This window comes from Onychostoma macrolepis, chromosome 20 (genome assembly GCF_012432095.1).
Source record: "Onychostoma macrolepis isolate SWU-2019 chromosome 20, ASM1243209v1, whole genome shotgun sequence".
Lineage (NCBI taxonomy): Eukaryota > Metazoa > Chordata > Actinopteri > Cypriniformes > Cyprinidae > Onychostoma > Onychostoma macrolepis.
In genome coordinates this window covers 17,506,991-17,722,848 of record NC_081174.1, presented here as the reverse complement: position 1 = coordinate 17,722,848, position 215,858 = coordinate 17,506,991, and the positions used below count along the sequence as shown (strand labels likewise).

The 215,858-nt window shown below is 37.3% G+C and overlaps 5 protein-coding genes across 8 annotated transcripts; 2 read left to right on the top strand and 3 right to left on the bottom strand.

Moving 5' to 3' along the window:
- Positions 1 to 60,126: 60,126 nt before the first annotated feature.
- Positions 60,127 to 151,860, bottom strand: kif26aa (kinesin family member 26Aa). 4 transcript variants are annotated; one of them, XM_058756779.1, is made up of 15 exons: positions 151,738 to 151,860; positions 149,795 to 150,046; positions 120,663 to 121,142; positions 110,547 to 110,710; positions 83,701 to 83,890; positions 78,500 to 78,691; positions 75,738 to 75,831; positions 74,698 to 74,960; positions 73,638 to 73,821; positions 72,402 to 72,561; positions 71,662 to 71,824; positions 67,798 to 70,831; positions 66,976 to 67,166; positions 64,120 to 64,270; positions 60,127 to 61,966 (listed from the first exon to the last, which is right to left on the bottom strand). In XM_058756779.1, the coding sequence occupies exons 3-15, from the start codon at positions 120,981 to 120,983 to the stop codon at positions 61,785 to 61,787; spliced, it is 5,289 nt and encodes a 1,762-aa protein (XP_058612762.1). In that variant the 5' UTR covers positions 120,984 to 121,142; positions 149,795 to 150,046; positions 151,738 to 151,860; the 3' UTR covers positions 60,127 to 61,784. The 4 variants fall into 4 exon arrangements, with proteins under 4 accessions (XP_058612762.1, XP_058612760.1, XP_058612761.1 ...); XM_058756777.1 differs by lacking the exon at positions 151,738 to 151,860 and adding an exon at positions 150,446 to 150,656; XM_058756778.1 differs by lacking the exons at positions 120,663 to 121,142; positions 151,738 to 151,860 and adding an exon at positions 150,446 to 150,656.
- Positions 151,861 to 162,121: 10,261 nt separating this feature from the next.
- Positions 162,122 to 170,653, bottom strand: tmem179aa (transmembrane protein 179a, genome duplicate A). Its single transcript, XM_058755778.1, has 5 exons — positions 170,622 to 170,653; positions 165,174 to 166,033; positions 164,931 to 165,068; positions 164,052 to 164,130; positions 162,122 to 163,930 (listed from the first exon to the last, which is right to left on the bottom strand). Exons 2-5 carry the CDS (start codon positions 165,473 to 165,475, stop codon positions 163,757 to 163,759), a joined length of 693 nt encoding a protein of 230 aa, XP_058611761.1. The 5' UTR covers positions 165,476 to 166,033; positions 170,622 to 170,653; the 3' UTR covers positions 162,122 to 163,756.
- On the top strand, positions 165,997 to 170,107 carry prph2lb (peripherin 2-like b). Its single transcript, XM_058755776.1, has 4 exons — positions 165,997 to 166,123; positions 166,640 to 167,447; positions 167,945 to 168,191; positions 168,466 to 170,107. The coding sequence occupies exons 2-4, from the start codon at positions 166,870 to 166,872 to the stop codon at positions 168,718 to 168,720; spliced, it is 1,080 nt and encodes a 359-aa protein (XP_058611759.1). The 5' UTR covers positions 165,997 to 166,123; positions 166,640 to 166,869; the 3' UTR covers positions 168,721 to 170,107.
- Positions 170,654 to 170,655: 2 nt separating the features above from the next.
- On the top strand, positions 170,656 to 176,981 carry serpina10a (serpin peptidase inhibitor, clade A (alpha-1 antiproteinase, antitrypsin), member 10a). The gene is made up of 5 exons (XM_058755775.1): positions 170,656 to 170,812; positions 173,807 to 174,377; positions 174,757 to 175,030; positions 175,242 to 175,389; positions 176,394 to 176,981. Exons 2-5 carry the CDS (start codon positions 173,813 to 173,815, stop codon positions 176,580 to 176,582), a joined length of 1,176 nt encoding a protein of 391 aa, XP_058611758.1. The 5' UTR covers positions 170,656 to 170,812; positions 173,807 to 173,812; the 3' UTR covers positions 176,583 to 176,981.
- On the bottom strand, positions 176,972 to 202,961 carry ppp4r4 (protein phosphatase 4, regulatory subunit 4). Its single transcript, XM_058755774.1, has 25 exons — positions 200,343 to 202,961; positions 199,257 to 199,330; positions 190,886 to 190,988; positions 190,625 to 190,772; positions 189,889 to 189,962; positions 189,664 to 189,770; positions 189,368 to 189,475; positions 188,829 to 188,950; positions 186,137 to 186,259; positions 185,873 to 186,036; positions 182,465 to 182,584; positions 182,262 to 182,339; positions 181,253 to 181,336; positions 180,284 to 180,466; positions 180,091 to 180,196; positions 179,862 to 180,009; positions 179,610 to 179,751; positions 179,318 to 179,356; positions 179,110 to 179,181; positions 178,870 to 178,933; positions 178,667 to 178,744; positions 178,097 to 178,187; positions 177,882 to 177,943; positions 177,635 to 177,791; positions 176,972 to 177,481 (listed from the first exon to the last, which is right to left on the bottom strand). Exons 1-25 carry the CDS (start codon positions 200,445 to 200,447, stop codon positions 177,436 to 177,438), a joined length of 2,598 nt encoding a protein of 865 aa, XP_058611757.1. The 5' UTR covers positions 200,448 to 202,961; the 3' UTR covers positions 176,972 to 177,435.
- Positions 202,962 to 215,858: the final 12,897 nt, after the last annotated feature.

The window sequence follows — 215,858 nt, the reverse complement described above, 5'->3', positions numbered from 1 at the left end:
TAATACATAGAAATGAGTTTTATGACAACACTGTTATGTACAGATACTTTTCTATTTGAAACACATTCATTCATATGTAACAACCAACTGTCCAGTCAGAAAAAAATATTGATTTAGAATAAATGGATGGACTGTGTTTTTATACTCTTTAAAATAAATTTAAAAATGCATACATGCATAAAAAGCAAAAAGCTTTTATTCAGCAAGGGTGCAAGAAATAGATCAAAAGTGACAATAAAGACATTAAGAAAGTTACAAAATATTTCTATATCAAATAAAAGCTCTTCTTTTGAACTATTCATTCTATTCATCAAAGAATCCTGGAAAAAATGTTTCAGTTCCCACAAAAAATATTAAGCATCACAATTGTATTTGTCATTGATGATAATAATAAGAAAAGATTCTTGAGCAGCAAATCAGCATATTAAAATGGATTCTGAAGCATCCCATGACACTGAAAACTGGAGTAATGACTGCTGAAAATTTTAGAAACATATGCAATAGAAAACAGTCATTTGACATTGTAATGTCATACTGTGTTTTAAGAGTTTGAAAATAAATATACCCTCATTAAAGCATAAATAAATAAATAAATACCATGCAAATCGATTGCAAGGAGCAAACGTAATAATAATAAAAAAATTTAATGTCTCCCAGCAGTTTAAAGCTAAGATTTCTATGACCACTAGGAGGCAATATCGTGTTAGGTTTCAATGTAAGTGTCAGCTTTTCTGCTCCAGATCATTTAGTGGCTTATTAAATATGAGCCGAGCCCAAAGAACACGTTAAAAAAAAATTAAATAAAGAAAATAAAAATAAAATAGTAAAAAAAAAAAAAAATATATATATATATATATATATATATATATATATATATATATATACATACACACACACACACACAGTGCTGCTGGAAAATTTGTGAACCCTTTAGAATTTTCTATATTTCTGCAAAATATATGTCCCGAAACATAATCATATTTTCGAAGTCCTGAAAGTAGACAAAGAGAACCCAATCAAACAAATGAGACAAAAATATTTTCTTTGTCATTTATTTATTCAGGAAAATTACCCAATATTGCATATCTGTGAGTGGCAAAAGTATGTGAATCTCTTGGATTAGCAGTTAATTTAAAGGTGAAATTAAAGTCCATCTGTTCAGAGGCGTTTTCAGTCAGTGCAATGACTATCAAATGTCAGTACGTGACCTGTTTTATTCAAAGAACAGGGATCTATCAAAGTCTGATCATGTTTGTGGAAGTGAATCATGTCACGAACAAAGGAGATCACTGAGGACCTCGGAAAAAGAGTTGATGTTGCTCATCAGGCTAGAAAAGGTTACAAAACCATCTCTAAAGAGTTTGGACTCCACAAATCCACAGTCAGACAGATTGTGTACAAATGGAGGAAATTAAGAAAGACCACTGTTACCTTCCCAAGAAGTGGTCGACCAACAAAGATCACTCCAAAGCAGAACGTGTAATAGTCTGCGAGGTTGCAAAAGTTCCCAGGGTAACTTCTAAGCAACTATATAAAGGCCTTTCTCACTTTGGCTGATGTTAATGTTCATGAGCCCACCATCAGGAGAACACTGAGCAACCATGGTGTGCATGGCAGAGTTGCAAGAAGAAAATGAACAAGCCATAGGACTATTGGAGAAAGGTTTAATGGATGGATGAAACCAAAATAGAACTTATTGGTTCAAATGAGAAGAATGAGAAATGAGAAATGAGAAAAGAACACACTGCATTCCAGCTTAAGAATCTTATCCCATCTGTGAAACATGGTGGTGGTAGTATCATGGCTTGGGCCTGTTTTGCTGCATCACATACTTTTGCAACGCACAGATATGTAACCCTGGATAATTTTTCTCTCACTTGTTTGATTGGGTTCTCTATGTCTACTTTCAGGACTTCTATGAAAATCTGATTATGTTTTGGGTCATATTTATACAGAAATATAGATAATTCTAAAGGGTTCACAAACTTTCAAGCAGCACTGCATAAATATGTATGTATATATATATATATATATATATATATGCTGTTATTTCTTAATAGAAGGTTGACATGTACATTCCTCCAAAAATATGTAATGAAATAAAAACGTATTCCTTTGAATGTAAACTTATTGTAAACAGATTTAATAGAACAACAATGAAACATTCACCAAAAAAAAAAAACACTGCAGTCCACAAAGAAAATCACATCAGTGTTTGTTAATCTTTTAAACCACAACTGTGCTTTTCTCATACACAGCCCAATCCCTGATGTCTCATCATGTGAATCCTCACAAATGAACAGTCTATCTGGCTATTCACCATACAGATCCACCAGGCTCTCCAGAACACCATTAGTGTCCTATAAGCATTAAAATCATTAGGATTATTTCCTGCTCAAGGGACATTAGAGTGTAATTGCTCTGGTCTGACTGATCTTGTTAGCTAAATAATATAAGCCTGACTTCCTCCTGGTACTGTGGACAAAATATTTGAAGTGTAATTTTACATTTACACACATCGCTAGAAGTAGGTCCATTACATCATGCAACATGAGTCACTGAGACGCCACTGACCCAGAACTGCTAGACTGATGATCAAACCAGGGCTGGAAACTGGGTACAGATATCATTAATACACAGTTAAATACAAATACACAGTTAATCCATGGCCAGAGGTGAAGAATAAGCCGGAATGCCTTTGCATTGTTACCAGTAAGTATCAGTATCAGAACCCAATGAAATGTTTTCATTGATTTTCTTATTTGTCTTCAAAAGCTGCTGAACAGGCTGTCCAAATCCCTCAAGACCCACACAAGTTCTCCGGTAGTGGTATGTTATCAGTTCATAAATGCAGGACAAAATAATATCATTTTGCAGCTTCCATTAGTGCAATATCATATGAATTTGAATTTGAACACATCACAATTCTCAGTGCAATAAATCTTGCTTTTGCTATTATTTTGGGATTGCACTAATACTTCACATATAATTTATTGCATATTTCATGTCAAACATACAGTATATACACACACACTACTCACAAAGAGTTAGGGATATTCGACTTTCAGGTGAACTTTCAGAATGCACCTAAAATGCACTATAACCTTTACAGGTGAACTTAATTTGACTTTCTCTACACTTTTGAATGCATGTGTCCAACTGTTAAATGTTTCAGTACTTATTGCATAACATGCTGTTCTCTAACGAGGTGATTAACCGCAAAAATCACAAGTGTCTGATCTATGAACTGACCACTAAATGTTCTGGTTCAATGACAATTATTTAAACAGTCCTCTTCATCATGCTGTTCACATTTTGGCATCATGAGACCAAGATGACACCTAACAATTTATCAACTGTACTTGGCCATTGCAAGGCTTCAAATGGGATGTTCTCAGCGGGAAGTTGCAGGAAGCTTAAAGTGTCACAGAGTCGACTTGTGTACAGCATGAGACGTCGTTGACAAGCGGTAATTGATGCTCAAGGACACATGACAAGTTATTGAGACATTGACTTTTTGTTGTTGTTGTTGTGGTATACCCACCACTGTTGATAGCTTTTGTTTAAAAAAAATAGTTTGATATGAAGAAATTACGATTTCATGCTTCTAAATGCCCTACTTTCATGATATAATATCACTGCAGCATGAACTTTTTATATTTTCCATAAATTTCACCCAAATATCCCCAACTTTTTGTGAGTAGTGTACCACAAATCACAGTCTCCACAAAAATAATCAGCAGCACTACTTTTTTCAACATTGAAAATAATAAGAAATGTTTCTTGAGCGCCAAATCAGAACATTAGAATGCTTTCTAAAGGACCATGTGAAACTGAAGACTGGAGTAGTGATGGCTGAAAATTCATTGCCATCATGGGAATAAATTCAAATTTTAAATGCATTAAAATAGAAAACACTTTTAAAATTGTAACATATTATTTCACAATATTATTGTTTACTGTATTTTGTAAATAAATAAATGCAGCCTTAGCAAGCATAAAACACTTCTTCATAAAACCCCCACGATACATAAGTTATTATGAACAAACATTATTTATATTCTTTTATTTTTTTATTTATAAAATAATAAAATAATAAATAAAAATGTAATACTATTTAACACTTTTTTCATATAGAAAATTCGTTTTACAAATTTTCTCAGTGGAAAACCCCCCCCAAAACAAAACAAATGAGAAGAAAAAAAGGGATTGCACCTACGATTAAGAGCTAAAATGGTGTTTTTCCTCAACATATAATTATAAATCTTTGGTTGTTTAAAATGACGTGGCTGGCTGAGAAAGCCCTGATTCCTGATGCAATCACATGAAATCATTCTGAAGGCATTGCATGTGATCTTGATTCACAAAGGGGCATCCTCCACCCATGTGATGACAGATATTCTCATAGTTCTGTGACACTCCTCCACCAGCTCTTCCTCTAGAGCCTGAACGTTCCCTCTCATACACACCTTTGCTGACAAGCTCAAACTTGCATATGACATGACACTAATAGTACTAAGAACTGTGTGGGCTTATGTGTGGGCAGCTTGCTTGTTAAACAGATTGGCCTGTATGAAAATGATGTCCTTATCAGCGTGGAAGCATTCCCCAGAGAAACATGAGCTAGCCAAAACACAGACAAAGAAGGAAAGTTGAAGAGATTGGTACATGTTTTACATATACACAGTATTTAATGTGATTTCAGTGCTTGGAGACACACAGACATGCACATGTTCTCTGCAATATGCAAAGATGGTCCAATTATCTGAGTTCTTTTGGCCTTCTGCAACATTTTCTTTCTTTTTTTTTTCATCTAAAGTAATGGACTGGAAATCACAGAGCACTTTATTTGCACTCTGTTCTTACTTTTTAATTCACTAAGGACAGAACATTTTGCGACTCAGATCTCTAATTTCTGAACCAAGGGGTGTGAAAGCAAATTTACTTTGTGCTCGTTTCTGGGGAGGTGAAAATCACATTCAATCCTGAACAAGTGCGGTCGGTCACCTCTGTCCCACTTATGTCGTACAGCAGCCTTAATCCTCATAAAACAGAGTAAGCAAGACATAGCGTGATAAATCAGCTGTGGTGATCACCGGCGGAAATGAAGAGATGAGACATGGTGATTTAGGGGCATCGCTGTGATTTTTTTTCTCCCTGGATGGCAGCCTGGACACACTTGTGTCAAAATGCATGTAAAGGTAGGATGGCACATCCCTAAATGGGTCATTGAACTGGGACAGTGTGGAATATTTACAGGGGTGAAAAAAATATTGCATTCGAAATCAACCTAAAAGCAGATTCACATAAGTCAGCCTTATGCTTATGAACAAACTTAAAGAAATAGTTCACCCAAAAATGAAAATTCGCAGAAAGTTCCATCAGCCCCAGGCCATCCAAAATGTAGATGAGTTTTATTATTATCAAAAAACGTTTTGAAGAAGTTTAGCATTGTCAATTGCTTACCAATGAATCCTCTATAGTGAATGGGTGCCTGAGAATCCAAACAGCTGATTTACATCATAACTCCATCTCCTCAATTAACAGTTTGTGAAATGAAAAGCTGCATGCTTGTAAGACACAAAACCAACATTGAGATGTTTTTAACTTCAAACCATTGCTTTAATCTAGTAAATACAAGTGCATCTCTCCAAGCAGGAAGTGTTATTATGTATTATGGGCTTGTATTTTAGCCAGAAGCAACATTTAAAGTTAATATCTTAATCATGGATTTGTTTTGTTTCTTTAAAAAAATGCTTGTTTCTTTTCACTTAACTTTAGTCATGCTGATTATTGTGATATTTTTTATCAGCTGTTTGAACTCTCGTTCTGACAGCACCCATTCACAACAGAAGATCCACTAATGAGCAAGTGATGCTAAATTTCTCCAAATCTGTTCCAACGAAGAAATCAACTGAAAAACTTATTTACGTCTTGTATTGCCTGAGGGGGAGTAAGCTTTTCATTTTTCAAAGAACTATTGCTTTAATTGTTTTGGGTGCAAACTGGGTTGTTGTGGGCCAAAATCAATGCTGAGCTTTTATTGCTGATCCTATTGTACCAAGAAATTGCATAAATCATCAAACTTTCACAGTCAACAAGGTTTACAGTCATTGCAATAGCATAAGAAAGGGGTAATGTACAGCAACAGTGTTGATTAACAGGGGGATCAGGAAAAAAATGAACAATGCAAAGAATTTAGTAATATTAATCCTAGGGATAGTTCACCCAAAATGAAAATTCATTAACCCTCTGACGCATGAATTATTAAATCACAAAGTAATCTTTTTTTACATGTTTGTTTTTACTTTTAAACAAGCGAAAAATCATGGCAATTTTTTTTTGTTTTGTTTTTTGTCAATATATTATATTTTGAGGGAGTTATGTCCACTGTAGTGGACACCATGCATCAAAGCTATAAAAAGTGAATCAATAGAACTAAATGTGTGGTCTTAAAAAACAAAAAAACAAAAACAAAACGTTTTTAAAATATTTACTATGTGAAAATGGTTTGAATACACATAAGAACATTCAGTAAGAACAAACTCACAAATCCCCTGCAGTTCCTTTACGAACCACAGTTTGGGAAACCTTGACAGAACATAATGCTTAATGCACTTCATGTTGTTAATTACAATGAAAGGAATATATTTTCTCACTCTTTGTATTTTTTCATCATTATGGTACAAGATTATCCTGTTTAAATCAATGTGATAAACGAGTTAGGTCAAAAGTAATCAAAAAGTAATCTGATTATATTACCTAAAATGTGTAATGTAATGGATTGCGTTACTGACTACAATTTTTGTCATGTAATTTGGAATCAGTAACGGATTACAATTTGTAAGTAATCTACCCAGCTCTGCATATAAGATATGTTGTTGCGAAGGGGAGTAGTCTAGTTGTTAAAGCTTTGATTAAAGATAAAAACAAAATAATGATGTGTATGGATAAGTTCTTTATATAAACTATGCTTTATTCCATAAAAAATAAGAACTGTCAATTTTGATTTCATGGTAGCCATTAAACTCCAATTGTGATTTTCCTTGAAAATGAATTGCCTTGTCCAACAGATGGCGCTAAAGTTAATTACATTAGTGTGCTGTGCAACGTCCAGCAAGCTTCATAAAAAAAGAAAACGTTAAGCACCACAGGTTTCCATCAACAGACTTTAATGTGGTAGTACAAATTGAAATATTGCACTAATTTATAAAACTGAAAATCTGAGCCTCAACCACTTTGGAGTGTAGCAAGCTATTGGCTGACAGTGAATGGGCTGAAAAAAAATATTTGAGGCCTGACTCACACTGTGTGTGAATAATCACCCACTGAGCACAGCAAAACATGTGAATGTTCATTTTAGCAGACAGTACTGTGTGTTTCAGATTTCAACCACAAACCCGTTTAACCTGTAAATGAATGGTTAGAATTACCTTGCTCCATTAACAATTTATTTGTAATCTTTGCACGTGATGACTTGCTTGACAAAAAATGAAAAAAGAGTGATGCTAAATTGCATTACGAAAAAAATGTAGCCTACAAACTAGATATAAGATGAAGACTAAAATAAAATCTGACCATATACTTAATGTTATTTCACTTATAGAGTGACTGCTATGAGAGAAATCAGAAGGGAATTGTGAATTGGTAACGCATTACTGAATCACATTATAGAATCACCTTTATTAGATACAGACACAATTCTTCTATTAAACCAGTGAAACTTTGTTATTTTTTCATTTTCTTTAAAAATATAAAAAGTAGAGGCTCAGTGCCTGAGGAGATGGACAAAGCCTGAAAGAATTGTCCAAAGCCTGTTTGAAGCCATTGCACTTTAAAACCTTAAAGGTCTTCTTGCAGATTTTAATGAGAGCTTCAGTTTGTGAGGAGTGGGATGAAATCCCTGAATACATTTAGGACACTTATGCACCTCTCTGTCCATTTTCCTACCAATTTTTTTTTTTTTTTTTTTTTTGGTGGGGGAAGGGGTAATGCGCTCTTTCCTTTCTTCTTTAATGACATATTTTACTTGATAATCCCTTGATGCAGAGGAGCTTTTGAAACCCAGTGGAGAAGAGGGTCATGGGGTGGTCCTTTACCATTAGCACAGAATTAATTAATTAACAATCTGAGGGGGAAAAAAACGGCTTGCTGTTCAGATCTTAGTGAGTGAAGCGAGATGAATATGATGAGGTCTGATTTCCATCAGCTCAGTTTCTTCTTCTTTTTTTTTTTTTTTCCTTTTGTTAGAGACACAGCACTCGCTATTTGAGGCATCATCTCTGTTTAGTCAAGCAAAAGAGCATCAGATATGAAGGTTAGATATAAGTCAGGGCTATCCAGCGGGCAATAAAGTGGAGAAGTAGAAAAAGAGAGACAACAGTAAACACACAATGAATGTCTGATGGGACAAAACATAAACAATTCAGATCAATTAATGTATGGTAATGTCACATACAAGACACAGAATACTCATTTTAGAGCCAATAAGCTACTATATAATTAATTAATGTAGCCATAAGCGGTAATAAACAGGGCAATGAATGGCCTTCATTGTAGTAAAGCCAGACCAGACTTATGACTCCAGACAAAATTATTGGAAAGCTTTTGGACAGTAGAAAAACTGCCAAACCTATCAGGTATGTTTAGATCATAGTGGTAATAATGCCTATCAAGCTGCATTTCAACTGGTCAAAAAGCACTGTCGAGACCACCTGACCACTGGTTTTAGACAGAATTCTCATATTTGTTGGGTTGTAACTTATTTGTGAAATAATAAAAAATTAATGCGATAACTTTTGTGATACTTGGTCTGAAATTCATATGAACCAAATTTGGTAAAAAATGTAAGATTTGTAAGAGAAGTAGTTAAAAAATATAGTTTATTTCATGATAATTGGGTTATAATAATGGTATGTGGTACCCAACAGATTGCTGCAGAGATGATGTATATTTAGGCAAAAACCCAGAAAGGAGTTAGCATTTTAGCATGTCTGGTAACACAAGCTCAAGATATTTTCACATTTTATTCTATGACAAAATGCATCATTAATAAAAATAACGATTTTTAAATGCTTTTTTCTTGTCTTGTAAATGACAGTTGCTAACAAGTGGATAAAAGGGGTATCAGAGGCTGTTGGGGACATTAAACGTCATCACGCTGATCAGTAAAACTCATCTAGTCCACGTTGTGTTTATAATCACACTCGTGCAAACTAACAAACCTCAAAGCTTCAGAGACAATGTTCTTTGAATTTAGGTTTCAAAATGTATAACAAGAAACCATGTAAGAATCATAGATATATGTTGGTCAAAAAGCTTATTTTCTGCAGTCCAAAAGCCATTGGATAAAATCCTATTGGATTTTTGTCGAGGGAACCAGGATTATGCTAATTTCTATCACTGCAGTCCTCTACAAAAGCCATTTCTGTGTGTAGTTTTTCTTTAAATAAAGTGATGTATGTACTGTACACAGAGAATTTATATAAACTGTAAAGTCTCCACAGAGACCTAGACAAAATACCTAGCTTTAGTGTCTGAGCAAAATACCATTTCTTATCAGGCTATTTCACTTTACTTTCAGCATAATCTGATAACGGACAGAAGCTTCTTCAACAATACTTGTGTGAATCTGTAAGATTATTTAAAAGACATTCAGAGGACTAACATTTAGTTATTCTCCAAAACACCAGTTTTTTTTGTTTGTTTGTTTTTTTTCATTAAAGTTGATCAAATTAGAATTAGAATTTACTTGAATTAGAGGTGCTGTGTCTGTATCAGATAATATGGCTGTCTGAGTGAAGCTTTCCAGTTCAGTAAAAGCAAGATAGCAGGTCTAGATGCAATACCTTTGTCTGTCTCAGAAATACCTTTTTTTAGTTACCCCACTACTGAATAAACAAGTATTTTTGCCCATAACCGAGACAAAATTACAAATAATGACCAAATATCCTCTCACAGACACTGAACTACTAAAATGGATGCATTTTCTATGCATGAAGTTCTCACATCTTTTTCACTGCGATTATTAAGGATTCCCTTGCTAATGGACAGGCACTTTACTTTACCCCAGTATCCTCATCTGCAGTGATTTCAAAGGTGATTGAGTAAAATTGGATGTAACTCATAATGATTCCACCAAGTTCTCAATGCATTATGCAGGAATCAACAGTCAATGGTACAGCAATTTTGGTCCCCTAAATTCTATGAATATATCCATACACAAAAAGCGAATGAATGTTTTCTACACTAGCTTATTCCAATGATGTTTCTATTCTGGGAGCAGGTTCATTTTAAGTTTATCTCTAAAAATAATGAACATCTCATGCAGCTCTCTGTATTTCTGAATTCTTGGATAACTTTGAAACGTGTCAAGTAGCAACAGAGGCGGCATTAAGTTCAAAGATTTAATCTATAACCTAGAGACGCAGAGTGACAATGTGAGCTCCCTGCCCGAGTAATGGTTTTCCCTTTGAGCCTATGTACTGCAAAATTCAGGAACAGAGAAAATTGAAAATAAAGTCTATTCATAAGCATGAGCGCAAAAGGAAGATAGCGACATGAGTGTAGGCTATCCTGAAGCACTGGCAAGTCTGTTCTCATTTAATTGGATATGAATTGTTAATATCATTTTGGTGAAGGTGAGCTTGGGAGCAAAATGGTGAAAGGATTTCGTCAATATTGCATGGCAGGTCTCAAGAGGTTAAAGGAAAGGAAAGAAACACCAATGAATTGGGGAAGAAGTGATGGAGCCCTTCACAACCTCTATATGAATGGGAGGACACAGAACATAAAGAGAGACAATACACTTGGTTGTGCTTCAATATTTTTATCAATCAACACAAAGAATATTGTATCCAACTTTTAACTGGTGAATGCTACTATTAAATAAGTGTGAACAAGGCACAATGAAGCATACTTTCTAGCGGTTATGTGCTAGATATACTCATTATTAAAATAATAAGTCCACAGGTGAATATGATAAAACAAGAGTTTTGCTCTAGGCAGAGTTACAGTGCATGTAATCCACTAATTAGTGCAGTGCTTAAAAGACTGAGATTAATTATTTCATGATAACTAAGACAACAACGACGCCTTAACATCTATAATTCAAAACTAGAACATTAAAAGTCTTTATTTTAATATCTTGACTGACAAAATACAAATTAGCCTTAGACTGTTGCCCAAAGGCATAATTATGCATGCAATTATCGGCATCTTACACGACTGAAAAACTTAATTCTGATTGGTCAATCACTCATCTGCAGACTAGCGCTCTCTCGCTTTATATAAACTCTGGTGCCATTGATTGTAGTGAAAATAACCTCAGGCGACTTCAGATGTTAATATTACTGTAATATTCTTGCTGTGTTCATCTTGCTGCTGCATAGATTGTTTTGTACTTCAACTAGATGTAAAACAATATACACATTAAATTATAAAATAATTCTAACTCAATTTAACATTTCATGTCCATGCATTTATTTATTTGACAAGTAAATATGTAATAAGCTGGATAATGTACAGTTAGTCAGTCCACATCAAGTTGAGTCACCTTTATTTCTATAGCACTATATAAAATCAGTAATAATCAGGAAAATAACAGTATCAATAATGCAAACTTCAAATATGAGACAAATTCAAATTCTGCTGTAAAGCCATTCTAAATAACGCGAAAGTGTAAATATTCAGCTCAAATCAGTTTAGCATTGATTCAGTACAGTTTAATAACTGAAAAGTTCACCAATTATGAAACAAGTTCAATTCAGCTCTAAGCAGCTCAACTGAGGACAGTAGTGTCAATATTCAGCTAGAGTCAGTAGAATATTAATTCAGTTCAGTTCAATAATAATGCTGAAAATTCAGCTATAAATCAAATAGATTAAATAAATTAAAGTCGGTGGCTATGAACTTGAAAAATTGTGTATACTGACATCTTTCCACGGTTGAACCAAGATACCTTCTGATGTTCATTCATGTTTATTTTGTGCTATAACTAGTAAAGAGGAAGGGATGATCAGTTCATATGCTTGAACTGAGGCACTACAGCGATCTGTCATGACACATTAAATAGCCACAAAACAATATTGTTTGAATTTCTTAAAAAATAACAACATTTGAAGGGTGAAACTTTGTTTCATACCAAAAATAACCTGCACTGTCTTGTCTGTTGACACGTTAGTGTCAGCACTGTCAAATCAATAATATCACAGAATATTAAAGGGTTACTCCACCCCAAAATGAAAATTTTGTCATTAATCACTTACCCCCATGTCGTTTCAAACCTGTAAAAGCTTCGTTAGAATGTTGAGCTGTTAGAATGCAAAAAAAATATCTTAATTTGTGTTCCGAAGACGAATGAAGCTTTCATGGGTTTGGAACAACATGGGGGTAAGTGATTAATGACAAAATTTTCATTTTGGAGTGGAGTAACCCTTTAATTGTCTTTTTGATCCCAACTAAGGTAACAATAGCAAGGAAGCCAAACTCCATCGGGTGACAGAACTGGAAAAAGAAACCTTGGAGGAACCAGGCTCAGTCAGGGAGCCAGTTTTTCTCTGATCTAATGAATAAACACACTATGGTATACACTGATTAATATTATTTAAAAAATTTGTATCCAGCACAAAATAAACCTCCATGTAGTGTTTGAATCAATGCTGTTTTGGCTGTAAGCTAACTAAATATATTGAAATATTCTTTATAGGAATGAATGAGCTCCGATATATTTTCAGACTTTCACACTCAGGTGTTTAATGGCATTGTTCACAATTAACAATAAAACTGGTTTAACAGGAACATTAATTAATTTCAACCTGAGGGGCATGATCATTATTTTTATATGAATTCACAAAGTAAGACAAAGTGGTTGTTTGTGAAGGGTCCCCTGAAGGGAATTATTAACTGTTCTGATCTGTTGCAGCATATAGCACTGCTTGAGACTGCGGGTAAGAGCAGCCTATGAAAACCCTCGATCCTCAGATTTCTGCACCTAATGAAGAATTCATGAATGTACCCAACGGAGCCGGACAGAAGTCAAGTGTAAGAACACACAATACTCCTGCCATCTGAGGCTGAGCACTTAATATTCTCAGTCTATTATCACACATGGGGTCTGATCTACTTTCTATCGAGCTCAAGTTCCCTATCTCTTATGGCGTTGACCCCACTGAATAATGCAGGTGGTTCTTCTTGTTATAAAGCAGAGGTTGACCCAGGTTGATATTTTGACCCAGACACTGTTATATTATCTTAACATCTTCAGACACAGTGGTGTTTGTTTGCTCATGTGTATTTGTAATATCCCTGTTCTCTTTTTGATCTCTTCCCCATTCTCACTTTATCCCTTGGATAAAGACTGACAGAAATACTCTCAAACCATCTTCATAATTCCTCCATTTGTGGGAGAACTACAGCTATTTGGTAGAAAATTGCTTTTAAAGGTGCCAGTACTCAGAGGGCAGCTCACAATTTTACTGGGATTCTGTAATGGCCCCTGCCACACACACTATGATGTAGACACATCCACAAAGGTTTTCACAGTTTCATGTTCACTTACCCCTCTGTCTTCAAAATCAATACCTTGCCATACTCCAACGACGAGACCTTGATATTCTGCTGTTATTTTAGATTTAGTTCACAACTAAAATAACAGTTTTCAGTTCTTACAGCTCCCGGGAAGTCTGCTGGATTCTGATTTAATTGGATATGAATTGTTAATATCATTTTGGTGAAGGTGAGCTTGGGAGCAAAATGGTGAAAGGATTTCGTCAATATTGCATGGCAGGTCTCAAGAGGTTAAAGGAAAGGAAAGAAACACCAATGAATTGGGGAAGAAGTGATGGAGCCCTTCACAACCTCTATATGAATGGGAGGACACAGAACATAAAGAGAGACAATACACTTGGTTGTGCTTCAATATTTTTATCAATCAACACAAAGAATATTGTATCCAACTTTTAACTGGTGAATGCTACTATTAAATAAGTGTGAACAAGGCACAATGAAGCATACTTTCTAGCGGTTATGTGCTAGATATACTCATTATTAAAATAATAAGTCCACAGGTGAATATGATAAAACAAGAGTTTTGCTCTAGGCAGAGTTACAGTGCATGTAATCCACTAATTAGTGCAGTGCTTAAAAGACTGAGATTAATTATTTCATGATAACTAAGACAACAACGACGCCTTAACATCTATAATTCAAAACTAGAACATTAAAAGTCTTTATTTTAATATCTTGACTGACAAAATACAAATTAGCCTTAGACTGTTGCCCAAAGGCATAATTATGCATGCAATTATCGGCATCTTACACGACTGAAAAACTTAATTCTGATTGGTCAATCACTCATCTGCAGACTAGCGCTCTCTCGCTTTATATAAACTCTGGTGCCATTGATTGTAGTGAAAATAACCTCAGGCGACTTCAGATGTTAATATTACTGTAATATTCTTGCTGTGTTCATCTTGCTGCTGCATAGATTGTTTTGTACTTCAACTAGATGTAAAACAATATACACATTAAATTATAAAATAATTCTAACTCAATTTAACATTTCATGTCCATGCATTTATTTATTTGACAAGTAAATATGTAATAAGCTGGATAATGTACAGTTAGTCAGTCCACATCAAGTTGAGTCACCTTTATTTCTATAGCACTATATAAAATCAGTAATAATCAGGAAAATAACAGTATCAATAATGCAAACTTCAAATATGAGACAAATTCAAATTCTGCTGTAAAGCCATTCTAAATAACGCGAAAGTGTAAATATTCAGCTCAAATCAGTTTAGCATTGATTCAGTACAGTTTAATAACTGAAAAGTTCACCAATTATGAAACAAGTTCAATTCAGCTCTAAGCAGCTCAACTGAGGACAGTAGTGTCAATATTCAGCTAGAGTCAGTAGAATATTAATTCAGTTCAGTTCAATAATAATGCTGAAAATTCAGCTATAAATCAAATAGATTAAATAAATTAAAGGCATTTATATTGTTCTATTGTACTAAAGATATCCATTTCAAATAGCTGTTAAAAATAATTTTAAAACACAGTTGTTGTTTTTTTTAACTTTCTATCTAAATATTGATAAAAGAATTTTGAAATATCACGGTTTCCACAAAAATAACTGTTTTCAACATTAATAATGATATAAGAAATGTTTCTTGAGCACTAAATCAGTATATTCAAATGATTTCTAAAGGATCATGTGACACTGAAGGCTGGAGTTATGGCTGCTAAAAATTCAGTTTGGCCATCGCAGGGAAATATTACATTTTGAAATATATTAACATAGAAAACAGTTTACAAATATCAACAATTATTAATTCATAAACATCATAATTTACAAATCCCACATGGCATTTAGAACCCGAGTTTACTTACAGTAATACATTTCACAGAAGAACAGATGTATTCAACTTATTGTATTTAACTTATTGTATTTATGCATTTTCAGTATGAATTTTTAATAGATTGAGTCTAAAAAAATATCATGTCATTGACCCATATACTTCTTGAACATACATGGGAATTTAATGCAATAAAATGCACACACACACTGCTTGCTTGAACCATTTTAACCACTCAGTAGTGATCAGAGATCTGACACTGATGCTTGTAATAGGTTACACGGTTCGTGTCCACATTAACCCAGTGCTGACCCTGGCCTGTGCCTTTGATTAAGTTAATACACTCAGAAAATCATCCATCCTTGTTTAATTAGTGAGACGATATTGCTAAATATGTGGGTTACTGTACATTCATAACAAACCTATTAATATTTGCATGTCACAAAGACCGCTGACAAAACAATCAATAGAAGATGCATCTGCACACCCACTGGCTGTCAAATATTGGCTTGTAAATTATAGCAAGAGAGACAGAGTGCGAGGCACAAAGGAATAAACCAGACATGATCAGGTCGACAAAGGTTGTTTGAAAGATCTATCTCCTCACACTCATGCAGTAACATGTATTTTCAGCAAATTTCCAATTGTCATTACTCAAAAGCTCATTCACACTGGTCAATGGACATATCAGGTTCATAAAGCGTGCCTTTTTCATTTATTCCCATCTTTCTTGGATTCATTTCACTGGGTATTTCAAAGCATGTGCAACATAAAAAAGGACAATCAATGTTCCTATCAAATCATGTGTTGGACATGGCATAGTGCACATCAATAGCTGTATGTAATAATGTACTGCACTTCGATTAAGTAAAACAACATGGATGTAAGAAAGAAAATTCTGTGCATGGACAGTTCCAGCAAGGCATTTTACAATCCTCGCCCTCTTTCTGGAAAATGAAGCAAACTACACAAATTCTAGTCAATTTCCATTTCAGCCTGAAAAAAACGCAGTGTTCGTCTAATTGTTGTCTGACTAACAGGCAGAAAATCTCTCCTGAATGTGAAAGTCTCACCGCCTCAGGCAGCTTCACACAGCTCGCATAGCACGCAAGTTATTTAGCCTCTATCTCTCTGTTACTCTGTCAAGTCTGATAAACATTGAAAAATGAGGCAAGGTTGGCACTTTTATGCCCATCCTCACTTTCGTGAGAAGTGTGTGTGGTCTCTGATGACTGCAGGTACTTATGTCAGCTATATTTAGAGCTGCATATATAGACCGCAGACATCCAGAGGAGTCGATCTAAAGACAGATGTGAGAAAAAATCCCATCAAGCATGTGCGTTTTGATGAGAGCTGACTGTTGTTGTGTTATGGTGGTGCTGTACAGACATTCGGTTGGCTTATTGTTCTGTAGAGTCAAGTTGTCAATACTCAGACTAACAGAGTCTATCCAGGCAAACATAGTATTTGTCCACACAAAACAAAACAAAACAAAACAAAACATGCATCTAAGATACAGACAACTTGGTTCATAAAGCATAATTCTTTTTTTTTTTTTTTATTATTAAATACAAACAATGCAATTTTGAAAAGTTTTAATGAAAACATTATTATAGAATTCTAACAAACTATTTTTAGGTAAAAAAAAAAATGTTAAAATGTTTAAGGGACTTAAAAGGTATAAGAATATTTGTGTTATGCATTACACTTTAGATGAAATACATAGGCCTAGTAAAATAAATAAACAAAAATGTATTAATAATTATTATTAATAATAAAACTAAGACTAAGCTATTTTTATTACAGCTGATGTATAGCCTACTGTTAATTTTAAAATTACACTCAAATAATTTCCAATAAAAACTTACAATAATGTTCCTTTTAATAATTTCAATTATTAATAAAAATATTCTGAATAATAAACCAAATATATTTTATTTTTATTGATTATAATAATAATTACCATTGTGTAATAAATAAACCTAAAACTAAAATATATTAAAGCTAAAGTAGACTTAGGAAGGGTTTACCCAGCCAGGACACTTTGACAATTTCTTCTTTCTTCTTCTTTATAAACTTTTTAATTTATTTATTGATTTTTTTTAGCGGAGAAGACTTGAGATGTAAGAGGTTTGCATCCTGGCCTGTGTGTGTCCTATTCATACACTGACATCAAATTTGTGCTAAATACACCCTTTATTCATCCATGCATACTCTCACATGTGAGACCAAATGCACATTTTCTCCATCAGATGATGCTAATGTCTCTCAGTGAGTGTTCTGTCAGTGATTTAGAGAAGCCGTTTGACACGTCTGAATATCCCAAACCAGTCATGACTAATGAGCTCATGTGATGAGCACAATTACCAGTGTCAGAGCTCAGAAGCATACTGAACTGACTGACACAACAGGCTTTAAGCCCATACTGAGATGAGCCCTGCCCTTTGGGGATGGGTCATTATAATACAGGCGGGACATGAAAAGTAAGGTGGAGGGGGGTCACCCCGTATATAGCAGCTGAGGGAATAGCTGAACCTCTGAACCTATGATTAATTTTAATGAGGATATTAGCAAGTAGGTAGCATCTACTCCCAAAAACCTGCCATGCCTGCTGGAAAACTCACCTTAAGCTGGTAGCTGTGTTTTAGAACATGATAGCTGGTCATCATAATAGCTGGTCTGGTTATTAGCTGGTCCAAGCTGGTTATTATTTGTTATAACATGTTAGACAAGAAATAAACCAACTACTAGCTGATGATAATACCAATTTAAGGTGGTTAAGCTGTTTTTTTTAGAACATTGTGGCTAGGTTACCAGTCTAAACCGGTCATTGGCTGGTCACCCAGTCACCATTTTCTAAAAACCAGCCTGACCAGTTAGTACAGTAGCTAGATTGTTGCTAGTCCAAGATAGTCTACCATTTAATAATCAGCTTGACCATAGACCATCTAAAGACCACTTAAGGCCAGCTACAAATGCTGTTCCAAAACACAGTTCCAAATAACCATTTTTGCAGAGATTTTCCAGCAGGATTTTCATTTTCAAGATGATGGGCAATTCTATATTTAAAGTAGAGGTCGACCAATTATCAGCCTGGGGTGCGTTTCCCAAAAGCATCGTTAGCTAACTATGGTGGTAAGTTCCACTGAACTCCATTGGTAATGACGGAACTTGCGACCATATATGCTTTTGGGAAACACACCCCTGGCCAATTATTGGCACCGATATTAAGCAATTTTATGGTCATCATTTTCAAAACGATTTGCCGATAAAATAATTTAAAAGCATTTAAAGAAAGTTTTTGCCAGAGCCCTTGTTTTTCTTAATTTATTTTCATATATATATATATATATATATATATATATATATCAGTTCAAAATATCGGCTATCAGTCTACTTGATCTTTAATAATCGGTATCGGCCCTGAGAAAAACATATCTGTTGACCCCTAATTTCAAGATATGAACTAAGGCTTTGAAATGAAAAATGATAATATATGATTAATTACTACTCGTGCTGTTGAAAAAAAACAGCTATTTAGATAAATTATTTAATACTTTTCTTTTACTTTTTAATCCAATTAATCCAAATCATTTAGCACAAAACACCCAAATACTGCCTGCTCAACACTTCTTTTTCCCTATTAATATAATTCCTAGGTAGCAATGAACCGTTTCATTTTTAAGACCTATAACTAGAGAAGATTGATTTTCACAGAAACACTGATTGACACACACAATTCACTTGCTTCAATCACAAGTAATGAACCTCTCTGCCTCTCTGACCTTCTTCTTCATCACCATTTCATTCTATCCATGGGGTGGTTGCACTCGGTAATTAGAGAAAATGGGGCTATTATTATCGTTACACCTTGATGAGTAAAGGACGAAGCATATGTATTCCCCCGCACTCTTTCTATCACTCCCGCTCTCATCTCAGAGCTGCAGGGATTAATGCCATGCTGTCGGTTGGTGTTTGGACTGCAGCGGCGTTTACCTGACTAGCATGATGATGCATCTGCTTGCTAACATGGGATTTAGGAAGAGTTTAAGAGGCCAAGCCCAAAACAACAGCTTTTCACCATAGCAGATTCTCATAACATGGCTCTTATTTGACAAAGATAATCACATTAACTCACTTCAGTGACAAAACAATCATATTTTTAAGTGCTTACAGCACTGATGCTCATGAATGTCTGCATGCTCAGTCTAAGAAACCCCAGGAGAGCTGCTTATTCCCTTCTATTCAATTCAATGTCAGCTTTCATCATGTGTTCACTTGTAGGCTGGTATAGCGAAAAATCCGGTTTTCATTATTCATTCCCTTAAAGAGAATGCACCACCATCCTGACAATCAAGACGCCCATAAACAGCTGCCCATGCATATATACATGCACAACTGTAGGATAGGTCGAACTAGGACTGGTCCCCCAGTTGCACTGAAGCCAAAGATTTGTTATTATACCCCTGGGCAATCAGCATTGCAAATGGTTGGGAGAGTGTCAACAATGGATAAAGGCCAATACGTTGGCAGGGCCGACAGATCAATATCTCTGCCATTGATTCACGTGTCTGAGAATGCAAAACAGGTGGTAATCATGGGCACCACCTATAAAGCTTGGTGAACAGCATAATTAAAGGCAGTGGAACTGTTTGACGAGCGGGTGGGGTAATTCAGATTTACTGAGGCTTTGTTCTGACAGTGTTACTAATGTGCAAAGCTATCACTGGTATCTCTTTTGACCTGTAAAGGAGAAAGATACAGAGGCGCTCATTACTGACAGAGCATTACAAATCATATTTGTTTTGCAATAAAAATAAGCTTTTAAAAATATGATCAATATTAAATTATTATTAATCATTAATTATAATAATAATAATTATTATTATAAATTAATAAATTGTTATTGCTATTACTATTGTTGATAATAATAAAAGTATAATTATTAAAGCTTAAGTATATTGAAAACCAAAAAGTTGTAGGCTTATGTTTATTATTTTATAAAATAAACAATTATTTTATACTTTTGTAATTGTGATAATAATAATAATAATAAAAGTCAGGAATATTTACTAAAGCTAATGTATACTGAATAACATGAATATGAAAATTATATGGATCATATTTATAGAATAAGCAAACAAACAAAAACAAAACAAAAAAAACAAGGTAAACCAGCCCTAAGAAAGATGAAGCATGGATACGCATTATATACTTGCACTTTGATGCACACACACACACACACACACGCACACAAATAAAGTAAAAAAAATAAATAAATAAACCAGCAGTAAAGTCTTGATTTATTCCCCAGCCCAAGATTGAAGGTGATTCAGGACACTGACTGTGTTTTCCTCCGTTCAGCCTGCAAATGTTCAGTCTTTCTGTCTCAAATCTAATAGAGTGAGCTCCACTAATAGTGTGGGGATTGATGTGTGACCTGATTTCGCTAAACTGAGGTCATAAATGCTGACTCAGCTGTACTTTGGTCTTACAAATTAGAAATGTAAAGAAGTGAAAATTACCCGTAAGTGACCTGTACAGTAATGAGGAAGAATTCTACATAGCCAAAGGTCTTTTAGATATCCTGAAGCCATGAGCAATTGCAATGTTTTAAAGCAGGCTTCTGTGGAGAGATCTGTTATAATGAGATCTCAGATCATAAGCATTGGCTTTCTTCACAAAAGCATGAGATGCTCTTCTTCCTGCTTACACTCACTCACAATAATAATGAATGGACTTTGTTGACTGGAGTCAAGGCCTTGTAGCTTGTATAAAACACAATGAATAGCGAATTCAGTTATCCAGCATATTTGATTTTTGCAAGGATAGGCTAATACTGAAGTTCATAATTCATTTTGTTTTATATACAACTACATCAACAAATAATAAGCCTAGTTTCTGTAATTCCATAACGCTTACTTTCTATTCGCATAACTCCGATGATTCATTGAAATCACCCAAGGCCAGTCACTTCACATTTGCTGGTGCTATTCGTCAATGATTGGGAGAAGGGAAGCGATTAGTGAGATTAATCACCCATATGGTGTTTCATACTATGTTGAGCCGACATTCTGTTTACTGTTCCCCATTGATCAGCTCTACAAATGCAGAGCACGAGTCCTATGACAGCCTGCAAGTGTGTGTTCATGAAAAGAAAGCCAGTAGCACATAGATGAGAAATCGGGCTTATGAAGGATTTTCAGGGGCAGATGGAAAGTTAAGTTCTTTACACAAAAAATGACTCACAGTCTGTGACTCTGTTTGCTCTCAATTATTTTCACCCCGATGCCAAGTATGTATAATTTTCCAAAAAATACAAACAAAAAACAGTGCAATAAATCGTTAACTAAAACTTGAAATGAAAACTTAAACCAAATGGAAATTAGAAATTACTAACTGGAAATAAAAACTAAAATTGAACTAAAATTAAAACTGAAATGAAAATGAATTAAACCTTGATAGTAGTAGTAAAATAATAAAAACAGAAAAAGTGGCAAAAGCAATAAAAGCTAAATTAAATAAAAGCTAAAAATAAAATTTTAAATATTAATAATGAAATAAAAACTATAATAGTATATAAATAATTTTGAAATAAAGTTCCTTGTGAACAACATTTAGATCATGAACAACCAAGCAGTGAAATACAAAAGTTGGAAATATTGTCTTTCACTCCAGCAAAAGATTATTATTATTTTTTTTTAATAATGACATAAAAGTTCAAGTGGAAGTGCGTAATTTCTAGTGTCATCAAATGGAATAGCAAAATAATCATTTTAAAGCAGGTAAACACTATAGAGTACAACAGTTTCAGTAGGGAATGATAATTCACTAAAATAAAAATACATAATAAATGCCAATACAAAAATACATATGCTAACAAAGATTCAGCTTTTTATCACTAATAAAATACTAAGTAATAGTGGATACATTTGGCTCTCAAATGAGTATTTCAGAGATTTCATGTCGTTTTACTATATTTGGCTCTAATTATACTTTGTTCAAGACGGTGTAAAATCTTGATTGGTATAACTGCATAAAAATAAAAATAATTACGAGCTGTCATTAATCTCCCGTTTTTTTGCACACATTGGTTTCTGCGGGACACAACAAAGGGGAAGCAGTAATTGGCAATGAAACTGTTGAGATAGTGGCAAACAGCCTTGCGTTCTGTTTCTCTGGCTTTGTATGATGTGTGATTAAATCCCTCTTCTCACTCACTCTCACACACACTTATACACATGGCCCCGTTCCATAGCAACACAAAATTGAATTAGATCTCCTGGACCCAATCTGAAAATGATTAAAGCTATCTCTGGAAGGCCGGAAATAACGTTTTATTCTAACGCACCTGGCACAAGCGCATAATATCTCTCTTGAATCACAGAGTGAAGAACTAACATTTCCTCCCTCACAGGCTTTCAGTGTTTATGCTTTGTTTTAACCTATTACAGGTCAGTTTATTGTTTACAGTCTTTTCTTGATTTTTTTTAATGTTCTCAGAATAGATGTTTATATGGCTTCAGGGGCTATCATTAGTGAAAGTGATGAGAAAATTTGTTTTTTCCATGTTTCCATGTGTCAGTCAATGTGAAATACAGGGCTCTCTGCAATTCTTTACTCTGATTATTCCCGTCACAATCCTGAGATGTCCAATATTATATGAATATTACATCAATATTTATTGTACACTATTTTATGATAATGACTAGCTGACCAAATAAACAAAAACAAGTACATGAAATAATTTAATAATCTTACCTGTATATTATATTAAAGCGTCCACTAAAAAAACTGAAGTCTATTAAAATGTACACAACAAACATCCGAGCAAAGAAAGAAAGAAAGAAATTCAAATATGCAGGCATTTAGAAGCTTTGAAGGATAAAATACTCCATCCTTATAGTCATGAAAAAATGTACACTGAAAACTGCAGAAATAAAGAATGCTTCTTACTCACAGTGCACCTCTAGAGCCTAATTTAGCAGTGATATCAGCTTTGAGGAAATACCCAATGTGACCATACACAAATATCGGGCAAACAGGAGAAACTACCAGACTCAATTATCTTTTGAAGCGATACAGCCACTCCAGGGACTCCAGCCTGGTGTTTGAGCCTCTTAGCAAACTGTCTGTATCAATATAACGCCCCTGTTTGTTTCCACTACAGTCTTCCATGAATAAAAATCACAGATTTTCATGGACTTCATGCATAATCTTTTATTGGTACTTTTCCCCACTTTGAATAACTGAAGCTATGTATGTCCCCTTCTTGTAGCGCTTCTCTTTTCAAGCCTCCCTCATGTTTTAAATTGTATGCAGGAGCGAGACAGTGCCTCTCATCCTAGTGTGCGTCTCATCCCAGAAGGGCATCAGGCATCCATATCATTACTCCATGTACGAGACCACTTTTACATTGTACATTCTCACAGTGACTCTCTGGTGTATAAACTGCAGAAGGATGTAAACCAAGGGTACAAAGTGCATCTGATTCTTGTCCTCAATGACATTGCTAAAGTGTGAAAGGTTTTCCGAGGCAATGGCTATACATTTATGAGGTCATCCAGGGTGTGAGCATGCATAGACACGGTACAATAAAGCAAGTTTCTATCTTCATAGTTTCACTTCCTCCATTTTCTTCACTCTCAGTTCAAATGAGCACATCCTCTATTAGATACCTTCTCTTTCTCTACTTTTCTCTGTGTGGTGACCATTGGTCGTGCTGTATTAATAGTGTCTGACATGGCTTCAGCCTCTTACCCACAATGCTCTATTTCTGTCACAATTGCTGCTTTCATGCATAACAGGATTCACTCTAACTGATGTACTCTAAGCTCAGTCTTCTATCAAGCCGCTGTATCTTCCATACACACAATAAACAACCAAAGAAAAAAAGAGTCATTCTGACTGTTGTGGCCTCACATAATATAAAAAATAAAAAGCGCTGATGACATTAGTGCTAATTTGCTCTTGAAATGGATATTTGCTGCATTAACAGCCTAAATCTCTTCTGGTATTACTGATAGCATTTTAATTAGTTGCTATGTTTCAACTCGTTAAGCTCTGAAGATCAATGCTGACTCCTGTTTTGGATCATTTAAGTCTGCATTGTGCTATCAATGGTGCAGATCAATGGTGCTGTGTTTGTTTTACATCCTTTGTTTTGATATAACTTGGATTTTTATACTTCTATGCAATCTGCCTGTAATACAACATAACATTTTTAAGCTCATGCAATTTTCTTTGTATTAAACATCAGTATATTTGTTTCTGTAATTGATAGTCTATTTTTAAAATAAAATAAACACATGGATAATACATATTCACTACTCTTAAAAAGTGATTTTTAATCAAAATTTATATTTTTATTCAGCAAGGCTGCTTTAAATTGATCAATAGTGACAGTGTAGACTTATATTGTTGCAAAAAAAAGGAAAAAGAAAATTTCAGATGAATGCTTTCTAATCATCAAATAACCATGAAATCATGGTTTCCGCAAAATATTAAGCAGCATAAACATCTAAATTGTGATAATAAGACACTTGAGTATTTTAATGTTAAACTACTACACTAACTGCAACCTGGTCTCAGATTCGGAGGTTAATTAAGTCCGTGAACATTACACGGAATTCTGTGAGATCATGTTGCTAACTGAGCCAGTGCTGTTTTAACAAACACACATCTTAGAAAAGAAAATCATAGTTCATGCCATATGCCAAATGAATCCATTACCAACTTGTTCAGACATCTATAATGTGATGTAATGATGAAGCTGATGCCGCAGATAATACTAGAGTAATCTGGTTGATATTGATTTAGCAAGCGCTTGATAAAAACACAATCAAGTGGGCGGCAGAGTGTGTTCTGCTTGGACAGCTGTGATAGATGTGTTTCTACCCTAATGACAGATCCCCAGCAGAAACATTAGGCTGATACTTTTTCATAATTTTAATGCATTAATATTATTGATGTCAGTTGGTCTCCCATAGCATGTTTTCTTATAAGCTGTAGATCAGGGATGTCACTCACTCTGTTGATTTAACTGTAATGGATTACGGAAATTTTAAGGTGGGTTTTAAAGTCATGTCATGAATGTAACAATTATAAACACTGGGCATAAACTTGACTTACTAAATATAAACTAAATATGTTAATAATATTTAACAGTACAGCACCAGGAGCACTTGATTTATGAAAAGTCAACTCCATATCTGTTCTCTCAAAATTGCTTATATAACCTGTAAAGATATAAGTGCTGAGCAATTTTCAGTGAGAAAATGATAAGAGAAACCTCTTCTGTGAGGGCCAGATAGAAATTATCTGCACTGGATTATCTGCACTGGAAACAGATATTAAGAAGGTTATGGATGAAAAGCCTGTTCTGGTGAAGGATATTAAATATTTAGTGTTCTGAGACTGGAAAGCCAAAACTACTCTATAAAACAAAATGTTGTGCTTTTCATTCTTAATTGTTATACAGAATGCTTCATCGTGGGTCTGAATTAATGGTTCTGAATAAATGAAAAATAATATAAATCAGTATGTGCATGTGTTTATATGTGTGCTTGAGCATAAGCGTAAACACCGTATGGTGTAATTTTGCTGGACTATTCTCCTATGTCTATGGTTACATGTGGAAATAGGCCCCCTGGTTCCCACTGAGGCAGGTGAGTAATGTTTTAACATCGGCAACGGACCAATCAACTTTATTGCAGTTGTAAGGTGCTTTGCATTTGTGGGCACTTACAGCTTGCAGCATGAATAATGCAAACTGGTTATCATTTTAGTAAAACGTTGTGTGGGAGCACTTCAGATGATTCACGTACTAAGAGAATGTGCAGTCATGGCACAAGATCTGACTGCTTGATGAATACTTGAGAAATTAAAAAGAAAAGGGACTGCAATGATCTTTTAGGCTGTAACCTAATCTTTCACTTTAACACAAAATAAAGATGCATTTTAATGCAGGAGCTTTAAGTGTTGCATTTGTGTACAGTAGTAATTAAAGCAACCAAGACTCGAATGTTGGCAGGATAGAGTCCTTCACAAAGTATATTAGTAACTGTTGGTGCTCCGCTTTGATATGTGTATCGCTATGTAAAATACAACTATATCTTAAAGTCTGTTTACTAATCCAAGGCAATAGACAGCAACAATGACTTTTACAGAAGTATCATTTTCTGCTCTGGGATTTAAAAAAAAAAAGCCTCATTAAAGCGTTCTAAGCCATGAATCAAACCAAGCAGCTCTAAAAATCACTCACAAGATTACAACAAACTCTGATTTGAAGCAAAACGAAAACAATAACTTTTCAAGACTTTTAGGATGCACTGCACATTGCATCTGAAAGCCCATGAGCACTGCAAATGGCATAGTCGGATAAAATAAGGTGGTACAATATAAAATTACTGATGTATAGACACACAAATTAAAAAAAAACTTTGCAGTACCATTGCATTGTTTCACCTTAAAAACAAGTTTTTGTGCTGAAAATGCAAGATATGAATACTAGACCGGCATGTAATGTCACATCGCTCAGAAGAATATGAGAACCTAAAAGAGTAAGCAAAGGCCTGTTGTTCGCTCGGCGTGACATGAAGGTCTCCCATCAGCAGAATGCTCTCATAAAGGAGTCCTACATCTACAAACCTCTTTCTGTAGGTGTTTGCCCTTTGACAGCCCCTAGGACTGTCAGTATACAAACAAGCTGGGTTGGGAGTGGATGTATTAAAATGTTGGGTTGATGCCAGTGGGTGTTTGAAGCCAAGTTCCAGACTTGTAGTTAAGCATGAGTTGTAGCTATAATATCTTATCCTTAGCTGATAATGTAAATGCTATTAATCATCTAAATGATTGTCAAAAGACTATGTCTGTGTTTACTCATGTTGCATCATGTTAACCATTAAGCTTAGAAGCAGATGGAGTATATTTGCCATTGTGATTCAAGCTGAAATAAAATCCTTAAATACAACAGCCAAGTGTGTTGAGAAAGCATACACACTATCCAAAAACACTGAATGAAAGAATGATCAATATTACATGCCTGTGCTTTCCAACATCGCTCAAAAATGTCATGGACTGGGTGTTTTGAAAATAAATAAATAAATAAAAGTAAATAAATCTCTGACTGTATCACAAGATTTAGTGAAATCGGGATGTGAATTGACACAGTGTTACAGACACAATGTTACAGAGATGGAAAAATTAGAGTTATCCATCTATTTACAGTTTTTAAATGATTTAAGAAGAACTGGACCTCTAGCACACTGTAAAAAAAAATCCATAAAATTTACGGTAAAGAAAGGGCAGCTGTGGTTGCCGGAATTCTACCATAAAAAATACAGTAACAACATTTCAGGTTTTACAGTTTTAACTTAAATTTACAGTTAAATACCTTAATTTCTTTAACTGATATAATGTTAATATACCAACCTATTGAAGTACTGAAATCTGTTTTGTACCTTTGAGTACCTCATCAGGACTTACCTGATGAGAAAGTCACATGATGAACCAAAGCCCATCACAAACAGCTTTTAAATAATATATATAGAATACATATATAGAAGGTGCACAGTGTCATTCACACAAGCACTAAACACCATCATGGTGAGACTCATTAAACTGAAATATGCAATAAACATTAATTTAACAACATTAGATGTGACATACAACCCTAATAAACATAACAGATTAGAAAAAAACTAAGAAGAAACAGTTATTTCAAAGAAAAAACATCAAATTCAAACAAAATTTGAAATGCAACGCAGGGAATTCTGGGAACGTCAGTTTACGGGTTTTCCCTGTAAATTTTACCGTTAACCATTTAACAGGTTTTTACTGTAGCATTTTCACAGTTTTTTTACTGTTAAAATCACGATCATTTTTCATTCTTAAATTTAACAAACAAAAACAATGTTACATTGTCTTTCTCTTTCTATATTGACTAAGTCATCATTTATTTCACAGCGTGCATGTGAAAATCTTTTACGGAGACATCTCATTAAATAAAGAACAAACTCACAGCGGAGATCTTCAGAGAGAAAGCAAAGCAAGCCTGCACATCGATCAATGAGAATGATTGGAGTGGTTGGAGCAGCAGGGAGGTGTCCATCCTGCTGATCTAAGCACCGTCCACACCAGGACCATCGATCTCCGCTGGGCTGCAGACTTGGCCATAACTCCTCTATCCTAACTACCTGCTGTTCTGCCCTTGCTCAACACATCCTCTAGGAGGTCACAAAGTCAAGTCCCAAATTCTAAATCAAAAAGTCCCATGCATATTTCATCTGATTTATTCATTATGAATAATTGAAATGGAAATTTAATTAAAAAGGACCGCAACTATTCTGAGGCCTATGAACATAAACATTAGCTGAGGGATACAGGACGCAACAGTCTCCACAGGCATAATGTAATTTACACTATTACAGGACGTGTTCTAACATGAACAGCTTTGGATGTACCTGCTGATTAGCTGAGAGAAATGCTCCATGTTGATCCAGGGACATGTCCTACTTGGGTAAATCACAAAAAAATGTCCAAGGGAAAAAGACGATAATTGTGAAGCACCGATATTAAAATTTATGTCAATTATTTTCATGATATGATGACTGATAACCGATAAATGGGCAACTGTAAAATTCCACACTATTTAGTCTATATAAATGAACAATAAAACACTAAACACTGAAATCGATCATTTACAAGTAAATTTAGGCATCATAATATTACAGTATGATTAAGGCATATTCATTTAAGACTACATTTAAAAGTGCTAATGATTTTAAGATTAACTTTGCAATCATCTAATACTCACTTAATATTAATTTAAATATTAAAGAGGTGGAAATAAGCATGCATACTTAATTACCCAGTATCCAAATATCCAGTTTTTGTCTAAATGTGGTTGTAAATGGAGTAAAACTCTTATCAGCTAAATTTATTTCAGTAGTACAATAGTTTTAGTTGTCCTCTCATGACCTTGACATTTCAGCTCCTGGGTTTGGCATTTCATGCTGATTTCTAACTCACTTGTGTCATGTGAGTGTATGAGTTAAGACACTGTTTACAGCCTGCCAGCCTGTTTATTCTAAATGGTACGTGCTAGTTAAAAATGCATCTACTATATGCCCCACAGCAAGAGGAGAACTTTGTGAATGACAGGCTTTACTGCATGTGCAGATTCCATGTGGGCTGCTTCATATAAACAAACATGAATGTTGTTATTGGAATCAAGTAGCACATTACTGGTCTAAGGTTATATTGCCTCTGTTTCAAATTCTCAACAGCGCTTTTTCCCATTCAGATTATTTATGATGCATTTTAGCCATTTATGGTTTGGCTTTTGCGGCATCTGTAAATGTTAAAAGCCTTTCAGATATGTCACAATTCAGGCTTATTCTCGCTGTTATAGCTTTTACTGTTCAAATTTTACTAGCTATAACTGTCAGCGGCTGGGTTTCAGTGCCAGTAAGTGATTCCAGTGCCTGTTTCTGGCTGGTAATCAGTGATGTGTCCAGATTTTCTTGACTGGGGCCATCCATGTTGGACTCACTTAAGGAGGGGGGGGGGGGGTTGCATAATGTGATTACCCTAATAAATAATAACAATGCAACTAAAAGTGAATTACATTGATACACTGTAATTATAAAAAGAATAAAATCTACAAGGTGTGAGGTTAACAGAACAGATTTGTATAAAAGTCAATTTGAATCTCACAATAAAATATTTGTGATATTCTCATAACTGTGAAATATTAATGGATGTCTTCAGTAGTATAACTTTGCCTGAGCTTGCTATTGAAAAAAATAATCCATGATAATTAGTGAAAACAGTTTTTCTAATTACCTGTTACTAAGGGAGATGATCTCACTCAGGAGAAGCTCCATTAAAGAATGAAAAATAAGTAAAAAGCATTTCAGAGGTTCTTGCATGTATGAGAGATTTCTCTAATTGCCTGCTGAAAGACAAATACATTGAGCTCAAATGATAAATGCCACTGCCAGTCCCTTTCAGGGAGGAGGGATAGTGATTTTTCCTGCTGAATGAATTATTTCTCCACGTCTATGGTAATGGATCTTTTAGGTGGGAAGAAAAACAAGAGCCTTAGTTCTGACATGTAGTGAAGAGGTTGTGTGGGTTTGAATTGGTTGAGACAGATTTTATGAACATTAGGATGCAGCTAAGCTGGAGCTTTCTCTCGAGTCGAGACATCACAGGGTCAGAGAGTGTATATTTTCTAAGAAAAATGGCAGAAACAAAATATTACATAAAATATTAAAAATATAAAATACTTATAAAAAATATAATTGTATATATACTTATACAAAATACTACTATTTGCAGATTTCAGAGCACATTTCCTTGGATTTTTGACCAGGTCTCGTCAGACTCCCTCCTAGGTTGTGCATGGAATAACCCTCATGTTTACAGATTGTCTGGAGCCGGAGGTTGTACTCCCTTGGGTAAAGTATGCACAATGTGTCACGTCTGTTCTAGCCCTCTGTGTGTCCCGGCAGACCCTACTTCAAGGACACAGCTCCATCAGCCCTGCTCACAGAGACACCGGCACAACACATTAACATAATTGGGTGTGAAAATTGCAACTGAAATGCTTGCATCTCCTCCCTCCCATTCTCCAACCCTGAACCAGTCAGGAATAAGCTCTCAATGTAACTTGTGGAGTAAAGCACTCTTGAGGAGGAGCAGGACTGAAATTAAAATCTTCAGAAGCAAGCCGTTCATAAGCAAGAGTATGTATCTGTGTCTTCACTTTGTCAGTGTGTCTGCTGGTGTGTCATTCTGTGGCAAAAATCCGCAACTGCGGGGAATCTGCACTGAAGTCCCAGCAGGAGGCTGTTGAGCTGAACAAACCCATGGTGTTATGACAGACTGAAATTAATGTGGACTAGCTTCTGTGGCCATTTAGAGGAACGTCCTGATCCTGGAGATAAATAAAGGGGGGAAAGAAAACATAATAGTAAGTACATAAGTACATTTTATTTATATAGCACATTTAAACATAGCATAGCTACCCAAAGTGTTTAACAATGTAAAATAAATTTAAAAGAGAAAACAAAAACAAAAAAGAAGCAAACAAGACAACCAATAAAACAACAAAAGTGAGATTAAAATGCTAAGGAGAAAAGATATGTTTTCAATCTCGATTTAAAAATGGTAATGGAAGGTGCAAGGCGGCAGCAGAGGCAATTGGTTCCACAGACGGGGGACATTGACTGAAAAGGCTCTGTCACCCTTAGTTTTCAAACGGGAACGAGGCACAGATAAAAGAGCCGTCAGTGGATTTTAAAAGTCTGGTAGATGACAAAGGGATAAGAAGATCTTTAAGATAAGATGGAGCTTGATTGTTAAGAGCTTTAAAGACAAAAAACAGAATCTTAAACTGAACTCTAAAATGGACCGGAAGCCAGTGAAGTGAAGCTAAAATTGGAGTGACATGGTCATATTTCTTTGCCCCAGTCAGCAGCCTTGCAGCTGTATTTTGCACCAACTGGAGGCGTGAAAGCGATGACTGGGGAAGACCTGAGTACAGAGAATTACAGTAATCTAAACGTAAGGTAATAAAAGCATGAATGACCTTCTCCAAATCTTGAAAAGTCAAAAACGATTTAAGTTTGGAAATGACCCGTAATTGATAAAAACTGTTCCTTACAACAGAATTAATTTGTTTGGATAAACATAATTCTGAGTCTATGATAACACCTAGGTTTCTAAACTGTAAGGAAAGGGAGGGGAAATGATTGCCCAGCTCCTTAATGATAATCATTCTCAAAACAATAATTTCTGTACTATACCAATAACCATTTTTTAATATCTGAGATACATTCCAGCAATGGTTGAATGGAGTCACCATTCATAATGTCTCTGATCATTTATTATTCATTATATTGTTACTGGCATTTAACAAATGTTTATCTAACAATATCATTAAGCAAGAGATGCATATTTTATCTTGCTATCTGCTGGTGTATCTACTTAATTATGATGTTATTAATAGTACAGAGCCATTTATTATTATTTATTTATTATTTTTTTAATTAATTTATTTATTTTTGGAATTCTAGAGCCAGAACAAGTAATGTATATTTAGTATTATATTTATATAGTATTTTATATATATATATATATATATATATATATATATAAAACTACATATATAATACTATATAAATCGGCAGGCTTGTGACTGTCCCATTGACTGTATAGTAAATTGCACTGTCAAGGTCCATAAAAGTATGAAAAACGTAGTCAAAGCAGTCCATCTGCCCTCAGACTTGCAATCTGAATTTTATGATGCGAGGAGAACACATGTGTGCGGAAAAAAATAAATAAAAATTGACTTTATTCAGCTTTTTCTTCTCCTCCGTGACACTTCCTGCAAGCACGTTCATGAGTTCACTAGCAGACAGGGTTGCCCGGTTTTCTCAGCAAAACCCACCCAATTGCTACTCAAAACTAGCCCAAAACTAGCCCAATCGCTTTTCAGTGGGGATTCCTGGTAAAAATCGCATTCCGGTGAGGTAAAATAAAATTTTTGGCAGAGTCCCTGATAAAAGTCGCATTCCATAAATATCACATTACTGGGGTCGCTTCAACCCGCAGACATGAAAAACATCCCATGGAAAGAGTGTTAAAGTAGCTCAGTTGGACTTGGCAACACTGCTAGCAGAGCACGACGCATGACGTAAATGCCGTGACCTACTCACATATATATATGTGTAATTTTTACAGAAAACTACTGTAAAATGCTACAGTAAAAGCCTGTCAATAGCTTAACATGTACGATTAAAAACGTCTCTACGTTACGTATGTAACGGCGAGAGGACGGAAGAGCCTGAAGTGGCCCGCATGTCAAGGCCATAAAACCTGAAGAATGTCAGGGGCATAGAGCATCCCGCAGCGTTGCAGATGTTCTGTATTGGGACACCTGCGAAAAAGGCCTTAGAGGCTGCCACACTCCTAGTAGAATGAGCTCTGACTCCCATCGGCGAGTGGAGCTGAGAGGACTCATATGCAATACTAATGGAATCCACAATCCACCGACTGAGGGTCTGCTTTGTAGCAGGCAGACCCCTCTTAGGGAGACCGTAGCACACTAGAAATTGGTTCGCCCTTCTCCACATGGCAGCTCTGTGGATGTATGTGTCCATACAGTTATGCTTTTGCTGGTCAGGCTCCCAAAAGGGAGGAGGACAGAAGGCCTGCAGTACGACTGGCCGTGGTGCCGAGGAGGGGACCTTCGGAACATACCCTGTTCTAGGATATAGAAAGGCTTTGGCCATGCCGGGCGCAAAGTCCAAGTGAGTAGGGGCCACTGAGAGGGCCTGAAGATCCCCAACTCTCTTGAGAGAAGATATCACCAGAAGGAAAGTGACCTTCAGAGTCAGATGGTGATCAGAAATTTCCTCAACAGGCTCGAAGGGAGGCCTACAGAGAGCTTCGAGCACCTCAACCTCAGCGCACCGCGGAGGAAACGTGTAACCAGGGGGTGTCTTCCCACTGACTGTCCACCAAGAGAGGCGTGGTAGGCCGATATCGCAGCCACATCAACCTTCAAGGTGGAGTGGGTCAACCCTGCGGAGAGTCGGGCCTGCAGGAACTCCAGAACTGTAACAAACGGGCGGTTGACTGGATCAAGCTGGCGGTCTCCACACCATGAAGTGAAAAGTTTCCACTTCAAGGCGTACAGTTTCTTCATTGAGGGAGCTCTGGATTGGAGGATGGTCTCAACCACCTCGTTTGAGAGCTGTGCCCCTTCAGCGGCCATACCCACAGCTTCCACAACTCCAGGCGGGGGTGCACAAGGGTGCCCCCTGCCTGTGAGAGGAGATCCCTCCTGACGGGAATCTCCCATGGAGAGCCGTCGAGGAGAGAAATCAGGTGGAGCTGGATGAGTCAGAGAGTACCGGAGGGGACATTGTGATGTCTCCCCAGTCGCAAAGAGGTCCACCTGAGCCCGGACAAACACTCTCCAAATCTGCTTCACCACCTCTGGGTGAAGCATCCATTCCCCGGGCATCGGCCCCTGCCTCGGCAGGATGTCTGCTCCCACATTGAGATGCCCATGGATGTACACTGCTCTCAGCGAACCGTTCACGCTGAGCCGGTCACGCTGAAGGCGTTCCCCTAGCGTTTTCGGATGCAGCGTCTCGTTCCTGAAGAGGAACTGTAGTATATACATATATTATTGCAAAAACAGTATTTTATGTAATTTTTTGTTGTTGGCTTATATTTTCGTTTTTATTGCTCTCTTTTTTATTGGAAAGCACTTTGGTTCACCATGAGTGTTGTAAAGGGCTGTATAAATAAATGTTGATTGATTGATTGAAAACAAATTTCCATTGAAAAACAGTAACAGAAGTCTTGCAGTTCTATGTATTAATCACAGACAGAGCCAGATTCTCATAATGTACCTTTAAAGGACCACTGTGGAAGCCCTGATCATGTGCGACAATGTCATTCCATTTTTTAATTCAAGTACTTTGCAATTTACTATCATTATGAATTATTGCTAATGTCCTGGATTCGATAATTAAAACCCATATATACAAAAGCCAAAGTATATTTCATCCCTGCAGTTAACAGTCACTAATTTAACACAGGAAATCACAGCTGTATTCTATTCCATTTGATTCATTTGTGCAACTAATGCAAATAATGTAAGCATCAATATGCGATTTTCTGTTCTCTATACATCTAACAATGTTAATACACTAATCTGCTCAAAGTTTGTTGCCACTAGTGACTGTAAACTAGCCTTACTTGCAAACAGCCTCATTGGAGTTTAAATGGCTGAGTGTGATGTGTGTATTTTCTCAGTCTATTTCCTTGCTAATATCTAATTCAGATGAATGTAATTGCAGAGTTGCAGAAGGTAAACCAAAGTGTCTGCCATTTCCTTTTACTGCAGCAAGGGGGAAACTGCACACCCCATTACTCATGCAGTACTTCTACAAGACAGGGACATCAGCTCACATCACTCAGACTGGGGACGTGACACTCACTAACACCTCTGGACGTTTCTAGCAGCAGGTCCCGCCATGGGCTGTTTGGAGTCTGAATATGATTAATCTCTCACAACTTCTGCCTCAAATCTCTCACAACTTACTTACTTCTTTCTAAATTTTAACTGCTCATTTTCAATTTTACATTCGTTCTTCTCATGCAGTTTTCTCAGATTTAATTAGACATGCTTATATGTTCATATCTGGCCTGTGTAATGCCCTTATCCCATTTCTCTTTCTCTCTCCATCCACTTTCCTTTCAATCTCAACTGTCCTCAGGACCAGTACTCATGGTAGTAGTAACACAAAGAGACAGAAAATCACTTTCCACCATCAAGGTACAATATTCAACTTCCCAACTTCAACTGTGTAGATGAAGCCCTTTCCATCTTCAAAGAAGCTCCTGAAGACAATGAATCTGCAATGTAATACATTTAAGAATGTACTAGTTGCTCGTTTTCTGAGACTGGAGTTCTTTCAAGCTTTAAAAAGGACACAAAAGCACCAAGTATCATAAATGACTTCACATGAGTTTTTGTGCTGTACAAGAGCATATTTGCTCATTCTTATGTTATAGCATTTCCTCATTTATAAGAATTCAAGTATCTGTTAAACAAATATAAAAATGTAACACTGTTTCAAGATCAGGTGCTTACTGAAGGTGCTCTGAGAGTATTTTTCTACACACTTCATGAATTCTGTGAAAACTCCAGGAGTCCTATCAAATAAATTCAGCATTCCCCTCAGCTCAAACACAGCTGCACATGACAGGTTTATACAGCAACTGAATGTCAATATGCCCTAAATATACTTCTCCAAACACACCCCGATCATAAACACAATGTAATATGTCTCCTGAGAGTGATATTGCCTGCCATTTGAAGTGTTGCCATAAAACTACTGATGCTACAAACTAAACACAACATTGTATAGCCTTAAGTGAATTTACAGCATGCACACGCACCCTACCGTGCTGTACCAGGTGTTTACAGCAATCAATCCAGATTACTGATGCTGTTAAACACAGACAGTGTGACTGCTGATATCGCAAAGTCTGAGGACTGTAATGCCTAATTCAAGTGGTTAAAATGACCTTTCGGCTCTCTACTGCAGAATTTTAAAATTTCTTCTTTTATATAGGTATATATAATTCAAATGGTAGATCATGCAAACTGAGACAATGTGTGAGTTTACAGTCCTTGTGTCATTGCCCTAGACTGATTCATGAATATTCAAAAGCTAATTGCATACATAGACCTTTAAACTGCTTAAAAGAGCACAACTGCTAATTACTGCCTCCTAGCAAATGAAGATCATGTATTTTCCTCTGTCTCACAGCTTCCAGATACTAATTAAGCCAGTAATGTTTTCTACATATAAATTATTGTAACGAGAACAGTTAATTGGATTCTGAAATTGAGCAGACAAACTCTTTCGTGATGCATTACAGTGTTACATCAAGAAATAAAGCAAGATGGCGTTTCAATTTTATGTAACAGATGTGTGTGTTTTTAAAATCTAAAAGTTAACTTTATGACTGTTAACAGAATGTACATAATAATCCCTCTCAAATAATTATTCAGCAATCATTTACTTCTCAAATCACGTTTGCTGTGACTTCCTGACAATATCCTTGTATTAATAATTTATTCTGTCTTTCAAACAGTGTGATTGTTTACTGCCTTTGTGTGCTAAAAAGATAAATGACCTTCAAAAGGCATAAATAAATGCCAGCTGAATACCAGAGACAAAACAATAATCTGGCATTTTAATATAAAAGAAAAACAATAAATGAATGAGTTCCCCTGTTAGGTCCATATGCAGGTTCTTAAACAGGATTTGTTATTGTTCCTAGAGGCAGACCTCTCTGACATCCATACATATGAGATGCTTTGTAGTTGTGTTTGATGCTAATGCCTTGATTTATTTACATTTGAGAATTAGCTGGATTCAGTTTGTACTTTATTTTCATCCATTTCTTTTTGTAGTTCTCCCAATTGTGTGTTTGTGAGAGAAAACAAAAAGTCTGTAGCTTCTTTAAAGTCGTATTTAAAGAAACAGTCAAATATATTTTGAGGTCAAACACTGTATAGCCAAACTAATGCAGTTTCAGTTGTCACAAGGGAGAATATATTTAGCCTGATTGCATAGTCATTTTACATTTATGAACTGGAAAGGATAAGGTCTTTTAGGAATTACACTAATACAACTTAAACGGTTAGTTTAGTTCACCCAAAAATGAAAATTCTGTCATTAATTACTCGCCCTCATGTCGTTCTGACATGAATGAATGACGCGGATGAGATGAATTGTTGAATCAAGTCATTATTTCTGTTTTCTTTTTCTTTACAAAAGTATTCTCGTAGCTTCGTAAAATTACGGTTGAACCCCTGATGTCACATGGATAATTTTACCGATCTCCTTGCTATGTGTCTGGACCTTGATCGTGGTAATTACATTGCTGTCTATGCAACAAAATATCTTAATTTGTGTTCCAAAGATGAACGAAGGTCTTACAGATTTAGAACCACATGAGGGTGAGTAATTAATGACAGAATTTTCATTTTTGGGTGAACTATGCCTTTAATAGACAGAGTTCCAATAACCAGTTAACCCAATTCACATCAGGTCAGACTATTGCAATAGTAATTCAACACTGGAGCTCGTCCTGTTAAAGGAGGTGTGTCACTGTGTTGAATTGCGATCTGTTTGTTTGTGCAGTGTAAATTTGGTGTGAAAATGCCTGCTAATCCGAGAAATGTAACACAGGTTATTGTTATATAAAACTGTCATTATTTTTGCAATTCTGTTTGGTGCCACCAGTGGTGCAGAAATTATATATTTCATCTTTAAAGACAAGGAAACTGTAAGAACAACTATATGAGACCAGAAACTGTGTTGATTTATTTTATCACGAGGCCATACAAAGTAAAGGCTGCATGAATATTTACTGGATAAAAAAACAATAAGTAAAAGTATATACTATACAAAACATCTGTAAAGTAACTTTAGAAATAAAATTGTAAAATTATCCTTCTAAAAATCTGCAAATATCCTCCTTTATTTAATGAACTTTAACAGCACTAATTATTACCTCAGAAACCATAATATGATAAACAATTTTAAACTGTTTCTGTAAACAGTTAGGCTTCATAGTGATGTATTCAGTTTACTGTCAGCGGAGACAGAGGAAACACAGCCGGATGGTGCAATGCAATTAGCATACAGCTCCAGCCAGCAGCAATCAGCAGAACCTAACCTCATTACTGTCTATGGACTGCATGATCTGTTTCACTGAGAGGTGAATTAATTACACCAAATTAACCTTGCCAGGAATACAAGACATGTTCAGTATGAAAATACACAGAATATTTCATATCAGTGTAAATGAATAAGATCCTTTGGACATATTATACTACAGCTGAAAGTGAGAAATACTTTACCTGTCCTGTGTAATGTTGACGTTAAGAGAAAAACTATGTGAACAAAATAATTAAACATGCCAGTTCCTGGACAGATGCTGATTATCTCGTAACACCATTATACTGAATTAATCAGTGGTAAATCATATTTCCAATGACTGGCTTTGAAGAGACTTGCATGAGAATAGATATTGGCATTTCTGTTTAACCCAGGGGTCAGATTTTTTCATACACACGCTGAAGTAGTTTATATGAAATAGGCCTTGATTAGATTCTGCTATCCAATTACTCCTCTTGTCATTATCATTACATCAGCCTGCTCTGGACTCAAGTCCACTCCACAATATAAAAGCGTATCTTCGTGTGGTCTTTCAATTAGAATAAATAAGCTTTTATATGAACAAAAAAACATATCTTCAGTCAATTGGTGGTTTAGTTATAGTGGATTGAGTCCATCTATGAAAACTTTACTAAAAAATGGTTTAAGAATAAGTTATCTGTGTTTCTAATGAGTAATCATAGTTGAGACTAGTCCAGATCAGTGGAACGTATTAGAATCAGAAAGAGCTTTTATTGCCAAGTATGCTTGTGCATACAAGGAATTTGTTTCAGTGTCATAAGCTTCCAGTTCACAGAGACAACAACGACACACAGACAATAAAAATAAGATGAGAATAAAAATACACATATGTAAATATAAATAAACAAAAAATGAAAAATAAAAATAATTTGAAACATAAATGATTGTATATACAGTTATACAGTGCTATAGATGATAGAATGGGGTAGAATAGAAGGAGATGCAGGGATGTACTAGGATGGAGGTGGCAGCAAATAAATATAAGGTTATTGCACATTGTTATTGCATAATGGGGGGGGGGGGGGGGTGCATTTAACAAGTTCACAAGTTGGATTGCCTGGGGGAAGAAACTGTTCTTGTGCCTGGCTGTCCTGGTAATTGGGGCTCTGTAGCGCCGGCCAGATGGCAAAAGTTCAAAAAGGGGATGACATGGATGTGAGGGATCCAGAGTGATTTTCTGAGCCCTTTTCCTACTCTGGATGTATACAGTTCTTGAAGGGTGAGCAGGGGGGCACCGATAATCCGTTCAGCAGTCCGAACCATTCTCTGTAGTCTACTGATCCCTGATTTTGTAGCTGAGCCAAACCAGACAGTTATTGAAGTGCACAGGACAGACTCAATGACGGCTGAGTAGTACTGTTTCAGCAGCTCCTGTGGCAGGTTAAACTTTCTCAGCTGATGAAGGAAGTACAATCTTTGTTGGGCTTTTTTTTAACAATGAAGTTGATGTGAGTGTTCCAATTCAGGTCCAATGTCTCCACTGCAGTCACAGTGCTGTCTATGATGGTGAGTGTGGAGAGTGCAGGGGGGTTTCTCCTGAAGTCCACGATCATCTCCACTTTTTGAGCGTGCTCCAGGTTGTTTAGACTGCACCAGACAGCCAGCTTTTTAACCTCCTGTCTGTAGGCAGACTCGTCACCATCCTGGATGAGGCCGATGAGTGTGGTGTCGTCTGCAAACTTCAGGAGCTTGACAAAGGGGTCTTTAGAGGTGCAATCGTTGGTGTACAGGGAGAAGAGCAGTGGGGAGAGAACACATCCCTGAGGGGCACCAGTGTTGGTGGAGTGGCTGTTTGACATGAATTTCCCCTGTCTCACTAGTTGCTACCTATCTGTCAGAAAGCTGGTGATCCACTGACAGATAGAGCTAGGGACAGAGAGCTGGGTTAGTTTGGTATGGAGGAGTGTAGGGATGATGGTGTTGAAGGCCGAACTAAAGTCCACAAACAGGATCCTCACATAAGTCCCTGATTTGTCCAGGTGTTGCAGGATGTAATGCAGTCCCATGTTGACTGCATCATCCACAGACCTGTTTGCTCAGTAAGCAAACTGCAGGGGGTCCAGTAAGGATCCAGTGATGTCCTTCAGATAAGCCAGAACCAGTTTTTCAAATGACTTCATGACAACAGACATTAGAGCCACAGGTCTGTAGTCATTAAGTCCTGTTATCTTGGGTTTCTTTGGAACACGGATGATGGTGGAGCGTTTGAAGCAGGAAGTGACTTCACACAACTCCAGAGATCTATTGAAGATCTGTGTGAAGATGGGGGCCAGCTGGTCAACACAGGTTTTCAAGCAGGCTGGTGTCACACCGTCTGGGCCTGGTGCCTTCCTTCTCTTGTTCTTCCTGAAGACCTGGTGCACATCTTCTTCACTGATCTGAAGTACAGGAGTGGGGGAGAGAGGGGTTGCTGGAGGTGTTAACGGTTGTGTAGAGAGATGGTCAGGACGGGTGTGGGGGGTTTCAAATCTACAATAAAACTCATTCAGGTCTTCAGCAAGTTGTTGATTCACCTCAGTGCTGGGAGATGGTGTCCTATACTTGGTGATGGCCTTCAAGCCTTTCCACACTGAAATGAACTGTCATTGGAAATGAACTGATCTTCCAGCTTTTTAGAGTAGGTCCTTTTAGCCACTCTAATCTCCTTATTCAGTGTGTTCCTGGCCTGACTGTACAAGACTCTGTCCCCATTTCTGTAGGCGTCTTATTTGGCCTGACGAAGGTGTCTGAGTTTTGCTGTAAACCATGGCTTATCATTGTTGAATGTTACATAAGTCCTGGTGGGAATGCATATATCCTCGCAGTAACTGATATATGAAGTTACAGTCTCTGTGAGCTCGTCCAGATTGGTGGCAGCAGCTTCAAAAACACTCCAATCAGTAAGGTCGAGACAGGCTTGTAAAACCCGCTCTGTCTCGTTGGTCCATCTCTTTACAGTCTTTACCACAGGTTTAGCAGATTTAAGTTTTTGTCTGTAGGTTGGTATAAGATGAACCAGGCAGTGATCAGAGAGCCCCAAAGCTGCCCGTGGGACAGCGTGATATGCATTCTTTATTGTGATGTAACAGTGATCCAATATATTACTTTCTCTGGTGGGACATGTAACATGCTGTCTGTATTTTGGTAGTTCACATGAGAGATTTGCTTGATTAAAGTCCCCAAGAATGATTAAAACAGAGTATGGGTGTTGTTGTTCTGTGTCTGTGATCAGATCAGCGAGTTTCTGTAAAGCCGCAGATGAAGCACGCTGTCTGGAATGGTGTCGTTCAGCCAGGTTTCCATGAAACACAGAGCAGCAGAGTTTGAGAAATCCGTAATTGTCCGGGATAGCAGTAGGGATGGGTAGATCGACACCTAGTGTCGACAGACGTTTCGAGTTTTTGATACACTAGTGCTTCGAAACAGTGTTCTGGAGCATTGCTTGAAATTAGGCTGTCATGTGACCTGTGAAAACGAAGCTTCGTTACCTCACTCACGTGTCACGCTAGGCTCAAATACAAAGCGCGTCGATTGCGCTGTCCTATACCTGTGATCAATTTAGTGCAATGTTATAGTTATATCAGTCAGCATGCATGTGTGTAGTGTTTTTTTACGTGGGGTATCGTTGTTAATTATAGTACTACTATTAAAAACAATGATATGTGAATGTCTGTTGACTGAATGAAAATTAAAACACTTTGCAGGCTCAACAGCTCACATTGGCGAGAAAAATATGTTATTGCAAGATATATTAAATGCAATAATTGCATTTGTGCAAATGAGCATGTTTGTGTTCTTTTTAGGGGTGTCAAGGTTAAGGCATGCGATTAATCTAAAAATTTTAACGCGTTAATATTTTTTTTTTAACGCAAATTGATCGTTTGATAAGTTTTGACCCCAACTTCTTCCCGTCATCGCGGAAGGTTATATATGTGATGAGGGTACAGTGAACCAGTGTTGCCAGGGTAATGGCACAAGTGGGATTTTTTGAAAATACAGTTGCGGAAAAAATTAGTGGGACTGGGTTGCGGTTTTTTGGGCTACTTTTATAATGTACCACGGCCGCCCAAGGTGTATATAGACAAATAAAAATAGATCATTTTACTAATGTGTATTATACTTGGAATGTATACCTAGTAACTTAAGAACGGAGAGTCGGTTGTGTAACATCACACACAACGTGAGTTTCAGCAGAGCATACATGTTAAGTCTTTTACACAGCAGAAATAAACATGACAACAGCCACTATAGATTATAAAAGATAATACACACGATTACGATAGGATATTTGTATGTGATTTTCTTGAGGTGAATGCCTACATCTGAAATGCTAATTTGTGCAGCAATATAAAAGGCTATAAATAGCATATTTTAACAACAGTAAACGACCAAATTCCACTTGTGATTGTAAAAGGAAGTTATTACAAACAGTCGATGGTGGTTTGAAGTGAGTTCTGAGTAAAAGTGTACTATTAATCTCATAAATTGTCCTATGAAGCATGATGCTAATATTAGCTCTAATGCACCTGCAGAACAGGTCCAATTCTTCTTCATAATGTTTGTTATCGTTTGTTCACGTAAGGTCGCAAAAAAATGTTTTGTTGTATTTATTTAGAAATACTTTTGATAATAGTTGGGTAAATGTATACTGGGATTGAAGCGATGTGGCTTGGTAAACCTTTTATTGCCAGTTTAAAGGCTGCAATGGCTGAATAAAAAAAAAAGAATAATGATACAATAATAAGGATTATGTCTCACCTGGCGGAAGTGTGAAAGGTTCTGTTTCCTTAAACTAATTTGTCATGCATTTCTTTATTTCAACACATTTACAGGTAAATCCTAGTATTTTAAATTTGTGATTAATCATGATTAATGACTGTGATTAACGCGATTACATTTTTTAATGGATTCACAGCACTAGTTCTTTTGTAAGGATGACAAACATGGTGCAATAAAAAATGGCGCAGGCCTAATTTATTGCAGTTTTAAACATTCTATTTAGAATGTGAAAAGACACAAGTTTGATGCAAGAAAAATTAAGAACATAAAGTCTTTATTGTCATTGTATTGTGCAAAATACAATACATTTTGGAAACTCTATCGCTGCAAACACATGCCGCCTTGCTAATGACACATGCTTATTAAATAGACAATTCAACTTTACAATGACATCCCAATGAACAAAACATCTAAATGATACGGTTTTATTGACCACCAGATGGCGGGGTAGAGCACTGTGTCAAAAGCTTCGAAGCATCAACGCCGTTTGTTGTAAAAGCTTCACTGCTTCTAAAGCCTCGTTCGGCACATCCCTAGAGAGCAGAAGGAGTTCGTCCGTTTTGTTGGGTAGAGAGCGGAGATTCGCCAGATGGATGCTAGGCAATGCCGTTCTAAATCCGCGCTGTCTGAGCTTCACGAGCGCGCCGGCTCGCTTCCACCGTCTGCGCGTCCTGAAGCGTCTGAACAGCGCCGCCGCTGCGCCGACTGCTATGTCCAGCAAAACATCCGAATAATCGAAAACTGGTAGGAGATTTTGTGGTGTGTTCTGCCGAATGTTCAGCAGTTCTTCTCTGGTAAAACTGATGGTGTTTGAGCAACAAAAAACAGGAAAAACGAACAAAAACACTAAAACAAATGGATAGCGAAGCACCATCTTGAGATGTAATGGGAGGTTTTAGAGGTTATAAGGACTATAAGCTTTATAATATCCAGAACATTGTCAAAACACAACCACCATTCATATGCAGTGTTATCATAAATAATTAAACAACATAATGAAACATGAACCAGAGTGACAATGGAAAGTGGCAGTAACTTACACCAGCCATCAAATTCTATTAACCTCTTCCTATCCACAAAGAGTCAGTGTGTCCGCTTAATTTAACCAAGCGGCAACCTCCCGCTCTCTCTCGTGAAGCCAACACGGAAGTAACTAAAACTGCAATTCATCGACTGGCCGCTGGAGGCTGGTTGCAAAAGGGAGTCAATCCCATTGACTCTCCATGTTAAAATGCCCAAATTTACAGCAGAAAAAAACGTTTACAGCCTGGTGCAAAAAATTATTTTGATCTATATAGCTAATTTTGCCCTTCATGACAACTGTGAGGGGGGTGAATTTTATAACTTTATAAAATAATAATTTTATAACTCATCCGTTTAAATTATATTAACCCTTAAAGTTCTGCATAATTAAGGGCGTGGCCACTTGAGTGACAGGTGGATTGCCGCTCTGCTGCAGAGTGTGAAATTCGCTAGTGCGAAACTTAGAAAAATGGCTTTAAAGATTTGTATTTGTACAGAAGAAAATAATTATAGGTAGGACACTGGGAATCTGGCAATTGGATGTTTTAATGAAAATGATCTCAAACTTGATTTTTACCGCTATATTGATATTGTACTCTGCTTTTGCACTGTCTGCAGTGAGATGTCACACCAAGGCAAAAGGCAGTAACTTCCACATTATATAGGGTGCTGATCACCATTTACAGAATCATTTTAGTAACATCTGGATAAAATCTAGTGATCATTGGCTAGGCTATAACATCTAGAAATGTGATTCTTTTTTTTTTCTGACCATAACAACCAGACAAATAGTTAAATGTGAGTGGATACCGTTTTGCAACCAATTTATTTGCAATGTTCGCTAACATTAAAGGATGCAAGTCATACTTAGCCTATTGTTTTTACATCAAACTGAATTAAAATAGCTTAAGAACGACTTGTGGATTGATGTGAACACCAGCAGGGATAATGCTCCGAATGATTGTGAATTAAACATCTCCGGTGGCGTTCATTGCAATGGATTTTGTCGACTTACAAGAAAAGGAAGGAAAATGATTAAATTGCGAACAGTTATTGATTTTATGTGTGATACACTGTCACGGCATTTGAGGATCACGTACAGAAGTGTGCAGCCCCAGACTGACACGGAGTGAATAATCTGCATTATAAAAAAAACACTTTAAAGATTATTTACGATTAATTATTGTTGCCAAGTTATCGAATCGTTATTGCTTACAGTGCTTTGTTATATGGAGCAGTTTGTTAGATCGCGATCTATCTAATTTGTTTGTCTAATGAAGTGCCGACAGATGTATAAAAGTACACAAGTTACACCAATTTAAAATGGCAGACTTTATTGGAAAGTAAAACAAAGTCAGAATACCGTCTAGCTCCAGGCTGGCACAGTACAGACGAACGAATGCAAACAAATGCAGAGCACCGTAACTTCATTTGAGCGTTCAAAAACAAAATCAAAGAGCTGTAACTGATGTTATACTGTATTCTGCCTTGGTTTCTCCGGGGCTTTTCTCCATGATACTTAAACACATGATAAAGGTCATAATGTCCCAAAATGATCAATAACTCATTTTCGACCAAATACGAAGTTTTGTCTTTGCACGGAAGCACTGCTGTCACTATAGGGGCGTGGTTTCAGCTCAGCTTCAACCACGTCCCGCCTTTTTGCCCATTTTCGATTATCCGGGAGTGACGCGCGGTGACGCGTTTCCAAGATGGCGGCGGTCGGCTCCGCCCACTTTAGGCTTCAAAAATGCTCTTCAGAAACCTACGAGTGACGTCACGGACACTACGTCCATTTTTTTTACAGTCTATGAATTTAACTCACGTTCTTGAGCTCAATGAGTGTCATATTGACCATGACACATGCATGCCTCCCCCTGAAACCTGAGTGTGATCCACCCGTGAAGTCACAGACTGAAGAATTAAAGTCATTCAACCCTGAATATAATGGAAACGCATGTGCCGATAGCATGTATTTATACAGAATGTAATTACGTAAGAGCAAGCAAACTGAAGCAAACAGGGTTCTAGACTTCATTCATAGTTTGCAGTTTTCCGACAGTTGTCCGGGCTATGGACTACTTCAGCTATACTATTATATGTTTTTTTTAAAGACTATTTTTAGGGTCTTATTTTGCCAAATGTGTATCTATGTCCAGTGCCACAGAATATGTGGCATGCAGAATTTTTTTTTAAATTTATTTATTTTTTTCAATTTGAGGATTTTTGGGATAAAATAGAGCATTCTAAGAAATTAAATGTCCCATCATAGTCTATAAAAAAAGGGGAAAAAATATGAAATATATACATATTAAATTCACATTTCTATAATGGGCTTTTGATTATTAATATTATCTAATGCTTATTTTTACCTTAAAAACAGTAAGACAAGTATGGTTTTGCAAGTTATTGCACAACTATTAGTATGTTTCAATTATTAGTATCATCATTATTATACTATTATATATATATATATATATATATATATATAAACTACACTTACAGCATAAATGTGTTCTACCTCAGTTCAAATTCCATTGAGAATGTAGGCATTCTCAATTCAATTCTGAATGGTTCACAATTCAGGCCAGAACTGCAAATTCACTACAAACTGCATGCTTTTCTTAAATATATTCAGAAATAAATATGAAAATATCAGCTCAATTCTTTCAGTACTTGTTGCCAGATATACATGTCATTCATAATTCATACACTCCTAAATTTGCTGTGCATCAAAATGCCTCTGCTTTATGTGAACTGACAGTGCATAAAGAAAAACGACTGAGATTGTGTGAGCTTGTATCACTGCACACTGTGTTGTAGAGTCCAGTATTGGGGGTCCAGTATACTGCTGCAGTTAATGTGACGTCATGACTCATGCTCTAAAAGCAAATGCTCTCACACCAAGCCAGGAGCTAAAATACAGTCTATTACATTATGCTAGCATATATATTTCATATCACCAGTAACATATCATCTTGAAACAAAGCATTTTCTTTGCATGCTCATAACTCAAGTTTCTAAATGAAATCAGACATTTCTTTTTCTCCACAAATCAAGTTATTCTGACTCTGGCTGCCCTGTATGTAGTGTATGCCACCAACGTAACAGAGTGGCTTCAAAGTGTATTTGTACACTTAAGTGACACAGAAAAATGTCATTGCATTAGAAACAAAATATCAAACCAAGGAATACCTGAAAAATGCTATAGCTTTTCTTAGAAGTCTTTCCTGAAACTACTACAATTACTTTTAAACAAGATGGCCCCGAAGTAATTTTGAGTGAATGTATGAAATCAGTTCCCCTTAAGTTCATACTTCTCACTTTCACTTTTTTCACTGTACTTATTTTTTGCAAATTGCTTTTTTTATTATTATTATTATTGCATTTATAAATCAAACATTTAACCTTCATTGGCAGGTAGCTAACTGTTGACAGTTTAATGGAAATTACTCCCATAATCTGCACAAACCATCGTGGAAATGAAAGGTAGATATAATGCAATTCAGTTCTTACATTTTTCATTTTGGTTTCAATGTCCAAATACTTTTGGTAGCACTTTATGGGGCAACTATATGTCAGAAGCTTATTAATTTCATAAAGTTAAGGCCCAGGCTCTCATTGTTTTTAATACAGAGAGACTTCCACTATTTCATAAATTATTCCTCCTTTGCTCTTCAAGCCGTTTGCTCATGCTACAGTTGGGCAGCACATGCAAGCCTCGCTAAAGCTGTCTTGGCAATTGACAGGCCTGCCCTATGTGAGAACATGCTGTCTGGGAGACGTGGAGAGCAGCCAGGATTGATCGGAGCTCAAGGCGGGAGCTGAATCTTTCAGTGTGTATGAAAACTCTCCACTTTTCTCTCTTCTCTCTTTTCATCGGCACCATCCTCCTCGCAGTGGATAATTGAGGTGCAGGGGGATGAAGACAGGGGAATCTATTTCAGCACAACATCAGGCGAAAAGGACGCTTGGATGGATGGCCAGCCGTGTCCTGAATGCAAAAGCCTCGTGGCTCAGTGGAACGTGGCGGGTAATGGTTGCCTTATCTTCTCAGTCACAGCTCCTTTGTGCCTGTTAGAGCGTCTTCTGAGGCAATACAGACTCAAAACAAACGAAACTGGAGCTGTTTGGGTCACACTAGTAAGACAGAATCAATGCAGGTGCAGCAGCATTTCCACATTGTTCAGGGTCCAGTTGCTGGGTCTGACAATATAAAGATTAGAATAAATGCTTCTCGGGCTGGATGTCAAGAAGATTGGTAACATTGAACTGGACTAAAGTTTCTTAGCACAAAACCGTTTGGCAAAGTAAGGTCAAATATCACTCACAGCTTCATTGCAAGATACACCCAGCAACCGAGCCATTTACCGTGGATAATGATGACTTAAGAGGAGTCCCCAAATCAATACGGTGTCGAGACAGCCCGAGCGTGAAGGGGACTGAGTGACACTACACCCATCAGAAGTCACAGCTGCTTCTTAAAACTGTCATTTCTGATCATATATTTACTCACCCTCATGCCATTTTTGGGTCTAGCTCCTTCAAAGTCCACAACGATGTACAGGTTCTAATCAAAAATAGCTTCTTGTAATTCAGAGCAGCACTCGGAACAGCAAAACCTTATCGATTTTCCCGCTGTACCAGAAAGCAGTACCAAGAATGCTGTCAGTCTAGTAATTTCCCTCATATAACAGTTATTTTGTTTTTTTAAAAGCTGCTTGATGTAACAGTAACTCACACATATATTGAAATTTAACAAGTGAAATTAAATTGTATAATGTATTTTATTTAAAGGGGTCATCGGATGCAAAATTCTCTTTTCAAGTTGATTGAACATAAATGTGTGTTGGAAGTGTGTGTACACATCCATCCTATAATGATAAAAATCCACCCAATGGCTTTTTTTAAATCCCTATTTTAAAACCCCCTTTCTCAAATCAGGCTGTTCTGAGATTTCTGTCAGAATGACATAGTTCTGCATAGGCCACTCCCACGATAGTTGATTGACAAGGCCGTCTTACCTTAGACCCACCCTGAGTGACCTGAGGGCTGTCTGCCATTGTGTCGACTCCGGAGCAGGGGAAAACAAGATGTCTCCAATTAAGCGATTGAGGTGCTTTGTTGTTGGATGTAATAATGAATATAGCAGTCGTCATTTACTCCTGACATCTGAGCCGCTGAAGACGCAGAGGATTAAAGTTACTTTCGAACCCCATCTGCCTAAATGCGTCTATGTTTGCGCAAATCATTAGTGATCCAGCCTCACCTACAGAAGAAGTGAGTATAAGGGTTTTTTATGAATGTTTGCAAATCGCCTTTCCTAATAATGTTCAGTTTCATGGCTGAAGTTCACAGTCTGCTCCTCACTGCAAAGAAGAGTGGGGCGGGGTCAGCAGAGCTCATTAGCATTTAAAGCAACATGGCCTAAAAAAATGGCTTGCTGGAAACAGAGCTGATTTTGACAGGTTTAAAAAGGTGTTTTTTACACTACCACTGATAAATTTGAACCAAAGTGTGCTATAGACTTTTAATTAAGACCCTAAATAATCATATCAACTTGTGTAAAATGAGCACCCGATGACCCCTTTAAAGTAGATGTAACTGGGGGCAGAGGCCGACCAGCGGCCTCAATAATCTTTAAAGAGGGTTTCAGAATTAACCCAGACTTAAAATAATACAGAATACAGACTTAAAATTTCAATTAATATTAATTAATTATTAATATATTAAGTCAATCTAACATAATTAAAATATTTTAAAAAATAATAATAATAATAACAATCATGATTTAAAGTAAAACCATACAGTATTTATTTCAGCTTCAGCCTGAAGCGATCGTGGGCAGTAATGCAAAGTTGATTCTGTGCTTACTTGATCTAATATTTTAGGTTTCTTAAAATGATTTAAGTAGCAAGTGAGAATCGCTAAAATTATTGAATATATTTTGAGACAAAGGTCTTCTTAATGATTTTCAGTTTTGTTAAAGATAATTAGTGAAAAGCATATTTTTTCTTAGGGTATGCCTTTAGTCCCTTTGTACCCTAATATCCATTGTTTCCCAACTTTAACAATCATTCTGCCATCATCAATGTTGTGAACTAGACCTGATGAGCGGTATTTGGTCCAATGAGCTTTCAGCACCTGGTGTGGCACCGCATAAAGCCGCAGTTGCACTAAATATTGGGCACATAACATTTTTACTTATCCATCTTATTTCTCAACACAAAAGTAAGCCGTTTTCTGTGAATGTGCGAGACTTCCGGTTCATTAGGCTGTAAGGAAATAACGAGAAGAATAACAAAGTGAGCAGTTAAACTGTTTGCACTACAAACCGGTTTGTTCATAATTTAGAGAGGCCTAATTAAAATGATATGGTAAGACACACCAGTTTGCAATGCCAAGCAGCAAAACGAGCTGTTTAGTACAGATAAAAATAGCTGAAAGTGGATGAAGGACGAAGTGGACGACACATCACATTCTGTGGTGCTTAAAAAAAATAAATGAAAAATGAACATAAAACAAATAATAAAAATAACTAAGAGGTCACTTTGCAACTTGTCAGTCTTCTTCTGGTCTCAGGTATTTACATAAAGCACGTGGTCAGAGTTGGAATGCAGCAAAAGCAAAACTTCTTCACTTGAGCTTGTGTTTCCGGTGTCATGCATTTGTATAAATATAAATGGAAAAACAATCAAGCAGCTGACAAATGTCCTGTTGGTTATTTCATATTGTAACATTTGTTTTCATGTTATGAATTTGTTAATGAATTACTGAATAGCACCAGATGACTCCAAATATGATAAGCTTTGTGTGCTAGAAAATTGCCAGAATGACTGCAAGAAATACAACATGAATTGCCAGGGAAAAGGCACTGTCCTGAAGGTTTTGAAACTAGGCAGCCAATTCTTTCAGGTGACAGAAAAGTAAAGAAAAGTGGTTCAATGATGCACTCCAATTAGTAAAAGAGGTCATGTCATTGCCAAGGAGGTCAGCGACAGGAAAAAAAAAAACATTAGGATGGAAAAGGCACACGCCACTTCCCACATTGTCTTCAATCCTTTTCCTGTCACAGTTTAGCCTTCATTTCAATCCGCCATGTCTTATAAATATAACATACTTTCAAAGTCTTTGAACAGAAACAAAGCAGCCTTTCTGGAAGCAGAAACACTTTATGAACGTCTCCACAGACCCCCTGCAGTGATGGTACATTTGAAGTTTGGGATTGAAGAGACATCGGACGGCTTCTTAAAACCGTAAAACCCATCTCTTTTCTACTCATGCCCGGGTTTAGTAGGCTGTGATACTCGAGACCCCTGGATGGTGACAGGCCCTGCAGACTCCTTAGATCCATGGCTCTGTTTGATATCTGAGGCAGAAGTGTGTCTACACAATTGACCCCAGGCACAGAAATTGGGCCTTGATTTTACAAAACTGGTACTGCTGCTGCATTTTTACCTTTTTTTTTTTTCTAGAATTCTTTTTTTAAAGATGCACTCAGGTTGTGTCCTCGTTAGAAACATTTAAAAAATCCATCTATATTCTATACAGAGCAGGTCAAAATACTTTACAAAACAAAGACATGACATCTAAACAAAATAAGCAAACATAACTAGGACAATAAAAGACTTAAATCTAAGTAATCAAACCATATGAGTCAGTGAGACACAAAACAAAAATCTGTGACTGGAAAAGAATAAAGAACAACTGAATATAAGAGGATATAATATAAAAGAGGAAAGATGAAAAGCAAACAAAATGAACTTGGGGCAGAAAATGCAGGTATTTTAGCATTCAGATTTGACCTTGTTCTCTTTCAGATGGAGCCACATTTTCCACCTTGAGGATCCCGAGAGTCATTTGAGGGATTTTCTTCCTCTGTGTCTGTCCAAGCATGTTTATTTCTTGAGGACCCCAGTGGGCTTCAATGTGAGAGCAGCTTTTTCCATTCCAATACGAAAGACATTATCATGGTAAATGGGCTGGAACAAGAAATGGCTCCAATGTGGGAATCATCCACAGATTTAAAACCGCAAACTCAAAAGCCTGTCCTCATTTTATAGCGAAGGATGAAGTAAACCAATGCATGCACACACATATTATTTAATACATTTTAGCTTTCACAGAAACAGGAGATTTCAGTATGTCAGTTCTGGTGGTTTTATATTTACTGGTGGTCCAGTTTTAAATTCATATAAAAACAAACCTCACAGACCAGTTATTTTCAATAATAATAAAAATCTAATGAGCTAAAATTTGTCAGTCTGTAACCACTAGACCTTGGTATTACGAAAAGGATAATGCTGATCAGCGAAAGCAACACATGCAGTTACTATTCAATTAATGCCACACATTAAGACCAAATCATCAAGGCAATCAGTGGACCTCCATGCAAGTAAAAAAAAAAAACTTGATTGGACAAGTTAATTCAAACCCAAATCAAATAATAATTACAGGCAAGTTTAATTAAAGCATTATTCCCAACCAATCACACAAAAGCAGCAATGAATATGGCTCACAGCTTTACAGCCACAAGAAGGTGCCTTATTGTGTTTCAAACATTTTTTTTTCATGTGCTTTTTAATGACCCAGGCTTTTTAATCAAACTGGTGCAATGTACAATGCTTATCAAAGTACTGTGTTTTATGACTACGTGATTTACACACACTGCTGACACATTAATGACATGAGCTAGGCTCAAACGTATACAGCATTGTGAAGGGAAAGGGTGAAGAAATTAAACAAAAGCTCCACTGAAATGGCACAAATATACAACAAGACAGACCCCCAAAGTACACACAAAGGTCAGAGGTCAACTGGCAAGTTGAATTGGATGTAGATTAGCAAAACTGACAGGAGATAAGAATAAGTGCTCTCAGGCTGGGTCTGCCAGTGGTCTGCTGTGGTTCATTGTGCACAGGTACGCTCATCAGAGCTGGTGCACGTGCAAATGAAAGCATTCACATTGCTTCTTGATTCTAAAAAAGATGTTAGTGAGGCTGAAAAGCAGTTGCGGTGCTCAAGTAGAACATATTTGCTAATTCTTATTTACTTTAAATAAATTACTTAAATAATAGTCAGAGAAATCTTAGGAGTGGTTCAATTTATATTTATTTACTAAAGGAAAACTAAATGAAGAAATTCTGTAAATGTATTCTTAAACCAGTGAGATTACCAAACATATGCCAGGGGGTATTTAAGCAGATCTCAGAGGATAGTAGAAAAAGATTTCTTGATTTCTTAAGCATATTAAACAGAAAAAAAATATATATACATATTCAAATAATTCAGTATTTTTTTCTGAACTTTCTATTCATCAAAGAATACTTTGTCACAGTTTCCACAGGTATGTGGAACCTATCACAGGTTTGTGGAACATCAATAATAAGAAATGTTTATTGAGCAGCAAATCAGCATATTAGAATGATTTCTGAAGGATCGTGACACAGAAGACTGGAAAAATAGCTGCTGAAAATGAAGTTTTGTCATCAGAGTAATAAATTACTTTTTAAAATATATTAAAACAGAAAATAAAGAATAATTTATTATTTCATATTTAGTTATTTACAATTGTAATAATATTTCACAATATTACTGTTCTGCTGTATTTTTCGTAGAAATGCTGCCTATGTGAGTTTAAGAGACTTCTTACAAAACAATATTAAACGGTAACATATATATTGAACTGACAACATTAATAAACATCACTCCAAAAAGTCGATTGCCAGTAGGCCTACTGAAGGGTGTAAGGGTATGCAAGATGAGAGAGACTAGGAAAAATCTTAAACATTGTCAGACTTAAAACATTGCTGGCATACTTGCCTGTTGCTTGTTTTTACAGTTGCTATTTGCAGAAAAATATGCTGATCTTGACCTGAATGAACTGTGCCATTAAAGCAGCTGACAGCTAATTGACACAAACAGTTTGGCAGAGGTCATATGACAAAGTTTAATTAAGATAGAGGGAATCTGCGCAAATACTCAGTTTGAGGATGGGAAAACAAAATAGATTGCTCCAGGCTATCTTCAGAGCAGAGGCTAATTTGCTCTGAAATGAGTCAATAAACCCCATTTCATCTGAGCTAGCAAGGCACAACAAACAGTAAAAATGATATATAGTCTCCTCTCCCGGGATGAGAAAATATCTTTCAAACTGTAAAGGCATAAACTGCTTTCTATGATTTAAATGTGTGTTCTCTACCTTTCTGACTGTGGGATTTTTGAGTGCTTGTTTATACAATATTGTCCCGTTGCAAAATGCTCCTAAAGTAACCCATTTCACTCAGTATAGCTGGCAGCCCAAAATGTCTGTTCTATCACAAAGTGATGTACATGTACAAAGAAAGAAAATATCCTAGCCCAGTCTACACAGTAACTAAAAATGAATTTTAAAACTATTACCGCAGGCTAGGCAAGGCTATATTCGCAAATGGGAACCACAGCAACTGTTGCCATGTATTTGATGGGCACATGCTGCCTTTGATGGGATTAATGCAATAGGCGTGACAGGCGGCACATTGGCTCCTCACAACAAGGAGCAATTAACCCCGCTACTATTCACCCTTACATTTCAATGTGCCAGTAAAAGAAAGATACATCACCCTGTCACTGCTATGTGCCAATCACACTGTATTCACCAATGCATACTCATAGTTTGGACCTGTCACTCCAGGAAATAAGCCTTGTTCATAGCAAATGACTTCCCATTGCTTGGTTCACTGCTTCAGCTCCCCAATCAAGGTGTCACAGCAACCTCAATCATCATAGAAGGCAATGTGTTGAGAACAAGCATTCTTGCATACCAAAAATAAATGCATGTAACCTTTTCATGAACAGGCATGGGCAGGAAATATAAGCAACATTAAAATGCAAAACAAAACACAAACCAACCATCAAACCAAACTCAAAAGCCAAGAACACCACAAAAAAAAAAAACATAAAAAGAAGCGCAAAGCAAGACAAAACAAAACAAAACAAAAAACGCACAAAAAATCAAACCAAAACAACAAAACAAAAAACAATGATTGTTTGCTTGAAAAAAAAAAAAAATCCAGAAGTAAAAAGTCAAAAACACGAAAGACAAAATACTAAAAGCAAAGCAAAACAAAACACAAAAAATCTAACAAAAACAACTAAATGAAAAGCAAAGTGAAAACAAAACTAAACTAAACTTAAAAAAAAACAACAGCACAACACAACAAACAACACAAAACAAAACAGCACAGCACAACACAACATAAAACAAAACAATGATTGTTTGCTTAAAAAATCCATTAGAGTGGAAGTTGTCAGAAAAAAAACTATGAGTTTGTTGTTAGGATATTAGTTATTCAATGCAATATAACCACTTAATTCACACACATGCACATGCACTGATATTTGGCTAATGCTTCAGCCTGCAGAAACATGGTTGGTGTGTTTTTTATCACCACTGTTATGCTCTTTTTATAAGATTATTCATGCTTTCTGTCATGAATTTCAAAGTATTTTTCCATTTCTGGTAGTTTTCAATATAAATGCAAGAAGTATAGCATTGTGTCAGAGGATGGAATTGAAATACCACGGACTCCACCTCCATTTTGTCCGTTTCTGTTGCACATATTCACAGGGTGACGGAGAACTCAATCACATTCACAGCCTGGGGGTTGGACTGTCTGCTTTTGAACCTGCCCTCCCCCATCCATGTATGTAATGAACAGAGGAAGACATATACAGAATGAGACGCATCAAAGGTTTTCACTGTAGGAGACCAACAATCGGGGATGTGTAGAACTTTAGGAATGACAGAGGATCAAATTCTGCAGGCTTTTCTGCGGGAACAGATTCAGTGTGCTTCTAGTCAGCAAATTTGACAGGGTCACTTGGTGAATCTCAATGACACATTATGACATAAATGACTAGATGTCTTCAGAGAGACTGATTAAAACATCTCGATCCGTTTGATGAGACCATCTGCTGAGGAGAACAGGAGAGAGCAGGTGGAATAACCCACCAATGGAATCACTCAAAGTGATTTTACCCTGTTGTCCTTTACAGCTCTCAGGTCTCTAGTCTTTAGACTCACGATGCCCAAGAGCCTAAATGAATCACAAAGCCAGTAAACCATCATTTATAGAGCTGAAAACCTAATGAAGATCAATCTGTGATATGATTAAATTCTCAAATTTGTTTTGGCTCCAGCCATCTGTGTAGGAGCATCTTTTCATCAGCCCTATTGTGACCAGTAAAAATGTAACAAGTCCACAGTGGACGATTGCTTTAATGTCAAGTTGTCATTACTTTGCACAGTCTCTTCTCAAGCACATGTGAAATGTGATCTTGTTCATATGATTGGTAACTTGTACTATGTTATTATACTGACATATAACTGTCAGTCCTGTGTCGTGTGTCATGTTTCCCGCCCTCTTGTGTCCTTATATAGTCTTTTTCCTGTCCTTGTTTAGTTTGATTATGATTCTGTTCAGCTGTGTGTGTTTAATTATCCTGCTTCACGAGTTCACACTTACATATAATAAACTGAGTAAAGGTTATGCGTATTTGGCGTGCTGTCCAGGGAGAGGGCTCCGAGCTCGGTACTTACCCCCGAGCCCAGGGTACTCCCCCTGTACGGGGAGAGGGGTCCGGGCTAAATGCAGAGTGGTAGGGTAGGAACGGGCTGAAGATGAGGAGTCGGGGTGGTGGAGGGATGCTGAAAGACTAGAGGTGATGGAGGTAAGACTGCTTTGATTATTTATAGGGGTTCTCTCTCGAGCTGATTGGATAGATGGTGTGATTGCTGATGATGAATTGGCTGCGTTAATTATCTGTGCGTGCTCCTCCCAAAATTTGTTAATGAAACATCACTTCACGAGTTCACACTTACATATAATAAACTGAGTAAAGGTTATGCATATTTGGCGTGCTGTCCAGGGAGAGGGCTCCGAGCTCGGTACTTACCCCCGAGCCCAGGGTACTCCCCCTGTACGGGGAGAGGGGTCCGAGCTCTGCATTTAGCCCGGACCCAGAGCGTTCCCCCCAAAGATGCAATAAGCACGGGACAGCAGCCAGAGAGGTGCGTTGATACCCCCCAAAATTGGCAGAGCTTAATGTTGGTGGGGTGCTGGACGTCGCTTGGAGTAATGGCACTGCTGTGGCCTTAGAGAAGAGAGAGATTAGCTCCTGTGGGAGTGGACACTGCTGCGGCATCTGAAAAGAGAATGTGGCTTCTGCGGAAGCGGGCACTGCTGCAACATCTGAAAAGAGAATGTGGCATCTGCGGAAGCGGGCACTGCTGCGACAGTGGGAAGTAGAGATACAGGCTCCAGCGGGAGCAGGCACTGCTGCGGCAGTGGGAAGTAGAGATACGGGCTCCGGCGGGAGCAGGCACTGCTGCGGCAGTGGGAAATAGAGATGAGTGGGCAGTAGAGATACGGGATCTGGCGGGAGCAGGCACTGCTATGGCAGTGGGAAATAGAGATGAGTGGGCAGTAGAGATACGGGCTCCTGTGGGAGCAGGCACTGCTGCGGCAGTGGGCAGTAGAGATGAGTGGGAAGTAGGGATAGAGGGTCCTGCGGGAGTGAGCACTTCTGTGGAATCTGAAAAGAGAATGTGGCTTCTATTGAGACGGGCACTACTACGACATCTGAAAAGAGAAGGAGGCTTCTGTGGGAGCAGTCACTGCTGCGGCAGTGGATAAATACAGATAGGGCTCCAGCGGGAGCAGACACTGCTGCGGCAGTGGCGGAATATAGAAAAGGCTCCTGTGGGAGCAGTCACTGCTACGGCATCTGAAAAGAGAAGGAGGCTTCTGTGGAAATGGTCACTACTACGGCATCTGAAAAGAGAAGAAGGCTTCTGAGGAAGCGGTCACTGCTACGGCATCTGAAAAGAGAAGGCTTCTGTAGAAGCAGTCACTGCTGCGGCAGTGGGTAAATACAGATAGGGCTCCAGCGGGAGCAGACACTGCTGCGGTAGTGGAGGAATATAGAAAAAGGCTCCTGCGGGAGCGGTCACTGCTAAGGCATCTGAAAAGAGGAGGCTTCTGAGGGAGCGGTCACTGCTACAGCATCTGAAAAGAGAAGAAGGCTTCTGCGGAATCGAGTACTGCTGCGGAAGTGGAGAAAAATCAGATAAGTCTCCTGCAGGAGCGGGGTGTTGCTGGGATGGTTGAAGTGGAGATGAGTGGGTGGATTTGGTGGTGTTAGAGAGGATGGCTATGGCGGGTCCGAGATACGAGTGAACAGGGATGGACTGGCGTTGAAGAGGTCTGCTGATGAGGGTTCAGTGAGCTTCTTTGATATGGATGGGTCTTCACCACTAGCGGAGGCAGTCTCACGCTAGCGTCTGCTATGGAAGCTGGAGGTCACTGAAAAGGAAAGGGGTTAGGAGTAACAGGAGGAAAAGACATGTGAGGGCCTGTGTTGCAAGCGGAGACAGCTTTGCGCTTGCTTCAGCTGCTGTAGCTGCATGACACGGGGGTTTGTGGCGTTCTGAGAGAAAAGCTGTAAAGCCTGTGCAGCTTGCACTGCTAGCAGAGGCTGCCTCGCGGCCTGTGCACCGTGACAGAAGACCAGACCTAAATCGAAAGTGAGCGGCACCTTTTTTCAAGGTTTTGTTTTCCATTTTTTGAAAGTTTTTTGTTTGTTCCTGTTTGTGTTCCCCCACGGCATGGAAGTCGCCGCTCGTCATCCCGCTCTAGCCTGCGGAAATTCCGAACTGCGGAAATTCAGTTCAGCGGGATCACCGCGAGCACTGCGAGTCTGCTGGCCGCTCGTCAGTGAAGTTCGCCGGCCACTCATCAGTCAAGCCTGCCGGTCGATCATCAGTCAAGTCTGTCGGCAGATCATCTGTCCAGCCTGCCGGCTGTGGCTAACCCAAGCCCGCCGGCCGCTCCAAAGTCAAGTTCGCGGGTTGCCGCTCTCTCAGATCTGCCGACTGTGGTTCCTTCAAGCCCACCGGCTGCGGCTCACTTCAGCTCCAAAGTTCGCTCCAGTGTCCTGACCAAAAGTCCAGTGCAGGCTCCAGCCCCTGACCAAGAGTCAAGTCATTTTACAGTCTTGTGTCCACAGGAACAGTTTAAATGTGTCTTGTCGGTCTTGCCTTGTCCATGGAGACTCGTCTGGGGCAGGTGGTAAAGGGCTCCTGTTCCTGTGTTTAGCCCACGGAGGGCCTGGAGCCCGCAAGTTCCCCCAAGAAATCTTCTGGGGGGGGATCTGCGTTCTGATTCGGTTCTAGTACATACCGGTACTACATACATAGGTACAGGTGCCATATTGGTACCGGCTTTCGGTACCCAACACTAGTGGCCGGGCCGAGGGGAACAAGGCCACGGCCACGAAGACCACCTGCCATGGCCTCCAGAGCTCCTTGCTCCGCCCTTGGCCTCCTGAGTTCCCTGATCCGCCATGGTGCCCTGAACTGTCTGTTTCGACCTGGAGGCCCATCCTGTAAGCCTGTCCGTGTCTGTCCTGAGGAGTGTCGAGATTGCCCAAATTTTGGCTCTTTAAGATTTTTTTTTTTTTTGAAAGAAGCCTCTTTCCCTAACTTTTCTTTTTTAATATATTTAAAATAGTTTAAAAAAGGTGAATTTTCAGCAGCAATTACTCCAGTCTTCATTGTCACATGATACTTCAGAAATTATTCTAATAAGCTGATTTGGTGGACAAGCAACATTTCTTATTATAAATAAGAATATAAAACGCAGATAATGTTACTTTTTAAAGTGTTATCATTTGTTAGAAGAATTATGGAATTCATTCAGTTGTACTCTCTGCTTTGCAGATATTTATGTACAAAATATTTTTGTCGTTTGTACTCTGACCTTTATAAGAGAAGAAATCTTAATGTTCTTTTATGTAGAAAAATGAAATAGCCACACAGAATTATAAAGAGGAAACATTCTTTTTATTCATAACTTTGTTAATGCAAACTTAGGAGTCTATACATGGTTTTTAAAAAGGATAAAAAACTGTACAATATAAAGCAGGAACACTGATAACGTTATAGACATTGAAAAAGTCTAAATGCTTGGCAAATCTGCTAAACTTAAATTATTAGTAGAAATCACAGACTAACATACAAAACAAAGAGGAAAAAATTAAATAAATTTTACGAAGAACAAATAGAAAATATCATGCAGCAACTTGGAGAAAAAAGCCTGAGTCTTTTTTTCTCTGTTTAAATAAAGAATCATTCAACAACAAAAACAAAAACAAAAACAAAGAAAGAATTTTAAGATGTAAAAAAATAGCCACATTTTCTACTTCAAACCCTTGCAAATCCCAATAATCTCTTCTATTTGTTTCTTTATGAGAAACAGCAGTCACACTTCTCTCCAGAGACACTTTAAGGATTAACATGACAAACAAAAATCATCAAACATTAGAGGCTGAAGATAAATCACGGGACACAGTGAGGAGAAGGTCCTGTGCTGTGATATTGTCAACAGATGATAGCCGTTTGTATATCTGAACATATTCATTTTCAGTGTAGAAAGGCATAATCTTTTGAAGTTCAGGTAGATAGAGTGAATTTGTTTACCACGTTACAAGAAACCAGCTTAATGCTGGATGTTGCATGATCAGAGAAGAACACACACATGCATACGTTACAGTATGACGCATACAGCACACACTGAAATTCATAAGTACAAACTCACTTCGGTTTGATGTCCTGAGAAGTGTTTGAGACAAGCTCTAATTTCTGATTTGCCACCAGCTGCACCAATCAGGTAAAGTAGTTGATCTGTATCAGAGAGCCAATCATTATGCAGAGCGACTGTCACTAAATGAGACAGATGACAGTGCCACTGCTTCAGCATCTTTATCCAATCAACTGGCACCACATCTGTCAGGGGCAAGCACGTTTATGCATTATGCTGAAGAAAAAAGTCGAAGAGTTCTAATTGTGGTCATTTAGATATTAGAAAAGGCAATAGTATGGGGAGTTTTTTCTTAACTTTTTATTGTGTTTAATACTTGAAACTATATTTCACACACTTTAGCACTTATAAATACACTATACACTGCATTGCAATGCAAAATACTTTGTTTTTCAAAGTGTACTTGGGAAAGTTGGTCTCAATACTAGCACCAATCATAAAACAAAGATAGTTCTTGGGATTTTTTTTCTTTTTTTTTTTTTTTTGGTTTAAGGCACTTCCTGGTAAAGTTTAACAAAGATCTCAGGACACGGTCTTGCTCTTACTCTATTCAGTCTCTTTGTTTCTCAGCATTTCAGGGAGTTTCTAACCATGCTTATTCAATATCTTGTTGAAGGACAGTCTCAATTCCAAAAACAAAAAACATTCTTGCCGTAACTCACAGCTAGCTTGCAAACAACGTCCTGCTTTGTTCTCTCCTAGACCTCCATCTCCTGTTGTCCACTCTGTCCTGGGATCGTGGGCACAGCGATATCGAAGCAGGTTTCCATCATCACACGAGACTTGCATAGGTTGACACAAAACTCCAGGTCTCCTGTGGCCTGAGCCAGAGCCTCCAGGTAGTCCTGCGACTCCTGGTCCAGATCAGGGTCCACATCAACTAATGGAAAAAAGAGTGAAAAATATAAACAAAAGTATTATTTTAAAACTTAGGGATGTCAATTTACCATTTATTTTGACATTTAAATATATTTACATTTAAAAATGTTTTCAATAAATTACAGGGCATGGTAGGCCAATTTAACATTCTAATATTGTACAAAATTCTTTAAATAAATAAATACATTTTCAACAATATGAACATAAAATGAATAATACTGTATACTGACTAAATTTATTTTTTGCAATGGTTATTCAGTGAGTTACTTGTCCACCACAATAACCTAATGTTTAAATTATCTTTATTTGGTGACATTTCTCAGTAAATAATCATTTGTGTGGTAAATTTGTTTTTAATTTTAATCTGAATAATTAATTTGAATACAGTCCTAATTAAAAGATGTAAAAATATAAAAGTCAAGCAATCTCTAAAAATAAATACACACATAGAAGCCACATTATTGTACTACATAATAAAGATGTGTCTATAGGTGCTGTGCAATGCATTCCTACTGACACACCTAGATTGATAGTTTTATCATTCAAGACATAAACAAAAATCTTTGCATGTGATGGTTGGTTGGTGTGGGAGATGGGCTTGTAGAAACATCCTCATTTTACTAGGCTCTGAAGAGGGGCTGATTTATACAGCATGACAGCCCCAATCACAGCTTTACCCAAGACAGCAGTCACACATGAATGGTAAACATCACCTGGCCAGTGGGCAGGTAGTGATTGCAGAAGAGAAAAATAATACCTTATTGATTCAAGAACACACGCAGACACACATATTCACTCCCTCTCTCCATGCGCCTGCCATTATCTCTACATTATTCCTTTACATCCTGAGATTTTTGTCCCACATACTGTTTACAAAAGTGTTTCTTCTAACAAAGTGGAGACAGATACGTTGCGATATCAAGGTTGCTGTATTAGTGCTTTGTAATAGTTGTAATTCAAAAACAGAATAAAACAGACATACAGAATCAGCAGAGGTTTCTTTGCTGCTGGCAATGTTCTTTTTCATTCTCAGTAGAGTAAACAGTACTAATAACATGATTCAGCTTCATTTTCTCCAAGTCATTTTCTTGCCCTGTTTGATGCTGAAAGTCTTTACAAATGTATTTGAGAAAATCCTGAGTAAACTGAGTCTAAGATCCTGGTGATTGTTATGAAGTCTGTGTCCAGAGTTAGTTCTTACAGTTTAAGCATTGAAGGCAGCAACAGTGAAATAGAATCACAATTACACAAGCTCAACAAATTGTTTCCCAGTTTACATTTATGGAGAATATTCTAGAAAGCCAATGTCATCCATTATTGTAATACATTGTCTCAGGCACCAATTCAAAGTAGCCAATGCTCAAGATGCTCAATGCACCATTACCTCAGCATTTTCTTGTAAATCCTCTGGCACTAAGTTCAAACACTTAAATTAAAGTCATAAAGGGAGCTATTAGTCTACATCACATTACTGGGAAACTTATGCTGTGTAAGATGCATGGTAAAATTAATCATTCCTGACCTTGATGCATGGTAGAGTGTCACAGTAAAAATGCCAACAGAAAGTCCTTTTGGCTAAAAGCTTGTGAAATTTGTAGCAAGTATACCACACCACTAAGTTCAACCAAACAAAAGTGTGAATAATATTTTTGTGTAATACTCAGAAATATTCAGTGTCACATATTAGAGGTTTTCAAATTGAGGTCAAAGGGGCCACAAGGGGACGAGCGGGAAATTAGCATCAGCGAGGCAAGTTAACTTGTCAACTTAAGATTTGAAATATGCTTGACACAAATTTTCAGCTTTTTAAAGTCAGAAATCACGAGATTAATCACATTTAATTTGTTCTATTGACAGTCCTAGTTTTTAAACAATAAATAGATGGGAAAAAAGACACTGTATGAACTTAATACAAAGTAATATTCTTCAGATAATTTTTTAAGAATTACTTTGGATTTAGTGCAGTAACAATAAAATTGCAGGATTTAATTTTGAATACAATCATGAGTAGATGGGTCATACAATAAAATATATGTTTGCTGTAATACTTTAAAAAGGGTGTCTTTCATAAAGGGAAGGTCATCATTTGATATTCATTAAAATAGAAAAAGTTTGAAAACCCATGACATTAGACAATAATACTTGGGAACTTACATTCTCCCATCCATTTGCTGGGGTCCAGCATGAGACGAGTCTTGGCGTCCTCTAGCTCCTTTTTCAGCTTCTCGTGCTTGGCTCTTAACTCCCTGATCTGCTGCTGCCTCTTCTCCAGCATCCTAAGGCGGGCGTTAAAGTACTGCAAACCCTGCAAGTGTGGAACAGCAGTGTGAGTTGCTTACAGTCAACCACAAACCTCCCAAACCTCTTGCACCTATTCCAAGCACCTGCTAGACTATGTGTGGCCGTCCTCAAGGCCGATTTAAAGTGCAGTGGCTTAAGCCGAATTGATTCAATGTTCGCTAACCTGTACAGAGGATTTAGGTCCTCAGCCCTGTGGTCAGATTAATTAGGGCCAAGCTAGAAATAAAATTAGCATCCAGGTTAAACACCCGCTGGTCTTCTAGAGGCACGTTTGCTTAAGGGATTAAAAAGAAAGATCATGTTCAAGAGGTTGAATTACAGTATAGATTAACCTCCTCCTATCATGTGTATTGTGTCACTACCAGGTGGCCATTAGAAAGTAAATTAAAATGCAAAATAACAATTTCTTTTTCTGCAGATATCTCAGGTTTGTCAACTACAGATGTATAAAAACTCATTCAGGCTTTTATGGTATGCCCACTGCAAACGAATTTAATTTCACAAAACATAAACTTAGCAGTTATACAACTTCCTACTCAAATACATACAGATTCACATAAAACAAAAGGGTGAACAGCCTAATTCTTCATGAGCAAACTGCCAGACTCTAATATGCGAGCTGAGATCATTTTTTTCTTAATTGAAAATAAATCAGAGCGTCATTCGACTGAGTTAATGTCTTTTCCTCTCGTCTTCTCCACACAATTGCCTGTGTGATCAGGGTTAGAAACTCACAGAGAAACGGTTAATGACCCATAGACGCGCTGTGTGGAGTGGGCTATAAAGACCGATCAGGCGGGCCACAGATTGTGGAGCCACACCTCATTCATCACAGGCACCCCTCCCCAATGCTCTCTCTCCTTCTATCTCTCTCTCACCATCACGTCCTCTCCCTGGAAAGACCTTAGCTAAGCTCACTTCTTTCTGTCCTACAACACCAGTCATCCCTATCTAACTAAAGCTATCAGTCCAATATAAAATCAATTAGCCAACATAAGTAATTGTCACAGAGATAAGCTTCATTCCTGACAACTGCACTTGTCACGGGATGTGAGAGAAACATCAGAATCTCATGCTACAGTATGATGCTATTAGGTTTAGCATAAATGAAAAACTGATGCTACTCCATGCTGGGATTGTGCCACATGCTGAACACTAAAGTAAAGAGGATTGAAAATCAATTGTGGGATTGTTTTACGAAGAATAAAAATAAACAAAATAAAGTCACATATAGAGCCTGGGAATGTGTCGTCACAGCGGCAATGCATTCTGGGAATTTAGGTCACGGGAGCTACAGCGGAGACTGAGTGGTAGTGAATGTAGACTTTTTATATTATTTAATGTTTATATTATTCTACTTAAGATTGCGTTGCAGTGGTTAAGGCTTACTGTATCATCACGGCCGGTGTGAAAAACGTGCTTTCTCTGCGTTATAATGCCGAAAAACCAGAGGTTTTACCTGCAGACATTGATGATAAAGGCTATGGCAATTGATCATTCCAACGCGATCTAAGTTGAATCATAAACATTAAATATGTCTACATTCACTACGGAACTCAGATGAAAATTAAACCGAAACTCGTATGGTAAACATCTAAAATAAAATGTGGCTTTATAATTCATCTCTGTAGATTTAATATATTATAGATATAGTGATTTGCATTAAACTGTAAGCCCTCACACCACTAATAGAAGGAAATCATATACGGAAATGTTATTTGCGGCAGCTCGTTAATACCCGGCCACTTTTTTGTACGGATTAAGTTTCCTTCATTTATTTGATCGCTCGCATCGTTGTTCGGCATCGCTAGTAGGAGTCTTCAACTTGGTTCGGTCAAGTCAATGTATTTATTTGCATAGCATCCACAATACACATCGTTTCAAAGCAGCTTCAAGTTCTGTTACCTCTATAAGGGCTTAACTCTTAACACTGAGCAGTTTTACCGGGCAATATGACGATATAACAATGATCCACTGTTTGAGATCTAGCTGTAGTGTATTCTCCCCTTACAAAATTAGCCATGGTTTAGCTACTCTAACCATAGTTTATCCATGGTATTTAATAATATTGTGGTTATAGGAATGGTAATACATACACCAAAATCACGGTCGCTACACGTTTACTATAGTAAAACCATGGTCAATTGTCGTAAGTGTTTTAGCAGTTAGCATATATCAGTAATGTAGTGAAGGAGACTGATTAGTAATGAATATTTGCAGCCTCTCAGACAAACAACAGAGCGATTTTTTTTTTTTATTTAAAGAGATTTACATATTAGTCCGTTTTATTCTAAGCGTATGTAAGATGTTTTTCAAAAAATATGAATGTAAAACGGTCGGCTTTTTCTGTGGTGATTTGCATTTGTTTACGCTGTGTGCTCCTGAGCGTGACCTAAAACATGGCGGAATCCGACGCGGCGTGATGTAGGTTCCCAAGCTCTATAGGGGAAATACCTTTACTCCACTTCTACTAGCCTGTTAGCCTCATGCTAACACTTTTTTTTTAATCAAATACCAATTTTTAACCAATTTATTAACCTTTATTTTATTTATTTTTAACCAATGATTTAGCATTTCTTGACAAATAAACTACTTAAACACTACTTGAACTTTTATATACACTTCGTAAATGAACCAGAATGAGATTGAATTCAGCGATTAGCATAAAAACAGCATATAATGCACTTGTCAGGCATACTGTCTTCTTACCTCTGTCAACCCTTCTTTGCGTCTCTGAAGGCGTTCCACGTCATCAATTTCGTACACTTTGATCTCAAAGGGCTCCTTCATAGCACCCCCCAGTGGAGGTAGATCGACCCACTGGCCTGCTGCACCAACCTTCCTGCCCAGAGAAGAGGTGTCTGGCAGAGGAGCAGGAATCAGACGGCGTCGCTGCAGGCCTGGAGGGGTCACACAGGGTAATGCTCTTCATGTGGGCCGGAGATGAACAGCAGAGTTTGTTGGCATGCTTTTAAATATGTATGAGGCTTGCAAGAGGTTACAGGATTTAAAGCAAAAAATTATTTTTGGGTAAATGCAGATTACAGAATAGGGTGAGTGCATATTAAACACCAAATGTGCCTAATAACCTTGGGTTCAAAAATTTAAATGGACTAAATAGACTGACTGGCTGGACAGGATGCTTTACTAATATTTATTGTCCCGGTGGAATCTTAGGTAAAAGCCATGGCACACTGTGCAACATCAATGGTCTTTTATGTCAGACTGTATGAAACATCCTAGTGGAGATTTTGGCCCCATTTGTCTCCAATTATTGCTCGTAGGGGCAGTTATACTAGAAGACTGTGATGTAAACCTTGGCTAAGATACTTGTGTAAAACCATTTTTAGGATGGAAATAATAAGCAATATTTGTGGTCCTCATTATCATAGTCTAGATACATTACAACGCGTATTACAACAACCTTCACTATACTACCTATTTTCCATTGTAACATTTGAAAGCCATCTAATAAATCTTGAATTGATCACCAGTAAATAATGCCCTGAGTGGTTTCCCAGTAAAACTCACCATTAGATCTCTTTTTGGGAGATTTTGAGGCCTTTGTTCGACTGGACGTGGACACTCCACTCTCACTCATGGAATCATGGGCAGAAGATGCACTGCCTGTGGTTTCACTGTCCCTGATCATGCTCTCATAGCCACTGCTGCCACCACTGTGATAAAAAAGCGCAGTGCGCCCCATGGCAGGAGGCAGTTCACCACTAAGTACACTGCTGTTGTCACTACCGTGGCCACTACTATAGCGCTGAGGACGGCGAGGGGCTGTGATCTTGCTGTAAGGGGAAGGCAAAGGAGCAGCCAGTGGTGTCTCACTGGAAGTTCTGGCATCATTGTTGCCATCTGCTTGGTCAGAGCCCCTGAGGTGTTTCTTGGAGCTACCAACTGCTAATTCACTGACCCGACTGTTGGCTGCACGAATCGCCTGCTTTGTGCCCATAATAGTGCCCTTTCCTTGTTTAGTATTGGAGCTTGTGACAGAGCGAGTTGGGGGCTTTCCAGTTGGAGGTAGACTGGTGTTCCGAGCAGCTGAGACGGCAAGGAACTTGGTGGAGGAGCTAAGAGACTTTGAACCAGTACTCAACAAGGTCTTCCCTTTGTTGCCATTCCCAACAATGGATCTAGGAGTTATACTGGCTTTTATCTGTCCAAGCTTACAAATTCCACTAGTAGATGGAGAAGTAGCGTTTGGTGTAGATATTGAACAGGGTGTCCCAGGTTTTGTCACCATTTTAGCAGATTTGCCAGTGCTACTGATACTGACATTACTGTTTTCCCTTGATGTTATTGGTTTGGAACCCACTGAGGCTAAACTGTCACACCTTTCAAGCGACATAAGACTACCAAAATGCCTTCCATTGTCTCCTTTTGCACTATGTGATCTGAGACTAGAAGCTGTCTTCAGGCTGGATGACTTAAAGCTAAAGGATTCCCCTCTAACTCGAACATCAAAGTCCTCCTCAGAAACCGATACTTTAGAGGAAGATAATCTTGTTCCATCATTACCTACAGACTTTAAGGCACTAGGAGACAACAAAATGCGTGTTCTCTGGTCGAGGCTTGACTTTCGGACAGGTGGAGCAGGGGGTGACATGCTTCCGGACTTAGGGAGCATACTACCCTTTTGTCCATTAGCTCTCTTTCCTAAGGATGAGAATTTCAGGCTACCAGTTGTTTGCGAGGCATCATTACCCCATTTCATCTCAGAGGAGCTATGGGGCACTGAGACCATGCCGAGAGTGGTGGCTCCTCTCCTGAGCTGAGGCATCTTGCTCAGGTCCCCTTTCTTAACACTCGACTTCTCACAACCATCCACAACCCTTTGAGATGTGGACGACACATGCATTTTAGGAGGGCGAGGTACACTGTTGCTATTCCCGCTTGTCTTTCTAGACGGAATCCCACTCGTGCCATTTTTCGGTGGTTTGCTAACAGAGCTAAACTCAGAATTCCTGGCCGAGTGTAGCCCACTACTAGTGTGGGTCCATTGTTCATCTATTCTGCTACCTTGGCGTTGTAGCTCATGGCTGTAGCTACTGCTAGAAGATGCAGTTTGGGTGCTCTTTCTAGGGAGCGTAGAAATGTATGAGATCTGGGCAGACTGTGAGGTCATGAGTCTATTAGATCTTATCGACTTTGGACCACCAAGGGATGCTTTGGTACTGTCATGAGATAGAGGGCACTTAGATATGGACAATTTGTCAATGGTTGCAGAATCATAGTCTTGTTCTGAAAAGCAAATTCCACTGTCACCCAGTGGACTATTTGTTCTTTGTTTGGAGAAAGACTCCAGGTCTTTGTGTAAACCACCAGGTAAATCCATCATGGAGCTGCTGACTGGTCCCTTGCGCACTGCCTTTGATGTCTCATTACTACTTGGGGTACAAATATTTGTCTTGCAAGACCAGGAGCCGACTGAAGAGTGTGCAGTTGCATGCCCAGCTGTAAATTCCTCCTGTGACTTGGAAGTAGCACCTTGGTTCAGCTGGGACCTGTTCATCTGGCATGTGTACGCATCAAACTCATCGTTGATGCTGCTGATAATGCTAACAGGCCGTGAGTGAGATGCTAGGGCCTGCAAAGAGCAGTCTGTGTTGAAGTTAATGATGCTGGATGGTCTCCCATTGTCTGGAACCAGACCAGCAGGTAGCTCTTCGACCACCGTAAACACCAGCTCATCCTCTCCATTGAGCTCCACAGGCTGCTGCAATGTAACTGTAGTCCTTAAAACATCCCTATCAAGGCACCTGTTTCTCAGAGTAGCACGTAGATGGCTCACTTCCATAGGACTTCTACTGAGGTGATGGGATCTGTCAGTAATTGGGGAGTCATTGGGTTCTCCCTGCCTAAGGGCTTGCTGGCTCATACCTACTGGAGGTGTCCGTGTGGCCAAGCCACACTCACTATTCAAAACTGAGGTCTTTGAGATGTTCTGCAAGGATGAAGAGGCAGTGGGTTTTTGTATAGGTCCTCTACTAAAGACTTTCTCTCTAACAACAGGCTCTGAATCTTGTCTTAAAGTCGTGTTAATTTCAGATGTGGCCCCATGTTGCATGTGCGCAGGCTTTTGAATAGAAGACTTGGCAGTACTGGTTGATACTGAAGTCCCTTCTGACACTTTTTCCACTCCACTTTTGAAGGCTGTCTGTTGGCCTTTTCCTTCACTGGTGAAAACAGATGTGCTCTCACTGCCATCAATGCACTCAAGCCGTTCCTGTAACTCTGCAAAAGTGTTGCATTTGAGGTGGTCCCCATCAGATTTAGGTCCCTCTTTTACACGCTTCTTGTTCAGGGAGGGAATAATAGGAACAAATGCAGGTGGGCCTTCATTGTCGCTGAGTTCACGATCAGAGATAGGGGTCCCACCAGGCCCCACATAGATCACTGTATCACATGAGTGTTCACTGCTGGAGGAGTAATCTGGGTCACTGGATAACACTGCAGGGTGGTCTGGGTCAAGAGCCACAGTCCGAGGGTAGAAGGGTCTCCGTCTGATGTGTCCCTCTTCACAGGAGCTCTCCCCTCCAGAGGAACTTGATGCATACTGAACAAAATAACATACCACACTGACTTCAATATATCTTTGCAGACAGCTCTAACAGCACGCAATAAATTCAGAGAGACACCCCTTCATGAAACAGCATGTCAATATCAACAAAGGTGAAAAGTGCATACCAAAGGAGAAGCTAAAATAGTTGTCAATACTATGCATACGTTAGACAGTAAGTATTTTTTAGGTCTATAAAATATTAATATATTCTGTCAAAACAGCTTAATTAAGGTGAAAATTGCCTCTGTGATGGGAAAGGTTACATGCTGTTCTTCCTCTGGAACAAATGCATTGATTACATTTGTTGATTACATGACATAGGTCACTGAGAAATTTAGCAGTTAAATTATCACTGTAACATTTGTTTCTCTGACAATGCACGAATCATTATTTAAATTGTGAATGATTCTGATGAATAAAAGCCAAAATGTAATTTAGGAAAATGACAGTCCTGACCTATTGTAGAATGTATAAAGACAAGAAGAAAATGTAGACAAAATACTGATAAAAATAAATACTTTTAGCAAATACCATGCTGTCATTGAACCAAAGTCAAAATAAATTATTTACAAAAAATAGATTGAAAATAATCTGGAAAATATTATTGTTCATTCAAATAATTTATAATAAAATATAGTTACTAAGCATTTTCACAATAAATATTGGTCCAAAACTTCTTTTGTTCTTTTTAATTTTTTTACTTTTAGAACGGTTTAGTGCAGTACTTACTGCCTTATATGGTTATCTCAGTTATTTTTTAAAGAACCATAAATACATAAGCATACACAATTCAAATGATCAATACATCAGTCTGAATCACAAACCTTGGATTTCTTCTTTCTCATGCGGTGAATACGGGAGGCAAGCTGCACAGTGGTGAGAGATTCGGCATAATTGGCTGGCGAGTCAGAGATGTGGGCGATCATGGTGGTTCTACAGTTGATGTTGCCCAGCGATTCCCTCAGCAACATGGTAAGCTTGCTGTCTCTGAATTATACATCAAAAAAATATTCTCGTTAGCCAAAAAGGAAGCTAGGCTTTACAACGTTCTGCCTTTTTCCCTCTAACATCATTGAGAGGTTGTTTTAAAATTGAGGATTATGAATCGTTCTTGAATAAAAAGAATCAAAAGAAAATGATGCTCACTTTCTGGTGACCTGATTTGGAATGTTTTTATTTTTTCTCTGTTGTGGAGGATGCTATTTTCTGAAGCCACATTTAAAAGAAAAAGATTAATTTTCTCTGCTCACGTCACTGTATTTACTATCCCACCTTCCAGTGAGTATTTCTTAATTTCCTTTCAGCATAAATCTGCTACTCCCTGACCCATATTCCTATCAATAAGCCTACATCCCACATCAAGTCCAATTCACCCTGGCTGCCTTCTCTCCCTGCAAAGCTGGCTAATTGGCTTCATTGATCTGAGGAGGGTGAGAATGAATACCTTGCAGATGCAGATCAGGAGGACTCAAAGTGTGCTCAGAGACACATTACCACCATTAACAGAGATCTATCATCTCCCACTATTGGTTTATATTGATTAATTGAACCACACAACACATACCTGTATGGCACATGCTTGGCTCCATTGGCCAAGGCTAGGATGACATTTCCAAGGGCACCCAATGACAGACACTGGCCTCTCCCTCCGTCTCGCGTTTGACTCAAATCAGACTCACAACTGCCCAAGTCCAGAAGATGCAGACGGCTACGACTCCCAGACACTGCAAAGTTATACACAGCCTGTTAAAACAGAAATTTACTCCCAGTGTTGAAGACTCTTTGGGCTTAAAATCCCATTTAAACACAATCTATGAATGGCTTAGTTGCTCTGTACATTAAGCTGAGATAGAAGAATGTATTTTATCATCAAAAAGGCCACAGGTACCACACATCACAGTGTTGCTGGGTACCTTATGAGACAGCAGTTAGATATAGGATCTCTGCAAGGTAAGTGGAGATTCAATATCCTTGGTAGTCCATCAAACAGCAAGCAATAAAAGTAAGTACAGCTAGTTAGATTACAGTACCATGTAGGTCACTAGAGTAAAATTCATTCAGTATCATTACAGAAGATGCATTTATTTCACACTGAGATGGAGGCCATTAACCTCACGTCGGCAGGATTTACAAAGCCAGCACTCAGAACCAAAACCCTCTGTGGAGCGGGAATGCAAACGAGCTTCTCATTTCATGCTGGGTTCTATAAACATCTCTGCAGAAGAGACTCCAGCCTCATTACATATTAAAATCTATTCTGGCTAGTGTCAATGGCCAGAACCCAACCTGCATTGCAGCGACGGGAGCGCAATACTAATGATCATTCTAATGTTGACATGCTGACTTGACAGGATGGCTACGCCCAGTAATGAAAATGTGCTAACCGTTCTTGTTAGCATTCTCGTACAGCCGTTATCAGCGGGACTAAATTGAGGTAACTGATACTCTCTGAGAACATGGAGAGCATGATAATGGAAAAGTCAGGTATCAGACGCCCTCAGTAACAGTCTTCTCAAAATACTAATGATGCATGAAGATATATGATATGAATTCTCAGACAGTTATAAGGTGGTATAACTTAATTTTTGAGGTGGAGGTAGATAGCCTTTGAAGTTGTTTTATTTTAAGCCCTGGAAGTTAAGGTATGGCTGATCAAAATATTATTTTAGCATTTCTTCTCAACATTGAAAGTAAACTATTATGCTCTTAAAAGATAAACAGCCATATATTAAAAATCTTATATCATAAATATCACATTTCATTCCTAAATAAATGTGAAAATGAGCACAGTAAGCCATACTTCCTGCTTTGGTGCTCTTCTCCATACGGTACTGGGAAATGTGTAGGGTGAAGAGTATGTGAGAATTCCTGCGGTCCTCTTCCTTACAGTCAGATCTGCTGGTGCTGCGTGCTGCCAGAGCTGCATCCAGGAAGAATGCCGCCCTCTCTGCAGAGTACGCCCGCAACTCGCTCTGGTTTTGCAGCTGGACACATTTTAAAGTGAGAGTGAGGCACAGAGATAAAGAAAGAGAAGGGAGACAGAAGCAATTTGATGATGATTAATTAGATTAAAGAATATTTTCATTTTGACAGTAGTCAAAGAGTGGTGACTTGCAATTACTGTATACTACCATATGTTTGAGGTCAGTATGATTCTTTTTATGAAATAAATAAATTCTTTATTTGGCAAAGATCCATTGAATTAATCAAAAGTGACAGTAAAGACATTTAGGGCGCAAGTTAGAGCGTAATTCCATAAAAGCGCCGATGGGAGAGGAAAATTCCACTGCTTTAAGACTAGCTTTTTTTGGGCGTTAAATAATGGCGCAAATACTAGTAATTTGATGAGCGCAAACGTTAGTAAATCGCGTGATTTATTTTAATACTCACATAAATTTGCGTCTGAAATGGAAACTCCTACAAATGTATATTCAATAAGATGAATAAATTGCATGCATTTATTTACAAATATGTTAAAAATTACATCTACATTTATTTATTTTAAAATATATTAAAATAAAAAACTGTTATATTGTAATCATTTATAAACAGTTAAATTGTAATAATATTTCGCAATATTACTATTTTTTTACTGTATTTTTGATTACATAAATGCAGCCATAATGAGCATAAGATACTTTTGAACATCAGTGTGTATATAAAAAAAGACATAGTGTGCCACCTAATTATGTTACATTTAACATTTTCTAAATTGTTATCTAAAAACCTAATTTATCTATTTAATCTATTCCCAGGGAGTCAAACCCATAACCTTGGCATTGCTAGCACCATGCTCTATTATTTGAGTTACAGGAACACTATGTAGACCTATACATACATAAAAACAAACTCTAATGTACCTGTGATCCACAGACCGGATCCTCTCGCAGGGAAATTCCTGCACCCTGACTGTCCTGGGAAGTCCCTGTGGAAAAGTCAGCCAACAGGTCTCGCAGCACCTCCTCCCTGCCACAGATTTCCACAGCAGACACGCGGATGGAGAATCGTGTGCCAGCTTTCTCTTTCCTTTCCTCGATGAGCTTGAAGAGCCAAGAGATAGCACAGGGTGCCACACCCAAGCTCTGTGTAGAGCTGTCCCTGCCGATCATGGTGTAGCTTTTGCCTGTGAAGTAAAAAAAAAAAAAAAAAAACTGGCTATTGCTAATGAGGGATGTAACCAAACATTCAAAAGATGTTGGACGACCGGAGATAAAATGTATATTATTTACTCAACGTGAGGAAGACAATACTATATTATGTTTTAATTGTCCTTACCTGATTAAAGTGAAAAATGACAGAAAATAAGTTTGCATAGACATGGACAATAGACATGATAAAAATTATACTGTTAACTGATTAACTTAGCTTGACTTAACTACATAATGATATAAGAGTGGGTCTATAATAGGATTTGTGTTAATAATAGTACTGTCTATGTAAAACGCCCCTAAGCTAATAAAATTAACCCACAAGGATGTTAGTCATGAGAGAATATACCACGCTAAAGCAGAGCAAATGAGCAGCCAAGCTAACTGTGGGGGATTGAAGCAGCTCGATGGGAGGCACACAGTCTCTCACAGTGAGGGGCTGATCAACAAGAGAGTAGGAGAGAAAGAAACTGAGCGCTTTTCAAACACAAAGTGTAAAACGAGGGCACTTTGTGTTCAACAAACTGCTATTACTGCTCAAACACATATGCCCTCCCCGCATTTTCCCTGCCTCCTTGTTAGGAAATTTCCAATGCAGCCAAAACTGTGTATTTTGTGGCGATTTTCCTTTCGCCTCATGTGACTGAAGGCTACTCCATCAAAAAATGCACTTGTGACAGAGAGAGGTGGGTTATCATAACAATAAAGTTAATAACTATCAAATATGGGCTACTAGGTTGATGCTTACTAACCGAGGTTGGCTTGACCAAAACAGAAGATGCAGCCATCTGCCCCGTTGACCACAGACTGGATAACCTCTGCCACTGTCCCTGAGCACACCTCCGCCTGAGGACACAAACCCAGATTTAAACACCAACTCAAACTGTTTTACAGTTTTTCTCAGTTGCTTTGGTGCATTTCTCAGATCAGAAATGAAATTCTCAAATCTACTTGTGCAACATCCATATCATCTAGTCACTTGTGCACATCATAAAAGCAGTTCCTCATTCTTTTGAACAAATTGTGATTGCTTTGGTACATTCATGCAACTGATTATGTACATTTGTCTGCGGTTCCCTACATTTTCAAAAATGCAAAATGGTTGATCTGGTTGTCATAAACTGTCAAGCATATTTTCTGCACATTTCTATTAGACTTTTTGTAAATTTGCCATGAATTGTCCAAGTGAATCTTGACTTTCACTAATGAGGAGAATATAGATCAACCAGTTATAAACCAGTTCTCTGAAATAGCTCAAAGGTGCATCTCATGAATCTTCAATTGGAAAGCATATAGAGACAGAGGACAACACAAGAGTTACAAATTCTGACGATGGATGAATATCCAGAAAACGATCAGGGTCAACAGCCGAGAGCAAGAAGAGGAGTAAAGATGCATGGTTGAAGGATACATACACTGTAAAAAGTGAAAGTTGACTTAACTTAAAAAAATTGAGGAAACCCGTTGCCTTAAAATTATTAAGTACATAATAATTAAAAAAAAATAATAATAATTGTCAAGTTAAGTGAACTTGACAATTCAATTAACTTATTTTAAGGCAACGGGTTTCCTCAATTTTTTTAAGTTAAGTCAACTTATCACTTTTTACAGTGTAGGCAAAACAGAGGAAGAGGCAGAAGAGGCCAAGGACATAGGCACATATCAGATGAAATAAGGGCCACTGTTGTGGACTATGTTGTCAGTCATAGCCTTACAATTGCTGAAGGGTGTAGCTAAATATTGGAAGATCAACCATATCCTCAATTATTAAAACATTTTGAAACGGTCTCTTTCAATCAATATCCCACATACAGTAATGTGTAAATTTGTACATTTGAAAGGATATATGGCATACATAAGAAGCGCAGCCTTCTGTATTTCAATACAGAAACTACTAGAAACAGAGTGCACTGTTATACTGACAACATGACTAAGCATTTTGACTATCTTGTTTGTGAACAATTACACAAGGACTTTTCATTCTGATTGCACTGATATGTTCATTGACATAAATACTTACTTTTGAGAGATGAACTAAAGATTTTGAATAAGTTACAGGCTTTTGCAGGAAATCCATTGAGGGGTGCTGTTTGTATGAATTTGTTTTGAGAAATGCATATACTTCTTTGCAAATATTAAGGATGATTTGAGAAATGCACCGAAGCGACTGAGAAAAACTGTATTAGTTGTACATACAGTATTTATATTCAGACAGATAGATTGACAAACCTACGAATGACAGACAAAATGATAGAACAGTAGATTGATAGATTCGTATAATGACAGACTTGCAGAAGGATAGACAAGACATCAGACAAACAGATGGACAGACAGATACATAGTTAAAACAGTAGACAGACAGAAAGAATGATGGACAGACTGGATGACAGACAAAACATCAGACAGACAGACAGAACCAAATACAAACGTGAGACAGAAAGAATGACAGAACGATAGATAGAATGATAGACAGGCAGGCAGACAGACAGACATAGAACAACAGACAATGCGACAAACAGATCAGACAGAAACAGACTGATAGACAGAGCAACAAACAAACAGATAGCTAGAATAACAAACAGACAGAAAGACAGACAGTCAGAGATAGAATGGTAAACAGACAGAGCGACAGACAGATAGATAGTTAGACAGATAGACAGACAGATAGATAGTCAGATTGATAGTTAGACAGACAGACAGACAGACAGACAGACAGACAGACAGATAGATAGATAGATAGACAAATTGATAGACAGACAGACAGACAGACAGACAGACAGACAGACAGACAGACAGACAGACAGACAGACAGACAGACAGACAGATAGATAGATAGATAGATAGATAGATAGATAGATAGATAGATAGATAGATAGATAGATAGATAGATAGATAGATAGATAGATAGATAGATTGTTAGATCCTTGCAAACTTGATCCTTGTTCATCCTTGCAAACTTCCCAAAGAGGTGCAGAATACAGTAAGGACACAGATGAAGATTTCAAACCCTGGAATTATGTGTGTGTGTTTTGCAGCTTGAGGAAAGCTTTGACAGTGTTGTTGTAAGAACCACCTCTGATGTGTGCTCGCTCAAAGCCTCTTTTGTTCCGAACAATGTGGGGTAGTCATTGATCATCAGACCTGATGTTTCTAGGACAGGAAACCCAAAGACTCCAAACTCCCAAAGAGTTCAGGAGGAAGCAGAGAAAAGAGCTATGTTATCTTTTCCTCTGAGATCCCTTCAGGCGCTGTGGGCTCGGAACGATAACCCCAACTCACCAACCCAAACCTTTTATCTACCTCGTAAACCAAGCGAAACTGAATATCTCCCTTATGCATTGCTTTGATCTCAGCATGGATGTCCTGCCTGTTTGACATCAATTCTGTGAAGATTTTGTTCAAAATAAAATTATACAGACAGGAAATAGAGGATATCTCCTTGCTATAACTTGTAAAATGCTTGCTTTTATTACGCTGATTGCCAAAAATTGAAGCATTTATATCATTACTGTACCTGTGAAGCATCTTGGGTAAAGACAGCATCAAAGGTAAACATCTTTGGGGCGGTGGCAGAGGTGGAGCGTGCACAGGTGGGCGGCTCACAAAAGGTCAGCTGTTTCTTATGGGCATCTACCTTGAGAAAGGACATGGATTCTGAGGTGTCTCGTGATCCTTTGGCAGGGCATATCCTCACCATTACTTTCACCTGCAAAGCACACAATTATATTCATATAATAATTATTTTCCAACATAATTTTATTTGTGACAAGTTCTTTTTGATTTTGCGGCTGAATTCAAAGCATACGGCTGTAATTGCACCCTCCCACCCACTAATTCACACAATTATTGAGTGGTTTGAGAATAATGTCTTTCAGTTTCCTGGCCAAGAACTCCCCTCATACTGGCAAATTTGAAAGCATGTAATCATCAGAAGCCCTTCTGCTCCCACACAGGGGACATCCTGCTGTAAAGTGTGGCTGGATTCAGAAAACAGACCTACCATGCTCTGACTAGACACTTTATAGACACTTAATATTAACAAATTTATGAAATATATCACGTTTTCCATGAAAATTTTAGTAGTAGTAGCACAACTATTATCAATATTAATGATAATAAGAAAGGTTTCTTGAGCGCCAAATCAGCTTATTAGAATGATTTCTGAAAGATGTAAGATGTTTTCCTGAAGACTGGAGATTTGCTGAAAATTCAGATTTGCCATCACAGGAATAAATTACATTTTAAAATATATTATAATAGATTAAAATATATTAACATTATGTACTTAACACAAAACATGGATGCAACATCTATTCCCTTTTTATAGTCATAAACATGAATGATAGCAAAGTGAAATATGACCGAGGCAGAATAGTTCATTATTACACCTACTCAATGAAGCAATAATGTACTCAACTGTCTGTGTTTAACACCTTATTTTATAGCTCTGCCACTAGGGACACTTTCAGCAACAAACAGCCCCCGAAGTTTACAGTCCTCCACTGAGATAAAGAATTCAATTTGCAGAGAATAAGGATCTTTGTTGCCCGATTAGGCTCACTGTGTTCTTTTTCATACTGACATGTTCAGCATTATACGTATTATATTTTCAGAAATAATACAAGGAAAATGTTTTTTAAAAATGCTAAGAAGTCAAGGTAATTCAAATTCAAAATGATGGAAAGTATAACACCAGTAGACTATTATCAATAAATGTTGTGTAGAAACACTGAACAGCAGCTTTCAGCCTGTCACCATGATGCAAACACGAAATATCAGACATACAGTAGTAGTTCTTTTACAGGTTTTTCATTCGATCTATCCATTGTTTTTTCTATGTAAACATGGAAAAAAAAGCAGCGCTCAAGTTAAAAGAAATTCATTCCCATCTTGCATTTTTTCCTATTCCACTGCCCACGTCAGTTAAACATGTGCGCCGACATGCAGTTGGATCGTTCTTTTCTCTTCACTGTTATCATTGGCATGTTGTCGAAGTGTCTAATTCTAATGTCTGGTAAAATTTATTTTCAAAATCGTGATTCTTTGATTTATAAAAAATGTAATCGTGGCAAATCATTAAATTCGAATTAATCGATAAAATCGGAAAAATTGCCCAGCCCTAGTGGAAGCCAATCTGATAGGTTGTGGAATGTGCCACTTTATGATGTACTAGTGTGGTTAAACGCCGCCTCCGCAGAAGATCAACACCTGCTTCTACATCAATGCCTGCTTAGCCCCACCCACCAATTCACGCACGTCATAGGTAAATGACAAGAGCAGTAAACGCAGCTCTACGCAGAAACCAAATGTTAAACTTTATTTGATGAACTTGGTGCCAGACTGTGTCAGTAAGCATTTGGTCCTTTGTTTACTTCATTTTACTGTGGATTCGTTTACAAACAAGTCACAATGTGTTTTCAGAAAGACTGAAACTAAAAGACAATGCTGTGCCGACTATATTGGATCTCATGTCACACGACAAGTGTGATTAACTGTTTTCATTACGTGAGCACTATTGCTTTTTCTGTTATTACAGATCGTTTGATATGTACTATTTATGCGTTTTAACCTAAAACACAGCAGCATCCATCTATGAAAATAGGCTGTCAAACATAAACAAACAAAAAAAACTGTTAGCCAATCATAGCAGTGGGCGTTTACTTCCGAGTCTACAATCTGTCACGCCTATTCAAACAGAGCGTCTTGATGAGGGGGTCAAAACAGGAGAGAAAATAGCCCATTACTTATAATTATACAATATATAATATTACTTATATTATGTTTTTTGATGTAAAAATCTTGATAACATTATAAGTGGCCCTAAATAAAACAAAAAACAAAGGCAGTTCATGACCCCTTAGTACCCTAGGCAAGATAAAACAAAACTAAATATAAAAACACTTTTTTACAACATAGAGGTTGACATGGTAGTCCAGAAATTTTAATTTAGCAAGCTTGGGGATAATGATCCAATGATAAAATGAAATAAAATGAATTATTTATTTTTTATTTTTTTTTAAACCCAACACAATTGCAACTAAATCTGATAGCAAGTGATCACCCTGTATTGAAAAACAATGGCTTATTATGGTAGAAATTCCTTTGGTGTTTTATTTACTATGAGTTTTAAGCATTTATCAATTATACAATTTTTTTGTTGTTTTTTTGTTGCCGTTGTTGTTGTTGTTAACTTGCAATAAAAAAAGCAAATCAAGCAATTCCCTTGAATGCAAAAGCACGAGTGATATGTCAATCAGTCTTTTCCACACAAATGTACTTCCATTACCCTCACTGCATTAGCGCTACCTTCCCACAATCACCTGTTCCTCTCTACCTGCTTCCTTCTAAGCACTTTGACATTTCCTTCTTCCACAAATAAAAAAAAAAATGAGAGTGTTCATACCCATTTCCTTTACAAGTGTCTCAAAATCAGCAGGCAACATACTTCAACTCAGTGGGGCTTACTAGCAATCACTTCACTGTCTGTTTCTTGATAAAAACTAATTAAAAGCTTGCAGCTGCCTGCCTTTGGTGTGACTTAAGAAAACTTTTAATGCCTATTGTGCACTTTTTCTAATGCTGTGTTTGCACAGTGCATCAACACAATCAGGTGCACAATTAAGGGAAGGAAAATGCTTTATTCACGTAGCCCTCCAACTGCAATGGATATGAGGATGATGCAATAAGCTGACTCCTCCAGAGGTGTCTGCATGCATTTTAAGAAGTAACTCAGGTGACCTCACCGTTCTTAATGAGCGAATCATCTCCCTGCAGACATGACACCATATAAACCTGCACCACCTGCTGGTGTTTATGAGTCAGCAGTCTATTATAGTATCTTATGCTAAGAACACACATTATCTTCTTACTTTCCCACAGAGAAGTCATCCTAAAGCAGACTCTAATGGGTCCAATCTCTTTGAATTTATTTAGAGTGCATCACCTGTGCTGGAGGAGGGTCATACGTGGGTCAGTGCAATCTTCCATGGCTTTTAGACCTCCAGGGGGTGTTAAGGAAAGGAATGAGTTTGTTACCCAAAATAGCGGCAACATGCTGAGATGCTCATGATGCTCTAGAGAGTCCCATGAAAGAGTATATATGGAACTGTCAGTTACATGACAAGATGTAGCAGTATATGTACAGATGTTCCAGAGAAGACAGTGAAAGGGCATGACCTCAGCTCATTCTGGTTAGTAGGTTAATATTAAGCAGATGCTCTTTATACAAAGTGACTCAAAGTACACTAATTGCAGAAACAGTCCCCCTGGAGTGACCTGGGATTAAGTGCTTTGCCTAATGGATACCAACATGCTTTAGCATGACAGTGATCGTCCAGTCACTGAGAATTATTGCATTTTTATAGGCAAAGCACGTTATGTTCAGAGTACTGCCTTTAAGAACACATTAGGATGATCTATGAATGCACAATACTGTATATTGGCACCATGAATATTATTGGCCATTATCAGACTGTTTTTTTAGATTCAGATAACCTTTGCAGTATGCTAATTAAGTTAATCTTTCAAAAACACTAATTTAAAACACTTTTTAAAGAAATCTTCAGCAAATCTAATTTTTCATTCTGTACATTATAAATGTGGGTACAATAAAGTTTGTTATGCATAAAATTCACTTGCAGCATTTAAAACATTTGATTTTAGGTTTTTAGTGTTTTATCTTTTATGAATTTAAATAAACATGTATAGAATTTTAATATCTGTCAGTTAATATGAAAACAATTATCAGCTAACCAGTGTTGGATAACATTTTAATATCATGCATCCCTAAGGGAGATGTTTTATTAGTTTAGTTAAATTTAACCTACTTTACTGTAATTTTCACAAAAAGATGACTTTTTAATACTGAACTCCAGCATTGATACTAAACAAATAGCATGGAGAAACAGGGCTGTCAGTTTGCTTATTTTATCCCTGTTATCTTAAAACGGGCTTATCTTACATTGCTACAGGTTCAGACAATAGTTATTCCTTTGCCTCACAATCCCAAATAGCAAACAATGACATCTGATCTGTCCATTGTTTCTTATTTACTTTATTTAGGAAATCCTCAGACACAATGTTCCAGATCACCAAAAGTAATGCTCACAGCAGATTTGGTGTTCAAATAATCCACGGACAAGACACAAATATGGATGGCTCTTGAGTCGTTGGGATATCATTAGCATTTGTGCACTCAGACTGTCCAGCACTAATAAACAGCTCTATTCTGAGAGAGAAATATGTCTTTCATTCAAATGCCCCCTGATGTCATTCTCTGACCCTTCTGTTTTCATACATTGCTTTTCCCACTCCCACGGCCTGTCAGTCACTTACAACAAGGAATGCTGTCTGGCATTCCGAAGGAGCTTCTTGGAATTTCAACAGCCTGGGAATCAGGACAACTGGGCCAACCCATGCTGTCACACACAGTCTGCTTTGATGGTAACCCGAGAACTAGCCAAATCGATAAACCCACGGGGCATTCTTAAGCAGAGGGCAACCAGGGGTTTATGCATGATGTCATTTTATTAATAAAGAAGAAAAAAATCTCTACAATTTTGAAATGCTGTATAAGCGGTCAACATTGTTTCAAGATGACCTATTATTCATTGTCAGATAACAATAATTTTTTGCACAACCTTCAATATTTTACAAACCATTAGCATCCAAAAATCTCAAAAACTGGTATAAGAGACAAAAAAACTTTTAGTTTACCTTTCCCATCCCAGGACTGTCCTTAACCTTTGACCCTGCCCTGAGGAGGCATGGGGGCACAGGCGGGGGTGAGAGCTGCAGGGCAGCGCTGAAGCCATCAGTGTAGAAGAACGGCTCTTCTGGGTCAGGTGGGGAGGGTGGAAGCGGCTGAGGCTTCTTCCGTTTGGAGAGGTTCAGCTTCTGGGCAGCCCTAGGAAAGAGCAGCAAACAAAAAGTTAAGTCAAGGAGTCATGTCCAGGAGGTTCTTCCTGCATTAGACCTGCATTGCGATACTTCTCCATATCTGTCATCCAAAGATTTGAGATGAACACAGTTTGAATGGATGAGTAACAGTTTCCATGTCCATGACAATCCAGCAGCAAAGAACATGATTACAGACACAAGAAAACTACATGAGGTGACTCAAAAAATTAAAGGCTGCATTTATTTGATCAAAAATACAGTAAAAATGTTGTGAAATATTATTACAGTTTAATGTAACTGTTATGTATTATAATATATTTCAAATGTAATTTTTCCATTACTCCAGTCTTCAGTGTCACATGATCCTTCCAAAATTATTTCAATGGACTGATTTGGTGCAAAAAAAAAAAAAAAAAAAAACCTTATTAATATCACAGGTGAAAACAGTTTTGCTGCTTGTTATTTTATACATTGATACAATTTTTTGATGAGAAAAACAATTTATTTTAAACTTAAATCTTTTGTAATTATATAAAAATATTTTACTGTCACTTTTGATTCAGTTAAAGCAAACAAAAACAAATATTTCTGACCCCAAACTTGTGAACAGTAGTGTAAATATTAAATAATATTATTAAATATAAATTAAAATAAATGTAAAAATATGTCAAATTAAATGATAAAGTGGGGTACATAAAGCCTCACAGACAGAGAGAACCATGATATAAAGAAAAGTTTAAAAAAAGACAAAAGTATTTATTTTAGCCACAAAACAAGTACAGGCATAAGATTGCTGGCAATGGGTAGTTAAATCTGAAAAACCTTCTTTTTATGGTGCAATCAGAAACGACTGAAAATGGTTCATAAAGACACAATGTCTTCATTATTCTAGAAATGCCAAATGTTTTATTTTTTTTGGTTTTGGTTAGGCTGAAGTAATTATAATTAGCTACACAGTCAAAAGTATGTGGAGACTCCAATTAAGTCAAATCTTCACCCAACGGCAGTGCCTGACCTCACTTATGCTCCTGTTAAAACCTGCATTCATGTTCCAACATCTAGTCGAGAGCATTCCCAGAGGAGCAGAACCTTAAGAAAGGACAAGATTCCTATTAATGAAAATGTGAATATTGCTGTGGTGTTTGGTTGTCCACATGCTTTTGGCCATACATGTCTTTTAATATTAAAAAGATGCAAGATACCTAAAGATGTGTGTGTTTTCTAGCAGACGTTTGTGTCTTTATGCCTGTTAGCATGAGGTTGAAGGGCTCGAGGAGAAAAGCCTGAGCTCATTAAATGCCTCACTCTTCCTCACATCCTTTCTCTCTCTCCCTCCAACTCCTTCAGCACAGCCTCTTCAGGGGTGAAAAATCACAGAGAACACTGTGTAATTACAGTCTCCATGAAGGACACAAGAGGAGGCCCCCACAGGAAATGTGCATGCGCCATGCATTAAAAGGTGCGATGGGATGTGTGTGCAAACACACACGGATTAAAGAAAGAAATTAGCACTTAGCATTATCTCTACGTGCATGTTTAAATGGGGGACAAAGCACAATTTACTGACATTAAATATATCTAAGTTGATATATTTTTTGCATTATTTCATTATTTACTAAAATATTATATATTTATTATATATTATTATATATTTAAATAAAAAAATGTAAAAATGTATAAGTAAATAAATGTTAACTGCAGGGCATTTTGTTTACTCACCAAGCTAATTTTTATTCTCATTTGGCACTTGTCAAGTGTTAATTTTGGACTCTGGGTGTGAATGAGGGAGAGCGACTAGGAGTGAAGATGAAGAGCTTGTAATAGGGCGCATAAGAGGTTGCAAAAAATACTTGAGTGAGAGGAGGAGGGTTTTATTAATGTTAAACCCACCTATGGAGACAAAGCCTCTTCTTTGCCTCCTCCTCCACACACCTCACCTATTCACACACACATACAGCGCCTCCTCTAACATAAAGAGGAGACCCACACCCACATGTAGGGCAGAGAGCCGCATTCATCGCGTCTGGCTGCACGACAAATGCTTTACAAGCTCTTTATGAAGCACGACACAGTAACACACACACAAAAGATTGAGATATCAGACTGGAGCGAACAGAGGTGAGTGACCAGAGTGGGTGAAAAGCAGCATGGTAGAGTGAGCTCCGATACGCTAGGCTGGGCTTTATCCAGATGCACCCACCTGTTAAATCTCCCTTCCCTGCCCTGCAGTGAACAGTCTCCCTCTGGATTTGCTGTTGCTGCTACTAGCTTTACTGCAAGTGAGGTTTTAGGGTTGCAACTGAGAGCAAACCATGCAACTGTGGTTACTAAAGCACTTTTACAACATTAATTAGCTTTTGAACAATGGAGCAGAATGTTAGAGAGAGAGAGAGTTCCATTATGTTACTCACCCTCATGTCATTCCAAACCTGTATGAATTTATTTATTTTAAACAAAAACTGATGGACAAAAATATCTCAAGTGTTGTTTTGGCAACACAGTGGAAATCAACTGATGGACAAAAAAACTGAAACATTCTTAAAAATATCTTCAGAGGTTTAAAAAGCGTTGAGGATGAGTAAATATTGACTGCATAAACATTTTATCCAAATAAATCTTATGAATCAAACCCAACATCTTTAGTTTGCTAGAACCAGTTGAACTACCCAAATCCTACTGAAAAACGCTTATAACGTCAATTAACAACTCAAACGAGTTCACTATACTTACAGTTCTCTCCAATCCATTATCTCAGTTCAGAGGTCATATCATCACAGCGGTGAGAAAAGCAGCTTTTTAACTTGTTCATTCCAGACCCCGGTAAGAGCACTACACAGCTCCCGGCACATGTGAGAGCGAGGCGGGGCGGGTGCGAAAGGCAGGCTGGAGACAGGAGACTTGAGGTGTCTGCTGGAAGACGGGGCGATGTGATTACTGTCACTGTCATCAGGGGTCCATTTCATGCAAATTCCCAGATGAGGAAGTGGATACAGGTGCAACAAGATGAGCGGGGCGATAAGCAGATGTCAGAAACGCTCATGATGACCCTCAAAAGTTTTCTGCAGTTGGAACAGGTACATAGCACTCCTGCAGAGAAGCACTTTCTGCCACACTGTAGTTCCACGGAGCGAGTCGCCAGCGATTGACTTCCCAAAGTTTAGCGCTTCCGGTCACCTGTCGGAAAAGTTTGTAACCCAAAACTGTGATCAACTTTTCCACTTCCCTCCAAGATAGCCCTCACCTCTGCATTGAGGCTGGGCGGGGGCACGTCGTCCCTCTCTGCTGTGCTCCTTTCCTCCACTCTTTTGCACTCCTCTCCGCCACTCTCCCAATGACAGAACTCCCAGGGAAGGCAGTGGAAAAGGCAAATCCCCTGGGATGAGGGAAAAAAGAGTCGATTCCTGCTTCTGCTGTTGCTGGGAAACCCTGGCAGAAGTCCAACGGTCCTCTCCGTCTACTCTCTGCGTCTCTCTCAATCTGGTGAGTCGCTCTCACCTTCTCCCTCTCGCTTTGCTGCACTCGCTCTCTCCCTCTCCTCTCCTCTCCTCAGCCCAGCCCCCTTTCCATTCCCCTCCCAGACACAGTGTCAGTACACAGCTGCTGTGCAAAGCGCCACTGATAGGCAGCATGCTCCACACACACTTGTCTGCACACATACATTCTCTCTTTCAATCACACGAACACACTTCGCTGACGTGCAAAGCATGCACTTTCACACACACTGGCATGAATACTTCATGAGTGCAGAGGAGCCCCCTTTCCTCATTCTGCTGGACTTCAAAGAGACTGAGTTAGTGTATGTGAAACAGAAGCAAGGAAACACGGTATAATAAGTGTCTTCCTGCTCTAACACACATGTCAATCCGTTTCCTATTATTAACATAACAAAAAGAAACCAAAGAGCCTAGATGAATCTTATAACAGATGATACTGTGACAATAGAGTGATAATTTGAAAGGATAGGTCACCCAAAAATGTCATTTCAAATCTGTAATCTTTGGCTATACAATGAAAATCTGTTTTGGCCATGCAATGAAAGTCAATGGGGTCCAAATTTTTTTTTTCTTTGTATTCCATACAGGTCATCCAGATTTGGAATGACATGAAGGTGAGCAAATTGTCATTTTGGGGTGAACTATTCCTTTTAGGAAGGTGATTAGCAGAATACAAATAAGGGCTGGTTAGACGGATGGATGGCAGCACTGATGGATAAATCAATGAAGCAAGATAAAACAAACAAAGACTGCATGCGGGCTGAAGGAACAGGTGAGCTGTGCGATGTTAATGAGGACATTAGCCCGCAAGCAAAGCTACAGACCTCCACTGCTTTCACTAATAGTCAGAAAACAATGCTGTTAACTATTAACCATGCAGACCCTGATTTTAGGTGCTTGGGGAAATTAAGTGTGCCAATTAACATGTAATATTTATGTATGTGTGTGTGTGTGTGTGTGTGTGTGTGTGTTTGGGATGATGAATTGGTGAATGAGGTGGAATGAACGAAGAGGGATGTTCTGTTCTAGCAGAAAGTATGACATATAGCCTTGCAGGACTTAGTCTGATAGCTTTGTTCAATAGTAGATTCATCTGCTCTGAGTCGCCATTCCCTCAACAATATGTAATATGGCCATTGGTCAAGCTGACAATGCAATAAGTTCAGAGAGTTCTGTGGTGTGTGGGTTGGTGAGTGTTGGTTTGGTGTTTCTCTAAACTCTAATTTCTCCAAAACGTATTGAACTTTCCAGTTTTTGTGAGTTTTAAAAAGAACTCAACATCCAGCATTTTGAGGTGTCAAAATGATTTTAATGTCAGCTGCAGCCCCTTTTTACTTCTATGATTTGATTTATTTATTTGTGAAAGATATTGGATATTCAGCAGAAAAAAAGATGTTTATTTTTTTTTTCCTATCAGGAAATTGTTTGATTGAGAAAAGTGGGTGCCGCATACCAAAATCAAGAACGAAAGCTAATTTGCTAAAACAATGCTTTAATAGTTATTGTGATAGAGGGGTTATTACATTTTTAACATGTAATAAGCACCAATGAATTGTTCACATAAGACCAAATACCCTACTGTTTAAAAGTTTGGGGTTGGTAAGATTTTTGAATGTCTTTGAAAGCATTTATTCAAAAATACAATAAAAACAGTAATAATGTGAAACACTTTTGATCAATTTAATGTGTCCTTGCTGAATAAAAGTATTAATTTCTTAAAAGCAAAAAATCTTACTGACCCCAAAATATTAAACACTAGTGTACATGCATTAAGATTGTAAAAAAGGCTGATTTCATGCTGACAACTGGTTTCTTGCCCAATGTACGTCAAGCAAGAGTCAACTTTGCCACCTGATCATTAGCTAAGACGGCCTTTAGGTTACTTAAGGACAATTTGTCACCAATCTCTCTAATCCACTTGCAGCCTATGTCTTGTAGCTCATTATGTGACTAGGCGTCCAACATGTCCTTATTTTCCCCCACTTCATTCCTCCCCTTCTTCTCTGGATCAGTCAACTATTCAGGAAAATCAGGCAAACCATGGCAGCAGATAAATCTAAAATTCTGACCATTAAAAAATATCAGGTATCCTCACTTGTGTCAGACATTTCCTCAGCTGAAAATATAGAATAGGCAAGAAGTCTTTGACCCAAAATATTGTTGACCCTCAATATGGCACTTTTTCAAAAACAGAATTTAATTTGGACTGTAGCAGCTTAAAATTGTAGGATGGGATAAAAAACTATTTCTCCAAAAGAAAATCTTCTTACAAAGTTTCTTTCATTTCAAACTACATAACTCATATTACCTTCAAAACTTTAAGTCATTTTAAGTCAAGGCTGTGCTGAGCCAGCATCAAACAGTCTTGCAGAGAAGTTCTGTTATATTTCTGACAACTGCAAAGTCTTAAAAATATTCTTGATAACATCTTTATAGTATATGAGGAATCTTACAAACAGCAAACAAATTCCGTAAAAGTATATAATTTCACTGAAACTAAATGGAAGGACGCTGCATTATAATGCACCTCGAAATAGCCCAGTCTGAGTAAGAAAATCAAGCATTTTCCAATGAATTATATTTCAAATATCTATAACAAAATCCCCCACTGAATCAATATGAGCAGTGGACACTGAAAAAAAGTTTTAAATGACTTCAAATGGGAATGCTGATAATACAGGGCAGCTGGCTATACAAACTGAAAAGCTGCTCTTAAACTGAAGGTTTCTGCTGAAGAATTCAGCAAAGATGATTCAACAAACAGTGATCAATTTAAATATACCTTAGACATTTAACCACTGTTTGATTTTTTCTTGAACACTTTTTTTTCATCCAAAGTGATCTGTGACATTCTGGCTGATAATTATTTTTTATGTTATGGCCAATAACAAATAAATGACCATTATTAAAATGTTCTATTATTTTAATGGACTTGTTGTTAAATGTTGTTTTAAATGTTACAGGTGAATTTAGTCACAATAATGTACATCATGAAAAATGGATATTCATTTTGAGATTGCTAAAAAAAATATTAGGTCACACTTTATATTAGGTGCCCTTAACTACTATGTACTTACATCAAAAAATATGTACTTATTGTGGTCATATTGTATTGCAAAACACTTTTGCTGCTATTGAGATGGGATACGGGTAAGGTTAGGGACAGGTTTGGTGGTATGGGTAGGTTTAAAGGTGGGTTAAGGTTTAAGGGATGGGTCAACAGTGTAATTATAAATGTACTTACATAAATTAATTACAGATGTAATTACATAAAGGTATTATTAACAATATAAGTACAATGTAAGAACATGTATGTGCACAATAAGTGCATTGTACCAAATTATTAATTTAAATGTAAGTACACAGTAGTTATGGCCACCTAATATAAAGTGGGACCAAATATTATTATTAAATTATTAATATTTTTAAATATTAACTTAAAGTGCATTCACAAATGTCAACAGATGCTTTTGATTTTTAGTAAATATTAAAATTAATATTAACAAAGATTAATACTAAAAAAAACTGAGCCATTATTAAAGTTGACCAAATATCTGCCAGAACAGATAAACTATTGTCTGCAGTGTTCTTATTTAACATAATATTCTTTTCATGGATGATCTGGTGCTGTACAGTGTTTGGTATTCTTTCACAATGCATTTGTGACAGGGACGTGCAGAAAGTTCCTCGGGGGCAGGGGCTCAAATGTAAAATAGGGGCAATGTAAAAAAAATAAAAACATATGTATGTAATGGGTCCTGAACCCGGGTCTCTTGCATGGGAAGCGGACGTGCTAACAAGGAGTTCAGGGGAGTGAGGTTTACCTGCAAAGCACCTACTCACTGGCCTCTGTATAGTATATAGGTTAAAAGTTTGGATACATTACTATTTTATATTTTCGCAAGAAGTCATTTTTGGTCATACTTTAAAATACATTTTATGCAGTTCTGATTTATTAGCAGCAGTGATGGGAATAACGGCGTTATAAATAAACGGCGTTACTAACGGCGTTATTTTTTTCAGTAACGAGTAATCAAACGAATTACTGTTTCCCCCCTTACAATGCCGTTACCGTTACTGACATTAAAATGTGGCGTTACTATATTATATTATTAGAATTAAATTTTTCAGTTCATCTGAATGGATGCGCAGTGTAGCTGTATTTGACGTACCATAAACTCTAGTGTGAAGGCGCACGACTCGCTGTCGCTTTCTCTCACAAACACGCACTCAAAGAAAGATACAGATCAAGAGAGTCTTTCATAACATGCAGAATTGACGCGCTACATGTAAACTATACTCTTTGTTGCATTTTCCTTTTTGTTCATTTCTCTGGTAGTGGGCGGAACTAATGCGCAAACGACAATTTCATTGGCTGGCTCTCACCTATTATCGTGCTTGTTTTGATTTCAGCAAATCAATTCGAGCGAACGCAGACAACGTGATTAATATTCATGAACCCAGCAGCTCATTGATCCTTAGGGCGTTACTTATGGCTATGGCGTTTTATATTGATGACAAATATGCCTTCACTTGGTTATTCTAATTACTAAAGTTCTATCATCATATAATATTAAATTATCATAATATTATATTATAATGCTTGACTGACTGGTACTAAGTGTCAGTAGATAAATAGTGTAGATTAATGTAGAATGTTTTATAATAATAATTTATTCTTTTTGGTGTCCATTTCATTAATTTAACATATTTAATATTGGGGGCATCCAAAGTTATTTGACATTTGAACATTTTTTAAAAAGTAACGCAATAGTTACTTTCCCTGGTAATTAGTTACTTTTATAATGATGTAACTCAGTTACTAACTCAGTTACTATTTGTGAGAAGTAACTAGTAACTATAACTAATTACTTTTTTAAAGTAACGTGCCCAACACTGATTAGCAGTATTGGAAACCTGTGATACTTTTTTCAGGATTCTTTGATTAGGCATGTCCCATGCAATTTTCAACCGATTTATGAATAAGAACGGAAAATGACTGCTCCACTTCACATAATTGTCCAATGAAATGTGCCAGATCATGATTGGTTGGTGTATTACTACATGACAAACGGGCATTGATGAATTATGTAATATTCTAAAATACAGTATATAATGGATTTTTAATTAAATCGACACACTAACTTTGATTATTGATGAAAAGAGTTTAAAATATTGTTTGGTTTATTTTTTTCCTTCCGTCAATCTATTCACTGAAAGAACCATATATGGCTCGAGAGCCTCGGTTTCTGAACAGACTGTGGAATATCAGTTGGTCAAGCAAAACGCATGCAACCATAGCAACGCCTCAGATTTGACAGATATGTAAAAATAAACAGGAGTTTTCCGACTTTTGAGCGATTAGTTACCGTTTTGTGCACATTGTCATGTTAATTATAATTCAAATGCATTTTGTTTTATTGACTACAATATCATTGCTATTTGTCTGAGAGGGGCACTTTTCGAAAATTTTGAAAAAGGGCAGGGGCTTGAGCCCCCAAAGCCCCCCTTTTGCACGTGCCTGATTTGTGACTGAACAAGGCTAATCCGCTACGCTGTTTCTTTCCTATAAATCTCAGCAAATATATTCAACCTCTTAAATTATGAAGACACAGTCATCCTCCTCAGTCATGGCATGTAGGGTCTCTTTCATTCCAACTATATTCCCTTGGTTAGAATCAGCATGAAACCACTGATTCATATATGAGCCTCCATTGAGAGGCTTCAACGCCTATGGCTAGAAAAAGATCGGCTTAAAGGGCAACGTGGCTCAATAATTGCTGTGAAATCTAAATGGTGTACCCAAAACACCACGACATCACTCAACACCTTCTACTGCTTCCCGACACCTGTGTTACCTGCTGAGCTGCCATGTTCTCACTCATTCAGCTCTTTGTCTTAATGTTGTATAGCAGCTGCTTTGAGCTCCCGTCATTATTGACTTGGGATTCGTGAATTGTGCGGCGTGACCTTGCCCTGAGGGACACGGGAGCTTTTGTCAAGTAGTGCCAGGGGGCTTTGCCTCCACAAATGATGGGACAGCTCTTTAACAGCATGCTAGCACATCTGAGTTTGCTAGCGACTATTAGCACACACTCAGCCTGGCAGAACACATTCAGTTTCTGTTGCTGAATAGAACAAAGATAAAGTAGAAGCCACTAGGAACCCGATTCCAATCAAACAATCCTGTTCAATATTTTTGGCCAACAACAGGTTGAGCAGTTGTTGGAGGCATCAGGAGCTACTGGGGCTCAGCTGCTTCAAGGACATGGCAGCTCTACTGATCGAAATCCTGAATCTCCCCCGTTTCCCCCTTAGATATAATATGGAGAAGGGGGGAGTTCAGACAGTGGGGTGGAGGCACAACCCCCCTTCATTTTCAAAGGAATAGTGCCCGACTGGAAAACATCAAATAGTCCAGCTCAGAGACTCAAGGATCGGCTCTGTCAATATCTGCCTACCATGTGTCCTTTATTGTATTTCCTCCCCTTTTTCTACCCTTTTGAATGACAATGAAGCTTCATCTACTATATGCATGAAAAAAAACTCTCGAAAGGAGGTTAAATGCAAAAGTAGGTGGTTAAAAATGAAAAGCAGGTAATCTCCAGTGATCTTATTAGCATTCGTCTAAGATGGCACAGAGTGTGAAATGAGAGAGGCAGGATTAAGGGGATACCTAAAAAGCAAAGAGGGCATAAAAAGTGGAAGGACAGAAAAAGAATTACAGAGAGCAAGACAAAAAGAATTTCAAATAATTTAGAGATCTGAATAATAAAAATAATTTAAATAAGGCCAGACTTATGTTCATTTTAAAGGCAGAGTCCATGCAAAAACGATCATTTACTCTCCCTAATGTCATTCTAAACCTGACTTCAAAGACATTTCGAAAAATGTCTCAGTATTTTTCAGTCCTTTAATGAAAGTAACGTTTTTTGGACCCTATTGACTTTCATTGTATGGACAAAAACAGTCAAATAATTCTTCAAATACCGTTTTTATTTTTTATATTCTACAGAAGAAAAAAGGTCATACTGGTTTGGAACGACATGGGGTATGTAAAGTTTGACAGCCTTTTTTTTTTTTTTTTTTGCTGTAACAATTTATGATATAGTCTCCAAACTAAACTCACATGTACAGTTTTCGGCAACAAAAACAGAAGTACTTATTTTAATTATTAACATAACATTAACATAAGTTAATTTTAATTTAAAAAATCACTTTCCTTCATACACACAGACTTTGAAACAGTTTTCTGTCCACATCAATTAAATCAGACCCGACTCATCATGTGATTTCAAAATGTAAAGTAAAAACAGCCTTTATAAGCAGTCTTCATCTCATGCGAGCTACAAGATTTAAAAAATGAAGCTCAGTGTGTGTGTGAAAGTACAAGAAGGTTATTGTTAGCAAAATTTCATAACATTATCTTCATAATTCTTGAAAAATGTTCCCCTCCAGTCTACTGTTGCACTTTAAGAGCTGACCTGGGGGAATAAACAGCGTTGCTGCATTTGTTACCAGTATATTCTCTTTCTTTCCTTTTTCTCTCACTCTCGCAAACTTTGTGTTAAGATGTTTCCACTGTTGGTTCACCTGAAGTCTCTCTCTCTCTATCTCTCTGTCTCTGTCAGCTGTTTCTTGAGTGTCAGAGTTCCACACACTCACAGACTGATGTTTAATTACCACTTAGACAGCATCACCTACATGCCTATACATACAAATACACTCACACACGTCTGTGCGAGTACAGCGCTGACAGGCAGCGTTGGTGCTCAAAGCACCTGAGAATATTCTCTCTGTAAATAGCATTTTAAACAGACTTCATGTCATGAGCTACTTACTGCATGGAAACGAGGGATGAGGAAGGAGTGAGAGAGCAAGACAAAACAAGGCTGGAGGAACAAGGCTGACAGGGAGTGATTGTGGAGAGAATTGAACGAATGAGAAACAAAAATAGAGTGATGCAGAAAAAGAGAGAAAATGTGAGCTATTTCTCATCAGATTTTTACAATTATTTATTCAACTCCATCTTTCTGCGTACAAACTGGGTCACGGGCTGAAACTTTGGCCCAGAATTGTCAACACAGACTGCCAGACCGGAGACATGGCTACATGCCCAACAACAACAAAACACACTCGACCTGAGAAACAAAAGCCGAAACACGTCCTGCACACTGATGCACTATACAATACGTCCTCATCAGAAACATGATGAGAGATGAGAATGAAATGCCTAGATTAATTCATAAAAGTAACTGCATAATAAATATTGATCCCAAATTTCACAGAAAACACTCCTAGAGAAGTGTTTTAGTTCTAATAGTGGTGGACAACACTGAAAAATGATGCTAAATGCAAATAATAAAATGCAACTAACCATATAATCAAGCAAAGTAGTAAATAAATGGGCTTATCAATCTTTAAAAGAAAGGAGAAAACTCAGAACTTTTGCAATATCCAAGGCCACTCAGTTGCATTTTTATATGATTATTTTTATAAATTTTTACATATTTGGGTGTAAATTCATCTGTCACCAGGAAGAAGTTATAGTTGCCAAATTAAACAAAGCAATGAAAGTTAAATAAAAGATGAAAAATAACTTGGGTCACACTTTATATTAGGTGGCCTTAACTACTATGTACTTACATCAAAAAAATATGTACTTATTGTGCCAAAACTTGTATTGTTAATTCATAGTTTATAGTAATATTACTATTTATTATAAATAAATACAATGTTTACTACTGCACACAATCCATATAAAACAGAAATCCTCTTACATACAAAACATTGGTCTTGTGATACACAACTAAGGTTCAAATCCCAACCTAAAATAAAATTATTGTTACTCTTTTTGCCTGTTAAATTAATCAAAATGGCAGCTTTTATGTATTTCTATGTATTTAATTTTTTAGACAGTTGCTGAAAAAAAGATTCTGACTCATTTTATATTAAGTGTCTTCACTATGTTCCTACATTTAAGGTAATCATGTAATACAATGCACTTATTGTGTGCATACATGTTTTTTCATTGTACTTATATTTAAAAATACCTTCTTGCATATTATAACTAATTAATGTATCTAGTTATATCTGTAATTACACTGTTAACACTACCTCTACACATTAACCCACCCTTAAACGTAACCAATCCTGGCCCTAACCTTAACCATATCCCACCTCAACAGCAGAAAAAGTGATCTGCAATACAACAGGTACACAATAAGTACACTGTACCAAACAATTCATTATTTGTAATGTAAGTGCATGGCAGTTAAAAACAGACACCTAATATAAAGACCCCCAAAAACCCTCAGAGATACACTTTTTCGGCAGTTCAATGAAAGTTCACTTAGCTAAAAAGGAGGATGTTTCACAGTTACAGAACATCATATTTTATATATAAAATCTTTTCTTTTCTTTTTTCTCCAAGCATGTGTATCTGTACTGCAATAGCACTGAAATCCTGTTTTATTGACAACATATAAGTTATTTGGAAAAATGAATAATAGCAACCATTTTCTATTTCAGTGTCAGTAAAGCCTAATGCAAATTGATAACAAAGCAGAGAGAATAAAAAATGAGGAGACTAGCAGTAAACAATGTCAGTTTACATTACGGAAGCTTTGTATTTATACTGCTATGCTGCAGTAAATCTTGTTGCATTGAATTTTGTATTGAAGCTTCAATGCACCATCACAACAAATCTACATATAAGCTTTTGCCTTTAGGAAGTTCTTCAGGTTATAACTTTTCCTAACCACGATAAGCCGAACACATTTCTACAAAGTGCATATAGTATCGCACAAAGAGAGAGAGAGGTTATTGTAAACCTAAAAGCTTTTGTTAAAAGCAGGTAACAGAAGTTGTTAAAAGCAGAAATGCGTGTTCAGCCACATCTGTTACATGATGCATTCCCGACCCCTGCATTCATTACGAGCACTTTCATTCAGTGCAAGCAGGTGTCGGCTCTGTTGTTCCCTGACGATTATGCATTTCAGCACAGCAGTCAGCAGGACAATAATGTGGTGCATGACTCCAGCAGATAATACACACTCAGCGTGCCGATGAAAGCCCATGGAAAAGCACATGAGAGAAGCCCTCATCCACAGGGCGACATCAAAGCCGGGGAGAGACGGTCCCCATCTACGGAAATAGAGAAGCCACTCTGCTTTTATCTGTAAATCTTTAAAGGCGAGATTACAGCTGGCCTTCAGTCGTAAAAACCCACTTGTTCCTGGTACTTGCTTTTTGCACACCTCTGCACAATTCAGCATCATGCATGATGTGAAGTATATCACACACAATACATGACACATATATGTTTGCTATAAAACATAACACTGATCTCCTATATCCAGTCATGATCCCAAAGGTCACAAGGCTGCTGATTGCAGGAGATAAGTGTAAATATCCCTCCATCACCAGAGCTGAGTGGTCACCTTTTCACTTAAGTTTATGCTGTGCTATATCAGAAAATAAAGAACAACTTTATACCTGAAACCTCCCAGGCAAGTCTGTGGGTGAGAATATGTGTGTGTCTGTATCTGTTCTTGCACTCCCTCTGGCGTGTTTACTAGACTGCCACTTTCAAACAGATGAGAGGAAGGGAATCTGTCACAACAACCATCCTTGATCTGTATCTGTAAGGGAAACAACTGGGGTTAAAGGTCACAGAAACCACAGTATGCCTCCAGAGTCTCATGCTGAATTGAAAACCCCTTCATTCGCACAGACACAAGGCTTGGATGGCCCAATAGGAGCACAAGAGGAATATGGGAAGCTCTAACTGGGTCATTCTCAAAAAATGTTGGCTTTCCAAATAAATGAATAACTTATGAATGAATAACTTCTTCAAAACGGTGGTGAAATTTGAGTCTTTTCTTACTCTGAACTGTGATTGTAAGTACTTTTTGTAGTTTTAAAGAACAGGTTTGATAATAACCGTGACATGGAAACAATTCACAAACATTTTTTAAATAATGTGTAATACTAATTTTGCTTATTATTAATGTATACTACTAACTGCTTACTTTGTTTTCTAATAAGTAAATGGGACATTGTTTGTTTTCAGGCCAGGTTAAGCATTAACGCTAAAACAAAATGATTAAGACAGAAAAACAGATAAAATGATAAAATGATAGAACGTTGAAGAATGACATCATAGATAAAACAATAAATACATAGATAGAAAGAACAACAGATAGAACGAAAGACAGAACGAGTGATAGAATGACAGACCAGTAGCATGATAAATAGTATGACAGACTGATAGATAGATAGATAGATAGATAGATAGATAGATAGATAGATAGATAGATAGATAGATAGATAGATAGATAGATAGATAGATAGATAGATAGATAGATAGATAGATAGATTATAGAAATGAACTATAGAAATTAAACTTGGATATATTTTAGAGTAGGCAATGTGCAACTTGTATAGCAGTACAAATTTACTGTACTCTGAAAATAATTCAACATACAGCCATTATTGTCAAAAAAGCTGGCAACAAAAGTGAGTACACCCTAAGTGATAACAGCTATACATCATTTAACCATGTAAAGCCACATGACCCATTCATCAAGTTCATGTTTTTGTCTGCTTCACAGGACCATACAAATTTGTGTATCTTATATTAGAGCAGTTAAAATTTGGTGATTTGAGTACAATTCTCTCATACTGACCACTGGATGTTCAACATGGCACCTCATGGCAAAGAACTCTCTGAGGATTTGAGAATTAGAATTGTTGCTCTCCACAAAGATGGCCTAGGCCAGGGGTTTCAAACTTTTTTGTCAGCCAAACCCCTTTGACCTAAATTATTTACTTGAAGTACCCCCTGAGATTTTAAGTAAACATTTCAGTAATTTAATGGCACATTTGTTTGTTTAACTTTAAAAACATTTATTTTGTACTAAGTTTCAGTAGTATTTTCATAGCTATTGTTATTACACTCAACAAATGATAAAAATTCATATTACTGTAATTTACAATGCAATTCCACAAGATTTTTTTTTTTTTTTTAATACAGGGTTTCCCATAAATATAATTATTTTTGTACATTTAAGATTTTACATTTAGCCTACATCACATTTGTATAAACCTGTAGCATTTATTTGAAAAAACTTTCAATTTAATAAAAATTTTTCTTTGTATTAATTCTTTGTATTAATACACTCTTAGGCATACCGTGTACCAACTCACGAACCCCCTGCAATTCTCTCACGAACCACCAAGGGTTCGCGAACCCCAATTCGGGAAACCCTGGCCTAGGCTATAAGAAGTTCAGTAACAACCTAAAACTGAGTTACAGTACAGTGGCCAGTGTCATAAAGAGGTTTTTCAAGACCGGTTCCACTCGGAATAGGCCTCGCAAGGGTCGATCAGAGAAGTTAGGTCCTCGTGCTGTGTGTCAGGTGCAGAAGCTGGCTTCAAAAAACAGATGCATGAATGCTGCCAGCATTGCTTTAGAGGTTGCGGAAGCAGAAGACCATACGCAGCACACTGAAACAAGTCAGTTTGCATGGCTGTCATCCCAGAAGGAAGCCTCTTCTGAAGTTGGCTCACAAGAAAGCCCGCAAACAGTTTGCTGAAGACAACCTGTCCAAGAGCATGAATTACTGGAACCATGTCCTGTGGTCTGATGAGACTAAGATAAACTTGTTTATCTCAGATGGTGTCCAGCATGTGTGGTGACGCCCTGGTGAGGAGTACCAAGAAAATTGTGTCTTGCCTACAGTCAAGCATGGTGGTGGAAGCATCATGGTCTGGGGCTGCATGAGTGCTGCTGGTACTGAGGAGCTGAGGTTCATTGAGGGAAACATGGATTCCAACATGTACTGTGACATTCTGAAGCAGAACATGATGCCCTCCCTTCAGAAACTGGGCCGAACGGCAGTTTTCCAACATAATAATGACCCCAAACACACCGCCAAGATAATAACTGCCTTGCTGATGAAGCTGAAGGTGATGGAGTGGCCAAGTGTCTCCAGATCTGAACCCTATTGAGCACATGTGGGGGGAAAGCGGAAAGTGGAGAAGCACCATGTGTCTAACATCCAACAGCTCCGTGATGTTATGAACCTGTGCAGCTCTGGTGAATTCCATGCCCAGGAGAATTAAGGCAGTGCTAGATAACAATGATGCCCCTACAAAATATTGACACTGGACACAGTTTTGACATGTTCACTTAGGGTGTACTCATTTTTGTTGCCAGTTATTTAGACAATAATGGCTATATGCTGAGTTATTTTTAGAGGACAGTAAATTTGTACTTCTATACAAGCTGCACATTGACTACTCTAAAATATATCCAAGTTTCATTTCTATATTGTCCCTTGAGAAGATATACTAAAATTGTTGCTGAAATGTGAGGGCTGTTCTCACTTTTGTGAGACACTGTAGATAGATAGATAGATAGATAGATAGATAGATAGATAGATAGATAGATAGATAGATAGATAGATAGATAGATAGATAGATAGATAGATAGTGTCACGAATCCGGTCTATGAACTTCCATCCACCAGAGGTCACTCACTCACCACAGTGACTCTTGCATTACACTAACTGTTGCACGTCACCTCCGGACTACATCCATTGCACTGACGACACACACACAGCTGATTGCATTGATCACACACAGCTGATTCCCATTTGCACGCATTACTTAAGCCATGGACTTTCTCTCCTTCACTGCCGAGTATTGTATAGCATTTATCACTCTCCAAGCGATAGCTACTCACGAGCCTAGTTTGTTGTCATAGTCTTGCCTTGCCTGCTTACCGTGTTTGGATTATTGCTCTTGTGTTTTTGGATTACCCCTTTGTCTTGCCTTTCGGACTCTGTTTGCTCCTGTTTGGATTATTGCTTGTGTGCTCGGATTACCCCTATTGCCAAGCCCTTTGGACATTGTTTGCCAATCGTCGACCCACGCATGCTCTCGGAATACTCTTGTGTCTTGTCCCTGCCATTCCTGTTTGCCGTTGTTTGACCCTGCCTGTGATTCGACAATGTTTATTAATAAAAGTTTGCATTTGGATCCGCTCGCCTCTTGTCTCATCGGCTCCGTGATAGATAGATAGATAGATAGATAGATAGATAGATACAGATAGTAGGGGTGGCACGGTACACAGATGTCACGGTTCGGTACGTACCTCGGTTCGATACGATTTCGGTACAACGGGGGAAAAATAAATCTGCTATGCTTTCTTTTCATTTATTTTGAACAGACAGTAATGCAAATTACAATTGTTTTGTTTTCATTGTGAGTGTACACAAATAAAAGCAGACCTTTATACAGCGATTATTAATAAGGCAATAACTGTTTATAGTTGATTCTGCTGGTATAAGGAAACAGTTGAAGTGATCGCGCCGGAGCGTAAACACACACACACCAGTTCCAGCATTGCTAACTTGACAGCGCAGTTGGTACTTTATCAAAATAAAATACAGTGAGCGAAACATCAGTGCGCGCGCCTCATTGGAATGCGTCTGAAGTACATTTACATAATAAATAATAGTTTAGCATTCAGATACATTGCATCGCAAATATGGAAATATTATGGAATATTTGGATTTGTGACGAATGTATTTACTCAGTATCGGATTGATACCAAAATTTGCAGTATCACACACCCCTAACTAGAATCTCCTTCACATCTATAACATTGTATCGTATTCACAGTTTTATTGTGTGTACAGTCAATTTACATATCATCTATGGTCCCATTCTGTTGTAAGTACAAACAATTGGAAGGCTAATACTTAAGGAAATATATAAATATTCTGAATTATTTTTAACAAAACATGCCTTCAATAGAGGGAAAAAAGCAACAGGGGGTCCTAAATTATATGTTTCTGATCACCTCTCCACCTCCTCTCTCATAATTATTTCGCCTTTTCTGCCTCTCTTTCTTTCACAACTGTGCAACCATGGCAACTTGCTTTTAAAGACCCTGTGCAAGGTGTGAGCTCCAGGTGGAAGTCAAGGCCAGGGAGAGGACATGAGCCCAACGCCTGACATTTGAGCTGCTCTGACTCGTATAATTGAGGAAAGCATGAAAACATTTTGCCATGAATATGGATATTTTGCCACAGGCAGTCTAAGCAATATTCAAAATGTCTATTTGTCAGTCGTGCCTCATTTACATAATAGCACATTCTTTCATTCGCAGGATTTTGGACTGACTGGGTGTACACAGAAATCACTGCCAAAAGCTTCCCTTATGCCCCACCTTATTTATCAACCACTGTGTGCACTGGGCACCAAAAAGATAGATAGTGCTTTAGCTGACAGTGCATACTAATTCACTAGATTCGGGTCAACTCAAATGGAAAAAGATTAGTGGTAATACCTAATGATGCACACAGAAGCACAGGTCATACAGTGATCAGTGTCTAAAATCAATGGCATGACTAACCCACTGCCTCTTTATTACTTTTTTTAAGGAAACTTAATGGCCAAGGCAAACCCCCTGGGGCGATGTCTGTCAGTCATTTACAGAAGGTGGTACTGAAGGTGGTGAGCTAGAGATGAGGAGCACTGCTGTCAATAGGCTAATTGTATGCAGTGTCACACAGCAATTAGTGTCTCGCACTTCTGAGCATCTCATTCTATTCCCAGACATTCGGTCATAGACACAAACTCCTGCCTGAGTTTATTAGGTGAGCCACTGTTGTTGGTTGTTGATTGTTGCTTTGTCTTTTTTGTTGATCAAAATAATGACGACAAACAGAGAGACAGAATTATGAATATCTGTATCTTTTTTCATCCTCCCCTGCACCTGAGAACCTGCCTCAGCTTTTTGTCAGTACATTAGTGGGAACCAAAAGTATGAGAGCATATTAGAAATATGGGATTCAAAATTCAATTTAAACCTGCTAATAAGCAAAGTTTTAGGATTTTGACCATTTTTTTTTCTAAAACGTATGAAAAAAAATAGGCGATATTCTGGTAGGCATAATTAACTGGTAGAAATTTGTCACCCGGACTATCGTCTTTATCACGGTTACATGCTCACGTGATGTTGCTGTGCTACGTGATCACGAAAACTTATCGTTTGCACATGTTTCAAGCATTGTGGTTTAAAAAGTGATTTAAGCTGTTGAAACGCAATCAGCAGCCAAAGAGAACTCATTTCGCTATATGTGCGCATTATCTGAGACACCGTTTCTAAATGCTCACACTCACAAAGACTGTGCTCATAGTTATTTTTTCCACTTTATAGACCTTGAACAGTTAAATACACACACTTGTATGTGTCAAAATGCCCATCTTTGCAAGTGTCCTCGTAAACACAGTAATTTAGGTCTTACAGTTTTTCTCAATCGATTTGATGCATTTCTCCAAACTCAGGTCACTGTTCTCAAAACAGTTAACACAGTGATCTGAACACTTTGTAATTGTCCTAAACACGTTTTCATTCATTTTATACAAATGACAAATCATGCAAATAATTTTCTCAAAACAAAGTGCACAAAACTCTCAAATGTTTTCACAATAGTCAATACAACCAACCAATACTTTAAAATATCTGAAAAAAGTTTTACACAAATCACAAACATTTATGTACCATTTGTCCAAACAAAACTCTGTAATTTGTCATTTTATCAAATAAACATGGTATATTTTCGATTGGCCCTAAACTGAAAACTACTCGGTTAATCATACACTCAACACAGGAAATGCAGTTATATATATATATATATATATATATATCCACCACTGTGCTGTAAAAGACTGATCTGTAGTTATCAGAAAAGTTTGTTTGCAGTTCTTGCTGCTAAAGTTGGCACAAACTGATTTTAAGTTTAAAAGGGCAATTAGTTTTTCAGATGGGTGATAGGAGTTGGACAACTATTTTTTACATCTTTAGAACTTTTTTGTTTGTTTGTTTGTTTAGATATACAGTGTGTTACCAATTGTTTTCTTGGTGACTATGGTCCCAGCTGCCTTGAGATCATTGACAAGATCCTCCCATGTAGTTCTGGGCTGATTCCTCACCGTTCTCGTGATCACTGAAACTCCACGAGGTGAGATCTTGCATGGAGCCCCAGTCCGAGGGAGATTGACAGTTATTTTGTGTTTCTTCCATTTGCGAATAATCGCACCAACTGTTGTCACCTTCTCACCAAGCTGCTTGGCGATGGTCTTGTAGCCCATTGCAGCCTTGTGTAGGTCTACGATCTTGTCCCTGACATCCTTGGACAGCTCTTTGGTCTTGGACATGGTGGAGAGTTTGGAATCTGATTGATTGATTGATTGCTTCTGTGGACAGGTGTCTTTTACACAGGTAACAAACTGAGATTAGGAGCAGTCCCTTTAAGAGAGTGCACCTAATCTCAACTCCTTACCTGTATAAAAGGCACCTGGGAACTAGATATCTTGCTGATTGATAGGGGATCAAATACTTATTTGACTCATTAAAATGCAAATCAATTTATAACTTTTTTGAAATGCGTTTTTCTGGATTTTTTGTTGTTGTTGTTATTCTGTCTCTCATTGTTCAAATAAACCTACCATTAAAATTATAGACTGATCATTTCTTTGTCAGTGGACAAACGTACAAAATCAGCAGGGGATCAAATATTTTTTTTCCCACTGTACACAATATATATACATATATATATATATATAACAAAACTCCCTATTGAAGAATTGCAATAAACATGTATTTTCATTAGTGTATTTGTGCATCTACAGCTGACTATGTTTTATAATCATTAGAGAACAAACCTATAGATTTGATGTTAATATTTACTTTTAATAAGCGCATTACTAGAAAAAAATTGCAGTGCTTCATTTTGCATTAAAGTTGAACTGTTTGATTAAGATAATTTTGTGTTTGGATGGCTGTGCTAATTGTTTTGAGAACAAGTACATTGCATTGGAGAAAAGTGTCAAATCGATTGAGAAAAACTAAGTGAAAGCAAACAGCTGAGAAAGAAAACTACCGGTTTTCTCCCAATAAGTTAATATACAGCCTAAAATAATGCTGTAAATAAGAATCTGAAAAGAAAGAAGCTTTAAATAAATGTTTTAACATGCCTTAATAAATCCAACCACCCCTATAGATTTAAAGGGATACTCCACCCCAAAATGAACATTTTGTCATTAATCACTTACCCCCATGTCGTTCCAAACTTCATTCATCTACGGAACACAATTGAAGATATTTTAGATGAAAACCCGGGAGGCTTGTGACTGTCCCACTGACTGCATAGTAAATTGCACTGTCAAGGTCCATAAAAGACAGTTACAAGCCTCCCGGTTTTCAACTAAAATATATTAAATTGTGTTCCGAAGACGAATTAAGCTTATATGGGTTTGGAGCGAAATGGAGGTCGTTAATCATTATTAATCATAAGTGATTAATGACAAACTTTTCATTTTGAGGTGGAGTATGCCTTTAAGTTTCACTTTCCATTGACCAACAGAGGAGCATCTTGGCGGCAGAGATTTAAATCTTTAACAAGACTCAAATTGACACAGGCAGAGTGAAAGACTGGATTTTTTTTCGATCAGGTAGGGTACAAGTTATTTCAAACATTTCAGCCAGTTTATATATATTGTGTATATATTATTTATCTAGTATAAGATGCATTTGGTTGAGTTGCTCTGCAGTAAAGTGCTTCATTGTAACACGATGGTCATTATCTCTTCAGTGCACAGAGCAAGCAGTACAAAAAACAATGCAGAATATTAACGACTATGACGGGACTGTCATATACATAACATTATAATGAGAACAACATTAAACGCTGTGAATTTTTGAGCCCAGTCTCATGAAAATGCATATAAATAGTACACCAAATAAAAACGAAAACTCGTGGTATTGATACGAAAAAATGGACTTTGGCGTATATATGATACGAATGTGTTTGGTGTGCATATAATATGCAGATTTCGCATGCAAATTCGTTTCCGTGCATATGATCTACCTCACAATCCTAATCCTACCCATCGAGTAGCATTAGGGGTTGCACGGACTAATCGACTAGTCGACTTTAATGCTCTGCCATGACGCTTTAAGCTTGACGTCGACTAGTCGCTGGTCCTATAGAGGGCGCAAGAGTATAAAAAATCTCTGAAGGACTTCCACATTTACGCTCCGTTTCCAAACAGTTAAAATGACAAATAGCCTAAATGCATACTCTGAAAGCGCTCCACAAGACATGTGTGATTATATTACTGGATGCTCGAAATTGAACAGGAGAATGCACGTTTTAAACAGCTTATAGTACAGGTCAGTTAATCGCCATTCTAATAAAATGCGCTGCTGCTCTGTAACGCACACACATAGGCTTCAAACAGTAGCGCGTGCATCATGCGCAGATTGCGCGCACATAATCTTTCAGCGCGGAAATGTATTGTCAACGCTGTTCTGTGATTTCTCAATAAAATAGCTTAGAAACTGAAAAGTTCAAGCATATATTTCTTAACTAAATCCCACAGCTTCACTACTAGAGAGTCGCTGCCAGGTAGAATTAATTCACACACGCAATTGCTCTCACTAATGCATTCATATGAATGTAATCTTTACTGTGCTACTTTATCTGTATCAGATTAAGAACGAGCAGTAATCTGTGAGAAATATAACGACCCAAAGACAAAAGAACTGATAAAAATGAGCTGTTATAGGCCATAGCCATGTGGGCAGTGCTGTGTCATATGCCATATCTGTGCACAAGGTGTTTGAGTCTCAGCTCCAGACTTATTTGTTCATTAATGACGTCATCAGTGACTAGTCGACTTCGACTTGACTTTAATCACATAAAAGTTGACTTTAAAAAATCAGAAGTCGTTCAACCCCTACGTAGCATATACACGCCAAAGTCCATTTTTGCATATCAATACCACAAGTTTTCATTTTTATTTGGCGTACTATTTATACGCACTTTCATGAGATCGGGTTGGAATTTTTCCAACGTTGTTCACGTTCACGTTGTTGCGTGAAGAACGCGTCCACAAAAGGAGTTCATTCAGAGCTGTGCAGACACGTTCATGTGCATTCGGGGCATTTTGTGCAGATAGCCTATAAGTTGTAATATTAAAGTTATGCTCTTTAAATAACGATGCGTATTCTACATGAGATAAATGAGTTAAATCCCATTGATTAAAAACCTGCTATCATATGATTAATTCTACTGGTCATCTTCAGCACGCGCAGCTCAAAACATAAATGCAGAACATTAATAACTACTATCATATAGCCTGCATAACGTTATAATGAGAGCACTATTGTAAAAAATGTTGTGAAATCTTAGGGTTTCGCTGATGCTTAATGTTGACTATCTTTTAATCAAAACCCCATTTTTATCTGCGAGGCATCCGTTACACATTTTCCCTGTGTGTTAACGTCAGTATTTATGACTGTTGAATGTCTGACTACTTGACTCTTGGTAATTTTGCCCCCGCCCCAATGGCGTAGTTTTGGTTTGAACATTGGGGGGGTTGAAGTGGACCTCAGGTCATGTTAAGGTTTATTTATTTGTTTACTTAAATGTTTATTTTTGTAAAATGGTCTTTTGTGCTATCCACCACACATGCAAAGTTGGTTGATTGCGAATTACTTGTTTACATACGATATATAATGTATTTTATATTATTTAGACACTTAGGCTATAGTTTGACAGAATGTTCTAATTCAACACGCCATGGGAAGTCAATCTAACTTAACATTTTCTTATATTGATATTGTTTATTTCTTACTCCTTTACAGTTCATCAGGCTCTTAATGATTTAATCTATGCCATCATTGGAATATCTGAAGGCCAGGTTTTTCCATCACTCATCATTAGAACCCATTGGCTCTCGATTCTGACTTGTACTTGCTCTCATGAAAAAGTATCATAGTTCTTAACTGTATCATTTGTTATAATAAGGCTAGCCTATTAATCATTACCAGACCAATGACTTTTTTATTAATCTATATTGCATTTTTTATGAGAAAATTTAGAAACAATAGCTACAACATGCCACAGTTGTAATATAAATCTATAGGGAAAAATCTATTCCCTTAACAGATTATCTTATAAATTCTACAAGTTAGACTAAATAAGCCTACAGCAAAATGTGATAAATTATAGTGAAAGTGGTCATGAGTAGTTTAAAAATATTTTAATATTATGTTAGTGCTGGTGCAAGATGTTGTATGCGATATGTTTTCTCCTCTTTTCATCAGTCTTTTTAGTTTGTGCCTTTTTTAGATAATGTTTCGGTTATTGGGAGGGTTACTCAACAACCCCCACCCCCCACCCCTATCTTTTGAAGCCTCTTCTGAAGCTGGCTCACAAAAAAAAACCTGCAAACAGTTTGCTGAAGACAACCTGGCCAAGAGCATGAATTACTGGAACCATGTCCTGTGGTCTGATGAGACTAAGATAAACTTGTTTATCTCAGATGGTGTCCAGCATTTGTGGTGACGCCCTGGTGAGGAGTACCAAGAAAATTGTGTCTTGCCTACAGTCAAGCATGGTGGTGGTAGCATCATGGTCTGGGGCTGCATGAGTGCTGCTGGTACTGAGGAGCTGAGGTTCATTGAGGGAAACATGGATTCCAACATGTACTGTGACATTCTGAAGCAGAACATGATGCCCTCCCTTCAGAAACTGGGCCGAACGGCAGTTTTCCAACATAATAATGACCCCAAACACACCGCCAAGATAACAACTGCCTTGCTGATGAAGCTGAAGGTGATGGAGTGGCCAAGTGTCTCCAGACCTGAACCCTATTGAGCACATGTGGGGGCATCCTCAAACGGAAAGTGGAGAAGCACCATGTGTCTAACATCCAACAGCTCTGTGATGCCATTATGGAGGAGTGGAAGAGGATCCCAGCAACAACCTGTGCAGCTCTGGTGAACTCCATGCCCGGGAGGATTAAGGCAGTGCTAGATAACAATGGTACCCCTACAAAATATTGGCACTTTGGACACAGTTTTGACATGTTCACTTAGGGTGTACTCATTTTTGTTGCCAGTTATTTTGACAATAATGGCTATATGTTGAGTTATATTTAAAGGACAGTAAATTTGTACTTCTATACAAGCTGCACATTAACTACTCTAAAATATATCCAAGTTTCACTTGTGTAGTATTGTCCCTTGAGAAGATATACTAAAATTGTTGCTGAAATGTGAGAAGTGTACTCACTTTTGTGAGATACTGTATGTAGCATTTCTTATTTATTTGTTCTATTGTAGTTTTTTGTCCTATATCTTGTAATTAGTTTTTTATTCTTATTACTTTTATTTTATTTCTTATTGACTGATTACTTTTCTTCAGTGAGCCTGAGGTTTGTTTGTTTTTTACATTTAGGATATTATTAGTTTTTTTTTGTTTGTTTTTTTTTGACACTGGTGACAAGATTTTTTTAAATTTCTATGATATCGAACATTTTAAAAAGCAAAAATAACTATATTTTAAGCAAAAATAACTATATGAGTACATTTATCTCATTGCCATGAAATAAAATTAATCATATCATGATATAAGATTTTGGACATATTGAACATGCATCACCATTTCTATGGCATTAATCCATAAACTAAATTGGAGACACAGACTATGTGAAGTTCTTTGTACATATAGTCAGGTGTTTTTGCTTCAATTAAAGTACAAGATTAAAAAATGTAAATAATAAAAAAAATTATAATATATCTTTTTTTATTTAAATGTTTTTTAATAGATGTTTTGTTAAGTGCTTAGATAGAATGTATTTTAGTTTCACTAAATAATACATACATACATGTACTAGATACATGTTACACTAAAACATCAATCCTCAAGAACAATTTTGGCAAACAATTGTTACATAGCGATTAACCATTATCCCTGCGGATACATGGCCAATTCAGCTCTGAGACCTCTGCCATTTGGATTTTGCACTCTCTCAGACTGCTAAGCCTGAGCATTGATCGATGACATTTCAACACATTAGGCTGAACTGCCTTCAACATCACTGCAGTCTCCACGGGCACTGAGCAAGCATTGCCGTGACGTGACTGCCAGAGGCAATGGAGGATTCTGGGTCCTTGGGAGTGAGGGCCTGAGGAAGTGCTAAGGAACCACAACATTGAAACTGGGATCCACAGAGCACGATTAGCTGAACTGATGGCTGTGCACTGTGCAAATCACATCCCCAACAGGCTTTTAGGCTTACCTGAGGAAGAATGAGGTTGCTATGCTGGTTTGGGTTGCTGGTGGGATGGCTGGCAGGTCATGGTGACTCGGTTTATGTCCTGATGGAGAAACCAGAGGTACAGCACTGACCTGACTGGACCTGGAAACTATAGTTGCCAAACTGTCCTTCTCTACAGTTGGACTCTGTTGGGAAATAAATCACAAAAGAACAAACAGTGTAGTAAATGTTGCCTTAAAGGGATAATTCACCCAAAAATAAAAATTCTGTCATCATTTACCATCATGTCGTTCCAAACCTATATGATTTACTTTCTTCTACGGAAAACATTGGAAGATATTTTGAAGAATGTTTCAACTGTTTTTCTGTCTATTAAAGTTTGAAACAACATTGACTTTCACTGTATGGACAAAAAACAGAAGCAGATCATACATGTTTGGAATAACATGAGGGTGAGTAAATGATGACAGAATTGTGACTTAGTATGAGCAGAAAAAGTGTGTAGATTATTATAAATGTTATATAAATATTATAAATGATTAATATAATCATAACTGATGACTGGGGGAAAACCATAAGCTGGATGGCATCATGGAGAAGACAGCAGTAATCATCTAAGGATTAAATTGTCTCCTCAAGAACGCTTTGACAATTTTTCGGACTATTTTAACTTAAAGTTAACTCCATTCACATTCAGAGAACTTATGCAATATAGTATAAGTTCTTAGATATGTATATATCCTTATATACTTAGATATATATCCATATTATATATATCCTAAATAATTTTGTTACAAAACAAAGCAAACCCCAGGATTAATCCCTCACTGTAGAAGAGTGACGAAACAGTAACGAGTCTAATGACAAAAAAACATTTACCTATAATCCTTTCACCACCCTGTTGATTAAATGTGTCTTTGCTCTAGTTTCTACCGGAGAAACTGCGGTCATGACACGATTGTGTCTGGAGGAGAGTAGGTTGCTGAAGAGTGTGTATTACAGCTTTTTTACTACGCTCAGTCTTTGGCTAACAGGATTACAAACACGGATACTTGTGCAGAAGTAATGTGAATTCAACCAAGCAGCCCATGAACTAAACATGAAGCCATTTCTCAGTAGTAATGATAATTATGGCAAAACCATTTTTTCTTTATAACTGCTATAACACCAATCATCCACACTTATATTTTTCATATAAATGCAATGGTGTTAGGCTATTGGCTGATGGAAACATAGCAAAGATCACATACTGACTAAGAAAATAACAGAAATCTGTACTCTTGAGAGAGGCACTCCAGGAACTGTCCTTGAATAGTTTAAGAAGCTCCAGATCAAATGCACCTGCTATTTGTTATGTAAGAGCAGCTAGTGAGCTTTCACACAGTGAGAAATGAGTCTTCCTAAAGGTACAGGGACCAAACAGAAGCGTCATGCCCATTCAAGCCCCTTCAGACTTTTAATCCCAGTTTTTTGTAACACAACTTCAATAAATATTGCATAATTTGCACCTTCTGTAATTCATTTGCTTCAAATTAAAGCAAAATAAAAGAGTCTATCTACCCACACTCAAGTATGACTTTAAACACAGAGTTAAGAAAATGTCAAAGCTACTCTGTTAAATATATCTTTTTTTTTAAAAGCACAACTATGGGTGCCAGAAATTGACAGTAAAAAAAAAAGTATGGCATATTGGTGCTTATATTTTTTTACTATGACTCTATATTTCATCAAGTGATATAAAGTTAATACTGATCTACGTGAACTACCAAAATCTGCTTTTTACCTTTAAATGTACTGATAACCAATATAATACAGGTGATAAAATACTGTAGAAAGAAACACGATGAGAGGCCTGTCCATAAAATATATAATGCAATGAACATTAACTAAGTAACAGATAACTGAAAATGTAATACTTAACATTCTAATTATACAATATCATTTACAGGTGCATGTCAATAAATTAGAATGTCGTGGAAAAGTTCATTTATTTCAGTAATTCAACTCAAATTGTGAAACTTGTGTATTAAATAAATTCAATGCACACAGACTGAAGTAGTTTATGTCTTTGGTTATTTTAATTGTGAAGATTTTGGCTCACATTTAACAAAAACCCACCAATTCACTATCTCAACAAATTAGAATATGGTGACATGCCAATCAGCTAATCGACTCAAAACACCTGCAAAGGTTTCCTGAGCCTTCAAAATGGTCTCTCAGTTTGGTTCACTAGGCTACACAATCATGGGGAAGACTGCTGATCTGACAGTTGTCCAGAAGACAATCATTGACACCCTTCACAAGGAGGGTAAGCCACAAACATTCATTGCCAAAGAAGCTGGCTGTTCACAGAGTGCTGTATCCAAGCATGTTAACAGAAAGTTGAGTGGAAGGAAAAAGTGTGGAAGAAAAAGATGCAGCCTTATGAGGATTGTCAAGCAAAATCGATTCAAGAATTTGGGTGAACTTCACTAGGAATGGACTGAGGCTGGGGTCAAGGCATCAAGAGCCACCACACACAGACGTGTCAAGGAATTTTGCTACAGTTGTCCTCTCCTGAACCACAGACAACGTCAGAAGTGTCTTACCTAGGCTAAGGAGAAGAAGAACTGGACTGTTGCCCAGTGGTCCAAAGTCTCAAAAGTCTCTTTTCAGATGAGAGCAAGTTTTGTATTTCATTTGGAAACCAAGGTCCTAGGGTCTGGAGGTAGGGTGGAGAAGCTCATAGCCCAAGTTGCTTGAAGTCCAGTGTTAAGTTTCCACAGTCTGTGATGATTTGGGGTGCAATGTCATCTGCTGGTGTTGGTCCATTGTGTTTTTTGAAAACCAAAGTCACTGCACCTGTTTACCAAGAAATTTTGGAGCACTTCATGCTTCCTTCTGCTGAACAGCTTTTTAAAGATGCTGATTTCATTTTCCAGCAGGATTTGTCACCTGCCCACACTGCCAAAAGCACCAATAGTTGGTTAAATGACCATGGTGTTGGTGTGCTTGACTGGCCAGCAAACTCACCAGACCTGAACCCCATAGAGAATCTATGGAGTATTGTCAAGAGGAAAATGAGAAACAAGAGACCAAAAAATGCAGATGAGCTGAAGGCCACTGTCAAAGAAACCTGGGCTTCCATACCACCTCAGCAGTGCCACAAACTGATCACCTCCATGCCACGCCGAATTGAGGCAGTAATTAAAGCAAAAGGAGCCCCTACCAAGTATTGAGTACACATACAGTAAATGAACATACTTTCCAGAAGGCCAACAATTCACTAAAAATGAATTTTTTTTATTGGTCTTATGAAGTATTCTAATTTGTTGAGATAGTGAATTGGTGGGTTTTTGTTAAATGTAAGCCAAAATCATCACAATTAAAAGAACCAAAGACTTAAACTACTTCAGTCTGTGTGCATTGAATTTATTTAATACACGAGTTTCACAATTTGAGTTGAATTACTGAAATAAATGAACTTTTCCACAACATTCTAATTTATTGAGATGCACCTGTATATTAAATATAAATCATACCATCACGCAGGGATTTCTTGGAATGTACTTTTACTGTTTTTAACTCAAAATTAAAATTATGTGGTAATTAATAGCTTTTACTTGCAGAAACCATACATTTGACATTATTTTACAGTAAAAGTATAATTTGATGTTAAACCATTTAGTTTTTCACCATAATATGTGTAATAAGATCATTTACAGATAACAATTAACAGATTTTTACTGTAGCATTTTTTTAAAATTACAAAATTTTTACAGTGTAAAATAAAAAACAAACAAACAAAAAAAGCTTCTAAATAACCTCTTTGTTCATGTGTTATTTAATCTAGGGCACCAAGTAAGCCAAGACACTCACTGTTGTCCCCTCAAATAATAAAATAGGCACATGATGGCCCTGGAACGAACACTGATCTGGCAGCTATCTCTACATCTTAAAATAACTTAATCTTTACATCCTCAGTATGTACATGTGTTCGTAATGTAAGTTTTAATTAGAATTTTCCACCTAAAAGAAAAGAAAGCAAGTAGTACATGACAGCACACACATACACACATGTACTCATGAATGCACAAGGATAGAGGGGAAATGAAAAGGCATGAGTAGGTACAACAGAATCTGGGAAAAGTGGAATAGCTGTGATCTGCTGACAGCTTGATGTAGAGATAACGAGCACAGAAAAATCTCTCACACACACGTGCAGGGTCTTCTGCTCCAGAGAGACTCGTCTCAAACACCCACCATGGCTGTGTGCTAATCTAGCTCCCTTCACTCCAGCCGTAATTACAGCCTCATGTCAGGGTCCACAATTAGAGCCCAGAAGGATGCCGAAAGAGGGACGATTTGAGATCAGAATGGACAGGCTGTGTTCATTTGAACTAATTATACTGTACTGGAAAAAATATGCGTTTGTAGAAGTTAAAAATAAAAACATGAAGGCAACATGCTTACATGGATTTTTATTTTTTTATTTTCATTAATTTACCTGATTATACTACTTTTCAAACATTCAGGGTCAGTAAGATGTTTGTTTTAGAAAGAAATTTATACTTCTATTCTGCAAGGATGCAATAAATTGGTCAAAAGTGAAATGAAAGCCATGTATAATGTTACAAATAATTTTTATTGAAAATGAATGGTGTTATTTTGAACTTATCCAAGAATCCTGAAAAATGTAGCCTGTCGCAGTTTCCATAAAATATTATGCAGCACAACTTTTCTTAAGCAGCAATCTTTCTGACCCCAAATTTGACATCTCACAGACCCCGAACTGAACAGTACTGTATTTTTAAATAATGTATTGAGTGAACTTAAAATGTCAAGTTTCCATACTTCAAATGTGCCATTACTGAAATAGTTACTTATTTAAAGTAACTACAAGAACATTTCCTGAATTCTTCATAACAGCTCTATGCAAACTGTTCCTTTAAATTTAAAATAGTCCAGTTTCATTCAGCATTTTAAATGTTTGTCATGAATCAACTAACTGATCATTTTTAGCAAATGAACAAACTTGATTGAAACAAAGTTTGGTTATTTCATCATTATTCACTCACCTTAAAAATAACTTTTACAGTGTAAGTTTGGATACATCAGCCAGTGGAAAAAAGGGGGCTCATCCATCAAACAAATTTGCTATCTGTGTAACAGCCATGACAATCCATTTGAGTTTGTCAAATTAAGGTAAATTGCATAATGACCTTTCCCTGTAGTCAACATTTCAATACAGGGCTTTTCATTTTGTAGTGCAACATTGTACTCTCTCTCTCAGACACACACACACACACGCGCGCACACACACAGGCTCACAAGAGTGTGTTAGATGGCCACAGCTGTGTTCCAATAAAACCCAGCAGCAGATGGAGCTCAGTGACAGCGAAGAGGTCACATTGGACTTTAACTTTGACATTTATAGAGCATTCACTAGCACAAGTGGTGACAGGAGAGAGCAGCCCCTCTGAAACGCTATTAATTATCAGCTTATATTAAATGTTGTCAGACAACAGCAATCTGCTGGCCACAAAACAATTTATAAACCCTTAAACCATGTTACCAACTCAAATATAACCTTACTGCATTACTATTAAAAAAATCACTGTAAGTAATGAGTGATTCTCCACTGCATGACAGCACAGGAAAGGAAATTAAATTGTTAAATTCGGTCTGCTGTTTTTGAGTGTTGCAGAAGAGGCCCTTAACGTCCTTCACAGAATGAGACCACTGCCAAGTTAAAGCAGGGCAGCATGTGCAGTCTAGCAGACAACCATCCCAGATGGACGTCAGGTGCCATTTTTTCACCCCAGGTGAGACTGCGGTCCCATCTGTTGACGATTTGCACTTTTGGCTCCCTCCACACATTCAAATAAAGCTTGCGCGGTGCTCCTCAAGGCCTTAAAAGAGCCCAGCTGCCAGAGGAGGCCCATTAGTGGGCTGCGGGTGGCATTTAGGCCTGAAGACAAGCTGATGAGGCCTGTCCTACACTACAGAAACACGCGGGCTGGATGCCTCTAACTGCCTCCAAGCTGATATTATATTAAGTGGGATGTATGGATGAAAGATATGACTTTCCATCCCTGCTTTCCTGACGCAGCTTTGCAGTTTGCTAAAGGTGTATTATAGGCTATGGTCTGCACAATGCTGAAGTATACAGAACAAAACATGAAAAAAACACCTTTATGAATAAAAAAAGGACAAAACACGTTGTCAAATATGGCTCTATTGAAATTCATGGCGCAATGTCTTTGTCTTCAAGGGTGGAAACGTTCTCCAGGGTACCAACAGCCTTGTGTTTTGTGTGGTTTGGATGTGCTGTGACTTTCAAGGTCTAATTGCTTTTCATACCCTGTGAGATGAGGGGGAAGACAGCATCCATTGTGCTTCTTTGACACAGGGCCAGTCAGCTTTTCTTTACTACAATATTCTGTATTATGCAGAGGTGTTACAGGATGACTACCAAATGCAAACATCGTAAAAAAAATACACAAGTCATTCATTCCAACAAACGTGATGGCAGTGAGCCCATCTTTCATCAATAATTTCATGTTATACTTATAAAATTTTATACACTGATTTTATTTTTTTTTCTATTTTTGACACAATATTTTATATCCAGGATTTTTCATCCTGAGGGTCCAGTGACCAGTCATTGTAATTATGACTGGATATAAAAATATGAAGGATTTTAGGGGGTTGTTACTAAGCTTGATGAACTTGCATGTATCCATAACTTATTATAAAGATTTATGATGCATAAATCTCAAGGGAACAATAACTGCTAACAGACATCAAACTATGTCACACTATAAAATAAAATAAAATAAAATAATGTTCAGACTGTTAACACTAACCACTACATTGACTACAGACAACTCACTTGCACACTAAATAATAAAATAAAATAAAATAAAATAAAATAAAGACTGTTAACACTTACCACTACAATGACTAGAGGCAGCTCACTTTCACACTAAATAGCAAAATAACATAACATAACATAAAATAAAATAAAATAAAATAATGTTCAGACTGTTAACACTAACCACTACAATGACTAGAGGCAACTCACTTTCACACTAAATAGCAAAATAAAATAAATAAAAAATAAAATAAAATAAAATAATGTTCAGACTGTTAACACTAACCACTACATTGACTACAGACAACTCACTTGCACACTAAATAATAAAATAAAATATCTACAGACACCACACTATCTCACACTAAATAAAATAAAATAATAAAATAAAATAAAGACTGTTAACACTAACCACTACAATGACTACAATGAGGCAACTCATTTTCACACTAAATAGCTAAATAAAATAAAATAAAATTAAATAAAAAAATATCTACAGACAACACACTATTTCACACTAAATAACCAAATAAAATAGAATAAAATGAAATAAAATACCTACAGACAACACATTATTTTAGACTAAATAAGCAATAATATAAAATAAATAATAATAATAATAATATATATATATATATATATATATATATATAAAAGTCAGGCATTTATATGCTTATTATACAGCCACACGGGATTATGGGAATTCCCCCACATGCTGCTTAGTATGACTTGCTATTGTACATCAGCTATATAAATCATCTATATAAATATTAACATACGATGACAGGTAGCATACAGTTTTACAAGTTTGAATATTCATTACTAATTATCTATTGAGAAATGACTGGTCAAATTCTATGCTTACTATGCAGGCAAGGTCACTCTCTCCAATCAACACTTTATGGCTTTAATTCTGCATTTCCATGGAAACCTTGACATTCCAAGTTACTATTGACAAGAGAAAGATGTGAACTCACAAGCACATCTGCATCCTTTAAACATAACTCTCAAACATGTCTCTGTCCTTTATAAAGTGCATACAACTAGGGGTAACTCACATTCACAGTGCTTAAGTTTTTTAATCTTATTCATCTCTCTAAGCATCAGCCATGACAAATGGCTCATCTGTGACAATGGGGTCACCGCGAGCCATCCAAATGCATTCCATATCAAGATGACTTAATGTTCAATCTCCTGACGGGAAGGTCAAGTTGAACCGAGAAGGCCAATACGAGACAAGCTAATCTACAATATCTGATAATAATGTCTGGCTAAAGCTAAGTCACTCAGCACTCAGCATATCAAAGGTGAAATATTCAAATTGTTACTGTTTCTTTTGAGGACTTACATCTGTGGTTGTGGAATTTTGTCCTTTTTGCCTTCCTGATGTGCCACACGTTTTTACAGCATGCAAAATCAATTAAGATGTCCATGATAACCTTGAAGCAACTCCTAAAAAGGCATCTCATATTTGAAAAACATCTATAATACATTATGTTTACCTTTAAACCATTCTGTCTGATTAAGTCTCCTTAAGCCAGAACACTACCATCTGATTGAGACAGACATTATCAAAAAGCTAATATCTTATTCTCTCTGAGAAGGGTTCTTGAGTCCTGTCATAACAGCCTGATCCTCGGCCCTGAACTGGACATGAGCTCCATAATGGCATAAATATAGTCACATAAACCCCGCGATGAGGGACTCCTTTATGAAAGCTAATAAATAATTCTGCTCAAGGTAAAACCATAAACCAAATCACTAGGTCATAATCACAAAGACTTGTATATTTGCAATGCAACCATGATGTGCTTTGTGGCCCAAAAGGCCCTCAGCAGAAACAGCCCAGACAGTGGCCTTGGGGGCCAATTGGACCCAAGGACCATCAGAGATATCTCTGTAAACTTGTTTACAGTAGTTACAATTTGTACAACTAACTTCACTCAGATTTGGATATATAGCCACTTGAACACTTTTGCGTTCATATTCTGAACATGTGTTCATATTCTGCTTTATTAATAGTAATATTATTAATAAGGTTATTAATATTAGCCTAATAATTTTATCAGCTTTTATTATTATCGAATTTGGTCATCCAATATCACTGTTTTAAAACATTAAGCCACATTAAGCGTTTTATTATGTCCCAGAACCGTGCCTTTAAAATAAAACACTATTAACCGCTCCATTGTGAACATACAAGCTGTAACCACTGCAAGCTGTAAAGTAAACAGGAAGAATTTGTCCGAACTCAAATGGTTTTGCAAGAGAACGCAAATATCTTTGCGAGAGAATGCAAAAGTTTTGCAAGGCTTTTCTTATTGTATTACTACGGAGCTCTTTAAGGGACATGGTGGTGGGAAAAATTCGGGGTGGGAGGAAAAAATATTTTTCAAATGTTTTGCGATCTCTCACAAAACTTTTATGCTCTCGCAAAGATATTTATGCTCCTCACAAAACTTTTATGCTCTCGCAAAGATATTTATGCTCCTGGCAAAACTTTTGCATTCTCTCGCAAAGATATTTGTGTTCCCTCACAAAACTTTTGCGTTCCCTCACAAAGTTTCTCGAAGGAATGCAAAAGTTTTGCGAGAGAACGCAAAACATTTGAAAAATATTTTTTCCTCCCACCCCGAATTTTTCCCACCACCATGTCCCTTAAAGGGCTCCGTAGTAATACAATAAGAAAAGACAAATTTTGAGCAAGTAGATCTCTATTAATTCATGTGCATCCAATCTCTCGTTTTATTCACAGTGATGCACAAAGAAAATAGGTTATATAAAACTAGAAATTTTAATGCATAAGCATGCAAAAAAAATTCTATGCACATGTAAATAGTTTCTCGAGGGCACAAAAAAGTTTCTTATGTGCATGTAAAAGTCTGTATTTTTTATTATTATTTTTTATTTTATTTAGGGACTCTGTAGGTTGTCACTTCGAGAAAATAAATGTAAAAAAAACTGATAAAATAAAAATATTTACAGATGACTACTATATACCAAATATTAAGCTGTAAATAATGCTCTATTAACCATTTATGCTTAATATAGTGCAAAAATCTACTGAGAGGTTTGGAGATTTGAGTCTGAAAAAAGTATGGAATTTTAAAATGGAAAATGGGTTTTCAGATCTTTTCTACACTCTTGATCATAAAGAGGTTGAAGTACTTACTAAGAAAGATGCTTTCTACCAGCACTTTCACAGTAAATAGTTTTTAACTTCAAAAGTAGAATATTCAGATTGCATAACATACAGCTTTAGAAAAGCAACTCTTTCTTACCAATGAGCGAAGATGTTCTGAGGAGCTTGTCACACGCCACACTCCCTCCAGGTAGTGTTGAGCATTTAGAGGAAGTGGAGTGACGGTGGCCAAACAGGTTCGTTTGCCACCCACTCTCGCTGCTCCATCTTGATTCCAACCCATTTCCAGCGTTTTCTCCCTGGACTGTGGACCACATGGATGCCCGGTGAGTTTTTGACTGCTAGGAACTGGAGAATACTGTGTGGGCCGTTCCCAGGAAGCAGAGGGTGAGATGGAACTGTGAGATGCCACACGTGGTGGCAGCAGGCCAGAAAGGGGTCCGGGCTGCAGGTCAGGCATGTCGTCGAACGCCAACCCCAGGGCAGAGTGGAGTGCCAGGCGCCTCAGGTGGTGAAGCGGGGTTCCACACACTTCACAGCTGCTCTGGGCACCGCAGCCCCTCGGAGGCCATTCCACAGTCTGGAGCTTGTCAAGGAGGAAGGCTGCAAAGCTCGGATCCTGCAAGGAAAGTCAGCAACATGACAAGTTTTTACAGCACAGCTGGTTTTGCATTTTGTTCACGCATTCTGGTTAAATTAACAGACTGATTATATTTTCAGAGCTTGTGCATAAATATTCTCCATTCACAAAGCAAAAGTTGGGCGTAATTTATAGTTGATTAGCTTGTCAATCATATGCAACACAGTATGATACAAGTAATAACCAGAGGCGGCAACACAGGCCACATGTTGGCATATATTATAATTACCAGCATTTGACATCCTCTGAAATATGTAAATGACATGTTTCATGAGAAAAAAACATATTTCTTTGACACATTTGTTACTGATAACATATATTTATAACTAAGATAACTAAAACTGAAATGAGTTATTATAACTATAAGTGTTAATATATATATATAAGCTAATAAAATAATTACAAAAGCTCACAACAAAATAACTAAAACTTAAACTATATATATGTACTAAATATACTACAAAATACTATACTTGTATATACAAAATAACACTGCAGTGCTCCCAAAATTGTACTGGACACTAAAGCTAATATATGAATGCTAAAAGTCATTGCATTCGATAACTAACTACATATGAATTTAACTAACCATGAACTAATGTTTATAGTTTATGTGATGAAATTCACCTGTGGTTACTCTTCTGTGTGAAACTGAATATCCTCAAAAATCACTTTGAAATCAGTTGGCAGTCCCAATACTTTCTGGGCCCACTATAAAAATATTTAGATGAAGATATATAAATTATTGTAAACTTTTGGTGAACTTGGGCATATAAATGTCACTCCTAACAGCTGCTCCTTTAAAAAAAATAATAATAATTCAAAGCTCTCACTCCATGCATTGCAACATTGTGTGTAGATTGATTTAAGGATTGTAATAAACTTATGCTGCCAACACCCCAAGTGTATATTTTGCGGGAGTGAAATGAAGGTCAGGGGCCAAAACCCCGACCTCAGCATAACACTATACCATGATTGAGTGCTTTTGTCTAGAACTGGAGGACTTCTACAGCAGGTTCACTCACTAAGGGGGGAAAGCATACAACATTGGCATGCCAGATGCCTGCAATCTGCTTCAACTTCAGTCTGCATGCAGGCAGCCCCTCCAACCTGTTAGAGCTGCCTGTGGGCATAAGACTTTACATTTATTCATTTAAGCAGACTTGGCTAACATATTTACAAGAAAGTACTATAGCCCAGAAAACCGTTAATATTACGATCAAGACTGAGAATACAGAAAATGATACTGATACAGCTATTGACACTGAATATGAATTAGGCTAGTTGGAACTGAACAGAATAGTTCAAATCTGACTCAAAGATGTTAAAATAAAGTAATAAGAATGGAAAAATAAATTGCAGTAAGACAGTAAAATCACTGAAATGCTTGTTACAATAAAATAAAATAATGAAATGAAATGAAAATTAATTAAATTAAATAATTAAAATCAATTAAATTAAATTAATTAAAATTAAGTAAGGGATAATCAACGGCTAGCCGTGCATTAAAGGGTTTTAAATGCACGATGTTGAGGCAAAGAACGCCTGACGCAAAGCGGAGGGAGCCAAGTGCATTTAAGTAAGGAATAATTGACAACGGGCCGTTCGCGGAACGAGTGGCCGTTACACCTCGGGTGTGCATTATTTTTCTAATAATTCAACTGACCGAAGTCAATTATTCCGCTTATACTACGGTTGCCACACCTCAAGACATCGATCAGATGATATATTTCAAGGCATTCGTCCGGTATTTCTACTTAAATCGCTATTGTGAGTAGGATTATTTCTTCCGCATTTCATCCAACGCCTCCGTTGCTAATTCCAAAACGTCATTTTAAACCTAGTAACGGAGGCTTGAGCCGCTGATAGAATATTAATGCAGTTAATACAGTTAATAAGTTATGAGAGAGAGAGAGAGAGAGATTACCTCTGTGCGTCTCTCAATAGTGTTTGGCAGCAATGTCTCTAGTTATAATGAAACTTAGTTCCTTTTGTTCACGAACAGCGCCGTTATTGTTACCTCGCTTGTGAGAAGTCATGTAGTTTTTAAGTTGTTTACTGATAAAATTGTCAGAGTAGCGCTAACAACATTAGCGCAATGTATGCTAGTGTGTGTGTGTGCAAACTGTAACTGTTATGTGTGTGCGGTCTGTGAGGGAGAGAGAGCGGGAGAGATAGAGTATGTGCTTTCCGTACATAATAAAGCATAATTTTGTGGCAAAAACATGGACATGATCTGTCGTTTTTATCATATTGTTTACTATATTTATTTATTTGGCCAGTGTCTTTGTGGGTCTTGGTTATTTTGCTGTTGTAAGACCTTTTAATCATTTGGCGAAGTGATATGGTCATGTAATGCGGTCAAGAGCTGCCTGGAACTACGTTCGCCGTGCGTTTCCCTGAAGATAATTGCACACCTTAGAACGTTCGTCAGCCAATCAGATTCAAGCATTCAACGGCCCCGTAGTATAAAATAATTTAATGCACAGCTAGCCTTGATTATCCAGTTTATGCCAAGGTCATTTGCCAGCATTCACATATTAAAGTTGTTAATAATATTTGCGCTGCAATATTTGACCAGAACGATAAAAATGACAGTTATTTTCGTCTGTATTACTATTCAACTGTAACTGTATGTTACTATGGTTACCAATGTTTATAGGAAGCGCATTAATTTAGAACGTGATTAAACTGACCTGGAACTACCTGAATTTAATTAACACCTGCCAGCCAATCAGAATCGAGTATTCAGACAGACCATGGCATAAATTTGAATGAATTATAGCATGTATCTCAATTAATCATCGATCGATTGATCGACAGAGAGAGAGAGAGAGAAATGACAGTTGTGTGTACCTGCTTGCTGCGTCTGCGCGTCTCTCTCTACATACAACGTTACTTTAAAAACAGCGATTTTATCACTTCATTGCTGGGGAATATAATGTAGCGATCTAGTATCTATCTTTTATTTTAGTAATACAAATCGCGGGGAAGCCTTGACGTTGAAGTTTATGTGTGTGTGCAGCACAATCTGCCATCTCCGACCTCTCTCTCTCTCTCTCTCTCTCACTCTCTCTCAATTCAATTCAATTGAAGTGTGCTTTATTGGCATGACAAAAACTATACATTTGTATTGCCAAAGCAATTGACCTATCGGTAAGCCCCTCCCCTCGAACGCAGACTAGTCAATGGAAGTCGAGTATCAGTTGCACGGGGAGCGGAACTCGGACATCTTTAGGTTTCAGCGCCATAGAGAAACATTGGAAGATCCGAAGCTCGCATCGGTTTTATGGGGTTTATGCTTCAAAAATGGAAAAACGATGTGCCTGGGGTACTTGTAACACTGATTCCAGGTATCCTGAGAGGATGGGCGATATAATTTATTTTATATTACATTTCCTGAATCCAAACAAAACAGAGCAAAATGTCCCTAAGTATTCACCCCAATTCAAATGAAGACAAAAACGTTCATTTTCTGGTTGTCATACTCTCATTAAGTTACAATTTTCATCTGCTCAAGTAGAACGTTAATGTTATCTTGTGCTTTAGCAAGCTATCTCTGGCTAAAACTAGCTAAGGTTGAAGTTAGTGAGTCCATGCTAACGTACAACCTAAATAGCGGACTGTTCTCGCGTCTTGTACAGTGTTAGGTCAAAAACACATAAAGGAAGGTCCACATTTCAGTGCCTCTCCACATTAAACTGATTAAATGTGCATTAATTTAATCGTTCCCTGCCATACATGAACAGTGTTGATCCACGATCGTGATGACCGACCATAATATGAGACTTCTCCCGCTCGCATTGTGATCTGTAAACCCTCGCTTCGAGTTACCCACCGTATTTATTTTTAAATATTGTATAAATCCCTCCATGGAATATTGAATTCCCATTTGGTGGCCTTCTGTGTACAAAATTGTGCGAAAACATCGTGGGACAAGGTTTTCACACTGCAGCTGTCATTGAAAGACAGTGAGCAACTCCATTTGTTTGTCCGAGGGAGCAACTGTAACTAAGGGGGGCGGGGCTTACCGATAGGTCAATTGCAGCTGTGCTCTCTCTCCTTATGTGTGTGTGAGTGTGTGCGCGAGTGATGCCTGTTGGTTAGTGTGCATCAATTAAAGCAGCGCATTAATATGGAACGGTGATTAAACTGACTTGGAACTACCTGTGCATTAAACGGTTATACTGCATACCTGCCAGCCAATCAGAATCCAATATTCAGACAGACCATGGAAAAATTAAAATTAATTATTCCACCAAATATATGGTTTAAACCAACTTCTTGCATTCATACACAAAATCACTTAACACACAGCATCAGTCTACACACATTTTTTATTTTTTTTAAATAGTAAAATAAAACTATTCTTCCACCAAGTAATATAGTTCATTCATACCAACTCCCTGTATTCATACACAATGTGCAATTACAGGTGTACGTTTATTTTCATCTTAAAGCTGCTTTGAAAGCTGCTCATCCAATCAGAATTCAGAGTCAGCTCACATACTTAAATAATTTGATTTGGGATGTTTGTATTTTCTGTTAATGGTTTTACTCTGCATCTTTATTAGAAACATGAAGAGTCTAGTCATTAATTGCTTTTGGAGCAGTTCAGTCAACATGTGTCCTCGGCAGCCTTTATGCATGTACATTTAAACACTGCGAATCGTAAAAATGCAAAATGACAGCTGCAGAATGCAAAATAACCAGATGACACGAATGCAAGCACAAACGTGGCGTGTGTTAGTCCATCCACCCACTCAACAGACACAAGCTGCACTTGTTAAGTGCTAGTCACACCACAGCGCTATTGGAGAGGTCCTTCCTTTGTATAGAGATTTAAAGCCAGGCTGCTGTCTGCATCCTTTATTGTGTCTGTGGCTTCTGGTGTCTTCCTAGGCAAACACATAGAGGTTATTCACGAGTCAATGGCTTCCTATGAGCCTGTGCCCTCTGAGTCCCACCCCACTACAGCGAGCAGCCACTGCATTCTGATAGATGGGACAAAGGGGTGAGGATGAGCAGGCACACTTTTGGATGAAAACAACATTACAGATTTGCACCCCTCCACCAACAGTGACCATAAAAGGCACAATGGGGAGAGTGAAATGGATGTAAATTGTAGGACCTATAACTACACCTGCGATAAAGTTTGTGCTGGACTTTAAATTTGAACTTCATTTCATATTCATTTTGGGCTGTGAATTGAATTTCCTTCTAGTCCACCCCTGGCTTCCTGTTTTAAGAGGAAGTAGGCCATATTAGATTAGTGTTCACTGCAAGGTGCTCCATGTGGTTCCTATCATCCAAATCCATTTTACCTTTCACAGCCCATTGAGATGTAATGTCTGTAAGTAATTGTTTGATCATGATGTGAAGTTGTAATCTTTATCTGTATTTTATAGTTGTTTAACATTGTTATATAGCGTTTAGTTGCTTTATACTTCAGTATGTTTGGCATTTTCTCCTAATGTTTATTTGTGTTGATATATAACTTCATTGCATCGTTGGTTATTTTTTGCCTTATGAATGCTCATTCATTTGATGTTGATTTTCTTGCTTACTTTGTGAAATTTACATTTATGTACTTTCTTTTCTTTGTAGTTTCACACTTGTCATGATTAAACTTCAAAAATTGAGTCTTCATCTTCGTGGAGTGAAAGTGTTTAGCGGCTGGATAGCTGGATTATGAAACATCCAGTGAGGCCGGTGACAAAGGTATTAGCGGTGATGGACTGCCTGTCTCTGTCCACAAAAATGAATAAATAAAGGAGTAGCTTAAACAAAGAGGAGTGTGACATACTGACACAGATAAATAAAAGATAGGATCACGGAGGCTGTTGACTATGATGCAGTGCTAGATATAAGGCTAAGAGAGAATTGAGGCCTTCCTTCGAACTCTTCATCCATGCTCTACAGAGGGGAAAATTGCTGGCGAATTGCAATTTTCTGTTCCGTTAGGTAACAGACAGATGATGGAGGTACTGAAGGAAAAAGAGGAGAGTAACAGGAAATGGAAGGAAGACAGGCACGGAATAAGTAAGGACTGTCAAAAAGGTTGGGTGAAATCCAGTGTGCATGACCGAGCACAGTAAGAGGGCACATAAGAGTGACTAGAATGCAGGAAGATCAAGAAGATTCAATCACAAAAAGTTCTGAACACATAATATGGGCAGTTCACATGCAGAACACCCTTGCGTTTTAAAATTGTGGGGCACAATAGAATGGAAAAGAACACTTGAGAAGTGTTTTAAAATGTGTGCAAAAATAAAATACACAGTGTTCAATAAGAGGCATTATTTTAGCTGCATTTTACAGCAGATTTGAAAGTTGATTAACAATCCCAATCCCGTACATCAATTAATGACTTCTATCAAAAGCATGTTTAAATTATATTTGAAAGAATAAATTGACACACATTCGTAAATGTAATCCATTCAACAACTCCATCAAACCTCTTTTTTTGACCAACTGCCAAGGCCCATGCACAGAATTGTGGGGTCATCATACAGTAAGCAATGAATCTATCTATGCTCCCTTCAAAAACCAACCAGAAAAAAAGCATTTTATCAGACAGGAGGACACATATACATTGGATTTGGACATGTCTTGTGGTCTTCCAACTTTTCAGCCTTTTTAGGCTTTCAGACACTCACATTCTTAACAAAAAGAGCAGATTTCTCACTTATCTATCCTACAACATGCACATTTATATAAAAACAACCTCCAGTGCAACACATCAAGCTTTCATTTTAATGTGTTATATATATTATACATGCTTAAACGCATTTGACAAAGTATTGTGACATTAAAGGCACCTGCACACTTCAAACAGCTGGAAATAAAAGTTGGATTTAAATTATATTATGGGACAAAACAGAACCCTGGGAAATTCAACAGCCTCGCCACAACAGATATTTGTAAAATGTAAACTGGTTATTAACTGAATGATCTCAAGAGCACAAGATCTTTTTACTTTTATCCACAATTCAATCCTAATGTAAGTTTTTTTTTTTTTTTGTATTTTAGCACATCAAAAAAAAAATAATTACCTGCTTTTCTCAGCAATCCGAAAATGATCAAATTTGACTGGTCTTGTCACTTGACCACTTCACTTTCTCGTAACCCTCTAGCCAAGGCTTCTGGTATGCAGTCAGACCACAACTAACTCAACTCAGAAACAATTCTACTTACTCGCAGAGCAGTGTCGTAAATCACTTCACACAAACAATTGCAATTCATCCTCATAAGCATAGCAACAGACGGAGTGCTTTGTGTGCCGGAGTTCAGGGGAAGACTGGATGTTCTATCAGAAGTCTAGGAATGAGCAGCTTATTTCAGAAATGCCAACAAGTCCTGATGATGTAAATTTTAAAATAAGAAGCTTAAGACATTAAAGACAAGAAAGAAGATATTTGAAATGTCATGCAAATTGTCTTCAAACAAATGAATTTTACTCACCCTCAGGCCATCCAAGATGTAGATGAGTTTGTTTCTTTATTGAAACCGCTTATAATAACATCACAATAATCCTCAAGTAATCCACTCGGCTCTAGTCTATCAATTAACATCTTGTGAATTGGAAAGCTGTGAGCTTGTAAGAAACAAGTTTATCATTAAGACGTTTTTAACTTTAAACTGTTGCTTCCAGCTAAAATACAAGTACTTCATCCATGATATTGCTTTGTCCAGTGAAAAAGTCATCTTGTCTAAATCAGAAGAGAAATATGAACGGATCAAGCACTGTTTACAACTAAAAAATATTTAAAACTGTTTTAAATATGCTGGTGGCTTTTGGTGTGAGAGGACAAAAAGGGATTGATTTTTTCACTGGAGGAAGCTTTATTATGGATCATATACCTGCATTTTGGCCTGAGGTGACGTTCAACATATAATGCCTTAATGATTGATTTGTTTCTTACAAACATGCAGCTTTTCACTTCACAGGACATTAATCGATCAGCTGGAGGCATGTCGATTATTGTGATGTTTTCTATCCACTGTTTAAACTCTCATTATAATCGCACCCACTCACTGTAGAGGATCCATTGGTGAGCAAGTTATGTAATGCTAAATTTCTCCAAATGGGTAAGTAAATTTTCAGCAAATTTGTATTTTTGGGTGAACTACTCCTTTAATGTTTCTTAAAAAAAAAAGTCTCTTACGCTCACTAAGACAGCATTTATTTTTTATCAAAAATACAATAAAAACAGTCATATTGTGAAATATTATTACAAATTTAAAAGAACTGTTTTCTATTTAAATATATTTAAAAATGTAATTTATTCCTGTGATATCAAAACTGAATTTTCAGAAGCCATTACTCCAGTCTTCAGTGTCATATTGACAGTGTATTATTGTACTTTTATTATTCAAGTGATAGTAAAAATGTGTGAACTTGAGACAATATTAAGTGATACAGACCAACTTGACAGCTATGACACAATTCTGTTTCTCCATCTCTTTTTCGTTATAGAAAATAAAGTACGATACCAAACAGAGTTTAAAAAGTGTATAACCTCTGTTTGGTCTCATTTACCATCTGCAAGCCAATGTCTCATCCACACAAGGGCTGCCCCCAACGCTGCCTTCAAGAAAACCCTCATTTATTCACCTCTTTGCATATTCATGCTACCAGCAGTCTCCTCATCAAAGCACCTGTGTACATCCCATCCCTATGAAACCTGTTCCATCCCTCAATGGAAGTGTACTTCATTTAAAAAAAAAACTCATTAAAAACAAATTATGCATGTGTCACAAAATACTTTCAAATAAGAAATTCTAATTAGTAATGCAAATTAATCCTGTTCACATAAAAGGATGAACAGGCTCAATACAAGCCACATTGACTTCAGGTGTCTGAACTGGTGTAAAAATGTGTGTCATGAGTAAAAAGGAAAAACAAACAACCATTTTCCCTAAAAAATGACACACATAGATCAAGAATGCAAACGTTTGTGAGAAGAATTTCTCAACAGATAAATATAAAAACATAACTGAGCCTTGTGAGATTATTCTCCTTTCCTACAAAATTTGCCTTAACACTCTTTCTGTGACGCATGAAAGCATCTCAGAAATGTAATAACTTGTCAAGCCCTCTGGATTCTGTTCGCCGATCGATGACCCACGAATATTCTTGTTTTGCCCGTGCCATACCTGTTTACTAGTGTTTTGACCCTGCCTGCGTTTGTTGACCACGTCTGTCAATAAAAAGCTTGCACATGGATCCGCATGCCTCACACTTCTGTCCCTCTGTTACACACATATGTCCGAATCTCTCCTAGAATAAATCACCTTTGATCACCTGGATGCATGATATAGGCCTAGTCATCCTGCATAATATATAGTTTATTTCACTGCCATGACAACACTGACACCCTGGCCATCTTTAAATATTTTCTCAAAGTCCATAGCATTGAAATTACATACAATATTACATGTATACTCTGACAATTAATTTGCTTCCATTTGAGAACACTAATGATTATCTAATCAAAATATTTGCCAGTGGCAAAGCTACGAGTGGGCAAAGGCCCACCCAATGAGAAGTTGGTACTTTTCCAAATGAATGATATTTATTAAACGATAACAATAATAAACGTATAGTTTCCCTGTAACTTCATATATTTGCTTTATTATATATTGCAATTACAGGCAGTTTATTAACTTTCCTTCTTCCTATAGGTGCATAGCATACGCTTGTCAAAAATGATGATTCGTCAGTTTCAGTTAGTCCCACCCACATTTGTTTACGACGTAAGAACATAGTAAAATGCGCACATTTGAAAATAATGTTGAATTTGAAAATAGTGAAACAAACCTCAATCAGTCTTTAAAAAATATTGGATATCCCAAATGAAACTTAAGTCTTAGCACTGAATCCGGACCGCCTACAGATGAAACCAGACCACCGGGGGATGGATTTAGATTGGAAACTTATGAGCGTGTTTAAAGCATCATATTAGCAACGGTACGGTGTTTGAACTGCTAAATAGATATGCCCTTTGTAGAAAGAAACACATAAACGTTGTGCTACATACTCTTCTCCACAACAAACTGCATATTTGCAGCTGTGCACATTTCTGCAGTATTCGTTTACTCTCCTTTGAACGCGAACTGACAGAGACCCTTGATTATAAGATCATCTGCGAAGCTCCGTCGTCTCAGACTAAGGTAATGCTTTACAATAAACTTACGTTAGGTAATGCATTAACTACCATTAACAATGAGAAATACATTTGTTACAGCCAAAAAGTAATTACTTTAAAATTAAATGAAAACATGTAATGTGGTTTACTATATACATCGTCCTGCTCTGTGCAGCGCTGATTCTGATTCGATGGGCACTTTACTATCACATGTACATCGCAAAAGATCTGTTGCTTCTTCCATTTAATGGCAACTTGAAACTGATGTGGCTCCACAAACCCACAGTCCATTCCTGAATGTTATAGTGTTAAAAGAAGTTGCTTTACTTCTGTTCTCCAAATCTGCAACTGTCTTGCAGTAACTTTTATACATTTCAGGAGCCTTCCTAATGCAGATTCTCATCAATGGCCCTTTTATTATTTCTTCAGAGTACAGTTTTTCTCTTTGACAGTGAAAGCATTTATAAAAAAGTGCTTCTTTCCCAGTCAGTCATCAGTCGCTGATTGGTCATACGGCACCAATGATAACAAAGATAATGGTGTTAACGGAACAGGCATAATTGACTATGAGATGCAGGGAGAAATTGTAATGATGGCACTTAATAGAGCAATTATGCCCCATTAGGATAACATCTCACCCAATAAGCTCCCATTATCATAAGCAAGCGCAAAGTTGATGACAGCATTTTATTACATGTGGGTGGGCCTATAATACACGTTCAAGTGACCGTCTATAGAAATGCACTTTTTTATGACTCCCAAAACATTTACACGAACCTTGTTGTCTAATTTACATTTAGAAGACTAATTTCGTAGAGATTTGTAAACAAACAGGTTTTGCCAGACAGACAAATTACAGCAATATACTTGAGTAATTTGGTTGCATTTATAGTCTCCCTTGTGGGTAGAATTTATGCCAAAGATTTTTCTTAATTAGTATTATATTGTCACTCATAAATGCTTTCCTGACAATATTAAGAAAATTACTGCAGTGTTTATAAATTACTTGTGTGGCAAGGAAAGTTCCTTAAGAAGGGGAAGGGAATAACATGCCCGCAACCGTTTTTGAGAAAAGTCATAAAAAAGTTCACTGTACATTGTTGGACTGTGTGTGACAGAATACCAGAGTGGGGATTTACTTCTGTAAAGAATCGAGGGATGAATCATGAATAAAAAAATAAATAAAAAACAGCCACCCTCCCACCACAGCGACTTAGCAAAGACTTGTTTATCCTGGGTTTCTCTTGCATTCCAAGTCATCCGTATCAAAGCCGAGTTCCTGTCACTTTAATAAGACAGTTACGTAACTGAAATGACATACACATACATCACCGATGCATTCAAAGCAATGCTGCCTCTGTGTAGGTTATTGCATAATGTGCTGGTGGATATATACTCAGGTAAAATAAGAATGCAAGAAAGATTAGGTAAGAGCTGCCAAATCAAATCTACAAGCTGTGTTTTTAAAAAAACAGAAGCCCTTGGTGCCACTTTGATTGTTTCAAACAAACCGAAATCGAGATGGAAAGATTTGTTTCGCCTTGGTTCAGCTCTGTGGTCAAATAAAGCGACTTTAGAGGGCTTAATTAACATTACACACAATCCTTCCAGCAGTGATTATGGAGCAAGTATGTCATCCCGTATTGAAAAATGTAGCACTCTCATAAGAATCATTAGTGTCCCACTGATGCATATCAGCCAAGCCAATTAGCCAGATGATTAATACAATCATTCAGCGGAATGAGTCATAATAAATGAATGGAATAAATGAATTTTTCAGATGGTGCTGAAATAATTTCATACTTTGAACATAAATATTATCCTATTCCCATATGCCTGTTTCTAACTGTTTGTATCTGCTGGTCATGTTGTTAGGGACAAGCAGATAAAGTAAAATCACAGATAACTGTGCAGTTTGAAACCTAACAGGGATGAATGTGGGGAAAAGATTTTATCTGCGGTAGTTTTAAGTGTGCTTTTGGTCAAAAAGACATCTTTTGATGCAGGTTAAAAAGGAAATGTTAACCTGGCTTCCTTCTAAGTGAAACACTTCTAACCCACACAGAGCACTGTGAATAATATTTGACTGCCAGAATGTACTGTCTGTAATGTAGAATTTATTATTTTCATTTGTCACATTCTCTAGAATGATGATATATCTGTATAGTCACAAAGATAATTGGGAAATGACTTTACATTAGTCAGAATATTGTAAGTCACTCTTTGATGGATATTTTTTCATCTGCATGTTACTATATCAACACCCCTTTACAGAAAATCTTTTATGTTTAGTTCTTCTGTTCAGTTCTATAGAAAATCTGCTTTTGCCACTGAGGATAGGTGAAACGCATGGTCAAATTTTCCCCATGATTAAAATCTTTTCATTAATTTTTCAACTGCTTTTGTTTCCATCAATCATGTACCAAACATACTGTACATATTCTGAGTTATCAAAAAGTGATTTTAGCTCCCACAATCCTTAGTTATGACACTGTCTTGCACTTTAGAAATATTTCTGATATATTTATCAGTCTTGATTGGAAATACAGTACTTACAGATAGGAATAGTCAAAATTAGCTAAAGCAACACCATTATTCTCTTTTTCTGTTTTTACATAAATGTTGCAAACAGGCCCTCACAGTGTTGGGAAAAAAAAATCTGTTTTTGTTCAGAAATGTTATCACAGCAGACACATAGATGTTCTGATACATAGTGAGCAAGCATCAAAATCCATATCTGCTCTGGCCCATGTCAAAAAATGAGGAGGATGGGTAACCTATGAGTTTTCCACAACAGCAGGAGATACAATTCAATGTTCCATGTCAACAGGGCAGTCAAAGTTCCTATTTTAGGTACCTCACCACAGGTTTCATCTTTTATGAACTTGTTTTTGAGCCAAGAAGGTCAAAGCTGAACATGCCAGGCCTCCAGTCAACAGAGATCAAATGAACAGGTCCACTACTCCCTGTGTCCGCCTTGTAGTTTCCTGTTTTTACAGGGAATGTACAGTGATGGCACCACCTTTTAAAGAAAACAGTTATGCCTTCCTATTTTTTTCCTTTTTAAAGCTCCGCTGTTGTGTCCTCTCACACGTTACCTCTGTTTTTCAGCAGGCCACCAGCTGAGTTTCCTCTCTCGCATTATCTGTGTGCATTCTGCTGGACCAACATTCAAATATGTCTGTCTTCAAGAACATTTACTTTTTATCACCAAGTGTTAGAAACTACTTTACGCACCTCTCTGCAGCAGACCACATAAAACATTGCACATATACAAGAAAGCTGTTTAGAAATGTCAATGAGATAATAAACTTCAAGCATTCAGTTATTTTATATGCTGATTGTAAATGTCACACTAGGCCCAATCAAATAACACTGACAGGCTGCAAGCTGCATTTATACATTAAAAGATATTCTTGCAGGTGCGGTAAAAGATAAGTGGCGAAATACTGGACCACAGGAAAGTGGTATTGACCTCTATATGCACCCTCTCGAAGAATTGCCATTGGAAATATTCACAGGCAGTCCTGAGACTCAACATTAGAGACACAATTAGACCAGTGTGTGGTTCTCAACCGAGGGCCGGGGCCCACTAGGGGGCCGAAGGATGACTTTTTTAAGTCAAGTTATTTAAATGACTAAAATAGTATAGTACAAAAAAAAAAAAAAACAGTATAGCACAAAATCAAGATGTAAACTGAAATTATGTGTATTTTTCCCCTTAAATAACTTTTATTCAAGAAAATGCCATTTTTGAAACTACGTGAATCACAAAGTGAATCATAATTCATTACATTTTTAAACACTCCTAGTTTTTGTTAATAAAGGGGCAGGGGCCTTCAGATATTGTGTTGGACAATGGGGGGTCTTTGAGTCAAAAAGACTGACAACCACAGAACTAGAGGAAACCTTTTGTTGATAACAACAGGAGATCAACGTTATGTGGGCTAACAAAATATACCCCAAATGTTGTTTTATGAGCTCATTATCTTAGAGGTCATTGTAAAGTTTTAAAATTTTAATTTATTATTTGTAACTAGGTAACCTGATTCTAAAATGTTTATTATAAAAAAAAATAACTCCCATAAAGTTATTGCTAAGTTTTTATTAATTTACATGACTTTTCCAGGTATAGAAATAACACTTTTACAACTAGGCTTTTATATTCCAGTTTTTCAAGTTTCCTGGATGAAAGAAATTGCTCATTAGTTTTCTTTCTTTGCTAATGTTGCTTGTTTTGATATTCTGTATCTAATGCATTACAATTAAATGTAGATATTTTATTTGACTAACTGAACACACCTCTTGGGTCCCATTTTCAGCCTTTGTGTGTTTTTAAATACTAAAAAAAGGGGTGTGCACATTATTTACAAGATATCAATCTGGAAATCAATATACCAGATTCTCAATGCAAGACCTTTTCCTCTAAAAGAAAAAGTGTGAAGTCTATAAAACTTTTTAATTTTTCCAGACAGCTTCCTTTTGATGACATTCAGACTTTGTACTCTAAGCTTAAACTCAGTCTCAGGTGTGAGAATACAGCTATCTCCTCAACACAGCTGCTGTGCGTCTCCCAAAACACCAAAATCTCACATTCTAATCTTTGAGCCATCACTAATGACAACTAATCTGAAAATGTGACCGCCAGGCAGGCTGTGGCTGAAAAGAGATAAGGAGGTTGAAAGTAAGACAGAGACAACCTGGTTGCATGAAGTGACAACAAGGACAAACGACCGATGGAAGGGACTTAATCAAAGACGAGTTAACACACCCATAGCAGTAATCACAAGTTCAAAGAAGCTGAAATAACACCAGGAAGCTTGTAATGACTTGTCCTGTATTTGCTTCACTGGACCGCTTGTATCCCTCCTCTGCTACAGCACTGGCATCCAGAACTCATGAGGAGAGAGCCGTAACCCTGCAGCTTTATTGCTCCGGTGGCTACTGAAAATGAGTGTGGTGAGAGTTGTAAAGCCAGTGTGAACTTAAATATTCCAGCTTTGACAAGGCGTATGGGGCCTCTTTGGGCAAACTGGTGCATAAAACTGTGGCGGTGCAGTACCGAAGCATTCTCTTGAGCATCCTTTAACAGATAAAGTGTCTAAGCAACTACCTGCTTTGTGCTAAGATTTTAGGATATTTGTCAATGAAGAGAAGCCTTTTTTGTGTGTGTGATTTGAGCTTTCAATGTGACTTATATGATGCACTTATCTCAGTGCCAGACAATGAAAGTTGATTGAGGTGCAGGTTCAGGGACAGAACTGAATTACGGCTACCAAACCACTGCATTGATCTGTTTCACAGCTCACTTAGCCTGTTATTCAATCTGTTTCAGTGTGCTTCTATCAGTTTACCAATCCCATATACTCGAGCTGATCCAGCCCACCGCACTGTCAGACCCCCATTGCCTCAGGTTAATGACAGACTCTGAAGGATACAATGGCAAACCTCTATAACTCTTCCTTCAACTGTCTTTCTTAAGTTGGATTTGTCACCGTTTTCTTTACGTCTTCTCACCACTGATATTTTCTGGTCTTTTCTAAACATTAGACTATTTATTTTTCTCAAGGTGTGGTTACACTAGAGGGTCATTTAATACGATTTCACCTTTTTAACTTTTGTTAGTGCGTAATGTAGCTGTGTGAGCATAAACAACATCTGCAAAGTTACGAAGCTCAAAGTTCAATGAAAAGGGAGAAATTATCTTTTACAGAATTAGCATAGCATCGCCTACAGCGAACGGCTGGTAAAGGACTACAGCAAAATAATTCCGGGTTAGTGACATCATAAACCCAGATAAACCCCGCCCCCGGGAACATGCAACGAAGGGGGCGAGGCCATGCTGCGCTTCTTTAGAGAACAGGAAGAAAACTAGGGGTGCACTTAAAAATCTATTCATATACTGTATGAATCGCGATTCTGTCTTCTAACGATTCTAATGGATTCACAAATTTCAAAATCAATGTTCTGAAGCAGCGGTTCTCAATCCTGTTCCTCACGTCCCCTGCTCTGCATCTCTCTCTCTCTCAATCTCTCTTTCAGATCAGCTCAGCTCCAACAATGAACTGTTCCATTTATACACTTATTTTCACATAGCTATGACAAGCGTTAAACATAGACAAACAAACAAAAAACATAGGCCTACCATTAAAAGCCGTGATTGCACAGATTCTGCGCGATCCTCTTCACTAATATCCTCTGCGTCTCAATTGGGCTCAAATTGATAAGCAATATAGACAACGGTATATTAATACAACCGGAGCACATGCCGCTGAGGTGCTTTTAAACTAAGCATTCCTTGCAATTTGTGTTTTGTTTTATTCAGTATTTTGATTATACTTTCTGCAACCAATAAGAATGTACTACAGTTACTGCGGTATGTTTAGCACATTTTGTCAGGTTTAAATCCATTCTGCCGAATTTCACAATATCCAAATATCAGTTCAAATCTGAAAGAGGGCTGCACATTCAGTCTGGGCCTGCTCATGATCACTTTGCCTCTTCGTGCCAGATGTGCTGAGTATGTGATCTTTTTTTTCCTCTGTGGGGAACTAGAATGACAACTGTTGGTGGAATACTATGGAGTTTTCCATGCTGGTGTTTCTCCCACACAGGTGCTGATTTGTAGGGTCTCCGAACGTAGTGCAATACCCTGATTAGCTCCTGGCTCGGTTCCACAGCCCAGGCGCTTCATAACCCACTCCTCACACATGTTCCCACTCACACATTCATCAGTCATCATGTGTTAGCCGTGAATGAGCACTCCGGAGTGATTAATGTAAATGCAGCATTGATTTGAGCTCTGTGCTCAGCTGCAGGAGTGCAGCCGCTCTTTACCTGCAGAACAACTCACCCAGCCTCTGAGACTCCAGAGAGAATCAAAGGTCACTCTCATTAGTTTGGACTCACCGGAGACAAAACTCCACAGTGGCCGGATAAGCATACAAAAGTGCCATGGTGGCCAGATATGCTAACATTTCATTAATGTGATTAATGGATATGCAAAGTTATAATGTTAGGACTGAAAAGTTAAAACTGTATTATAGTATATGTAAATGTTCTATTATATTTTTGTTAACACAATTAATGCATTCATGCAATTAATTCTGTTCTGTACGATTTCTAAAAAGAGATCAAATTATTATAGAAGCCAGTAGCTGTCACAATCTGTGCGGGGAGGAACGAGCAGACGTGGAATACACAAAACTTATTTAATGAAGTCCATAAATGGGGTACATCCAACACTGGGAATCACAGGAAACACACAAACTGAACAAGTAGACCCGACAAACATGAACTGAACAGACATGGCTTTTAAACACATGACAATCAGGGAAAAATTAGACACACCTAGAATCAAATCAACACAATTAACTGGGTCACGGAGCACATGGGGAGCAAAAACACAACAAAAACAGTCCAGGGGTGTGACAGTAGCATATTATTGTTGGTCTATTTATATATATATATATATATATATATATATATATATATATATATATATATATATATATATATATATATATATATATATTGTTTAATTGCATTCCACATAAATATTAAGCAGCACAACTGTTTTCAACATTGATAAAAATTTGAAAAGTTTCTTGAGTAGCAAATCAGCATATTAGAATGGTTTCAGGTAACACTTTATTTTAAGGTGTCATAATACAGAGTAATTACCTAAGTACTTAGTAGTAGCTGTTGTACTTACATGAAGCAAAATGTACTTACCATGTAACTAAGTTATGGAACAGCCTGTACTTACAGTTTGTAATTATGTAGATGCAATAGGCAGCTACAATTACACATATGTAACAGGCCGAGTCTGTTACACAGCTACTAGTACACTTAAGTACAAGCTTGATACACTTTATTTTAAGTAGCTTATGCCAGTGTAATATTCTGTCATTTTAATGTAATTAGAAAGGTATTACATGTATTTAAGCTGTGTACTGGTGGGTTAAATCAAACCAAGGTGCAGCTGGATAAGGTGTACAGTATAGATACACATGAAGTACGCTTAAGTACAATCTTGATACACTTTATTTTAAGTAGCTTATGCCTGTGTACTTACATTTATAATTACGTTGTATAAAGTCTGCAACACATGTAACAATCCTTTGGTTACATAAGTAGCTGTGTAACAGACTCGCTCTGTTACATATGTGTAACAGTAGCTGCCTATTACATCTACATAATTACAAACTGTAAGTACAGGCTGTTCCATAACTTAGTTACATGGTAAGTACATTTTGTTTCATGTAAGTACAATGGCTACTACTAGGTACTTAACTAGGTAATTACTCTGTATTATGGACACCTTAAAATAAAGTGTTACCTGGTTGGACTTGACTCTGAAGACTATTGTAATTACATTTTACTTAATAAAAATATTATAATTAGAAATTTTAGAAATAATTGAAAAGTTATTTTAAATTGTAATAATATGTGACAATGTTATTATTTTTTGATCAAATAAATGCAGCCTTGTTGAGCATAGTAGACTTAAAACATTAAACAAAAATAAACTTAAAAACATTTTTTTTTTTTTTAAACTGAACATATTTTTCATTTTATAACTTAATTTACTTTTATAGATTTTTGCAGTTGTTTAGATTAATACATAATCAACTATTTTAATTAAGTAAAACCTCTAAATATGCCATAAAAAGTTAAATATTTTGGTTCATTCAATAAGTGGACACGCATACAGACAGATGAGGAAGGATGAATGACTAAGCATTAGGAAATGCAAGAAAGCCTTGTGATTCTCCTTCCATCCTTCAAACAGGTTGCTATGACAACCAGGTCCCATCAGTGTGATTGATTGATCTGTGATGGACAAGTTGTGACCCCTCAGGGCATGACATAATCAGCACAGGATGGAAGGGGGAGAGTGACAGAGAAGAGCACAGTGATGATATGTCATCTGGCCACAAACGCTCTGAAGATTACCTATTTACTACAGTAAATCACATGTCCAGAGTTTGGAAGGAGAAATAACAGGAAGGAAATGGACCTAAATAATGAACCGCTTCAGTGATGGAGATAAACAAGGCTTTGACTGCATAGCAGATTACATCAAGTGCACAGATGATTTTTGAAACTGTCACGCACTTTGAGCAAAAGGATACACAGGAGGAAAGATCCTCAGGAACCACCTCAGCCTTAGCCTTTTGCCCTCCGCAATGTATCGCAGTTTGAAAACTAAAAGGAGTCCTTGCAGTGCCAAAAGGTCACCTGCTAGCAAGCCAAGGACAAGAAGACTGGAAGAATAATCTCATGGAGGGAGGGAGAGACCCTTGCTATAGGTATAGACCTGTAAAAAAGGAAGCCATAATCCCCTTGGGAAAGTACTCCACTTGCTTTTCCCTATAAACTGCGGTCATGCCTGGCAGACTGACTGCTGAGACAGCAGGGACATGTACAGGTTTAAATTTTCATCACATGGACCAGCACATCATTCCATCCCAGTTTATTTCTTTGAGATTGCTTCACCCCCTCCAGTGAGACCACAGCCGGCCTCCTCTGAGACTTTCCCATGAATTTACGGTCAGGTGATTCTCCATAGGATGGTCCTGGCTGATTGTAGTAATCATCCTTTTTACCTAGAATGCACTGCTTGGTAGGTAGTCCTCTCAATACCTTAAGTAAATATTTTCAGACCTGGATGTTCCCCCGTTGAACACAGGGGGGCAGTCAGCTGTGCATCTACAGCTCACAGATAGGAAAATGTTCAGGGGTGATTTTCTCGGTAAATGTAAAAGCAAAACATCCTGGGAACCTTTAGGTTTTTTACTCTGGCATTTTAGAGGATTTTCAAAGGGCCAGCGCTCAGAAATGTCCCAACATGCCTCGGGACTGGTTAAAGAAAACCACTGAAGTGGATGATGACTGTAAATTGAGAAAACAAAAGCACAACATTACATGTAAAACAGCACTATCATTTAGAATAGCAGGATTATAATATACCTTTGCAGAATGCTGGACAAAAAGGTTAAAGGTTGAGAACAAGTCATTAGCTGTGCACAAATCATGTGTTTTTCCAGCTTTTCAGAGTTACATGTCTGTAGTGATAAAAACTCCCACATATACTCAAAAGTGCCAAAATGAAAACCACACAGCTGACTAAATAATGCTATGGTTAGTCTTACCAATAAATATTTAATATCAAATGCCTTTGCAGAGATCATAATGTGGCTTTAAGCCATGTAACTTCAAATACAAACTGTGATGGCCTGGAGTAATTCAGACCCATGATTTGCATTTGCTAGGTTGTATGAGAATTTAACTGAACATTAAAAATTGTAATAACATTTACAATGGCTTTCAGACCTTTTGAAAATGCTTACTATATTTCAACCCAAATATCATCTAAAGCTTAATCTGCCCCAGAACCACAGGAAAAGTATACAAAATATAGCCAAAATTGCTTATATCGTTTTTGTATATATATATTTACATGTTATCAATTAATTTTATTTACTTATATTTCCTTGTATTTTTTACAATATATTTTGGCTGTGGCCTTTAAAGTTAACGTTCCTTCTGCAGATCTGCTACATAAGGATTTGTTTTTAATTCACGGGGTGACCCACTGTTATGTGATCATAATGATCTGAAATTGAGATAAATCTCTCCATTTTGCAATCCAATTTGTTTTCCATTGACGAGTCAGAATGGATTTAGACTGCCATTACACTTTTTAATTTAACTCTTTCTGTGAGATACGACTCCATAAGGCAAACTTATGGAGTCTGGTATTGACAGAATCATTGTGTGCTAAAAGTGGCATGAGATTCTTTCATCTTGCTTTTGTTGAACGCTCAGCCTTTGCAGGGGTATCTTACAGCTTAATCTGACTGTCTGGACCCAGACCTGATTGTCTGAGCTGACAAATAATTTAACTCTGTCTGAGATGGCTGAGAAGAAAATGTCCTTGCACATTTTACAGCTTTACCACATCTTATCTCCAGGCTTGTAATTAGAGTCTAGGAAAGCAACTATTTATTCTGTCCATGTGTTAAAGGCTAGCTTTGCTAGTCTTCCTAATACTTTTTATGAAGGAAGCAAGGTTGGATTGTAGTTTGTCTATCTATGTTTTTTGAGTGGATCCTTCATAAAACTGAATCAAACCATGTTTGTTATATTTTAATAGTTGAAATGCAAAATGTACCTTTCACAGTTCTATTGACTTGTCTGAAATTCATCTTTAATTATATCAAGCTGCACCTTTCTAATGTGCGAAATGATTGACCAAAGCAATAACAATTCTCAAAGGGATAATTTACACAAAAATCTAAATTCTGTCATCATTTACTCACCCTCAAGTTGTTCCAAACCTGTTTTGTTTTTTTTTAAACCTGAGGTTTTTTTCTCCCTCTGTTGAGCACAAACAGTTGATGGCAGACTTCCAGAGTATGAAAAAAATACTAAGTATTATGTCATTCAACGGCTACTGTCAGCTGTTTGGTTACCAACATTCTTCAAAATATCTTCTTTTGTGCTCAACAAAGGAAAGAAATCCATACAGGTTTAGAACAGCTTGTGTGTGAGTAAATGATGACAGAATTTTGATATTTATGTGAACTGTCCCTTTAATAAATACCTCTAAAATGGCCTCAGACTGGATGAGCTATAGTACTGGGATGGAATTGTTATGTCCCAGTGCATAAGGGAGGGACTGGAAACCACATTTTTGTTAGCTAACTAGCAGAGCTGGACTTTCCCAAAACAAGTGATTGAAATGTACAACTATCCCCAAAATAAACCTTGAAATGTGTTGTAATCAAAAGGTGTGAGACTGAGCCAGACACTAGCTTTATAGCCCAGCACTGCTGCATTATGGTACTGCCTTAAAGTGTTAGCTAAATATGGTCTTCATTATTAATTAATTATGTTTTTTTATTAAATGAATCCTACCCATCATAAAGAAGCAACAAATATTATTTCCAGAGAGAATATGATTACAAAAATTCTAAAGGGAAAGGTTAATTGTTGGCATCTATGGTTCCATGAAAAACCTTTAACATCCATGGAATATTTCCATTGCACAAAAGGTTCTTTACAGTGGAAAATGCTTCTTTAGATTACAAAAAAAACAAAAAAACATTGGTGTTCACTAAAAGGTTCTTTGGGGAATCCTAAATGGTTCTTCTATTACAGCATCACTGCAAAAAATAAAAAATAATCAAATAATAATCAAATAAATAAATAGCCTTTGGGACCTTTATTTTTAAGAATGTACACTGTAAAAAAAAATCCAATTAACCAAATGTTGGAAGGGCAAAAATATTTAAGTTGAACTAATTTTATTGCTTGGGCTTAGTTGAGAAGACTTATTGTATTAAGTCTGCACAAATATATTTAAAAAATATTAAACGAATGGTTATTTTCAAATCCAGTCAACATTCAGAATGCTAAATGTTGACTAAACTAATAAAACCAAATCTAGCCAACACAGATCATTCTGCACGTGCACGCGCCTGAGTGACTTCGTGGGAGAAACCTCAGGTAAGTTGCACTAAATAAATGGGGGTTTTTTTATGTTTTATTTTTTTAGACTAAATTTATTCTAAGAAATACAGGATAAGATAAGAAAATATAGGTAGGTTATAATTTAAAAGGAAAGTAATAAAGAGGAAGTAAAGAAGAAAAGAAGGGGAAATAAAGGGAAAAGAAAAGAAGGAAAAGGGAAGGAAATAAGGAAATATATAAAGGGTTTTTTTGTTTGTTTGTTTGTTTGTTTGTTTGTTTGTTTGTTTGTTTTTGGAACTAAAGTATGTAAAACCCTGATGTTACACACTCCTGTACAGTAGGTGAAGAAATATTTGTACTTAACGTTAGACTGAATTTATCAAAACTTATATTTAAAAGTTGTAAATGTTTTATTTAACACGTATATATTCATACAAAAACGTACATCCTATATAAAAACATAGAATAAGCGTTGTATTATTTGTCTGAGGGAAATTTAAGTGAAGGGAATGTGATCTTTCACCTTATTTAATCCATAAAACACTTAATACTATAATTTATTACTATAATGAATTGTTATAGTGTTACTATAATGAATTTTAGCTCATTTTGTATGATATTTTTTTGTGTTTCCGTGTTTCCATGACGTGAAAAGATATGAAGAGATCTTTCTCTCTTTTATAAGCCATTATGTTTAATGTACTTTTCTTTCTCCATCAGGGTGTGGCCAAAGGTTTCATTAGTGCTTTGTCATCGTTGCAAGATTTCAGATGCAACCCAGTCAGTTCTTCCAAGGCACCAAACACTGGCTCGTGACCAGACCGCTCCACTGCAACTACACACTGTGTATACTTTCAAGACTAGGAGTTTATTGTTTTCATTCCAGGTAATATGTGTAAATGTTTAGAGTTTTTAACTACAATTATAATGTGCTTTACTGTTCTCAGTGGCATCTACGCTAATATTAGTCTGTTTCATTCTTATTCCGATGTGAATGTAGCCACCCAGTAAGTATCCAGATCAGATGCAGTCACCCAGATCCAGTCTGTATCCAGATCAGATGGTGGATCAGCACCTAGAAACGTCCTCTACAGCCCTGAATGTCAGCGGAGACCATGTCACCTAGATGAGCTCCAGAGACAGATCCCCTCCAAAGACCTCGTTGGCCATCGGGACAAGACCACGAGAACCAGATAAGTCCTCTGCTCAATCTGACCTGTGTTGCAGCCTGTAATTAAACCACGCCATGCTGATTTCATCTGGCCAGAGGAGAACTGCCCCCCGACTGAGCCTGGTTTCTCCCAAGGTTTTCTACTCAATCTCTGTCACCGATGGAGTTTTGGGTCCCTGCGGCTGTTGCCTTTGGCTTGCTTGTTTGGGGACGCTTGGCTGATTGCACAGACACTACTGGAAGAGAGCTGAACTGGATGATGTCAACACTGAATCACCAATGAACTGACTTTAACTGGAAACAAATGACTTTTTAATGTCCTCTTGCCTTATTGACAAACTATTTTCCTGTTTGACTCTGTAAAGCTGCTTTCACACAATCAGTATTGTATAAAGCACTATGTAAATAAAGGTGACTTGATTTGATTTTATATACTGTAACACCTGGTTCATTTTTTATTTTATTTTTTTACTTCTGCCTTATTTTAAAGATGTAATTGTGAACAGTAATAATATTTGTAAATGTTTGTTTGCTAACATTTTGTTTAGCTTGTTTAGTTTTTTCTTAGTTCATTAAACTAAATTTAAACTAAATTTTGCAGTTGTATTACAGATGTAATGTTTGTCAACTGGAGCTTTAAAGGGATAGTTCACCCACAAATGAAAATTTGCTGTTAATTTACTGACCCTTAGGCCATCCAAGATATAGGTGACTTTTTTCTTCATTCCTGTATGTTTAGTTTGTATGAAAAATGTTATAAATGGATGGAGATTGTTATTAAAAAAAAAAGGCTATTATGTGTTCTAAAATGTGTGTTTTTAGTGATTGATAAACACCAGTTAATAATTTTTTATATTTTTTTTAAACTATAAAAATATGTTTATGTAGTTCCCCAGCAATTTCTTATGATGCCCAAATAATAAATCTTAGTTGAGGTAACATATAAAACACATGGAGTAAATGGTTAAATTTGAATTGACATAACTTGCTGTAGTCTTCTAAGTGTTTGACCAATTAAAACATTTTAGTTGAATGGACTATAAAACTAGTTCACTAAAGGTTGAGCCAACTAAAAAATAACAATTCAGATAACACTTTGAAGTCAAAAATTGGCTGAACGTAAATTTTCTGTGGAACTAGTTACTAAATAATAATTAGTTGAAACTGCTTGATATTTTTTACAGTGTACAAGTATCTGAAAATGTGCTGGCCTGCTAAAAACTATTCATTCATGTGGCTGGGTCAGTTTGAAAGACAAAACTTCAAAACAGGAGGTTACGGTCAGGTCCAACTCTTTATAATCCCAGTCAACGTGAAGGAATGCACAGCCTCTGGTCATTTGAGGAAATGCATTACCAAGCCAACAGGATCACACTTTCATTGAGTGGTAAAAGTTCGGTGGCTTTAACTTCCTTTTCAGATGGTATCACTTTTACACTTCCCTTTACATGCATTGTTGCTAAGAACAATAACCACCAAGTGCTGCTGTATACAAGCATGGAAACAAGACAATATTAACACTCATAAATAATGATGTCACTGCATAATAAAAACAAGCAATAACAAAGGAAACAAGTGGGCCAGCTCTAAATAACTGTAAGTCAGTGACAATATTTAATGAGTCAGAGGCTAAACTGTCAATTTAAGATGAAAAGATTAGCTTTATACATTCATAAGTATATAAGCTTTTGTAAGTATAAAGGGACTGGAGATGTTCATTAAAAGTTATGCTTCTGCCATAAACATTCTATAAACTTAGATGCCGTTTAGTTTGAGCTGATTCTTCAGTGAAAGACTAAGGTGGGCCGCAACCTTCTCTTTATGCACTACCAGGACAGTTAATATAATCAGAACTCTCATCACCAATGATAGGCATGACTGCTTACATTCATCTCAGCAGATCTTCTCTTGAATATAACCACTCAAAGTGTGTCATTGCTCACTATTAATGGGACCATAAAATCCTGCTGAGTTGGACGGTTCTACTGGTCATTGAAATGGGTTTTACCTGCAATACATCTCACTATCATCTAAAATAATCATTGTGGACAGGGTAGACGCTGGTGGCTGTGTCAAAAAAGAAGTAGCACACCTCATATGTTTGAGCATTGCCGAATGGTATTTTAGGTGCATGGTGGGCTAAAGAGGCAGACAAGTCAAAATACTGCCATTTCAACTTCATAGAGTAGGCATTATCCTTAACGACAGCGATGTGTCCAAAGGTGTTCATGTCAAATGGTATTTTGAACTCGCACCACATCAAATTCATATGCGGATTGTAAATTTTAGATGTTTGTGTATGTGGACTTCTTGAGGTCAGTAAGTCTTTTATGTTCACCAAGGCTACATTTATTTGATCAAAAATAAAGTAAAAACAATAATACTGTGCAATATTATTACAATTTAAAGTAACTGTTTCTATCTTAATATATTTTTAAAAAGTAATTTCTTCCTGTGATAGCAAAGCTGAATTTTCAGCAGCCATTACTCCAGCTTTCAGTGTCACCCTTCAGAAGTCATTCTAATATGCTGATCTGCTGCTCAATAAACATTTATTATCATTACACTTTAATATTACTTTAATATTTTTGTGGAAACCGTGACACAATTTTTAGAATTCTTAGATGAAAAGATAGTTCAAACATCTTTTGTAATATAAATGTTTTAATCTAACTTTTGATCAATTTAATGAATACTTGCTGAATAAAATATTCACTTCTTTCAAAACACAAAAAAAAACTTACTGACCCCAAACTTTATATTTATATACAGGTGCTGGTCATATAATTAGAATATCATCAAAAAGTTGATTTATTTCACTAATTCCATTCAAAAAGTAAAACTTGTATATTATATTAATTCATTACACACAGACTGATATATTTCAAATGTTTATTTCTTTTAATTTTGATGATTAGAGCTTACAGCTCATGAAAGTCAAAAATCAGTATCTCAAAATATTAGAATATTTACATTTGAGTTTGAATAAATGACCATCCCTACAGTATAAATTCTGGGTATCTCTTGTTCTTCGAAACCACAATAATGGAGAAGACTGCTGACTTGGCAATGATCCAGAAGACGAACATTGACACCCTCCACAAAGAGGGTAAGTCACAGAAGGTCATTACTGAAAGGTGTGGCTGTTTACAGAGTGCTTTATCAAAGCATATTAAATGCAAAGTTGACTGGAAGGAAGAATTTGGGTAGGAAAAGGTGCACAAGCAACAGGGATGACCGCAAGCTTGAGAATACTGTCAAGCAAAGCCGATTCAAACACTTGTGAGAGCTTCACAAGGAGAGAACTGAAGCTGGAGTCAGTGCATCAAGAGTCACCACGCTCAGACGTCTTCAGGAAAAGGGCTACCAAGCCACTTCTGAACCAGAGACAACGTCGGAAGCATCTTACCTGGGCTGTGGAGAAAAAGAACTGGACTGTTGCTCAGTGGTCCAAAGTCCTCTTTTCAGATGAAAGTAAATTTTACATTTCATTTGGAAATCAAGGTCCCAGAGTCTGGAGGAAGAGTGGAGAGGCACATAATCCATGTTGCTTGAAGTCCAGTGTGAAGTTTCCACAGTCTGTGATGATTTGGGCTGCCATGTCATCTGCTGGTGTTGGTCCACTGTGTTTTCTGATGTCCACAGTCAACGCAGCCATCTACCAGGAAATTTTAGAGCACTTCATGCTTCCTTCTGTTGGAGATGCTGATTTCATTTTCCAGCAGGACTTGGCACCTGCCCACACTGACAAAGGTACCAAAAGCTGGTTCAATGACCATAGTGTTACTGTGCTTGATTGGCCAGCAAACTCGCCTGACCTGAACCCCATAGAGAATCTATGGGGTATTGTCAAGAGGAAGATGAGAGACACCAGACCCAACAATGCAGATGAGCTGAAGGCCACTATCAGAGCAACCTGGGCTCTCATAACACCTGAGCAGTGCCACAGACTGATCGACTCCATGCCACGCTGCATTGCTGCAGTAATTCAGGCAAAAGGAGCCCCAACTAAGTATTGAGTGCTGTACATGCTCATACTTTTCATTTTCATACTTTTCAGTTGGCCAAAATTTCTAAAAATCCTTTCTTTGTATTGGTCTTAAGTAATATTCTAATATTTTGAGATACTGATTTTTGACTTTCATGAGCTGTAAGCTCTAATCATCAAAATTAAAAGAAATAAACATTTGAAATATATCAGTCTGTGTGTAATGAATGAATATAATATACAAGTTTCACTTTTTGAATGGAATTAGTGAAATAAATCAACTTTTTGATGATATTCTAATTATATGACCAGCACCTGTATATATATAATTATATATATATATATATAATCTCACAAATTCTTTCATCTTTTATTCATGCCATGTTGTTCTACACCTGTTTGATTTTCTTTATTCTGTGAAACATAAAAGGAAATGTTAGGCACAATGACAGTCTCTGTCACCCAACACTTTCAATCTTAACATTTAAATATTTTTTTCTCCATACAATAAAATTGAGAAGAGACTGAGACTGCAAATATGCCAAACATTATCTTTTGTGTTCCATGAAGAAAAAAGGTGAGACAGGTGTGGGACAACATGAGTGTGAGAAAAAAAATTGAATTTTCATTTTTGAGTAAACTACGCCTTTTAAGGTTTTTGAACTCTCCTAAATTCTTTATTATTATGTAATGGGTATTGTTAGAAATTAACTTTTACTGCTTTTAATTAGAGTTTAGTCTTCAAAGATGAAAATGATTATTTCTAAACCACAGTCACTGTCTTCATGGTGTAACAGGCCCTGAGATGAATTGATTTAATGGTTTAGTTGAATGCACAAACCTTCAGAGTTCCTGGCTCGGCCAGCTCGCGTGCCTGCCTATTCAGTTGCTTCGCAATGATTTGACATCGCTGACACAGGCTTTCCCTCCCGTGCTTGTTCTCAGAATAACTTAACTCCGTTACGGACACTGAACCGGCACCCTCCGGGTTTGGCCGGCTGCCGCATTGCACTTCCTCTGCAGAATGAAGCCTTTTCCTAGGATTGAGTGCTGGACTCTGCACTGATTCACTGCTTGCTGATACTTCAACGACCTTAAGTGACAGAAGGGCAGAAGATTATTCAAACTGAGAGTGAATGAAAAGTGGCTGCTGGAAAAATGTAGTCTGTTGACACAACACTTTACTTTAAGACTCTCATTATATGGTCCTCCAAAAAACAACACTGCACTGCTAAAGAGAGAGAGAGAGAGAAACAGCTGGACCCGGTGCAAGATAGTTTGCAGGTCTTAACACGTTTAAGATGATTTCCAAGCCTTGCTAGACCAACCTGACCAGGCTTAAAAACCAGTTAAGACCACCAAACCAACTTTTCCAGTAGGATAAACACTGTTCATGAAACAATACATGATTTCATTTATCAAATGCTAAGTATTTAATTTATTTTAAAATCATTTTAAATCATTTTAAAACTTTAATCATACTATATCTCACCATGAACCTCCTGAAATCTGGGCTGCGTCCTGCACCTTGAACCCAATAATGAGAGCGCATGTTTCTGTTTTAAATGTCCCCGCGTGTCAGACAGTCTGATGTGCTCCGACTCACTGCGAGATTCGCAAATTATCCATTTGATTTCAAAGATGGTAACTCTATGCAGGCGTCTACAGTTTAGTTTTTCCAGTCTTGCGAGTTGTTGCGCTTCTCAATCCCATGCTGACGATAAATGAACTTAAATAAGCTCTCAAAGTTAGACTGATATTGGATCGCTGAGGGGCGGAGCAGAATCACTGCTCACACTGCGCGCTGACCCTGATTCACATTGAAGGCGCATCGTTCTCTTGTGAACGGGAGAAATGTAACCTGTTTTCATTGACAGTACGGTGGTGTAGGCAGAATAGACGTATGCAGACGTATCGAGGCGCACTTTTTCATTTACTGCCATGGATTCCATAGCTGAGTGAAATATTTGGAAAAACTCAAATCCCATTCCTCATTTTTCTGTCTGAAACGTATAAAACTCACACCAATTCACATTTGCTGCTTTGGAATGTGGTGGAAACCGGAGCAGCCAGGGGAAGGAGGAAAGCCACGCCAAGACAGGACAACATGCAAAAAGGCTCAGCATTTTTATTTCATATTCTGTTACACTTATTATTTTATTCGCATTACTGGCACTTTATAGGGCTATAGTTTATATTTTATTATTTTTCTATTTTTGTCACTATTTATTTTTGTATAGTATTATAGGAACACAATGTAAAATAGACATGCTAATAAAGTACTGTGGGAGACAGAGAAAGGGAGTATTTTCAGTTGTGCAGTCAGCCATTTACTATTCCTATAGCGCCACCACATGGCCACAATCTATAATTGCATTTGCATTATAAAAAATAAAAAAATTAAATTAAAAAAAACTATTATGAAGTTTATTCATTGGTGGCGCTTGTATAAAAATGTTTTACTCTTCAAAAATGTGTGAACAGATTTAGAAATTTTTGTATGCATTTGATACATTGTGATAGCATTTTCTTTCGTTGTGGTCAACGCACTTTAGTGTTAGACGCGCCGCGTAGGTCTCTGTGAGATCTAAAACGTGACATGAAACACTTTGTGCAAACACTGTGGGATTTGCTGTGATTACAGTAGACACACACATTTATGGGTCTTTTCGAAGGAGCTGTTCGTGGTGCTGAAATGTTCTTGATCTTTTTGCACTTTTTCTAGACAGATAAGATAAGCATATTTAACAGATATATGAAGTTAACAAATCATGTAAATATTACCTTCTGTTTTCTCTTCAGACAATGACTGGTCAGTCCAAATATTATATCGGCATCCAAAATGAAAGTTTCAAGTTCCACAGGTGCTTCCCTCTGCTGTATATTCCTTGAATCTTGTGGTGCATCATGTAAAGCCATGGGAAACCTCTTCTTTGAGCTGTGTTGTCATCTGGGTGTTAGCCTACAGACAATTTCTAATTATCAAGTCATGCCGCTTATGAAACCACGTGAAAGGGCATTAGAATAAGAACAAATTAGCTACTTGTGACTTTTTAAAAGACAATGTTGTCCTTCAGGAGCTTCGGCGTATGTTTAACCATCTCTGTCCTTTGCGCGCGCACCTGGTAGTCCAAACGAAAACCATGTGGATCGATTCAAAGCGTCGCTGGTGTCTCCGCCTCTTTCTCTCTCTCTCTCTCTCTCTCTTCTTCTTCTTCTTCTTTTCCTTCTTGTATGAGTTACTGTCATGTCTCACATGACAGTAGCTTCACCTGTTACCATTATTTTATTAAATTAACACCGCAGTGCAATAAGCAGCCATTTCGGTCTGTTTTAGGGCATTGCAATAGCTTCTCATTATCATATCTTACTTAAGTGTAAAATATTTTTTTTTCATTGGCAGGTTAACACGCGGTGTAATTATTTACTATTTGCGTAAATAATGTCTGACATTTGCAGGCCTTTATCTCATGAATGCCTTCCTGTATCTACCTAAAAAGTCACATGAGTCTAATGGGGGGTGAAATTTACATTGTATGGGATTATTGGGGTCCGATTTTTTTTAATCCATGTTGAAATGATTTGTATCATGCCCAGTGGTCCCTGGAGTCTCACAGACATATCCTGCATCCTAAACACAGCGTCTCAGGGGAACTCCTCAGCTGTTTTCATGCCGGCGTAATCTGGCCATGTTCCCATTAATGGGAATCTCCACCACTGATGAATATCTGCTCGAAACTCTTCAAACTGTTTTTAATGTCTCAACCGTGAAATTCAACAATTCTGAGTAAACGCAAAAACATGTGCAAAAGTAGGGGTTTTATTTATTTACTCACCCACCCAATATTTTCCTCCAAAATGTATGAAGTGTGGGCTAAATAATACCTTCTAAAAAAGTTATTTAGCCTGTTATTCTAAAATACAGGTAAAACGTAAAACAAACCTAAGTTGCCGCATACATTTCATACAATACAAAATAAGGTGTGCTGAAGACTATTAAACTTGTCTTAAATCTAATGATTAAGTAGTAGGCTACTGAACGTTGGTAAAAAAAAGAACCTACAGTGTGTAATCAAAGACAAACACTAAAATTACTGTTTTGTAACAAAAATAAGAAAGAATAGTTACAGGTTTCATTTTGAATTAGGTTTATTATTTTCAAACAAAATACGAAAATCAAATACATCAAATGTGAAGTCATACAATAAGACGTTTAACACACAGCAATGACAGAGAGAGCGCGAGCGCAAATAGGCCAACAACGCAGTCATCGTACAGTGAACTCAACAAACCTGATTTTAACAAAGTAACAAGCCCGACCCAGCCGTGAAATTTTCCATCGTCTGATCAAGTGGTCCTGAACATTTCACAATTTTTAAAAGAACTGTTGAACTGTTGAGAACCACTCGGCCAAAGAGGAAGCCACAGGTTACCGAAGAAAAGCAGTGGAGAATGAACGCCATAGATCCGGGATCCTCTTTCGAAACCTGCTTGGGAAAATAAACATTTAAAGCGAGATGATTCGCTTTTTTAAGGACATCTTTCCACACAGACGAACTGCACATCTCTTTCCAAAACCACGGTGCTTTTATAGAGAGCAAACGGAAGGGGTCTCACTCAGGGCGGCGAGGAATGATGATCCTGCCGGTTGGACTCGTCAGAGAGGTTCTTACCAATGCGTGGGTTAGTTCACCCTAAACCTGCCTGCTAGACCGGTTATGAGTGAGTGAGTGAGTGAGAGAGCACACCTTTCCTTATGAGAAAACCCCACTTTATGCTCACTTTTCGAGTTTACTCAAACGATTGAAATGACCAATTTGACGATCTGAGTGTCTCCATTTTACCTATTTACTTACAAATATTCTATAGGCCTGTTATGAATTTAATGTAGGCTAATTAGTCAGTAGTAGGTAGTGATGAGTAGTTAGTTGTAGTAAATCATATATGCATTTCAGATGAGTTTAGGCTGTTTTCAACCAGGGTTTTTAACCAGAAGTCATTGGAGAAGAGATATAAACTCTAACTTTTCTAACTAACTGAGCTAGACAATGACATCTCTGAATTCAATAATGAAATGCCTTTAACTGAAAATTGAGTGTTTAATCTTATCATTATACGTTACTGACACTCTATCCTCCAATTTGATACTGTTAAGTGCTTTGACACAATCTGTATTGTTAAAAGCGCTATATAAATAAAGGTGACTTGTATCTATCTATCTATCTATCTATCTATCTATAGTGTAGACATAATGGTTTTTATACAGTTTTTTCTATCCCCTTACCCTAACCCTTCACTAAACCTATCCCTCACACAAAACTCTCTGCTATTTTAGATTGTCAAAAAAGATGATTCTGTATGATTTATAAGCTTGTTTCCTCATGGGGACCAAAAAAATGTCCCCCACAAGGTGAAAATTTATAGGCTACTAATATTATATCCTTGTGGATACATTTGGTCCTTATAATGTAGGGAATACACAAACACAGTTTTTAGGTGTGGACTTTATTGATATTTTATATTATTCAATTTCTTTCAAATATTTAAGATGCTGTTGTAGTTTTGCACTTAACTTCAGAGAACAGAGTTCAGATTGTGAATCAGAAAATGATAAATTGCATAAGACTCACATACTTATTTATTTTGGTGAAACATTTTTATACAAGTCTAACAAGTATGGTTTTGAACTAATTCTTAAAAATTCCCTTCTATGGCCCTCCATCATATCTATTTTTTCTGAAAGCAGAGGAATGCTAGCAGTTTAGTTTCACTGTGACCTCAAAGAACAGGTCTGCCCTGTAGACAACAGCCTCTGATTAGACTGTATGTTACAAGATGGCATCTTTACAAGTATATCCTGTAGAATGGCATTCATATATATATATATATATATTTTTTTTTTTTTTTTTTAATCGAATCCTTTTCTAAAGAATACTTTAAACTCTTAAAGCTGAACATTAAGGCGATTGTTATTTTAAGCCTATTCATGTGTCTCAATAGGCAGAGTATTTGTATGCTCTCATTGAATTTTTTCTCTCTTATTCATAATATGATGAACTGCATTTGTCAAGCAAATTGCAATGTGGGCTTTCAAGTAAGGAATTAATGCTATGTTTTAAATGTAGTGTTTTATGTAAATTGAAACAAATATTATTTTTGTCTCCACCATATAATATTCTTAAAATGAACAGTGTAGTCTCTGTGTACTTTTATTATAATATGCATAAACTGACTTATTATGGCTTATTTTTTTAACAGTGTACTTATGGTGTGTGTATATATATTATTTATATTTTTGTTCTTTGGGAAACAAAAATGGCCGTTTAAAAACAGAAATAAACCTTTTTGGAAACTTTATTTTTAAGACATTAATTGTGTTGTATATGAATTTAGTTGTTTAACCCCTTAAACTGTGCTGAAAATATAATGCCAAACATTGTAATTTGTAATATATATATAAAATGATGTGTGGGGCAAACCTGCAATTATTTGATCCAAAGTACAGCAAAAACAGTAAAATTTTGAATATTTGTATTATTTAAAATAACTGTTTTCTATTTGAATATATTTTAAAATGTAATTTATTCCTGTGATTTCAAATCCGAATTTTTAGCATCATTACTCCAGTCACATGATCCTTCAGAAATCATTCTAATATCCTTATTTCTTGCTCAAAAAAACATTTATAATAATAATAATTATTATTATAATTATATATATCAATTATACTGGCTCCAAGCTTTTGAATGGTATAGTGTATAATGTTACAAAAACTTTTTATTTCAGATAACTTCTGATCTTTGGATCTTTCTATTCATCAAAGAATCCTGAAAAAAAAAATGTACTCAACTGTTTTAAATATTGATGATAATAATAATAATAATAATAATAATAATAATAATAAATGTTTCTTGAACAGCAAATCAGCATATCAGAATGATTTCTGAAGGATCACGTGACACTGAAAACTGGTGCTGATGCTACAAATGTAGCTCTGATCACAGGAGTAAATTACATTTTAAAATATATTCCAATAGAAAGCAGTTATTTTAGTAAAAATATTTCACAATATTACTGCTTTTGCTGTGTTTTGGATTAAGTAAATGCAGGCTTGGTGAGCTGAAATGAATTCTTTAAAAGACATTAAAAATCTTACTGTTCAAAACTTTTAACTGGTAGTATGTAACGTCCCCATGAAACATGGAAACCCATTGTGTGTGTGTGTGTGTGTGTACACTTGCATGTGACTGAAGCTCACAGTGATGTCCATGTTTTAGCTAAACTTGCTTGTGCGGTAGAGCTAGTTCCGGTGGTAGCATCAGATCACGTTTCTTTGTTTGTTTGTTTTTTGAGATGCACACAGAGAGACAGAAATGTTAGCAGGCCAAGCATTTACCTACAATGTAGTGTGTAATGTGTGCTGCTTCAGTCTTCTATGACATCAACCCATAATACATAATACAAATAATTAAACGAAGCATACCTCCTCTCTGAGTGTCTTGACAAACCCAGGTTGACCTGCTAATAGAATAGAAAACTGGAATAACAGTCTACATTGTTTATTTCAAAAAAATATGTATAGTTATCTTATGCTGCTAGCAACCTTAAAATATCAGAAAACAGCAAACTGGTAAAAACGAATCGCAAATGACACAAATGCTGTATCTATGAAATCATCATTAGGCCAGTAGAGAAATGGGAGGGAGATGAATGGAATGTTGTCCGTACTGAACTCAACAATAGCTCCTCTGCATTCTTCTTCTGTGAGAGGCTCTGTGACATTTTTAGCCTCTGTGACAGATCTGTAACAAAACAGATCTTTTATGTGTAAGTAAAGGTCTGGATTGTTACTGACATACTGTAAGCCATGTTCTAACCCGTATTTGTAGTTAGAAATTGCGGCCAATTAGAGCTGAGGATGTGCAAAGAAAAATATATGCATTTGTAAGTGAATAAGTGTCCCTTTCTTTGTTAATAAAGTTTAATTGTAATTTGACTGATTTTGAGGGGGGGGAAATGCATATAATGTAGTATTTAACACCTTTTTCAATATAGCACACACATTTGTAATGTAACAATCAGTTCATAATCATAATCATGAGTAAGTGTTCATGATTGTAAGCAGTTGATAGTGTGTGTATTCACTGACTTCATGTGAATTGATGTAGTTGACCTGCACAACGATCAGTGTCATTCACATTCACTTGTTTCACTGCAGAGGAGAAACAACTCACTGACTAACCCATAACTCATTGTGACAAGCTACTCACAGATCACAAACCCATGTTAGAAAGCCATTATTGAGCTTTAGCACCTAAACACAGACTATAAACATCACACAGTATTGCTTATAATCACATTGATCTAGTTTAGTTATTTCTGTCTTCATTTTAATTGAATGCTTACAGGTCTAATAAAATCCCTTGAGTATAATTAGTCATCTTTTTGTTTTTGCATGCACTTTACCACTTGTGTGCCCTGATATGATCTGACAACAGCAAAATAAACATACACTTGTAAAGAGCATTTAAACAAATTATTTTCCCAGTGGTACTTGACTAATTTGTTTGGATGGATGAGAGGTTGTTGATGAGGTTCAGAAAGGAGAGTCTGGTGTATTCAGCTCCCTTTGAGAATGGTCTGGACTCATTCAGCCTCTTTAGTTTACAACAGAACCAGACAACTGCACATGTACACAATGTATTACCATTCTGTATAATTTTGACCTGAGTCATCAGGATGTTTTACAAATATAACTCCATATAAGGAAATAGTTATAATGGTCTGTCAGGCTTTTAACATTTTGTTTAAAAACAATGTCATAATGTTATGCTCAGAAAGCAGAGTTTCATTGTGAAATTTTAATGTGACATCAAATGTTATAACCAATGCATGGCAAATATTAAAATTAAAATTTCATTTTGTCTGAATAACTTCACACTAAACACTAAAAAAAATTACATTTACACAACATTTTGATGTCTGCTAAAGATTACATTTAAATTATTTCTGTTTTTGAATATTAACTTTAAGTGGGTGTTAGATGAGGTAATCTAATAATCTAAAGTAATCTAAATGTAAAATTCTTCCAACACAATATTCAAAGGTAAGATATTTACTACAAAACACTTCCTTCTGCTGTGATTATGACACAACTGCTGTTTTGTGTTATTAAAAGAAACTGGAAATGTTGATATATGAACTAAAAGATAATCGTTTGTATGTTTTTCAGTATTTAAATTAGATTAAATATATTATTAATAATATTAACATATATTTTTATATATAGTAATATATTAATCTAAATGATTAAGTCATCCTCAGGCCCCTATGAAGTTCGTTGAGGCCCATAGTGGGTTGAAAACCATTGTACCATAACCATTTTGTACCACTAGTTTTTATGACAATTTCAGCATAAAATGAGATTGGAGATTTTACTTTTAATAAACAAAACGCCATCTGGAAAATAGTGATATTTTAATGCTGCTCCAAATGATTTGCGAAAGTGTTACGTTTATGTTCCTGTTGAGTTTCCTGTTTGCCCTTTTTTGGTCATGTTCCTGTGTTCCCTGATTTAGTTTATTAGTTTCCACCTGTGTTAAATAATCATCTCGTTTGCTGTTTTGTTTTCTCTAGTCTTTATACGCCATCAGCATCGTTGTGTTCTTTGTCCTGGATTAATGTTATTTTCAATGGTCTATGTGTGTTGATGCTTATTAAAGATTCTCTACATTCATTGTGCCTTTCTACAACAACGACCCATGACAGAAAGAGAGGCCCAATTTAATTGAATTCACCCAAAATGTCGTTCTATAAAGAAATCACAACTATGATTTTTATATTCAGATGGATATGGTCAAATGTGCATTAGGATAATTAACCAGGTGGCCTACATTTGTCCACTCCACACACCAAATGTATAATCTCAACATAATTTTTATTTTAGCATAGGCCTGGACAAGCTATCACTGTCATCAGTGTAAAAGGCCGTTTTAAACTAACAAACAGGCCATTAAAAAAGCCCAAGGTGTTTGACATCAGTTCGGATCAGTAAACAAATAGCAGCTGAGATTTGTCTCTAGACAAGGCGGCACAAGACCTGTCACACATGGCTCTCTTGGGGGTCTGACATGATTTATCTCGCCTTTAAAAATTGCTTTCCACTCTATAAATCAGATTTGAGTTGTTGACTTAGCATGAACGCGCAGACTCTCTCCGCAAACGCCACCTTTTCTCGCATTCAACTCTCTGTCGACTTCTCTGAACCTGGACACTTCCTTTGTGCTTACCACATCATATTCGCCAAAAAGAATCGATTCCTCGATTGCGAGGTGTTGGGAATCTGATTCGTTTCCACGAAAAGGTTCTTTCGGATAGTTTTAATGAACCAGTTCAAAAAAAAAAAAAAAAGATTCCGGGGTTATTTCAGTTATTATTTTACGGTGGAACTGACTTATATTGTCCACAATTTTGAGCGCTGCACGACAGAATAGTAGGGCTGTAAGATTCCGAAATTTTTGGAATCGAGTCCGATTCCGATTCCTGGTTCTGGAATCGATGGGATTCGATTCCGAGAATCGATTCCTCTGTTGTTTTCGATTCTTTTTCGATTCTTGTTTTTTTTGTTCGAAGGAACCTAATCTCACCATGATTGCAGGATATAAAGGTCGTAGAAAGTATCCTTCTCATAATATGAAGCTTTATTTGTAAAATATGATGATACATTTCTATAGCTATGATTGATTTTTAAATTGCAATTTTGTCTGCTTTGCCCGTGAAATTAGTCATAGCTCACTGCTCAGCAGGGACATGCATATCGCATGAATTGAAAAAGACATGAAGTGTCTAAAATAAATGTGCACTGTTCAGCTGAATGATGAAGTTTACTTTGACTGTATGCTTTGAACAAAATTAACAAACTGTACATTGAAACAAAATAACCAGAACATTAACAATAACACTGATGGAGCTCGTGGTTTATCTGTCAATCAGATGCGCTCTCGGTCACTGATCTATGCTCGTGACGTTTTCTTTTAGAATTATCATTGGCTGATAGAAATAAAAAATAGTATTTTAGATGGAAATAAGATCCTCAATCACGTCATGATCTATTCTGTCGTGCAGCGCTCAAAATTGTGGAGAACATAAGCCAGTTCCACCGTAAAATAACCAATTGTTTTATATATATATATATATATATATATATATATATATATATATATATAGCCTAATAGGCCTATATATATATATATATATATATATTTTTTTTTTTTTTTTTTTTTGATCTGGTTCATTAAAACTATCCGAAAGAACCTTTTCGTGGAAATGAATCAGACTTCTAATCACTTTTAGCGAGCATGAGGCGAAGGGTAATACAAATATAAAGATGAAATGGATCTTTTATATATAAAAAAGAATCTTTTATCTCCCAACTCTCGTAATTATGGCTTTTATCGAGCATGAGGGAGGCGAATGCTTCTCAAACGGAAGGCTGCATCCTCAAATTCTGATGATCTCAGTACCGACTCGTTTTCTTTCAGTTTATTGTTGTGAATTTAAATGTGTGCAGCCTTCGTAGGATGCAGCCTTCCATTTGAGAGGCACCCATAGATAAGCTTTGTTGAACTGAAAAAAAAGCTCTGAATGAGGAGTCGATTCCTCTTGATGGAATCGATTCCAACCTTTGGAATCGACTCTCGATTCCCAACGCCTCGGAATCGATTCTTTTTGGAATCGATTCCCAGCTCTACAGAATAGATCATTATGTGATCGAGGGTCTTGGTCTTATTTCCATCTAAAATAGGCTACTATTTTTTTATTTCTATCAGACAATGATAATTCTAAAAGAAAACGTCACGACCGAGAGCGCATCTGATTGACAGATAAACCACGAGCTCTATCAGTGTAATTGTTAATGTTCTGGTTATTTTGTTTCAATGTACAGTTTGTTAATTTTGTGCAAAGCATACAGTCAAAGTAAACGTCATCATTCAGCTGAACTGTGCACATTTATTTTAGACACTTCATGTCTTGTTCAGTTCATGCGATAAATGCATGTCCTTGCTGAGCATGTAAATTTTCACACGCATGTGAATGTCAATTTCACGGGCAAAGCAGACAAAATTACAATTTAAAAATCAATCAGAGCTAAAGAAATGTATCGTCATTTTTTACAAATAAAGCTTCATATTATGAGAAGGATATTTCTACGACCTTTAGCCTATATCCTCAGTCATGGCGGTTCGGTTCCTTCAATCTAAAAAAATAAAAAAAATAATCGAAAACAAGAGAGGAATCGAATCCCATCAATTCCAGAACCAGGAATCGGAATCGGACTCGATTACAAAAATTTCGGAATCTTACAGCCCTAGGTTCCACGCTAGCGTTCTGTGATGGTCCTCACTGCAGAACACAAGATCCAGGGGGCGAGGTTGGATCCAGATCCAACTCCTCCCAACTTACATAGGCTTATACCTAAACCTACCCGTCTCCACCCCCTGATCCCTAAACCTACCAATCTCCACCCACTAGATGTGGATCCAACCCCGCCCCCTGGATCTTTCTTCTTCAGTGAAGGGCTACTGAGCTTGTGGCGAATTTGTCGTGTTGACCAATGTGGTGATGACGATTAAACTGTTCGTTGCCAAATATCAATCTGCACGAGACCCGCCAAGTGCGGAGAGGGACAGCAAGGCAGAGTCTTAAAAAAATTATAATTGTCGTCGTAATTACTTTTTTAATTATCTGGTACCCCGCATAGTCGTAAAGCAAGTTTCTAAATACTGCCTTTATTCTAAAAACGACGGCTCAACCCCGTTTTTAATACTGGCTCGTTTCAATGCCCTGTCTACTTCGGGGCTGTACGTTTGTGGAAGTCCAGCGTTACGCGTCTGCTAAATGCATAAATGTAAATGCACTGCTGTGGCGCATCGGTTGGTACAAGATCTTTTACAGTGCACAAGAAGGTGATTAACACGTTAAATCTTTAAGACCATCATAAGTACATTTTGAGAGATTGTAACTCTACTCATTCTCCTCCTTTATTTTTCTCCTTTCATCCACACAGAATTAATGTTCACAACGGAGAAATGAAGACATCAGAGAGGTTTGAATATATGCGTATGCCCCCGTGTATAAATAATTATTTAAAAGTAATTAGGTTGCTTAAATGACACAGACTTTCACATTATGTGATGCATAAAGTGTTCCTTCCTTTTTTACCTATAGGCCTAGAAATGTTTACGGAACACTTCTTATATATATGAATATGTGTGTGTGCGTGTGTGTATATATATATATATGGATCTAAATATATTTTCCACTTTTAACACTTAGATGTCTGCTAACTGGTAAATGGAATTGTAAGTGTAAAGTGCACAATTGGGCTTTTTAACCATTTGTATAATCTGATAGAATATATTTTCTGCTGCATTTATTTCTGAATAAATAACTTAATCAACCTCCAATATTTTTACCTGAATTGACCTAATACATGTGGTCAGGTTAATGTAGTTATATTGAATATGTTTGTTTTCTACATGATGTTTTATGTTTTATGAGTGTTTATGTGGGATTATCACCAAAGGATCAATATGGTATCAACAGTCACAATCACATTACAACACTTACAACAATCACATTGTCACAAAGAAAACAAGAAAATGACCAAATCTGTATGTGTAGCAATTTCTTTTTTCAGCCACTTGGTGGTGATCGAGACAATGAAACTGCAAATCCATTTAGCTGCTGAGAGGACCGGTGGGTTGCACCAGCATATGTCTAAAAGCCAGCACAGCTTTACATAATAATAAATATGAAAACAAAGAGAAATTGAAGTGCTCATTATTATTTAAGATGTATGACGTGCTATAATATCACCAAAACATAAAATTCCAGTTGCATTTCCAAAAAAGTACCACCACAACAAAACGAGAGTTTTAACCACTTTTTTTTTTTTTTTTTTTTTTTATAAATAAAATATAATATAAAGGACTGGCAATAATAAGGAAAAAGCAATGAAATATTTTGTCAATCCAGTGTGTGTTAGCTACGATTGTACATACGTTGGGATAAACTCTGCACCTATAGGTAACAGAATAAAGACTGCATAAGAGCAATTATTCAGTTTTATTTCTGGTTATATTTTGCTCCCATGAACAGTAAAGGCAGTATTAGTTTCTAAGTGAAGCAGACTTTGCATTTCATGTCTGAGTGAACTGTGAAGCTGACATCTGCTCAAAGAGAGCATCCTCATTTACACTTTACTGAGTCTCCTAAATGCACAGCTGCCTTCTCAAGAGAATGAGGTACAATGTAATATCTCACAGGCAGTTTCTTTATATGTAAAAATAAGAGTGAATATGAAGATAATTCCACGTACAGTTTGATGAGTGTTCTGTAAGGATGCTGTCTCTAAACAACAATGGAAACTAACTCTGCCAACTGTTTTGAATATGAAGTTTTCATGATCATTTATTTAAACATGAACATAGCTTATAATGAATCTCACTCTAAAAAATGCTGGGTTAAATACAACCCAGCGCTGGATAAAATATGGACAAACCCAGCGATTGGGTTGTTTTGACCCAGCGGTTGGGTTACTGCCCAGAAGGCATTAAACTGTTAAAAACAACCCAAGTGCTGGGTTTGTCCATATTTAAACCAGCATTTTTTAGAGTGTACCAACTAAGACTTAGATCTAAAGTTTGATGTGTTTTATAAAAATATGTTTATTCTGAGGGTTTAATTCTGCTCTCAGAAACTGGATCATGCAGTTTAAATGGACTACATGAGAGATGTTTGTTTAAATCATGGTGTTCCTGTTGTAAGAACTCCTCTGTAAAGGCTGACCTAACAGGAGCTCCTTCTCTTGAACAAGACTGTCTAGCAGCTCCTGCTGCCGGTGGTTATGGTAAACCTTTAGGAAGGCTAGTACTGTTAGACCCAACCAGCATAACCAGGCTGACCACAGGCCAAACTGTGAAACAAAGAACATATTTACATATTAATACCACATAGAGATTATGTGCTAGAGACTCATGAAATATATACTGGAAAATCTCTGCTTGTGAATGTAGGTTTTATGGATGAGTGTTTACCTGTGCAATGGCAAACTGGTCATAGAAGGAGTTGTTGTCAACACCAAGCTCTAAATCTGTGTCTTGCAGATCCTCACAACTGCCAAATGAAATAAACCAAATTTAAAGCAACCATAAGTTTTTTACCTTGAAATATCAGTTTCAAAATCATTGTGAAGGAATGCAGACTTCTAATAATATTAATGGATTCTGTTTTTTTCCCACACTCTAAAAAAAATATACTGTATAATTTGAAGGATTTTTTCCGTATTTATTTTTTACAGGTGTTTTACCAGTATTTTGAATTTCACACTTCATTGCATTGTGTTTTCGAGTTAACAGAAATGTCCGTAAAATTAATGGATAATGTTGTATGTAATGAGCTGTCAGTACTTTTTCTGTTATTTTACAGATTTATTTTTTATAGTGCAAATATCTGTTCTGGGAGTATGTCGCTGCATTTCAAACGGGATAAACAGGAAGGGTCATTTTTTACAGTTTTACAACTGGCCATTTCAAAAGGACCTTTGAGGATTTTGAAGGGTACAACTGACTCTTTGCTAGGGGGCTCCAGATTTGCAGTACAAAAAAACTACATACAGTTGCCTTAAAGCGCAAGTAAATTGAAAGTGACTAAATTTTGTTACAAAAGTAATTGTAGAGTCAATCTGAATTTTTTTGTCATATACATTAACAAATTGCATTATTACTATTATTAATATCTTGATTACATTACTATAAGCATAAAAATATAAATAATAAAATGTAACAAAAGCAATATCCTGCTTACAGCCTACTAAATATCAGCATGACTGTTATTCAGTGCATGAGATACAGTGCAGCACTCTTGTGTGATACTGCTTGATTCTAACTGATTTAAATTGGTTTAAAACAGTTTACCTGCTGGGCATGGCCCCATTTTCAGTGACAGCATCACACCATGCACTGAAGCCAACACTCGAGATGGTACCGGCCACAAACACCACAAATACCACCAACAGGCACAGGAGAAGATTCAAGAAGGCATGGAAAAGAGAGCTGCAAGAGATGTAAAGACATCAAATAAACATGTATGATAACATCATTTACTGATTGGGATGTTTTAATATGCAATGCGGTGTACGTGAATGAGGGGTTGCCTACTCGTCGTGGCCTTTACAGAGGAAGAAAAAGGTCCGCCACGCCTGTACAGCGGACAGGATGAGAGACACGATGCCCACGAAAGTGATGAAGCGGCAGGATGACTCTGGTCCCCATTCTTCAACTATAAAGCGCTGTTTCCCCATCGTCATGTTCTCATTCTGCCACATTCCCTCAGTAAACAGCAGGCATTTCCCCTGGAAGTCATCGCTGTTTTCAGAGAGCGGCACAACGGCGATGAAACCGAAAAGAAATGCTAAAAAATAAAGGATGCACTGGCCAAAGAGAAAATTGTCGACGGCCATCGTTCCGGCGACTGCATTTGGCTTCTGCGCATGACGGGGAATCTTCAACTATGTCTGCTGCATGCATCATGTTATTGGACGACGACTAAAATGTCACCACTGCATGCACAGCATCTTTGAACATTTTGTACGTTTTGACTGCAATGATAGCATCGTTACGTAAACTGCTGAAAATATTTAAATATTAACAAAATAAATTATATTTAGATATGAAAGAGTAGCCTAAATATTGCACAACAAAATGAAAAAATCTCATTCTGTAAAAGAGAACTATAAAATATTCCATATTCAGTTCAGTATAGTGGACGTCTTATTGAACATGTTTTTACATGAATGTAAAATATATATATATATATATATTACGTTTCATATACATATTTTATTATTTGTTACTGAAAGCATGGGGGGAGTGCACTGATGCTATTCGCTTGGGATTGGCCCAGATGGCTTGGAAGTGTTCTGTTAAATCCTGAGGATAAATGGATTAGGTGGAGGTCACAGTGAGTCTGGACACAACTCACTCTAAACCTGCTCTTCACCTCCTCTGTGGTCCCTTACCTGAAATACATAAAAAAGGGAACATGACAGCATCTACAATCAAAGTCCATGGATTACAAGCCCATATGCGACTATTTGTGATCTGGGCAGGTAAGTTATGTGGTTTTAAGGGGGTGGAGGTTGTGGGAATACAACTGAGAATGGCATTAAAGTATAATAGTGCCTAGATTAACATCAAATGTACTTCTGTAACATCTACTGTTAAAAAAAAAAAATGCTGTTTATAATGTTTTTTTGAGTGTGTACATGGAATACACTTCACATTTGACAAGCTGACAATGCCTTGATTAATTACACCCTAGATTCATACTCATACTCAATATGTATTAAAACAATAAATAACTTAATAAAACTATGAGCCACAGTGAGGCATAAACATTTTAATATAGTAGGCCTAACTGACAAAATAATTGACATTTCTGTACCTGCTGAACTAAAATATGCTTGCACATTCAACTCAGAAATAGTCCTTCAGTAAGTATCTTTATATTAGTATAGTATAGTTACAGAGATATACAAATATATACAGTATATATTAAATAGCCATTTTCATACATTGTAAACTATCCATGCATTTATTTTGTTACATTTTCATCTTGATTTCAGTACCTGTGCTATTATGAAGCTAAGGCCGTCATCCAGGAGTGTAAAAATACCTAACCTAAGCTGCTTATGTGGCCCGCTTGGCCTTCTCTCCCAGTTCAGTTCCCTCCTCCCTGTGGAACATGTTCCTTGTCTTCTCCCATTTACCCAGTACGTTATATCGCCCTAAAATAAAATGAGCTTTACATCTGGACATAGAAATTTTTACCGCTGAGACGGTAAAAGCATCGACGATGGCTGTCTTAAAAGTGACATTTACAAAGACAAATAGAGACAAACTGGCCCAGGTTTTATGGGTCCTGAACTGGGTGTCTGTAATAACTGGAGTCACGCTCTTCAGCCTGGGCCTGTTCTTAAAGGTGGAGATCGTGAAGAGACGGGAGCTGATGTCAAAAGAGATTGTGTCAGTGCCAAACATGCTTATCTGTGTTGGCTTGACTGCCTGTGCGATCAACTTCCTTGGGGGAAAGATCTGCTATGACTGTGTGGACACTACTAAGTTCCTGCGATGGAAGCTGCTGATACTGCCTTACATCACATGTACCTTTTTCTTTACATTTTGTATCCTCATGGGAGCCCTGATGTGCTATAGCATGCGTAACGATCTGGAGGAGTCACTGTTTTTGGGCTTGCGTGATGCCATGCGTTACTATAAGGATACGGACATGCCAGGCCGCTGTTACATCAAGCGCACAATGGACATGCTGCAGATGCAATTTCAGTGCTGTGGAAACGGAGGCTATCGAGACTGGTTTCACATTCAGTGGATTAGCAACCGCTACCTGGATATGACCGATAGCGAAGTTGTGGAGTAAGTCAATTTCTACCCACAATGCACTTTAGTATTACGAGGTTAAAGGCATTGTTCACCCAACAATGAAAACTGCGCCATCATTTACTCACCTCATGTCATTCCAAACCTGTATGATGTTCTGTCTTCTGTGGAACACAAAAGAGGATATTTTTTAAAATGTTTCAGTTGACTTTGTCCATACAATGAAAGTCAGCCGAGTCCAAAATAACACTCAACCCCACTGACTTTCAACTGAGAAATTTTTTAATGTGTTCCACTAGAAAGAAAGCCATACAAGTTTGGAACAACATGAGGATGAGATCAAATGATGACATTGTATTTATTTTGGGTATACCATAAATAATTTTGACACACTCCAGCAAAAGATAGAAATAACTGACTTAAAACCATTTTTTATCTGGTGAAAATACTAGTGTTCTAATAATTTTGGCCACCACTGTAGGTTTATTATTAATACTGCAGAAAGTTCTTTAACGCATTCTACTCTTCTTCAGGCGACTACGGAGTAATGTGGAGGGGAAGTATCTGATCAATGGAGTGCCGTTTAGCTGCTGTGGCCTGCATTCTCCTCGGCCCTGCATCCAGCATCAAATCACTAACAACTCAGCACACTATAATTACGACTACCAGAAGGAGGAGCTGAACCTGAACCGGAGAGGCTGCAGACAGGCTCTGCTGGAGCACTACACACAGATAATGCAGTCCATTGGCTTAATCGTTCTTATCATCTGGCTTTTTGAGGTGTGATATTGAGCCTGTTTTCTATTTTAATGTATTTTTAAATGCAATTTATTCCTGTGATCTATCTATTGTAATTATTTTTTTCGGTATGGATTGGTCTCACAGTTCCAGTCAAATTCAAGGGTTTGCAGACATCTACTGACAAACAGATGCAATTTTAACTGGTTTAATTAAAAAATTGTCATTTGAGAGAGATTTTGATCCTGCAACCTCAGTCTTAAAGCAAGAAACACCCATAGCCTCCTCATTTTCTTAAATCTGTTCCTTCCTCTAGGTGTCAGTGTTGACAGGAGTGCGTTATCTTCAGACAGCCATGGAGAATGTGCTGAGGTTAGGAGACCCTGACTCTGAGTCTGACGGCTGGCTTCTGGAGAACAGCATTGCGGACACTGCACGTTATAACTTCAACATCATCAAGAACCTGGGAAAGTGCTACCAGGTAGATGACGATCCCAACATAGATGTACCAAATACCAGCCAGCAAGCACAAGAGAACGTGCCTGTAAAGCAAATCCCTGTGGTCAGGTAGTACAAGAGACATTGGACATTGAGACTTACCCAGCCATTCAACAATGGCAGCCTTGGAGAGGCAGATCAAGCTCTGCATTGCAGCCTTTGACTCTTTACTTGATGCAAACAAAGAGGAATGGAAGTATGGACTGAAACAGTAAACATAATGTGAAGGAGCTCTTAGCTAAAAGGCACTCCATTGAAATGTAATCCTTGTGCCATACAAAAGAAAAAGATAATGAAATGTGAAATGCATTTTAAGATGCTGGGGAACAGGACTGATTTGTAACACTGCTTAGCACTGCTGTAAAGAAAGATGGTAATGGAAGACAAGCTTCCCTGTGCCTCTACCCTGTAATGAAGATTATTTTGTCCATCCTAAAAATATCTTAATGATAAACACATTTCAAGTTAATCTGGAAAAGGTTCAATTATAGACCTTTGTTTTATTACTAAGGAGCTATTACCATCCATAATGTATAAAATGCCTTTTTCTCTTTCACTCACTTGCTTTACTTGTTTCATTCATGTGCAGTTTTCATACTAGTAAACCATTCACATATTGCTTTGGAGACTTGCAGTATCTGACAAGGATGAATTTGTACTTGATGGCTAAAATGTTTTGTTTTTTTTCCCCCAGACAACTTATTAATACTAACAGTGGCTTCTGAATGCATTATTGCAGCACTACTGTTTTATATAAGCTTAAATTGTTTTGCAATATTTTAAACCTATTCTGTGTATTCTTTTAATTGTGACTTTATTTCCCACAATTGCTACTTTTTTCTTATATTTGGTGACTATTCAAAGCAAGATGTTTTGTCAGTTTTTATCAGGCATTTCTCATATGCAAAAATAAAGTCAGACATCTGAGAAATGAAAGGCGTAAAGTGGTTGAAAAAAATCTCAATTATAAGAAATAAAATTAAAATGCAGAGATTTTATTTGTATTATAATTAAACTCTGATTTTCTACCACTTGATAAAAATGTTTTGGGCGACAAGAGGGGTCCTCCAAAAAAGCTGGTCACATGGGGCTGGGGTGTCTTCAATTTAAGCGTTTGCCAAGATTATTATATTTTTCTGCTGTATTTATCAGCTTGTATTAAAACATCTAGGCTAATTTTTCATTATATTTCAGAAGTGAATAGCCTACATTTGAGGGGAAAAGATGAAAAAAAAAAAAGATGTGACAATGATTCAAATCTACAGCGTTTCAAGTTTGTTGTTAATATTTTGTAAGCCCTTCAAGGCAAGCCAAGGAATGGTTAACTTTTGTGCACAAGAACTGCTCCAAACCAAATCCCCTGAACTAAAGAGATTGTTCTGCACTTATCTTGGAGTCCGTCACCGAGACACCCATCCGATTAACAGCGTTTTCTCCACCTTGGATTAAAAACAAATAGACTCTACCAACTGCAAGACTAGTATTGACGACATTGTCACGTGGTACCATTACATATTACTTTTCTCAGCGCTGGTAACACGACTGACCAATCACAGCCATTTGTGATTACGTGAACGTTTTATTCAAACTTGAGGATTTCAGTTTACATCACCTACAGCTTTTAATATTCATTACATTTTGCACAGTAATTTCTTAGCTTGAACCTTTTTTGTCGCGCTTGGTTTATCCTGCCAGTCATCAGAAATGTAGCATAAGGACAACACGTGGTATTCTTGCTTACACTAACAACTTTATAAAGTATACTGGAACATTTTCATCACTATATAAAATGTTTATCATCATCATCATCATCATTATTATTATTCGTAACCACTCTGTTGTCAAAAAATAACACAAGGCAAAAATAAATATTACGAAAATAAAGTATGCAAAATGAAAATATCCGTACAAAGCACTGTTGTTTGTTTATATGCCATATGTGCGATGAATGTAGGACATAAGTAAACTACGTACCTAATCAAGAATGCGCAAAGGGCGGATGTTGCGTAATATCCGTACGTACGGTTTGTTATTGATGGCGACATCATGTGAACTGTTAGTTTAGTCGATTTAATTACTTTGTGTTTGCAGTGAACGGTTTTGAAACATTCCTCTCTGTACTCGTTTAACAAGGACATCAGGCACTGACGTCGAATCAGACATTTGTAAGTACTTTGGCCTTCACCATATATTTTCTATATTTCTGCTTAAATCTCCGTGCATGTCTGTAGTAGCTAAAGCACATGGATTCGAACACTATTGAATTATTTAACATTTCAGTCATGTTTGATGACAATGTCCCTGTATGTTAGTCTGTATGCGAAAGAAATCTTAAAATAGCACTGTCAACACCCTGTCATCATCATAACTGTTCATGAGCTTCACATTCACATCCTTTATATCCCAATTTAAACGACGCTTTTTTTGTTGTTTAGCTGTTATTTCTGGCTGTGATGAGAATGACAGACTGATTCTGTTCTACAGTCATTACGTAACGTTCTGCATTGCAAGCAAGCTGCATTTGCCATTTGGTTTTTGCGAACTATTTACAAATATCACTTAGTATTTGAGATTTTTACAATGAAAAGGCCATAAACAAAGACATAACAGACATAAATAAATCAATCATTTGCAAATCGTGTTATTTGTTTACAGCTATATCCTGTCAAAAGTTCAAAGATCAGAATCATGCTTATGGATGACAGTCAGTTGTGTGTTCTCCATCGTTGGCTCTCATATACTACATTTTGTTGTTAATAATAATTATGCCTTGTCCCTATAAAGCTTATTGTATCACATTCGATAGGCTAGGTAAATTTCTAAGGCATTTAAATTATCAGCATTAGTTATGGCTTTGCTGAAAAAAAATGTTGTGCACAATATTCGACATGCCTTTTACACACTTATTGATAGTTATTTATTTACACACTTATTTTTTAGCAAGTAAAAGGCATTTTAGTATAATTCTTTTATCAAATATGATAGTTCAGGCTTTTGAGGAACATTTGTAAATCTCTCAATCATTGCATTGCATTCGATGTTTCATCCTCAAATAATAATATATAAATGTAGTTCATGTAAGCATTGTTCCCTCTTGCTGAGCAAAACTTTTCTCTATTGGGCGGACATTTCAGCCACCTGAGCAAAAACATCCTTTATACCCTGTACAGCGCACACACAAACAAGTGTGTAACTTTTAACTTTAATGTGCTATTTCTATTTGATTTGACCCTTGATGTGACTAAATGATGCACATTTTAGGTTATCTGAGAAAACATTTTTACAGTACAATACACTGCCGTTCAAAAGTTTGGGATCAGTAAATTTTTTTAAAGAAGTTTCTTAGGCTCATCAACCCTGAGTCTGTTTGATAAAAAATACTGAATATTATTTCACAAAATAATATTGTGAAATATTATTGCAATTTTAAATAAAAGTTTTCTATTTGAATATACTTTAACATATAATTTATTCCTGTGAAGCAAAGCTGAATTTTCAGTGTCACATGATCGTTCAGAAATCATTCTAATATGCTAATTTATAATAAATGTTGAAAAAAGTTGTGCTGATTAATATTTTTTGGGACCTGTGATACTTTTCAGGATTCTTTGAGAAATAAAAAGTTAAAAAGAACAGTTATTCAAAATAGAAATTTTGTGTTACAATATACACTACTATTCAAAAGTTTGGGGTCAGTCAATTTTTTCTTTCTTATTTATTTTTTTATTAATACTTTTATTCAGCAAGGATGTGTTAAATGGATAAAGAGCGATAACAAAGACTTGTATTGTTAGAAAATATTTATATTTTTAATTAATGCTGTTCTTTTCAACGTTTTATTAGCCTAATCAAAGAATCAAAGAAAAAAGGTTCCAAAAAATATTAAGCAGAACAACACTGATTATAAATCAGAATATTAGAATGATTTCTGAAGGATCATGTGACACTGAAGAGTGGAGTAATGATGCTGAAAATACAGCTTCGCTTTACAGGAATACACTATATTTTAAAAATATATTAAAATAGAAAACCAATATTAGAAATTGCAATTGCCTAAGAGTTCACAATATTACTGGTTTTATTTTTCTGTATTTTGATCAAATAAATACAGCCTTGATGAGCATAAGTGACTCCATTAAAAAACAAGGTCAATTATTTATTAGGTTTATAATATAGGCCGAACATAATATAATATAATATAATACAATACATCAAAACTGAAGCATTTAAACTGACAAAAGAGAATAGAAAACAAACTGAAGCATTTAAACTGAGATCTGTAAGTTCTTATATAGTTATCTAAACATCGCTATGAAGTACAGTTTGCACAATACACCTGTGTGTGACTGTAAATGTCTCAGAGTTTTGTTAACGTTCTGTTAATCATCCGCTATTTCCAGCACTTAATCAAGCCACTCTTCTTTAATACACGAGGACGTTTTATTTCACGTCACGGTGTTTGCGTTGCCTCTCGATTTGAGTTATTTCATCGGTTTCTACAGAGACTCATTTGGCGCACATCATTCTATGAAACCTGTAAACCACATTCACCGGTTCTAACGCTATAGCGGCACCAGCTCTATAGCGGTTTACCCGAGCATTGCAATTCTTTCGTTTTAACTAGAGTACAATCAAATGGCTTTCCCAACTCATTTTAGCGTGTGCGCGGCACATTATTTCTCTGCTCGGCTGCGGTGGAAGAAGTGCGCGGCCGCGCGCGCGCGCAGCTTAGAGGGAACATTGCATGTAAGCAGTCAGCATATGTTTACTGTTATAAAAATCTGAGTTACATTGCATGCTTATCAAAATTTGATCTTACTTTTTGGCCATATGAATATCATCTGCACCAAACCAATTTTTTTATTTTTTCCAATAAAATGAATAAAATTGATGTTTTTGTTCTCCTCAAGTGTGAGCACCATATTCTCATACTGTACGAACCATGAAAGTCTGATGTGTTAAAGATGATACAATATATATAACACATCTGCTTTCTTTTTTTAAATTTTCTTTTTTTAACTTAGTTTATATTTTGTTGAAAAGTTAAATAAACTATTTCATATGTCAGACTTTATATAATATAGCTATTTTATATAATAAAGCTATATTTGGTTCATGATGATGAATAAAATAATATGCCTGTAAATGTTTTTCACCAGAGCATCATGAAGATCGGCATCTTCTCCCTCTTAGTCAGAGCATCTCTCCTTGCTGTGTCCGTTCTTGGGCAAACCACAGATGTTGACGAGCTTGCCAATAGGAATGCTGACTTTGCTACTCGGTTGTACAGCAAGATTGCTAGCTCAAATGATGACAATGTAGCCGTTTCAACCCTCGGAACCACCTTGGCCTTAGCCACGTTAGCAGCTGGGGCTGGTGGGGATACTCTCACCGAGCTGCTACAGGGTATAGGTGTGACCTCCACGGAGAAAGATGGAGAGCCAGAACGGGTTCAGACCCTACTCAAGCAGCTGAGGGAGACAACTGCTCAAATCCAGGCCACTGGCCTCTTCATGAAGCAGGACGTCAAGGCAGATGACGGCTTCAGCAACCAGGTTAAGCAGTTTTATAATGCAGATGTTGAAAATTTGAATTTTGCCAATGCACAGCAGGCCAAAGGGAGCATCGATGATTACGTAAGAGGCCGAACAGGGGACAAGGTCAAAGATGTGGTGGAGAACGTAGATCCACAAAGCATGGCGTTGTTAATCAGTGCGGCTTCCTTCACAGGTGAGGAAAAAACAAGTGAATAATGTCATAATTAATATTAGTAGTAGTTGCTATTACTGTTATATATTAGCATATTTTGTTTTCTAATATATGCTAATATTATATATGTAGGGGATAATGTATACTATCCTGCTTGTTATATGGCTATTTACCAAATATATGAATATAAAGGTATAAAATATTGATCTGAGTTTAAATAATACCTGTCCGCTAAGAAAAATAGTCCATTACAATGTTCAAAACAGTTAGCCTATCCACAAGATGAACAATCTGACCACTGAATGCCACGGTTGACCAATCAGAATCAGGTATTCCAGAGAGGCGTCTAATAAGTTTAAAAAAAGTGAACGTGAAAAGATGATCTCTTGGTCTTTAACAGGTCAGTGGCTGCAACCCTTCAACATTACCTTCACCCAAGAGGAGCGTTTCTATGTGAACAAGTATAAGATTGTGCAAGTGCCCATGATGCTCCATTCGGGCAAATACTACTTGGCCTATGACCCCATGTTAAAGGTTGGCATTCTGAAACTGCCCTGTGTGGAGGGCATTGCCATGCTTGTCCTTCTTCCAGATGAAGATGTGGACTACACCTACGTTGATGAATCCATGACTGGTCAAGTGTTTCGTGGATGGGTTGAAAAGCTGAAAAAAACGTGAGTCATGTAATCAGTCTCTCACATTTTCACAAATCAATGTGTGTGTGTGTGTGTGCTTAAATGGCTCAAATCTCCATCAAACTCATGCTGAGCAGCCGTGAGCAATCATATGACAATCTTCGAAACAGTTTGTAGTTACCCTGTAGAAACATGCCATTTCAAGACACATTTCTGTTGATCTCTAAATATCAGTTTTGTCTGTCCTCAGGAAGCTGGAGATTCAGTTGCCCAGATTTTCACTGAAGCAGTCCAACTCACTAAGTATGAGTCTGCCCAGCCTGGGCATTAAAGAGATCTTTGGGAATACTGCAAATCTCTCTGGAATCAGCAGCGATGAAGGCCTGCAACTGTCAGAGGTGAGATCTTTCCAACAATACAAGGACACTGTCAAAGATTTTCATGTCAATGCATTTTTCATGTCTACCAGTTACCCGCGATTTTAGCAAGTATTTTCATAACATTGATGTGTTTGTGTGTATATATTATTCACTGTACGTTACTGTTTATTATATTACTGTTAAATTGGGGTTAGGCTATATATATATATATATATATTTTTTTTTTTTTTTTAATGTGTTTGAAAGAAGTTTCTTATGCTCACCAAGGCTGCGTTAATTTAATCAATAAAAACAGTAATATTGAAAAATAATGTTACAAGTTATAAAAACAGTTATCTACTTGAATATTCTAAAATGTAATTTATTCCTGTGATGGCAAAGCTCAATTTTCAGCAGCCATTACTTCAGTATTCAATGATATACAATCCTTCAGAGATCATTCTAATATGCTGATTTGGTGCTCATGAATAAAATGTTCAAAAGAACAGCATTTATTTGAAATCATTTTTTTTTAATAACATTGTAAACGTCCTTAACTGTCACTTTTTATCAGTTCAATGTATCCTTGATGAATAAAAGCAATAATTTATTTCAAAAACAAATCTTATGGACCAACAGCCAGAGTTATTAGAACACTAGTATTTTCACCAACTAAAAAAAATGGTTTTAAGTCAGTTATTTCTATCTTTTGCTGTTTCCTGAAGCATCTTGGAGAAGTTGTCACAGTTTCCTACTGACACACTACAGCAAAAGATAGAAACTTAAAACCATTTTTTAGCTGGTGATAATACTAGTGTTCTAATAATTTTGGCCACCACTGTGTATGTGTATATATATATATGTGTGTATATATATATATATATATATATATATATATATATGCTGTGGTCCATAAGATTTGATTTTGAAAGAAATTATTTTATTCATCAAGGATGCATACACACACTTTAAAATTAATATATCATAATAAATATATAAATGTGATATATCAGCATGCATTGACCAATGCCTCTTGATTCCAGGTGGTACAGAAGGTCACTGTGGAGGTGGATGAGACCGGAGGCTCAGTGGCCGATGCCTCCAGCAATCTCTTTATGACCCCTCTTCCTCCAAGGCTCACTTTCAACCGACCCTTCATTTTTGTCGTCTACCATGAGGCCACACAATGCATCCTCTACATAGGACGTGTGGTCGACCCAACTAAGAACTAATTATGAATTGACAAACTACCAATGGTGTACTTGCAGTCTTATTCCTACTCATAGATTAACCTGTTGTTTTGCTTGAAAAACCAACTTAGAATTTAACATTTATTTGTGTAATGTAACAGAATAGTGTTTTTAATGTTTTAAAACAAAAATATCAGTACAATATAATAACAATACAATGTCTGATAAGAAAATAACTGTAAATGTATAGTGTTTTCTGAAATGGTTGATTAAGGAGATTTACTGATGGCGTGATGAAGTGTTAACCACACAGTATAATGTTACATGTGACAAGTAACTTGTTTTTTGTGCTTCTGGAGATTTGTCAGTATCAGCATAGTATTCTTATCAGCACTTTAACAGGCTGTTCAAATGTAACTCATTAAAGCACGTCATATTCAACATGAATTTTATTCATTGGGTACTAAGATGTTGGCGATAATCAATCAGGTGCTGGGCAGCACCAGGCACAATCTCATTGGTGGGATGGGATGGAGAGTTCCAAAACTCTTCAATCATAAAAATACATAGTGCTTCTTTTTCTCTTAGCCACTTCAAAAATATAAAACAGAGAATTTGCAAAGCATGCTATAATACAAGAAACAAAATAATGAGGCAGTAAATTAAATACATTCAATTACTCCTCAACTCTCGTTTTCGTTTTATGACATATGGTGCGAGTTTTCGTGTCAAATAAGGCAGAGATGGATCAATGCAGACCTTAACTGATGCCCCAGCATATCTTAAGCTGTTTCTGGTATAGAAGAGAATGGACACATCAAAATGGAGGGACACTGCTGCTGCAGAATGAAAAGTCTTGTAGAAAGGGGCTTTAAGTCACAAGGCAAAGTGGTAATCACTCTCTCCCCGACTGCATTCCAAACGAATTTGACTTCCGCTGTCTGTCAGACACAAATAGAAAAACATCACACAGGTCAAGCTCAGTTTGGCTGAATCATTCCAGTTTATAATCATAAAATAATTCCACCCAACATGTTATGATTAATAAAAGATTATAAGATTAAGGTTAGACAGTGCAGGATCGCACTACGTACACAGAGAGCTTCCTAGACTGTGTGTCTTTATTCCCGTTACTCCGGTGATCCACAGAGCTGCTCGTGTTGCTGCGGATCAGGACAGGCATGGAGGAGGAGGATGGGCTGGAGGAGATTGATGAAGCAACATTAAAGTGGTGGGGTCGCAGGTTATCGTCTGGAAAACAAACGAGTACAGGTAAATGATAGAACGTTTGCAGCAAAGAGCACAAGTCATTATAATTCATGATTAAATTTCATTAGATACCATTTAATGGTAACATAGCGCTCTTTCCCGATCCAGGGCAACTTCCTGAATCCTTCACTTTTCTAAAGAGAAAATAATGAGTATAAATATGCTATGTAACTACTGGTGATGGGTCATGGCAAATTCATGATAAAATTCAAAATCCAGACAGAACTCAGCTGGTGCAATCCACTGCAATAGCAGCACAAGAGCGATGAGATGATTATGTTACGTACAAGGATTTGTCTGGGTTTGTCATCTTGGGTGTCGAGGGATGACCGCTGAGGGAACGACTGCGAGCTAGTTTGGCCCTTCGCATCTCCTTACCTGCAAACATTATGAGTGTTGGGAAAATATGCATCTTCCAATTCTGAAACCTTCAGAACCTTTGTCATTTGTAAAAATGTTTTAAAAAATTAGGTTGGTAAAAATTTTTAAATGTTTTTGAAAGAGGACTCTTATGTTCACCATTTGATTAAAAATACAGTAACTGTTTTCTATTTTAATATATTTTAAAATGCATAAATAGCAACGCTGAATTTTCAGCATAATTACTCCAGTCTTCAGTGTCACATGATTCTTCAGAAATCATTCTAATAGCATTTGCTGAACTTCCTATTTATTCTTTGATAAATAGAAGATTAAAAAATCTGTCAATTATGATCAATTTAATGCGTAATTGCTGTATTAATTTCTTTAAAAAGCAATTACTGACTACAAACTTTTGAATTGTAGTGTATATATAAAACAAATGCAATGTTTTTGTTATTCGGTTAGCATTAATGTACATCAGGAAGGATGCTAACCAGCAGAAGAGGATGCTGCTCCTGATGTAGATCCTGACATTCCTTTACTACCAGAGAGGCCTGACTTGCTGTCTCGTTCTGCATTACAAAAGCATTATAAACTAAACAAGTAAACACCCACATGCATTTGAGAAATGTCCATGTGTAAGCTAGTAAAACATCCAAAGTTTGAGAGAGAGGGTGCATGAATGAACGTCACTCACGTTTCTTCTCCGACTGTTTATCTCCAGCTAGTTTCGCCTCACTCTGCTGTCGTTCTAGCAGTTCCTGTGTTACAAAACCACACACACACAGCAGTAATGTTTAAAATTATATTTATGACATCAAAAAGTTAAATTTACACATAATGAAAAACCTGTGTCTTTTCAGGCCCAAAAATGGACAAATAAAATTGTTTTGGTGTAAAAACTTTATTAACTGATTAAAAAGAGTAAATCGCTCACCATTTCAAGTAAAAGAGTCTCCTCCTTCTCTTTTTTCTGATCCAAAAGCTCTCTTTCATGCCTTTTATGATACTATAAATATAAAAAGTAATTTCAACACAAACCATGAAACAAAGTCAGCCAACAGTGTTCAGAAAAATAAAAAATGGTGTATAAAAACTGTCAAATCAACTAAATGAAAAGGGTCAAAGTAACAGATCTGTCATACCGGCTCTGTTATGTCCATTTTGTCCAGCTCTAGAACTGTCTAAAAAAACATAATAAAACAGTTCAAGGATTTAATTACTTCTATTAATGAAATAATCAATATATTAAAAATCTTCACATTTACTGTTTTAATAGGCGAAACAGTGGGTTTAAGTTGATCATGTGAATTAACAGTGTTGATCAGCAGAAAACTGCTTGACATGAAAGTAACTTCTCTGTAAGCATTACTTCATACATGGATCTTCATACAAAGCTTTGCTAATGTGACCACACTTTAATAATGAGAGACTCACCTTACGCAAAGTTACCACTACATCTTTGTCCTTCTCACGGCACAACAATTTCCGCACACAAAACTCCAGCTGCTGAAGTAGATGTTTGTCTGCTGGCTTGATGGTGGATCTCAGTTTGGGTAACATATAACAGAGCTTGTACCTGCCAGAATGTTTATTTTTGGTTGAATAAAACAAACAATAAGCAGTAATATGTTAAAGCATTAGTAACAGAAGTTAATAACAGAAGTTAAAAAAATGTGAGCTGTTCACCTGACATTGGCTACAGGGTCACTGACCAACTCAAGCGCTGGAGTAAGGAAATGTTTGCAAAAATACGATTTGGAGAAGAGGTCTATTGTGATTTCACACAGGTCCAGATAGCGAAGCCTGTTCCAGTAGCTTCTACCTTGAGCAAGCTCTTAAATTCAGAAGAGAGACAGTCCTGATTCTCTGAATCTCATTCACAAAAATGTAATACAAGCAGATCCTGCTTTTTTACCTTGTTTTATTTTGCTGATTATCTCTTGCCGCTGTTCCTGTTTGCGGTTATAGCGCAAGAACACGCATAACGTCCTGACAGCTTCCCGCTGGACCGGCAGAACATTCTAGGACAGTGTTAACAGATGGACAAATGAAATATACAATTAAAATTGAGAGACGTACAGGCAGGAGTGTGCGTGTAGAAGGTTTACATTGGTAGTGATGATGCAGAACATCCTCTGAAAGAAGCGGAAGTAGATCTGGTCTCCAGAGATGACACGAGGCAGACAGGAGTAGCACTGCAGGAGTTTCTCATGAACCCGCCAGTGCAGCGAGGAGGCCGCTTTCTGTTCCGCTGCTACCAAGGCAGGCACCAAGTCTGGTATATTCACCTGCTGTAAGGGTGAGAGTGAGACATACACTACTATTGCAACAGTTTGGATCACTTTTTTTTTTCTTTCAGATCAATACTTTTATTCAGCAAGGACACATTAAATTGATCAAAAGTGACAGTAAAGACTTGAACAAAATGTATCATGGTTTCCACAGAAATATTACACAGCACAACTATTTTTGACATTTTCATGAGCATCAAATCAGCATATTACAATGAATTTGGAAGGATCATGTAACATTGAAGACTGGAGTAATGGCTGCTGAAATTTCAGCTTTGCCATCACAGGAATATGTTAAAATATATCAAAATAGAACACTGTTAAATAGAACACTGTTTAAAATATTGTTGTTTTTACTGGGGGGTTTTTTCCATAAAATAAAATAAAATATTTCTTACAAAAACATTAAAAATTCTTAACCAACCCAAAATTCTGAACATTAAGAGACTTCAATATACTGAATATCATTTAATTCATCAGTAATTAGAAGTACTTAAAGCCTCATACTATCTGTGTTGTTTTATTATTCTACGTTTGACAGTTCTTGGCATTTTGCTAATAATTGCAATTCAAATATAAATAATTTTATTATAATTACATATTATTATTTAAAATAATTATTTATTATTATTTTCATAAATATTTTTAAATAACGACATAATTCAAATGTTTAGTATTTTGTTTATTACAATTAAGGCCATAAATATTGCAGGTAAAACTAAAAGTCTAAAAAGAGTCACAAGAGAAAATTCTAACTAATCAAGCATCAAAAAGTAAAGAAGGTACCTTGCTCTCAGGTCCTGCTCCCTCCCCTCTGGACGTGGCCAGCTCTAAAGTCTCTTGAAGATTGTTCAACAGAGCATCCAATACCTGCAGATTCAAAAGCACTGAGCTAAGGCAAATCAACAAAGCCTTCTCGTCATCAGATGTTTCAGAAACATATTTCTGCTGACCTCAGGAAGGGATTCTAAAAGATAAGCTGGTGTGAGATCATTGACTATAATAGATAGTCTATAATGTTGGGTTTCCATCATCATTAATCATGAAAATCACTATGTCTGATGGCTCAGGGAGCTTTGCACTATAGTGGATGCTAATGCAGTGTGTGACTAACACCACTCAGAGGATCATGACAGAATAAACAATACCACACTCTAGCCTTAGCTAGGGAGGTACAATGCAACCTCCGCAAAGACTCACACACTTGTGCACACATCTTCATACACACACGTAGGCACGGTATGTCTGGCGCCTATGAGGAATTTTTGGTAGTTTGGTGTTAAAGGTGATGTGTGTAATGTTTTTGATGCAAAAAACAGTATTCAAATATCAAATCAAATTGCGATCAATTGCAGTTTTTGGAAAACCTGCCATTTTTTCCAATTCCATTTAAGTGGTGCAGAAATTACACACTTTGCCTTTAAGGTCTACAGGTACAGTAGTTCATTTTTTACAAAGACAGAACCAAATAATTTTATTTCTCTGCTTCACACACACACTCCAGAAGGGAATTTCTTGCCTAACTAATGTGCATCCAAATACAGAAGTTACATAAGCTCCGTTGGCCTTGCGAGGAGGGGGTTTTGAATGGTCAGACGGCTATTTGTTCAAGTGAACTCAGCGGTCAGTAGAGGCTCTGAGAAAGACCGAATCTTTCTGTGAAGAAAGTTGCCATGTCTCACACAGCACAGTGTGCCAAGGAAATGACTGTGCTGACTGAAGCTGTCACAGACAGCTGAAAGCTCTTTTAATAAACAAACACACACACACAAACAAACCTTTATTCAGGTCTTACCTCTAATGAGTCATCCTGCAGCAAAGTGATTAGCTCTTTGTGTATGTAATGCACATTTGGGCCCAGCAATTTGACCACCTAATGCAGAGGGATTAGAAAAGATGCTATTGTACATTCTGAACTGAGACACTGCTACTGTCAAAATGTGAGTCACATTATGTACTATGACAAAAATATGTTTAAATGAGTTTCTGAGTTTGTACCTCATGGAAACCACCAGCTGCCGTCCTCCGTACTGAAATCTCAGGATCATGACAAAGACTTGAGAAGGTACGATATAATTCAGACAGAAAGTGGTTTGGATCGGCAAATAACACTATGGCCTGAAAATAAATACAGAGAAGAAACTCTACAGACAAGACTCCAGACACACAGAAATATGCTTATAAATTATTCAAGAAAGTAATCTTAAAATATAAATACTACTAAATAATTCTAATAAAAGCTGTTCTTTTGAACTTTCTATTCATCAAAGAATCCTGAAACAAATATCATGGTTTCCACAAAAATATTAAGTAGCACAACGGTTTTCAACACTGATAATAATAAGAAATGTTTCCAAATCAAAATCAGCATATTAGAATGATTCTGATGGATCGTGTGACACTGAAAACTGGAATCATGGCTGCTTTGTCATCACAGGAATAAATTCAAATTCAAATTCAAATAGAAAACAGTTCAATTGTAATAATATTTTACAGTACTACTGTTTTTACTGTATTTTTGATGTAGTATGATGTCTACTATGGTAGTGTAGTTCAGATAAAAATAAAAACTATTGTTTTTTTTAGGGGTGTCAACGTTAACGCGTTAACGCATGCGATTAATAAAAAAAATTAACGCATTTTTATTTAACGCAGATTAATCGTTTGATATGGTTTGACTCCAACTGCTTCCCGTCATCACAGCGCGGAAGGTTATCTATCATTGTGTGATGAGGGTACAGAGAGCGAACCAGTGTTGCCAGGGCAGCGGCACAAGTGGGCTATTTTGAAAATACAGTCTCGGGAAAAATGACAGAGCGGGTTGCGGTTTTTTGGGCTACTTTTTTAATGTACCGTGGCTGCTCAAAGTGTATATAGACAAATAAAAATTTAAATAGATCCTTTTACTAATGTGTATTATACTTGAAATGTATACCTCGCAACTTAAGAACGGAGAGGTGGTTGTAACATCACAAACAACGTGAGTTTCAGCAGAGCAAACATGTTAAGGCTTTTACACAGCAGAAATAAACATGACAACAGCGACTATAGATTATAAAAGATAATAAACACATGATCAGAGGTGTAAAATACTTGAGTAATTTTACTTGATTACTTTACTTAAGTATTATTTTGGGGGATTTGTACTTTATTCAAGTACAATTTAAACTGACTACTTGTACTTTTACTTGATTGCATTTCTGAAGAAAAAACAGTACTTTTTACTCCTTACAATTGTATTTCATCTTGAAAAGTACATTACATTTTTATTTTATCTTATGCACATTAAATATGGTAAACGGAAGCTCAAACGTGAGTGTCTGATGTGAGAACCAATGATCATTGTTTCATGCATCAAGCACACATATTTCTACTTCATTTATGACTTTCATCAGGTAAATGTCTGGCTTCAAAAGTTCACCATCAAATCCGAGCAAGCATATTGAGGTAGCAAAGTTGCATTTTCCCAAAAAATGTTTATTCATTATTTGTTCTGTTTTGATGGAACCATTAGCTGTGTAATATATTGGCTGAATGCACAAGATTGAGTGCAAATAAGATCAGTGATGAGAATTTAAATACCATTAATATTTTTGTGGAAATATTTTCTTAATTAATTAAAAATCTCCAAAAGTGTTTAAATAAGCATTGTTTGTTAAATTAATTGTAATTCATGTTTAGTGATGTTCTCACCAGGTAGTGGATGAGTTGTATTTATAATATGTCATTATATGACACACTGAGTAGGAATCAGGACTGTCAATGTTGTTGTTTTTTTGTTTTTTTTAATCTTAATAATTACACGATTTGCTCATTAATTAATCTAATTAGTAACAAATAATTATTTATCAATATTTGCAGAGAAAAAAAAAAAGTGGCCTTTCAAAACGTTAATGTTGTATGTTTTAATTCAATGGCTCTCCTCATTAATTCAACACATTCTAGTATTCTGTGTGGAATATGTTTCTAGCCTCTGCATCACATCTTGCTCTTCGAAGGGATACTTCACCCAAAAATGAAAATTCTCTCATCATTTACTGACCCTCATGTCATCCCAGATGTTTATGACTTTCTTTCTTAAGATGAACACAAGCAAAGATTTTTAGTCCAGATAATACAAAACAGAACCACTTCAGAACCCACACAAAGTGAACACGACGGTCAAGTTTAAAATATTAGTATTGTATCCTTCTTACATATGCCTATCATTTCACTTAAGAGGACACGTTACTGCGTTACTGTCATATTCACTTTGTTGTTTTTGAAGTGTCATTTTTGGATGTCCCATACACGTGATTTTTTTTTAAAACTCTTAGTTTGTGTTCATCTGATAAATGAAAGTCACATGGGATGGCATGAGGGTGCAAGAAAAAGATTTTTTGTATTAATTTAGAAATACGTTTGATAATAGTTGGGTAAATGTATACTGGTATTGAAGCGATGTGGCTTGGTAAACGTTTCATTGCCAGTTTAAAGGCCGATAATGGCTGAATAAAAACAAAAGAATAATGATAAAAGAATAATAAGGATTATGTCTCATACCTGGCGGAAGTGTAAAAGGTTCTGTTTCCTTAAACTAGTTTCATGCATTTCTTTTTCAACACATTTACAGGTAAATCCTAGTATTTTAAATTTGCGATTAATCATGATTAATCACAGCCCGTGACTGTGATTAACGAGATTAATTTTTTTAATCGATTGACAGCACTAGTTTTTTTATATATACAGTATATTAAAAGAACTAGGGATGTGAAGCTCCAAAACAACATAATAGAAACACTATAAAGTATTATATAAGTGGACAATTTAACTATATTTCAGTTTGCTATATTTTAAGTGTTCCGAAATACAAGAGGAACAGAATAAAATTTCATTTGTCACTCAAAAAAAGAAAATCTTGATACATTCATGAAAATTTACTGAGAGAAGCCCATTGCAAGAAAACATTATCAGTGAATAACAACATATATGTAACATACAAATCACGAAGGCTACTTTTATGACACTTTCATCATGCTTTTGTGTCCCTCTTAAAAAGTGACTGGTTTCTTTCAGCCACCTACATCTCAGACTTTTCGCAAACTCATTCTGAGTGACTGCAGCTATATATAACCACACTAACAACAAAGGACCACTTCAGACAGTGACGATGGAGCAGACAGAGGTCTAATTTCCTCAAATGAGCTGTTGAGCTATTCTAGAAGACTTTGGCTCCACTGACAGACGTTAAAAATAGATAACAGTGCCTGAAAATATTGGTTGGCCAAAAGGCCTTCAAATCAAAATTATTCTGAAAAAATAAACTTTCCAAGCAAAAGCATTTATTAAGACTTACAATAATTAGCAAAGCAGTTTTGTATAGACTTCAGACCAAAACACATATAGATTCAAGGCAGGGAAACTCACAGGAAAGTTGTAGGCACAGTTCCTGCGCACTAGGGCGTATTTGTTCTCCAGCTCCAATGGGTAGGGCTGGCTCTCGCAATGCCCATTTTCATGCTGCAAACCCAGACAGCACAGCTTCTTATAAAACTCCAGAAACCAGAGGTGCTGCTCGTCAGTAAATGAATCTGTTCAAATAAGAGAAACAAAAATCCATGTTATGACTCATGGACTGTAATCCTAAAACATTTCAGAAAGAGGTAAAAAAAAAAGGAAGCGGACAGTCACCTGAGAGCCCGTGACAAAGCTTTCCATACTGGAAGGACAAGGAGGCCAGCACTGCCTCATCCCCTTTGAAGCATTTTTCACAGAATGCCTTCACCAAGGGAAATATGACACAAGTCCTATCATCTATGAAAAATGGTGACAGAAAAGAGAGGGGAGGGTGAGAGGATGACAGAGAAGAGTGCGAGACAAGTTTCAACATATTTTCACAAAGAAGCCACATGCCAGTATCTGAATCTGATGTCCCAGCATGCAAAATAAAGTGCTTAAGATATGGAAATAAAAAGAAGCTGTGTCTGATGATATGAGCAGATATGCAGCATGTTTCAAACAGTACTCTGTTTGTACTCTGCAAATGTTTTCACACCTCTCTGTTTCTCTGTAATTTAACTGCATTTCAGATTGTCTGACATCCACAGCAGAAAAGCTGATATTAACATTGGTAATATCCCTTAAAGCAAGACACTACATAGATATCACCATACCTCCCCAGTTGATTAATCACATTATGTATACATTAAGATAATTGTTTTGTATTAAAAGTTTTCTGAAATGTTATGTTGAAATACAGTGAGGAAAATAAGTATTTGAACACCCTGCTATTTTGCAAGTTCTTCCACTTAGAAATCATGGAGGGGTCTGAAATTGTCATCGTAGATGCATGTCCACTGTGAGAGACATAATCAAAAAAAAAAAAATCCAGAAATCACAATGTATGATTTTTTAACTATTTATTTGTATGATACAGCTGCAAATAAGTATTTGAACACCTGTCTATCAGCTAGAATTCTGACCCTCAAAGACCTGTTAGTCTGCCTTTAAAATGTCCACCTCCACTCCATTTATTATCCTAAATTAGATGCACCTGTTTGAGGTCGTTAGCTGCATAAAGACACCTCTCCACCCCATACAATCAGTAAGAATCCAACTACTAACATGGCCAAGACCAAAGAGCTGTCCAAAGACACTAGAGACAAAATTGTACACCTCCACAAGGCTGGAAAGGGCTACGGGAAATTGCCAAGCAGCTTGGTGAAAAAGGTCCACTGTTGGAGCAATCATTAGAAAATGGAAGAAGCTAAACATGACTGTCAATCTCCCTCGGACTGGGGCTCCATGCAAGATCTCACCTCGTGGGGTCTCAATGATCCTAAGAAAGGTGAGAAATCAGCCCAGAACTACACGGGAGGAGCTGGTCAATGACCTGAAAAGAGCTGGGACCACCGTTTCCAAGGTTACTGTTGGTAATACACTAAGACGTCATGGTTTGAAATCATGCATGGCACGGAAGGTTCCCCTGCTTAAACCAGCACATGTCCAGGCCCGACTTAAGTTTGCCAATGACCATTTGGATGATCCAGAGGAGTCATGGGAGAAAGTCATGTGGTCAGATGAGACCAAAATATAACTTTTGGTCATAATTCCACTAAACGTGTTTGGAGGAAGAAGAATGATGAGTACCATCCCAAGAACACCATCCCTACTGTGAAGCATGGGGTGTTTTTCTGCACATGGGACAGGGCGACTGCACTGTATTAAGGAGAGGATGACCGGGGCCATGTATTGCGAGATTTTGGGAACAACCTCCTTCCCTCAGTTAGAGCATTGAAGATGGGTCGAGGCTGGGTCTTCCAACATGACAATGACCCGAAGCACACAGCCAGGATAACCAAGGAGTGGCTCTGTAAGAAGCATATCAAGGTTCTGGCGTGGCCTAGCCAGTCTCCAGACCTAAACCCAATAGAGAATCTTTGGAGGAGCTCAAACTCTGTGTTTCTCAGCGACAGGCCAGAAACCTGACTGATCTAGAGAAGATCTGTGTGGAGGTGGGCCAAAATCCCTCCTGCAGTGTGTGCAAACCTGGTGAAAAACTACAGGAAACGTTTGACCTCTGTAATTGCAAACAAAGGCTACTGTACCAAATATTAACATTGATTTTCTCAGGTGTTCAAATACTTATTTGCAGCTGTATCATACAAATAAATAGTTAAAAATCATACATTGTGATTTCTGGATTTTTTTTTAGATTATGTCTCTCACAGTGGACATGCACCTACGATGACAATTTCAGACCCCTCCATGATTTCTAAGTGGGAGAACTTGCAAAATAGCAGGGTGTTCAAATACTTATTTTCCTCACTGTATGCAAATGAGGCATTATTTAATGAAATACACATTAATTTGCATACAATTCCAGAACAAAAGTATGAGCATTGGATGAAGCCAGGTTTAAAATTCATGTTTCATTTGGTCATTCAGAAGATTTTGAATATGTCTTTTTATCACTCCATTAATCAGAAAATACTGTCAACAGCCAGAAAAACTGATCAAATGTCTTTAAATATGTACTGTAATTCAAATCTACTGACACAAATAGATAAGGTTTAATAAAATAAACACTTAAATGTGTATTTTGGATGTTTTCTTCCCATTAGCCTTAAAGAAGAAAAGCAAAATAGCCTAAAATTTCAAAATTAACCAGTGCATTAAAAAACAAACTATTTTACTTGTAGAATTACATTAAAAATAAGCTTCATTTTTGTTAGATACTTAAACAAAGAATACCAACTACATACAGTATTTATCCACATATGAGGAGTATTTTTATTACAATAATAATGGTTGTCATTTATGTTTTAATAAAACAACTAACTTGAGAATCAAATTAATTCAATAAACACTGTGAGAGGCTTACCACTGTCAAACATTTCTAAGAGGTTGATGATGGTGTCAAAAGCTGCCAGTCTCACAGTACTGGCTTCATCTTGAGCCAGCTCAACCAGTTCAGGGAGCACTTCAACCTTAGTGTGGTCCAGCCTGGGAAAGAGCAAATATAGACAAACTTTTCTTATGAGCCATACTGATACTGTACACATAAATGTTTAGTGGAGATGTTATTTCAAACAGAATATCCCAAAGTGCTTAAGTTTAAGCATCAGTCTGTCACATTGTGAAAAACTTGCATCCCTTGGTTTAAATATGTGGGAGAAAATGTCTCACATTCAAAACAAGTGGCAAAAACAAATACTCATGAACTAAAAAATGTAGATAAAAACAAACACGTTATTTAAATAATACTTAAATTATACAGTATACTCTGTTTTTCTATCTAATGTCTTTGAGTCAATGTCAGTACTCTTCCATATAGGATTAAGTCATTTAGATTTGGCAGCATTAGATATTCAAATAACAAAATGTTCTTTTTAACGAAAGCTCTGCTTCATATCTTTTTACCCAATTCCCCTGGTGATGTTCTCCAGCTGGCGGCACATGCAGGCGCGCACCTCATACTCTACATCCTGGCATAACGACCTGATCAGTGGCAAAAGGTCTTTCTTCACTCTGCAGAGAGAAGCCACAGTAGACATTTTAAGTCAGCAAATAGCCAACACAAAGTGCATTTTAAAACTTTTCATCTTAAACGTCATTACGTTGAGAAGAAATTTGTCCTATATTAGGAATATCACATAATGCGTTGTTCCTGTCCTCTTAATTGATTGGTCAAGTGACGTTTCCACTGTAGAACTCACATTGATGACTCAAACTTGCCAACAACCTTTCCTAAGATGCGACAGCTGGCCAGACGTGCCGGGACAGACTGGGAGAGCTGATGTTTCGATAATAGAGGACTCAGAATCTGTGCAAACAATCAATCAAAGCAAACTGAATTTTAATTCACACTAATAGCTGATTTCTGTGTCATATCCCATGGGTTTAGAAATGACAGACAGGAGAAATACTGCAGCTGTCATTACCTCTTGCCTGATAGTTTCCTTTGGTAAAGCATCAATTGCCGACAGCAACGTCTCCAACCAAGCATTGCTGACCACTATTAAAAATAAAGATATAGTAGCTGATTATATCCTTGACATGCAGAAATGTGCATATTTCACTCTGGCATACACTACCATTCAAAAGCTTGTGCTCTGTAAAATTAAAAGCAATTTTAAGCAATGTTTTTGAAAGAAACTTATCCAAGGTTGCATTTATATGATCAACAGTAACTGTAGTATTGTGAAATATTATTATAATTTGCAATAACCCTTTTCTATTTTAAAATATTTTAAAATAACCTTTTTTTTCCTGTGAAGGCAAAGCTGAATTTTCAGCAGCCATTAATCTAGTCTAGATTCTTCAGAAATCATTTTGATATGCTAATTTGGTGCTCAAGAAACATTTCTTATTAATACCAAAACACTTGTGTTGCTTTTTGTGAAAACTATGATATATATTTTTTAGGATTCTTTGATAAACAGAAATAAAATAACATTTATTTAAAAATCGAAATCTTACATAAAATTATGTCTTTACTGTCACATTTAATCAATTTAATGCATCCTTGCTGAATAAAACCCCCCCAAACAAGGACCATACTGACCCCATATTTTTGAACAGTAGTGTTTGTTAAACTGTATTTCACTCACAAAACTGCAAATAATAAGGACTAAACAAGCTTTCAATGCTCTTCAAGCTTTTTCAAAAAATGGTAACCTGTGTCCCTGTGGTCGAGATTTAGGAGAACTATCTGCAAGATTGAGTGGGTGTGTGTCTGGATGAGGACAATGTCATCTTGGAGAACGGTCAGGAAAGATCCTGCTGCGGCGAGCTGCATATCCGCCCCAGCTACATGGAGCACTTCCTGTTGGGATAGAAGAAGGAGCTCTGTAAGATAATTCACAAACAGCCCGTACCAAGAAGTCATGGAAGGAACTTAACAACAAAAAGCAATAAATGAAATACTGTTTTGCCTACCCTGACTTTTGGCACCACCCTGCGAAAGGTCTCCGCTGGGTTCTGACGCACCAGGATTGGCAGGTTAATGATCACGCTGGCCCGTTGGATATCCTCACCAGAACTGAACAACATAAAAATATGGCTGGTGATATACTGTAAATAACATGGTTGTAGTTCTGCTGCATTTCAGAAGTTTTGCACTTTTGCACTCTCCAGAAGATGTGCACTTGTTCATTTATGAGATTCCACAAGTTGTCACATGACATGACACTCTTACAGGAATGCTCACCTGAAGGGCAAAACAAGGATTTCCTCTACTGACCGCCAGTTATTTTTACGAGGTTTGTGTTAAGTAGTAATATAGTAAGACAGTGATATTTAAAGGGCCAATTCAGTATACACCTTATTGATGATGCATACTGTGTACAGGCAAGCACAGTATGCAACAGAATATAAACTCAATGTGCAAAGTTGCATATGAAATGTTTTCCCATAGCAAAGCATTATAAAGAAAACACAACCATTTAGTGCATTGTGTTCATATTCCGGGCTCATCTGCTTGCCTGTATAAAGTACACATCATCAGTAAAGTGTATACTGAATTTGGCATTTATATATCACTGTTTTAAAGGCACTTTAAGTGTTTTCATATTAAACGTTATGCTGATTTTAACTGAAATATTGCGGTGGGTGTTTTATATGTATTGCAAATGGCCAAAACGTGCATTTTGTTCACATATCTTTGTTTTATCATTTTGAAAGAGGATCTAAATATTTGTGGATTGGAAACAGATGGAAAATTGACAGGCTTGTGCTGCAGTTCTATGGATGTTTTGCCCGCCAGGTCTTCGAGCGAGTCACATGACTGAAAACTATGAATTGACAGCAGTCTTGACCTGACAGTCCTGTTTTAACTTCTTTTATTTAACTGTATCCTTAAAAAAGGGCTACATTCACAAAAATGTTCTTAAGAAAAAAGTTAAGCATAAATTCTTAAGATAAATAAAGTTTGTAAGAATGTATCTGTGCAATTTTTGAAAAATTCCAAATAAATTTTCTACAGAATATATTTTTCCTTATGCCTGGCTCACACTACAGGATATTTAAAATCCTAACCGATTATGAAATTTGTTTGCAGCACACACATAAGGAGAATCTTTGCAGATTATCTTCCCTCAAATCTTAAACATGCACACACTACAAAATTTGAAATTCGTGGCGTATCACACACTACAAAATATTATTAAGATTATCATGCCAAAGGGAGCGCCTCACATGATCTCACGCAGCAGCTCGTCAGCAATGTTTACATATGTTAGCTAGCCTGCTAGCAGCTTTCACTCACCCAGTATGTTCAAAACTGAGACGATTTCACCCCAGCGCTTCTCTTTCTCCTTATCGGTTCGATACATTATACAGACAATCGTGTTACTACAAAACTTCAAGCAGCAGTTTCCTCCGTCTCCACTATTCAACGGAGCCATACAGCAGCTGTTTTGCAGTCGCGCATTGGCTGTTAAAGTACTGATGTAATCATATAGCCGTCATCATCCCGATTTAAATCCTAAATATCAAACATGTTTGATATGATCGGGGCGGCCCCGATTTGTCTGCTAGAAGATCGGGAGGTGCAAAGTTCTATCGGTGAACGCATCACGTTACCAGATAATCCGTGCCGAACATCGGGACCGATCGAGGTGCTCGACAAGATTTTCCCTCCGATTCCCGGGAGGGGGAAATCGGGGCTAAATCGGGCAAAAAATCCTGTAGTGTGAGCCAGGCATTAGAAAGAATATATGCTGAATGCTGCTGGAAATAATATTCTAATTATATAATTGAAAAATTAGGTCCCTATTTGACTTTTGTGGAGCTGTTACTGAATTTCTAATTCACCAAAAAGTCAAGTCACGAATAATTATGACCAATGTAATTGAATGCATTATTCGAATATGTAAATTTCCTTGTCCACAAAGTTTTTGGAATGGTTTTGTTTTCAAAAATAGCAAATCTATAAGATGTTTCCCCATTAGAGCAATAGGTAACTATGGTAACTGTTTTTATTCACAAGTGGGCGGAGACTCCTTGCTGACTGTATGAATAAGGAAATTAGAGAACACTGATTTACATTTAGAGAACATTTGATTTATAGAACAATTTAGAGAACATTTGATTTATAGGACAATGAACCAATCCCAATCTTCAGATGCAGGGTCAAGACTCACCTCTTTCAACAATACTTGGATTAATTAACAAAACAACTTGTGTTGGCTTGTTTTATTGTATGTATATTATGGTAGGTTTCTTTGTACTAGTTCACACTTGTTTGCATTTGGTCAGGAAGCATTTCTTTCCTATTCTAGCAGATGATGCTCTTAGTTGCATGCTTGCCATCTGTTGATCACAATGGTCTCTTATGTGAAGCCAAAGCACTTTTTGTAATTTGCTCTCTGTATAAGAGTGTCTGCTAAATGCTTTACATGTAAATGGTTTAAATGCCAGTGAACTACTGTTGTGCACAACATTGATGCTGCACTGAATTTTGTTTTTTCTTACTGTAGATGCATTATCTTGTCTCTTGGAGACTCACCTCAACCTCTATATGAACACCTCTATGGCCACGTTCACACAGCAGCAGAATAAGGTTGTCAGTCCTGTATTTGAGTCCTTAATTCGGTTACGTTCACACACAGTTTGGTTATTTATGGGTGTGACAACCGCATTCTGTAACCGAACTCGCACCCGTAAATTTTCAGGACTCACAACCGCATTCTCGGAACACACGCGCCTGTGAACGGAACAGGACTGGACAACTAGTTGTCTGTCACGTCATACAGCGCGAGAGAGAGTCGCACAAACGCGCGTCTACCGTGCGTTTCGTGTTTTCGTTAACTTACAGTGACGGAGAAATGAGCTGCGTGTCATCTAAAATTTTTAGATCCAGTCAATTTTCCCCAGAGCCGCTCCCGTCATTTTTGTGTTCTGCGCGCATCCGCGCGATTCAAATGCTCCGCTCTCTACCCAAATATAAAAGCTGCCATCAGTTAATGAAGATTTGACGAATCAATAAAGCAAACAAGCTATTTTATTCTACATAAGGCAGATCACTCTCACAGTGGCCACCAACTTGAGATCACATGACCAGCAGATTTTAAAAAATTCAAATTGTACTAATAAACAAAACTTTTGTGCCAACACATGTCAGAGAACATTTGGTTGACTGGGGGGAGGGGGGACAGAGCACAACACAATCATGACCTTTAATTACCTTTAATTTTCTTTTTAAACATTTTAGCCATTTTATTTTGGATGAAATGTGCAAGTAGACATAAATGTGAAGGAAACGCCTACATGCTCAGATTATTTATAGAACCATTGTGCTGTAGTTGTTTTTACCATTGAAGCAGAACCCTCTAAAGCTTAGTGCAGCTGAACCTCCTAGACGTTCTCTCTGAACACTCTCATGTCTATCAGTCTCTCATGTGTGCTGTTGTTCTAAATAATGAACCATAAACAGGTATTCATTACTTTTTCAGGGATAGGTTGTCCTCCTGTGTCCTTTGTTGGCAGACGGTTATTTAATAACCAAGAAACAGCCTGACCTGCTGCCAAGTTTGTCTAAGAAGAGAGTAATGCGGTCATGCTTTGTGCACTTTTTGAATATGGTCAATAATGTGCAGCACCTCAGGAAAGCCTGTGTTTATACACTAAATGACAGAGGTACCATGCAGAGAGAAGAGCAGCTGGCATCTATACGAAGACGAAAGACATAATCAGCTAAAGACCAGGTGCTGAATGGTTTGGAAACACAATCCCACTGCCGTGAGCCTCGAGTCTCTGTTTGCTCCGGCCAGGTCCTAGCTGGAAAGTGGTCAGAAAGTAAAAAGAGCTACACTCGCATTTGTAATTAGATTTCCCTGGTGAGTGAACGAAACACAATGGCCTCAGCCTAGAAGAACATTTTATTGCATTTAGAAGTTGCTTTTTCATTGCTCAAGAGACCTCATGGAGATTTCAGATATGTTTCTTGTAAAATGAAGAGAAAGAAAAAAGAAACACATTAGATAATTGGTAACATACTAAATGGAGCTATAAAATTAAATGAACAGAGCAAAAATATGAAAGTGGGTAACACTGGCTTCAATCATTTGATTTAGGAAGAATCTAGTGAAGAATGATTGAGTTCTTAATTAAATCTCTGATTGCTGATTGCAGACTTTGGCAAATCTGATTCTCTAGAGGAAACTAATGTGAGATTACATTGGTTTATTACTCTGAAATAATCTGAAAAACTAAGTGGAAAACAAAATTCTTAGTTTTCTCTCCATTTATCTCATTGCTGTCTAGGAAGAACATCATCTTCTTTCCCATGGAAGGTTATATGACAAAATATGTTTAGAACGGCTCATTTTGGACACACTTTACCTTGTGTTTGGAATCTTTGAAAAGGGACCAGTAAAGCAATTCACATCAAACCCTAGCTGAGCTCAAGTGTGTCTCGAGTTTCAACACAAAGTTAGGAAAGAGAGAGAATCGGAGAAGGCAACATGCAGTGGCAAAAAGTGACACACTGCTTGAATTCTCCCCCTCCAAAAGAAATGAGTCGGCAGTTGATTGTTGAGCCAGCAGGACTGTAATGAAACCTAAACAAAGCCCACTTAGTAATTAGTTTACATTTGGCAGCCTCTCTAATCCTTCCAACCCCAACAGGGCCAATGATGAGGCTGGGAAGAAAGTGAAGAACACAGGCTGTTTGCAGTCTGTCTGTGAACAATCATTTCATTCCCTTCCCTACAAATTACACTTTCTTCTATTGTGCACATCCTTCATTCCATAATGCTCTTAAAGAAATATCAAAGTTTTGAACGCTGACAAATTCATGTAAATGGTAGGTGAAAAGTGTTGCCTGCCAAAAGTCATCCAAATAATATATGGCTATGATTTAATGAACATCAATGTACTGTAGATCATGTAGTTACAGACATCTACCAGCAGGGGTACTGGGGCCATGCTAACCAAACACCTGGAGTGTACGATACCCTAACAGAGTCATTCCAACAAACAAGTCCTGACACAAACAACAAAAGGCATGTCTTACAGTAAAACCCTGCAGCCTCATCAGTATGACTCTCAGCAAGAGCAGTGACGCATTCAGTGCTGTTCCTGACATCAGCACACCAGAATGGAAAAATCTCTCACTGAGCCTCATCTAAACTCGCAGTACCTAAAAGCTGGTAGCAGCAACTTCTCTGGCCAAGTCTTACTTTATCAGAGGCAGTCAGTGTTTACCTGCTACTCAAACTGTAACTGAAAAGCACAATTCCAGAGTTGTATAATCTCTTATTTATGTAGCACAGTGTAGCATATTTGCAAAGCAAGCCCAATGATACATGCAAGCTTCAACTACATAGAATATCAGGGGAATCACTGATAAAGGGACCAAAATACTATTTTTGCAAGGCATGCAAAGCATTTGAAATGTAAAAATCATTGTGTACGACAGTGAGGTAATGACAAAATCATGACAATAGGCCTCATGTAAACCTGAGAATTGTGTATTCTGAGGGGTTACTTGATATCAATGTAGATTATTCAAGCTTTAGAATTGAGAATAATTACAAATTTGTCACAGACAACAAACAACTTGACAATGTTGATACACTGAAATATGATATTGGTTTATACAATACAAAATGAATAGGTGTGCAAAATGCTAAAAATGTCTCACTAAGACGGCACCACGTTTGCGTAACCATAATCTATGAGGTGTCTGCACATCAGAAACACCTCCTCTTTTTACCATTCATCCATTTCTTAACAAGCACTCTCTTTCCTGTCATCTTACAGATGCTCTGGCAGCCTGCTTTTACGTGCCAAATGACAGCGAACAGGGGCAATTAAATTGTTCTCAGAACTAGTTTGCCACCCGAGGGAGTAGGGCTGTGGACCGACTCTGGCACTTAATTAGCACAGGCAAGGAGCAATATAGAGTTTTATAGGTTAAAGACGGACAAAATCAGACCTTCAAAAAAGGGAAGTGTCTGAGTTTTGGGTCAAAAAGCATAATAAGAAATAGTTTGGATATTTGGTCCAAGCATTTTCATCTCTGTATAGCATGGAAGTATACAGCATGTAATCAGATAACAGGTCAACTGCTGCTATGTTATTCTAGTAGCAAGAAACCAATGTCTATATATCATGGACTGGTGAACAAGAACTGAATAGAGGGAGCTGGACCATAGAAACTGACTCCATAAATGTCAAAAACATTGGTGCTCCAACTAGACTGATAATGTGAAAATATGTCTATATACTAACTGAGAATTCACACAGTGAAAAAAGTGAACGGCAAGGTTGTGGTTTGATTCTCAGGGAATGCAAGGACTGATAGAAATGTAGTCGCTTTTGATAAAAATGTCTGCCAAACGGATAAATTAAAATCTATACACTCAAAAAGATTTAGGCCTAAATGTAGGATTTATGTATTTGAATTGCATATAAACTTTCCATCCACAGTTTTAGCATCAATAAACTAATGCTATTAATGTGATGCATATTTTTCAGTTATATACAGTGTAAGTTTATACAGTTATCATCAATAAATCAAATTTCTCATATATTCTAATTAAATGAATATTGCTTGTTCCACAACTAGCCATATTTTATCCATGTTCATACTTTTTAACTGAACAAATGTAATTGTTCTAAAATTATGTTGATATGATTCTAAGCAATTTTAATACAAGCATTTTAAAAACATGATTATTTAGATAAATTCAAATAGATGCAAAAAATTAATTAATAATAAACTATGCCATATTTTTACCTGCAGAAATTTTACCTGTTTCATTTACAGTATATATGACTGACAAACATGAATCACATTAGGTTTTCTTGTTTGTCAATGTTAGAACGGTGTAATCTAAATCATATGCAATTCAAATTCTTAAATATTACATTCAGACCTATATTAGACCTCTAAACATGATATATAAACCACTTTTTATATAAGATTTTCCTGAAGTACCCTTTTGAATTGGTTTATGTTCTCTTAATGCCGATAAACAGGTATAAGAACAAAACAAACTAAACTGTGTATAAATAAAATCTAGTCATTAAAAGTGTCCCCTCTATTATAAATTTTGTTCATTGTTCAGCTTGGAATGTTCTTAAACTTGTCTAAAACTTGACTAAAACAAAGTTTAACTAAGAATATACTGATGTGCATTTGCTAACTATAAATTTATGATACTGTTATGATACAAACCCTAGATGTACAGATTCTAGGTAAATCTGATCAAATTTTAACTCTGTCTTCTTAGTAATCAGCACCATATCTATTCAACTTTAATGATCAGATAACACTATATCACTGCTAAACCTGCATCTGAGCGACAGTAACATTGAAACTTTAGAGTGGTGACTCCCCGAAGTCCTTCAAGATAAGCATGCAGTCAGCTAGCTCTACCTAGATATCATTCAAGAGATCCATTATTCATAAGACTAGTACAGCAGTGATGACACCACCTGCCCTGACCCACTGAGCTGGATGTTCTGTGCCAGTCAGCAAGCATTGAGAAGTTGTTGTGCGGTCAGCTTACCCAGGATACACATTTGGCTAAACAGTTGCAGCCAACAATGCTGGTGGGGTAAACAGTTTCCAGAGTGTCAAGTGGAAAGAAAAAGTAATGAGCACAACTGATTTCGACAATCTGGGACCCATAGACTTGAATAATGATGCAAAGCATGGCATAGTTTTAACTAGAAACAAAACTGTCATCCCTAGAGGTCTCAGCCTCCTACCTGAAAATGAGAAGATGTTGCTTAAGAGGTTTATGTTCGAATCTTGTTCAAGTGATATCTTTTTTAAGAGAAATAAAAATGGCACCTGTTTTTCAGTAAATGTAAAGTGGTATATTAATGGTGAAATTTGGTTGCATTATATTTTTGAAGTCTATGCAACAGAGATGATTTAAATGGGAGAATCTAGCCATTCGATCAACAACCAAGTCCATCCCATGCATATTTTTTTGATAATCTTTTAACTCTGATGTATGTCACAATATGGAAGAAATGATCTGACACTTCTACCATCACATAACAGCTTTAAAGAATTCAGAATTATTCTTTTTTCAAGCTGATGAACAATCAGAATGCACTTGACTTTAAAGAACTCAAGCATTTAAGAAGACATGCAGCTCGTGCTTATAATAAAAAGCAGGTTGTCGTTCACTGGTATGGATGTATCTTTATAGTTTGTATTCCTGGTGTGAACCGGCTTTTAATCTAGCAAACTTGGACCTAACCATTTCAAAACTAACAAACCTAGCCCTAAAAAAATTACAGAAAAGATCAGTGATAGTGGCACTACCACAAATGGGTCATATTTTACCTGAGAAGGTAGACTGCTCGCTCTATGTCATTCAGATCTTCATCCACAGTGAGCTTGTCAATCTCTTCTGCAGTCTGCAAATGGTGGAAACAAGACAAACAGCTATGAAACCTGGCCTTGCTATCAGCACTTTACGAAAAACACAGTGCTTTAATAAAGGAGGAAGCAAAAGTCATTAGCATAAAATGCTGAGCGTCTCCATAGCAAAGAGAAAATCTGCAAAAGTAGTGCATCTTAAATAAAGAATGGCCAGTAATTGGGCAAGATTCCATTACAGATGACTCAGCCAAATATGCGAGGAGGCTGCAGGGAGGTAGGATGCGAGGCAAGAGGGACTGCGTGGGAAGAGATAGTGTGGGGGACGGGAGCCATGTGTGGGTGCCTAGTCTATTACTTTAGGGCTCTCAGAGCCACGATGCTTTTCTTTGGAACCTCCCCATTAAAAAAAGATAAGGGACAGAAAACACCCGCCCCCTCTGTAGGCGTTGCATTATTCCCGCATACGTGATGCTGAAAGATGAAAGAGTATCCTTGCTCAACTTCACTGCTGCCAGGTGCATGACTGCAGAGACGCCCAACACGACGTTCACACAACTCCATGTGAATACAACCGCTTTACGTGAAGGAATTCACGGTAGTGATAGGAATAACGTTCTGGTTTGAAGTGGAAATCCTCTGTTCCGCAGTGGTGAGGCGCGAAAACGAGGAGGCGAAGCGGTGATGCGGACAGCTGACAGAAACTGCGTCACTCAGCAGACTGAAGTGGGCAACCCCCGTCCTTCCCTAAGGATGCTAGTACAGTTACTACTTCAAATAAAGATAATAGAGTTTACGACGCGATAATGTAGAATAAACGGTCGTGGTGCGCGCAAAAAATAAGCGGAAGCGTTTTCTGTTTTAGTCTTTCCCTAAAGAAATCACCTGAGCGTCCAAAAGATTCCTCCACTATTAAGATATGTTTATCTTACAGCAAGCATTCAATCATTAAATGCCTCATTGTTACAGTTTTCGTTAAGCAGCTAATGAGAACTATACGAAGCAAATAGTTAGCAGTCATTTATCGAGAGAAGAAAATATTATACATACCTTCAGGCTCCTGCGTATGGGTCTCTCGATGAAAGTAAGATCCTGCAGGTCATCTATCTCTCCAAACAAACTGGACTGGCTCGGCGTCATTTTCCTGACAAACATCTGTCCTAAGTGTCTTAGTCAATGTGTCAGACGCGGGTGTCAAAGTCCTGTCATTATTGTGGCTCCTCGACAGTGAATGACTGATGTGATGTCTTTGATGAAGAGAGGACGGTCCTCCCACGACAAACGCGTCCCACTGGTTGCAAAGCTGGATCTATCACTAATTTATTTGCGTGGTGTTCAATTGTTTGTGCAGTTTCTACACGCGCTTTCAGCTGACGCGCGTGCGCTCACGGCACGTAGTAAGGGATTCCTGCAATAAAAGTGTTGCTTACTTTCCGAGAAAAAGATGGATTCGGTGCGCGTTTTCCCACCGGAGCAGCTTGAGATGTCGAGTGCTCGTGGTCAGCGCGTGCTGGTGAACAAAAATGAAATCCTTCCCCCGCTTATGATAAAAACCATCCAGATATGGCTGTTGTCATATAAAGAAAAGATCCCTGATATTCCTACATGTAAGAGCGCAGCTGGCGTAAACTACATTTGCAGGTTAACCTGGTCACACATACCTGTTCGCCTGCCTCGGTTGACGTTAGCTCGCTAATAATACGACAACAAAGTTGAAAAAAATGGCCTGTAGAAAAAACTCCTCTCGAGAAAGCCGTGCATTTTAGGTTCACCTCAAGCAATCCTCTGTAATTCTAGCTCAAATGGCAACACAGATCGTTTCATGAAGCTACGTCTTTTATATTGTGGATGTGCTAGCAAGCAGGAATATTCAAACCACGCAAACGCACTGCACCAACTAAACTGGTTTCCATGGAGACAGCATGCCACAGCAGCTCGGAGCGGCTGGAACGTCAGAGCGTTCAGTCGAAGTTCGTCATCGAAATGGACTCAGAACACAGAACATCTACTGAATGGTTTTGACTGTCGTGTTGTAATTGATTACGTTTACTTACGGCATAATATTCTAAATATGGCTAATTCCGGGTAAACATTCGGCTTGGAACAAACTGAAAGTGTGACGTTTTGCTCGTTGTGTTAACTTGGAAACCAGTGCTTCCCACAATAATTCAGGCTAACACATTTACACAACAATTGAGAATGATAAAAAAGTTACTTAATAGCCACATTTAAACTACTGAAGGGACGTAGAATTGGAGTTGCTTTTTAACTGTAATACAAGTGTGGTAACTTGGCACAGTATTTTTACATTTACATTAAATTTAGTTATTTAGCAGACGCTTATCCAACGCGACTTACAAATGAGGACAATAGAAGCAATCAAAACCAATAAAAAGTAGGGCTGGGACAATAAATCGTTGCAGAATCGATTCCTGGATCGATTCTGGTATTTTCCGAATGCATCGCGATTCCTCTGGAATCGATTCTGAGCTTAGATTTTAACAGCAGATGGCGCTCTACTCTAGTTTTTGTCTGCAAACTCAAATGCTCATGAAGAAGAGCGCTGAATAGCGCTTGTGCGTTCGGCCGAGTCGTTTAATTTCCAGTGGCGTTCCGTCCATATAAACTGCGAATGCGCCGCATACCCAGGCCATCTGAGAGAATGAGTTCACGGGCTAATTATTATATACATGATTATAAATTGATCCCTTGTCATTTGAGATGTGACTTACAGCTTTATTAAAGTGTTGGTAATAAAAACATAGCTGGTCATAGACAATGTTGAAGACGTTATTGTCAACAAGTGGTAAATAATAATAATAAAAAATAATAAAAATGTATTTAATTTTTTAAATAATAAACATCAGGAAAAAATAAGAAACAATACCTTTGTTTTCTGTATACTTGTGTCGCTTACAGTTAAAGTCCTTCTCTGATTTTATTGTTGTTTGCAACGTTACTTGGCAATATTATTATTAATAATATTTGATTTATTTTATTAAAAAACATTTTTTTTTTTTTCCATGGTCTATTATTGGAGTAGCGTGACATCACCCGGTAGGAGTTTTAACTCCTATTCACTGGGAATAACAAATAAATTAATAAATAAATCGCCTAAATAAAATAAAATAAAAATCATTCAGTCTATGCAGAGACATATAGAGCGGGGAATCCCCCATCTCCCCACCTTAGTGGTTTTAATCTTAGCACTCAGCATACCCAGTTAAAAAAGTCACCGCTCGCCACTGAATTTCACCTCAGCTCAGAATGCTGTGTTTACATTAATCTCGCATCATAAAGCATTCAGTGTTGCGTTTATAATTTTGTTCAGTATAATTAAGTAGGCTTGAAAAAGTCAATTTACTGATCTACTACTCTAAACTTATTATTCTTCTGAGCCAAAATTTAAACTCCATCTCCTCCTAGAGTTTTCAAGCTAGAACCACCAAACTCGGCCCAGACCTCCAGACTGGTCTGACTCGGGTTGCTATATCTCTTCAGACTGATCTGATTTACGGTTTTCTTAAAAATGAAGATTAAAAATAATAAAAAATCCCATAGACTTAAATTGACGGAATGTTCAAATGAGCCAAGACTTTGCAAGCTCCAACTGACAAACATTCAAATGTAAACACACTGAAGCCCATTAGACTCAATTAAGTTCCCTCTCGAGCTTTCACGAGACATCACGGAGAATTTCTCCGTTATGGGAACTCCTTCCCTTCAACCTTTCCTGAAGTCCTATTGGCTCATGCCAGTCAAATGACTGGCCAATTGTCGCGAAGCATGCAACCGTATGCAAACGAGCTCGAGAGGCAGTATAAAATGCGGTGCCAGCAACAATTACGTCAAAATCTTCTACTTCACCTGTTGAATTCATCATGGCTACAGTTTGCAAGATCTGCGCGGGACCAATAGAACCGCCGGATCAACACAATCAGTCCGTCGCCTGCCTGGGCCTGGCCCACGCCGAGGCGGCGCTGGACGAATCCGACTGCGGACATTGCGTGCTCCGGGCCCGCCGCGATATGATTCCTGGTGGTGGCAGCGTCGTCTTGCCGCTCCGCCAAACCCAACGGTCTCCCCGTTCCCCGGTTTCCTTCCCCGAGGACTGCTTCCGCCCTCCTTCCAACATTGGGGAGTTTGTGTCCTTTGGCCAGGAGGAGGGGGATGACTCGATGTCCATTTCGGCCTCGGAGAGGGAGGATTGGGCGGGATCGGAGCCCGATCAGACAGACAGCTCGGGGTCCCCAGACCTCCAAGAGGAGCTCATGAGGGTTCTGTCAAAGGCTGTCCAGGAGTTGGAGCTTACCTGGAGTCCTCCAGAGGAGCCTGCCAGGAGTAAGCTCGACTCCTGGTATTTCAGGTCCACACGGAAAGCTGATTCGAGGGCGTCGGTTCCCTTCTTTCCAGACGTACACGAGCAGCTGATGAAAACGTGGTCTGCGCCCCAATTGGTGCGCGTCCACTCTGCCACACAGGCCATTTTTTCCCACGTGGATGGGGCGGAGGCCCACGGGTACGTGCGCTCTCCCCCTGTCGAAGAGACCGTCGCTGCGCACCTTTGTCCTGCAGCAGCCAAGACCCTGGGCTCGGACATAAGCCTTCCCTCGAAGCCATGCAGGACCACCGCCCACCTCGCTAATAAAGCGTATGCCTCTGATGGCGAGGCGGCTTCCGCGCTGCACGTCATGGTGGTGCTGCAGGTTTTTGAGGCGAAGCTCCTGCAGGCGGCGGAGGGCGGAGTTCGGACTTCGCGCTGATGGCGACGAAGCGAGCAGCCCAGGCCGTGGGTAAGGCCATGGGTTTTATGGTCTTCCTTCAGAGGCACCGATGGCTAACCCTTGCTGATCTTAAGGATGCTGACCGTCGGCACCTGGCTTTTCCCAACGAAGGGATAACCCTAGGCCAGCGACCGCAGCGGTGACTGCTACTGCTCCTCGCCAGGAGCCGGACGTCCGGAGGAAGGCGTGGGGTCCCAGGAGGAAGCGCCAGGGCCAGCGGAGGAGCCCGCGGCGTGACTCTCGCCCGCCGCCGGTTGCTAAGCCGTCGTCCTGATGGTCTGAAGAGAGGAGGGGAGTGCACGAGTGGCCCAGCTCCCAAGCGCCAAAAGTTCATGTGTTCGAATGTTTGTGTGTTGGATGTTCATTCAATAAAAATGCATACATTCTCACAAAAAGGGCTCTTTCCTTCTCACTCAGTCAATGCGGCACCACTTGCCCCGCATCAGAGCAATGCAAAGCTGCCGCCCACACAGGTTATAGTCGCTCATCTCTCGCCGGCGCATCCATCGACCAAGCTGCTAAAGCCGTTATCCCAGTTCCTGAATTATTCCGGGGATTATTCCGGGGATCTCGCGCTGGCTACTCGGTGTGATAAAGCGAGGGTATACCCTTCAATTCAGACGCAGACCACCCCGTTTCAACGGCGTGGTGCGGTCTCTAACATTGCCTCGAAATGCCCTGGTTCTGAGACAAGAGGTATGCAATCTGTTCGAAAAAGGAGCGATAGAGAAAGTCCCTCCGAGCGAGCTGGAGTGCGGGTTTTACAGTCGCTATTTCGTGGTACCCAAAAGAGACGGGGGGCCCCGCCCGATTCTAGATCTCAGATCCATCAACAGGGCGCTTTGCAAGCGTCCGTTCAGAATGATAACGCTGAAACAGATCCTGGCGCAAATTCGCCCCGGGGACTGGTTTGCGTCCGTGGATTTAAAGGACGCGTACTTTCACATTCAGATAGCACCGCATCACAGACGCTTTTCTGAGGTTTGCTGAGGGCACAGCGCATCAACACGCTGTTCTCCCGCTTGGGCTGGCTTTGGCCCCACGCACTTTTTCGAAGTGCATGGATGCAGCACTTTCCCCCCTCAGAGTGAGCGGGATGCGCGTCCTCAACTATCTGGAAGATTGGCTGATTCTAGCTCAGTCCCCGGACATGCTAATCAGCCATATAGACGTGCTGCTTCGTCACTTGGAGTCCCTAGGGCTATGTGTCAACACGCAGAAGAGCATTCTTGCCCCGAGTCAGTCTATAACTTATCTGGGAGTGTGCTTCAACTTGGTGGAGATGCGAGCCTATTTCAGACTAGGCAGCTCTGTTCTCTTGAAAGATTTTCAGAGGCTGCTGGGACTCATGGCGTCTGCTTCAGCGGTATGTCATCTGAGCTTACTACACATGCGACCGCTGCAGTTATGGCTGAAATCTCGAGTCCCTTGGACGGCGTGGACTTCGGGCCGCCAGAGCATCGCGGTCACCCGCGGCTGCATCGAAGCTCTGAGGCCGTGGTGCAACCCGGATCTCTTCAGCCGGGGGGTTCCCCTGGGATTGGTGACGTCGCTCGTTGTGGTCATGACGGACGCATCGACTCGTGGCTGGGGAGCAGTGTGCAAGGGCATGCCGGCTTCGAGTCTGTGGTCAGGACCTCTGAGCCGGTGGCACATAAACCGCTTGGAGCTGGAAGCTGTGTTCTTAGCTCTAAAGGATTTTCGGCCGCAGCTGGAACAGCGGCATGTACTGATTCGCACCGACAACATGTCCGTGGTCTCGTACATAAATCACCAAGGAGGCGTTTGCTCCAGGGCTTTGTGCAAGCAGGCAGCGAGTCTCCTGCTATGGGTGGACCGACACTTTCTCTCCATCAGGGCAGCGCACATCCCCGGTCTCCTGAACCGCGAGTGGAGAGTAGAGGTTGCACCCCGAGTCGGTTCAGATAATTTGGACTAGCTACGGGAGAGCGGAGGTGGATCTGTTCGCCACGAGCGAGACCGGGCTACGTGCCTAAATCACTATCTACCCCCTTCAGAACGCAGACTGTTTTGTTGTCTGCCCTGTCTTCTGAGTCATCGACCTCGCGTGATGCGGACGCTCAGACTTCGGTGTGCCCCGTCAGGGCTTTGAGGATTTACACCGACCGTTCGGCCAGCTTTCGGCAATCTGACCAGCTTTTCGTGTGCTAAGGTGGTTGTGCGAAGGGCCGGGCCGTTTCAAAACAGAGGCTTTCCCACTGGATTGTGGACGCTATCACGGCTGCTTATACGAACCGAGGTTTGGAATGCCCTCTGCACATTAGGGCCCACTCAACAAGGGCTATCGCCTCCTCCTGGGCATGGTCGAGAGGTATGTCTATTCAGGATATATGCTTTGCAGCCGGCTGGTCTTCTCAGAATACCTTCGCCAGGTTTTACAAGCTGGACGTTCAGTCCTTAGCCTCCCAAGTGTTGTCGGTGAGTGACTGATTTATGTTTGCTACCTCTATTGTGGGACATGTGTGTTGCTGCCTCACACAGTAATTACTCTGCGCAGCCTTCTTACTATCGTTGTTGTTGTCTGCCCTGTACTCAGTGCAGCTCCAGTTATTCGTGTCTATTCACTAGTGCTACCATATCATGTTATGTTTTATGCTGCTTAACACAGCTATCTCTGTGCAGCCCTTACAATACTGTTGTTGCGTCTGTTCTGCCCTGTTTGCTGCGCAGCCTGCAATATTATCGAGCAGATATGCAAATTTCGTATACCTAGGGTGTAGACGCTCATTGGCTTATCAGCTGCTATCAGGTTATCAGCTGCTATCAGGTGCTATCCACCTATCAGCTGCGAGCCCGCCTAACAAGCGTCTCTATTGGTGGGAATTATGTGTGTGTGTATTCTCTTTTCGCTGAGTGTGTAACTTGTACAGGCTGCTCGTAGCCTCTCTCACGGCGGGATTGAATATCGTTCCCATAACGGAGAAATTCTCTGCGATGTCTCGTGAAAGCTCGAGAGGGAACGTCTCCGGTTACTGTCGTAACCTCGGTTCCCTGAGAGCGGGAACGAGACATCACGGTGTTCGCCGTGCTCGCTGCTCGACCAGCTAAGCGGCGTTCAGTATCCGATTCTGACGTAATTGTCGCGGGCACCGCATTTTATACTGCCTCTCGAGCTCGTCAGTATTTGCATACGGTTGCATGCTTCGCGACAATTGGCCAGTCATTTGACTGGCTTGAGCCAATAGGACTTCAGGAAAGGTTGAAGGGAAGGAGTTCCCATAAAGGAGAAATTCTCTGTGATGTCTCGTTCCCGCTCTCAGGGAACCGAGGTTACGACAGTAACCGGAGACGTTTCCCTTCTATGTACTATTTCTAACCAATATAAACTCATTTAAGCTTCCACTCTATCTAAATCATGCTAGCAAAATGCTAGTAACATGCTAATCATGATTAAAACATGCTAACATCATGCTAGTAACTTGCTAATCATGCTAGCAACATGCTAATCATGCTAGAATCACGCTAACAACATGCTAGTAACTTGCTAATCATGCTAGCAACATGCTAGTAATTTGCTAATAGTGCTAACAACATGCTGGTAACTTGCTAATCATGCTAAGAACATGTTAGTAACATACTGATCATGCTAGAATAATGCTAACAACATGCTAGAAACTTGCTAATCGTGCTAGCAACACATTAGTAACATGCTAATAATGCTAGAGACCTGCTGGTAATTTGCGCTAAGAACATGCTAGTAGCATACTAATCATGCTAGAATCATGCTAGGAACATGCTAGGAACTTGCTAATCATGCTAACAACATGCTAGTAACATGCTAATCATGTTAGAGACCTGCTGGTAACTTTACTAATCATGCTAAGAACATGCTAGTAACATACTGATCATGCTAGAATAATGTTAACAACATGCTAGTAACTTGCTAATCATGCTAGCATCATGCTAGTAACATGCTAATCGTGCTAGCAACACGTTAGTAACATGCTAATAATGCTAGAGACCTGCTGGTAATTTGCACTAAGAACATGCTAGAAACATGCTAATCATGTTAGAGACCTGCTGGTAACTTGCTAATCATGCTAAAACATGCTAGTAACATACTGATCATGCTAGAATATGGTTAACAACATTCTAGTAACTTGCTAATTATGCTAGCATCATGCTAGTAACATGCTAATCATGCTAGCAACACGTTAGTAACATGCTAATAATGCTAGAGACCTGCTGGTAAATTGCGCTAAGAACATACTAGTAACATGCTAATCATGCTAGAATAATGCTAGCAACATGCTAGTAACTTGGTAATCATGCTTGAAACATGCAAACATAATACTAGTAAGTTTCTAATCATGCTATCAACATGCTAATCATGCTAGAGACCTGCTGGTAACTTGCTGAACATGCTAGTAACATGCTAATAATGCTAGAATCATGTTAGTAACTTGCTAATCATGTTAGAATAATGCTAGTAACTTCCTAATAATGCTAACAACATGTTATTAACATGCTAATCATGCTAAAGACATGATGGTAACTTTACTAATCATGCTAAAACATGCTAGTAACACCTTAGCAACCTACCTGGGTACCATAGCAACCACCTAGCAACACACTAATATTACTTTAGCAACTGCATAGCAACCCCCGAGTACCCTAGCAACTGCATAGCAACACCTTAGCAACCACCCCAGATACCTTAGCAACCGCCTAGCAACACCTTAGCAACCACCCCAGGTACCATAGCAACCACCTAGCAACACCTTAGCAAACACCCTAAGTACTCTAGCAACCACCCCAGATACCTTAGCAACTGCATAGCAACACCCTAACAACCACCCTAAGTACCCTAGCAACTGCATACCAACACCCTAAGAACCACCCTGGTTATCAGAGCAACCGCCTAGCAACACCCTAGCAACCACCTTAGCAACCACATAGAAATACCCTAGCAACCACCCCAAGTAGCCTATCAACTGCATAGCAACTCCTTAGCAACCACCCCAAGGACCCTAGCATCCACATAGTAACACCCTAGCAACCACCCCAGGTAACCTAGAAACACCCTAGCAACCACCCTAGAAGCCACCCCAGGTACCCCAGCGATCTGTTTTTCTGTGTCTGTTCTTCTGATGGACTGTATTGCCTATAAAACATTCAAACTTCAATCTTTAAAACTTTTACAAACTTTCTGGCTAGGCTTTTTCAAGCCAACTTAAAGTTTGTATCCAAACTTTACTATCTAGTTTTCTTATTGCAACTGTATTTCAGTGATTTTTGCATTTTCTGGACAAAAAACAAAAAGAAAGAAAATTGCATATTTGTTATTGGTACAAATTTGAACACATTTGTGAATGTCAGTTGGCATTAAAAATCATTTTTAACAGTCTAAATAACCTGTATTCTTCATTATTTATTAATCCATGATTGTCTTGTTAAGCATAGGCAAAATTATGAGAATAACCCAGCAAGAATAACCCAGAAACACAAAAATGCAAACACATAAATGGTAAAAATGGCTATATCTTGGGTTTTCTCAACAACCCAATGTGTAAACCAGCATGCTGGGTTACTTTAACCCAGCATGTGTTCTGTCCAATATTTACCCAGTGCTGGGTTGCCAATTGGGTTATTTTTAACCCAGCCATTTTTAGAATGTAGCACTTGCACTGTGTCCCATTTTCCAACACTCATAAAAAGTGTCCCTTTATAGGTTAGCTCATTCTTTCAATTGATATATATTCAGAGTGACCCTGACTATCACCCTGATATTCAGAGTAACCCTGACTTCAAGGCATTTTACTGTATAGTTTTGGAGAAATGTAATGGCAAATTCACCCCAAGTGTAAAAGTGCATTCTAACACTTACATCATGTCCCATTTCCAAACACTCATAAAAATCTTTCCTTTTATAGGTTTGCTCATTCTTTCAATTGATTACTGTTCACGGTGATCATGACTATTACTGTATTCATTTTCAAGTCTTTTTACTGTACAGTTTTGGAGAACATTAATGGCAAAATCACTCCAAAAATCGAAGTGCATTCTAGCAGTTGCACCATTTCCCATTTTCAAAAACTCATAAAAAATCATTTCATTTATAGGTTTGTTCATTCTGTCAATTGATTCCTATTCATAGTAATCCTGTCCATTACTGTAATCATTTTTAAGTCATTTTACTCTATAGTTTTAGAGAAAACTAACAGCAAAATCACTCCAAAATGAAAGTGCATTCTAGCAGTTGCACCATTACCTATTTTCAAGCACTCATAAAAATCTTTCCTTTTTAGGTTTTCTCGTTCTTTCAGTTTATTCCTGCTCAAAGTGACCCTGACTATTCATGTATTCATTTTCAAGTCATTATACTGTAAAGTTTTGAAGAAAATAAATGGCAAAATCACCACAGGCATTTAAGTGCATTCTAGCGATTTTACATTGTGTCCCATTTTCAAACACTCATAAAAATCTTTCCTTTATAGGTTATGTCGTGACAACATTAGGATTACTTAGGAGACCCAATCATCGAGAAAATGCCAATGAGAATTGACTAGTGGAATTTTTATGCTGAGCCACTCCCCATCCATACGTGTATATAAGGTGACAGCATGCATCCACTCATTCAGATTTTTGTTTCGGAGCCGAGTGGTTGTATAAAGCTGATATACTCCACAAAGCCATTCATCTGCTATGTCGGAGAGCTGTTCTGGTTGGCGGTATGGTGCGAACAGCGGTGTCACTTTCAGCGATTCCTCTGGGTGCTTCAACTGAAAAGAGCAGTTTCTCTAAAAGAGCAAATCACGGACTGTTCGCGTCTTTTTAAAGATGCCATTCCATCCGTGTCCTCTTGGTTGCAGCCATTTTTTGCCCTCTGTCGATGGCCATGATTGTTGTCTTCAGTGTCTGGGCATTCAGCACGGTGAAGCTGTGTTTGTAGATGGTTCATGCCTCTACTTTGAGTGTATAACCATGACAACGCTGCGACCACCGGCTAGTGCTCTGGGAGATCTGAGGGTTACAGTGAGAGCTTCTCCGCCGGGCCAATCCCCACGGCGGAGAAGCTCTCACTCCTCTCGCAGTGCTTGTCCTGTGTGGCACCCTTGTGATTTTGCTGGGCTGTCTCTCGGCAGTCACAGCATTTCATCTGGAAGATCAGGTGTCGATGACAGCATCAGGGGACGGGCTAGCATCCTCTGAGGATGAAGATTCGGCGGATATATATATATGTAAAAATTGGTATTTTTCAGTACCGAATGGGCTCAAACGCAAATTTAAAGCTCAATAGCATTTGAGGAGAATGACTTACAGTCATTAAAATGACTGTAAACTGTTCATCTAGGTGTCAACTAAAATGCACACCTTTTACATTTTTGATAATTATTAAAATAAACTGTAAATCATATGTAAAAATTGCTCTTTTTCATTACCGAATGGCCTGAAACGCAAATTTAAAGCTCAATAGCATTTGAGGAGAATGACTTGCAGTCATAAAAACTACTGTAAACTGTTCATCTCGGTATCAACTACAATACACAAATTTTACATTTTTGATAATTATTCAAATATAATGTAAATCATATGTAAAAATTGGTCTTTTTCAGTACCGAATGGGCTCAAACGCAAATTTAAAGCTCAATAGCATTTGAGGAGAATGACTTACAGTCATGAAACAAACTATAAACTGTTCATTTAGGTGTTACCTATAATGCACACCTTTTACATTTTTGATATTTATTACAATATACTGTAAATCATATGTAAAAATTTCTATTTTTCACAACCGAATTGCCTCAAACGTGAATTTAAAGCTCAATAGCATTTGAAGAGAATCACTTACAGTCAAAACACAAACTGTTCATCTAAGTGTAATCTATAATGCATGCCTTTTACATTTTTGATTATTATTAATCATATGTAAAAATTGCTATTTTTCATTACCGAATGGGCTCAAACGCAAATTTAAAGCTCAATGGCATTTGAGGAGAATGACTTACAGTCATAAAACAAACTATAAACTGTTCATCTAGTTGTTACCTATAATGCACACCTTTTAGATTTTTGATAATTATTAAAATAAACTGTAAATCATATGTAAAAATTGCTATTTTTCATTACCGAATGGACTGAAACGCAAATTTAAAGCTCAATGGCATTTGAGGAGAATGACTTGCAGTCATGAAAACTACTGTAAACTGTTCATCTCGGTATCAACTACAATACACACCTTTTACATTTTTGATAATTATTAAAATAAACTAAATCATATGTAAAAATTGCTATTTTTCACAACCGAATTGCCTCAAACGCAAATTTAAAGCTCAATAGCATTTGAGCAGAATGACTTACAGTCATAAAACAAACTATAAACTGTTCATCTAGGTGTAAACTATAATGCACACCTTTTACATTTTTGATATTTATTACAATAAACTTTAAATTATTTCTAAAAATTTCTATTTTTCACAACCAAATGGTCTGAAACGCAAATTTAAAGCTCATTGGCATTTGAGGAGAATGACTTACAGTCATGAAAACTACTGTAAACTGTTCATCTCGGTATCAACTATAATACACACCTTTTACATTTTTGATAATTATTCAAATAAACTGTAAATCATATGTAAAAATTGCTATTTTTCAGTACCAAATGGGCTCAAATGCAAATTTAAAGCTCAATAGCACTTGAGGAGAATGACTTACAGTCATAAAACAAACTATAAACTGTTCATCTAGGTGTCAACTACAATACACACCTTTTACATTTTTGATAATTATTAAAATAAACTATAAATCATATGTAAAATTGCTATTTTTCATTACCGAATGGACTGAAACGCAAATTTAAAGCTCAATGGCATTTGAGGAGAATGACTTGCAGTCATAAAAACTACTGTAAACTGTTTATCTCGGTATCAACTATAATACACACCTTTTACATTTTTGATAATTATTAAAATAAACTGTAAATCATATGTAAAAATTGCTATTTTTCAATACCAAATGGGCTCAAACGCAAATTTAAAGCTCAATAGCATTTGAAGAGAATGACTTACAGTCATGAAAACTACTGTAAACTGTTCATCTCGGTATCAACTATAATACACACCTTTTACATTTTTGATAATTATTCAAATAAACTGTAAATCATATGTAAAAATTGCTATTTTTCAGTACCAAATGGGCTCAAATGCAAATTTAAAGCTCAATAGCACTTGAGGAGAATGACTTACAGTCATAAAACAAACTATAAACTGTTCATCTAGGTGTCAACTACAATACACACCTTTTACATTTTTGATAATTATTAAAATAAACTATAAATCATATGTAAAATTGCTATTTTTCACAACCGAATGGCCTGAAATGCAAATTTAAAGCTCAATGGCATTTGAGGAGAATGACTTACAGTCATAAAAACTACTGTAAACTGTTCATCTCAGTATCATCTATAATACACACCTTTTACATTTTTGATAATTATTAAAATAAACTGTAAATCATATGTAATTGTAAATTATATGTAAAAATTGGAATCAGTAACGGATTACAATTTGTAAGTAATCAAAAACAAACTATACACTGTTCATCTAGTTGTTAACTATAATGTACACCTGTTACATTTTTGATTATTATTAATCATATGTAAAATTGCTATTTTTCACAACCGAATGGCCTGAAATGCAAATTTAAAGCTCATTGGCATTTGAGGAGAATGACTTACAGTCATAAAACTACTGTAAACTGTTCATCTAAGTGTAATCTATAATGCATGCTTTTACATTTTTGATTATTATTAATCATATGTAAAATTGCTATTTTTCACAACCGAATGGGCTCAAACGCAAATTTAAAGCTCAATGGCATTTGAGGAGAATGACTTACAGTCATAAAACAAACTGTTCATCTAAGTGTAATCTATAATGCATGCCTTTTACATTTTTGATTATTATTAATCATATGTAAAAATTGCTATTTTTCATTACCGAATGGGCTCAAACGCAAATTTAAAGCTCAATGGCACTTGAGGAGAATGACTTACAGTCATAAAACAAACTATAAACTGTTCATCTAGTTGTTAACTATAATGTACACCTCTTACATTTTTGATATCTATTAAAATATACTGTATATCATATGTAAAAATTGCTATTTTTCAGAACCGAATGGCCTCAAACGCAAATTTAAAGCTCAATAGCACTTGAGGAGAATGACTTACAGTCATAAAACAAACTATAAACTGTTCATCTAGTTGTTACCCATAATGCACACCTTTTACATTTTTGATAATTATTAGAATAAACTGTAAATCATATGTAAAAATTGCTATTTTTCAGTACCAAATGGGCTCAAATGCAAATTTAAAGCTCAATAGCACTTGAGGAGAATGACTTACAGTCATAAAACAAACTATAAACTGTTCATCTAGGTGTCAACTACAATACACACCTTTTATATTTTTGATAATTATTAAAATAAACTGTAAATCATATGTAAAATTGCTATTTTTCAGTACCAAATGGGCAAATTTAAAGCTCAATAGCATTTGAGGAGAATGACTTACAGTCAAAACACAAACTGTTCATCTAGTTGTTACCTATAATGCACACCTTTTACATTTTTGATTATTATTAATCATATGTAAAATTGGTATTTTTCAGTACCAAATGGGCAAATTTAAAGCTCAATAGCATTTGAGGAGAATGACTTACAGTCATAAAACAAACTATAAACTGTTCATCTAGTTGTTAACTATAATACACACCTTTTACATTTTTGATTATTATTAATCATATGTAAAATTGCTATTTTTCAGTACCAAATGGGCTCAAATGCAAATTTAAAGCTCAATAGCACTTGAGGAGAATGACTTACAGTCATAAAACAAACTATACACTGTTCATCTAGGTGTAAACTATAATGCACACCTTTTACATTTTTGATTATTATTAATCATATGTAAAATTGCTATTTTTCACAACCGAATTGCCTCAAACGCAAATTTAAAGCTCAATAGCACTTGAGGAGAATGACTTACAGTCATAAAACAAACTATACACTGTTCATCTAGTTGTTACCCATAATGCACACCTTTTACATTTTTGATAATTATTAAAATAAACTATAAATCATATGTAAAATTGCTATTTTTCATTACCGAATGGACTGAAAAGCAAATTTAAAGCTCAATAGCATTTGAGGAGAATGACTTACAGTCATAAAAACTACCGTAAACTGTTCATCTCGGTATCAACTACAATACACACCTTTTACATTTTTGATAATTATTAAAATAAACTGTAAATCATATGTAAAAATTGCTATTTTTCACAACCGAATTGCCTCAAACGCAAATTTAAAGCTCAATAACATTTGAGGAGAATGACTTACAGTCATAAAAATAACTGTAAACTGTTCATCTAGGTGTAAACTATGATGCACACCTTTTACATTTTTGATATTTCTTAAAATAAACTTTAAATTATTTCTAAAAATTTCTATTTTTCACAACCGAATGGCCTGAAACGCAAATTTAAAACTCATTGGCATTTGAGGAGAATGACTTACAGTCATGAAAACTACTGTAAACTGTTCATCTAGTTGTATCAACTATAATGTACACCTGTTACATTTTTGATAATTATTAAAATAAACTGTAAATCATATGTAAAATTGCTATTTTTCAGTACCAAATGGGCTCAAATGCAAATTTAAAGCTCAATAGCACTTGAGGAGAATGACTTACAGTCATAAAACAAACTATAAACTGTTCATCTAGGTGTCAACTACAATACACACCTTTTATATT

Bases quoted from the DNA above. Each gene is read 5' to 3' on its own strand.
- serpina10a (XM_058755775.1), top strand. From the start codon at position 173,813: ATGAAGATCGGCATCTTCTCCCTCTTAGTCAGAGCATCTCTCCTTGCT. The intron at 174,378-174,756 runs GTGAGGAAAAAA...GGTCTTTAACAG, and splicing joins CAGTGCGGCTTCCTTCACAG to GTCAGTGGCTGCAACCCTTC. The intron at 175,031-175,241 runs GTGAGTCATGTA...GTCTGTCCTCAG, and splicing joins GTTGAAAAGCTGAAAAAAAC to GAAGCTGGAGATTCAGTTGC.
- ppp4r4 (XM_058755774.1), bottom strand. From the start codon at position 200,447: ATGTTTGTCAGGAAAATGACGCCGAGCCAGTCCAGTTTGTTTGGAGAG. The intron at 189,771-189,888 runs GTAATGACAGCT...TTGTTTGCACAG, and splicing joins AGGAAACTATCAGGCAAGAG to ATTCTGAGTCCTCTATTATC. The intron at 180,010-180,090 runs GTAAAAAAGCAG...TCTGAATTTAAG, and splicing joins AATCAGCAAAATAAAACAAG to AGCTTGCTCAAGGTAGAAGC.
- kif26aa (XM_058756777.1), bottom strand. From the start codon at position 150,505: ATGCGCTCTCATTATTGGGTTCAAGGTGCAGGACGCAGCCCAGATTTC. The intron at 67,167-67,797 runs GTGAGTTTTACT...TGACCCCTCCAG, and splicing joins TCCCAAAAAGAGATCTAATG to GCCTGCAGCGACGCCGTCTG. The intron at 61,967-64,119 runs GTAAGTTCCCAA...TTTTTCCATTAG, and splicing joins CAGCAAATGGATGGGAGAAT to TTGATGTGGACCCTGATCTG.
- tmem179aa (XM_058755778.1), bottom strand. From the start codon at position 165,475: ATGGCCGTCGACAATTTTCTCTTTGGCCAGTGCATCCTTTATTTTTTA. The intron at 165,069-165,173 runs GTAGGCAACCCC...CATCTCTTGCAG, and splicing joins CTCTGTAAAGGCCACGACGA to CTCTCTTTTCCATGCCTTCT. The intron at 164,131-164,930 runs GTAAACTGTTTT...TTCATTTGGCAG, and splicing joins AATGGGGCCATGCCCAGCAG to TTGTGAGGATCTGCAAGACA.
- prph2lb (XM_058755776.1), top strand. From the start codon at position 166,870: ATGGCTGTCTTAAAAGTGACATTTACAAAGACAAATAGAGACAAACTG. The intron at 167,448-167,944 runs GTAAGTCAATTT...ACTCTTCTTCAG, and splicing joins ACCGATAGCGAAGTTGTGGA to GCGACTACGGAGTAATGTGG. The intron at 168,192-168,465 runs GTGTGATATTGA...TCCTTCCTCTAG, and splicing joins TTATCATCTGGCTTTTTGAG to GTGTCAGTGTTGACAGGAGT.